Genomic DNA, 263,295 nt, shown 5'->3' with positions numbered 1-263,295 from the left:
GTGCCTCCCTAAAATCTGCACCCTGGGTGCCTCACTTTCCCCCTTCCCTGGCACTGCCTGCACCTCTGAGACTTGCTGTACCTCTCCAGTTACACTGGCCCTTTTCAAGCCTCTGGAACACATGTCCTCTCCCTCCTCACGGCCATTGCCTGTGCTGTTCCCAGTCATTGCCCCCTCAGGGAAACTTTCCTTGATTTCTCCCACCAGGTCAAATTCAGCCATAACTGATGCTCCAAGTGCCACATGCGTCTTCTTCCCAGCACTGGCCACATGCAATCATCTTGACATTATTCCATGTATCACGTGATTCAAGTTTACCTTGAAGAGCACAAAAAATATTTGCCCTAGACTTTGGGTCACTGTAAAAAGTCATATAGCAAGTGGGAAACATTTGGGCTCCAAAGGTGGACTCACCTCTGGCGTGAAATTTTCTGGGTTCGAGTCCTCCTTTACCACTCACTTTGCTGTGTGACTTGAGGCAAGGGACTTGAACCTCTCCTGGCATCAATTTCCCCTTCTGAAAAGGGGGATGACGGTATCAACCTCATAGGGTTGCTGTGGGGATAAAATGCGTTGATAAACGCTTTGGCACCGAGAGAGAAGGGGTCACTAGAAAAGCTGACATTTACCAAGCTGTCATATCCACCTTTTAATCCTCACAACTCAGTGCCACAACTCCTAGGAATATCCCCAATTTAGAGGTGAGAAAACAGACTCAGAGATAACAGGTGGAGGAGTGACGATTAAAACACAAGCCTCTTATCCATGATGCTCATAAATGTTTACTCGCGTAGATTCCGTGGTTCCCGTGGTGAATTTGTCAAGCAAATTGACGATAAAGCGAATTTCTACACAGAGCACCTCGCAGGAGGACTAGATTAAGCACGGCAGCCCGAGGCATGCTGGTAATTATAGTCCAGCGGGGTCGCGGAGCCTGCTGGGAGTTGTAGTCCTCCCCGTACTAAAGCGCTCTCGGAGAGGCTCTGCCCCCTCCCCGGTGGTCGCCACTAGTCCCCAGAGCGGGATTCCTCTGGCCCCTGCGCCCCATTCCCTCTCTGCGCTTGAGCTGGTAGCTTCAGCTGTTGCGGATGTGAGTCCTGTTTTATTGGATTCGTGGGAAGATTAAAATGGCTAATAGAACTAAAGAATTTAGAAAACGGCTTGACACAGAGCGAGTGCTATATAAGTATTACCTGCTGCCATTATTACTACAATATTATTATTATTATCTCCTCAGTGACCCTTGCAAAGTAGCTGTTGTTATCTCCACATTTGTCAGATGTGGAAACTGAGACTCGGTGGAGTAAGATGGCCTTCCTAGGGTCACACAAGAAAGGAGTAGATTCAGGTTTGGAATCTAGTTCTTTTAACTCTGGGGCACTTGATGTTTCCTGTGTGGTGAGAGAGCTGAAGCCTGGAAAGTTTTAAGCAAAACGTAGGCGGGTTTGCGTTTTTACAAAGTGCAGCCTGGCTGCCTCAAGGAAATTGAATTGGGTGGCAGCAAGACTGGAGGTGAGGGGTCCAGAGAGGAGGTGTGTTGGACACTGTTGACTGCCAGTCCAGTCATGACCTTCCGTGCTCACAGAAGCCTGATTTTGCTTAGGAGACCGAACGTCCAGTTTCCAGATGTGAATCCAAGCCAATCACAGGCACTGCCATTTCCTTTTGCCAGTGGTTGGTCCAGGGGTGTGCCTGTGATGTAGTTCTTTCTGGCCAGTAGAGTTGGGGAGGAGGTGTTTGGAAAGTTTCTCTCTTCTGAAAATAGCTGGGGAGAAAGCCTTTTTTGTCCCCTTTCCTCCTTCCTATATATGAGGTTGTGATGGTTGGAGCTGTGGCAATCATATAGATACCATGAGGCACAAGCCTGAGGCTGAAAAGCCAACACACCAAAGATGACAGCACAGAAAGATGGCAAGAGCTAGATAGGACCTGGATGATGTAGTTGAGCAGCTGAACAAATCCCAGGGCTGCCTACCTATAAACTTCTTAAGACGTGATAATAAATGTCATTACTGCTTAAACTGCTCTTAAAAGTAAGTTGTTATCTACAGCCAAGGAAGCTGGCACAGTGTTCCAGGAAAGAGATATATGGACTTGGACTGTTCCACAGCATTCACTCAAGAACACTGTTCTCAACAAGGCGGGAAAACATCCGGGGAGTTCTGGAATCTCTGAGATGTGAAAGGCATGAATAGCTTGAAAAAGTATATTGAAAATGTAAAAAATGCAATATACTTTACAAGACCTACAGTATCATTTTTTAGAGCAATACTTCTCAAACTCTAATGTGCAGGTAAATCACTAGCTGTCTTGTTTAAATGCAGATTCTGCTTCTGTAGGGGTGAGGGGTGCTTGAGATCCTGCATTTCCCACAGCCTCCTAGGGGATGCCGATGCTGAGGCACAGACCACACTTTGAGTAGCAAGGTTGTGGATAACATTATAAAGTTTTATGTTTATATTTCCAATTCATAGTTAAGGAAAAACCCCAAATTCATGCTATAGTTTTTGTAATACAAACTACAGAAAGTAAAGCTGAGGAACTGTTGACGGGAAGGGTCATGGGCACCCAGAAGACAGAGAATCCCTGGGGAGGGGTCTGTGGTGGATGGGATGTGTGACACATTTGCTCGTGGCATTTCATGGCACATACATGGAGTTATGCCCCCCTGGGGTGTGTCTGAAGTATAGCATTAAGATATTTAATGTTTGATGTAGTTGCTAAAATACACAACCAAAAAGGGATAGGAGTGGGTAGGTAGGGGGTAATGGTACAATTCATTTATTCCTATACTGATGGACATCTGGGTCATTTCCATTGGCTTCTTCCTATACAATTTATTTCTATAATGTCTGAATTTTGTATCATCTGTTACTTTTGTGGTCAAGGAAAAAGGAATAAAAACCAGGGGTCTGGGATGGGGGGAAAACCAAAAGGATGTTTCCTTAATTTATAAAGAGCCCTTGCAACTCATTAAGAAAAAGAGATCCCAAAGGAAAGAAGATAATCATAGCAAACATGTATGGAACATTTAGTATGTTCCAGGAACACAGTGTTTTGCATATATTAATTCATGTAATCTTCACAATGACCCCATGAGTTAGGTTTCCATCTCACGGATGAGGAAACTGAGACACAGAAAGATTAAGTAACTTGCCCAAAGTCACATGCTTGTTAAGTGGCAGAGCTGGTATTTGAACCCTAAGTTCTTAACCATTACTGTCCTGCCTCCCCCCCAAAATCGGAAAAGAACATGTGCAGAGAAAGGAAATGCGATAAGATACCCAATCTCACTCAACATATTGTATTTCAGTGATTGTAAGATGCAAATTTTTATATTCAAACATCTCTGAAATCAGGATGGATGGTACAATCAATGATATCTTAGATTCAATGAAATACAGTAAGAGAAATGCAAATTAAAACCACCTATCAGATTGGCAAAGAACAAAACACTCGATAACACTCTGTGTTGGCAAGGGTGTGAGGTAACTGGCACTCTCAAAAGTTCTGAGAGTTTAAATGGGCACGGCCTTGGTGGAAGGCAATTTTGGCATGAGCAATCAAAATGCTGTGATGCAGCACACAGACATCCCTGACCCAGCAATTCGATCCTCAGGAATTGACCCCTCAGGTCTACTGGCCTTTATGAGCAAAGACTTAAGTTCTCCGATGCACACAACAGCAGTTTGTATTACCCCAAAATGAAAATTATCTCAAAATTCAACGAGCGATGAGTTAAAAAAGAAAGGTCCATCCTGAAGTTGGAATGTTATACAGCTGTATAAAGGAATAAGGAAGCATTGATATAATACTATCCCCAAAACATATTAAATGAAAAAAGGCAAGGTGCAGAACTGTGTATATAATATTCTACCTATTGTGTGAAAAGAGCGGGGACAGACATGCCTCTGTGCCTATGTAAGCGACTTGCAAGGGTCTTATCAAAATGATGGGCTCTGGGGAACAGAAATGAGGGCTTGGGGGAACATGAATGGGGAGCACTCTAGACCTGGAGTTGGTAAATTTTTTTCTGTAAAGGGCCAGATAGTAAATATTTTAGGTTTTGTGGGTCGTTTGGTGTCTTGACTCTGCTGTATTGAAAAAGCAGCCATAGACAACATGCAAATGAATGGCTGTGTGTCAGTAAAACTTTACGATTGACACTGAATTTGAATGTCGTGTGTTAGGAAATATTCTTTATTTCCCCCCACTATTAAAAAGAAAATGCTAATGGGGACAGTAGAAAAACAGGTGGGCCAGATCTGGTCTACTGGCCAGTCAGCTGACCCCTGTATTGTTTATTATTCCTTACCTTATGCCTGCATTACCTATTACAAAATCATGTTTAAAAGGTTAGCTTGAAATTTTTAGATTTATCAAAAGGGGGTGGGGTTAATGTTGGGAGCAGGTGCCCTGCCCAGACTCCCTCTAGGGACAAGTCAGCATGGGCGGGCGATGCATGACGTTTCCCAGTGGGGCTGGAAACCCATGTATTTGCTCTGCACTGCCACCTGCCCCACTCCGCCACCAGATGGCAGCACAAATCCACCTAAAATCAGGCCGTCCCTGCACCAGCTGGGAAGTTACGGGCAGAAATTGGCCTATATACCTGTTTTATTTTGCCCACGGTATGTTTAAAGAATGGAGCCAGCATTTAAAAAATCTGGATTTTCTGGCTCCTCTTTAATCAACTGATACGAGTAGCAGCTGCCCTCTGGGGCCTGATGTCTCCGGGGCATCCCAGTCCTCAGTGTTAGCTCTGTTTCTCATCCTGATGTTCTGTTTCTCGTCCTGATGTGTTGCTGCTTTCTCATAGGAGACACGTTTCTCACTGGCCACCTGCCTCCTCACCTCCCTCCCTCCACTGGGGCTGCAGGTGCGTGTGAAAGCTGCTAGAGCTCAGCGTTAGATCAGGGCTCAGATTCCAGCCTTGCTACCTACCATCTGTGTGACGTTCGGTATGTTATTTGACCTCTGTGCCTGTTTCCTCATTTGGAAAAAATGGGGCTAAGTGTACTCACCTCTCAGAGCTGCAGGGACTGCTTGAGGGGACCCACACACGGAGCTCTCCGCATCTGGCCTGTAGTAAGTGTTCAGTAGGTATTAGCATTTCCTGCTGCCTGGCCCTCAATAGGGACTTTTTGGAATATTCCCATCTCACAAATGACCCCAACTTTCCCAGACCTGACCCAAAACATATGTCCCTCTGGTTTTGAGAAGTATCTTTCCAGTCCTTGGGATTCAGGAGCAGCAAGATGGTCTGAGTTTGAGGCCTGGCTCTGCCTCACTAGCTGTGTGGTCTTGGGCAAGTCACTTCACCTCTCTGGACTCACGCTGTTTGTTCTTGCTGGCTTCTGGGGGAACTAAAACATCGGTAGGGCCTAGAAATATACCCCCAGCAGAGCCTGGTAATAGGAAAGCAACCCCTGCAGGCCCCAAGGCTGCTTACCTGGTGCTGATTTTGGCTGTCTGCCCCACCCACTGCACCTTAGGTATTCTTTTGGGAACCATCCCTCCCTCCTCTCATCCTGTGACTTGGGAAGTGTTGATCCCACTCCTGCAACTCCAGGTGGATATTTCAGCCCTGGCCAATCAGAACACTTCACTACCACCCCAAAGAGTTGGTTCAGGGATAGGCACATGACCCAATCCAGGCCTATAAGAGCCTGCCCTGGGGCTTTTGCTGCAGCTGCTGGGAAGGGAGACTTTTTCTACTGAGGTGCTGAGCTGGTCCAATGTCAAGTCTCAACTCAGAGAAAAACAGAGCTAGACAGAGACCAAGTTCTGATGAATCATGTGAGCCCTTGGGTCCTGCCAAACCTTAAGTCAGAAACACCTCTGACCTTTTCAGTTATATGAGTTAATAAAATTACTTTAGCTATTAATTTTTGCTTAAGTTATGGTTTCTGTCATTTAGAGTTGAAGAATTCTAATACCCCTTCCTTTTGTGGTCCCCTCAGACAGTTAAAAATCAAGTCTAGTGGTGAGCAAACTTTAAAATGAAGTTATGGGTCACATTAAAAAAAACTTTATCTGTGACTGCTCTAAAGAGTCTTTTATCATTTCTCTGTCCCCAACAAGTTTTTGTTTTTCCTGGTTAATATTATAGAAACTATCTAGCCCAGACTAGATATTGATTGTAAATCTGTTGTGTTCACTACTGAATCCCAGTGCCTGGCACATAGGAAATACCTCATATTTGTTCAGTGAATAAATGAACAAGATACTTGTTTAAAATGTCGTCTCCTGACTTGCCTGTCTGTGAGGTTCCATACAACTAGTTCCTATTTTTCAAACCTCATCTTCCACTTTCCCCTTGTTCACTCCCATCCAGCCACACTCTCTTAAAAACCCCAGGTTTGTTCCTGCCTCAGGGCCTGTGCACTTGTCCAGCCAGGAAGGCTTTCCCTCCAGTTCTTTCCCCAGTTAGTTCTATCTCCTCCTCCAGGTCTCAGCTCAAATGTCACCTCCTCAGAGAGGCCCTCCCTGACCACCCTGCCAAAGCAGCCTCACCCTACCTTTCTGATGTAATCCCAAGATGTCTGATTTTCTTTACAAATCACCATCTGAATGTCCACGTGCATTTATTTAAGTTTATTGTCTCTCTCCCCAGGAAGTCAGCTCCATCAGGGTAAGTCCTTGTTTGTTTGTTCACTTCCATGCCCCGGTGTCCAGGCCAGAGCCTGGCACATATTAGGTGCCAATAAACATTTGCCAAAGGAATTCACCAATAGGGATCAGCCTTTGTTACTTATCACCATGATTTCCTGCATGAAGACCATTCCTCACCAAATCACGGGTCCCTTCCAAAAGTGTTTGGAGCAGATGTCAACATTGATTCACTGTCTTAGATGACAAAGCCCTCATCCTTAGCCCAGCGTTGCGAGGGAAGCTGGGAATAGGGTAGGGGTGGGGCCTCGCCCTCCAGGCTCCTTACTTCCCTTCCCCCAGCCAACCAGGAAACACGAGGCAGCCGAGGTTAAGTAGACTCTTGCTGCTTTGTTATAAATATATTATATACATCCAAAACATGACATTAAAATATTACTCCGTGTTACAGAAAAGATATTAAGGCTTTCTATTATTTACATTAAACAAGCAAGCACCGTTAAAAAAAAAAATAACCGAAACTAAAAAGCCCCACTCTCCCTTCTCTGACATACCCCCGGTCAGAGGGGACACTGTGTCCCCTTCCAAATGACCAAGACCCTTTGCAGGGGCTGTGCCCTTCGAAGACATCCTCCGATTAGAAACATCAGCTCTGGCTGGAATCACATGGGGGAGGGGTGGGGAAGAAGGGGGGTCCAGACTTGATCAGGAAATTCCAGCCTCATCTGGCCAGCTGCCCCCAGACCCTTGCTGCACTTTGCCATCCTTGGGTGGACAAGCTAGGCTGAAGGTGGTGACTGGGGCTGTCTATCCACCCAGGCCTTGGGGGTCAGTCTGCAGGTCCATGGCAGGGTAATGCTCCAGGGACAATTAGGTGTGCCTGGGGGCTCCTAGACCACTGAGTGCAAAGAGGAACAGACAAGATCACTCAGTGCCCCAATACCAGCCACGCTGAAGGGCTGCCCAGTGGGGCAAGGGGTGGTGGGAGTGTGGGGAGTTGGTGAACTTCTCCTCAATCCAAGGAATGGCTGGCAGGGCGGGGCTCTTTTTTTTTTTTTTTTTTTTTTTGCAGAGTCAGGTTTGGCAGACAGAGCAGCTCAGGTGGCTGGGGAGGGGTCAAGGAAAGGAAATGAAAAAAATCAGTGGCTCAAGTATTCTGTGTCACAAGGGGTGGGCTGGGGCTGCCCGGGCCCAGCCCAGGAGGTGTCCTCTCCACCTGGAGGGGCCAGCGCAAGGAGGCTGGAATTTGGCAGATGGCTTCGGTTTGGGGGAGCTGGGTAAGGTTGGCAACGAGGTGGTGGCCCGGAGGAGTTATTTGATCTTCTGTGCCCATTTCATGTCGTCTGCCCGAGGCTTCTCGCCTGTCAGGCCCTGGATAATGTCCTCTAGGCGTCTCCAGAAGCCCATCTTCTCGAGAGGGTAGTTGAGCCAGCCTGCAGTGGAAACAGGGCAGGGGGGTGTGCGGAGGGGTTGAATGGGAGAGCAGCAGTGAGAGGACGCAGAGAGAGAGCTGGCCCTGCCTCGGGCAGGGGAGGAACTGAGAGTAAGTCTGCAGGGGGCAGGGGACAAGGACTGACCAAGGAATCTTGGGACAGGGGCTTCCCACCAATGGGTTTAGGGGCTGCTCAGACATGCCTTCATCCCCTCATTCACCTTCTTATTGAGTGCTTACTATATGCCAGGCATGGAGGCAGTGTTTCTTATCATTTGGCTCTAATGCTACCTCTTCCAGGAAGCCTTCCCTGACTACCGCTTAGCAGTGCTCCAGGCCTGTCACGTCACCCTTTCTTATTTCTTTACAGCTTTTATGATAACCTGTAACCATTCTCATTAATTCGTCACCTCCCTGTTTTGTGTTGGTTTTTATCCCCAACTCCCAACTAGAATGTCAGCTCTGAACAGTAGAACTCCATGTTGTTTCACTGTTGATCCCACTGCCTAGGATGATGCCTGGCATATGGTAGGTGCTCAATGAACAGTGCTCATAATCTTATTTAATCCGTATTACAGTCTACCACCTGAGCCTTGAAGTAGATACTATTATTAGTCCCACTTTCCACATGAGAAGACTGAGTCTTGGGGACTTCCCTAGTGGCGCAGTGGTTAGGAATCCGCCTGCCAATGCAGGGGACACAGGTTCGAGCCCTGGTCTGGGAAGATGAACATGCCGTGGAGCAACTAAGCCTGTGCGCCACAACTACTGAGCCTGCACTCTAGAGCCCACGAGCCACAACTACTGAAGCCTGCGCACCTACAGCCTGTGCTCCGCAACAAGAGAAGCCTGCGCACCACAACGAAGAGTAAACCCCGCTTGCCCGCAACTAGAGAAAGCCCACATGAAGCAATGAAGACCCAACGTGGCCAAAAATAAAATTAATTAATTAATTAATTGATTTAAAAAAAAAAAAAAAAGACTGAGCCTTGGAGGGGAGTTTCCCAATTAGTTTATGGCCAAGCCAAGATTGATACCAGTTCTGGTTGAGCAGTTAAATGATCTCCACAACAGCCTAAATTCTAACCCCTCCAACTGCGCCTAGAAAGCATGACTTTAGGGTGTACAAAAAATGTTTTTTTGTGGCTCTCAGTTCTGCTTCCAGAAAGGCAAAAAACCCCAAGAAACAAAAACAAAACAACCTCCCCAAAACCAAACCAAACATCCCAACCCCTGCCCCCAAACCAGTAGCTGTAGCTTACTGAGTACCTACTATGTGCCAAGCACTTTGCATCTGCCACCTTACCACTCACACCCCAGCCCTGGGAGGTGTTATGTGAAGGAGGTGGCTGTAGCCCCATCTTGTGAATGAGAAAAACGATAACCCAGGGAGGCTTGTGAGCCTCCGTAAGTCACATATGGAGGAGCTGAAGGCTGAACCCAAGTTGGTCTGACTTAACAGCACATGTGGTATACTTAACCTTAAAAAGATACCCAGCTGGCCCTGGAAAACCTGGTCGCCTCACCTCATCCCACGTCTTTGGCACTGGCCCATTAACTACCAACAGCATGTGGGCCTCCTTACTACTCCTGGGTCACCTGTTCCTGCCGCAGGGCCTTTGTGTACTTGCTGTTCCCTCTGCCTGGACTGATCTGTCCCTATTTATCTGCAGGGAACCCCCCCACTTTTTCCAGATTTCCGATCTCCTTAATAAACAGCTACGCCCCCTTCCCCCATGACTCTCTGCCCTTCATCCTGCTTTGTTTGCCCTCACAGCATTTCTCACACCTGGACTCTGCCATCTCTCCGACCCTTCTACCCCTCACACCTCTCACTGCAGCCACACTAGCCTCCTTGCTGCTCCTCAAACAAACCAGGCATGTGGTTCCTGCCTCAAGGCCCTTCACCTACTGCTCCTGCTGCCTGGAGAGCTCTTCCTCCAGATCTGCATGATTCTCTCCCTCAGTTCAAATGTCACCTTCTCAGTGAGGCCTTCCCTGATCACCCTATTTAAAGGGTGAAGCTCCCCATTTCCCTCTCCTACCCTCTGCATTATTTTCCTCCATAGCAGTTAGGACAATCAGATATAGTACTTGTTATTTAGTGCCTGGAATGTCCCCTCTTAGAATGTGAATGCTATAAAGGTAGGGATTTTTGCCTGTTTTGTTCAGTGCTATATGGCACATAGTAGGTGCTCAATAAATATCTGCTGGATGGATGGGTGGTTGGAATCACAACTCCATGAAGGGGGTATGTGTGTGTGTGTGTCCTTGGCACCTAGAAGAGTGCCTGGCATGTAGTAGATGCTCAAGAAATGTGTGTTCTGAGAGAATGTTCCTGCAGGACTGCACCACCTCCCACTGTGACCTGTGCCCCTTGATCCTAAGGATGGAGCTGCAGTCAGAGTGGGGGCAGCCCATTCCACGCTACCCTATAGCCGCACCTGTGGTGATGCAGAAGTAGGTCTCGTGGGGTGAGACGTGGTGGATGCGATGGTGTTTACGAGGCAGGATGACATGCCAGTCCTGCAGGAGGACGACCCAGCGCGGCAGCCCAAAGTACGTGTGTGACCACTTGTGGATCTGGTTGGTGAAGGTACCGAAGATGATCAGGCAGAAGACGAAGCATTCCCAGGGGTACAGCTGCTCCAGGACTTCTGCAGCGTGGGTAGAGGGGGGGGTGACCATAGGCCCCATACAGCTGTCCACAGGGTGGGGGCCCACTGCCAGCCTGGCCCAGCTCCCTTCCCAGGATAGCACCCAGGCCTCTTTCCAACCTCCCAACTGGACTCGGGCAAGCTCAGACTCCCCTCTGGACCTCAGTCTCCCCTTCTGCTCAGTGGGCAGAATGGAATAAGCATAGGTAATAGTTAAGAATGTGGGCTCTGGAATGAGGCAGAGCTGGGTGCAGATCCCTACTTTGACATTTCTTTTTCTTTTTCAGCCACGCCGCGTGGCTTGTGGGATCTCAGTTCCCCGACCAGGGATTGAACCTGGGCCCTCGGCAGTGAGAGCGCCGAGTCCTAACCCCTGGACCACCACGGAATTCCCCCCTGCTCTGACATTTCTTAACTGTATGAACTTGGGTCAATGACTCTACCTCTTTGAGTCTCAAGCTCCTCAACAACGAAATAAGTCTTTGTCCAGATTCCATAGAAGCAGAGCCTGAGACAAGGATTCATGTGCACATGAGTTATCTGACTGGGGGGTGGGGGTGGGGGTGGGGTAGGAAATCCTCTCTTCTGGAAAAACATCTGAGGGAGTGAGGAAAGCAGGACAGGGCAGGGGAAGAGTTAAGCAAAGATGGGGTGGGGGGAGTCTTGTCTCAGCCTGATCCTGGTGGGGTGGGGTGGGGGGGTCTGAAATGTTAATGACTCCATAGAGTTGGTACCGCTCAGAGGCCAGGGGGCTGGCTTTTGCCGGCTTTTTTTTTTTTTGTCACTGGCTTCAGGCTTATCCCAAGGGAAGAGGCGGGACCTGCCCTGGCAGTTCTCAGAAGGGGCAGCTGGATGCTCACAGCAGCTGGGGGACGGGTGCCCCAACTGGGGAAGAGGAGGTGGGCGGGGCAGCACCCCCAACACCACAGACATTCATCACATCTCCCCGCAGCGGGGCTGCTCTAAAGATAAGCACCGTGTCAAACTGTTAGAACAGGATCTGGCACAGGGGAAGGACTCATCCCCCACCTGACAGACGAGGTCGCTGAGGTTCAGAGAGGTGAAGTGACTTGCTTTGGCACAAGTTTCCTCCCCCAGATAGGCAGGGCAGAGGTCTGAACTCAGGACTGGGTTGGCAGGCTACATATACTCTTTCCACTAAGCCCAGGCAGCAAAACCAGAAGCCCTCAGGGCCAGGGAGGTAATTCAGATGAGCAAGGCAGGCCAGGCATTGGACAGCAGGGAGTAGTGGGGACTGTGGCAAAGTGGAGAGCGTGCATCTCTGTCTAAGGGAGGGGCCCCTGCAGCTCAGCTCCAGCCCAGTACAGCCAAGTGGGAACAAAGACCCAGGGTGGCCAGATCGGATTGTTCAAGAGAAGCTGGAAACACAGATCTTTATGTCAAATATCCCAATTTTACATGAGGGAAACTAACTAAAAATTTTCCCAACACTGTGAGGGGCCAAACACACACACAAGCTACAGGAGGCTCACGGGAGGGGTGCGTGTGTGCCTGTCCCCGATGGCTCCCTGGAGGCCCACCAGGGGGCACTCTTACCTGGGCTCTGGGTGTGGAACTTGTAGGCCATGTTTAACAGCGGTAGCAGCGTCACTAGGCAGTTGTCCCCGTTGGTCTCGATGAAGTCGTGCCGCGTAATGGCTGTCGGGTCTATGTGATGCTCCCGGAATGGCCGGATGAAAGCCTGGGTGGGGTAGGGGGGCGGGAGAGGGGATCCATCCGACCAGTCAGCCTGTGGTGGTCGGCCACTCTCCCCGACCTCCTGCACACACTCCGCGCGGGCTCACCTCCTTGCCTTTGAGATGCTGTCCCACCACGCCACTGCTACAGATCCCACCCAGCCTTCAGGGTCTGGGTCTAACAGCTTTAGCCCAAGATGGGTCGAAATGACCTGGTGGGGACCTTGGGCTGGTACTGCCCCGCTGTGGGCCTCAGTCTCCTGACCTGGGCTCTGGGGGGGTTTGGAGACAATCTCCACCCTCCTTTCCTACCCTAAGACAATTGAGGAGGCCCCTCCCAGTGACAGGCAGGACCCTTTCTTTCTTTCCAACGTCCAGGCCCCTCCTTCTGGTAACAGCCTCCCCTTCTTCTTTTAGTACCAGCTGTTCCAATGGGCTGATTCCACCTACTTAAGAGTGAGCACGGGACCCTGGCCTGGCCAATCAGAGCACCCCATCCCTCTGGCCACCGTGACTGGATGAAGGATGGGTGTGTGATCCAAGCTGGGCCAATGGGAATGAGCCATGGGACTCTGGCCGAAACTATGGGGAAGGGGAGTTCTTCTACTGGGGGCCCTGAGCTGGGAGGATGGAAGTCTAGGCAGCTGTGAGCCATCCTGGCCACCTTACGGGGGAAAGCCTACATGAGAGTGGAGCCAGCAGAGACAGACATGGAGAGGGACTGAGTCCAAAGAATATGGTCTGTCTGTCCCACTGGACCCAGTCATGCCCTAATTTGGCTCTACTCCTAAAATTTTCATTACACGAATCAGTACCTTTCTTTGGTTAAGTTTGTACCAGATTTTCTACCACAATCAAAAAAGTCTGACTGACTCAAGATAAAGTTCAACGAAAACAGTGAGGTGTAGTAGGGCAGGCAAAGGAGAATAAGATGTGGCGTGGTCCCCAAATTCAAGGGGTTCCGGTGAGGTGGCCACGTATCAAAGCTCTCTGTCCCACACCTGATGCTTCCAGAAAATCCCAGGGGATTCTTGTTCTAGTCTTGGAGGAGGGGCATGGGGGTCAGGCTGGAACCACACTTCCCATCTTTCAGATAGGGAAACAGGCTCAGAGAGGGAAGGGGACTCACCCAAGGTCAGACAGCCCGACCTCCTCCTGGAGGAGATGGGCTGGGCTTCGGGGCTGGGTCAACATACCTTCCCCACGATGGGCAGCTCCACGGAGCCCCAGGTGTCGGCTCCCCAGTGTACCAGGCCAGACAAGAAGTCAGCAATGAGAGCCCCTGCAACTGTGGACAAGAGGAGCATGAGCCGGGGTGGGGGTGGGGGGGCGGTGGACAAGAGGGATACCCCTGCCCACTCCCCACCCCAAATCAGGAAGTCACTCGCCTGCTTGCTTGCTCGCTCATTCACTCATTTGTTGGGGCAGAAGGTGTCCCTTCTCTACTTGGGACACTTTGTCCCCTGTGAATGGAGTCTCAGGAATAACATTCCTGGCCTTAGTCTGTCCCTTTACTTGCTCTTCCCCAGGGAAATGTGGGGCCTCATTTGCTCGGTGAGTCTGGAGAGAGTAAACCGGGCATGCTCAGATCAGCCCAACCTTTCCCTATTAGGAGCCAACTGTCCCTTTCTCTCTGACCCCCAAACGCCCCATGTAGGGAAGCCCACTCTGCTCATGAGCGAGGGAGCAAGAGTGAGTGTGTGGGTCACCGTGGACGTGCAGCTCTGGTGCCTGGGACCGAGTTAGGGGTGGCTGTGAATGAAGGCTTTCCAGAGGCCCTGGAGCACCCACCCCACATATGCCAAACATAGGAGGGATGGCAGGGGGCAGGGGAGATACAGCTGCATACATTGCAAGTTCCTGGTGACAAGTGGGCCGCCAGGTGGAGCCATACAGCACCTCCTGGCATGCAGAAGCCAAAGGACAGGGCGGGGAAGGGGTGACACTGCATGGGTGGCTGGGCTGGGGAGAGGGGAGGGCTTGGCAGGGCTCGAAGGCCAGTGCACACAAGGCCCCGCCCAGGGCTGGGGAGTCATGCTCCTTAGTGACAGTGCTGGGAGGGTGGACCTGGGCTGGGGAAGGGGTTGGGGAATCTGGGGAAGCCTCGGGCGTTTGCACTTGCTGTTCCTCTACCTGGCACCTCACCCTCTCCCTGAAGATCCCCAAGTGGCTGGCTCCTCTTCAGCCTTCTAGCTCAGAGCAAACATCACCAACCCCCTGGCGAAGCCCTCCTCCCAGGCAGGTGTTCTTGGTCACATCTCCCTGCTTTACTTCTTTCACAGCACTTGTCACCATCTGAGGTGACAGCCTCATTTATTTTCCCCACTTCTCTGATGAGGAAAGGGGCTCAGGGAGGTTGAAGCATCACCCCTGGCCCCATGGCTTGGAAGTGGCAGCCATGGGATGGGAAGAGGTGAGTCTACCAGCCTCCAAAACCAGCATGCTTTCATGCCCTTAAACTGTACCTCAATAGGTCCAGGGGCATTAACAGAGCTCCTACTGCAAACTACACAGGATGCTGTGTACACACTGCCTTGCGTCTACCAGGAGGGACTAGAGGCACTGTGGCCAAGAGCTAAGGGGGCGCTAGATCAAGGGTCGGGGGCCTCATCTCTTGCTACCATATTGCTGTGTGACCCTGGGCAAGCCCTTTGCCCCCTCTGGGCCTCAGCATCTTCACTTGCACAGCGAAGGGTCAGCTAAGGTGCCTCCTGAGCCCCTGTCCCAACAGCTTGGACTAATCCTGCCCCTAAATGCTGCCTTCAGGAGAACGCAGCCCCCCAGCAGTCCCCCTACTGCCTCCCCACCCCTGTTCCATGCAACCACCGATCTGCTTCCCATAATTATACTTTGGTTTGGCCAATTCTAGAACTTTATACAAATTGATTCTTACGGTATGTGCTTTTTTGGGTCTAGCTTCCTTCACTAGCATAATGCTTCTAGAGTCATCCATGTGGTTGTGTGTATCAGGAGTTCATCCTTTTTATTGCTGAGTAGTATTTAACCATCTGGATGTACCACAGTACATTTATCCATTTTGCTGTTGGACGACTAGGTTGTTCCCAGGTTGGGGCTGGTATGACTCAGGCTCCTGTGAACATGCATTCACAAGCCTGTGTGAAGATATATGCCCTCATCTTCTTAGGATAAAGACGTCAGCTATCTATCTATCTATCCATCCATTCATTCATTTATTTATTTATTTATTTTTTTTAAGCTTAAATTTTTTTTTTAAATTTATTTATTTATTTTTAGCTGTGTTGGGTCTTCGTTTCTGTGCGAGGGCTTTCTCTAGTTGTGGCAAGTGGGGGCCACTCTTCATCGCGGTGCGCAGGCCCCCCACTGTCGCGGCCTCTCTTGTTGCGGAGCACGGGCTCCAGACGCGCAGGCTCAGCAGCTGTGGCTCACTGGCCCAGCCGCTCCGCGGCATGTGGGATCTTCCCAGACCAGGGCTTGAACCCGCGTCCCCTGCATTGGCAGGCAGACTCTCAACCACTGCGCCACCAGGGAAGCCCCATTCATTTATTTACTTATTTATTTTTACTTGACATTTATTGAGCACTTATAGTTACCAGGCTCTGTGCCAGAACCTTAAACGTTTTATCTCTCTTAATCCCTAAACTGTACCAAGGCCAGTCCTAAGCTGGTTATACATCTTATCTCCTTAATCGTCCTAAGCATTTAATCCTTACAGATGATAACAGTGATAATAAAAACAATATTAGAAAAACAACGTTTTGTGATCATGATTAACATTGGGGTGCTTAACTCCCCACAGATTAAATATGGGCTGTACACAGTGACTTCTCTCCAAGGGGCATACAGGATAGAAGGTGGCGGGGGGAAGAGAGTAACTTTACAGTGGAGAAACCTGACAAATACCACTTGGGCCAGGTGGTCAAGGTCAACATCATGGTGATAAGTCATGCTGATAGTACATACCCTTGCTAGATGTGATGAAAATGGCACTTGACCTCTGAGCGCTTCCTCCCCAAGACACATAACCCACTAAGAAAAACACCAGACAAATTCCAGCAGATGGGCATCCTACAAAATACGAGCACTCCTCCAAACTGTTCAGATCACTGAAAACAGGGAAAACCTGAGAAACTGTCACAGCTAAGTAGCCTCAAGGGACGTGACAACTAAATGTGATGTGGAATCCTGCATGGGATCCTGGAACAGAAAAAGGACATTAGCTAAAAACTAAGGACATCTGAATAAACTATGGACTTCAGTTCATAATAATGTATCCATATTGGTGTATTAATTGTAACAAACATATGATACTAATATAAGATGTTAATAATAAGGGAAATTGGGGGCAGGGCGTATATGGGAACTCGCTGTACTATCTGCTCATCTTCTGTAAATCTAAAGGTGTCCTAAAAAATAAAGTCCATTTAAAAAAACGTGTATTATCTCACGGCACGTCCATTGTGATAGGCCCCACCACATCCCACGTGCCAGAGGAGGAAAGGTGCCAGAGGAGGAAAGGAGACCTGAAGGGTGAGGGTTGCCCTGAGGCGGTCAGGGCTGCTGGCGAGTGGCCAGAGACCAAGGCGAGGGCCATTCATGATGATGCTGAGCCTTCACGTGCACGTCTGGGAAATGGGGATTTTTTTTTTTTTTTTAATTTTATTTATTTACTTATTTATTTTTGGCTGTGTTGGGTCTTCGTTGCTGCGCGCGGGCTTTCTCTAGTTGCGGCGAGCGGGGGCTACTCTTCGTTGCGGTGCGCGGGCTTCGCATTGCAGTGGCTTCTCTCATTGTGGAGCACGGGCTCTAGGCGCGTGGGCTTCAGTAGTTGCGGCACGCGGGCTCAGTAGTTGTGGCTCACGGGCTCTAGAGCGCAGGCTCAGTAGTTGTGGCACACGAGCTTAGTTGCTCCGCGGCATGTGGGATCTTCCTAGACCAGGGCCCGAACCCGTGTCCCCTGCATTGGCAGGCGGATTCTCAACCACTGTGCCATCGGGGAAGCCCTGGAAATGGGGATATTAATGGTACTTACTTCACTTAACTACAGTCAGTTAATAACAGTGGGCTAATGCAGGTCCTTGGGACATAGTAAGTGCTCCCCAAATGTAGCTACAGTTAGTAGTTAAATATTACTCCTCTCTCTGAGCCTCAAGCCCCTGGCCTTGTCAGGCTGCTGAGCAGGGAGGGATGTGGGCTTTAGGCAGACGTCAGGAATTATTTTTGGAGAGACAGGGCCCTCCCCCGGCCTAAGGGAGGAAACGGCTCTGTGATCTACGGGCGGTGGCTGTTTCTAGAGCAGCAACTCCAGGCCTTCAGGCCTGCTGCCCAAGTCCTCTTTATGGGGGTAGGGGTGGCGGAGGCGGGCACACAGAAGCTTCTTTGTCCCAATGCTGGTGTCAGCGCCTGGTGGCTGGCTCACTCTGGGGGCAGCTTGGGCCTAGTTACCACCCTGCCTGCAGGACGCTGGGACAGCATAGGAGATGATGATTCACTCCAGGCTACCCTGACTCACCAGGTGACCTTGAGCCAGTCCCTGGGCCCCTTGGGACCTCCATTTCCCCACAGGTCACCCGGCTGGGACTTCTTCGCGCTCTGCCCACCTCAAGGCCTGGTGTGGAGACAGAGGGGCTGAGACAGAAGCAGACACTGCTGAAGGCTGGTCCCTATAGTCCTGGGGCCAAAGCCTGTCTTTACCACCTTTCAGCTCAAATCCCATGGAGACTTCGCACCTGACCTATGAGGCTGGCCATGACCTGGGGCCCTGCGACTGCTGACCTTTGCATTCACTGTGCCCCCTGCCTGGAACCCCCTGCTCCCCCCATCCATTTGTCTGCCAGAAACTCCTACTCACTCCTTCAGGCGCCAGCTCACGAGCCCTCACACTTTCCCTCCAGTTTCCCCAAGTGCAGCAAATAGCTCGGGGCTCCCGGGGCCACTCATTTATTACTCATTCACCCTGTCCTCATCAAGGTCACTAATGACCTCCACGTGGCCAAATCCGGTGGTCCCCTCGCTGCCCCATCTTGCTGCTCTGCTCGGCTGGCTGCTCCTAGTTGACCCCCGAGTCTTCTGGAAACACATTCTCCTCTCGGCCTGTGCAAGCCTGCCCAGTTCTCTTTCCTCCCCCTTGGCTGGCTCTTCCTCCTCTCCCCATCCCAAGCACTGGAGGCCTCGGGCCTCTTCTCTGCTCGCACACAGTCCCTCCGCCCCACCCCGGGGCCCTCTGCCAGCATCTGGGCTTCAAACACCATCTCTACTCCCAGGACACCCAGATTTCCGGATTTCCAATTTCCTGCTCAACACCTTCCCTTGGCCCTCAGGCAGGCATCCCAAGCATCTCCCCTCACGCAGGTCCTCTAACCTCTTCCTGGCTGTTAAAGGTCCCTTCCATACTTCAGGCCACTGACCCCTCCCCCCTCACCTCCACAGCCAACCTGACAGCACATTCTGGCGCTCACCTTTCACAGCTCACCCAGAATCTGACGACTTTTCACCACCTCCACTGCCCTACAGGGTTCTGGGCCACCGCCTTCACCTCCTCTCTGGCCCTCCCTGCTCCCATCCATCCTCCCTGCAGCATCAGATGATGTCAGCTCCCTGTGGGAAAATCGCCAGTGGCTTCTCACGGCCTGTAGAATAAAACCCCAAGTCCAGACCATGGCCTTCAAGGCCCTACAGGACCTGCCCCCAGCTGTCTCTCAGCTGCCACCAACTACTTTTCCTTTGGTTAGTTTTCTCAGGCCACACGGGCCTCCTCTCTATCCTCCAAATGCTCAGCGCTCACCCCAGCCTCAAGGCCTTTGCAGCACTTGCTGTTCCCGCTGCCTGGAACACCCCAGGGACAACAGTTTGCCTCCCCTCCCTCACCTCCTTCAGGTCTCTGTGCAAATGTCACTTTTCCAGAGAGCCTTCCCTGACCTCTTACCTCTCCTCTTCCCTGCTAGTTCCCTTATCTTGACTTTGCTACCCAGGATTGCATCATCTGTATTTATTAACTGGGCACCTTTTCAGGGCTTCTGGCTCCCTTGGTTTCTGGGGCCTGCCAGGGGCACCAGAACCTCTTGGGAGACAGCAGCAGGTGGGCTGTGTAGGCTGGCACGGTGCCCTTACTTCCCGCATGTCAACACACAAATCAGGGCGGCTACTTAAATCCATTAGGAGCTGTGCAAACACCACTATCAGGGGATTGTCTGCCCTTATCAGCCTAGAGGCAAAGGTGCGGGGTGGAAGAGCTGCTATCACAGGCAGGTGCTGCGAAGTCTCCTGGGTCTGGTCCCAACCGACCAGGGAGGCAGCGACCTGCCTGGGATGCCCACCCTCCCGGTTCACACAACATACACCTGGGGCTCTGGTGCTAATGATCCTCTGCCCAGACTGGGCCCACTGCCTAGAACACCCTCTCCTCCTAGTGCCAACTGGAGGCTGCACAGTCCCCGGCCAGGTCTGGATATGAAATCCCAGACTCTGCTGCTGCCCGGGTTAGGGTCGACGGGCAAGTCACCTGGCCTCTCAGAGCACGGTGATCAGACCCTCCTCACTCAGTTGCCACCAAGAGTTAAAAGAGCCCAGCATGGGGCTTCCCTGGTGGCGCAGTGGTTGAGCGTCAGCTTGCCAATGCAGGGGACTCGGGTTTGAGCCCTGCTCTGGGAAGATCCCACATGCCGCGGAGCAACTAGGCCTGTGAGCCACAACTACTGAGCCTGTGCGTCTGGAGCCTGTGCTCTGCAACAACAGAGGCCGCGATAGCGAGAGGCCCGCGCACCGCGACGAAGAGTGGCCCCCGCTTGCCGCAACTAGAGAAAGCCCTTGCACAGAAACGAAGACCCAACACAGCTAAAAGTAAATAAATAATACAAATAAAGGAATTCCTTAAAAAAAAAGAGCCCAGCATGGGGCTTACACACGGTAGGCTTGGGAAATATCCACTGTTAAACTGACTGTGGAGGCAGAAGGTCTGAGCCCTGGGGAGTGAATGTCGGGCGGTGTCCCCTCCCCACCTCTACTCAGCTGCTGCCCTCTCAGCAGTTACGCACACCTGCATTTTGCCCTCACAGTGGCCCCAGGAGGCAGGGGCTGTGAGCAGTCTCACTTTCCAGACGTGGAAGGCAAGGCTCAGAGGCGCACTGACACTTGCTCAAGGCCACACAGCCAGGAAGTGGCAGAGCTGGGACTTGAACCCAGGACCGTAGGGGCCTGCTCGTGACCACCCCCAGATGGGGCGTCGGGGCTCACACGGTCTACATCCCTGCCCTTGAATGTGCTGCTCCAAGGCAGAGAGGCTGGAGGTGCAGGTCCTTCTCACCCCTGGGCAGAGGGGACATGTCTGGCTCCTGTGGGCGGGGCCCAGGCTCCCTGGCACTAGGTGGGTTAACCTCCTTCCCCTTCAGCTGGTCCGCCCCCAGCACATGCCTATCCCCACCCCAGACCCCGATGGCTCAATTAGCTGGCCTGAGCGCTACTGGCTTAGGCGACCAGAATGCTTTTAATGAGACTGTGGAAGCTGAACACTTGGGGCTGGCTAGGCGGACCAAGGGCACAGTTGCTGCCCCGTCAGCCTGGGAGCCCAGGGTGGGGGAGGGGATGAGCACCTGAATTAGAGGGAAGAGGGGAGGGGCGGTGTGCGGAGAGGAAGGAACTGAGTCACTCCAGGACCTGGGAGTGGAGACAGTGAATTAAGAACTATGTCGTGCTCTCCGTTTTGAGGTGTGACTCTGGCCGGTCCCTTCTCTGAGGCTCGGTCTCCTCGTCTGGAAAATGATGACAACTGCAGCCTCCACCCCCACCAGGCTGTGGATGGGTGAGGACTGACCGATGGAAAACACTCAACAGTTACTAATACACTGCAGCTCATTCATTCATTCACTCACTGATTCAATAAATATTTACCGAGCACCTACTGTGTGAGGCTTTGTGCTCGGGGCTGGGGACACAGCAGCAAACAGACAAAAATCCCTACTCTCAGGGAGCTGATATTTGAGTCGGGGAGATAAGTAATAAACAAAGAAACAGACTGTATAACAGAGTGGGGTGAGGGGTGGTGTATGGCAGGGCTGCTATTGTTGAGGGAGAGCCTCCCCGAGGTGACCTAGACGAGGCAGGGAACCACGCAGGTACCTGCTGGAAGAGAGTTCCAGGCACAGGAACAGCATGTGCAAAGGCCCTGAGCTAGGGGTGTGCCTGACAGCACCTGGTGGAGGCACAGCGAGAGGCCAGTGTGGCGGCAGCAGGGTGAGCCAGAGGAGAGGAAGGAAATGATGTGAGGCGGGGCTGGGGCCAGGCCGTGCTGAGGAGTTGGTGTTTTATTCTAAGCATACAGGGGGGCTTCCCTGGTGGCGCACTGGTTGAGAATCTGCCTGCCAATGCAGGGGACACGGGTTCGAGCCCTGGTCTGGGAAGATCCCACATGCCGCGGAGCGACTAGGCCCGTGAGCCACAATTGCTGAGCCTGCGTGTCTGGAGCCTGTGCTGCGCGTCTGGAGCCTGTGCTCCGCAACGGGAGAGGCTGCGATAGTGAGAGGCCCGTGCACTGCGATGAAGAGTGGCCCCCACTTGCCGCAACTAGAGAAAGCCCTCGCACAGTAAACGAAAACCCAACACAGCCATAAATAAATAAATAAATAATTCCCTAAGCATACAGGGGACAACAGGCTAGTGGCGTGACCTCACGGAGGATCCAACGGGATCCTCCCAGCTGCCTGTGGAGAATGGACAGTGGGGGGCAGAGGTGGAGGCAGGGAGACCAGGGAGGAGGCTTCGCCATAGTCCAGGGAGGTGATGGTAGAGGTGGACAGTAATGGATGCTGGATGCATCACGAAAGGACAGCCAAGAGCATTTGCTGATGCTTTGGAGTGGAATGTGAGAGAAAGGAACTGAGGATGACACCCAGGTTTTTGGCCCAAGTGACAGGAAGGACACAGGTGCCACTGACTGAGACGGGAACCAGGGTTCCCACAGCCTGTACCCCATTTGTGTGCACGCAAGCGCACACACACACACACACACACACACACACACACGTGTGTAAGTCGCCATCAGAGTGGCGCAGACACTAGGTAGGTCCCTGGCCCCTGGGGAAACCGAGGCAGGCAGCAGGGCTGCGGGCACTCACCGACTCCCAGCATTACGAGAGGTGTGTGCTCCCAGTGAGCCAGCAGCAGGAGGTGGACCGTGTTGTGGGCGATGAGGCTGAAGCACAGCACCACACAGCACCACTCCTGGAAGCGCTTGCCTGTAGGGAGAGGAGGCGAGAGGTGAGTGCAGGGCAGGTGGCAAAGGCCGAGGGATCAAGGATCAAAGCCAGGCAGAGCCGGGCCCATGGGGGCTCTTTGACTGTGTTCTGAGAGTCTGCAGTGCTGACTACAGGCTGAACGCAGGGACTGCCTGCCCATTTCACAGATGATGTCACCGAGGCCTGGAGAAGGGGAAGGGCCTGCCGAAGGTCAGACACTCAGGGCCGGCTGTGTTAAACCAAGCTCTTCTGGTGGGACCCTTCTGAGCACAGGCCCCTGTGCACAGGTCTGATGCCCATGAAGCTGGCTTTGCACATGCTGATTCTTTGGCAGACAGGACCAGAATACTGGTCTCCTGGGCCCCTTTGGGCTCTCTCTGGAGACATGTGAAGGAATTTTAATGAGCTTCTTTTTTTAACTGTCATCATCCCATCACCTGTCCCCTTCTGTAGGTAATTATTTGGAGGCAGAGGCTACAAACAGCTTTTAATCATGGAGGTTCACACCCCGCCCAACCTCCATCAAGCAGGGCTCCAGGCAATGAGTCAGGAATTCAGGAGAAATAAGGCCTTGATTATCCCCTCTAGGGCTCCAGCCACAGGGAGAAGAGGCAGTGCCGATGAGGGGTCTCAAACTCCAGGGGCCAGGCAGGTGATCTGAAGGAGTGAGGTGGGCTGGGTGGGGACACCACAGCACATGTGCCCTTTCTAAAGCAGTAGCCACTAACTGGCTGACTACTGCCAAGGGGGAGTGTGGGCCCAGGGAGGCCAGACCTTCCAATTCTCAACAGAAGCCAGCAATCAGGATGTGGGTGTGAAATCATCTCTTTAAATCCTGGCACCTGTTTTAATAGCACATGAGCTCAGACAAGCTGATTCCCTCACTGCAGCTTTGTTGAAGGTATAGAAACTTTGAAAATAACCTTTGCGTCCATTGCCGGGGCACTCAGACAAATTAATTTGGTTTATGGCATCTCTGTAGCCAGGAAGAAAGCCTGGGCGACTGTTAATACGTGGCTATGGAGAGGGACATCCAGGACAAACTGGTAAGTGCAAACAGCAAAGTGCTAAACAGCCATTTATGTGAAAAAAGGGAAAAATACCTATACGGTCGAGACTTTTTCACGTACTCCCTTTTGAACTTAAAACTTGTGAATGTAGGACTTCCCTGGTGGCGCGGGGGTTAAGAATCCGTCTGCCAATGCAGGGGACACAGGTTCAATCCCTGGTCCAGGAAGATCCCACATGCCGCGGAGCAACTAAGCCGGCGAGCCACAACTACTGAGCCCGTGTGCCACAACTACTAAAGCCTGCGTGCCTAGAGCCCGTGCTCTGCAGCAAGAGAATCCACCGCAATGAGAAGCCCATGCACCGCAATGAAGAGTAGCCCTCGCTCGCCGCAACTAGAGAAAGCCCGCGTGCAGCAACGAAGACCCAACGCAGCCAAAAATAAATAAATAAAACAAATACATTTATTTAAAAAAAAAAGAGAAGCCACAGCAATGAGTAGCCCGCGAACCGCAATGAAGAGTAGCCCCCGCGAACCGCAATGAAGAGTAGCCCCCGCTCGCCGCAACTAGAGAAAGCCTGCGTGCAGCAACGAAGACTCAACACAGCCAAAAATAAATAAATAAATAAATAAATAAATTAAAAAAAAAAAAAAGATTAGTAAAGCAAAAGGAAATAAAAAGACCCCATGGGTGATACAACGTGTGAAAGAGCCCCTGGGAATACTGTTTTCTCAGGCAGCTGGCCCCAAGGACAAATCTGTTCTTACATATCTCTACCTGGAACCTCCACCTCCAGGAAGCCATCCATGATGCCTCCTTTAACCCCCAGGCTCCCCCAACATGGGACCCATATCATGAGGGACTGTCACTGCCTGTCTAACGTCCGTCTTCCCCTCCCTAAATGTGAACTCAGGAGGCCTAGGACCATGCCTGGCTTGCTCACCAGGGCCCTGGCACACAGTTGTTGCTTAATAAACGCTTGTGGATTGTGGATCCCAACCACGATCCTAGAGAAAGACTGCCAGGCTTTGTCTCTGGGCACCCCTCACTGAAGCACTGTGGGAAGGAAGTAGGAGGCGTCCCACTGTTCCTGACAGGGAAACAGGCTCAGAGAGAGAAAGGGCCTTGTCCAGGCTGTACAGCAGCAGACTGCGCCCTGAGCCAGAATCCGAACAGCTGCCCTGTGGAAAGACCAAGGCTCAGAGTGGGAAAGGACATGCCCAGGGTCACATCCCTCAGCCCCTCTCACACAGATGAGGACCCCGAGGCCCAGAAAGGGCTAGAATCCCAACAGCATCACACAGCAGCAGATGCAGAAGCCCCTTGCTGCCTACTTCGCAGTCAGGGGCTGTTTCCCTTGGGCCACGGGGCCCTGCCACCCCAGGGGCCCCCACCTGGGGTCACCATGACCAGGCCCAGAAGGGCCTTCCCTTTTGTGGCTCCTGTTTGTGGCCAGGACCTGGGGCTCAGAAGCAGGAAGCCGGGAGGGGTGGTGGTAAGGGACAGGTGATTCCTCAGTACCGATCTGCTGCCGCCCAGCCTGCAGGGACAGCAACGTGATCAAGTAACAGTAACAACAACAATGGCTAACACCCACTGAGGCCTATTATGGGCTGGGGTACAGGGTGCAGCCCACATCAGAGATGCTGCAGACCCACTCCCTCTGTCATATTTTGCTCTTAGTTTTGAAAAAATCAGCTACACTTAAAAAAAAAAAAAAAATCACACGAAATTCCTATTCTCCCACTTCCTTTGAGAACACAGGGCTCTGGCCAGCCCAAGCCTGCCTCCATCAGATGGGGCAAGAGCTCCTGGTTGACCCCAGTCCTCTCCCCTCCCTGCGGCCTCATACTGGGTGGCTTCCCTTGGTGGCGGTCCTGGCCAGGCCCCTGCAGTCATCTGAGGTTTCAAGCCCAAGGCATAGTCTCTCAGTCTCTCATTCAAGTCTCAGTCCCTCCAGGGAGGAACTGTGTGATCCCAATTTCCTAGATGAGGAAACTGAGGCTCAGTGGGTAAAAATGAAAACAGGGTTTGGATCCTGAGCTCGTTAGCCTGGATATTCGGGGCTGTCCTGATTCCAAAGATAGCCCAGCTCTCTCCCCTGGCCACGAAGAATGTCCCAAAATCTGAATATTTTCCCATCTAAACTCTCTCTCTGGCCTCTGGATCCTTCTGCAGAACAAGTGCCTCAACTATGACCCATAAAAAATACATCTATTATAATAAGCAGCCTTCATGGAGCACCTATTACATGCCAGGGACAGTGTCAGGGACGATCCCAACAAGCCCTTGCCTGCCGTACGCCATGGGCTGGGGGCTATTTGCCCCCTCCTTCAGAAGGAGAAACTAGGCCTGGAGAGATGAAGTGTGCTGTCCAAAGTCCCTCGAGAATCACCGAAGTCACAGCATGGACAGTCAGCTTGGCAGGGACTGCGCGGTCAGGTGGTCTAAACGGTGTCGCTTCACAGATGCGCAGACTGAGGCCCAGGGAGGGGAAGGACTTTCCTCGGACAGAAGGGCTCAGGCCACCTCTGGCAGAGTGCTGAGCCTTGTTTCCCTGAGCCAGCCCCCGGCCTGGCCAGGGTCCACGATCTGGGCTGAGTGACAGCAGTGACTGCCTGTTGGCCTGGGGAGGGGGCCGGGCTTGTGTGTGGAGGGCTGGGAGGGCTGGGAGGTGCAGGGGAGGCCATCCCTGCTTGCCTGGGGACAGGCCACAGCCAAAGGCTTGGTATCAGGTCCGACTCTTCTGGTTTCAGTCAGACAAGCCCTGGAACCTGCACTTCTGATGGTCCTTGGCCACTAGGAGACCCTCGGCCTCAGGGAGGTGGGGGGACGGGAGGTAGAGAGACCAGAGAGACACAGAAGCAGAGAGACAGAGAGAGGTGGGAGAGAACAGGAATCAGAGACACAGAAAGATGAGAAACAGCGGGGTGGTGGTGGTGGGATGAATTGGGAGATTGGGATTGACATATATACACTAATATGTATAAAATAGATCACTAAAAAGAACCTGCTGTATAAAAAATAAATAAATAAAATAAAATTAAAAAATTAAAAAAAAAACAAAACGATGAGAAACAGAGAGAAGAAGGAGACAGAGACAGGGAGTGATTATAAGGAGACAAAGAGAACATGAGTATGGCCAGAGAGAAGGAGAGACAAAGAAATGGAAAAAGAACAAGACTGATTGAGGGAGACAGAGGGAAAGCTGGGCCAGGAGCGTGCCAGGGACCAGGCCTGGCCAGGGAAGGGGGCTCAGGGAGGCCTGTCTTGGTGGACAGAATCCAGGCTCAGCTCTGGGACTACAGGCCAGGACCCCCACCCAGCGCTCCTGACACCCTCCACCTTCCCCCACCCCATGCTAAGAGTCCCTGTGTCCCACAGGGCAGGGGCATCCGTAGTTAGCCAGGGTGGGTGAACAGGGGTTCTGGTGACCCCCCAAGATCCACCCCTGGAGCCTAGGTACCTGAGAAGTGGGACCCACACAGTCAGAGGTCAGTTGGCACCTGCCGGGAAGCTGGACACCTGCCTCGCCTCCAGGCTTGCCCGTGAGACTGGGGTAGACCTGCCAAGCCCAGCCACCCTTCACAAGCGCTGGCATCTGGCAGAGGGTGGGGTGGTGCTGCAATCCCCAAACCTGGACCCTCTGTGGCTCCCGGGACCCAGGGGAGTGCCTGGGTCAGACACTCCTTGGCCAGACACTCAGGGTCCACGGGATCAGGCTGAGGCTGCCCTGATCAGACGACTCACAGCTCTCGGCCGACACTAGGCCCACTGTCTCTGCCGCCAGCCCTGCACGCATGCTGCTCTGCTGACCTGGAACACTGGTGCCCCTCCCGCACACCCACTTGGGCTGGCTCACTTCCACAGCAAAGATTCGGAACACGGAACCTAGAACGCCCCGACCAGTGTTCTCGTTCTGGCCCGGCTAACTGTCTGTGTGACCGTGGGCAGGTCACCACTCTTTGCTAAGCCCCAGGGAAAGTCTTAAAGATGGACAGGGTGCAGGCACTTCAGGCAAGCCAAACAGATGCCGCCCCTGGCCTTGCTGACCTTCTCCTCTGGTGGGGACAGACGCAAGCCTAATCCCAGGCACGACAAGCGTTAGGAAGAACACATGTCGGGGGTGGGCTACGAGGAGGCTACAGGAGTCTCGGTTTCCTCCCCTGTAAAATGGAGTTAATACCAGGATGCCCCTGAGACAACCGTAGTGAGGATGAAATGAGAGCACATAAGGGAAGTGCCCAGCACATAGTCAGTGCTCAATCAATGCCAACTCTGTTAACTGCCTTATTATTGCTGCCAGTTGTCATGGTGCCAACCCATCACTGGCCCCACAAATCTCAAGAATTCAGTCCTGGAACCCAGAAACTTTCCCTACTCTCCCCCCGGCTCACTCTGTTCCAGCCCACAGGCCTCTTTGGTATCCTGCAAGTACTTCAGGCTTGCTCCCACCTTAGGGCCTTTGCACTTGCTGTGTCCCTGGTCTGGACCAATCCTTCCTCAAATATCTTCAGAAGTCCCTCCCTTCTGGTCTCTGTTCAAATGTCACCTGCTCAGTGAGGCCTTAAATGCCCCCTCTCTAAAATGTCACTGTCCCCAACATTTCACTTCTCCCTTTTCTGCTATATGTTTGTTCCACAGCACTTGCCACCACTGGGCAAGTAAGATATTTCCCTTATTTACTGGGTTTACTAAAGGCCAGCTCCATTTTTCCTGTTTTGTTCACCACTTTGCCCCCAAAGCCTAGAACAGGGCCTGGGACGAGGGTGCTTAATATGTATTCAGCCTGGCCCCTTATCTTATAGGTCAGGCCCAGAGACTGAGGTTCTTCCTCAAGGCCAAGGGACACAGGCAGGCAGAGGGAGGTCTATGGAATTTGGAGAAGCTAGTCTCTTCCTCCTTCACTCCCCCTCTCCAGGCACTCCCCCTGCCCTGCCCCAACTCTAGGGTAAGACGAGATAAGGCCTCTGATTGCAGGCTTGGGGCACCAGGAGACTGTCTGCAGCCTTAAATCCCTGCAGTGGCTGCTCTTCAGAGAGTGAGGGGCACTTGGGGATACCAGAATTGGGCAAAGATGCAATCATGGTGGAATGAGGAGATGGCAGTCCATTGAGGAGGCTCAGAATGCCCAGGTATGATTTGGTTGAAGGTGGGTAGGGTTTACTTGAGTGGGCACAGCTGGACACCAAAGGAGGCAGGCTTTGAATCCTTACCCTTGATTCCCAGGTGGTGAGTCTGAGAAGCAGAGGGGTGAGGCAGCTTACCCCAAGACTCACAGGGAGGGTCAGACTATTGGATTAATAATAGGGATTGCCTACTGTAAGACAGGCACTGCACCAAGGTAGACAATCTCATTTCCTCCTCCCAGCGACACTAAGGAACTGATAAACTTTATCTTGTATCCATTTTAGAGGTGAGGAAACTGAGGCTCAGAAAGGGAAAGTGCCTTGGCCCAGGTTACACAGCTAAGAAAAAGAGTCAGGATGCCAAGTCCAGCCTGCCTCAGGGAGCACAGGAGGTTTTAAGTCCACAAGCTGGGTGTTGGGGGAACAGGCTGAAGACACCATGGTATCCTGGGCCAGGTGCCCAAGTCAGGTATGAAAAAAGTCACACCCAGAACATGGAATTGCAAGTCCAGAAAGGCCTCTGGTGATCCAGGACTCAACAAGAAAGCAAATGGCCCAAGGTCACACAGATAGTTATGGCAGAGATGGTATGCAAACCCAGGCCAGTTAGGGAAAAAAGCCAAAGGCGGTAGTGGACCCATGCCCACCCCAGGCAAGGGTTGTGCATGGTGGTTGCTCCCTAGCAAAAGGAAAGATGTCAGAATGTTTGACAAACAAAGCTTGATGTGATGGCAACACCCAGGCAGAGGGGCCTCCCAGTCACTTGACTCTGGAGTTCTCAAAGGCACTTCCCTTAACCCCTGGGGACACTTCGCCCTGCTGGGGCCTGGCAATGAGATTCTTGAGGCTCAAGTGGAAGTCAGAGAAGGGGGTGGAGGCTGGTGCTTGCTGGAGCAGAAATGGTAGGCCCAGCAGGAAGAAACCAGAGACCTTGTCCTGGCGCAGAACCAGAGCAAGGGTCTCTGAGCTGTGGTCCGGTCTGGGGACCCCCAAGTCCCAATGGAGGGGGCTAATATATCTACATGGGGGAAGGAAACGGCTGGAATTGGGGCTTGTACATGAGAGGAGCTTAAATTGGAAGATTTGCAGTGCCCTCACCACCGGGGATTCCAAAATATAGGATGAGAGTTAATGCAGTGGGGGAATGGTGGTCTGTAGACTGAAACTATAAATTTAAGATGGGGCTTTGGAGGAAGTGCCTCTAGGGCACTCTAGCTGGGGGCCCCTGAGTTGGGGTTCCCAGAGCAGGGGGCCTGACATGCCCAGATTTGAGGTCACTACCTCAGGGTCCTGGCTGGGGCGCCCAGGGTCCTGGCTGGGGTGCAGATGGGGTCCTAAAGTGTGAATTTTGGATCTGGAGAACCTGGGATAGGGTGTGACTTTTAGGGGGCAGTGCATGTGGCTGAGGGGCTGCCTTCGGCTTGGACAGGGTCCTGGGGTGGGGGGTCCCTAAGACTAGGGGCGCTCTTTGCAGCCGCAGGTACCCCGAGCTAGGATCCGGACCTAGCTGTGTGATGTGAGCTGTCCAGAAAGCTCCGGGGCTGGGATTCTGCCTTGGGCTTGGAAGGGGCGCTGGCGTGGGGTCCCCGGACTTATGGGAGCTATTTGCAAGTTAGAAGCCGCGGATGGAGTTCTGCATTGGGGCCGGAGGCTGGGGTTCCGATACAGGGGACCCGGGGTCGCTGTCCGCAGCCCAGGCTGATGACTGCAGGCCCGGAGGGGGGCCCGGAGGTCCTACCTGGTGAGTAGAGCGCGGCCAGCTCGCGGGCCCCGGCATGTTGCGCGCCCCAGCGCCGGCAATACGCCGCCTCGTCCTCGTCGACCTCCGGCTGCTGGCCCGGCCCGTCTTCAGCGCCCGCCATAGCCACTCGCCCGGCCAGCCCGGTGCGCTCTGCTGGCGGCGGCGGCGGCGGCGGCGGCGGCGGCGGCGGCGGCGGCGGCGGCGGCGGCGGCGGCGGCGGCGGCGGCGGCGGCGGCGGCGGCGGCGGCGGCGGCGGCGGCGGCGGCGGCGGCAGCTGTAGGTCCGCGGAACCGCGGCGAGATCACACCGCCGAATGACCGCCCAGCCCAGGCGAGGCTGCGGCGGCGGCGGGGGCCTCGCCCGGCCGCGCGTCACAGCCAATCGGGACCCGCGCCGGGGACACGTCAGCCAATCAGCGACCGCCGAGCCGCAACCAACCGCGCCGCGCGGGGGTCAGGTCCGCAGCTGGCGCAGCTGGGTGCGGAAGTTGTGGGGTGGCGGCGCCTCCCTGCCAGTACCGCTCCGCCTCCGCCTCCGCCTCCGGCCTGGTCGCCAGCCGCACGGAAGCTCGGGCAGCGTCGTCACCCACCTCGGGCTCGGTTTACCCACCGGTGCAAAGGGCCGAGGTCTTGCGCCGGCGGACCCAGAAGCGGGCGTCTCTTCAGCACGCACAGCCAAGCGCCTATTGTGTGCAAGGAACTCGAGCGGAGGGCGCCTGGGCGGGGCGGGGGAGCCAGGGCTTGGTGGGCACTTTGAACAGTGTCCCTGGCTGGGGCCGATTCACACTGGACCGACTTCTGAGCCCTACCGCGTGCAGAGGTTACGAGGACCGAGCGTACCCCTACTGTGTGACAGCTCGTGCTGTGTGTCCGGGAGCGCCTGTTCTCTTGAGGGAGAGGACAGTAGACTGATGAGAGTCACTGTAAGATTTGGTGAGCGCTTAATATCTGTTAGGCGCCGGGCCAAGCTAGACCGCAGCATATTTTTACTCATGATAACGAGTGGGGTTGCCTCCTCAGAGGTCCCCCCTCACCACGCCGCTGAGAGGTGCCCACTCCTCCAGTCACTGTGACATCACCCCGTCTTCTCAGTGCTTGTCTTAGGCAGTGAACTTACAGTTCGTGTCTCCGCCACCAGAAAACAAGCTCCTGAGGGCTGGGACTTGCTTGGTTCACAGCTGAACCTCCATGTCTGGATCAGCGTAGGGCTCAGTAAATGCTTGATGAACGAATGAAGTCTCAGCCAAATGACTTTACTTCCTCAGCAGGTAAATGACCGGTCAAGCTGACTACAAAGTACACAGTAATTGCTCACATAAATTCCGTCTGGTGTCACCAAATGGGAGCTGTTCTGGAGGCCGTGGAAGGACCCAAGAGGTGCCCAGGGGGAGCAGGGTGGGGAGATGAGAACCCTTCTAGAATGTCTTTTGGAGGCTCCACCCTTGTTCTGGTTTTCTGAGGGTTTAAGCCCTGGATTCTTCTGCTGCTAGGAAAAGCCGGTTATCCCAGGTGTGTTTCCTGGGTGTTCACGCCCTGGGAGGCCACCATCCCCAGCCAGGTCCATTCTCCTTCCCTGTTTCCTTCTATACCTTCAGGAAAGAAAAGTGTGCTTCCATGGTAGGGACAGGTTGCAGCCTAAATCCTGGTGAATTCTGGCAAAACTGGCTGGCCTTGCCTTATTTTTAGCTTAGTTCAATTTTTCAATCCAGGAGATTAAGGTGGCTTGCCTTCGTGAGGGCTGGATTTCAGATTTCAGGGAAACACCTTTCTAAGCTCTCTGCATGTGTCCCAGACCTCCAAGCAGGCTGAGATGGGCTGGTTACTGCTGGTGTCTGGAGTTCCCCTAGTGGTCAGCACAAGATGGGTGATGGACAAACAGTTCATTCATTCATTCATTGAACACATTTATTAAGCACCAATCTGGCCCAGGTTGTTCTAGGGAAACAGCAGGGAACATGACAGAGTCTCCTGGGAGGTGGGGGTGTGAGTCAGGGGAGGCTTGTTCAAGAAAGTGACATTTGAGCCAAGACCTAAAGGAGATGGAGCCAACTATGCAAATATCTGGGGGCAAATTGTTCCAAGCCAAGGGAACAGCAAGTGCAAAGGTCCTGAGGCAGGAACATGCTTGCCATGTCCAGGAACAGCAAGTTGGCCAGTGAGACACGAAGTAGGTGAGAGAGGGGAAGGTGAGAGGAGGTGAGGTCAGAGAGGAAGGGAGAGGAGCAGATAGGGTAGGGTCTTGAAAGGGTTTAGAGGGTTTTGGTTTTTACCTAAAATGAACTGAGAAATCTCTTCTCTCTAAGGTTTGTTTGTTTTTTTTTTTGATCATGCTGCACAGCATGCGGGATCTTAGTTCCCCGACCAGGGATCGAACCCGTGCCCTTTGCAGTGGAAGTGCAGAGCCCTAACCACTGGACCGCCAGGGAATTCCCTTTTAATTTTTTTTTTTTTTTTTTGGCTGCACTGAGCAGCTTGCAGGATCCTAGTTCCCCGACCAAGGATCAAACCCGCGCCCTCAGTAGTGAAAACCTGGAGTCCTAACCACTGGACTGCTGGGGAATTCTAAGGTTTTGAATAGAGGAATTACATGACCTGATTTATATTTAAAAAAATAATTTTATTTTTAATATGTAGGACATTCACATGCTTTGAAAGTAAAAAAAAGTATATATTCATATAATATAATGGAATCATACAATATGTGGCCTTTTTTGGTCTTACTTCTTTCACTCTGCATAATTTTTTCAAGGTTCATTCATTTTGTAGGACTTCATTCCTTTTTATGGCCATCAACATTCCATTGGATGAATAGTCTTCATTTTGTTTACACATTCAGTTGATGAACATTTGGGTTGTTTCCACCTTTGGCTGTTATAAATAGTGCTGCCATGAACATTCATGTGCAGATTTTTGTGTGGACATATGTTTTTATTTCTCTTGGGTATATACCTAGAAGTGGAATTGCTGGGTCAAATGGTAACTTTAACTTTTTGAGGAATGCCAAACTGTTCTCCATGGCAGGTGTACTAGTTTACATCCCCACCAGCAATGTGTGAGTGGTCCAGTTGTTCTACCTCCTTGCCAACATTTGTTATTTTCTGTTTTTGGTTGTAACCATCCTAATAGATGTGAACTGGTATCTCACTGTGGTTTTTTTTTTTTTTTTTTTAAATTTATTTATTTATTTAGTTTTGGCTGTGTTGGGTCTTCGTTTCTGTGCGTGGGCTTTCTCTAGTTGCGGCAAGCGGGGGCCACTCTTCATCGCGGTGCGCGGGCCTCTCACCGTCGCGGCCTCTCTCGTTGCGGAGCACAGGCTCCAGACGCGCAGGCTCAGTAGTTGTGGCTCACGGGCCTAGTTGCTCCGCGGCATGTGGGATCTTCCCAGACCAGGGCTCGAACCCATGTCCCCTGCATTAGCAGGCAGATTCTCAACCACTGCGCCACCAGGGAAGCCCCCCTCACTGTGGTTTTGATTTACATTTCCCTAATGACTAGTGATGTTGAGCATCTTTTCATGTGCTTATTGGCCATTTGTATATATCTTTGGAGCAATAAATCCAAATTTATTCAAATCCTTTGCCCATTTAACAATTGGGTTGTCTTTTTATTGTTGAATTGTAAAAGTTCTTGATATATTCTGGACACTAGACCCTTATCAGAGACATAGTTTGCAAATATTTTCTCTCATTCTGTTGGTTGCCTTCACTTTCTTGATAGTGTCCTTTGATGCACAAAAATGTTTTTACTTTTGATGGTCTAATTTAGTTTTTTCCTTGTGCTTTAGGGGGTCATTATTTCCTCATTCATTTTTGTAACTTCTTTGTATTCCACTGTGTGGCTGGACCATAATTCATTTAACTAGCTGTTTATTGATGGACACTTGGGTCATTTCCTATCTTTGGATGTTATAGATGGTTTACTTAATGTCATTTTTGCATGTGAAGGTAGATCTGTCGGACTCCTGAAGTGGGGTTGTTCTGACAAATGTTAACTGCTTTGTCATTTTGCTAGATATAGATAAACCTATCGGTCGGTAGGTAGCCATTAGAATCATATTCTAATTTATACTCCCACCATTTGTGTTCAAGAGTCCCTGTTTCCCACAGTTTTGCCAACAGAGGGTGGCTAATAAAGTAAATAAAATTAAAATTTCAGTCTTTCAGTTATACTCTGCACATTTCAAGTGCTCAATAGTCACATGTGGCTGGTGGGTAATGAATTAGTGCAGATTTAGAACATTTCCACCATCGCAGAAAGTTCTATTGGGCAATTCTGGTAAAGAATTTTACAGTGACCTTGACTTTATATTTTAATAGGATCCTCGGGCTGCATGTGAGAGGTGGACTCAGAGACCGTGCAGAAGCAGGAGACCAGAGAGGAGGTGACTGCAATAGTCCAGGTAGGAGGGGATGGAGGGTCAGACCAGGGTGATTGTGGAGGTGGGAGAAGTGGTGGATTCTGGTTGCCTTTTGAAAGTGGAGTGGCCAGGACTTGCTGGTTGATGGCATGTGGGGTGAGGGAGAGAGAAGTCGAGGATGACTCTTAGGTTTCTAGCCTGAACCACTGGAAGGATGGAGGTGCCATTGACTGAGCTGGTGAAGAACAAGGTGGGAGCAGGTTTGGGGAGCGGGGGAGACCAGGAGTTCTGTTTTGGGCATGCTGCATGTAAGGTGCAGGTTGGACGTCCCAAGCTGAGATGTTCAGTGGCTTCAAGTAGTTTTTCTGGCCTAGAGAATGACATATAATTTTGGTCATCAAGTTAGAGCAAAGTCAGAAGGGAGGGAAGAAGCAGAATTACACACTTAAGATGGGGACAAAGGCCAAGGGCAGCAATGGGCAGTGGAAGGAGCCTGGCCTTTGAAGCTTGGAGTTTTACAGCTGTGTTTCTGAGCCTCTGTGGGTCTATTTTCCTTCCGTGAAATGGAAAGAACAGCACTTCATAGGCTTGTTGTAAGGTTCACAGTGAACACAGTGAGAGGTGGGGCACCTGCCAGGCAGGATACGCTGCAGAAACGTTTGTTACACTTGACTATGGGGGCGGTGGGGTGAGATCCACACCCTCACCTGACAGTCGAGGCCTTGCTGACTCTCCAGCCTCGTCTCCTGACATCTCGCGCTGTCATCCACTGCTGGGCCTTTGCCGTCACTGTACCTGCTTCCTGGTGCATGAGCTCCCTGGAGAGTCAGGTGGCTGGCCCCTTCTCCTTCAGGTCTCTGTTCTCCAGCTCCTGCTAGCTCTGAGATGCAGGCTGCAAAGCCACCCGACCTGGACACCCCAAGGTGTCACAGTGTTGGGGGATGGAGCCCCCCATGACTTGCCTCAAATCATGTTGATCCGAATTGCTCCATTCACTTATTCACCAAATCTTTACTGAGACCTGCTGTGGGCCGGATGCTGTGTAAGATGCTGGCCATACCGCAGTGGTCCCTACCCTCCCAGTTGCAAGAGAGACAGACAATAAACAGGTAAAAAGATAATCTAACGTCAGGTAGGGACAGGTGATGTGGAGAAATGAAGCACGGTAAGAGATGGGTGGAGGATGATAGGGAGAGCTTCATTAGGTGGAGAAAAACAGAGGGGGTGATCGGCATGGGGATGAGAACAGTAATACGTGGTCAGCAATAATGACCAGCATGTATTTGGGCACTTTCTGTGTCATGTTATAACCTCACCGAATCTTCACATCATCCCCAAACGGTTGCTTAAAACAGCGTTGATTATTACTCCTTACAACTCTGTGGATTGGCTAGTGGTTCCGCTGCTGGTTTCACCTGGTCTCACTCTTGCAGCTTCATTCAGCTTCCAGCTGTGCTCATTCATACATCCAGCTGTGTGTGCTGGTTGTTGGCTGGGGCATCTCAGTTCTGTTTGTGGCCTCTCATCTTCCAGAAGGCTAGATGGGCTTCTTCACATGGTGTTATCAGGGCAGCATCCAAGAGTGCTAGGCTCAGATGTCTCATAAGTCACTTCTTTCATTTTATTCATCAAAACAAGTAAAAAACCAGCCTGAAGGCTCCTTGTTCCTCATTGGCTCCCTTGCATCACATGCCCGTTCCTGGACCAGTCACTAGCAGGGGAAAAAGATTCCCTTTAGACCCCTCAGGCCCTTCTAAGGATCTGGGGATGGGGTCACTTTCCTGAGCCAACTGGGCTCCTGGGGGAGGCGTGGACATCTGAACAAAACTGGGGCTAGGTAGGAGCCATTACTAACCACTGTTAATGCTGGGTGGAGCTTCTTTCTGGGCATTTTACATACCCAAATAAAAGCAAAGAGAACCCTTTCTGGGAGATTCTTGGGGCTGCGACCTGAATGGGTCCCAGCTCCTGGGCACAATCATGTACCTTTCTCTTGGGAGCAGGGAGGATAACAGATTAAAACCATGTTTTAAAAACTAGATGGTGATTTCTAAAAACCCTTTTAAAATAATAATTTCTAAAAAATAATTTAAAATTTACAGAAAAGTTGCAAGAATAGTACAGCAACTTTCCATGTATCTCCTTCACTCAGATCCCCCAATTGTCAACATTTTGCTACATTTGATTTATCATTCTTTTTCTCTGTGTGTGTAATTTTTCTGAACCATTTGAGAGTCAGTTACACAAAAAAAGATACAATGTCCTTTTACTCCTAATTACTTTAGTGTGCATCTCCTAAGAAACAGGACATTCTCTTACATGACCACTGTATAGTTTTCAAAACCAGGAAATTCAATGCTGATACAATGTTACAATATCATTCTTACTCTCCATATTCAAATTCCACTAATTATCCCAATAATAACCTGAAATCCTTATTCTTTTTTTTAATAATCTTTTTTTAACTTAATTATTTTTGTTATTAATTTGTTTATTTTTGGCTGTGTTGGGTCTTCGTCGCTGCGTGCGGGCTTTCTCTAGTTGCAGCGGGCGGGGGCTACTCTTCATTGTGGTGTGCAGGCTTCTCATTGCTGTGGCTTTTCTTGTTGCAGAGCATGGGCTCTAGGCACGTGGGCTCAGTAGTTGTGGCTCACGGGCTCAGTAGTTGTGGCTTGCGGGCTCTAGAGTGCAGGCTAAGTAGTTGTGGCACACGGCTTAGTTGCTCCGCGGCATGTGGGATCTTACCGGACCAGGGCTTGAACCCGTGTCCCCTGCATTGGCAGGCGGATTCTTAACCACTGTGCCACCAGGGAAGCCCCTGAAATCTTTATTCTTAAACCAGTGACTACCAAGGTCATGGACTCCTTCCAAAGAGATAAAACGCGTGCACCTGTCCAAAGAGAAGAAAATCAATAACATCTATAAATCTGCTTAAAGAATCTGTGCTTATAAACCCTGCTGCAGGCTCTGTGCATTGAGAGTAGTGATTCTCAACTGGGAATGATTTTGCCCCCCAGGGGACATTTGGCAATGTCTGGAGGCATTTGTGGTTGTCACAACTGGGGGTGGTGATATGCTACTGGCATCTTGTGGGTAGATGCCAGGAATGCTGCCAAACATCCTACCAGGCACAGAACAGCCCCCCCCCCCCAGGAGAGAGTTCTCTGCTCCAAAATGTCAGTAGTGCTGAGGTTGGAAAACTGTGACCTATAAGTAAATTCGGGAGAGACGCCTCCCTCTGTTGCAGTTGGAGCACCCCCTGGATCCACGATTCACCCCAGCAGTTCTTCTTCCCCAGCTACCCTGGAGAACCCTGCTCCTATAGGCATAGGGAGGCTCAGCCAAGTCTGTTTACGATGGCTCCAAAGTGGAACCAACCCACGCCCCATTAGGAGGAGACTGATAAAATAAAACAGCGTAGTCATGCTGTGCTCGCAGCTCTTCCTTTGGCTCTGTTTGCTCCTCTGTAAAATGGGGTTGGGGAGATGGGCTTGGAAGGATGCCAAGAATCCTGGGCCCAGCTGCTGCTTTATGACTTATGGGCATAACTGCTCTGACTCATGCATGATTGATGCATTGGGATTATGCACGGACATGTCTCTGATCTTTTATCGACAGGAGGCTGCCCTGGAATGTCTTTCCACTGGAGTCGAGGGCAGGGCCTCTGCTGAGTCACCTCTGGCCCTTGGGAGTGTGGCTCAGGGTATAGCTCATTTTAAAAGGAGCTACCATTTCTTTTATTTTTTAAAAATTATTTATTTGTTTATTTATTTATTTTTGGCTGTGTTGGGTCTTCATTGCTGCGCGCGGGCTTTCTCTAGTTGCGGCGAGCGGGGGCTACTCTTCATTGCGGCACGCGGGTTTCTCATTGTGGTGGCTTCTCTTGTTGTGGAGCACGGGCTCTAGGCATGCGGGCTTCAGTAGTTGTGGCATGCGGGCTTCAGTAGTTGTGGCATGCGGGCTCAGTAGTTGTGGCTCGTGGGCTCTAGAGCGCAGGCTTAGTAGTTGTGGCACACGGGCTTAGTTGCTCCGCGGCATGTGGGATCTTCCTGGACCAGGGCTCGAACCCGTGTCCCCTGCATTGGCAGGCGGATTCTTAACCACTGGACCACCAGGGAAGTCCCTTTTGTCTCCATTTTTTAAATGAGGAAACTGAGGCTCAGAGAGGTCATGACACACAGCTGGGAAAGGCAAAATTGGGATTCAAACCCAAGACGAGTCAAATTCCAAAGTTTGTGCTATTTCCAGTCTGCTGTGCCTTCTCCCACACATAGTAGGTGCCCAGAAAATGTATGAGTGTCAGAGACTGGACAGTATATTCATTGGTAATAGATCACCGAATTTTAGAAGAAAACATGATGGCTGCCCAGCTATGTTACCTAATGACTACTGTTCCCAGCCTCCCTTGCAGCAATATAGGACATATGACTAATTCCAGCCAATAGGATGAGAGTGGAAGTGGCACAAAACATCTGGTTTGTGCCCTTAAAGAAGTTGACTTCTACTTCCTTTTCTCTACTACCCACTGGCAGGAATGTAGATGTGATGGCAATGCTAGAGCAGCCATCTTGGACCATGAGATGGAAACTGCTGGTTGAAGATGGAAGAGCTATAAGATAGAAAAGAGTCTGGGTCCCTGATACCATAAAGCCACCATCCAAGTCTGCTTTCATTCAGATTGATGTGAGAGAGGAAAATAAACTATTTTCTTGTCTTGTAGACATTTGTCATTTGAGCCATTCTTACAGCATTGAGCCTGTATCTCACCAATGCATTTGTTAAATGAACAAGTAGATGATTGAATGACGGAAGGAGTAGTCAGATCCAGCCCCATAAATATGTAAAAAATGCACAAAGATGGCACTTCATCCTAGGTGGAAGTATCTTCCAAGTGCATGGAAAAATTCATGGCCAGTGGAGCCAGTTTCAAACCTGGCCCTTGTACTGGCTTGCTGTGTGCCCCTGGGTAAGCCACGTGCCCTCTCTGGGCCCCACACTCCTGGGTTGTAAACCAGGCTAAGCAAGTTCATGGAATCTCTGCAATTTAAAGATGTTCATTTCTCTCTGGAATTCCATTTCTAGGAATCCATTCCCAGAGAAATTCTCACCCCATAGCCCATGAACACAGGTGCAAGGATGTAGCTGCAGACTGGTTTGTGGAGCAAAAACTTGGAAATATCCTTAAAGGTGATTGAATAAACTCTGGCAGGTTCATGCTCTGGTGTGCTGGACAGCTGATTGTGGCCATGAGGAATTCTCTGGTGACACCTGCTGGCACAACATGATACTGCAGCCCAGCTCAGTGAGGAATTGGAATTTCCAGAACAAGAGGTTCAGGGTAGCTGTGAGGGTAATTTGGGAAGCCACAGAGCAAGGAGAGATTTAGAAGGAAGGCCAAGGTGAGGAGATTGGCCTGGGTGCGGAGGCTGAGAATACAGACCTGGGTTCAAATTCCAGCTTCACTATCTGCTAGCTGGGTGAGCTTGGGACTTTCTCTGAGGCTTAGTTTCTTCTTTAATAAAATGAGGATCCTAGGGCCCTCATCGTACAGATGTCTGGTGAGGATTTGATGAGAGCATTCATTCATTTGATTATTTTTTTTCATTTGATTATTTATTGAACTAACGTTAAGCACCTATAATGAATCTCATCGCGGCACTAGGGATACACCAAGACCTGAGTCCTGCCCTCATGGAGTCTCGTTGGGGGAAGACTATAAAAAAATAAACACACATATAAGATATTTTCAGGTACTGATAACTCTGTAAAGGACAATAAAGCAGGAGATGGATCTGTGTGGGTGGAGGCACTGTTACAAATAAGGGGCTCGGGGAGTGGGGGGGCGTCCCTGAGGAGGTTTGAGCAGAGGCTTGAAGAAGAGGCATCTTGTGTATATAGAAAACATACAAAATGCCAGTGGAAGAGCCTGGTCCATAATACGTGCTCAATACATGGTGGATCACTGTCTCATGACACAAAGGAAAAGAATTAAAGGGAAGACTGGAATCCATTTCCCAGGGTCTGAGGAAATCACAGAGAGTGAGAGAAGATTTTTTGGGGCCTGACAGGTGAAGAGCATGGACCTGAGTTGACCCAGCTCTGGGTGGCCTTGGGCAAATCACTGTCTGGGCCTCCATTTCCTCATTTGGAAAACAGGGCTGATAATGTCCACGTTGTGAGATTGGGGGTTATCATGGGCTGAATTGTGCTCCCCCACTCCAGTCATATGTTGAAGTCTTGGCCTCCAGCATCTCAAAGTGTGACTGTATTTGGAGATAAGTCTTCAAAGAGATGATTAAATTAAAACAAGGTCACTAGGGTGGGTCCTAGTCCAATATGACTGGTGTCCTTATAAGAAGAGGGGATTAGGACACACAGATGCACAGAGGGAAGAGGGTATGAGCACACAGGGAGAAGACGGCCATCTCTGAGCTGAGAGAGAGGCCTCAGAAGAAAACAACCCTGCAGACACCTTGATCTCAGACTTCCAGCCTCCAGAACTGTGAGAAAGTAAATGTCTGTGGTTTAAGCCACCCAGTCTGTGGTACTTTGTTATGGCAGCCCTAGAAAACTAACAGGGGGTGATATATGAATACAGACAGGCACACAGGAGGCCCTTAATAGAAGCTGATTTCCTTGGCCCAGAACCACATGGAGCCTCTCAGCTGTGCCTGGGTCCTGATTTGGGAATCCCCAGCATCTGTGTAGACCCAGAGTCAGCCTTGGGATTGCTGCGGTTCCTCTGCAGCTTGGTCTGCACTGTGCCTGGGATTGGCCCTGCCTCGGGGACTCAGTACACCTAATTTCTGCCCTCCCCTCTGGTTCATTACTCAGTCAGTCCACAAACTTAGCATGTAGCACTGTGGCCATTCTCTGAATTATGGCATGGCTGTATTAGCGAGGATCCAGTCTGGAAAATGGAGACCACTCTAGGCATTTCAAACAGAAGATGAAATACAAGGAATTGCTTATACAGATGATGGAAGAGCTGAGATGCCAAAAGGGCAGGAGGAGGCACCCCAGGATGAGCTACAGCGGGAGGTCAGAGGGACAGGAGGATGTGGTATCACTAGATCCAAGAAGCCAGGGCTGGAGCCATGGTGGGGACTGCCTGGTGGGAACTGGGACCAAGAAGGGAGGTCCTTTTGGGGAGGGACTGGTCCTCCTTGCCCTCAGATGCTTGTTCTGCCCTTCCCTGGTTTTGTTCTGAGTTGCAGAGGGGCTGGCCTCTGCAGGCTGCATTTCCCAGGCTCCATTGGCCAGTGAGAGATCCTGGTGGGAGATTGGAGGTTTGAGGAAGGGAGAAGTATTTTTCCCTGTCTCCTTACACCTTGGGCTGCATCTCCATCAACAATTGAGTCTTCTCCACGGCTCCAACTCCTACAGGACAGTCCACTGTGTTTCCCGCTTTGCTGAGTGACCACAGGCCCCGGGGTACTGTAATGTTACTTCCTCCCTCGGGCCCTCCAGCTTAGAAGTGGCAGTGACTTTGCTGCTGCGAATTCTGAGATTCTTCGCAATTTCTTGGTTGGCTTCTGGGCTCCTGCATCATCTTTGTAACCAATTCCCTGTCGGAAAGTCTCTCTGTTTAAATGCTCAGTGGTTTCCTTTCCTGATATGAGTGGTTTCCCTTCCTGATATGCAAGCAAACTGGCAGGTGGCCAGCCCAGCAGGCCTTTCCAGCCCTTTCCCTCTTCTTACAGATAAGAACCTGGCAGACTACAAATGGGAGAGGCAGCTGGGTGCTGGGGATCAAAGGGCAGCCCTAGAGTCAGATACGCCTTGCTTTGTCCTAGTTCTGCCATTTGTCAGCTCTGTAAACTTCATCAAGTCACTTTCCCTCCCTGAGGCCTCGGTTTCCTCACCTGTCCTGTGAGGATAAGGATTGTACCCCTTGACACAGGGCTGTTTTGAGGATTTGATGAGATGTGGCGTGGAAAGAACTTAGCCACAACCTTAGAAAAGAAGAGTAAAGAAGGGGCTTCCCCATCAGCAGTTGAAAGACGTATGCCATTATAGTAGAAGCTGTGTGGGTGCTGGTGCAAGGACAGACAGACCAGCGAGGCAGAGCAGTGACGGCGGAGCAGTCCGTGGATACCTGAGAAGTAACGACACAAGAACGGCAGCCCCGCGGCCCAGGAGAGACTGTTCAGAAGATGGTGTTGGGAAAGTGGCCCCAAATAAAACTGGATCTTTAATTCATACTGAATTTTTGGGAGGGACTGGTCCTCCTTGCCCTCAGATGCTTGTTCTGCCCTTCCCTGGTTCTGTTCTGAGTTTCAGAGGGGCTGGCGTGTGCAGGCTGCATTTCCCAGGCTCCAGGTCAGCTGACTTCCATTGGCCAGTGAGAGATCCACAAAGGTGGATTCTAGATGGACTAAAGGCTTACCATGAGGTGCAAAATTATAAAAATTAGTAGAAGTTATATATACACGATGGAATGCTAGTCAGCCATGAAAAGAAATGAAATTTTGGACTTCCTTGGTGGCGCAGTGGTTAAGAATCTGCCTGCCAATGCAGGAGACACAGGTTCAAGCCCTGGTCCAGGAAGATCCCATGTGCTGCAGAGCAACTAAGCCCATGTGCCACTGCTACTGAGCCCGCGCGCCACAACTACTGAGGCTGCGCACCTAGAGCCCGTGCTCCGCCACAAGAGAAGCCACCTCAGTGGGAAGCCCGTGCACCGCAACAAAGAGTAGCCCCCGCTCACCACAACTAGAGAAAGCCTGCGTGCAGCAACGAAGACCCAATGCAGCCCAAAATAAATAAATAAAATAAATAAATTTAGAAAAAAAAATGAAATTTTGACATGTGCTACAATATGGATGGACCTTGAAAATATTATGCTAAGGGGAATAAGCCAGTCACAAAAGGAAAAATATTCTATGATTTCACTTATACCTGAGCAGTCAAATTCATAGAGATAGAAAGCAAATTAGAGGTTTCCAGAGGCTGTGGGGAAGAAGATGGAAGGAGGATTAGTGTTTAATGGGAACAGAGTTTCTGTTTGGGATGATGAAAAATTTCTGGATGTGGACAGTGGTGATGGTTGCACAACATGGTGAATGTATTTAACACCACTGAATTGTACCCTTAAAGTAACTAAAATGGTAAATTTTATGTTATCTATTTTTTACCACAATAAAAAAGCACAAATGTATAAAAGGCAAAAAAAAACCCCAATAAAAATTATTTTGATTATATCAAAATGAAGGAATTCTGACCAAAGGACCCTATAGACAAAGTTAATAGGCAGATGTTAAGTGTGAAGACATTGCAGTGTCTAAGACTGCAGTGCTTAGAATATATGAGAAACTCCTGCAAACAACAACAGAAAAGACAGCAGCCCCAATGGAAAAAGGGCAATGGACGTGAAGAGCAATTTACAGAAGAGGAAAACCACAAGCATGGGAGGAAGGCTCAAACTCACTAGTAATAGGAAATGCGAATGAAAACAACCAGGGGCTATCACTTTACACCTATGAGATTGGTAAGGATTAATGTTGGACAGCACCCAGATTTTTGCCACTGAAAGGAACAAGGGCTGGGGTAAGAAAAGTAGAAATTGAGCCTGGAACATCTTGTTGTGTCAGAAAATAAGGACATGCTCCAAGAATGACGGGGACGTGATAAAAGGACACAGGAGCCAGCTGAAAGGGGCTGACACTAGCCAAATCAGGGCCAATTTGAGCATCAAAGCAAATAATGGTAATGATGGATTTATAACCCCTGGAATAAAGTAAAATCCATGAGTCCATACTGATATAAGTGAATAAACAAATAAATGGTGTGGTGCTTTTAGGATACGGCTACCAATTCTTTGACACCCTTCAGAAGGTGGAATTGAATTCACTTCCTCTTGAGTAGGGGCTGGACTCAGTGATTCGATTCTAATAAATAGAATATGGCAGAAGGGATGCTCTGTCGGAAAACTAGGTAATAAAAAGCGTTGTGCTTTCTCCTTGCTCTTTCCCTCCGATCACTCTTTCTGGGGAGGACAACTTCCATGTCATGAGGACCCTCAAGCAGCCCTAGGAAGAGGCCCATGCGGTGGGGAGCGGAGGCCGGCCGCCCACACGGCCACATAAAGGAGTCGTCTTGGAAGCAGATCCCTCAGCACCGAGCCATCTGCTACGATACCCACTGGCCACGTAGGGCCACAGATGTCAAATATCTCATTAATATTTTTTTATATTGACAATATGTTGAAATGAGATTTTAGATATATTGGGCTCGATAAAATATATTACTAAAACGAATTCCACCTGTATCCTTTTCTACTTTATAAACAGTGGCTACTAGAAAACTAAACATTGGGACTTCCCTGGCTGTCCAGTGGCTAAGACTCCACGCTTCCAGTGCAAGGGGCATGGGTTCGATTCCTGGTTGGGGATCTAAGATCCCACATGCTGCGTGGCACAGCCAAAAAAAAAAGAAGAACATTAAACATGGGATTCCCATTGTGGCTCACATTCTACTCTTCCTACTGGACAGTGATGCTTCAGCCCCAGCTGAGCTTTCAGATAATTGTAGCCCCAGCCAACATCTTGACTGCAACCTTCTGAAGACTCGAAGGCAGAACTTTCCAGGCAAACTGCTCCTGAATTCCTGACTCACGAATCAGTGAGAAAATGAATGATTATTATTTTAAGCTGCTAAGTTTTGGGGTCATTTATTATATAGCAATAGATTGATTGAGGCAAACATCATAATGGATGCTAAAATTAGTGAAATTGTGAGAAATGAGTGAAAGTTGGAGGAATAACAGGATATTTAAATTGTTTAAAAATATCTCCCCACAAGATACTTACTCATTACAAAGAGAAAATACAGTACCTTGACAGTGGTGAAACCTGGCAGACATCACTCAACCAAGTGATCAATATTAACATTACCAGTAATGGGACAAGTGGCTCTCAGGTCCTCCTGGTGGAAAACACCGAGAAGGACACACCACCACTTGTGTGGTTCCTGACAAAGGTACCTAAGTCCAACCATGAGGAAACTTAGACAGACTCACAGGAGGGACATACTACAAAATAACTGGCCTCTTCAAAAGTGTCGAGGTCATGAATTTTCAGGAAAGGCAGACCGACTGAGGAACTATTCCCAATTAAAGGAGACCAAAGAGATAGGGCAACGAAATGCAGAGTAAATTGCAGGCACCAGTACACCTCACCCCTAAACACTTCAGCGTGCACACCAGAAGCTAGAGTTCAATATTTGTCTGTAAAACTGACATTGAGTGAAATGTACAAATCTTAGGTGTACTTTGGATTATTTTTGAAATCGCGTCTTTCAGATGTAACCAAGTTAAAGATGGGCTCATACTGAATTAGGGTGAGCCCTAAATCCAATGACTGGTGTCTTTATAAGAGAAAGAAGAAGATTTGGATACAGACACGCCTAAGGGGAAGAAGGCCATGTGAAGATGGAGGCGGAGAGTGGAGTGATGTAGCTCCAAGGCAAGGAAGGCTAAAGATCGCTGGCAACCACCAGCAGCTGGGAGGAGCCTTCAGAGGGAGCACGGCTCTGATTTCAGACCTCTGGGTCCCAGAACTGTTGGAGAATAAATGTGGGTTGTTATAAGCGGCCTAGTTTATGGTGCTTTGTTATGATAGCCCAGGGAAGGTAATACAGAACATTTACCATCACCCCAAAAAGTACCCTTGTACTTTCCCACTCAGTCCTGCCCACCCTAACCCTAACCCTAACCCTAACCCTAATCCCCCAGCTTGAGGCAAACACTCTTCTGAGATTTTCCATTATATATTAATGTTGCTTATTCTAGAGCTTCGTATAAGTGGGAGTCATGCAGGATGTATTCTTTTGTGTCTGGTGCTTTTCACTTGGCACAAGATTTTAGAGGTAATCAGGTCGCTGCACCTATGAATGGTTGGCATGCCTATGATTAAAGTCAATTGCTTGAGGGGGAAGCAAATTTTGAAGTTGAGGAGGTGGGGGATGGGCAATAAGGATGGGAAATTTCTCTTCAAAGCTGGGCCTGGAGCTTCCTGCCCTGCGGTGTCTGACCTTTCAAGTTCACCACCTACACCTGCTTTCTCTACTCATAGCAGCTGCAGAGGTTAGAGGTTAGGCTCTGTCGTCACCTGTCGGTGACTCTAGACAAATGCAACCAGAGATGCCAGCATTGCGCCCAGCCGGGTGGGGAGATTGTGGTTCAGGCTAGTGTGTATTTTCCTGGGTTGTGCCCCCAAATCACTGAGCACCTACTCAGCACCTGCATGAGTCCTCTGTGTGTGTGTGTGTACAGAGATGACCTACATTGGGCTGACCTTGAGGGGCTCCAAGGAGAGGGAGATTACACAAAACTAACTCCAGCCGGGGGCGAATAAGATCCTGTGGTCACCAGGTGTAGGGAGCACAGAGGAAGTGGAGAGTAATTTGACTTGGGCATTCAGGGAAAGTTTCTCCGGGCATTTCTCAGCTGGAGGTGGAAGGGAAGGGTGTAGAGGCAGAGGGAACAGCAGGAGCAAAGGTGTGGAGGCAGGACCATGCCATGCATGGCTTTCTAAACGCAAACAAATAGTAATAAGGTAATACATATCCATGGTGAACATTTTAAAGTTAGAAAAGGAGGTGGGTCTTCCACCTCCCACCTCAGGACCCTCGCCCTCCTCCTGCAGTGGACTTCCTCTAGGGGCTCCCAGTGAACCAGCCTCCTGGTAGGCGTGCCCTTGTGCAGTCCCCAGCCCTTGCATCTGGCCTGTCCAGTAGAACGTGACAGAAATGGTGGCGAGCCAGTTTGGGGCTTCAGCCTAAGAAGGCCTAGCAGCTTTCACTTCTGTGCCATGGGGGAAGCCAGCTGCTATGTAAGGAGTGCAGCTCCTGTGATGGGGAGACCATGAGGAGAGGCCACCTGGAGGGGCCACAGGAGAGAACCCCAGCAGAGACAGCTTGGACCACATGCAGGGGCCACGGAGAAAGCCACCCGACAATAACACACATGCAGAGGCCACATGTGGAGGGAGAAACTACATAATGGAGAATGGGGGAGCGAAGAACTCACTGGCAGACATGCTCCAGCAACCATCAGCCATTCAGGCCAACCTAGCTGAGGTGCCACATGTGGGAATGAAGAAGTCACCTTGGATGTTCCAGCCTGCAGCCAGCCCTGGAGCAGAGACAAGCTGTCCCCTTGTGCCCTGTCCCAATTCCTGACCCACAGGATCGTGAGCAAACAAAATGGGGGTTGTTGTTAGCCGCTAAGTTTTGGGGTGTGTTATCACACAACGTTCCGAGCACCCTGAACTCTACGCTGCCAGTGCTGCCAGCTTCTTATGGCTCTTGCAGTAGGAGACTACATCCTCGTAAAACACACGAGGACATTTCCGTATCTCCCCTCATTGATGTGGGGTTTGCACACCACACATCCTGGCCTGCACTTGGCCTTTTTCTCTTAACGATAGACCTTGGAGATGGTCCCAGATGTGTGTGGTTCAATACAGTCATCACTAGCCACAGGAGGCTACTTAAATTTAATTGAAATTGAATGAAGTAAAAAATTCAGTTCCTGACTCACATCTCAAGTGCTCAGTGGCCTCATGGGGCTGGCAGCTCCCATATGGCACAGCACAGATGTGGAATATGCCAGTCATCCCAGAAAGTCCTATGGGATAGTGCTCGTCTGGATCCTCTCCCATAGAGCTGCCCCATTCTTTTTAAATATTTATTTATTTATTTGGCTGCCCTGGGTCTTAGTTGCGGCATGTGGGATCTTTAGTTGTGGCACGCGGGCTCTTAGTTGCGGCATGCGGGATCTAGTTCCCTGACCAGGGATCGTACCCGGGTCCCCTGCATCGGGAGTGCAGAGTCTTAACTGCTGGACCACCAGGGAAGCCCCTGCCCCATTCTTTTCAGCAGCTGGAGAGTATTTCCTGGAAACAACAGCCCCTGATGTTATATCACAAGATTTGCTATTGCAATGTTCATTTGTCCTTGTGCAGGTGTGAGTGTCTTTGTAGTGTAAGTGCCCAGCATTTCTGGCCCAGTGATGTTTCCCATTTTGATAGCTATGGTCAAGGTACAACGAGAGGCTGAACCACTTTGCAAAGCCACTAAAAGTGTGTAAGTGTGCCGTTTTTCCCGAACCTTCATCAACACTGTGTGAATTCACAATTAAAACTTTTTTTAGCTAATGGCGAAGGTTTTCAAGACAAACATGATTCTATCAGGATACTGCTCTGCCATGCCTTTCTTTGACCTCACAGTGCCACTGGGCATCTCTCCATGCTGACATATGAAGATCTACCTTGTCCTTTAAAAAAAATTGTGGTAAAATTCACATAGCATAAAATTTACCAATGAAAAAAATTGAAGTATATATATATATTTTTAAGATGACGTTATTCTTTTTTAAAATTAACTAATTTATTATTTATTTTTGGCTGCGTTGGTCTTTGTTGCTGCGCACGGGCTTTCTCTAGTTGTGGCGAGCGGCGGCTACTCTTCTCATTGTGGTGGCTTCTCTTGTTGCGGAACATGGGCTCTAGGTGCACAGGCTTCAGTAGCTGTGGCACGTGGGCTCAGTAGTTTTGGCTCGTGGGCTCTAGGGTGTGTGGGCTTCAGTAGTTGCGGTGTATGGGCTCTAGAGCGCAGGCTCAGTAGTTGTGGTGCATGGGCTTAGTTGCTCCGCGGCAAGTGGGATCTTCCTGGACCAGGGATCGAACCCGTGTCCCCTGCATTGGCAGGCGGATTCTTAACCACTGCACTACCAGGGAAGTCCCTGAAGTATAGTTGATTTACTATATTGTGTTAGTTTCAGGTGTACAGCGAAGAAATTGATTCAGTTTTATACATACATATATATATTTTTTCAGGTTATTTTCCATTATAGGTTATTACAAGATGTTGAATATAGTTCCCTGTGCTATACAGTAAATCCTGTTGCTTACCTGTTTTATGTATAGTAGTTTGTATCTGTCAATCGCATACTCCTAATTTATCCCTCTCCCCCTCTCTTTCCCCTTTGGTAACTATAAGTTTGTTTTCTATGTCTGTCAGTCTGTTTCTGTTTTGTATATAGATTTATTTATATTATTTTTTAGATTCCACATATAAGTGATATCATATAGCATTTGTCTTTGTCTGACTTACTTCACTAAGTATAATATTCTCTAGTTCCATCCATGTTGCTGCAAATGGCATTATTTCATTCGTTTCTTTTCTGACTAATATTCATATATATATATGCCACATCTTCTTTATCCATTCATCTATCGATAGATATTTAGGTTGCTTCCATATCTTGGCTATTGTAAATAGTGCTGCTATGAACATTGGGGTGCATGTATCTTTTTGAATTGAGTTTTTGTCTTTTCCAGATACAAGTCCAGGAGTGAGACTGCTGGATCATATAGTAGTTCTGTAAAACTTACCATCTTATAATCCAATAGTTTTGATAAATGTATCATGTTTATGTAAGATGCTATTATTAGAGGAGGCTGCACAAAGACTTTATGGGAATGCTGTACTGTCTTTACAACTCTTCTGTAACCTAAAAATGTTACTAAGTAAATAGTTAAAATCAATCGGCAATTTAGAAAAGTTCAAAAAAATTTACCATCTTAACTACAGTTCACTGACATTAAGTATTATATATTCACACCGTTGTGCAACCATCACCACCATCCATCTCTAGGACTTTTCATCTTCCCAAATTGAAGCTCTGTACCCATTAAACAACTCCCCTTTCCCCTCTCCCCAGCCCCTGGAAACCACCATTCTACTTTCCATCTCTGTGAGTTTAACTGCTCTAGGTACCTCATGTAAGTAGAACCGGACAATATTTGTCCTTTTGTGTCTGGTTTATTTCACTTAGCATAATGTCCTCAAGGTTCATCCATGTTGTAGCCTGTGTCAGAACTTCTTTCCTTTTAAAGGCTCAATAACATTCCCTTGTATGTATAGACCACATTTTGTTTATCCATTCATACATCAGTGGACACGTGTTGTTTCCACCTTTTAGCTATTGTGAATAATTGCTGCTATGAACATAGTTGTACAAATGTATTTTCAAAACCCTACTTTCAGTTCTTTTGGGTATATGCCTAGAAGTGGAATTGCTGGATTGTATGGTAATTCTATTTTTAATTTTTTGAGGAACCACCTTACTGTTTCTCACAGTGGTTGTACCATTTGACATTCCCACCAACAATGCAAAAGGGTTCCAATTTCTCCATGTCATCACCAACACTTGTTATTTTGTTTTTGTTTTACTTTTTTTTGACGGTAGCCATCCTTGTGGGTATGAGGTAGTCTATCATTGTGGTTTTGTGCATTTCCGTAATAATCAGTGATTGTGAACGTCTTCATGTGCTTATTGGCCATTCATGTATCTTCTTTGGAGAAATGTCTATTTCTAAGCCTTTGCCCATTTTTAATTGAGTCGTTTTTCTGTTGTTTTTTTCCCCTAATAAATTTATTTATTTGTTTATTTTTGGCTGTGTTGGGTCTTTGTTGCTGCGCGCAGGCTTTCTTTAGTTGTGGTGAGCAGGAGCTACTCTTCATTGCCGTGCGCAGGCTTCTCACTGTGGTGGCTTCTCTTGTTGTGGAGCATGGGCTCTAGGCACGCAGGCTTCAGTAGTTGTGGCTCGTGGGCTCTAGAGCACAGGCTCAGTAGCTGTGGCACACGGCTTAGTTGCTCCGCGGCATGTGGGATCTTCCTGGACCAGGGATCGAACCTGTGTCCCCTGCAATTGGCAGGCGGATTCTTAACCACCGCGCCACCAGGGAAGCCCTTTCTGTTGTTGAGTTGTAGGAGTTCTTTATATTTTCTGGATATTAACCTCTTATCAGATATGTGACTTGCAGATATTTTCCCCTATCTTGTAGGCTGTCTTTCCACTCTGTTGATTTTGTCCTTTACTGCCCAGAAGTTTTAAATTTTGAATGTATCAAATATATCTCCTTTTTTTCTGTTGGTTGTTAGTACTTTTTGCGTCATATACCTTGTCCCTTTAAATGGCTATAGAGTGGTCCATTGTGTGGTTGTTCTGTAACTGGATCTATCAGCAAATCCTGAAGGTTCTACTTTTTAAATTTCTTAATATTTATTTATTTATTTGGCTGTTGGCTGCGCTGGGTCTTAGTTGCGGTATGCGGGATCTTCGTTGCCGTGTGCAGGATCTTCATTGCGACATGTGGGATCCTTAGTTGTGGCATGCGGGATCTAGTTCCCTGATCAGGAATCAAACCCCGGCCCCCTGCATTGGGAGCGTGGAGTCTTAACCACTGGACCACCAGGAAAGTCCCAGGTTCTACTTTTAAAATAGATTCAGACTATTTCTCACCACCTCCATGGCTTGGTGGAGTCCCCTGTCATCTGCTTTCATGACTCCAGTTACCTCCTCACTGGGCTCCCTGCTTCTGCCCTTGCCTCCAGGACAGTCCATCCCTCATAGGCAGCCAGAGGGATTCCATTAGAACTGAAGTCTGATACTGTCCCTCCTCTGCTCAGAACTCTCCATGGCTCCCACTAACCCAAAGTAAAAGCCGAAGTCTTTACAGTGGCCCACAAACCCTTGTGTGATATGGCCTCCACTATTTCTGTGAGATAATTTCCCGCTACTTCCCCTGTACTCCACCCACAGCGACTACATGGGCCAGGCATGCTTCTACCTCAGGGCTTCTGCACTTGCTCTTCTCGCTGCTGCTATCTGCATGGCCCACTCCCTCGCTGCATTCATGTTTTTGCTCGCCTGTCACTTAAATGAGGCCTCCATGGACCAGTCTAAAGTTAAAATAAAATCCCCCAACACTCCCCACGCTCCTCCTCTGCTGTATTTTTCTCCATGGTGCTTACCAGAATATAACACTTTGTATAGTTGACTCATTTATCTTGGTTATTGTTTGTCTTCCCGAAGAGGAATATCAACTTCATGAGAATAGGAATCACTTCTGTCTTGTTCATGAATATGTGTCTGGGGCATGAGCCACAGTAAGTGCCCAAAATGTTTTTTTTACACACATTTATGAATGTTTATTTAGGCAAATTTTCCAGAAATGGAATTGTGAGTCAAAGAGAATGCATCTTTTAAATATTTTTAACCAGGTTGCTCAGGTGCCAAAAAATATTTGATGAATGACTAAATGAAAGTGAGTACCTTTCGTCTGTTTGTTGGACATTTTTATTTCTTTCAGTGATGGCTTGCTCTTATCCTGTGAGCATCTATTATATCCATAGTGCTGACCTCTATATCCCATAAGCAAAGTACCCAGTAGGTCCTCCATCAAAAAAATTCATTTAAATCACTCCTGCATTCCCAGAGCTTGCCACATGGTGGCAGCATATGCCCAGGCAAGTTTCACTAGCCGGTGCCAAGGGTATCCCAGGATTCCAAAATTCCGCATCCCAGGACACTGGACCTGGCAGCACTCGGGGATCTAATCTAGGTACCATTCGGCAGGCGGGGAAAGTGAGGTCTCAAAGAGGAGGCATGGTGGGAAAAATCTCGGACATAGGAATCAGGGGAAATCTGGCTTTTAAGTTCGGCTCTTCTACCAGTTCACTGTGATCCTGGGTGGGGGAAGTCCTAACCCACTCTAGGCCTGTTTCCCACCTGCCTGATTTGTGAGGTTATCATGACTTGCGAGGTCAGGCCCTCTGTGGGGCTAAGGGGAGGTAATTCACTCTCATGTGTCGAGGTGGGTCAGTGTGAGGGGGAACAGTAGGCCCAGACGCCCAAGAGAGAGGGGATATAATTACCCGCATTTAATAGACCAGGGATTGAGGTCTAGAGGGTGCCACAGCCAGGAGGGTACAGAGCAGAAACAGAAGTCCTTCCCCGCAACCCCCAACTCCAAATCCACTAGAGACAATCTCCATGGACCATCTCTGATGGTTCCCCCTTCAGCCTTATTTTTCGACCTGCTGGCTGATTTCTAAGCCCTTTCACCCCTCTCTGTCAAGGAAGCAACAATGGCACTCCCTTTGGGCAAGGTGCCTTGGTTTCCTCCTGGAAATGGGGCTAAAGAAAAGCTGCAGAGACTGGGAGAAGGAATTCTGAAAGCAGTTTGGGAGCAGAGGAGGGGCATGTATCTGGGTAGGAAGTGCCTGTTCTTCCACAGTCCCCGCCAGGCTCCTGCCCACCACTCCTAGCCATGTGGTCCCGGCCCACGGCTTCCGGTTTTACAAGAGAAGCTGGAAGTTTGCATTTTGATGTTAAGTGTCTTGCTTTTTAAATGTTGGCAATACATTCATTAAAGAACAAAACAAACAAAAAATCTGGAGCAAAACACTATGGGGTCAAGCTGAACACGTCTCTGGGTTGGATAGGGCTGCTGGCTGCCATTTTGAGACCCTTCCCCGCCCCAGGTTCCTACAAACACCTATGCCAGACGGTAACTGGGAGAAGTCACTGTGGGTGGTGTCAGGTGGATCCTGGTTTCTGGGCCCTTGCTGCCTGCAGGCCCGCTGGGGCGTGCTCCAGGCCTCTGGGCCATAGTGGTTCAGCTCACATCACCGCCCTCCTTGGGGAAAGGCTGGGCATTAATGGTGGGGCAGCAGGCAGGGCCTGTTGAGCAACGAACCTTGTGAAAACAAGGGCTTACGTCACCCGTGCATGCAGCCTCCCTGCAGGACACCTAGGGTGGCACTGGGGTGGGAACTGCCACTGATTTCACTGTCAGGCCAGGGCAGGGTGGGAAGCAAAAGGCTCAGTATTTGTTAGGTGAGGTCAGAAGGGCAAGACCCCAATGGGACTGAGTCGGGTCCTTGGGGGCTGGTCCCCAGGGTCTGGGTTGCCCCTTGACTTGCTGTGTGACCCTAACTGCCCTTATCTGAGCCTCAGCTTTTCCATTTGGAAAATGGGGCTCCCATGGCCAGACCCGTTATGATTTGTTACAAACCCAAAGTGGGAGGTTGGGCTGGAAAGACTTTAATCCTTCCCACCCCTTGAATGTGACCTGGGACACACTTAGCTCTGCTGGGCCTCAGTTTTCTCATTCGTAAAGCGGAGATAATAATAGTACCTGCTTCCTACCAATTATCGGGAGGATTAAATGAGTTAATATATGTAAAGAGCTTAAAATATGGCTCAGAGAGGGTGAAAGATTGTGTGAGGACACACACAAATTAGCTGCAGACTCCCCAGGTCTCACTGCATCTCCCCAGAACCCTGAGAGGTGGGGGTGGGTGCTGAAGCTCAGAGAGGGGAGCCATCTTGTCTGAGGTCACACAGCCCAGCTAATGGTGGGGGGAACCTCACCTTCTCAGCCTCCTCCATTTATTGAGCACCTCCTGTGTACCAGGCACTGTTCTAGGCACTGGGGGAACCGCAGTGAATAAAACAAACAAAAATCCTGGCCCTGTTGGAGCTGACAATGGGAGAGGGCAGTGGGGACAGAAATCAAGATGCGTAGGTGAGATAATGTTGATTGTAATTGAGAATGGTGAAGGAGATGAAGCAGGGGGATGCGAAAGGAGTGATCAAGGGCCTAGGACTTTCGATGGGCAGGTCAGGGAGGCCTTCTCAGAGGAGGTAACCTTTGGGCTGAGCCCTGAGGAGCTGCCTTGGGCAGAGCTGGGGAAACAGCGGTCTTGGTCCAGAGGTAGCAGCAAATTCATTCGTTCCCTGGTAAATTTTGAGCATGCCTGATCCAGGAGTTCCCATATTTGAGGGCTGGCACTCATGGAGGGGTTGGTCTGGAGTGGGACTGAGGCAGACAAGACAACTAGGATAACGGTGGCTGGAGATAAGGGCTGGGAAGGAAGTTCACCAGCAGGTGGGGCAGGGAGGGCCTCTTGGAGGCAGTGGCCCTCAAGCTCAGCCCTGAGTGTCCCATTTTGCAGCTTGGGAGGCCTGGCTGGGTGGCCCTGGGGCCTTGGATCCCTCCCTGGCCCAGAGGCTGCTGGGAAGGCCTAGAAAGCCAGCCTTCATCCTGTTCCCCCTGCCCCCCGCCCCCCAAGGGCACTCAAGAGATGTCATTTCTCCAGCTCTCCAGGGCGGAGGTCACCCCAGCTCAGCAGATAACGCTGAAGGTTGAGCAATGTCCACCTGCCCGCCAGGGCCAGGACTGGGGTCAGTGGGCTGGGGGTCAGCAACCAGCAGGCTGGGAGCTCCTGCCTGGGCGGCCTGGGCCGGGAGTGGCAGAGGGGTAGACCCAAGGAGCTGCCCAAATGGCCTCGGAATGGCTCAGGAGAGGGTAAGGGGCCACCGGAGCCCACTCTGCAGGGAGGGCCTCAGGCATAAATTCAGATCCAGGGGGGCCATCTTGTTTCCCCATCTGTGAACCAGGGGCAGCAAGGGCATGCTTCTGGCAGGGTGAAGAAGCGAACTCTGGGTCCAGGCCCACCCTCACCGCCCAGTAGGGACCTGGTGAAAATAGGGGAATTCCCTTTTCTCTCCTGCATGGCCCCTCCTGAGCCTGGCTGGTCCCCCACCCCACCAGCCTCAGAAACAGGTGTTTTGGCCTCGGGTGCAAATAGGTCTGAGGGTGCCTGGACAAGGGCTTTCCTTCCGAGAACAGTGGGGGACATGAGGCCATGTGATCTTGGGTGTGCTGTGGGCCTCTGGGCCTCTTTGTAACCTGGCAGAAGGCCCTTCTTTATGATGTGTGCCCCAGAGCCGTAAGCCTTATGTTTGGGAGTCTGTGGTGGAGACAGTAATAAAACTAATAATAATAACAGTAACGACACCTTCACGGACTGAAGCTTGGAGAAGTGAAGTGACTTGCCCAAGGCCACACAGTGTGTTGGAACCAAGCATCCCCGTCCCCTTCCACCCTCCCGGGGCCCATGTCGGGGTGTGGTGGGGCTGGAGAAGACCTGGGTGTGGTCTGAGGGGCGGGCAGGTGCGGTGGGCAGGGCTAGGGGAGGGGCGCGGTCGACCCTGGCACAGGCCCAAGTGGGAGCTCGCCCCTGACCTGCAGGCCCCCAAACCCAGGTCTTGGTATTTAAGACAGGAAGTCGCCACAGGTGTGAAATTCCCTCCTTCCAAGATCTGGGGATGGGGGCAAGTTTAGGGGCGAGGCTGGACCCAGGGAAGGGCCGTGGAGATGGGTCCCCTCTCTGGGAGCCAGAGCTGGGGTCTCCAGCATCCCGCCTGGAGCGCGTCCCTTCGGTGGGGAGTCGGGACTGGTTGCGGCCGATCCTGAAGCCAGAGCCTCCTCCAGCAGGGGGCGGGCCGCGGCCGTGTTTGGGGTGGGAGAAGAAGATCACGTTGCCCCCTCCCCGGATTCTCCCCTCCCTTCTAGTATAGCCTCCAGCCCAGAGGGGGCGGTCCGGGGGCGGGTTAGCGCCTTCTCTCGCTCCCAATCCCGGGGCCGCCGGGTGGGAGTGGGCAGGGGGCGATGCCGCCCCCCACCGGGCCGAGGGACCCCCGAGGGCGCGCTCCGGGTCTCCAGTCTGGCCACCACGACCCACCGCCGCCCTCCCGGGGGTCTCGGGCGGCCACAGCGTGTCCTCTGCGTGCCTGGGGAGGGGCTGGGGCGGCCTCCAGGCGTGACGCAGCCGTTGCCATGGCCCGCCTTATAAATAACCGGGCTCAGGAGAAACTTTAGCGAGTCAGAGCCGCGCACGGGACCGGGAAGGGGACCCACCCGAGGGTCCAGCCGCCAGCCGCCAGCCCCCGCACTAATAGCGGCCACGCCGGAGGGAGCGGCAACAGCATCAGGGACACAGCAGCGACAGTTCGGAGCTGGGAGGCCGCGCCACCTGCGGGCCGGCCGGAGCGGGCAGCCCCAGGCCCCCTCCCCGGGCACCCGCGTTCATGCAACGCCTGGTGGCCTGGGACCCAGCATGTCTCCCCCTGCCGCCGCCGCCTGCCTTTAAATCCATGGAAGTGGCCAACTTCTACTACGAGGCGGACTGCTTGGCTGCTGCGTACGGCGGCAAGGCGGCCCCCGCGGCGCCCCCCGCGGCCAGACCCGGGCCGCGCCCCCCCGCCGGCGAGCTGGGTAGCATCGGTGACCACGAGCGCGCCATCGACTTCAGTCCATACCTGGAGCCGCTGGGCGCGCCGCAGGCCCCGGCGCCGGCCACGGACACCTTCGAGGCGGCTCCGCCTGCGCCCGCCCCCGCTCCCGCCTCCTCCGGGCAGCACCACGACTTCCTCTCCGACCTCTTCTCTGACGACTACGGGGGCAAGAACTGCAAGAAGGCGGCCGAATACGGCTACGTGAGCCTGGGGCGTTTGGGGGCCGCCAAGGGCGCGCTGCACCCGGGCTGCTTCGCGCCCTTACACCCGCCGCCCCCGCCGCCGCCGCCACCGCAGCCGGCCGAGCTCAAGGCGGAGCCGGGCTTCGAGCCCGCGGACTGCAAGCGGAAGGAGGAGGCCGGAGCGCCGGGCGGCGGCGCCGCAGGCATGGCGGCTGGTTTCCCGTACGCGCTGCGCGCCTACCTCGGCTACCAGGCGGTGCCGAGCGGCAGCAGTGGGAGCCTCTCCACGTCCTCGTCGTCCAGCCCGCCCGGCACGCCGAGCCCAGCAGACGCCAAGGCGCCCCCGGCCGCCTGCTATGTGGGGGCGGCGCCGGCGCCCTCGCAGGTCAAGAGCAAGGCCAAGAAGACCGTGGACAAGCACAGCGACGAGTACAAGATCCGGCGTGAGCGCAACAACATCGCGGTGCGCAAGAGCCGCGACAAGGCCAAGATGCGCAACCTGGAGACGCAGCACAAGGTCCTGGAGCTCACGGCCGAGAACGAGCGGCTCCAGAAGAAGGTGGAGCAGCTGTCGCGCGAGCTAAGCACCCTGCGGAACTTGTTCAAGCAGCTGCCTGAACCCCTGCTCACCTCCTCCGGCCACTGCTAGCGCGGCCCCCGCGCGCGTCCCCCTGCCGGCCGGCCTCCGCGCTGCCGGGCGCGCCGCGGCCACCGAGACTCCGGGAAGCGCCCGCGCTCCCGCCCCCGCCCCTGGTGGCGCCGGCAAAACTTTGGCACTGGGGCACTTGGCAGCGCGGGGAGCTCGTCGGTAATTTTAATATTTTATTATATATATATATATATCTATATTTTTGTCCACACCAACCGCACATGCAGATGGGCCGCCCGCCCGTGGTGTTATTTAAAGAAGAGATGTCTATGTGTACAGATGAATGATAAACTCTGCCTCTCCTTCTGCCCCCTCTCCAGGCGCCGGCGGGCGGGCCGGTTTCGAAGTTGATGCAATCGGTTTAAACATGGCTGAACGCGTGTGTACACGGGACTGACGCAACCCACGTGTAACTGTCAGCCGGGCCCTGAGTAATCGCTTAAAGATGTTCCTACGGGGTTGTTGCTGTTGCTGTTGTTTTTGTTTTTGTTGTTGTTTTTTTGGTCTTTTTTTTTTTGTATTATAAAAAAAAATCTATTTCTATGAGAAAAGAGGCATCTGTATATTTGGGAATCTTTTCCGTTCAAGCATTAAGAACACCTTTAATAAACTTTTTTTTTTTTTTGAGAATGTTTAAAGAGCCTTTTGGGGGCAGTAGTTGGCTTTGATTTTTTTTTTCCCCTTTATTTTGGATTTATGATTTTATATTTGCTTTTCTGGTGTGTGTGGGGTTGTTGTGTGTGTGTGAGTTGCTATTATTTTTGGCTCTTTAGGTGGTTGGGTGGGGGGGTTGCAGCTGCTTTTTCTCTTCTGCTACTCCCCCAGGGCCTGTGCTTGGAGATGGGGGTACCAGGCCGGGGCGGGGGAGGGGCAGAGGAGTGCTGGGCCAGGCTTTCAGGGTGACTCAGTGCCGCTGGGTGCTGGGGAGGAGTGACTCGGAACCTTGCTTGGGGAGGGCCTGCAGGGCCTCTGGCTGGTCCTGAGTGCTAGGCTTGGGTTTAGATGGGCCTGGAGGGCTCTGACCTCTGCACAGTGCTTGGGGACCCAGCCAGCAGAACTGTGACTCTGAAAGAGGAGGGGATACAGGTCTTGGTCCTGCTGAGCCCAAGTTGGGGCAGATTCTTTTGGAAAGTGAAGTGGGGCCGGCTGTTTAGAAAATAGTATGTGTGTGTATGTGTATTTTTAAGAGAGTGGCCTGGGTGGCTAGCTTGTGTTTGTATCCCTGGCCAGTGGGAGGGGAGAATCCGGGCCAGGTAGGGGAAGTGGGGGGAAGGGTTCCTGTACTTCCACTCCTTTTCCTAGGAGTGGGAGATGTGCCATTTGTCCTCTTTGCCCAGTTGTGGACACTGAGGCCCAACCTCACCTGCTCAAGGTGGCTGAGCCCAGGTGTGAACCCAGGGCTGCAGTCCCTGATTCCCTGGGACTGGGAATGGCCCCAGGCAAGGCTTTTTCCCTGCCCCCTGATACCCTCCCACCCGCCCCTTCGCACTGCACCTCCACCCCTATTCCAGCCCTGGACAGCATTCCTGAGAGTTGAGGATGTAGACGGAGGGGTTGGTGGATACACGTACAGCGTCCCACGGTGCCTGGCACGCAGGAGGTGTTATATAAGCATTTGCTCTTGTTATTATTTTTCTCTGGGAGGCTCCTGGCATTTGGCACTTGAGTCTAAAGCGCAGCGCGAGCATGGCCAGCGCTTGCCAGGGGCCAGTGTCCAGTAAACCCTGGACCTGCCCCATCTCATTTAAACCCCACAGCAACCTTTGGAGAGGTTGCTACCATTACAAGGCCTGCTTTTAGAGCCGTGGAGCAGCCTTTTGGCTGTCAAATCCCAAAGGGTGAGAAACTGGTTTGGGGGCCCCCTGCTCTAGGAATTCAGGGGTGGAAGGAGGGTGGGATGGGGGGCTGCATAGCTTAGTTTGCTGAGGGCCTGGGGCAGCCTGGGATCTTGGGAGCAGCTGCTGATTTTGTGGTTTGAGAAGGGGGAAATGCTTTTGCCCTCCCTTTCCCTTTGGAGGCCTGGATGTTCCTTCCCCGTGGGAGGCCAGGATATGGGAAACAGAGGCGCTCAGCCCCCACCGTCATGGAGCTGAGGATCAAGGCAAACACCATCTCTCTAACCCTAGTGTCTCCTGTTCGTGGCCTGAGGGCTGTACAGAGCGCTGGGCACAAATAACCTCTCTTTGGTCCTGGGCCTCCAGTGTGGCCCTGGACAGGTCTTATCCTGGGCGGCCTGATGACTGATGGGAACCTGGAACCTCAAAGTCAGTCCAATATCAGCACCAGCACATCGGCCCAACTGCCTCTAGGATTTACCTGCTGAAGGGCAGAGCCTGGGGGCTGGACCTAGGGAAGGAGGTAGCTCAGTCTTTTGGTGGGGAGGGGAGCTGCCATTTAGGAACGAACCTCTCTAATCCCCACTCCTTTGGTCATGGAGAGCTGGCTGGTGCCTGCTGCTCACCCATTGTTGTCACCAGAGGACGCAGAGGTGGTGAGAGGGGAGCAGCATGGTCAAAGAGTGACCCCCAGGCTCCCCTTTCCTGAGTGCCGCCTGAGAACGAGTGTTGAGTGCAGCTCTTTACACACTCACACCCTCCCTATAATCTGCATAAGCACCCAGGGAAGGTGCTCCACTGGTTTTACAAAAGTAAACTGAGGCCCACAGTAGTGGGGTTAGTGCTCAGGTAGAGCAAGGGTGGAGCCAGTTAGGAAGCTAAGTCCGACTCCCAAGTCTCTGGGGAAAGCTTAGGGCTGAGAGCCTGGCTGGTCATCCCAGCCCCCACCCCAAATCCTGGGCCCTTCCTGGAGGGCTCCTTGCCCCACCCCCGGCTTAGGCACCCCAAGTGCCAGAGTTAAGTGACTTGCTTATGGTTTCACAGTTCGGAAGCAACATTAAGGGAGTTTGAACCCAATCCCATCTGACTACCCCTGAGGAGGGCTTGGAGAAATAGTTAACAGGTTGAGGGCTCTGATGGTGGTCCTGGTGGCCTGTGGGAGCACTGTGGCCAGAGCTGTGCCCAAAGGACTTGAGGAAATGTCATAAATGGGGGGACACCTACCCTATGGATCACTAGGCTAGGAGAGCTAAAGGCTTGCAGGGAGGAGGGGCCAGTCCATTCAAAAGCTGGGAAACAAGAAAGAGCTGGATGGGGTGAAGCACGAGGAGGCCAGGGATGTGCCTTGAGGAACAGGAATAATAGTGGATGCAAGTTCAGTGTTTATGATGTGCAAAATAGCACACCAAGACCTTGGCATAGATGGATTTGCTGATTTCTTCCAACTGCCCAGGAAGGCTGGTCGTGTTAACCACAGACCCATTTAGTGGGGTTGACCACTGAGGCTAGCTGGGAAGCCCAACCAATGTTCGCTCAGGACAGGAGACTTGACAACACATTTACACCTCATAATCTTGTGTAGTTGCCCCACAGCCTGGTGATCTTACCAAGGATAGAAGTGGGTGTCAGAAATGAAAGCTGGAGACACTGCCGGGTGCCGGGCTGTGTGCTCTTGGAGGCCGTGGCTTTTGTTGCTGGCATTTTCCTGCCAAGCCAGCAGGCTCAGAGAGGGGAAGTGACCTGTCTAAGGTTGCACAGCTAAGAATGGTGGAATTTGTGGGTAGGAAAGAGAAGCGGGACTTCCCCATCTAAATACCTAAAGAATGTGTCCTCCTCCACCCAAACCATGTCTAGACTTCCCTGGGACTGTTTTGTCCTTGTTTCTGAGGTATTTATTTGTCCAGTTACTTTTTTTTTTTCACTTATTCAGTAAACATTTATTGAGCACCTGCTCTGTGTCAGGCCCTATGCTGGGTGCTAGGAACATGTGGTGACCAAGATGGAGGTGACAATTTATGGGGAGAGACAGACAGTATCTAGTAACTAGAACAAGGTAATGACAGGTGGGGACAAGGGCTTTGAGGGAAGGAAAGTAGGGCAGGGAGGGGTGGGGAGGTCCAAGAAGGCCTCTCCTAGGAGGTGGCGTCTGAGCAGAGGCCTGAGCCAGGTGAGGTGTGAGGGGGGAAGAGCCTTGGTTTCCCGAGCACACACTCTACGCCAGGTGTTATCGTGTGTGCTTTACGTGCCTTTTATCCTTGCGATAATCCAATGACTTGGGCGCTGTTTGTCATCCCCCTTCCCTAGTTGGGGAAACTGAGGCACAGAGAGGTGAAGGCACTGACCCAACGACTGGTGAGTGAGTAGCACGAGGCCTTCTCCTCCTGCCTCCCCCTCCGTGGCCCCAAACCTCTCATCTGCTCTGTTTTCCTCTCCTGCCCCCCACCCCCTTAGTCCTTTCTCGACCTGGCTGACCACCTGGGTGACTAGTGATGGAGCCCCAGTGGCCCCAGCTGGTTGGCCGGCTGGCCGCCCCTCCTTGGGGGTTTTCAACCTTGTATTGGCCGTAGCCATGTGCAGGGGGTGAGGCAGGCCAGGGTGGGCTGGGGAATTGGGGGTTGGAGTTTGAGCCCCTCCCAGGTGCCCTCTGAGAACAAGAAGTAGGAGTCCCGTTTCAAAGAGTAGAGACCTGAGGCTCTGAGAAGGGACATCACTTGCCCAGAAAGCAGAAAAGTTGGGATTTGAATCCATGTCTGTCTGAGACCCAGGCGAAGCCACTTTCCTGTCGGTTAGTTACTGCATGTGGGGGAACAGGTGGGCAAACCTCAATTTTGCACTCTTTGGCCCGTCTTTGAGTAAGATGCAGGGAAACAAAAAACCTCTGAGTTTTGCCCCTTATTTGCTGGGTGACCTCCAGCAAGATTCTTGACAAATTTGGGCCTGGGCTTCCTCACCCATGAACAAAGAGCAGTACCAGCTTCCGTTCACATATGCAGCTGGCGTCAAGTGAGCCCAAGACAGTCCCTGTATCCCTGGGGCTGACATTCTGCTGGGGGAGATGGATGATGGATTAGCAGGCTAATTTCAGACTGTGTTAAGGCCTTGGAGAAAGTGGTAGAGGGTGACTGGGGAGAGTGTTTAGAGAGCATTCCAGGCAGAAGGAGCAGCAGGTGCAAAGGCCCTGAGACAGGACCAAGCTCAGCGTGTCAGGGAAAGAGTGAGGTGCCAGTATGGCTAGAGTAGAGGCAGCCAGGGGTCGAGTGGGGAGAGGAGGACAGAGGGGTGCAGGGTCTTTCTTGCAGGGCCATGGAGGCCAGGGTGAGGCTCAGAGAGGTTGTTATGAGGATAAATGAGCAGGTGTCCCTGCCAGGGCTTGGCACCCAGAAAGCCCTTGACAAGTTTGTCGATGGGATGAAACATGTCCCTCGGCCTCTGGATTAGGCAAAGTGCAGTGGGTGAAGAGCGGAAGGAGCCTGCCTGCCTGGGCCCAGGAGACCTTGTGGGTGAGGATCCTCTGACCCAGGGCCTGGAGCCATAGGGAGCTGTTCACCAGGCAGGAATGAGGGGAAGGGCATGCCAGGAGTCGGGTAAGGGAGGAGCAAAGGCTGGGAGCCAAGAGAGGGAGAGTTCTTTGGGAAGCGGGGACTGCAGGGGAGAGGGCACTGAGGAGGGGAGAGGGGATGCTGGGGAGGGAGGCGGGGCCAGGCCTCCCTGAGGCCTCTGGGTGGGCTAGTAGGTGGCCAGGGGGAAGGCAGGAGGCTGGACTCAAGGAGGGGTGTTTTCTTTTTATTTGATTTCCTAAGTAGTGTACGATCATGGTGGGAGGGTTAGAGAATACAGAGTATCAATAAAAGAAGGGAATAAAAAGCACCCATAATTCTGCTACCCAGAAATAAACCCTGTTAACACTTGCTGTGTGGCCTTGGGCAAGTCAGTTTACCTCTCTGTGCCTTAATGTCCTTGTTTCTAAAATGGAATAATGATTGTACCTGCCTCATAAAGTTGTTGTGAGGATTAAATGAGTTAATCCATGCAACATATTTCGAGCAGTGCCAGCACACAGTAAGAATTAGCCATCATCATTGTTATTAATTACATCATTAGCATCTTGGTGGGTTGAGAGCCCAGATGCTAGAATTTGGCTGCCTGTATTCTAATTCTGAAGTTACCATTTCCTGGCTGTGTGGTTTGGGGCAAGTGACTGTATCTCGCTGTGTCTCAGTTTCCCCATCTGTAACAAGAAGAGAATAAAATTCTTTATAGTGTTTGGTAGAGTTTTGACAGGTTAATTCATGCAGGGTGATTGTAGAGAGAGAGAGACCTCTGTATGCAGCAGTTATTTCCTTCCAGAATTTTTGTTCTATGTGTATTTTTTCTTCAGGGTAGCTAACATCTGTTTGATACTCACACACCATCCCCCTTTCCTCCTTAACAATGGGACCTCTCTATGGTTGGGGGCAAGTGCCCTACTAAGACTACATTTCCCAGCTTCTCTTGCAGCTAGGGGTGACCAATAAGATATAAATAGAGGTTGTAGGTGAGGTTTCCAGGAACGTTCCTTAAAATGGGCTGACTCAGCTGTGAGATACATTCCCTTTTGCCTCCTTCCTCTGCAATTCCCCCAATCCCCACTCTTTCTGCTTCCTGCCTGGAATGTGATGGCTGGAGCTTCAAGGACCATTTTGAACATGAGGCAGACATTGAAACATGGAGAGAGTGCTGAGAGTGGTGAAACCAAAAGATGAAAGGCATTTGGGTTTTTGATGGTGATGGAACAGCAATACCAGTTCTTGTCTTCCTTGCTCTGGACTTGTTTACATGATAGAAAAATAAATCTGTGCTTATTGAGGTCTCTGACATTTTGGCTTCCTGTTACTGGCAGCTGAATCTATTTCTAACTGATATATTTGCCAAAACAATCTACCTATGTGAGCTATTTTGTGACCTGCGTTTCTTAGTGATGCCCCAGTGCTTCCTTGTCTGAGAATGTTCTACTGATACTATTGCACATGAGCTCAAAACGAGGGGCTTGCTCTTTGCTTAGGAAGAATAATTCCCATCAGATGTGGTGGAAGGATTTCTTTCAATTCATTTTAATTACAGAAGTAATGCATGAAGATATCTGTCATGAAAGTTTTCTGCCTGTCCTCAGGTGTCTCCTCTGAGGCTGAATCTCAGTGCCTATTAGGGCAGGCTTGAATCAGGCCCTTGGAATGGACAGAATCTCTTCTGCTAACCCCAGTGAGCTCAAATCCTGCTCCCCACTTTCCATATGTGATCCACCAAGGAGGCCCTCAGTTTGAAAACAGAGAGGGTCAGCCCCTGCTGCAGCTCACAGAGTGTTGGCAGCTGCACTGGGACCAGATACCCCGCACCACCCCAAATAACCCCTCTGCTCCACTGAGCCCTTGGCCTACTGGTGCTGGGAGGCACTTGGCCAGCCTGCCTGGGGCCTGCCCAGCTGGGATCTCTGCGAGGTGAGTCTGTAGGCCAGAGACTCCTACAGACTCCCACACACCTGTGGGCAGGTGAGTTTTTATTTTTACAGCTGTCACCAGGTTCCTGCCTCACAGGCCCCAGCCCTTGGAGCCCTGGAGGTTGGAGGTGGCCAGGGAGGAAGATGGCTCCTCAGAGAAACTGGTGGGTGGGGGTCAGTAGGCTGTGGAGGAGAGAGAACTGAGGTAGGAGTTGGGGCTGCCTGGGCTGCTTTACCCAAGCCAGGCCTCAGTCCTCTCATGCCGAATGGGGCTGGTCATCAAGCTCACCTTGCTGAATCTCTCGTGGGTTGGTGAGGGACATACAGATGATGGGGACCCATTTCTTCCTTGCGTCTTGAAACTCAGGTGTAGAACAGTAACTAATCACGCTTCCCAGTTCTTAGGACGAGATTGCTGTCAGTCCTTTCAAGGTCTGCATTGCATTTTATTTTCTGCCTTCATTCTGGCTCCCCACATCCATTCCACCCACTTCTCATAGCCCTCACCCCAATGTGGTTAATGTCTACCCTTATTTACGCATCTCATCGTTTTATGTCTTTTCTTCCTAGTGAAATATTCACATACAGGAAAGGACACACAACATAGGTACACCGCTCAATGGATTTTCCCCGTGTGTACCCATGCGTGTAACCAGCATCCAGATCCAAAAACAGACCATTTCAGAACCCCAGAAGCCCCTTCTAGTCACCCCCACCACCTAAGGGTAATCATTATCCTGATTTCTAACCGCAAACATTAATTTTGCCTATTTCTGCACTTCATACAAATGGAATCACACGATATGCATTCTTGTGTGTCTGGCTTCTTTTATTCAGTATTGTAACTGCAGCATTGACCCAGGTTGCTGTGTGTATCAGCGTTGTCCCTCTTTGTTACTGAGCAGAATTCCACTGTATGGATATACCACGATACATTTACCCATTTTATCGCTGAGGGACATTTAGGTTGTTTCCAGCTTTTAGGTCTTTAGAATTGGGGCTGCAATGAACATTCTAGAATACATGTCTTTGGTGAACATATGTACATATTTCAGTGGGGCATATACCTAGGAGTGCCTTACTGAGTCATAGGAAATGCTATGAGTATGTGTTTAATTCCTATTAATCATATTCAATCCTAGATATTATTCCATTTCTTGCTTTTTTTCCTGTTTGAAAAAAATCTTTCTTTCTTGGTCAGTTTGGTTGCCATAACAGAATGCCATAGACTGAGTGACTTATAAACAACAGAAATTTATCTGTCACAGTTCTGCATGCTGAGAAGTTCAAGATCAAATTGCCATCAGATTTGGTGTCTGGTGAGGTCCTGCTTCCTGATTCATAGATGCCGTGTCCTCACATGGCGGAAAGGGCAAGGGAGGTCCCCGGGGTCTCTTTATAAGGGAACTAATCTCATTCCTAATGAGACCTAATCACTTCCCAAAGACCCTACCTCCAAATACCCTCACATTGAGTTATTTCCACACATGAATTTTGGAGGACATAAACATTCAGTCTCTAGCACTTTTTATTTTGAAAAAGATCTCAAATTTATAGAAAAGTTACAAATGTGGTACAAAGAACATTTTTTTTCCTGAATTATTTGAGAATCAATTGTTGACCTGACCTGTTGCCTGATCACCCCCTGATACTTTGGTATATAGTTCCTACAAACAGGATATTTTCTATATAACCACAATATAACCATCAAAATCAGGAAATTAACATTGTACATTACTGCCATGTACTCAGACCCATTCAAGTTTCACCAGTTGCCCTGATAATGTCCAGTGAAGGGATCCAGTTCAGAATCACATGCTGTAGTTAGTTGCCATGTCTCTTTAGTCTCCTTTAATCTAGAGCAGCTCCTCAGTCTTTCCTTGATTTTCATGACCTTGACACTTCTGAGGATGACAGGCCAGCTATTTTATAGCATGTCTCTCACCCGGTTTGCCTATTGTTTCCTTGTGGTTAGATTCAGGTCATGCGTCTTCAGGTCAGGCATATAAATCACAGAAGTGATGCTGTGTTCTTCTCTTTGTCCTATTGTTGATGGTGTTTACTCCCCCTTCCCCAGTTTTACTGAGAAGTAATTGCTGTATAACATCATGTAAGTTTAAGGTGTACAGCAGGATGATCTGATCCATGTATATGTAATGAAATGATCACCACAGTAAGTTTAGTGAGCACCCATCACCTCACATGGTTACAAAATTTTTTTTCCTTGTGGTGAGGATGGTGTTCACTTTGATCACTTGATTGAAGAGATATCTGGGGGAATTCACATCTGTAAAGTTACTTTTTTCCCCTTTGCAATTAATAACTGTTTGAGGGGAGGTACTTTGAAACCATGTAAATAAATCCCGTTCCTCATCAAACTTTCAATGATTGATGTATTTTTTTGGGCTTCTTTGCCCTTTTGACATGTCCCCATCGTTCTTTGAGCACTTCTCTTACCTTCTGGCAGGAGGTGTTCCAGGTTCAGCTAGTGCTTTCCCTGCTCCAGCCCTGGAATTAGCCATTTCTCTTAGGAGCCCGGGCTCCTTTTAGTAGAGAACAGTATTTAGAAGCCAACATCTTGGCAGGAAGTGTGCTCATTGCTGCTGAGGTGTCCCTACCCCCAGGCTCTCTTAGGGCTGTGTGTGTGTGTATATATATATATATATACATATATATATATATATATATATATATATATATATATATATATATATATATGTATATATGTATATAGACGTATATTTACATCCATATTATTTCTGCATCTGTCTATCTATCTTCATCATTATCATCTATCATCTATTTAGAAGACTGTGAGTTTACAGCTGGTAACTCTGGTTCCAGTTCATCACCACAACATTTATTCTTGTTTTCTCTCTTTCCATATTAGGAACTCTCTTTTCAACAGTGAGAAAATTGGCTCCCATTATCCTCAATGTATTTACTTGACAGTCCCCTGCGTGTAACCATTTTCTGTCTCTGCACACACACCCTTGGCCCCCCTCCCCAGATGGACGCCCTCCTTACCCTCCTGTGATCCCCACGCTATGTCACCTCTCTTGTGGATGATTTCAGTTGAACTCCCCCATGGCATCTATGCATTTTTCTTTTAAATTTATTTAATTCAAATATATAATATATGCTCATTGTTCAAAATTCCAAAAGGTATGAAAGGGTTTGCAGTGAAAAGTTGGTCTGCCTCTCACTTCAGCCCTCGCACTCTCAGTGCCCTTCCCCAGAGGTCACTGCAGTTCCCAGCAGTTTTTCTTGTTTCAGATGGTCTGTGTGAGGTGGAGCACATGCACACGATATTTACACACATCACATTGTAGCGCTTTCCATCATGGTCTGTACTTTGCTTTCTTCATTGAACAGTGTATCTTGGAGGTTGTTCATATCAGTGCTATTGTAGAGCTGCCTCAGTCTTTTTAATGATCACACAATATTCCATTGCACGGATGTACCACAATTATTGAACCAGTCCTCTTTTGATGGACATTTAAGTTGTTTCCGACCTTTTTCTAGCTCAGGCAATACTATAAGGGACAACCACATCAAATCCATTCCTGGAAGAATATGTTTTAGAGATGTCTCCGTGCCGCTCTTCATTGCCTTTTACTCTGATGCATAGCATTCCTCTGATGTATCTGCCACATTTTAATGTACTTTTCCCCTTATGATGGCCACTGATGTGGTCTCCAAGCCCCCACAGCCACAAACACTGTAATGATGTCACTGAATGTGTCTCTGTGTAGGTTAGGTTGTCTGGATGCTGAGATGGAGTTTGGGGGAGACTGTGATCGAGGGATGAGGTTGACTGTTCATGATCCCCCTGCCAATGTCACTTTTTCCTCATCGCCCTTTGTTCCTTCTGTCTCCCTGTGGGGCTCACGAGTCAGATGGGTGTGGGTCACTAGGTGTTTGTCACTTAGATGTTTGACCTGGAATAAATGACCTCCCCTTCTAAGCCTCAGTTTCCTCGTCTGTGCAATGGGTCTCTCACATTCCTGACTGTTGTGTAGCATGGAGCTTGGTGGAAAATAAGCCCTTGATAAACAAAAGGGTCCCATTAAAATAGGGTCCCTAGGCCTTTGTGGCATAAGTCTCTACCTCAGGCTCAGGTATGGGGACACAGTCCTTAAGTCAGTGAGAGGGAGAGGGGCTGACCTCTCCCTCTGGAGAGGACCAGGGAGTCAGGGGGGTGGGACTGGGGTTGTTATGCCCCAAGAAGAGTTGTAACCAGACTTTTGATTCAGTAATGTTTGAAGGAAAAATGCTAATATAGATGGGGACTGGTATTCATTTCATTTCATTCCATTCATTCATTCATCCATTCATCCATTCATGTTCCTCTTAACAGCTTGTGACTTTGGGTAAGTGCCTTAACTTCTCTGTACCTCGGTTTTTTCTTCTGCAAAGTGGGGATGGCAGTAATAGTACCTACCTCATAGGTGTGGTGAGATTAAGTAAGATGATACAAGTGAAATGCTTAGAGCAGTGCCTGGCACATGGTAAATATTCAATAAATATCAATTATTATCACAATTCATTTTGCCTACAAATTGTCTACTGAGAATCTGCTACATGCCAGTGCTAGTTGTCTCTCTCTGCCCAGAACTAGAACCACCTGGAGCCTCAGACTCTATAAAATCAGAGCCCAGGTCTTCCCTGGTGGTGCAGTGGTTAAGAATCTGCCTGCCAACGCAGGGGAAACGGGTTAGAGCCCTGGTCCGGGAAGATCCCACATGCCACGGAGAAACGAAGCCCGTGCGCCACAACTACTGAGCCTACGCTCTAGAGCCCACAAGCCACAACTACTGAGCCCGCGTGCCTAGAGCCCGTGCTCCACAACAAGAGAAGCCACCGCGATCAGAAGCCCGCGCACTGCAACGAAGAGTAGCCCCCGCTTGCCGCAACTAGAGAAAGCCTGCGCGCAGCAACGAGGACCCAACGCAGCCAAAAATAAATAAATTAAAAAAAAAAAATCAGAACCCAGAAATGAAGACATAATCTCAGGGTGTAACCACCCCTACCCAGCAATCCGGCTGCCACAGGTGGTTTAAGATTCCCCGCCCCCTGGATTTCCAGGCCAGGGCTCCTGATGCCCCTGTAACCTCCTACCATCCAGCTCCCCAGAGGTTGTACATCCTCAAACCCTCTCCAACAGCACTGATCTGAACCCTTGTGGACTCAGGAAAAAAGAGACTGAGGCAGCAAACCCCCATTTGTGCAATGGGGACTCCTCTTTTTAAGCCCTAGACGTTGCTGAAGGTTCAAACTGTCTTTTCTTTGCAGCCAGTTGGGTCCTGGGAGAATGTAGGCAACGTAAGTTGGCCAGGGCTCATCTGGTGCCTGCTGTCATTAGTTCAGTGTGGACCAGGGTTTCTCAACCTTGGCACTATTGGCGTGTGGGGCAGGATCATTCTTTGTTGTGGGGCTCTTGGGCATTGCAGCACCCCTGGCCTCTACTCACTAGATGCCAGTAGCATCACTGCCCCCAGCTGTGACAGCCAAAAACGTCTCCAGACATTGCCAAGTGTCCTCTGGGGGGAAAAAATCCCCCTGGGTTGAAAACCCCTGGTGTGGAGGATGCAGCGGCTGGGCTGAGTCCCCACTGGCTCGCTGGGTGACGTTGGGGAATGTACTCTGTACTCTCAGGGCCTCGGGTCCCCATCCCTCATGGGATCAAGCTGAGGCAGCACGAAGGGGCCTCCAGTCTGGTCTGACTAGAATTCTGGGCTCCTGCGTACCCCTGTCTCTCTGTGCATCTTGGTTGCAAGTTCTAGGAGGCAGGGTGAGGGTTAGGGCCCAAGAGACAGGTCTGGGTGGGGACAGCCGTGTGTTTGTTCTTCGGCCCCATGCCTGGCCCTCCCTCCAAATGCAGGAGAGATAATAATTACAAAAGCAGGCCTTAGGTTGTGTCATTTAATCCTTGTAACAGCTCTCGGAGGTGGGAGCTTTTATTATCCTTATTTTCCAGCAATAGGACAAATCACAATTGTGTGCCACTTGACAGGACACGCAGGAAGAATACAGCATCACTTCTATTATATCCCTGCAAAGATGCATAACCTGAATCTAACCAGGAGGAATCATCAGGCAAATCCAGAGTGAAGGACATATTGCAAAATAGCTAGCGTGTCATCCTCAAAAGCAGGACAAGAAAATCCAGGAGAGGCTGAGGAACTGTTGAAGGAGTCTACATACAACTGAGGGAAGCTAAGAGGGATCCTGGACCAGAAAAAAATCATAAAGACCTGTATGGGGACGATTATGGAATATCGAATTGGTGTGTGGATTCGATAGTAGTGCTGCATCGATGCTAAGTGTCCTGAATTTGATAATAGTACCGTGTGTGTAATGGGGGGTCCGGAGATACAGGCTGGAGGGTTTAGGAATAAAAGGACATCAGGTCTACAACTGACTCTCAAACAATTCAGGATAAGAGAGAAATATAAATAGAGGGGAAGTGATGAAGTAAGTGGGAAAAAATATAAACAATCTGGGTGAAGGATATTCTGTATCCTGGGTGAAAAGTTCCTGTAACTCTTGTAATTCTTTCTGTAAGTTCAAAAGTTACACCAAAATAAATTAAAAAAACAAATAAAAAGTCCGACCTTCAATGTACCTAAGAGAAATGAAAATACATGTCCGCAAAAAGACCTGTCTGTAAGGCATATTCTCAGCAGTTTTATTTACAATAGCCCCAAACTGGAAACAACTCAAATGTCTTTCAGCAAGTGAGAAGATCAACAAATTGTAGTCCATCTATAAATGGAATACTGTTCAGCAATAACATGGAGGAAGCGATTGATTCATGCACGTTGTGGATGAACCTTAAAAGCATTATGCGGAGGGAAAGAAGCCAGACCCAAAAGACCACGTACTGTGTGATTCCTCTGATATGAAGTTTGAGAACAGGTCAGACAAATCTACAAGTCACAGTAGCGGTTCCTTTTGGGTGTAGAGTTATTGCCTGGGAAGGGACATAGGGGAGCCTTATGGGCTGCTGCAAAAGTTCTATGTCTTGATCTGGGTGGTGGTCACATGGATTTATACATATATAAATAGGCATTGAGGTAAAAATTCATTGAGATAAAAATTTGTTGAGATAAGTTCCTTTCCTGAACTTTATCCTACATAAGTGAATAAAAATAAAAAATTAAAAAAAATTAAAGATACACATTGAACATATGAGAATGAGGTGGGCAGGGAGTGGAGGGTGGGGTTAAGGGGAATAAATAAAACCAGAGAGGAGCCTTGCGTGGACAATGATGGCAACACTGTGAATTGAGGAGTCAGCTTGGATAACTGGGCCTTTTGTACCTCAGGTTCAAAAGGAAAAACCAAAAAGACACCAGAGCTCAGAGAGGGGGATTACCTTGCTTGAGGTCCCACAGCTGGTGGGTGGCAGAGGCAGGATTTGAACCTGGGTCTGGGTGACCCCAGAGTGTGCTCCTTACCCAGTGCTCTGGCCTGGACTCAGTGGGCTGGACAGCTGTGCCGGGCTCCCAGAGGTTCCCCAGGGCCTGGCAGGGGATGATGAAACCACTGCCTGGCAAAGGCCATTCCAGCCCAGAGCTCAGGGCTCCAAGTGGGGAGGGGAGGCAGTGGGACAGAGGGCAGCCCCGCCTGCAACTCCCATCCCTGGAGCCTCGTTCCCTGGCCTGGGGCAGCTCTGCCAATCTCCGCCCGCCTCCCACCGGCCTTTGCCTTCCTTCCTGAGCCAGCATGTGAGCTGTGTAGCCCCACAGGCTTGGGTACGAATCCCAGCACTGCCCCCATCTGATTAGGTAACCTGGGCTGAGCGGCTCCTCACTTTGTGCCTCCGGTTCCACTTCCAGAGCCTGTCCATGAGAGCATCTAGCTAACAGCACTGCTGAGCAGACTCGAGGAGTTAAATGTGTGCACATCTCGACACAATGCCTGCACGTACTAAGTACCCAATAATAATAGCTGCTCTTGTTGATGGTGTTATTGCTACTTGTGGGAAAGGGGGAGCCCATGTTGCCCTTAGGCCTTACGAATACCAGCATGTTAAGACGGCTGGCATGGAATGGAAAGCTCTGGAGAAAGGAGCTTTCAGACTGCCTGAAGGTTACTCAGAAAACTCGCTTAATTCCCACTCTGAGTTTTGAAAAAGTTTTTAGTAAGCTAAGGCAAGACCAGCGCGGGCTTCACGGGCCCGCAGCCTGGGCAGGTGCACAGGGCCCTGTGCTCAGAAGGGCCCCGGGCTAGGTTTAATGCTCTGCTGTTGCGTCTTGAGATTCTTAGTGATTTCAGAACGAGGGTCTCCGCATTTGCACGTAGCTGGTGCTGTGGCATCCAGTGAGGTCAGCCAGCACTGAGTTTCTCCTTAGACGTTCAGGAACATTCTTTGAGTGTAGCTGTCCCCATCACTGACCTTGCTGACCCCAGTTTCCTCACCTGGGAAGTGGGAAGAAAGACTTTGTGCAAGGCCACAGGGAGATGAGAGGAACCCAGTCTTCTGGTTCCCAGCTTCCATCACTGGCTGATCTAAGGTGAAACTTGGGAAGATTAGGACTTGGTGGGCCTAACCGGGTGCCCCTGGAGCACACAGTAGGTGTTCAATAGATACAAGTTGCTCTTTGATTCCCTGGCCGACCTGTCTTTTTGCCTTTTTCACGATTAAATTGTGATTTCAAATGATGCTAGTAATACTGTACATGTATTAATTCTCTTAAAATGTGAAAACATTTCTGATGAGGCTGAAGTCCATCTTGGACCACCTGCCCCAGGGCCAGCCCCTTCCTCACCCTCCCAGGACGGTTTTATGATTTTGGCGTGCAAACTTCCAGACCTTTATCTATGCATTACTTCAACCTGTGTGCCAATGTGTCTTTTCCTTCCTTCTTTTTTTCTGTTATACTTTTTTTTTTTAAACATCTTTATTGAAGTATAATTGCCTTTGTTATACTTTTTAAAAGGTAAACCTTTTATGAAAGTATAACCTGGGTCCAGAAGAGATGATACATTTTCACCAACCTCATCACGTGCTTGGTGCCCAATAAGTAAATGGCTGGTAAATGAACTAATGGAAACCAAAGGAAAAAACAAACAACAACAAAACCCAGTTCTGGGTCATTAAGGGTCCCGTTGAGGTGGGTTTTGTTTAATTGGTGCCTCTTGTGAAACCTGTGAAAGCACAGACCATACGGTATCAACAGTAACTGAGCCCAGCATTTTCCAGAGAAGAATAATGGCACTGTGGATATCACAGGGTCCTTGGAAGGAGCTGATGGGATGGCACTGGGGGAGTGGGGCTGTGGCGCTAGTCTGTGGGATCAGCTATGCCTCAGGCCTCCGGTATTTTTCTGAGGTCCCACAACTGGGAAGTGACTGCATGAGGTCCTGGACCCAGAGCCTCTGATGCCACTTTCCACAATGTTTCCATATTGTTCTCTGCTGTATCTGCGATCGCAAGTCTGGCACACAGAAGACTCAAAGATGTGCTCCAGGAATGAGCACCTGCCATGTGCCAGGCACTGGGCTAAGCCCCAGAATACAGCAGAAAACAAGACAGCCCCAAACCCTGTCTTCATGGAGTTTACATCCTCATGGTGGGGGATATAGCCGGTCAGATGGTGAGTGCTGTGAAGAAAAATAAAGAAGAGGAAGGAGAGGGAATTCCCTGGCAGTCCAGGGGTTAAGACTCTGTGCTTTCACAGCCAAGGACCCAGGTTTGATCCCTGGTCGGGGAAATAAGATCCCACAAGCCATTCGGTGTGGCCAAATAAATAAATAAAATTTAAAAAAAAAGACTTTATTGACATATACACTAATATGTATAAAATAGGTAACTAATAACCTGCTGTATAAAACTAAAAAAATAAAATTTAAATAAAAGACAGCAATAAAAAAATAAAGACTTTGATATAAAAAAAAAGACGAGGAAGGAGAGAAGGAGTGCTGGTGTGTGTGTGTGATGTTGCATTTAACTACAGAGGTCAGGAAGGGCCTCAGTGAGAGAAGACTGTATTTAAGCATAGACCTGAAGGAGGTGGGAGAGAGCCATGGGGATATCTGGGGAACAGGAAACAGCAAGTGCAAAGGCCCTGAGGTGGGATCATGCTTCCTCTGTCCAAGGAGCAGCAGGGAGGCCAGTGTCAGGGGACTGCTGTGAGTGAGGGGAGAGAAGTAGGAGAGGTGTTGGAAGGTGTGTGGATGTGGTTGTGGAGAGGTAGGATTCTGAGCAGAGGGGGGATATGATTTAATTTCTTCCTCCCAGGGTGATGGGATGGCGGTAGCTAGGAAGAGGAGAGACCAGAATGAATGAACTGGTGGAAAGTGCTGAGCCCAGGGTTCGGTACACAGTAGGCACTCAATAAATAGCATCACGTTACTGTAGAGGCTATGTGGAGGATTTGAATGGAGTGAACTACTAAGCTTTAATGGGTTTCTTGCAGGCTAGGTAATGCCTAAGGGGACCCCTAATGGAAGGCTTGGTGCCCCCTGATGAGGTGGGGAGGCGGGGGCCCGGGGAAGACCCTTCGGTGGGGCAGGAGTGGCAAGTGAGTGGGAGGAGGTGGCCAGGCCAGGGCTGGCAGGGAGCTGGAAACTGGTGGGGGCACCAGGGAGAATGTTCTAACTCCCCGGTGGACAGGCTGGGGCTGGTTCTCCTGGGGGGAGAGGCAGGAAGCGCACCTTGTCCTGAGAGGAGCTGCCCAGCTTCCCCGTGCCTCTCCTGTGTGGGCTTCCCAGGAGTCTGATTCCTGGCTTGGTGGTCTCTGCTCTGAGGCTCCTATCCCAGGCCCTCTGATCCTCTCCACACCCCTCTTCCCCGCCCCCCATAGCTGGGGCTCCAATCAGACTTGTCCTCACTGTGGCCAGTGTGTCCCTACTCAACCCCCTTCTCACCTCCCACCCTCCCTCCTCTCTGATTGTCCCCCATCCCTCCAACTTGCTGTTCCTCTTTCTACATGCTTTGCCCATGCTGTTTCCTCTTCAACAAATGCCTTTCCCTTCCCTTTCTCCCAAGTTCATGCCTACTTATTACTTAATCCTCAGAGGAGAGGGTCCTCACTCAAAGAGGACTTCCCTGATCCTCTACTCGCTCCCCTCCATTCCTGTGCATGGTATTCATAGCTAGGACCCCATTTGGGGTCTGTATTTGTGTGATTATCTGTCTATGGTCAGTCTCTTCCATAGGCGCTGAGACCTTGGGGCAGGAACAGGTCTATCATGTTGATCTTGTGCTCCCAGAGCTTAGAATGGCACCTGGCACTTAGTAGGTGCTCTGAATCCTGGATGGAGGCTGCAGGATGGGTGGTTGGATGAGTGTCTATGCACAGAGAGATGGAGGGACAGATGGATGGATGGACCTGGATGGATGGGGTGGGCTGGGTGATGGTATGAACAGTGAACAGGTGGAGGCAGATTATTGGGTGGGTGATGGTATGAACAGTGAACAGGTGGAGGCAGATTATTGGGTGGGTGGATGGATAAGCAATGTCTGGCTGACAGGAGACCGGACAAGGGTGGTGTGGAATGCAACAGAAAACTCACGGCCTAAGAGTTAGGAGACCTGGGTTCAAGTTCAGCCTGGCTGCATATCAACACCAGGGCCTGTGGAGTCTTCGGCTTGTCCTATTGCCTTCTTTGCCTCTGTTTCCCCATTTATTGGTTTTTCAGCTTCATTATTGCTTATATTTCACTGCGTAGAGCCCTTTTTATCCCCCCAAATTTTTCTGGAGCCTCACGTGAACGGAACAAAAAGGAGACGCTGAGATGGGGGGCAGGGCATCCGCCAGGGCCTTGTGAGCTGGGAACACAGCTGGAAAACACAGCTGGACAGTCCACTTTGCCATGGCCTCTGGCTCTATGAGTCCTTCCTCTCTGGGGGTGTTTGCTGAAAATACAGATTCCAGGGTCCCTCCACCGAAGCTTCCACTTCAGGTGCTTTGGAACATCCAGAAGTCTGCAATTTTAATGAGTTCTACTCCAGGATTCTGAGCTCATTCCTGGGTAAGACTCACTGCCGTGTTCCTGGACAAGTGGATCCTACAGGTCAGCAGCCTGGTGTGTGTGTGAGCGTGTGTGCACACACATGTGTGTGTTGGGAGGATGGGGGTCGCTGTGACATTTTCTATGTATATATAAAAAAAGGACTGGAAACAACCAGGACATCCATTAGTGGGGCTGGGTGAGTCCGTTGGGGCTAGTCCACTCCCTGGAGGACCCAACAGGCGTTAGAAATAAGGAAGAAGGCTTTGATAAGACGAGATCTCCAAGATATGGTTAAGTGAAAAAGCAGGTGCAGAACAGCGTCTGTTGTTTTACCACTTGTGTTAAACCATTCATAAAAGAAGAGAAATATGGATATGCATGGATGATTCTGGAAGGACACACAAGAAACTGGGACCAGGGTGGCCTCCGGGGAAAGAAACTGCTAGACCAGGAGCTAGAGGGGGACCACTGGTCGTGTCCGAATCCCTTCCTGAGTCCTGGGTTCAAATTCTGACCCTAATTAGCTTTGTGGCCCTAAGCCCTCTCTGAGCCTCAGTTTCCCCATGTGTTAATAGGGCTGTAAGTTTCCAGCTCTGGCCTGGGCTGGCTGGAGGGCCCGGGCAACTTGATCCTGCTTCCCCTTCTGTTTTCCAGGACACTCCTGGTCAGGCCTCACCTTCTAGCAGCCCCACTTGGCCCAGAGAGGGTGGGTCCCCTCCCTAGGGGTGGCCCAGTCCAAGGTGGGGCTGAGCTTGAAAAACCGGCAGGGTTGGAGCAGTTTGTGCAGGCAGCAGCTTCCCTCCTCTGCCTGCAGGCTCTCAGGGACACTCACTTCCACCCACGCCCCTGAGGGGCTGGGACCGGAAGAGCATCCCCCAACCCACGCTTCAGGCTGGAGACCAGGGGGAAGGGGAGAATGACAGGGCTTTGAGCCAGAGTTAGGGGGCAAGGAGACAGGGAGAGACAGAGATGGGGAGAGACAGACAGGGAGAGACAGAGACAGAGAGAGACCGAGAGACGAAAGAGAAAGAGACACGCACACACACAGAGCCAGGTGCAAGCTGAGAGAGGCGAAGAACCAGAGTGAGGAGGGAAGAGACGATGGAACTCTCTGGGTGGGCATGGGGGCTGGCCAAGGCAGGGAGTACTTGGGGGAGGGAGGGTGTGGGCAGGGGCAGAGGGTGCTGGAGGCATCCCCAGCAGGGCGTTTTCCGCACCTCTGGGTTTCAGCTGCAGTTCTGCATATTCCTAGGAACCAGCTCAGGGGCCCCTTCCTTCTTGCCCCTCCAGCCCTCCCTTGGGACCTTGTACCTGGAGGCTGTCTCCCCAGGGGGCCCTCTCAGAGCAGAGCTGGGAAGGCCTGAGGTGAAACTGGGCTAATTAGTGCTCAAAACTGAGATAATCGCTGCCTGGAATGTCACCTAGGAGGTCCAGGTTGGGGCAGGAAGCCAGGGGGCCATGGGTACCTGGGATTGGCCCAGCTGGGCCTCTGCCTGCTGGCTGCCAGAGCCCTGAATATTGGAAGGGGGAAGACCCAGGAGGCCTGGAGCCTCAGGTCTTAGAACCTGAAGTGGCTCAGGCTCCTTCAGGCCATCCTGTAGAGCAGATGCACTGGACTCCAGTCTGATCACCTCTACCCTAACCCCTGCCTAAAACTTTCCATGGCTCCCGATGGCCCGTAGGCTGAAATCCCAGCTCCTCACCTTGGCCTAGAGGCACCTGCTGATCTGTTTCTGTTCCTGCCTCATCACTCTGGCCCTCCCTTTCCACCCTTTTAGCCCTGAACTGTCCACACTAGGCCCACCTCAGGACCTTTGCATATGCTGTATCCCCTCCCAGCATGCTCTTCCTCTTCCTCTTTCTGGAGCTCTCCCCTATGTATCTTTCAGGCCTCAGCTCAAAGTCACCTCACTGGGGAGGCATCCCCTGCACCTCTCCTTCCCTTCTTTTAATGGGACTCCTGATTTGGTGCCTGCTTCCTCCATGCAAGTGTCAGCTTCCTGAGGACAGGCACCAGGTCTGCTTTGTCACCAGTGTGTCCCACAGGACCTGACACAAGGCAGGCACTCCAGTGCCAGACAGTGACCATCAAGAAGTGACCTGGACATCTTTGCTGTGTGGATTCCTCCTAGGAAGGGACCTGGGAGGAACTCCTGGGTCTCCCTGCACTGTCCCCACCCCTCCTCCAGTCCCAGCCTCAGAAGATCCTGCCTCTGAGTCTTCAGAGCCATGGGGCGGCCCTGGCCGTGATGTTGTAATGAATCACTGGTCAGAATCCGGTCTCGATTATCTCTGGGCTGTGTATGGCCTGCCTGACATCATGGGGGCTGGGACCTCAGGCCACCATATCAGGGGCCCCAGGTGTCCCACTGGGCCTCTTGCCTCTGGCCACAGATAACAGCACAGGCCCTGGTGTCCTCACCTCAGCTGTAGGCACCTGCACCAAGGACATGCTAGGTGGCCTCGGGCAAGTCCCTGCCTTTCTCTGGGTTGCCAAGTCACACAGGGTGGAGTCCTGCCGTGTAGGAGAGAGTGAGGAATTGGGTGGAAATGGGATCTGTGGCTGGGAGACCTTGGCTGTAATAATAACAGTGATTTCTCAAGGAGAGGGAAATGAGAAAGTGATTGGTGACACAGAATGGGATTCCCATGTGTCCCCCACTGGGGGTGGGGAGAATCCAGGGTGACTGATCAGCCCAGAGGTACCCTGGGTGCCTGAGGTTTACAAGTGTCTTGAGGCCCATTGAGGTGGGGCAGAAAGTGTTGGCAAGTGAGCCATTTCTTGGGCGTTGATCTCACCATGCCTCAGTTTCCTCATTGTGAGGCAGGAATCATAAGAGTTTCTACTTCACAGGGATGTCCTTAAATGAGATACTCTCTGTGAAGTGCTTGGAACAGAGCCTGACTGTGGGAAGCGATCGATAACTACCATTATTATCACCTCCTGAAGTCTGGCCTTACTCCATCCCCACCTCTCCGTGTTTCCTGCCCCAGCACCATTCAGGCTTGGGTGATTCGCCTGGATGATTACAACAGCCTCTGAATGGTCTCCTGCTCCCAGTGTCACCCCTACATTTGTTCTCCACATGCTGCCAGTCGGAGCCTTAAGAAGCGGGAGGGAGGTCCAAGAGGGAGGGGATATATGTATACATATGGCTGATTCAGTTCGTTTTACAGCAGAAACTAACACAACACTGTAAAACAACTATACCCCAATTAAAAAAAAAAAAAAAGTAAGCTGGATCACCGTCCAGCTCCTTTGCTCAACAATCTCCCATGATTCCCACTGCCCTCAGAATAAGGATTAACCTCCTAATCGTGATCTGCAGGTGCTGCTCGATGGCTGACCCTTCTCTCCCAGTCTCCTGCCACTCTCCCTCTCATTCACTCTGCTAGAGTGCCCTCCTTGATCCCCCTTTCTGGTCTCATCTCCATGGATCTCTCCTTGCAGCCCTCATTACGGCCATATTGTTACACTTGCTCAGATGATTATTTGATTGAGGTCTGTTTCCTACTCCAGAATGCAAGGAAGGAATCATGTCAGCTCTGTTTCCCGCTGTATTCCCAGTGCCCATCACAGGGCTTGACACACAGTAGGTGTGCGATAAATATTTGTTGAATGAGTGAATGAATAATGGCTTGGTGAGCTGGAGGTTGGGGTGGGTTGGACATCATTGAGGCCTCAGGTTCTTCCCACCTTGTGGTTCTGCCATCTCTTCTCAGCCCAGTTCCTTATAGCTCCATGGTGGCTGCCAAAGCTCCTACCATCTCTTCCTCACATAACTATGGCCCAGGCAGGAAAAGGCCTTCATGTGTCCTCTTAAGAATGAAGAAACTCTTCCCAGAAGTCCCTTGGCAGAATTCCCCATCTCATTGGCCACAGATGCATTCCATGTCTAGCCTCAGCCAATTACTGCAAAGGGAGGGAGAGGGCCATGTTTGACTTGGGCCAATCAGCATTTGCCCCCGACAGAGTCTGCCCTTACCCTGTAAGAGGGAATCCAGCTGGGGGCAGGTCTGGCCTCGAGCTGTGGGCCCCTGAACTGGCGGCCTTTCGAGCATCCTTGAGGCTGTGGATCCCCCACCTGCCTTCCCTCTCTAGGGAGCCCTTGGCTGGTGGCTGTGAGAGGAAAGGTAGGGCTGGGTGAGGGTCTCCAGCAAATTAGGCCACCAGACACCTTCACCTCAGTAAATATTTATAGAGCCAGGAATGGAGAGGAGATGGGCGGGCCCAGAGGGTATGTAGGGAAGAGGCAGCCTGGGCCAGAGGTACCGAGGGAGGGACAGAGAGAGAGGACGGAGAGACAGAGACACTGAGCGAGATACAGAGAGACACAGGGGAAAGACAAAGACACAGAGGGAAAGAGAGAGACAGGGAGATACAGAAGGGGAGAGAAACAGAGAGAGACTTTGCCAGGAAGGCTTTTGCATCAGTGCCTTGAGCAGTCAGAGGCCCTGTAATGGTGGGAGCAACGTCCCTGTCCCTTCCTCTTTGGCTTGATATCCTGGGCAAGTCACATGCCAGCCTGAGCCTTGGTGTCCTCCTCTGCTAGATGGGGTAAATGACCCTCTTTCACAGGACTGTCCCGAGGGCCCAACACGCCAGGATTATCATTGACCCAGTGGCCTCCTTTGGCCTGTAAATGGCCGGGAGTGGTTGGGAATTGTTGCCCCGGTGGACAGGGGAGACTTGCCTAGGGTCACAGCAGGAGGGCAGGAGGGATCTGGGCCCTGATTCTAACGTCTGTGTTCTGTCTGTGCCCCACAGGGCTGGATGGGGCAGGGAGGGGGTGTATCCTAGCTGCTGGGCACCCCTGGGTGGTGCTGGCTGGTAACAACAATTCTGGTAATAATAAGAATGGCCACTGTGTTCTCAGGGCTCCCCAAGTACCAGGCACCAACCCCAGGAGGGAGGCACTGCTTAATTCTATTCATTTTGTAATTCCCATTGTACAGATGAGGAAACAGCCTCAGAGAACTGCAGTGACTTCCTAAAACAGAGTTGGAGTTTGGAGTTGGATAGGCCTGGGTCTGAGTCCGTGCTCCATACCTGACAGGCTGGCTGACCTGGGGACAGTCACCGCCTCTCTCTCAGTTTCCCCGTTTGTAAAGTAGGAAAATAGCAGTTTAAAGGATTTAAAGGACACGAGGATTAAATGAGATGGTGTATAGAAAGCACCTAGCATGGGTCCAGCTACACAGTAAGTGTTCAATAAATGTTAAATGGTAAGGTTGGGTAACAGTTTTCAAGTAATTTTAAAATAATCCCTTTAATTGCTCCCCTTTTTTCAGAGAAAGAGCTGAGGTTCAGAGAGGGGAAGTGACTTGCCCAAGGTCCCCAGCCAAGTGGAGGAGCTGAGATTTGAACCCAGTGGGCTCTGAGGCCAGGGCTCACTGCTGGCCCTCTATGCCACCATGATGGCTCAGCCCTGGATGCCCTGTTGGAGGATCAATCCTTGTGGGTCAAGGAGATGCCTGTGGCTTGGTCCAGTATCCCTCTGGCCTGGCATTAGCCACTATCACCCATTGGGGGTGGCTGCAGAATCCCACTCCCATTACCAGTTGATAAAGAGTGCCCATTGCAAAACTCAGCAGCAAAATTATTGTGTTGTGTCATCCTGCGGCCAGGCCCTGGGTGCCCCTTTCCTGCCTGGACGCCTGGGTGGGGCCAACTCCTCATTCCTTCCCTCCATGGCCCTGACCCAGCAGAGGCTGGGGTGGTGGTCAGCAGGGGGCTTTCGGGGAGTGGGCAGAGGACAGACCTGGGCCCACCCATAGCTCTCCACTCTCAGGAAATTGCATCTCCATCCTTCCAGGTGCTCAAGCTCAAACCTTGGGGTCGCTCAATTCAGCTCTTGTCCCACATCCAATAATTGGTAGGAAATTCTGTCAGCTCTACCTTTAAAATACATCCAGAACCCAACCAGGTTTTTCCCCTCCACTTCCACACCTGGAATCAAAGCACCTCCCTGCTGGTCTCACCATTCTCCATGCAGCCAAAGGGGTCCTGTTAAATCCAGGTGGATCTTAAGTCAGATCTTGTCCCTCTGCTTAGAACCCTCCATGGCTCACGTCCAGAACGTAAGCCAAAGTCTTTACAAGGCCCACAGAGCCCTGCCTCATCTGGCCCCCTTGTCCTTCTGACTTCGTCTCCACCATTCTCTCTTCCTTGCTCACTTTGCTCCAGTCCAATGGCTTCCTTGCTATCTCTCCAACACATCAGGCATGATCTAACCCCAGGGCCTTTGCACTTGCTGTTCCATCCGCCTGGAATGCTCTTCCCCCAGCTCTGTCTCACAGCTGGATCCCTCACTTCATTCAGATCTCATCTCAATGTCACCGCCTCAGGGAAGCCTTCCCTGGCTACCCTACTGAAGTGTCACTTCCACTGTCACCCCAAGCCCTTTCTTTTTTCTTCCTGACTCGCCATCATATTATATATATGTTTAATGTCTGTCTCCTTCCTTAGAATATCGCCTTCCTCAGGTCAGGGACTATTGTCTGTTTTGTTCACAGTGTTTCCCTGGTACTCAGCCCAGGCCTGGCACATAGTAGGTGCTCCACAAAGGTTTGCTGAATCAGGGAATGGGTGGGCAGGAGGGGCCTCAGCAAACCTCACCAGCTCCCCTTTCTCTGGCCAATGAGCATGCTTTGCCCTCCTTCAGCTTGCATTTGGAGGGGGCTTCCCTGGCCACCCTGTCAAATGGCCCCTCGACTGCCCAACTCCCACCCAGGCCCTCTGCCTAGCTCCCTGACAGCATTCACCATGCACTTGACTCATTTTGTTTGTGTCCATATCTACTATCAGGCCTCCTCCCGCCAGACTCTGAGCTCTGTGAGAACAGAACCTCGTCTGCCTTGGTTCCACTGCTGTCCCCCAGTGCCCAGCATGGGGTCTGGCACCCTGTGGGATATGTCAGTGCCTGCCTGATCAAGATTTGCCTTACAAACCCCATTGGCAGGGCCAGTTGTGACCAAGAAGGAGTTAAGAGGAGACACTGTGCCTGGACCTGCAAAGTCAGGGAGAGAAGGGGGCCCGCTGGGGCCTTAATTATAACACATCCCATAAAGACATGGTGTTATAATAGGCACACAAAGTTTACTAATCTGATATTATATCTGGGCTTTTGACAATAGAGACAATCAACCGGCCGTAGTTTGCTAGCTCATTCTCGACCTACCTCCATGCTCCACCTAGATTATTATCGGCTTCCTTAATTCAGCGGAAGGCAGAGCTCTGCGGGCGATGCCCACAGCCCCAGCACCAGCGAGTCTGGCCTGGCCCTCCCATAAGCTGAGGTAATAGCTACTCCCACATGGCATGAGGCTTGTGCCGCCTTCTCCATCCCAACCCCGTGTCCCAGGCTTGGGCGTGACAGGCCTGTTCAAGGCCTAGTGAGCCACAGATGCTAACCACCAAGGACTCAAACTGCCGGCCGGTGGGCCGGGTCGGCTTCAAGGCGCGTTGGGTTTGGCTTGTGTGGTGCTTTTGCTGAAAGTCAAAATGAGTTGCCAACACTGAAAATTTAGGATGTTGCACACAAACATCCAGATTTCTGGCTTTCCTTGAGAAATGAAAAGATCCAGGAACCCTGGGCTCGTAAGTGCTGTGTGTTGGAGCCGAGGATTGGCTGTCCCCACAGACCTTACGTGGCCAAGCTGCCTCCCGACCTGTTTCACTTTTGTGTCCCTGCCTGGGCCTTATAGGCAGCTGAGTTTGCAACCCCTGCTCTAGGGTTAGAGGTCAGTTACCCATTTGCAAGATGGGACACTGAGGCTCAGAAAAAGCAAGTGGCTTAACTGATATTGCACAGTGAGCCTGGAACTCAGGTCACAATCATTTAGTAAGTCTTTACTGAGCACCCACTGTATGCCAGGCCCTGGGGACACAGAGAGACCATGATAGATATCGTCTCGCCTTATGGAGGTGACAGTCTTCTGCTCCACAGCCATAATGTCACCTTTACTGCTGGGTAACAGTATCTGTTGGAGACAGGTCCTTTCTTATTCCCTTGAGGTAGCTGGAAGTAGATTTTTCTTAGCTGCTGGGACCCATCCTGGGACAGGAACTGGAAGCAGCCATCTTGGAAGGAAGCCCTTGGAAGAGTTCCCACAAGGAAGCTGCCCCTACTTCCCAACCTGGGCTCTCAGAGAGCAGGAAGGGTGACCAGGGTTGGCTGACAGGGGTGGAGGGTGAGAGTTGAGGGCAGGGGATGGGGAAGTGAGCAGAGAAGGCACAGTAGTATCAGCTAGACCGAATAGGAGGACTTTTCCATCCTGACTGAACCAAAGGTGAACCAATTAGGCTTCTCCCACTCCCTTTCAAAAGACAAGAAGTGGAGGGACAAGTCGCTGGAATACCCAAGTTACGCACTTGCTAGTCCAGGAAAAAGGCGTTTGCTCAGCCTGCTTGGGAGAAATTGCTCCTCCTAGCCCTTCACCACAGCGCCATCCCTGGCCAGGAGGAGAAACTGCAGCCTGGAATCTCTATCCCCAGTCCCTCAGCCTTGGACCCACCTTGGGTCCCACTGACCCCAATGTCACCAAGGCTATTGCAGACCTGCTGGCCTCCCGGGAGCCACATGTGAAGAGCATTAAGCAGCCCGCATACTCTGTGGACGGCTCCCCACTGACGCGGGGGGATGAATAACAGTCCCAGCCATCATGTGCGTTTGCTAAAAATAAACTTGACATACTTTTGCGTTGGGAAACAATGTGGATTCCAAACATTCTCAAAGCGCAGAGGGGAAAAAAAGGAAGAATGGAAATCAAGTTTTTGAGCTTAGTAATTAATTAGCCTGTAAACAAATGACTCACGCTCTTTCCTGGCTATTTTTCTTTCCGTTTTGCGTGGATTTTCGCAGGACAAGGGGAAGGAGGCCAAGTGAGCCAAACTTACAGGCGAGACTGGACCCAGATGTGTCTCCCTGGGGTGCGGGATGGCAGCTGTCTTAAGGAGGAGTTGGCCAGTTGGAGAGTGAGAGGAAGAGCTTCAGGTGGAGGGAGCAGCCTGTGTGGCAGTCCTGAGAAGTGAAAGAACTTGGCATGTTCGAGGAGCAGTGAGGAGGCCAGTGTGGCTGGAGTGGAGTGGGCAAGGGGGAGAGATCAGAGAGGTCCACGGGGGCCGGATCACATGGAGCCCTATCGGTTGTCTTATGGCATCTAGATGTGATCCTGAAGACAGTGAGAGCCACAGCAAGGTTTTGAGCCAAGAAGGAATATCATCTGATTCATACAATGATGTCATTTAAAAATTGGGTGATCAGAAAAATAAATTCTAAATGTTCTCTGTTGTTTGGATGCTTCTGGTATTTAGATTTCCCCAATAAGTAATTATCTAGTGGTTGTATTTCTTAAGGGTTCATATGGTTAATATCTGTCTCCTCCCCATAGAACATCAGCCCCGTGATATCAGAGGCTTTCTTGGTCTTGTTTACTTCTGTGTCCCCAGTGCCAAGACCAATGCTTGGCACACAGTAGGAGCCCAGTAAATGTTTGTCAAGTGACTGAGCCCTCTCTGCAAGGTCAGCGGTCTCATTTCATTTGTCAGAGGAGGAGTGGAGGGCAGGGAGGGCTCCACAGCCAGCCTGGGATGGTCCTGGGAAAGGCAGGTTTTTTGTTTTTTGTTTCTTTAAAATAAATTTACTTATTTATTTATTTATTTGTGGCTGCCTTGGGTCTTTGTTGCTGCACGTGGGCTTTCTCTAGTTGCAGCGAGTGGGGGCTACTCTTCATTGTGGTGCGCGGGCTTCTCATTGCGGTGGCTTCTCTTGTTGTGGAGCACAGACTCTAGGTGCATGGGCTTCAGTAGTTGTGGCTCATGGGATCTAGAGCGCAGGCTCAGTAGTTGTGGCACACGGGCTTAGTTTCTCCGAGACATGTGGGATCTTCCCGGACCAGGGCTCGAACCTATGTCCCCTGCATTGGCAGGCAGATTCTTAACCACTGCACCACCAGGGAAGCCCGAGGCAGGTTTTATTTAGTTCAAAATAAGGAGAAGTTTTATGGCTGGAAAAATCAATTCTGTGAGGGACTGAGCTCCCCAGCAATGGGGGCATTCAAATAGGGCGCACACCACCAGCCCCACAATACCCCTCTCTGATTTGAGACAAACTCTATGCTGGCTCATAGATGTCACCTGACAGTCTATGAGGTTGGCGTGTTGCCATGTCCATTGTGCAGATAGAGAAGCCGAGACCTAAAGAGGAGCTGTAATCAAGGCCACATAGTTACAAGCAGGGGAGCCCACATTGGAATCCAGGTCTGACTATAAAGGCTTTTGTTTTAACCCTTTTTCTGAGCCATAGACACTGGTTTGAATCCCAGCTGCACTACTTAGATGCTGTGTGACCTGGGACAAGTCACTTTATGTTTCTGATCTTCCGTGTCTTGCTACATTAAATGGGGACGTGGGTACCTGCCTTGCAGGGCTGCTGGGTGGAGTCAGGGAGGTCTGAGTGGATAACAGCTGCACCCTGGTGCTCAAACATGTGTCCTCTCTCCTCTCTCCTCTCTCTGCTGAGGTCCTTATGCCTTTGGGGGTGTTGACCCCCTCCTCGGCCAGCAGCTCCACGGAGTCCGCTCTCCAGGCCCCCACCCACCCACTGGGTGTTGATTCACCCATGCTTCTTGCCTTCTGCCCACGTTTTCTTCCTCCTTTTCTTGGTAAACCCACTGCCTTGTCTGATTGCCAAAGGTCCTCTCAGGGAGCGGCGGGTGAAGCGGGGAGACCCCATCATCCCACGGAATGTCTCCACTGCTTCCCCATCCCTCCCACCCTCACCACGCCTGGCTGAGGTCATTAGGCACGAGGCTTGGACCAAGAATGCAGGCCACAGTTTGGGGTTTAATTAATCATTATGGAGCAGGTGGGGCTCTGGCTGGTCCAGGGTCCCCTGTGGTCAGCCAAGCCGGTGGAGAGCTGGGGTGGGGGAGGGATGTCAAAGGAAAAATTCTAGGAAAGATGACGCTCACAGTTCGTGGCAAACAACTACGTGGGAAAGCCAAACTGAGTGCTAGGGGGTGTGCAGTGGTGGAGTCTGGGCTTGGAGACGCTTCGTGGAGGCGGTGTGTCTTGAGCCAGGTGTGCAGAGGGGAAATGAAGGGCTGGGCGTTGGGGCTGAGATTCACTGGGGCTTGAATCTCAGCTCTGCCCCTGTCCTGTTGTGTGAACATGGCCAAGTTCACATCTCTCTCTGAGCCTCCGTTTCCTCATTTGGAAAATGAGATAATAATCATAGCATTCCCCTCACAGAGTGTGGTGAGGACTAAGTGAGATGATTCAGATAAAGTGTCTAGAGCAGGGCCAGGCATACAGCTGGTGCTCAGTACATGATAGCAGGGATGGAGCGTCAGGCAGCCCTGGGTCTGAGTCCCGGCCCTGCCTCTGTGGCTTGCTGTGGGGATTAGGGCTGTAGGTGTAAGGTGTCCAGTCTGACGCTTGGCACTTAGTAGGTGCATGGTCATTGGGAATGTAACCGGGGCCTTTGCGTCTCTGATGACCTGTGTGAGACCACCCTGACATCCTGGGTGGGAGGTGACTTCCTTCCCTTGTGAGGTGGGGATGTTTCTACCACTTGCACAGTGAGGAAGCAGGCTCAGGGAGGTGAAGTCATTAGCCAGAGATTGGACCCTCAGTCTGCTCGGCTCTAGAGCCTGTCTTTTTGTAAGTGTAGGGGGGTGTCTCTGGGTGCGTGCATTGCTGGGTGTATGTCCTACTGGGCCCCTTAGGGCCACCATGGGCACAGATGGGATAGCCTTTTTTTTTTTAAATTTATTTGTTTATTATTTTATTTTATTTTTGGCTGTGTTGGGTCTTCGTTGCTGCACGTGGGCTTTCTCTAGTTGCGGCGATCGGGGGCTACTCTTTGTTGTGGTGCGCAGGCTTCTCATTGCAGTGGATTCTCTTGTTGCAGAGCACGGGCTCTAGGCGCGCGGGCTTCAGTAGTTGCAGCACGCAGGCTCAGTAGTTGTGGCTCGCGAGCTCTAGAGCACAGGCTCAGTAGTTGTGGCGCACGGGCTTAGTTGCTCTGCGGCATGTGGGATCTTCCCGGACCAGGGCTCAAACCCGTGTCCCCTGCATTGGCAGGCGGATTCTCAACCACTGCGCCACCAGGGAAGCCCGTGATAGCCTTTTAATGGTTAAAGAAAGCAGTGAAACTGGCAACTCTTGGCCCAAGATTCTGGGATCCAGTGGTGAGTTCCCAGGGTCCGTGTCCCACGCTGGGAACCAGGGAGTGGCTTTGCATACATGAGGGCTGGCTTGGGGTCTTGGGAAAGGGGCAGCCCCTACCAGGCTTAGCCTGGGCCTTTTTCCTCCCACCCAACCAGCCCCATAGCACTTTATTTATTTTTGTTACTATTGGACACTTTGGACCATTTTTTTTCAACTGTCCAGGATCTGGATCTCCTTCTAATGTTTGGAGAATTCCCTGCTCTATGGGCAAATTCTACCTTCCACAAAGGATGCTGGGAATATGAGGCTAGGTTTCCAGCCTCCCTTGCAGCTAGAGCATAGACATGTGACTTGGCTCAGTCAATCAGACACACCATCCTGGACCAGTGGGGAGTTCATTCTGTCTGCATCCAGAGGCTCTCGTTCCATGCAGGTCATGTCCCCCTGCTCAGAATCCTCCATGGCTCCCTACTGCCCTTAGGATAAAACCCAAACTCCTCCCCCTGTCCCACAAGGACCTCACCTCCTCCTATCCATCTCCTCCTCACTTCTCCAGTCACATGGGCCTCCCTCAGTGAAACTCAACACACTGAGCTCATACCTGCTTCAGGGCCTGTGTGCTTATTTTTCTTTCTTTTACATACATGAGGGAATGGGCTGAATGGAACTGGACAGGGTGGAAGGGGAGTTGGGACTGAGATCGGCCTGGCCTCTGCCTCAGTCTTCTCCAGGGGTCTCAGCCCTTGTCAGAGACTCCTGCCTCCAGGAAGACAAGACAAATCCCCTTTGAAGAGCTGAAACTGTTCACCTCAGCTCAGCCTAACTTACACATCCTCAAGGGCAGGGGGGTGGGTGTGGGTGGGGATGGTACTGCCCCTAAGAGGGCGTAGATCGATTCTTTTTTTTAAATAATTTTAATTAATTAATTAATTTATTTATTTTTGGCTGTGTTGGGTCTTCGTTTCTGTGCGAGGGCTTTCTCTAGTTGCAGCAAGCGGGGGCCACTCTTCATCTCGGTGCACGGGCCTCTCACTATCGCGGCCTCTCTTGTTGCGGAGCACAGGCTCCAGACGCTCAGGCTCAGTAATTGTGGCTCACGGGTCTAGTTGCTCCCCGGCATGCGGGATCTTCCCAGACCAGGGCTCGAAACCGTGTCCCCTGCATTGGCAGGCAGATTCTCAACCACTGCACCACCAGGGAAGCCCCGTAGATCGATTCTTGTGGGGTGAAAAACTCTCAATGTTTTTATATATAAAGCATAGATATACATACAAAAAAAATAAACAGTTATATAATAGTAAGTTAAAAAACAGGCATCAAAACTTCATAGGGAGGTAATTAGGAAAAAACTGTCCAAAAATGCTCCTTAGGGGGCAGCAATTAAAAAAAAAAAAAAAAAGAAAGAGTTTATTAACTTTGGTTTAACTCAATTCAGTTTAAAATGCACCTAAACTTGATTTGACTCAACTCCTCAGCTCAACTCAACAAAACTCAACTCACTTCAATTCAGTTAAACTCACTCAGTTTAATGCCTCATCTCAGCTCATTTTAACTCACTGTACATCAGCTCTATGCACCTCAGTTCAATATAACTCAATTCAGTTTAAAACCCACTTCAGTTTAACTCAACTCATCCTCACTTAGCTCACCTAACCTCAACTCGGTTCAGCTTATCTCTGTCCAACTCAGTCAAGTCACCTCAGTTTCACTCACTTCGATTCACTCAAGTCAATCCAGCTCAATTTAATGCTCAACTCAGCTCCACTTCACCTCATCTCCTCTACTCACCTCATCTAAGATTGATTTAACTGCGCTCAGCTCAACTTGGCTCAAGTCACCCACCTCAGCTCACCTTAAACACTTACCCCATTTGTCACTCCCTCCACCCTGACATGCCCCGGGCCTTGCAGAAGAGAGGTACCTCAGACCTGGTTCCTGCTGCTGGCGTCTTCCCAGTCTAGCTGGGGGCTCTGACATGTCCCTCAACAGGTGCTGTGTGGGGGGAGCACAGGGTACTAAGTGAGCAGCATGCAGCAGCCCTAGGGAGCCCCAATGACTTCCCACAGGAGGAAGAGTTAGCTCCGGCAGAATACTGGGAGGAAGGACATTCCAGGCAAAAGGGACAGCATGTGCAAAGGACCGGAGGCAGGACATTCAGAGAGCTGGAAGTCGCTCGGGCTGGGGGCAAGGTGGGAGGATGAGGGTGGTACAAGAGGTGGCTGGGGACATGCACAGTCTCCTTGTGGGGACTCTGGCCTGGGAACAGTGGGGAGCCACTGCAGCATTGAGCAGAGGAGAAATGTGATTTAAAGGATCCCTCCTGTTGCTAGGAGGAAACAGTCCAGAGGTGAGACTGGACTTGTTGGGTAGTGACTGAGCTGAGAGATCCAGCATTGGGATGTTGGTGGGGGGCAAACAGGTGGGGAGCTTAAAGAAAGAATTTAGGAAATGGATAATGAAAAATGAACCGGAAATGAGCACTTTGCACCAGGCCTTGTCTATCTGTCTAATATATATTAACTAATTTAATCCTTCCAACAACCTCATGAGGTAGGTATTACTATTAACCTTATTTTATAGATGAGGAAACTGAGGCTCAGAGAGGCCAAGACATTTGGCCAAGGCACACAGCTTCTAAGGGGCAGAGCTGGGATCTGAACTCAGGCATTGATGCTCCAGAGCCCTCAGGAGCAGTTGGGTGTCCCCTTCAAAACTCTCATGGCAGGTCCATCCTGCAGGTTTTCACTCCACATAATAGGTGCTCAGGAAATTCTTGCTCTGTGAGTTTATGGGGATTTAAATCATTATCTCCATTTGAGTTGGGAGTGCCTGTCCCCATTTCAAAGGAAGAATCTGTTATCTTCATTTCACAGGAGAGGAAACCGAGGCCCAAGATCACACAGCCAGGAAGTGGTAGGGCCAAGCTTTGAATCCCAAGTAGGAAAGTGTTCTACAAACAGGCAAGGTAGTCATCATTAGGGTCTTCAGCCATTTGGATTTTAAGTTCACCTGCACGTGTGCACTGACCAGGCCCTGCACACTGCACTGGGAGAGGATCCCACCCTGGTCCCTCCCCTGCTTAAAATTCTCCCATAGCTGCCCACTCATCCCTGCATCCGGTCCTGCCTGATCTGCTCCCCACCCTGCCCCCCTCTCTGACCTCACCTCCCACAGCTCTCCCCTTCTTGCTCCCTGCTCCAGCCTCCTCCAGCACACCAGTTTCTCACCCCAGGGGCTTTGCACGTGCACTTCCCTGTGCTTGGAACACTCTTCCCATGGCGGCTCCATCTCATCCTTCAGTTCTCAGATCTAATGTCACCTCTTCAGAGAAGCCCTCCCTGAGCTCTTGAACTCAAGTCTCTGCCAATTGTTCCCTATCACACCACCTTAAAAAAATATCCTCCTCCTTTGGTGGATTCTTATTTCTTTGTCATTTACTTCCTCTAGTAGACTGAGCTCTCATGGGCATGACCATGTCTATTTTGTTTGCTGCTGTACTGACTGGCATACAGTAGGTGCTTAATAAACATTTGTGGAATTAATGAATGAGTGAAGGGATGGATGGACATAGTTTAGTAATCTCGGTGCTGAGAAGAGGAACAGAAGGCTCAGGGCCCAGGCTAGGGTCCGACACCTCCTCTCCCTGGGTCCCCTTGTCCTGAGCAGGAGCCCTGCTGGGGCAGGAGGGCGGACATCAGGGGCAGCGGGCAGGCCTGGGCGAGGCCTTCTCCTTCCTTACTGTTTTCATCCTCTTGGTTAATTACGGGCTCAGACACTCTTCGATGCCTTCCCGGAATAATAGCCGGGCCTGTTGTCAGCAGCATCTCTGGGACCTTTTCACAAACAGTCGTTAATCAAGTCTCGCCGCCACCCTGCCATTCTTCCCAGTGGAAACGGAGGCCCAGAGAGGTGAGGCCACTTTCCCAGCATCAGATAGCTGATGTGGGGAGGATGGCCTGTTTTGCCCCCAACTCTCTAGTGTGGGATGGGGGCTTCTTCTCTGTTCCACTTAGTGGGGAGCCTCTGAGCCTGCCATGGCTGGGGGGCCCTGCCCCCAGTTCCCAGCCCCCAGCCTTCCTTGAAGCCCCGGGGGGCCTTCCAAGGTGGCCTCGTAGTCACGGCCGGTTAATTAAGGAGGTTAAACAACTCTGCGGGACCCACACAGGCCTGCGTGGGGAGAAGGTGGCTTGGCCGTTTGGCAGCGAGGCCCGTGCTCCCCAGGCCCAGCCTGGCAGGGCACTGTACTGCCTCTGCCCTCCTGCCTGGGGGTCTCTGGGGAAGGGGCCATAGGGCTCCATTGCTGGTTTGTGCCCCCTGCCGTTCTTCAGCTGGTGTGTGGGAGGCACTGGCATCACTTAATGAGGCCTCCACAGCTGCCAAGGAGAGCTGGAGGAGTTGAAACAGGTTCTGGGTGAGGTGAGTTTCGTGGGCTGGGCAGAATCCGTGGCTCTTTGCCATGTGGGCACTCCCTGGGGCGGTGGGGGGCGGGCGTGGGACCCCTGACTCCTCCCTGTCCTCCCTCTGCCACTGTGGGGTGGGGGCAGAGAAAGCTTGGGAGGGGACAGCAAGGGTGATAGAGGATGGTGGTCAGGACTGGAGGCTCACACCCCACCTCCCACACCTACCCCCCCACGAGAAGCCTGTGGGAAGCACACCAAATAGGGCCACAGCAACAGGGTCTGGGGTTCCCAAGGCATTGCTAATCTGTGCTCTGACACAGTCCTGGGCCTCGGTCTTTCAATCTGAGAAATGGGGGTGGTTGGATGCGACGACTTCAGGCTCAAAGATTTAGTTTAGGAATGATCCATCCCAGACACAGCTACCTGACTTGCTGTGTGACTTTGGGCAAGTTGCTTCCCTCGTCTGGGCCCCTGTACCCAGTGGTGGCGGGGTGGGCGAAGTGATGATGAGTGGTCACTCCTGCTGACCCTCTGTCTCCACTGAGAACACCTCATGAGGGGCGCTCAGACCTGCTTTCTCCAGGACACACAAGGGAGTTATTCAGTATTTCTCTGCTGGCCCCAGGGAGACTGAGGCCCTGCACTCAGGCCGAGGAGGCTTGGGAGGAAGCTCCTAGCTGGTGCCTGGATGCTCCCCGAGGCCAGGCTCTGGGTCCCAGGACCTGGAGGACCAGCCCCTACGCATTGCTGAACCCCTGGGTCCACAGCGGGACAGGCTCAGGCAAGGCTGGCTCAAGGCAGGACCCCCTGTGTTCCCAGAGCCTGTGTGGGTTGGGCCCCTGCTGGCTCTTTGTCTTCTCCAACTTCTCTTTTTTAAAGTCACCTTTTGGGAAGTATAATTTACATGCAATAAAGTTCACTCTTTTTTGGTGTACAGTTCTATGCATTCTGACAAACTTATACAGTTGCATAACCACCACCATGATCAAGATATAGAATATTTCCATCACTCCGGAAGGTTCCCTGGTGTTCCTTTGTAGTCAATCTCTTTTGGTATCACCAGCCGCTGACAACCACCGATCTCCCCTAACTTTTTATTTTGAAAATTTTCAAACTTTCTAGAAAAAAACCTTGCAATGAACTGCTGTAGTGCCTTCACCCAGATTCCCCAACTGACAACACTTGGCCCCATGGGCATTCTTCTCTCTCTCTCTGTGATTTTTGCTGAAGTGTTTGTAAGTTGCAGACATCTTGACCCTTCACCCTGAATACTTCAGCAAGCACCTCTGAAGAACAAGGTCATTCTCAGACACAACCCCAGTGCCATTATCACATCCAAGAAATTTAGCATTGATCCAGTCATATTACCTAATATCTGGTCTGTGTCCAAATTACTGAGGTTGCTCCAAAGTGTCCTCGATAGCTCTTTGTGTGTGTGTGTGTGTTTACTTTTCTTGTCTGGACTTTAATCAAGGATCAGGCCCTGCATTTGATAGGGTCTCTTTGGTGTCCTTTTATCTAGAACATTTCCTCTGCCCTGGCTTTATACATACTGTACTCTTTTTAAAAACTGCCCTCATGATTCTCCATACCTGGGGCTCAAGGGCAAGTCCCTGGGGGACATGAGTGCCAGGGGAGGGGCTGCTGATGTGGTGACATGGGTGTCCTGAGGGTCTTTTCTTAAAAGATTTGTTTAAAAGGAGAGGGATGTAGGAAGAGAGAGACGGGGAGAGACAGACAGATAAGTAGGTTCATTGTTTCAATTTCCAGCAATGCTGAAAAATTCAAAGCAGAAAGTAAAAATCACCCAATTTGAACTGAGAGGGCCCTGCAGCCCGATGGTTGTGGCTCTAATCCCGCTCTGCCCTGGCTGTGAGACCTTGGCCAGGAGACCTCACCTCTTGGGCCCTGATCTTTCCATCTGTGAAATGAGGACAATATCAGTCTGTCCATCTCCTGCCATTGCTGTGAGGATTAATGAATTAACTCAGATAGTGCATAAATAGCAGTGACTCGAGTTGTTAACAGTTTAGTGACAGTCTTTCCAGACATTTCTCTCTATACCTACATGCATGGATATATGTGAATATTATATTATATAAATTGGGTTGTCTCCTTTTTCTCCTCGATAATTTATCATAAGCATTCTCCCACATCCCTAAATGTAGCACACTTCTATCATTTAAACTTTTTTTTAACATTTATTAATCTTCGTCGATAGATAATAGATTCATATGGTACCAAATACCAAAGGTATAAGAAGTGTACGGTAAAAAGTCTGTCTGCCTCCCACCCCTGTTCTCTCAGTTCCTCGTTGAGATGTTTTCTTGTTTTGCTTTCCAGAGGGTTCTATGCATACAAATAAAAACATATATTTTCTTTCTTCTTGTTCTCCTTACAGACAGTAGAAAACTTTACACACTGTTTCTATGCCTTGTTATTTTACTGAAGAGTAGATCTTGGAGAGGGTCCGCATAGGTGCATAAGGAACATCCTGTTTTTTTTTTTTAAGCCCGTGTGGTAGTCCCTTGGAGAAATGGACCGTTTAGTGAACCAGTTCCTTATTCATGGATATTGAGGTGCTTGTAGGCTTTCGCCACTACAAATTGCAACAGATAGCCTTGTGCAAACATCTTTGTGCCCATGTGCAAGTCTGTAGGATATATTCCTAGAAGTGAAATTGTGGGTCAGATGTCATGCATATTTTGAGGTTTGCTCTGCCACCATTTTCAATGGCTGCATGAATCCCAGTGTATTTAACAGTCCCAACTGGTGGACATTTAGGTGGTTCCAATTTGTCTTTGCCATAAACAATGCCACAATGAACATCTTTGTGCAGCTGTCTTTGTGTGCGGGAGCAGTCAGCTTATGGGGGAATTCCCGGGAATCTGAGAGCAGAGCAACAGGAAGTGCTGAGAAGAGAAGATTGACCCAAAGGGGCTTACAGAGCCCCAGGGCCTGTGGGACGGATGGTGATCAGAGTGGCTGCCAGTCAGATCCTCAGAGTAATAGACTCCTCTAAACTTTTGCTGCGAGAATGTGGTCTGGGACCCACAGCATTGGGCCCGCCTGAGGGACTGTTAGAAATGCAGAGTTTTGGGCCCCACCCCAGCCCTGTTGCATCAGGACTTGCATTTTGCTGGTACAGCCGATTTTGAGAAGAGCTGCCCTAAAACAAATCCAGAAACCCCAAGACCCATTACTGGAGGAAGTGGTTAAGCCTTGGGTCTGGGGCAGACCTGAGGCTAAACCTGGCTTCACCACCGCTGGCTGTGTGACTGGGAGTGAGCTGGGTGACCTCTCTGTGCCTTAGTGTCCTATCTTTAAAATAGGAATGAGAGTAACACTCACCTCATAGGGTGGTTGTGAGAATCCAACACAATTATTCACATAAAAGTGTGTAGCATGTACTTACATGTAGTAAGTGCTCAATAAATATCGTCATTGTTATTGAGGTGCACATTATGTTAAGGAGATGTGGAGTCAGGTCCTTTTGTCTGCCTTGTGGTCTCTCCTCTCTCTCTCTGTCTCTGTCATCATCATGCTCTCTGTCTGTCTCTGTCTGCATCTGTCTCTCCGTGTCCACCTGTTTCTCTCTGTTCTGCCTCAGTGTCCCTCCTTAAGTTTCTGTTTCTTTCTCCCCATATCTCAGCATCTCTCTCTGACTCTGTTTTTATCTCTAACCTACAGGGCCATACAGGCTTTATAAGCATCTATGAAAATGCTAAAAACCTGGGAAAATGGGGCTAAAATACAAAGAGGAAACTAAAAATTAACAATAACGTAAGGGCAAAATCATACTATTACACAAAATCAGAATATCAACAGCAAAAAATGTATGTTTTCAATGGGATGTGGGGCTCTTTCAGCCTGCTTGGTGGGTTCTGGGGGGGCCTGCCAGGCCACACAGCCTGGCCCATTGTCACCTTCCTTTCCTCCTTCTTTGGACACAATGCAGCCTTGGCCCTGCATAGAGCTGAATGATGAAGAGCAAAGATTCTGGCCCCAGATGGTCACCGAAGCCCTTCTCTGTCGTATCCTCGCTGAGTGATCCCGGGTAGGCACAATCAGTCAGTGATTTGTGTTCTTCTAGCTCATTCACTGAGCACCTACTGTGTCAGACACTGGTACACAACACTGAATGACAAAACCTCTGCCTGTGGTGCTTATATCTTAGGGGGTGTGCATGTGGCAGATAAAAGAGAAGTGAATGAATAAATATACAGAACAATTTTAGATAGTGCTAAGTTACGTGACTAGAATGAAACATGGTTGTGTGATAGATAAAAATAGGAGTGGGACTACCTTACACTGAGGGTGGGAGTAGGGATCTGGGAAGGCTGCTCTGACCTGAATTCAGAAACCAGAATGATGAAAAGGAGCTGGGCATTGGAAGATCAAGGAAAAGGGCGTTCCAGGAGAGGGGACAGCAAGTGCAAAGGCCCTGAGGCAGGAACAAGCTTGGGGCCAGTCATGACTGCAAGCTTTCAGGGGACGAAAAGATCTCAGGAACAAGACAGTATTAGCTGAGTGTTTTGAACAAGTCACTTGCCACTTTGAGCCTTAGTTTTCCCCGATGTAAAATGAGAATGATAAAGACCCAACCCTTAGGGATGAGTGAAGATTAATCCAGTGGTGGGCCAGAATTTATCTACTGGAGGGGCTCAGGAAATGGGGTGTGGGAACATTTGTCTTGAAACTGTGGCACAGCAGGACCACTCTTTGTGCTTGGATTATTTGGGGTAGCTTTTGGGGGGGGCGGGGGCACAATGGAGATTGTTTTGGGCTGAAAGCAATGCTCCAGTCTCCCCATGGCTCAGCCCCTGATTTCAGGAGTTAATAGCTTAAAGCATGGCATAATGCCTGGCACAGAGCAAGTAGAGAGGAATGGGGAGGGCATTCCAGGTGGGAGCAAAGGCGTGGAGCTGGGAATGTTTAAGGCGTGTTAGGAGAAGAGTGAGGAGACCAGCTTGGCTGGTGGGGAGGGGTGAGAGAGGAGGCTGGAAAGACAAGTTGAGGCCCAGGATGAGATCTTGAATGGCATGCAAAAGGAGGGTGGGCCTCAGCTTGTAGGCAGTGGGGGACCATTGTGCCTTCTGGAGCAGGAGAAGCTGTGGAAATGTTTTTTGGTTTTGGTTTGTTTTTTCAATGACATATTTTAGACATTCAAAAAAGTTTAAAGGAAAATATAATAAGCTTTCATTCAACCATCACTCAGCTTAAGAAGAAAACCCTCCAGTATAGATGACACCTGCCCCCAACCTCCCATACCCCTTCCCAATTATATTTCTCCTAGAAGTTACTGCAGACCTGGATTTGGTGTTCATGGTTCCACGGGTGTCTTTGTCCTTCTGTTGTTTGTTTGATGGAGGTACAAAGTACACACAGTACAATACACAAATCTTAATTGTACAGTTTGATGGCCCATGGGATCACCACCCAGATCGAGTCACAGACCATTCCTAGCCTTTGGTTTTTCTATCCTTGAACTTCATACAAATGGAATCATTCTGTGTGTGCTCTTCTGTATCTGGCACTTTCACTCAACCTGTGCCCGTGAGATCTATCCGTGTTCGTGTCAGTGGTTCACCCCTTTTCACTGCTGTGTAGTAGTCCACTGTTTAAATAGACCACAGTTTATTAATCACTCTACTGTCCATGGAGATGTACATTATTTCCAGTTTCCAGTATATTGAATAGTGCTGCTATGAACATTCTTGTACATACCTTTCGGTAGACATAAGAACGCAGTTCTTTTAGTATATGTTCAAGAGTGACATTGTTGGATGATGGAGTATGCACATGTTTAGTTCTCATAGCTATGGCCAGTTTCCCAAAGTGGTTGTACAACATCTTTATGCTTTTACACACACACACACACACACACACACACAAAAACACACACGTTCCCTAGAGACTTGGGGTGCTGTTTTTGTTGTGGGTGTGATTCTACAGATGGTGTCACTTGTACTTTTGCTTCTGCAACTTGCTTTTTTTCCACTCAGTGTTCTGTTCCCAAGATCCATCCCTGTTGGCGTAGCAGCTTGAGTGCATCTATTTATTCTTGATGTAGGATCTGTCCTGTGAACAGACCACAGCGTTCTCCTCCAAGCTTTTACGTTTAGCTTATTCCCGACTGGGATTCTCTTTCCCGATTTTCATAAGCATCTGTTAGGTGTTGAGTGAGGCCAACGAGGATGGGGGTGGAGGGGCTGTTGCATCCAATCAGGTGGGAGATGAGGATGAGGGGCTGCTGGTGCAGATGGTTTCGAGGGACATTTTAGGGAACTTGGTTGAGGTGGAGGAGGAAGGAAACAAGACTTGGATTCTGGAGGCCAGAAACCCAGGGTTGAATCCCTCCTCTCACTTTCTGGCTATGTGACCTTAGGCATGGCACTTTGCTGCTCAGAACCTCAGTTTCCTCATCTGTAATTTGGGGTCATTCACCCTGCCTGGCAAGGGTTGAGTGAGCAGAGACATTTAGTGGTCAGGGTTTGAATCCATTTATTAGCTGATTGACTTTGGGTAAATTGCCTCATCTTAGCCTCTCAGTTTCCTCATCTGTAAAATGGGGATAAGAATAATACCCACCTCCCAGTGATTTTGGAAAAATGAAACGAGATTGCATATGTAAAGTACTTAGTAAATGCTCAATAACTGGTAGCTACTTGTTATTATTACTGTTGTTGCTGTTGACTTCTGATTTTCCCACTAGATGGTAGGTGCTGTGAGGGCAGGGCCTGCCCTCTTGCTCCCATCTTCCTCCTGGAGGTCATTGGAAATATTTGGAGTCTAACTACACACTACTGCTGCATCCTGGGTGGGTGCCCTTGGGCGAGCCCAGCCCCTTCTCAGAGCCTCTGTTTTCTCCTGTAAAATGGGGCTCATGGCAATGCCTACCTGACAAGGTAGTTTCTTGCCAGGCATATGGTAGATGCCTTAAAAGGAGAAAGAGCTCTAGAGCAGGTCAGGTGGGGCCCCGAGGGGGCAACATTTTCCTAGCAGTGCTGTGGCTCATGCAGTCCGGGGGACTTCCAGAGACGGGGCGGGGAGGGTTGTCACTTCTGGCTGAGCCGCTTTGGAAAGGGGACATGGTGGCAGTAAGAAGAGAGAGGAAGGGGGATTCTGAGTCTGCTGACCCCCTGAGGGCAGGTTTCAGCAGCAGGGATAACCAAGCCCTTTGCTGCAGAGTGGGGACACTCAGGCCACAGTGAGTGGGAGGCTGGCGTCCCAGGTGGCTGACCTGGCTCTGATGCCCATGTGCTGTGTGGTTCTGGGTACCTGGTGCACCTTCTCTGTGCCCTGATTTCCTTTGCTGTGATTGTCTTAGGGAGGCCTTGCTTCCTTGTCTGTTGGATTTCCCGGCCCCCGCAGACCCCCTGGCCCGGCCCCCTTGCCCTCGTGGAGGCTGAGGCCAGGGCTCAGGGCCAGGGCTGCGCACCTTGACAACCCGCCCACGCCAGGCACAAAGGCCCATTGTTTGGGCCCATGTTGGCGGGGAAGCGGGCGGGGAGCAGCCGCCTTTCACCCAACCCGCTTGTGGTTGGCAGGGACTGAGGAGCGATTCACAGTGGTCCCCGCCCCCTAACCGGGCACCTGGCCAGGCCGCCTCCTGGGCAGGCACCCTCGCGAAGCTGGGCCAGCTCGTACCCTGAGCTGAGCCTCAGTTTCCCCTGAGATCCACAGGGCTCTGGCCTCCCCTGTCACAGAGAAGCCTCCCTGCTGTGCTTGAGGTGGCCATGGGCACCAGGGCTCTAGGCCTGGGTTCTAGTTCTGGGTGGCTTTGGGTGCGTCTGTTCACCTCCATGAGCCTTAGTTTTCCTGTCTGTAAAAGGAGGCTTGGAATCCACGACACTCAGGGTAGAAGGAGAAAAGTGATGCCACAAGGCAGCATTCATTTGGCCATTCATTTATTCAAAAGTCCATACTGTTGTCAACTATGTACGTGACTGGTTATAGAATTTTAGTTGCCCTGTACAAAATTAAATGCAGTGTCCCTCATTCAAAATTAAGAATTTCAAGATGGTGCCAGCATGGGAACTTCTGACTTGGGGCCCTGTGTGAGGGCCTGGGTCACACGGCCATGAAGCCCACCCTGACTGTGTGCCAGGCACTATTCCAAGCATGGGACACAGCCAATGAAACAGAGGAAAGCCTCTGCCCTCGTAGAACTGACAATCTGTCAGGGGACCTAGGACTCCCTTGGGATTGCCTGGTAGATCTTTCTGAACCCAGGTGTCCCTGGAGGCAAGCTCCTTCTGGGCCTGCTCACCAGGCCATACAGGGTGAACTGGGGGTACCCAGGCTTCCCTGTGAGACTCCAGTGTCAGTGACCCCCACATCAGTTTGGGCACCCACAATAGTAATGGCTGACATTTACTGAGTGCAGACTCGGTGCTGGGGCTGATCAGGGTGCGTACCCAGTGAATTCAGAGCATCTTTGTAATAGCCCTATGAGGAGGCAAGGCAGTATACCTGTCCCCTGTACAGATGGAGAAACAGAGGCTCAAGCCAGTGAATGGCAGAGGCAGGATTTAAACCCAGGTTGTCTGGTGCCAGAGCCTTAATCTCCCCATGCCACCCTCTGCCAAGGGGGCCGTTGGTGAGCCAGGTGATGTGTGCCTGGGACAGAGGCCCTGCTGGGGTTTGAGGATGAGAAAGGCATGGGTGTGCTGGTGGCCCACCAGCTGCTGCCTGGGTTGGCCCCGCTCTGTGACCCTGAATCACAGCCCTGTGTCCTGGGAAGCTTTCTGTGCCCCAGGCACCCCTGGGGCCTGAGTCACAGTAGAGCACACCCTGCCACCCTGCCCATCTCCCGCCTGGGCCTCGGGACAGGCAGGCCCTCAGAGCAGGTCCCTAGTCAGGAACTCACATTTCTACCCACTTTCAGGGGCAAGAGAGTGGCATCTATTTGCAGCCCCAGAAGCACATTTCTGCCTTCTCTCCTTAAGCCCAAACCCACCCTTCAAAGTTACCCCAGGATGGATTAGCTGGCTGGTGAGTTACTGAGCTCCCCATCACTGGGAGCATTCAAGGCAGGATAGCCTGTCAGGGGTGCTGAGGAGTGTTCCTGCATCAGGCAGGGCCTGGTGCTGGAGTATGTGTCTTCCAAAGCCCTAAACTTTATTCATGCGCTTATTTTTGAACAGCTACTCTGAGTAAAAGGTACAAAATCCAAAAAGTACAAAAGAATATGGAGTGAAAAGTAAGCCTCCACCCTTCCTGACCCCCAGTCTCCAACCTTCTCTCCTAAGAAGTAGACACTGTTTACCAATTTCTTTTCCCCAGAGCTAATTTATGTAATACAAATATATAAATTGTCCTTTCCTGTCTCCTTTCTACCCACACAAATAGTAGCCAATACATTTCATAGCTCATTCTGCCCCTCATTTTATTTTTGTTTTATTTGACAGCTTATTGTGGACACTGTTCCAGATCAGCACACACAGATCTGCTCTATTCTTCTTACCTTGCCACATGGTATTCCTTTTTTTAAAAAAAATAATAATCTGTAATACATATGATTAAAGGGCTTTTCAATCTTGAATTTAACTTTTTGGAATCTTCACTGTCCTTTGCTCTGGTGGTGTCCTGAGAAAATTTTTCAAAGTTTGCCTGGAAACTATAAGCTTTTCCCATATCTGCGGGGATTTTTTGAGTCTGTTTTGTTTGAAATTATAAAAGAAATGAAAGAGAGAAAGAGAGGGAGAGAGAGAGCAAAAGTGAGCGAATGAGAGAGAGAGAAAGAAAGAACACCTTCCACCCACATCCCTCCATGCCAGGCACTGGTGATCTAACGGAGAACCTCATAGTATCAGCTCCTCTACCTGTAGTGTGGCCAGGCTGCTGGAGGAGGCATCCACGTGTGGTGCCAGGGAGCCCAGAGGAGAGGACTTCTTGTGTGTGTGTGTGTGTGTGTGTGTTTGTAAGAGGTCAGGGATGGCTCCTCAGAGGAGGGACTATTTAGGTGGGGCCTTAAGGGATGCATAGGAGTTCATATGAGATGTACAGAGATGGGCCTACCAGGCAGAGGGAAAACATGAAGAGTGAAATCACTTGCTAGATGCAGTAATGACTACGAGCTTCCATTTATTGAGCACCTACTATATGCCAGGTACTGTGCTCATAAGTCATTGTTGCATATAGACTCCCACACTTCTAGGCTATTATCACCCCTATTTTACAGATGGCAACTGAAGTGCAGAGCACAGTAACTTGCTTGTGGTCACACAGATTGGAGTATGGAGGTACTGGAGTCTGGATTTGAACCTAGGCAGCTTGCGCTCTTGGCCATTCTAATATTCCATGAGAGTAACAAGGATAGCTGGTGAGGCCCCGAATGTTTGATCTCAACCTTCTGACCTTCCCAGCTCAGGTCCTGCCCCTGCTGAGAGGTCTTCCGTGGTTCCCCATGGCCCCAGGACTCACTGTCCTGAGCCACCCTCTGTTCTTCCGGCCAGCGTGGGTGCCTTGGGCAGCACCAGACCTTTCTGGGTCTGGCCTTGTGTGCTGGGTGCTGCAGGCACTGCCTAACTGTCAGGAAGAGGCCACAAATGCTAATTATGGAGCAAGAGAATAATCGGGGGGCACATACCCTGGCCTGTCCCCACTGGTGGATTCCAGATGTGGCTGGAGATGGGCCTGGACTGCAAGGTCTTGGTGTCCCCAGGCCTCAGGGCTCTGTCTCAGGTGTCACACTTTGGCCCAGCCTCCCTGGGCTCCCAGGATGAAAGAATGTGAGCAGACCCTGGCCACAGAGAACCAGGTAGGCACTGGGCCTGGGGCTTTTTAAATTTCACTGACCCTGCGATGTGGGGATTCATCACCCCATTTTATAGATGAGAAAATGGAGGATCAGAGAGTGCAAGTGACTTGTCTGAGGCCACACACAAGTCAAGGGCAAAGCCAAGATGTGAATCCAGACCCTGAGTTTGACTTTTAACGACCCCATACTCCTATAATTGGTTCAAGAGGGTTTTCCAGTCTGCCTCTTGGCAGGGGCTTCATCTCTCTGTCTTACCTGGTCTTCAGGAAAGGGGCAACAAGCCCATTGCCCTAGGGAGCTTGAATGCTGTGCCCAGGGCCTCGGGATCGAGGCCTCGGGACCTGTGGATGGCCTGGGTGCTCCCCCACCCCAAGGATCAAGACACAGTTCCCATGTTTCCTCTTGCTTCTCCCAGAAGTGAGAGAATAATAGTCGGTTCAAATGTCAGGCCAGCTCTGCTGCCTGTGGGGAGACTGGTTGAGCAGGTCTGGGGGAGGGATGGAGGGAGGAAATTATTAATAATTGCAAAGCAACCAGCCCTGCTGCAGGCCTTGAGATGTGTCTGTGTCTTTGCAGGTGTGAGGTTGGGGGTGCTAATTCTAGGGACCCCATCCTGGGGTGGGGGACAGCCTGGGGATCAGCTGCAGCTTCCCAGGAGCCTATGTGGGGGGGTAAGCTGATGGGGGACACAGAGTTAGCCTCCCCGAGTTGAGACACATCGTGGCCTCCCTGCCTCCCCTCAACCCAGGTTAGGAGGGATCTGCTAATATCAAGAGGACGAAGGAAAGAACCTACTCTGTGTCTTCAGAAGCCATCTCACTATGTGCCAGATTTAATTCTCACAACAACCAGATGAGGCTGGTATTGTTTTTATCTGCAGTTGACACCGTTGGAGAAACTGAGGCACAGGGGGTTTAAGTGGGATTTGAACTCAGGGTGTTTGATTGCAGTTAGACTGCCCTCACTGTCCTTTCTGCTGGGGGTGGAGGGATACCCCTTCCCTGGAAGAGGCCCCTACCCACTCCCCCAACGTCAGCACGGTCCTGGTGCCATACCCCGGAAAATAGGAGTTGGTCTGAAGCTTCTCTGGACCTCAGTCTCCTCATCTGTAGAATGGGCACCACAGTAACTTCCTCCAGGGTCGGGGCAGCCAATGAGGGGCGGAGGTCAGGAGACACCCTTTCTGTCCTCGCTTCTCCGGCACCCGCTGCAAGGCCTGCCTGACAGCCACGACCACAGGTGGCTCTCCACTGGGTCTTCCTTGACCCCTTGGGTGCCTACCAGAGCTGGTTCCCTAGCAGGGCTTTGGAAAATTCACTCTGAAAAGTAAGTGATCAGTTTACATTTTAGCCGGAAAATGGCTTGAATGGTAGACCTTGAGGCAGAGTTTCGGGGAATGGATAGTGGAAATTCTGGCAGTCACAAGTGAACCTCTGGACCTGGGGCTAGCTGCCACCTATGGCAGAGGCATGCCCGGATCGTGTGCCACTGAGCCCCAGGATGGGCCGCATCTGTGGGGGACCTCCGGGACATCCCCCTCCCTGGTCTGCCCCGAAGGGCAGATAAGGCCCAGCCTCGGAGGAGGCTAATGACAGGCCTCAGTGGTGACGGGCAGGCAAGTTATGAGGTGGGAGTGACTCAGAGGATTGCTCCATGAGCAGGGCGGGGCTGGGGGCTGCATGTCTGCCCCTGACTGGGCTGGCCTGAGGAGGGCCTGGGCACCCCAGGGAGGCCCTGCGTGGCCACTGGCTGTGGCCAGGCCAGGGTCTCACCCCTGTGACCCAGGCCCCTGTGCCACTTGGCATCCTTGGGGCTTGGCATTGTGTCGGGAGTGGGACCGGCTGGGTTTTCCCCTTGCTCAGTCCCAGGCGTCATCTTCTGGGAAGTGGGAATCTGGCCTCAGAGGCAACAAACGCTTTGCAGATTTCCTGAACCACAGGGCCAGGGCTCCAGGAATCTCAGATGAGCAAGAGGTAGAACCTCAAGCATGTATGGACTCCGAGAACCAGCAGATGATGGTTTCTAGATGTTTCCAGGTTCAAGGATTCCTGGATTAGTAGATTTGCAGAATTACAGATATGTAAGATCAGGGAACTGGTTATAATTGGTTCCAGAGACTTCATTTTGAGTGAGAAATTAAAAAAAAAAAAATCACAGCAGTTGAAGAGTTTAGGGGTAAATTATCTTGGCATCTTCAACTGGCTCCCATATGGGTCAGAATGAAAAAATAAGACAAGAAAATAAAAGTATAAATATTCATCTTTCTCGTTCTATCTAGCGAGAGGGAAATCACACGAGGCTAAAAGTCAATGACTGGTGAATTGAGGCTTTCATTGTAGCGTTTTTTTGTTTTGTTTTTGTTTTTACTTTCTTTGTGTTTGAAATGTGTCAAAATAAAAAGCTGGGAAAAAGTAAAATAGAGAATAAAATGTAAATATAAACCATAGCATATTAGGTTATACAACTTGGTGATCTACAATATTATGACTTTCTAATCTATGCATCTGTAATTCTTATATTTTATTTACACACTTATGCATTTATTATATATTTTTTTAAACACTTATGCAGAGCACCTACTGTGGGCCAGGATTTGTTCTAAGGGCTCCACAAATACTAACTCATGTAATTCTTACAACACCCCTCCGAGGTGTGTGTTGTTATGATGCTCATTTCACAGACGAGGAAACTGAGGCACAGAGCGGGGGCTAACTTGTTCAAATCATGCTCAGTGCACATTGTTTGGTGTCTACTGTGTACCAGGTGCCGTGCTAGACTCTGGGACAGAGCAGCAAGCAGGAGAGACAGTGTCCCTGCCCTGGGGGAACTTGGCAGTGTAGACAAATAATAAACGAACGAGTAAGATTGTCCTAAGTGCAAGGAGGAAGGAAGAGAAGCTGCCTTGATGGAGGGCAGGGGGTGAGGGCTCCCTCTCATCGAGGGAGCAGGAGGGCCCCTCTGAGGAGGTGGCATTTGAGCTGAGACCTAAGGGGAGGAAGGAGGCTCACTGGGCAAAGTGCCTGCTGTCTTCCCAGGCTCTGCCTTCTGCCTGGAGCACCATTCTCTCTACTTCTCTGTGCCAAACTCCCACTCACTGTTCCAGGTCTGGCTGGGCAGGCACCTCCTCTGGGGGTGGGAGGTGGACTGGGGACTTCCTTGACCCAAGGGAGAGCCTGTCCTTCAACACGCGCCCCCCCCCCCCCCAACTGTCTTCTCTCTCCTCCCTGTTCCTGGAGCAGAGCTTGATTACAGGGAGCCTTCGCTTGGATCAGCAGCACCACCCACCTGCCAAAGATGACAGTCCAGAGGGGTTAAGAGCCTTGCCCAAGGAGTCTAGCAGGTGTTCAAGGAGGGATCTGCACTGGGGATTTACAGGCTGCGTTTTGCCTATTGTTTACCTGCCCTCCCTCCTTAGATCAGAACCACAGATGTTAGCTCTACCCTCAGAGGAAGGCAGGTGGGGACCTGAGCCCCTGGGCTCCCAGAAGCACCCTGTGCCCGCCGCCGCCCTCCGAGCCCCAGTGAACATCAGGAGCTCCCTTGGGGCAAGTGGCCCACATCAACTGCCCCTGGACTGGTCCAGACTCTTTGCTCCCCAAGCCGGTTCCTGGCACCGACTGGCACAAGCCCAGGCTGCCTGCACACCTGGCTCCCATCCTGGTCCCAGGGGCTCCACCAGGTGGTGGGGACAGGGAGGTGCTCAGGAGGCTCTGCCTTAGACAAGGGGTGCATGTGCATGGGGGGCAGGGCTCGGCTCCCCTCCCCCAGGCTCTCTCACTGGGGAACCTAGTGGGGAGGATGGAGCCCAAACACTGGAGGCCCCAGACTGGGTTCAAGGCCAGCTCTGTCCTTTGAGGCCCTGAAGCCTGGGGATCTTGGTCTTCTCAACTGCAAAATGGAGACCTGCTCCAGGGGTGAAACAATAGCGTGGTGGCTGGCACACAGTAGGTGCCCACTAAATGCCAGCTGTTCTGGCTGCAGATTCCGCTGTTGAGGACTTCTGTGATTCCAGTTTCATTCACTCATTCATTTCGCCAGGATTTACTGAGACCCTACTATGTGTCAGGCCCTGGGCAGAAGGCTGCGGTCACATCACAGAACGGAACAGACAAAACCCCCACCTTTGGACAGATAGTGCACAAGTAAACAAACAGCATCATTTCAGACCGTGGTACAGGCTTAGGAGAAACATAGCAGGGAGGTGTGATGGAGAGCAGCCGGAGAGTGCCTCTCTGAGAGCAGCTGTGATCTGAAAGAGGGCAGTTGATGAAAGGAGCAGCAAAGGCAAAGGCCCTGAGGTCAGAATAAGTTAGGGGGTTCAAAGAACAGAAGAGCAGCCACTGTGGCAGGAACAGAGTGAGTGAGAGAGGGTCGGAGAAAGAGGGAGGGGGTGGGTCCTTCAGGGTCTCAGAGGCAGGAGGAATTTGAATTTCATTCCAACAGTGATTATTATAAACAAAGGCCAGAGTCATGAGTGACTACAATATACAAAGTGCAAACTCATCGTGATTCACTTCCAGCCCAGAGCTTGGGCCCTTTGGATCTGGCACCTTAAAGAAAAGCACCTGCACACTTCTCCCCTGCAGCTTTTCTTTTTAAAAGAAATACACAGGTAACAGGTCACTGCAATCTGTTAGATGTGAATGTGAGTTTGTTAGTTGCGAATGTGGCCACAGTCTCTGGATTTTGGTGCTTATTGGGAGAGTAGGGTGGGCTGGGGAAGGGGAATAATATCACCTGCCCTGATTTCAACAGTGCCGTGTCAAATGGAGAAGGCTTGAGAGATCAGCTGGTCCAACCCCCTGACTCTCAGATGAGGAACCTGAGGTCCAGACGAGGGGAAGTGAGTGGCCAAAGGTGACACTATGAGTCAGAGGCAGATGCAGGACTTGAACCCAGGCCCCCTGACTTCCCAGCCAGAGTTTCTGAGAAATGGGTGTCTTGCCATGTGCTTCCCCTTTGCTCTTTCCTCCCAGACAGTGTCAGCTGCCCTTGGGACCAGGGAGGAGACCTGGAGCAGGGGTCCAGAGGTTGGGGGCCCACCCTCACTCTATCACAGAGTTTCTCTTCAGCAGCACTACTGGCATTTGAACCAGATCATTCTGTCGTGGAGAACGTCCTGTGTGGAGCCTTCAGATCATTTCTCAGATGGAAACAGGGCCATGGGGTTGCCTCTCAAGGTCATAGAACTGGAAAAAGGGAGGGAGAAAGCAGTTTAACTCAGTTAATAATGACTCCTGAGGGTTCAGCCCTACAATGGCAATTGTTGGATGTTGAGGTAAACAACAGGCATCAACGGGATGAATTAACTGAAGAACTTCTCCAGTGTCAGGAGAATAGTCCTTTGGCTCAAGACACACTTTCCAAACGGGTTTCACATGGGGATGAACAGACCATGATCTGGAAATGTAAGGTCTGAAGCTCACAGAATGGATAGTAGAACAGTAAAACTTCTGATACTGAAGACGCGTCAGCTGGGTTTGGAAAAAGTCATACCATGACCTATAAGAGTGTGTAAGAAAGCATATTGGAAAAGGATACTAGTTGTTAAGAACAGACTTTATTTTTTTAGAACAGTTTTAGATTTACAGAAAAATGGAAAAGGTAGCACCCTACACCCAGATTCTCCTAGGATTAACACCTTAACATTAGTCTGGTACATTTGTTACAATTAATGCACCAGTGTTGATGCGTTATTATTAACTAAAGTCCATAATCTATTCAGATTTTTAAAGTTTTTACCCAATGTCTTTTTTTTTTTTTTTTTTTTCTGTTTGAAGATCCCATTTAGGATTCCACATCACATTTAGTTGTCACGTCTTTTTTGGCTCCTCTTGACTGTGACAGTTTCTCAGACTTCCCTTGAATTGACAGTTTTGAGGAATATCGGTCAGGTTTTTCATAGGCTGCTCTTCTACTGGAAATATTTGTCTGATGTTTTTGTCATGGTTAGGTGGGGGTTATGGGTTTTGAGGAGGTAGCTCTCAGAAGTAAAATGCCATTTTTATCATATCACATCAAGAGTACATACTGTCAACAAGATTTATCACTGTTGGTGTTGACCTTGATCACCTGGCTCAGGCAGTGTTTGTCAGGCTTCTTCACTGTGAAGTTACTCTTTTCCCCCTTTCCGTATTGCCCTCTTTGGAAGGCAGTCACTCTGTTTAGCCTCCGCCTAAGGAGTAGACAGTTACGCTCTGCTGTACAAATGATTCAGAGTTCTTCTGCCCAGATTTGTCTGTTCTCCCTTATTTATTGATTTATTCAATCATATCAGTATGGACTCATGGCTATTTATTTTATTTATACTTTGAGTTATAATTCAATACTAATTAATTTTGTTGTTCAAATTGGTGCAACTTTGGCCAGTGGGAGCTCTTTGAGTTGGCTCCCTTGCCCATTGATGTTCCCCATCAATGTAGTGTTTTTTTTTTTTTCTTCCTTTGAGCACTTGCTTACTTCTGGTACTACAAGATGCTCTAGACTCATTTTGTATATTTCTTGCCCCAATCTTAAAATCAGCCATTTCTCCATGGAGCCCTGGTTCCTTTCTGGAGAGTGGTGTTAGAAACCAATATCTGGGTGCCAGGTGTGCCCATTGCTAGTGGGTGGCATTTCTTTTAGGCCTTCTCAGCTGACAGAAAAAAGAAATATATGTGTGTATATATGTCTATTTACTAACCCATTTGTATGATTCTATCTACAAATATTTCTATATATAAACATCTATATCTATATTTCACTAAACATGAGTTCATACTGATATCTCCAGAATCCATTATGTTTTATAATGTGATTTGAAATAGTGGTGCGTCACTATGTTGATAACCATAATTATCACTGCCACTTACTTTGTGCTTATTATGTGCTAAGTACTTTCTAAGTGTTTAACGAGCATTATCTCCTTTAAGCTGCGTGACAGCCCCAGACCCTGGTTACTCCCCTCAACCCCATTTTACCAACGAGTTGTGGGAGGCACAGAGAAGCTAAGATCTTGATCAAAGTCTCCTATGTAGTAAGTGGTAAAGTTGGTGTCCAACCCTGACTCAATTGTGTCAAGCATTAAAATACATCTACGTCTTGCATTAAAGAGAATTTATATACAACTGAAAAAAAAAAGAGAAACATTGCCTTATACTTTTGACTGGTTGATATAGTATTATATTTCAGAGACCTTTAATTTAAATGTCATGATTTCCTTTGAAGCTAATACAATATTTTGGATCTCAGACATTTTCTGCTTGAGGCTCTGTTATCTCTAATGACCAGCGGATAAAAGAGCTCAGGCGCATCCACCCAGCCACCCTGCTGGGCTATTCTCAGCGCCTCCCTCCAGCTGGCCCCATGGGAAATTTTGCAGGGACACAGAATCTTCTGGGAAACGTCCTAGGCAGCTCAGATCCCAGAGGGCCAAAGGAAGATGGAAAGGAAGCGTGGGTGGAGGGAGGGAGCGGGCAGCTGTGGTGCTCTGACCCCCAGGTGTTCCTGGTGTCAATCTGGTCTGACCTGCTGGGCATCTTCAGTGGGGAGTCTTGGACGGGAGCCTGCCCTGACCCTCAGTGTGGCCAGAGGGCGGCCAAAGGTCCCTCCTGCTTTTCCTCACGAAAGACTCCCTCCTCTCAGACTAGCCCCACCCTCCTCAGACCCAAGGCCATCTCATTCTACCTCCTCCAGGAAGCCTTCCCTGTCTGCCCCACCCTCAATGATGTCCGTGTTCCCTGAAATTCCACGCCTAGACTAAGGGTCTCAAACTAGTGGCCCTCAGACATGTTTTCTTTAACCTGCACAGTGTTTTCTAAAATTTTGATGTGTTAGCTAGCATCGAAGAGCAAGAGATTTCATGGAAATATGTGGACACCCAGCCTCTCTTACAGATGTTGAAAGACTGGCAGTCCTGAGCTCATATCCCCACCAGCTGGTTCAGCCCCATGCTGGGTGCATAGTAGGTTCTTGGCCTCTGTTGACAGCATGAATGGGCCAAATGCACTCAGCTTGGAACCCTGGCTTTGGAGGCAGACAGGACTGATTTTCAGTGCCAGCCCTGCCCTTTCCTGGCTATGGAACCTGGAAAAAAACGTTTCTTCTCACTCAGCCTCAGTTTTCTCATCTGGAGAATGGGCTTGAAATAAACCCTCATGGGGTGGTTGTGATGCTGAAGTGAGCTAACACATGGGGTGGGCTTAGGCCAGGATAGACTCTCAGGGAGCCTGGATAAATAGTTCCCTTTCTTCCTTGATTTCCTCCTCTGTTTGCTTTGCTTCCGGCACTTCTCATTTCCTAACGACCCCACTATCCATCTGTTCATCCTCAAATGCCTACTGTGTGCCAGACACATGTGAGACCTGGTTGCTGCCCTCACAGAACTCCTCTTCCTGGTCCAGCTGAGGAGAGAGCCATTTCATATTCACATTCATTTACTTATTCATTCACCTGTACAACAAATGTTTATTGAATGCCTACTGTGTGCCAGGAGTTGTTCAGAACACAGAGGATACAGCAGTGAATGCAACAGAGAAAAGTCCCTGCCATCATGGAACTGACATTCTAGTGGTAGCTCAGGGACCATTAGCCAATATAGTATCAGGTAGCATCAAGTTCTGTGAAGAACAGTAGGTGTGATGGAGGTGCTGTTGTAAGCAGGGAGGGAGTAAGCCTGTGGCTGGCTCTCTGACATAAGAGCATTCCAGACAGAGGGAACAGGAAGTGCAAAGGCCCTGGGGCAGGCACAGGCCTGGGGTGTTTGAGGGGCAGTGAGAACCCAGTATGACTGGAGGAGAGCGAATTAGATATTTCCGTAATGTTAGAATTCCTCTCCTCCTTCTCTTCCTCCTTTCCTTCCCCTCCTCCTCGCTCATTTTTTTTTTCCTTTTTAATAATGAGTCTCTTAGTTTTGTAATCCAAATACACAATAATTTATAAAAATAGAAATAATATCTGGGAAGCCCTTGGCATGTTGGTATGCAGGAACAGTGACTGCTATTATTATCATTTCTTCTTCTCATTTCTGGTAGGAATGAATCACTTACTTCTAAAGTTTCCTAAAGAGGCAATGGACCCTTGAGCCCTTGTCCCACTGTGGCGTGACTTTGTTCTTCTTTTCTTTTTCTAGCTTCATTGAGATATAATTGACATAACACTGTGTAAATTTAAGGTGAACCATGTGTTGATTGAATATACTTACATATCTCAAAATGATTGCCACCAGAGGATTAGCTAACACCTCCAGTGGAGAGCCTTTCTTCTGCCCCATCATTCTTTTTTTTTTTTTTTTTTTTTCCTTTTTGGTCATGCTGCATGCCATGGGGGATCTTAGTTCTCCAACCAGGGATTGAAGCCAAACCTCCTGAAGTGGAAGCGTGGAGTCTTAACCACTGGACCGCCAGGGAAGTCCCTGCACCATCATTCTGAGGGTTTCTGGAGGGTGAGCGTGGGGGGTGGGTATATGTATGTCTGTGACAATGGCAGGTGCCTCTTCCTTCTGCTCCCCAACCCTCACCGTCTCCTCTTCTCTTGCATCTTCAAAGTCTTCAGCAGAAGGAAGGACCCAAATGTGGGAGGTCTTGTTTCAGGGACATTGAGAATGTGTGAGTTCTCTGGAGTTTGTGATATGGGGGGAGGATGGGGGGAGGAGCCGTTCGTTGTGTCACAAAAGTCAGGGGGGTTCGCAGAGTGCTTGAGGATGAGTCTCAAGATAGTGCCCTGGTCTCACCTGTGGTCCTCTCACTGTCTTCAGGGCAGAGTTTCCGGGCTCCTTCCCATCTCCCCACCTCCCCGGACTCTGCCCAGTCCACCCCCTCGTCTCCTGCCCTGACCATTGCGGTCACCCCCTCCCTGGGTGCCCTGCTTCTGCCCTGGGCCCCTCAGCTGGTTCTCCGCACGCAGCCAGAGGATCCCCTTGGAACTAAGTCAGACCATGTCCCTCCCCTGCTCGGAGCCCTCCTAGGGTCCCACCTTGCTCAGAGGCCCTACGAGGTCCTACGAGGCCTGGTGTGATTGGACCCCATCACCACTCTGAGCTCGCCTCCCCCCAACCCCCATCCCCACCTTGCCCCATGGGCTCCAGCGCACTGGCCTCCTTGCTGCTCCATGAAGGACTCCCGCTTTGGTTCTCTGACCGCTGTACCCTCCCCATACACACATTTGTTTCTCCCTCTTTCTCCGGGGGTCAGCTGGCCCCCAGCAGCCTGCCCTGCCCACCCTTCAGCAGTGGGACCTCTTGTGACACCTGGTCACGGCTCCCTGTCTCCACCCTCCAAGCCCTTTATCTCTGTTTGGAGAAGCACATCCAGGGGTCTACTCACTTGAAGATACCTGTGTCCCCTCAGGGTGTCAGCTCCAGGAAGGGCGGGCTGCGTCTGGGGGCTGTACCCCAGTGCCTGGGACAGTGCAGGCGTGCAGCATACAGTAGGTGCTCAGTGTGTATTTGGCGAATGAGTGAGCATTAGTGCTTTAAAATCAGACCTTGGGATCTTTGCAAGGTTCTTAAAATTCCAGCAGTGGAGAGTTCGAGACTCAGAGGCTCTGGGGTCCATCTGCTCCCCCCACTCCCGCCGGTTGGCCTGGCTCTGTTTGCTTCTCTCTTGGTCTCTCTCTCTCTTTCTGTCTCCTTCTGTCTCTGTGTCTTCCTCTTTGTCTCTCTGTCTCAGTGTCTGTCTGTCTCTGTCCCGCTCCCCTCCCTCTCACTGTCTCTCCCCTCTCTTTGTCTCTCTGTGGGTTTTCATCTCTCTCTTTCTCTGCATCTGTCTCTCTCTTCTATCTGCCTCTTCCCTCCTCTTCCCTCTCCTCTCCCTCTTCCCTCCTCTTTCTCTCTCCTCTCTATTTTTCTCTCTGTTTATCTCTGTCCTTTGTCGGTCTGTCTCTCTTTCTGTATCTCTCTCTCTCTTCTCTGTCATCCCCTTCCGCTAGCCTCCACGGGCAGCAGGCCAGCTCCTGCTGTAGATTGCTTTTCTGCCTTTGCAGCTGCCATCTGCTCCACCGAGGGGCCCCCTCCAAGTGTGACAAAGTTGGTCTGTCCTGTGGTCCTGCGAGGAGCAGGGAGGGAGACAGGGAGGCTGGTGCTGGGCGTGGAAGCTCTCAGCAGCCGTCTCGTGGTGTGACTTGTCAAAGTCCATAACCTCTCCGCTCTCTGGGCCCTGTTTTCCTTGTCTCTCCAAAGAGAATAACCATTTCTGGGACTTCCTTTATTTCTCTTCCAAATCTGCTTAGTATTTTATTGGCTTGTGGTGATGCTCAGAGAAGTTTCTGGGTCGGGGTTCTTCACCAATGCAACCTCCACGGCATCAGGAGCAATCCTTTGCCAGGAGCTGACCACGTGTGGGACCAGGCTGGGCATGTTCCCTGGCTTAGGCCACTGTCTGTCCTGGGCTCAGCATGCAGGGCACTTTCTGCCCAGCCAGGCCTCCTTTCAGAAAATTGAACTCACTAGGCTGCCTCCAGTCTCAGGGCCTTGGCAGTTTCGTCTGTTTGGGGTGCTCTTCCTTTTATCCTTGGCCTAGTTAAACTCCTACTCCTTGTTCTGATTCTGGCTCAAACACCACCGCCTCCAGGAAGCCCTCCCTGATGGCACCCCCCACAAACCAGGTCACCCTGTTAACTGCTTTCCGTCACTTAGCACAGTTGTAATTACTTTATTTGCTCTCAGCCCCCACAGTGCTCCCCATCCCATCATTTGAGCTTAAATCCTCCCCACCCTCCACACTCGGAGGGAAGTTGGGAGGCCCAGGCCCATGAGTCAGCGAAGTTCTCCTTCCTCTCTTGGCACTTTCTCTGGTGAGATTGGGAGCTGGCTTCCTCCAAGGGGGATTAAATTCAAGGGTACATATGTAGAGGGGAGGTGGGCAGGGCCTCTCCCCAGCTGCTGGACCAGTCATTCAGCACCAGGCAGCTTTTCTCCATCTTCATCTCCATGACAACCCTTCCCTGCCTGAGCCACCATTCACATGCTTTCCTGTTCCCCCTGCCCCACCCAGAGAAGCCAGAGGGAGCTTTTCACAACCCAAATCTAACCTCCAATCGGCCTTGCTACAAGCTCGTCCATGACTCCCTGTTACTCTCATAATAAAGTCCAGCCTCCTCAGTTGGGCTACAAGCCCTCTGTGCCCTGATCTTGCCTCTTTCCCTTCACACACCAGCAACACCCAGCTCCTCGTAGCTCCCTGCCTCAAGGTCTTTGCACTTGCAGTTCCAGCTGGTCTGAACACTGTTCCCCCAAATGGACGAAAACTGCAAGGTTCGCTCCCTCTCTCACCTCCTTCAGGTCTTTGCCCAAATGTCGCCTTCCCAGCCAGGCCTTCCCTGACTGCCCAATTTAAAATTTTGACATCCCTACCACCCCTTCTCCCCTTCCCTCCTTTATTTCTCCCCATAACCTTGACACCTGGGAATAGGCCACACAGGGTACTGATTCATCTTGTTTCTTGCCTGTCTCTTCCACTAGAATGCCAGCTCCCCCAGGGCGGGTCCCTTGGTCGGTATTGTTCCCTGCTGTATCCCCAGCAAGGAGTGGGCCCAGGGCTGTGTGGCTTTGGGGTCAGACAGGCCTGGTTTGGAGTTCTGGCTCAGTCACTTCCTGGCTTTCTTCTTTCTGGGCCTCAATTTTCTCAGCTGAAAAATGAGAGAAAACTTAGAATTGGAGTAAGGATGAAATAAAATCCTATGTGTAAAAAAAAGGAGGAAAACGAAGAACCAAAATGAAAACTCATTATTCATCATTTTGGAGAAATGGGTGAGTCCATTCTGGTCTGGCCACACCATGGACTATTACGTAGCCATTAAAAAGAATGGCTCACAGTTTTCCTAGGTGCCTTGTGTGGTTAATCTTTTCTGTTTGTTTTTAACATTCTTAATTACACAGGTTTGTTTTTTTTTTTTTCTCTAGGGTTTTTTTTTAAATTTTTTTTTCCTAGGGTTTATTTTTAACTGAAAGAAATTCAAGGAAAATACAGTGTATATAGTATTCTACCTTTGTTCTAAAAGGGAGGACTGTATACATTCATATTTTTTATAGTTAAAAAAATTAAGATGAAATTCATAAAACATAAAAGTAATCATTTTAATTAATCATTCTTAGTTAACGATTTTAAAGTGTACAATTCAGTGACATTTAGTACATTCACTATGTTGTGCAACCATCACTTCTGTGTAGTTCCAAAATATTTTCATCACCCCCAAAGGAGACCCCTACCCATTAAACAAGTCACTCACCCCAGCTTCCTCCCAGTCCCTGGCAACGACTAATCTGCTTTCTGTCTCTATGGGTTTATCTATTCTGGAAATTATATAAATGGAATCATATAATACATGATCTTTTGTGTCTGGCTTTTCAATCAGCATAATTTTTTCGAGGTGTCAGTACTTCATTCCTTTTCATGGCTGAATAATGTTCTATTGTGTGGATGCACACATTGTGTTTATCCATTCACCTGTTGATGGACATTTAGGTGTTTTCAACCTTTTGGCAATTATGAACAACGCTGCTATGAATACCCTAGCACAAGTTCTTGTTTTGTGTGGGTATTCTTGAATGAGAAATGCAAGATGCTGAAAAGAGTGTACAATGTGATCCTGATTTGTAAGAGAAATGACAGATAAAGAAATCCCTAGTCCGAGCAGAGTCTGCATAAGATTTTCATGCTTACAGAGAAATATGCAGGAACCCATTCTCAACTGTCAACATGGGGAGTGAGAAGGCTTTTGCAGAAAAGGAAAAGCAAAAAAAAAAAAAAAAAAAAAAAAAAGAAGAAGGCCAGACGCCAAACCAAAACAGTGCACACAAAATAATTCCATTTAGGCATGTGTGACAAGTTACACATTGAGTCATTGTGTATGTTGGTATTAAAAAAAAAAAAAAAAAACCAATAAAAAAAAAAGAAACCCAAAGTATTCTCTGCAAAAAGGTTGGACAGGGGCCTGGTGAGATGAGAAACTGAAGAGAAGAGGGTACCCCCAGGAGTCTGTTTGCCAGAGTGTGTCCCTCTGCCCCTGCCCTGCCACCAATTGCAAGGTCCCGTTGGAGCCAGATTCCCTCAGTGCTGCCCATTCTCTGGCTGGGACCTGCGGCTCCTTGGGAGGGGTGCAGTGGTCCTGCTTGGGGGCCCCTCAGCAGTGATCCCCCATGTGGTTCCCATTTCCTGCAGGGAGGTACAAGCCAAGGGGAAAGTGGGAAGGGGCCCAGAAGGAGAGAGAAGTGGGTGAGTGTGGACCCTGCGACCTCCACTGACCTCAGGGCACACACCCAGGATCCCGGATGGGCTGGGCCTCCTGGCTGCTGAGTTTGCTTTCTCTCTGCTGTCTCATTCTTTCTTTAGAAAATGTTTCAACCACCGAGAACATCATGAGAGATAGTATAAGAGCCCCAGGTCCCCATCACCTGGCTTTGTCCAATCTTAGCATTGTGCCATATTTCCTTCAGATCTGTAACAGTCAGGGTCTGGCAGGAAGCAGACCCCTCTCAAATGGAGCACCCCAGGGAGGGTTTAATAAAGAGACTCTTTGCCAGGGTGTGGGCAGGGTTAAGGGAACTAGTAGGGAAAGGTACAGAGTGGGGCTGGCCTCAGAGGGGAGCTGATGTTTGCAGGGATGGGCTGCACAGAGAGGGCCCCTGGCAGGAGCTGAGACCTTTGGGAAGGACACCCAGCAGGGAGGGAGCTGTCCCCACTCCCCTCTCGCCCTCCCCTCTGGGTCTCTGGTGGTTCCTCCATTCAGCGAACCCCACAGAAAGCTGAGAGCGGGGTTGTTGGCATTCATGCACGTCAGCTTCCCTGGCACAGATTAAGGTGGGGAAGGCGGCGATCTGGAGGGAACAAAAGAGGGCACATGCATCAATTTACACCCCCCTCCCGGCCAGTGGTCAGCTTGAGTCTGTGGTAGCCCCTGGTGTTGCTCTGATTTCAGTTCTGGCCCCTGGGATGTGGGTGACGTGGTTTGCTGGGGGGTGGGGTGGGGGGTGGTCCTCACACTGTCTTAGTTCCCTTTTTGCAGCTGCTATGTGCCTGCTGGTCACCTTTGTCATTTTCAAGCTCTGGTTTTTAAGTACCTGTTAATCGAGGACTTAACCTGCTAAGTGTTTCACACATCTGATAACCTGAATCCTCTCCCCACCTTGTTTTATAGCTAAGCAAAGCAAGTTTCGGAGAGGAACAAGGTTTTGTGCAAGGCAGGGCCTGAAGCTGGACTTGAACTTGGAGCAGTTGTTGGGAAAATCCGGCCCCTAGCCATGACATCCTCTGCCCATGGTTCAGGTTTCTTCCATCTCTACTCTGTGGAGTTCCCAGGAGAGCTTCCTGCTGACGGGATGTAATGCCCCCAGAAACCTCCAGCTGAGGATCCAGGATACCCAGGCTCCCTCTTGGGAAAGGGTCCTGATTCAGCCTGACCTGGGCTCTGCCACTTCCATCTGCATCAACTTGAGGGACAGTTTGACTCTCCAGGGCTCAGTTTCTCCATCTGGAAAATGGGCACAGTGTGAGCCCCTCCATGCAGGGAAGTTGTGAAGGTTTGGTGAAGTGACATGCAGGAAGCCTGGGACCGGGCACACAGGAGGCCGCCCACTGGGCCCTTCTGGGTTTCTGATTTCCCCTGAGACGCCTCCTGGGGGCCGGATCCCCAGGTGGAGGAAGGATGAGGCCCAGCCCTCGGGGCCTGGGGGGCCTGGTCCCAGGACAATGCAGAGCATTGTGTTCATGCCAGCCCGGGTCTGGGGCTAGACAAATAGGAGAGTAATCTGGCCAGGACTCAGACAAAGACCTGGGGGCTGATCAGCCGAGGGGCGTCAGGTTACCCCTGACAGGCTGCAGCCACACAGTCGGCTCCCCCAGTATCTCGTGGGGGTGTTTGCTTTTTCCCAAAGATTATTATTAAATGAGCGATCAGGGCCCCTGGCTGAGGCCTTGGCAGGAGGGTTTCATTACAGGAAGGACTGCAGGTATGGGGGGTTCCAGGCCTGAGGGGGCGTGTTGCTGTGATAGTAATAATGAGAGCAGTAATAATCACCGCCAGCCTGCGAGTGTTTCCCGCCGGCCAGGCCCCAGGTGAACAAGTCTCTTTGTGCCTCACTTCTCTCTGCAGCCCTGAGAGGCAGGTCCCGTGTCATAAATAGGCAAACTGAGGCTCAGAGACACTTTGGAGTCCCCACCCCCACCCCGAGGCCGTTCCCTTCGTTCCTTCAGTAGAGTGTGGGTGAGGTGGTGCAGCGTCTGGAATCACAGAGGTCTCCTCGCTTCCTCGCCTCTGTTTTCTCTTCTGGAAAGTGTGGATAACCTGACCTCATTGAGTCGTTGTGAAATTGAGTGAGCACACAGGGAGGACTCCGAAAATGCCCATTCTCTTCCTTCCTTTTTACCAGAATGAATAAGGGCCAGGCTCTGCCTTCAGGGAGTTTGTACCAGGAACTCCCTGTCCCTCACTCGTCACCTCTTTTCGATGTGTAAAGGCCTTCAGGGGGCCTGCAGGGAGTGAGTGGAGGCTGTATTTGAGGTGATTTCTGCTAGGGGGAGATGGTAAGAGTGTGGTCTGGGCAGAGGGAAGAGCCAGATCAAAGGTCTGGAGGCTGGAGAGACTGTCTAGGGAACAGTGCTGTGACTGAGTTAGACTGTGGGGTTTGAATTTCAGCTTTATCACATCTTTGCTGTGTGACTTCTGGCAGGCCACTGGACCTCTCTGGTCTCAGCCTCTTACCTGTAGAATGGCTGTGTGAGAAGAAAACCTTCCTCAGAGTGCTAGTGTAAAGAGAACAGTGCCCAGCTGTTCCACATTATGTGCCACATAAGATAATACTTAATAGATGTTATTTTTATTCATAACCACTTCCTCCAGGAAGCCCACCCTGACCTCCTCTGGCTCCCAAAGCCACCGGGGCTTCCTATATCAAAGAATGTTACCTATTCCACATGCCAATTTCCCACTCCAACCTGGACCCTCTCTGACTGGGACCCCCATGAGGGCTGCATCCCCAGAACTCAGCAAGAACCCAGCACAGAGCAGCCATGGGGGCCAGGTGCTGGGTGAACAGCATCACTGAGCACCTATTACGAGCCAAGTCCTTCACACACAAGTCCTGCATTTAACATCTTTCTTCTGGAATGTTGGCTTTGCCAAGATCAGCACAAAGTAGGCACTCCAGAAATACGTGATGGAATTGTTGAGATGAACTGGTACTCAGAGGAAAGAAGGCTTTCTGAGGATGGGGCCTTAGCATGTTGAGCTCATGAGAGAATAATAATAAGAAGAAAATAATAATAATGTTATTATTTATTATGCTCCGGGCTCCATGCTGAGTTGTTTCAGTTCATCTTCCCAGCAGGTTAGTGCTATTCTTGTTTCCATCTCACACACAGATGGGGGAACTGAGGCAGGAGGTTAAAGTGGATGCCGCAAGTCACACAGCCAGTGAGTGGCAGAGCCAGGATTAAACCAAGACTGTTTGACTGAGGAACCTGTCCTGAGTCTGTTACAACACACCTACCGCTACCTAGAAGGGAAGTGCTGTTACTGTACCCATTTTGCAGATGAGGAAACAGAGGCTCTGAGAGGCAAAAGGGCGGGCCCATGTCTGGAAGCAGAGATGGTGGCTGAGCCAGAGATGTCCGAGGGAGGGCCCCAGCCTCCCAGGTTAGTACTCTGAGGGAGGGGTGGCTGTTGCCTGCCTGTTAGTGTTTCTGGCTAATACCCCAGCCTCTGTTTACCCAGCCCAACACCCAAGAGCTGCCTCTTCCGCCTGTCTGGGAGTCTCGGGTGCCTTCACAATAGGATCCTCTGTCTCTGCAGCTGGTTTTCATTCAAGCCCTTTGTGCTGAAAATTCAAAAAATGAAAAGAAAATTTGGCTCCGCCCCTCTCCTTTGCTCCCTGGGGAGAGAGGATCTCAGCCTTTTCTTTCCCTCATTCTGGGACCCAGAGACGTCCACATCTGTCCTCGGTCACACAGCAGGGTTGGAGCCAGGACCCTGGCCTTGGACTCCTCATTCAGTGCTCTGCTCACGGTCGCCACCCCCCAGCTTCAGGGCCAGTCACCCCCTCCTCAGCCTTGCATTTACTCTTCCTGGCTCTGTCTTCTAGGCTTGCGGGGAGCAGAGGAAGGGGGACTAATGTGCCCCGAGGCTCACTACATGCTGGGCACCCTGCCAGCCTCAAAGTCACAGGCTCCTCACTACAGCGCAGTAAGGTCCTGTCACCCACTGAACAAAGGAGGAAACTGAGGCTGAGAGAGGCAGAGTTCCTAAGGTCCCAAGCTGGGAAATGGCAGAGCTGGGATTTGAACTCATGCTCCCACGGCGGAGTTGCTGCCACATCTGGCACCCTCATTTGGACCCTGTAGGGAGGTCCCAGCCCTGGGGCTGGTGGGGGATCCTAGAGGGAAGTGGGAGCCTGGGCAGGGCTAGGGCCCTGGAGCTGAGCCAGACAGGAACAGTGGGTGCTCAGGTATGGTGGTGACACTGGGTGGGGCATCAGCTGGAGTCAGGGCTGCAGGGAGAGGCAGCAGGCGTGCCCAGGAGACTCCCTCCCTTTCCTCTAGCTCCTGGGTCAGGGCCTGGGGTCACTCCAGGCACCTCAGCACCCAAACCTGGACAGACCCAGGGCTCCAGCAGGAGACAGGACACAGGAGGCAGGGCCAGCTCCGTGCAACCATAATGGCTGATGGCGATACTTCCTGTTGACTGAGCACGAACTACAGGCCAGGCTCTGTGCCAAGGTCCTTCCTGGGTCTTCACAACCAGCCTAGGAGGTGGGACTGTGATTAATGCCCTTTTACAAGTGTAGAAAGTGAGGCCTAGAGAGGCCCTCAACCCTTGCCTAGGCCCACACGGGGACAAGGAACTCTGGAAAGTGGGGCCCTCAGAGAGTGAGCTGCCTGTCCCAGGAGGCATGCAAGCAGAGGTGGAGGGAACTCAGTGGGGTCAGTGGGGACGTGCTGGGAGTTAGTGCTCACTGAGGGCAGTTCACTGAGCATGGGGCCAGGGAAGCTACAAGTTGGGGGGTGAATGAGGCCTTGGCCTGTTGTGGGGATTAAGCAAATTAACAGGTGCTCTGGATTAGAAATGTGCCTGGTATAGAGTAGGTGCTCAATGAATGAGAGCACCCTTCATAGAGCACCTACTGTTTGCAGAAATAGTAACTCACACTTATGGAGACTGCCATGTACCCAGGCCCTGTGCCTGGATGTTTTTGAGAGTTCACTATGTCTCAGCCACTTTGCTGAGTGCTCATGGGTTTTTGAGACTCATGACACCACAAATGGACACCTGCTGTTCTTATCTCTATTGGCAGTTGAGGACACGCATGGGAGACAATCAACATGGCTGGCTGCATAAGCCAGTGTTTCTCTGCTGTGTGGCCTTGGGCAGCTGCTAAGTTCCCTGGGCCTCAGTTTCCCCATCTGTAGCATTAGATGCGTCTACCCATGGCATCCTAGAGTTCTAGAATGAGGTTTTAAGTGTCATCCTAGGTGAGAGTTTAAGCATCTGCAAGGCTACTTTTTTTCTCCCAGGAACTTGCTGCCCCAAATGAAATCCTCTAAAAGACTCTTTTAAGGCCTTCTCACCCCTCCCCCTCTCCATTTTCTCCCATCTCAGGATTCCTTTCCATTTTTCTCTTTTCCCAGTTAGGCCTTCTTCCATGCCTGGAAGAGTAAAGACATGTAATTAAATCTTATAACAAGAGTCTGGTTGTGGGGCTGTTCCAGAATCAGTTAGCTGGGCTCTATGTGGACTTCTCTTCCCTTCTCTTTTCCTCATGGGCCTTAGTGGCTGCTGTGGCACCAGACATCACATCCCACATGACCACATCCTAACCAGGAAGGGAAGGGGGGCTGGGCAGGAAAGGGTTCTTTCTCATCTAGAATCTCACTCTTTTATCAAATAGGAAAATATTTTCTAAATGTCCCAGTAGACTTCCCCTGGAGTCCCATGTGACAGTGGAGTCATATGTTTACCTTTAAACCAGAAAGGAATTCCCATGGCTGACTTGGATCAATCAGGACACAGCCTCTCCATCTGTCCCAGAGAAGTTTGGGCTCTGAAGGTGATGGGGGCTCATCTGGGCCGGCCACCAGTTCCAGTCTCACTGACATCCCACATCTAGGCTGCACAGGTGGGCTTGGGTTTGCTGGGACTTTTCTCACTTGTCCCCCTGGGCCACTCCCCACACCTTGAGCACTGTCTTCCCAGAACCAGAGGCTGGTGTCTCCGGTTCTCCTCTGTCCTCCCTACCCGTTCTTTCCCAGGCCTCACAAATGGCCCTTGAGGTGGGGTGGAGCCCTCTCCTGCCTTCACCTGACCGCAAGCCCGGCGGGCTCAGTCGCACAGCAGCCCTCTTCCTTTACAAGGGCTCCCCAGTCCCTGTCAGTGTGACCACTGGTGACCCAGGCCACACGGTGTGCCTGAGCCCAGCTTCTTCCTCCTCCCGGGTCTCTGTCTTGCTCAGTTTCCCAACTCAGAGACATGGATGTCACTTAACCTCCTGTGTCTTCCCTGGCTCAGAAAATGGCACTGCCATCAACCCAGGGGATCAGGCCTCAGACCCTGGAGTTATTCTCAACTCCACCCTCTCTAACCCCACATCCAATCCATCAGCAAATCCCATCGGCTCTGCCTTCTGACTGTATCCAGACTCTGACCCGTCTCTCCCCTGCTCTGCCATCACCTGGTCCATCCTCCTCATTACCCCCACCCTGCTGCCACCTTCCAGAGGGATCCTGTTAGAACTTCAGTCAGCTCACCCACACCCTGCTCACAGCCCTCCCAGGGCTCCCACCTCCCTCCCTGCCCCACAAGCCCTGCAGGATGGGCCCCTGCACCTGCACTCCCTCCCCTCCCACCTCCCCTCTGACCACGTTGACTTTCACGCCTCCTTAACACACCAAGCTTTTTCCATCCTTTTCCCGCCTTTGCCCTTGTCGTAGTTCACTCTGGAGCATTGGAACACCATTCTGGATCTTTCTGTGACCTGCTCCTCTCCTCAGGCTCCTGAGAGGAACCTCCCAGGCCACCCCCCGCAGTAGCCCCTCTATCCTTCTCTGTCCCTGACCCTGATTTATTTTTCTGTTGCGCATTTGTCATCCTCTCTCTCTCTCTCTCCATTTATTTGGTCATTTGTTCAGTGTTTTGTGCCCACCGTGACCCCACCCTGAAGGTGAGCTCTAGCAAGTGGGAACTGTGCCTTATTCACATGGGGCCTGGCACACAGTAGGTGCACAAAACACTGTGTTTGGCGACAGTATTGGCAGCTCCTCCCCGGGATGCAGCCCGTGGGGACATTGTCTGGGTGCCAAGGTAACCCCCGACTGAGAGCTGATGGGTCCCTTTCAACCCAGGGGCGCTGCCTGGACGTGTGTGGGGGGCAGGTGGGGGAGGGTCCCAGGAGGTGGGGAGAGGATCTCTGAGCCTCCATCTCGCCCAAAGCAAAGGGCAACAGAGCCCAGACCCTCCTCGCAGCATCATGGAGCCTTTGGGAGCCTGGGAGGTGACACTTGGCAGGAATGGAATTTAGGAATTTTCAGTCCATCCTCAGTGCTCTCTTTGGAAACATCTTGTCTGATGGTTTTCTTTTTTTCTGAGCTGCAGTACCTACTGTGCAAAGGAAGATCCCATGGCGGTCGCCCGTATCACCCAAGGGCAAACTCTAAATCTGGCCCGTAAGGTGGAAATCAACCATAGCCAAGTTCCCCTTGGGGATTCCACAGGAAGGACACAACCCTCCCCAACCGAGGTGGATGCACGGTCTCCACAAATTCAGCCTGCCGTCTTCCCAGCATCGGGTCCCACCCAGGGGGAGGCCTGGCTTGTGTTTGGGGGCTGCAGTGTGGGAGGAGGGCTGCGTCTGAGCAGACTCAGACCGTGGGCGCACTGCTAACCCACATCTCCCCTCCCAGCGTATCTACCAGGCAATCAGTTCTTCTCTCTCCGAGACTTTTTATTTTTTGCTGAGCATGTGTAGTTGAATTCCTCTTAAAGTGCCTAACTTGTGACTGCCCTGAATACAACATAAGTAAAGGCAGGAGGTCTGTTCTGATTGATGTCAGGGATGGGAGACCTCCTGGCCTTGACCTCTGCTCCAGGGTGATCCCAAGGCCCATCCTTAGAATACCAGGCTCAGGGGAAGCCAGTCGGAAAGCTCACGATTGAGGTCCATCCCTTTGGTTTCTATCGAGGAAAGGAAGGCTCTGAGAGGTGAGGGAGACAGTGCTTTGGGGAACAGGTCGGGGGTGGCTGAAGCAACCATCTTGGAGGAGGGGGTCTGGGCAGAGCAGAGGTGGGACTGGGCCCAAGGCCAGAGCAGGATGTGGTAGAGGGCATCTGGAGGGTGTGACTTGCCATTCATTCACGTAGAATGAATGTTGCTCCATTCATTCTACATTTGCCATTCATTCATTCATTCAACAAATATTCATGAAGCACCTACTCTGTGCCAGGCGTTGGGGAGACAATGATCCCTGCCCACAGGGAGCTCATAGCCCAGTGTGGGAGATGGACATGAACTAAATCATCATCAGAACTGTCCATTTGTGACTGACAAGTATGAGGTGATTTGAGGGCCTGTAATGGGGCAGGAGGGTTGACATGATTGGGGCAGTCAGGAAGCTGGAAGAGAACTGAACTGAGAACTGAGAACTGGAGAGTAAGCAGAGGCCAAGTAGATGAGAAAGGGAGGAACAAATGTTTCAGCAAGTGGGCACAGCATGTGCAAAGGCCCTGTGGTGGGACAGAGCAGAGTGAATAAGTGAATCTAAAAGAGCATGTTGCTGGAGCCATGAGGTGGGAGGGGAGTGGGGAGTGAGGAAGGCTGAGGGCTGGGCTGGACAGGCTCCACGGGGAGAGCAGGCTGCTCTTACACTGAGGGCAGTGGGGAGCCTTGGGAGGGTCTGAGCAGGGAGACAGTGTCAAGAGACACCTCTGCTCACCTCTGCCTTCCCACCTGACTACTTGTCATACCCTGGCTCAGCATCTTTCATGAATTTTTTCCTTGAATCTCCACCACAGACCAACTCCTGAAGGTGCCAGGGATTGAGCCCACTTGCCAGATGAGGAAACTGAGTCTCTGGATCTTTTCATGGCCCCACCCACTTCCTCCTGCCCAGAGAAAAGAGGAACAGGGAACAGACACCCGATGGTCAGCTGGGAAGAGTCTGGGCTGGGAATGGGGAGGGTGGGGCCCTTAGAGGTCCACGCCTGTATGGGCAGGGGCCCTGCTTCCGTTTAACCACAGCCCTGTGACATGTCTCAAAAGGGAAGCAGAGGCTGCCTCCCCTCATCCTCTGTACCCTAGGGAGGGGGCTAGGGATGCCCTGGGGGAGGGCAGGAGCCGGGGTGAGTGCGCTGTCTCCTCCCCCAGGCTGCAAGACTGGGTTCTTGGAGAACTTTGGGGTCAACTAAACCCAGCCTGGTGACCTCAATCAAATCTTGTCACCTTGGCTTCCTCCTCTATAAAGAGAGGATCAGAACCTCTCCCCAGACTATTCTCAGGTTTAGCACACATTGGGGCCTCGCTGAATGGTTGGCCAATGGTTGTGAGTTAGAGGAGCTAAAGATGTTTTTCTTCCTGAAAAAAGTAGCCAACCAGACAAAGAACCCATGAATTTGACATTCAACAGATATTTTTTGAGCACTGTGTTCCAGGCCTTGTCCTGGGTGTTGCGGACATAGCAAAGAACAGACCAGACATAAGTGCCTAGAGATGCCCCACCGTGCCTGGTCTGTGGCAGACATCACTAATCGATCATCTTCCCTCTGAAATCAGAATTTTCCCCAGCGCTGTACACTCTCTGGGGGATGGCATTTGAGGGGGACCAACCTGTCATTCCCATGGAGGGACAGCGCATGGGGACTCGGAAGATCCCAGTGAGAACCCCCCTAGGTGATTTATGCTGTTTCCTCTCAGTCTATTTCAACAAATATCTATTGAGCACCTACTGTGTGCCAGGTGCTGGGGACACAGCAGTGACCAGGGTGGGCGCAATGCTTGCCCTCATGAAGCTGGCATTCTGGTGAGGGAGATGGACAAATAAGTAAACAAATAAGTAGACACTTCCAGACATGGATAGGTGCTACAAAGACATAAGCAGAGGGGTGCAGTGGAGGGTGACAGGGGAGATATCAAGGTGGCCCAGGGAGGTGGGGGGGGCTCTGGGAGGAGGTGGCATTTATTGAGACCTGATTAATGAGATGCAGCCACCAAGAGAAAATATGGAGGAACAGTGTTATAGGTGGAGGGGACGGCAAGGGTGAAGGCCTGGAGGTGGGAATCAGGTTGACTTATTTAAGGAGTAGAAAGTATTCCTGGGTATTCCTGGGCAGCATGAGTGGGGAGAGAAGTGGGAGACGGTGTTGAAAGGGGAAGGGGCCAGACATCCAGGGCTTGAAGGCCAGAGTCAGGCATCTGGATTTTATCCTAAATGTGATGGGCAGTCACTAGAGGGTTGAAGCAGGAGAGTGACTTGGTTGGGGTTATATTTTTGATCTCTCCAGCTGCCATGTGGAAAGGTTGTATAGGGGACAAAGGTGAAACAGGGAGACCAGGTTGGAAACAACTGCAGATGTCCAGGCAAGTGTTGATGGTGGTTTGGACCAAGGTAATGACAGTGAATACAGGGCTAGATGGCCAGGGCTGGCGGGAGGCCCAGGGCTCTGCATTTGGTTTCATTTTTCCTTTTTACACAATCCACCCCAGGGCTCTGGGTCACTGGACTTTCCCTAGCACGGCTGGTAGAGTCCACAGCAGGCTGTTGATCTGGCCTTTTCCTCCTCCTGTCCCCCTCCCTGCCCGGCCCTGGACCCCAACCCTCCTCTCCAAGCGCAAGCCCAGCCCCAGTTACTCTGTTAATGTCTCCCCCAGAACCCAGACTTTGCCTGTGGTCCTCCCAATATGCTGTTGCAGGGAGGGCCCCAAGGGTCTGGGCCGACAGAGGTAGATATGTTCCAGGATCCTTGATCGTAGAGAAATACTTGAAGATAGCTTGCCAGAGGGTAGCCTCTATCTTAGGAAAGTTTTCCTCTGATCCAGACTGTTGCTGAAATGGGGCAGCAGACATACTCTCCTTACTTACTCAGGCCTCAGACGCTTGGATTGGCAGCGGCTGGAGAGCTGTATTGAGGAGGGTTCTGAGGCTGCATCTGGGCTCCTAGGAGGGAGAGTCATAATTGATTAGGAATCCGTATTGTGGGTCCAGGACAGAGGATATGTGTCATGTTGGCCTCATCTTTGTGTCTCCAGCACGTAGTAGGTCCTCAGGCTTGCCCTCTCCCATTGTGCTGCTAAATCTTCAAGTATAATCGATGCTGTTTGAAAACACCCTGTGGACTTGCTTTCCTCATCTGTGAAACGGGGCTGATGATGACAATGCCCCAAAGAGGCTGGGGGGCTTAGAGGAGAGGCTTCCCTGCTCCCCAGAAGTGACCAGAAACAGAGGTGCTGAGAGCTGCGTTGTCCAAAGTCATGCAGCTGGGAGATGGCAAGGCTGAGATTTGAACTCAGGGCTGGGTCAGGGAGGGCAGGCGGAACAGTTGGGCTGGGGAGGGGAAGATGCTGCCCAGATCTCCCTGTGACCCTGGACCCCACTTCTCCTTTCTGCCCAGTGTACTCAGCACACAGGAAACCTGGCTGGGGCCTCCCTTGCCCATCCTGTCTGCAGCCGGGTGGACACGGGGTCCTGGCGTCACCCGCCGCCACCCCGGGCCTCCCACTTCCTGTCTTGTGCAAGATGAGGCGTGCCCTGCGTGGAATGGGCAGGCGGCTCTGGAGGATGGGTGGACGGGTGAGTGGGGGCCTCTCAGGCAGGGTCACTGCCCGCAGTTACCGCTAGCAGGCCTGGCCTAGCCCCCGCCCCTTCCTCCTCCTCCTCTGTTTCCCCAAAGTTCAGGCAGCCTTGAGCAAGAGGCTGGGGAACCTGGGAAATTTGGGGAGGCCACCCAGCCAACATCTTGTCCCAACAGAGCATGCCTGGGCTTGGGTCCTTATGGAGAGGGTCCCAAACGACCATGACAACTATAATAATAATGGCTTCCATTTATTGAATGCCTGTGACACAGGCACCATCTCACTGGAACACAAATATTTATATAAACACCTACTACTACTCGCATGTGCTGTTTTAAACCCTTTATATCTAGTGTCCCATTGAATCCTCACAAAAACCTTGTGAGGTAGCTTTTTATTTTAATGATCCCCTTCTTCACATGAGGAAACCGAGGCTCTGAGAGGTGGAGGGACTTGCCCATGGTCATGCAGCTCAGCTGCATCCCTCTGAAGGTCGTTGTCTGTATCCTGGGGCCAGCACTGTTCTGGAAGTCGAGAGATCCAGAAGGAGGGGCATTTGGCCACTCTCCACCTGGGCAGCCCATGGCATGTGGGTGGCCTCTGTGGGCCTCAGTTTTCCCACCTGTACCAGCTCTGGTTTCTCAGGCTTATGTTTGTGGGTCAGAAGGTCTGGGGCAGTGCCAGGGTAGGCAGCGTGGGGAAGAAAGAGGACCAGAAGACGCTTCTGGGATGGCTACAGTCCCACAGCCCCAGGTACTCACAGTGCCCACCTGGGAGGTCACACCTGTGGTCACTGTCCTCAGTCTCTCTGCCTGAGGGCTTCCTCTGGCTGCAGGAGTGCGGGGTGGAAGTGTTGAGACCCTCACCAACAGAGGTGGGAACCGGTGGGTAAATACCCCGGCGTCCTAGCTCTGGGGATGTTCTGCTCCTTCTCCCACAGGCTCCCGGGGGCCGGGCCCACAGAGGCAACCTGCTCACCCCACTTCCTTGTCTGACTTCCTCACTCCCTACTGATGTTTCTGGGATCACCTCCCAAATAAACGGCTTGCACCCAAATCCTTGTCTTGGGTCAATTTTGCCCACTTAAGCCGGCAGCTTTACCTCTCTGAGGTTAAGAGTCGTGAATCAGACAGACGTGAGTTTGAATCCTGGCACTGCCGCTAACCTTGCCTGTGACCTTGGGAACCTGCCCCCTCTCTCAGAACCTTGGTTCCTCCATCTATGAAGCAGGAACTTAGGACTGGAGAACCAAGTGATGACGATATGGACAGGGGAGTGTGAGGTGATGGGGACCAGAGCCTAGTTTCCAGCTGCCGGGCCCACAGGTGATGCTAGGTGCCATCTCTGAAGGCTTCTGGGGTGGGATGAGTAGGCCGGGAAAGAGGGAAAAGGGAACAGCCTGGACAGAGGTGTGGAGGAAGGTCTGGTCGTGAGTCCTTCTCAGCCTTGTTTGGCTGGCAGGGGAGGTGGATGGGTGGGAAAGACAGACAACCTGTTCCATCCCCTCCCTGCTGCCTCCTGGGATTCCAGGGAGCCTAGTGGGATGCTTAGAGCACAGCAGAGAACAGTGAGTTCACTTACTGTGGGGTGAGAGGTTGGGCCGGTTAAGGGAGCTGTATCTGCAGGGCTCTCATCAGGGAGACAGCATCTCATCCCTGGGGTCACAGATTCCAGGGTTACCTGTCCATGGGGTCTCTTCACTGATTCTGTGCTTGAGGCAGGGGTGTGGGGGACTAGGTGCCCCCTTTCACCCTGGGTGGGTCCTCATGCCCAGAAGGGGCCCCTTCCCTCCACCACAAACCTGGGGTCCTCCGTGATGGCAGCCGCAGCCACCTGGCTGCCCAGGCTCCAGACCCGGGTTTCCCTCTCCTGCCCCCATGGCTAGTACACCAGCGAGCTTGTCCAGATGTCCAAGGGTCCGCCTCCAGTGCCCCACCCTGGTCCAGCACCGCCTTCTCCTGCTGGGACCTTTGCAGCTGCCTCCTCGTTGATCTTCCTGCCTCCACTCTTGCCTCTTAAGCCAGAGGGATTCCCTTAGAACCCCAAACAGATCCTGTCCCTCCTCTGCTCAGAACGCTCCATGGCTCCCACGGCTCTCAGAGCAGATGCCAAAGTCCTTACAGCAACCCACAAGGCTCTGGGGGATCACCCCACCCCCTGCCACCTCCCAGCCCTCTCTAATTTCGCTCCCTCCCCCCAACCCCAACCCACCTGCTCTCCCCAATTTTCTGCTCAGCTGTAACCACACTGACCTCCTCCTTGTGCCACAAACACACCAGTTATGCTGCTGCCTCAGGGCCTTTGCACTTGCTCTTTCCTCTGGAATAGAGAACCCTCTTCCCCTTCTTCCCTCAGCTGTCACCATGGCAACTCCTTCTCTGCAGTCAGGCCTCAGCTCCAAAGTCATCCCTTGGAGAGGCCCTCCCTGGCTAGCCCCTCATTTCTATCACCTCATGCTCTTTTATTTTCTTCCTAGGACTTAGTGCTTATCCCAGAAGATTTCCCTGCTTGTTTATCCCATTTCTTGTCTGTTTCCTTCCACTGGAATGTCACCATCACTCAAGGGGGGACTTTTGTCTGTGTTGTTCATTGCTGTACACCCAGTCCCCAGCACAGTGCCTGTACAGAGCACGTGCCCAGTAAACACTTGTGAATGAATGAATGAATGAATGATTTTTTGACAGATGAGGGGGCTAAGGCCCAGAGAAAGCCCTAGGGGGCTCACGGTCCAGTGCTCTTGCTCCTGACTCACCTTGGTCTCTGGAGCAGTTTGTTGCCAGTGCAACCGCAGTGCATGCTAAGTTTGGGGGTCCTTGGAGCAGATGTCAGCCCCTGCCTGTCTTGTTTTGTCCTATGGGACTGTAGGCAAGTCAGTTTCCTCATCTGAAGGACGTGTCACGTGAAGGTCCCAGCAGCACAGAATTGAGGTGTGTGGGATGAGATGGTGTGTGGTGAGGGCTCGGCACATAATAGGTGCTCAGTAAATAGGAGTGGGGTTGGCTGTGGGGGAGGCTCTGGTTTGCAGTCCCCTCCCCCTCTGCTCCAGGGCCTGTAATTACCACTTATCCTGGTCAGTGGGCTTGAGAGATTCCATGTGTGGGCAGGGCTGTGGCCAGGGTGCTCGCCTGGCCTCCCGGCAGGTCCCACGGGCACTATCCGGCCCAGGCTGACATTCCAGGCACATTTCCCAGTCCTAGGGCTGCCGCAGATCAGCACAGCCTGGGGGTGGGGGTCGTAGGCTAGACAAGCCAGTCAGCCTCCCAGTTTGGGCCTCCTGTCTGCTAGCTTCCTGCTGGGTCTCCTGAGGTCCAGAGGGGTCTCCAAGTCCTTCCTTCTCTCTTCAGCTGCTACCATCACCTCTCATGCACACTGGCCCAGAGGCCTCCATTCCATCCCTCCAGAAATTCCCTCTCCACACTAGCCAGAGGGGTCCCGTAAAACTGTGGATCAGCCCACGTTACTCCCCCGCTGAGTGGGATCCCCAATGCTCTGAGAGTCAACCTCAAGTTCTTCCCTTGGCTCACGAGGCCCTGTATCAGAGGGACCTCCTCTCCCTCCCCCTCCTCCTCACTCACCCTTCCAGACATATTGGCTTCCCCTGTGTCTCTGAAATGACCCAAGCTCGTGCTGCCTCAGGGCCTTTGCACTGGCTGTCCCTCTGTCTGGAACACTTTTCTCCCAGGTGTCCACAGGCCCCCCTCCACCTCCCCTCCCCATCTAGTATTCCATGTCCCCATCCCTGCTTTATGTTCCCCTGGGGTGCTCATCACCTTCTGGCACACTGTAGATTTTTCTTATCCATAAGTGCAAGGATTTTTGTCTTTTTGGTTCTCTGTTGGATCTCCAGTGTCCAGCACAGTGCCTGGAACATAACTGGTGCTTGACAAACATTTGTTGAACAGCTCTATGAGTTGTTGGCAGATAAGGACACCAAGGTCCCTCGGGGTAGGTGACCAGCCCAAGGCCATACAGCTAGTCCAAGTTTAAGCCAGGAGAGGAGCCCAGGTTCATCAGATCCTGGAACCAGCATCTTGGAAACTGCTTCAGGAGAGTAACAGATGGGATCGAGACCCTAGCAGTGGAACCTGATGATTCTGCCGTCCCGCCAGCCCCAGGCTGGGCAGTGCTTGGGCTGGTCCAGGAGTCCCGGCCTGCCTGCCCGGGCATTCCAGGCTCCAGCCCAGGTTCTGAGCTTTCTATTTTGAGCTTCCTAGTCCTGAGGACTGTGTGTTCCCAGCAGGCGGCGCGGGCCAGAGGCTGAGCCTGGGTGTGGCTGTCACCCTATCTGGGGCCTGGTGGTGGCGGGAGCTGGAGCTGGAGCCCCGTCAGGGAGCCCAAGGACCCAGATTCCTGGGTCTTTAACCTATTGGCTGCTGAGGCCTCTGAGGCAAGTCTTTTTCTCTGTCTGACTGTCCCCCATTCAAGCTCCTGCCCTGGTATCTTGCAGGGGTGGTACCGACTCATCCCACCTTGGATTAAACCCCTCTGATTGTCCCCAGGACTTCAGGGCCTATTTGAACTCTGGTTCTGCCCCTTTATAGCTGTGTGACCTTGGGCAAGTCACTCCACCTCTCTGAGCCCATTTCCTTATCTGGGAAATGAGCACAATAAGAGTAACTATCTCTTGGGATTGCTGAGGAGATTCAGTGTGATAAAACTGATGGAAGTGCCTTGCACTCAGGAAGTACTCAATAATTAGCCCCCCACCCTCGGGGGGCATTTTCTCCCCATGGCAATTTCTCCCGTTGCCCTCCTTACCCCCTGGTACTTTTGTATTAATTTGCGTGTTGGTTGCTCAGCTGCCTTCCCATCTAGAATGTCAGCTCCACCAGGGCAGGGACTTTTGTTTGCCTTTTCACTGCTGCATCCCCTGCAGTCCAGCACAGTATCTGGCAAACAGCAGGTGCTCAATAAATGTTTGTTGAAAGAATTAATGAGTAAATAGTGACCCATTGGGGAACACAGGCCCTGAGCTCTGAAAGTGTGTCCTCACCCCCCTTCCCTGGCCCAGGGAGGGGGGTACCTAGGGTCCTCAGGTGCTTGTTGGTACCAGACAACCCTGCTCCATCTGATCCAGTAGCCAGTGAAGCTGTCCAAGTCAGCATCATCTTCATTTCACAGATGGGGAGAATGAGGCTCAGAGAGGGGGAGTCATTTGTCTAATGTCACACAGCGGTCATTGTCTGAGCCAGGATTACAACCCAGGACTGTGTATGGGATGGATCATTTTTTCCCTGGAAGGAGTTGGTGGTAATGGAGAGCATGGTGGGGCTGGGAGGGGGTCCCAGGGAGGGAGGAAGGGATGGGAGGTGTGTCACCCTTCTCGAGTTCCATCTCTCTTTGTGTCTCTCTGTTTCTCTTTTCATCTCCCTGGATTCCTCTGTCTCTGTCTTTGTCCTGTCTCTCTCTGCCTGTGTGTTTCTCTCTCTCTGTCTCTCTCCTTCCCTTGTGTATTTGACCCACTGCCCAGGAGGGAGTGCGGGTAGCAGACTCCTGGTGTGGGGAGGACTGAGCTGAGGATCTAGAGCCAGACCCTGTTCCAGGCCCAGCGTGGGCCCCAAGGTCTTGGTCTCAGTCTCCAAATTTCAGCGTATAGAGAGCCCCAGGCTCAGTTTCAGAAGACCTGGGTTGGAATTTCAGCTTTGTCATATCTCAGCTCTGTGACATTGGTCACTTAACCTGTTTCTGTAAAATGGGACTATTGACACCCCTATTTCATAGCGGTTTTTTTAAAAATTTAATTTAATTTAATTTATTTATTTTTGGCTGCGTTGGATCTTTGTTGCTGAGTGCAGGCTTTCTTTAGTTGCGGTGAGCTGGGGCTAGTCTTCGTTGCGCTGCGCGGGCTTCTCATTGCAGTGGCTTCTCTTGTTGCGGAGCGTGGGCTCTAGGTGCGTGGGCTCAGTAGTTGTGGCATGTGGGCTCAGTAGTTGTGGCTCGCAGGGTCTAGAGCACAGGCTCAGTAGTTGTGGTGCACGGGCTTAGTTGCTCCGCAGCATGTGGGATCTTCCCACACCAGAGTTTGAACCCGTGTCCCCTGCATTGGCAGGCGGATTCTTAACCACTGTGCCACCAGGGAAGTCCTCTCATAGGGTTTTATAGGAGGAATGATACAAGGTCCGTTCCTGGCTTCCTGAAGCCGGAAGTAACAAGGGAGGCAGTCAATAAACAGCTAATTGTAATGATTTCTTTATAAGAAGTGGAGAAAGTGAGATTCAGACTCATTTCACTCATTCATCAAATATTATTGAGTGCCTACTATGTGCTAGGTGCTTTGATTTGCATTCATTATCCCAAGGGTTGTCAAACTATGGCCCTCGGGCCAAAGCTGGCCCACAGCTTGTTTTTGTAAATAAAGTTTTATTGGCACACAGCGTGCCCATTCATTTACTTATCTATAACTGCCTGCACCCTGCAACTACCTGTTGAGTAGTTGTGAGAGAGACCGTACTACCCCCGAAGGTGAAAATATTTACTGTCCGGTTCTTTACAGAAAAAGTTTGCTAATCCCTGGATTAACCCATCACAGTCCTGGGAGGAAAAAGGGATCATAACTCTGATTTTACAGATTAGAAACTAAAGTCTTTGTCCAGTGACTCTCACAAGGTTGGATCTCGATAAACAGTATCTGGGTCTTATTCTTCCTCCGCTGCCCCTTAGGGACACTCCCAATTCTTGTTCCCATTGCATGGATGTCGAGTGGGCAAATCGAACCCCACAGTGGGAAGAATACTCTTTGGAGGTCAGGTAGATCTGAGGTTGAATTTTGCCTCAGCCCCTCTCTTGCTGGTAACCTTGGGTGAGAGGTCTGACACACAGGGTGCTTAATCAACGTCACACTCCCACTATGAGCCTCAGCTTTTTTTTTAGGCTCCATCCAGGTTATGGCAGGGGGTGGGGTGGGATGGGGAGTTTTGCAAATTGCAGCCATTGGCCAGCTGGCCTTTACGGCTGCAGTGAATGGTGGAGAGTGAGGCCTCAGAGGAAGAGCACTTACGGACGACTGAGAGGCTTCCTAGAGCTCCATATAAGTGGTGGGGGGAATCTCACTGTCCCCTAAGTCTGCCCTAAAGTCTTAGTGTCTCTCCCCTGGCTTGAGGCCTCAATCTGGTCCTTGACTGTACCTCCCTCATCTCTCCCAAGCTCCTTTCCCAGCTTGCCTCCTGCTGACCTTGGGGAGCTCCAGGTTTGCCCTCAGCCTTTTTCCAGGGGACCCAGAATCACCCCAAGAGGCAGTCCTTCGCACTGCCTGGGGGAGGTAACTCAGGAACCTCTGGCTTCCCCCTGTCCCAGTGCCCTGCATCATGATCAGCAGCTGCTGAGAATGGCAGTAACTCTCGCCTGATGACTTTGCCCACTGCCTACTGTACCTCTACTAGAGCAGCCTTCTAGAATGAATGAATTCAGTAATTTATTTTCCCAATGCTAGGTGACACCTTGGTCAAATTCCTTCACCCTCGGCTCCGTAAATGGGCTCTGGTGGTACCTACCCTGTCAGAAGTTGTGAGAATGAAATGAGTCAGTGAGAGGAAGTGCTTGGCATGGCCTTGACCATAGTGGGCACTCAGGACATGTGCTCAGGGATTTATTCGAGGGTCCCTGGATGCCCCCTGAGGATTCCCCAAGGCCAGCCTGGTGCTGGAGTGAGGGGAGGAGGGGGACAAAGGTGTAGAAGACACAGTTTTTGTCCTCTCTAAATGCTGGTGATTTCCAAATGCATCTCTTCAACCTGGACACTTTCCCTGACTCCAGACACGAGTCTCCACTCACCCCTCCTAATTGCCACCGGGGTGGCTGACGGGAGCCCCAGACTCAGCCCAGCCATGAGCCCACTCCTGATCTACCCCCAAACCACCCCGTCTCAGTTAACTGCTCCTCCATTCTGCAGGTACTCCCCCAAACCTGGGAGTTGTCTTCTACCCTTTGTTCTCACTCACCCTGGTATCTGATTGCTCACCACATCCTGTCAGCTCCACCTTAGAAACGCATCCAGAATCAGCTTGCATCGCCCCAGCTCCAGTGCCCCTGCCATGGTCCATGCCACCAGCATCACCCATTTGAGGACCTCATCCCCTACGGTCTGTTCTCCGCACATAGCCAGAGAAGTCCCCTTAGGGCCTAAGTCAGATCCTGTCCCTCCCCTCCTCAGAGACCTCTCTTGGCTCCCACCTCACTCAGAGTCAAAGTCAAGGTCCTCCTCATGGCCGACAAGGCCCTGTGTGACCCCCTGACCCCAGCAAACCCTATACCTCTCTGATGACCTCGTCTCTTCCACTTCCCCCGTGCTTACTTCCTTCGAGCCTGATGGCCTCCTTGCTGTTCCTCTAATAAACTATGGAACACTCTACCTCAGGGCCTTTGCACATGCTGTTCCTTCTGCCTGGAACCCTCATCTACCATGTATTCCCATGACTCCCTCCCTCACCCCCTTCAGGTGGCAGCTCAGATGTCACCCCTCAGAGCAGCCTTCTCTGAGCCCCACCCTCACCAGCTTAAACATTCTCCACCTCCTAAACTCTTTCTATACTCTGATCCTGCTTTGTTATTCCTTTATGGGTAGAGGAGATGGCACAGGGGAAAGAAGAGAAAGAAACTCCCAACAAGGGGACGGCATGTGCAAAGGCCTGGAAGTATGAACAGTGTGAGGGGTGCAGGGTGGTAGATGAGGGGGAGATTGGTGAAGATAGCAGGACAGAGAGACCCAGGCAGCTGAGCTCCAGGATAAAGTATCAGCCGGGCAGGAGGAAAAAGAGCTCTGGGCCAGCAGTCAGTAGGCCGGGGTCACCCTGACTCTGTTGCTCCCTTGGCTGTGTGACCTCAGGAAGCCATGCCTCTCTCTGGACCCAAGAATCCACAACTGCTATTGGAGACCACCTAAGTGGATTCATTATTTGACAAGTGGGGAAACAGGCTGCAATGCTTCTATGACCTGGTTAAATCCTCAGGGACAGGGATAAGCCGGGAACTGCTAGCAGTCGCTCATAACTTAGCTCAAATGAGCTCCCTGGATTCTTGGCTACCCAGTGCCCCTTAGACCCAGTGGGCCTGGGAGGCAGGCTGAGGCGCCCTGCAGGGCTCTGGTTGCTCAATCACAACTTCCACGGCTATGACCAAGGCAGGTGACACATGCTGTCTGGGAGTCACCCTTGGACCCTGCAGCCTGTGGCACACACTCCCACCTCCCCACACAGCCCGACTTGTGCTCTGCTCCCTGTGCTGCCATTTCCTGACTATGTGACTCTGGGCAAGTAACTTCCCCTCTCTGAGCCTCAATTTCCTCTTCTATAAGAGGAGGTAAGAGCGGTACCTGCCCTCCTGGCTGTTGGGAGGATTTACTCTGCCCCTGCCACCCTGGCCCTCTTGCTGTTCCTCAGACATGCCAGGCATGCTTGTACCTCGGGGCCTTTGCCCTTGTTGTTCCCTCTGCCTGGAACACCATTCCTGAGGATGGCTTGCTCTCACGCCTGCAGGTCTCTGCTTAAATGTCGCAGCTCAGCCTCCCTCACTTCATTTGTCTCCGTAGCTCTTAACCACACTTCCCAGCGCATCCTGGGTTTTGCTTGTCTGTCTACCCTGTTCAGGATGGCACCTCCACTTTTGTCTCTCTTGATCATCGTTATGTTCCCAGCCCCCAACATGGCACCTGGCACAAGAAAATGCACAATAAGGACTTGTAGAAGGGATGGATGAATGAATGAATGTAAAGTGCTCAGCAACGTGCCCTCCCCATAGTAAGTGCTTGATACCCGACGTCCTAATGTGGTGAATGGTGTTATTTTTGGCAGATGCTTTCCAGTGCCCCTTCCCTCCCGGCCCCCTCAAATCCTGTCCTCACTCTCCCGGCGCTCCTGCTTTCTCTGCCCGGCCCAGATCCCTGGCCCAGCTCGCTGCTGCCCGCGCAGTCTTGTCCCTGGGTCAGGGTGACCTCTGGGGAATCGCAGGCCTGTGGGGCGGCCTCCCTCAGGCTCTGCCTCTGGCTCCTCTTATATCCCCGGGGGCAGAGGCTTCTGGGAAATGGGCAGAGCAAGGCTTTGAAGCTCCCCTGGGTCAGACCCACCGAGCTCCTGGGCCTTCCTTCTTCGTTGCCTGATGTGACCTCGTTATTGCGTAAATGGGGACAGTGAGGCTTGAGAGGGACTGCCGTGTTCGGTGGCTAGCCTTCGGGGCTCCTGAAACGTCCAGGGCAGCTTCCAGGACCCTGGCTCCTCCGTCCCCTGGAACAGGGCTGGGGCTCAGGAGCCTGTTTTCCGGATGGCAAGACTGCACCCCATACGGGCTTTGGGCCCAGGCTTGGATCTCATCCTCCCACTTCCTGGCTGGGTGACCTGAGGCTTGTCACTTGGTCCCTCTGAGCCTCAGTTTCCTTGTCTGTAGAATGGCACCTCAATGATACCCAGCTCACGGGGGTGTCTGGGAGGACAAGACCAGCCATCCCACTCACATCAAGGGTTTCTGGCCCCTCCCCTGGGTCTCCCAAGCTCCCGAGCCCCTGGGCCCTCGCCCAGTTCAGGGGCCTGGCATTGTTACCTCCTCGTTGGGGTAATTGACAGCCCCAGGAGATTGTTGCTGCTGCTGCTTTTTTTTTTTTTTTTCCCTTCCCCAACTTCTCCCCTCATCATTCCGGTCTCCCTCCTCCAGAACCAGCTTGTTTTTGTTTTCTGTTTTTACGGCTCCATAAATGAGTCACAGGCCTGATTTGATTTAATTTCGTTGTAATTTTTATCTTTTCAAGCTTGTTTTTTTCCACTCGGTTACTCACGAGACCACAAAATCTAAACAGGACGGGGCCTTCCCCGGCCCGGCCTCCTGGTTCTCCGGGGCTCAGGGCCAGGGTCAGCAGCTCCCGGAGGACTGAGGTGGGGTCCGTGGGGCTTCTGGGGGGAGGTGTTTAGTGTCCTGCGCAGGACTGGATGTCCCGAGTCCTCAGGCTGTAGCCTTGTGCTGTGTGACCTTGGGAGAGTTGTTTAAGCTCTCTGGGCGTAATTCCCCAGCGTCCTCCTTGGCAAGCTTTAGAACAGGGAGTCAAAAACTCAGACGCTTTTTTTTTTTTTTTTTTTTTTAACTCAGACGCTTTAAGGCCAAGAGACGACGTGATGAGGGAGGTGGGCTGGGTGGTGACGGCAGTGAACTGCGGAGAACAGGCCCTTCTCAGGGGACAGCTGCTTCTCAGCCAGCATGTGGCCCAGGTCTTTCCATTTATCAAGAGAAGCCAGAAATCCGAGGTCATGTGTGAAAAGTCCTGATTTTTAAATGTTGGCCAACGAATCCATTAAAAACAACACACAGAACCCAACTTGGTGTACACCTCTGGTTTGGAAGGTTCTAGAAGCTGTGGCTGGAGTTCTTTCTCCTTCCACACCTTTGCCTGAGCAGTTCCCTCTTCCCGGAGCACTCTCCCCTCTTCCTTACCTCATCATTCTCTGCTGTCCCACAGCCCCTTGGGTGCCCCTGGTCACCGCAGTGTTGGGGACCAGCCTCTTAGTCATTTCTCTCACGGACAATGAGCTGAGGAGGTCACCAGCCTCATCCACTTTTGTATTCCCTGCATCTGGCGCCTGGGGTGTACCCAACCTACTTTTGTTTTTTTTATTAATTAATTTATTTATTTTTGGCTGTGTTGGGTCTTCATTTCTGTGCGAGGGCTTTCTCTAGTTGTGGTAAGTGGGGGCCACTCTTCATCGCGGTGCATGAGCCTCTCACTGTCGCGGCCTCTCTTGTTGCGGAGCACAGGCTCCAGACGCGCAGGCTCAGTAGTTGTGGCTCACGGGCCTAGTTGCTCCGCGGCATGTGGGATCTTCCCAGACCAGGGCTCGAACCCGTGTCCCCTGCATTGGCAGGCAGATTCTCAACCACTGCGCCACCAGGGAAGCCCCCCCAACCTACTTTTGTTTTTATGTTATTTTCTCCATGGTGCATCTGTCTTGTTTATTCGAGACCACCTTCATAATGGGAAAATTAGCCCCTTAATTGTTAAAAATCATAAAAATAACGTTTACTGGTTTGTTATTTGTTTCTAAAATGGGACACAGTCATTCTTTAGTCATTCAAAAACTGGAGGTGCTGGGCTGGCCCCCTCCTGGGGTGTGGAATGGGCTGCAGGAGCCAGTGAGGGGTTGAGGAGTGGGGGCTTTGTGGGAGGGAAGGAAGGCAGGACTCCAGCCAGGGGTAAGGAGGGGCTGAGGGCTGCTCCTCAGAAGCTTGGTTATAGGGCTTCCCTGGTGGCGTGGTGGTTAAGAATCCGCCTGCCAGTGCAGGGGACATGGGTTCGAGCCCTGGTCGGGGAAGATCCCACATGCCGCGGAGCAACTAAGCCCGTGCACCACAACTACTGAGCCTGCGCTCTAGAGCCCATGAGCCACAACTACTGAGCCTGCGAGCCACAACTACTGAAGCCCACACACCTAGAGCCCGTGCTTCGCAACAAGAGAACCCACCGCAATGAGAACCCCCTGCACCGCAACGAAGAGTAGCCCCCACTCGCCGCAACTAGAGGAAGCCTGCGCGCAGCAACAAAGACCCAACGCAGCCAAAAATAAATAAATAAATAAATAGATTAAAAAAAGAAGCTTGATTATAGCCATGTGACCGGTGCCCACCAATCGAGTGCATCTGGGCCTGTTTTATCAATCAGAAGTTGGAAGTGATTGGGGGGTACTCAGGAGTCCATTCTGGGGTGGGTGGGGCCACAGCATCCTCTACTTTTCTGGAGGCTTCAGTGGGCGGACCAGTTATGGGGGCAGTGACCAGGGCCCGGTGGTGGCCATAGTGCAGCCTGAATAACTCTCTCCATGATTATGTCACGCTGGTCACATGCAACGAAAAGGTCATAACACTGTGCTGTCACGCAATTTTGTTTAAATATATTTGAATATATCAACACTCCCTTCACTTTGATCATCCTAAGAATTTGCATAATTATATTATTGTATTAGGTCAAAGAGAAAGTCAATTTATTTTCACTTTTCTTTTTTCTCTTTGCAAGATAGGTCCTAGGCAAATTTCTCTAAAGTTGATGCTTTTTCTGAGGTTTTGGCCCTGGTTCTCAGTGAATTCACTTTATGTGGCTTTTTCCTAGAACAAAGTGTCTACCTTTATCTTCTGAGCTCCTGCCCGAGGTCTCCAGGAGTGCCCTTCTCCCCACTCCCAGGTGCAGCTCTTGTTCTGTGAGGGGGAACCAGGGTCTCCAGTGCTGGGCAGCCCAGGGACCCCTCTTAAGCTGGGGCCCATCCCTCATCACCACCACGTGTGGCCTCAGCCTCCTAGCCTGGCCCAGCCCCTGCCTCCCCTTCTCTCTTGCCCTTTGGTCTTTCTCTCTCTAAACCAGGACCTAGGTGACCCTGCGGTAGTGCTCTGGCCTGGAATGGAAGCTCGGTGGATGCTTAAGATCACGGGGTCACAGACTATAGAATTGTTCCCACCAGGACAAAGACATCACTGGCTCTCAGTCGACTAAGCCCCTGCAATTCTAGAATTCTAATGTATGGAGGCCTGGTAGACCAAGTCACATGCTCACTCAGTAAATATTTATTGAGCATCTATTATGTGCCAAGCACTGGGGGGACAGCAGTGAACAAAATGGACAAACAAGATGGACAAACTCTCTGCCTTCATGGCACTTATGTTTGCGCTGGGGAGACAGTCAAGAAACAAATGAGATGGAGTATGTCAGATAGTGAAATAAACGGCAAAGGGGGGGCAAGGAGTAGAGGGGCTGCAGTGTCATATGTGCCGTCACAGAAGGGACAGGTGGCTGGAGGGGAGTGAGGTGCTGGCCCTACAGATGTCTGGGGCAGAGTGTTCCAGATGCTGGGAACAGCAGATGCAAATGCCCTGAGGTAGGAAAAATCTTGCATTGTTGGGGAAAGATAAGGAGAGCAGTCTGGCAGAGTGAGCCCGTGGGAGGGTTGCGGGGAGACAAGATCCAAGAGGCCAACAGGGTCTAGATCACCCAGAGCCCTGTGGGCGGCAGGAGGAGGAGTTTGAATATGACTGTAAGTGAGGTGGGAGCCTCTGGAGGGTTCTGAGCACAGGAGAGACAGGGTCTGACTCAGGTTTGAACGCAGCGTTTCTGACTATGGGCCCTATCGACATTTGGGCCGGATGATTCTCTGTTGTGGGAGCTTCCTGTGCATTGTAGGGGTTTGAGCAGCACCTCTGGCCCCTTTCCACTGGATGCCAGTAGCACCCCTCTCTCCCACCCAGACCTGACAGCAAAAAGTATCTCCAGGGACTTTCCTGTTGGTCCAGTGGTTAAGAATCCACCTTCCAATGCAGGGGATGCAGGGAACTGAGATCCAACATGCTGCAGGGCAACTAAGCCGCGCGCTGCAACTACAGAGCCCATGCGACTACTAGAGAGAAGCCTGCACGCTGCAAGTAAAACCCGACACAGCCAAAAATAAATAAATAAAATAAATTAATAAATATAAAAAAAAATATCTCCAGACATTGTCAAATGAACCCTGGGGCACAACAATTCAGTCACCCCTGAATTGGGAACTACTGGTCTAACAGGATCCTTCTGGCTGGGGATGGGGAGAGCGGACTGTAGCGATTCCAGGAGGGGAGAGAGAGTGGGGCTGGGAGAAGTGGTTGGATTCTGGATCTATTTTGAAGGTGAAATCAGCAGGATTTATTGGCCCAAGCAGGGGTGGGTAAAGGTGCTGTCTTACTGAGTGGGGTTTGGTTTGCGGGGCTACATCAGGAGGTTTCTTTTTCTGGATGCCAATTCAGTAGGTCTGGGACGGGGCCCAATGGCCTTAGGTGATGCTGAGTGTTTCAAACTGTGCTTCAAAGAATTTAAGTGTCCAGAGGATGTACCTTGATGGCAGGCATGGGGGTGTCTTTTCTAGGGGTGAGAGCAGGGACAAGTGGGTAAGGGGTCCCTCACTTCAACCAGATCAGGAGATTCCACCTAAGATGTTTCAAGAAAGGGCTCTGAGACGGAAGGAAGCCTCAGGACTTCCGCTCCAGTATAAGGGTTGCAAACTCAGGTGCCTGGAAAACAGCAGGGCCAGGAAAACAGCACACACACACGGTGAAGTGGCTGGTGAGAGGGGCAGGCCCATCTAAAGCATGGGCATTACTCAGCTTCAGCCCAATGTTACCACGTGGAAGGCCAGGGCTTCCAGGTTTTCATGAGAAACTGTAAATCTGGATTAATTTTTAAATGTTGGGGCCAATCTATAAATATACAGGCCAGTTTTGGCCTGAGGGCCATGAGTTTGACACGTCTGGTCCACTGTAGCCCTCTCATTTTGCAGATGGGGAGTCAGAAGTATAGCGGCTCCAGAGACGGGTGGATTCTCCTGGGTTAGGGCGGGACAGGACGCGGGGAGGGAGGAGGAGCTTGGACTCAGCTCTGAAGAAGGGTCAGATTCCGACAAAAAAAAAGAGGAGAGGGCATTCCAGGAGGTAGGGGAGTATGAGCAAGGGTGTGGAGGTGGGGATGTGAAGACAGTTTTTGAGGTCGAGGGAGATAAGAAGAGATGGAACCAGGGAAGAAGAGGAGGAGACGTGATGGGGGGTGGGGTGGTGCTGGGAGATAAACGAAGAGGCAAGACTGAAAGCTGGAAAAATCACAAAAGGATTTGAATAATATTAATAATTTCACTTCCGAAATTGTTTGGCAAGGAGCAGCTCATTTATTTTACCACCAGTTTTGGGTTCTTGGCAATCCCCGTGTACATCAGGGAGTGTTTGCCCAACAAGGAACATTCTCGTTTGCAGATTATGTTCAAATGCCATGAAAAGTTTTGTAAATACTAAATTAGAAATTTAATAATTAATTGTGAAGTTTGAGTGGATTAGTGAAAGGAGTTATTAATTTCTATTTAGCAGGTTTCTTTAAGTGTTTTAGAGGCAAGACAATTTTTTTTTCCCAAATCTCCCTTGCAAATTTTCCACCTCACAGCAGCCAAAATTTGAGGTGACATGTGCAAAAATAGCTGATGTGTAATGATAGAAAGGGGTAAGTGAGGTTTAGAGAGAGTCTGGGAGAGTTCGCTTTCAAGGGGAGGATCAGGGCAGGCTTCCTGGAGGAGGTGGTTTTGAATCTGAGAGGCAGAGGATGGGTGAAAATAAACCAGGCAGATGGGTTAGGGTAATGAGGGCCTGCCAGGTGGAGGGCTCCGTACATGCAGAAGTGTGAAGGTGGGAATAATGAGGTGAGAGTTTGGACTAAGGGGTTTGGGGCTTGGCTAGTAATGGTGGAGAGCACTGTGAGAACCAAAAGCAAACGTCAGGGGCACAGCTAGGCCTGAGAAAACAGCGTGTGAAGAAGAATGGGGAGCTGACCTCTGTGCAAATTGCTTGTGGGTGCAGAAGGGCAGCTTGTGGGTGTCTTGTCTTTCTGTCCACAGCCTAATACGCTGTCCCCTCATCCCAGCAGAGTCATCTTAGGTGAAATATAAGAACAAGTCACCTGTGTTGAGTGCCTGCGGAATGCCCAGCCCTGCATGGAGGGCTTCTGGGGTGCCAGCTCATTCATTCCTCCTGTCAGTTGTATGAAGGAGGTGTTATTATGATCCCCATTTTACAGAGGACATGGAGGCCAAGAGAGGTTAAGCAACATGCCTAAGGTCACACAACCAGGAAGCAGCAGAGTAGGATCAGAAACCAGACCTGTCCAAGCCCGAAGTCCATGCCCTACCACTGCTCTGTAGTAACACTCACATGCTCCCACCAGGTCTGGTTCCCTGTGATCCGAGTACCATAATCATCCCATTTATCAGAGGGGTAAACTGAGGCTCTGAGAGATGGAGTCACTTGCGTGAGGTCATACAGCTAGAAGGGGCAAAGCCAAGGTTTGGATCCTTGGGTCCAGTTGACTCTGGAGCCCACTTTCCTTCCACCAAACGACACAGCTGCTTGTCTTTCCAGGCCTCTATTTCCTCATCTGATGAAGGGGGGTGAGGACGATGTCCACCTCATGGGGTCCACATGAGGATCAGAGGTGGTGCATATCCATCACCCAGCTCAGTGCCTGGCAGTTAGTAGGTGCTTTAAAAATGATGGCTGTGATTATTTGCTGTAAAGGTGGCTGCATATTAAATGAGTGAATTAATGTAAGGCACTTAGAGCAGTGCCCAAGTAGCACTTATGTGTCTAAGGGCACATAGTAGGTGCTCAAGAAATGCTAGAAGGTGTTATTATTTTTAGAGGACCTACCACGGGGGACAGCCTTCCAAACCTGCTTCCTTCCCAAATTGCCTTCTACTAGTTTCTCTCTTCACCCAACAGACTGGCTTTAGAGTCTGGGAAAGGGTTTGTGGGTGAAGAGGATGCAGAGCCTTCTGCTCATTAGTCAGAGAGATGCTGAGAGCACTAGACAGTGAGCCCAGAATTCTGGGTTTGAACCCTGGACTCGCTGTGTGACCTCTGGCAAGTGCCTTGCCCTCTCTGAGCCTCAGGTTTGCCTTTCATCGGCAGAGCCTGGGCCAAGTTGCCCTGGGAGGTGCCAGCCCTGCATAGGGATGGCGGTGGCTCCTGTGCCCCCTTTGGCCACCAGTCCCCACCTCCTGCCTCCCGAGCTGCAGGCCCGCCCGGCTCAGCGGTGACGACCAACCAGCCAATCTGTTTACTGAACTGGCTGACCCCTTCCGGGAACTCGGCCCAAGCTTCCCAGAACTCGGGTATTAATGACCCGGAGCCACATGACAGAGCATGACACAGCACTTTTGGGCGCAAGGCAGGGCCCAGAGGGGTGCGTGGGGGGCCGCAGCCCAGCCCTCCAGCCCGGCTGGCCAGTGAATCACTCCAGCCTCCTGCAGCCTCCTGATCCCAGCCACTCTGCTGCCCCGCCCCCGCCATCCCCAGGCCCTCCTCCCCCCTGCCAGGGCCACCTTAGGACCCCTAGACCTTTGCCCCAGTGAGTGACCTAGAAGAGGTCTTGGGTGATCAGGACTGCCCTCTGGGGTTACAGATGGGGAAAGTGAGGCCCAGAGGCCAGGAGTAAATAACAGTGAACACTTATTGGGCACTTACTGTGTGCGAGGCATTGGGCAAATAGCTCATCCTAGTCTCACACACAACCCTATGGAGTAGCATATGCCAGATGGGGAAACTGAGGCTCAGAGAGAGGACCAAGGGCATGCAGCAGTGCAGGGCAGCAAGGAATCCAAGCAGCTCTATTGGGCCCCATGTGATTTCCTTTCATTCCCTCAACAACCTGACCAAGGAGGGGTGGTGGGATCTGTTCCACAGCAGGGGAAACCGAGGCATAGAGAGGCTGAGTACCCTGCCTAAGGTCTCAGTGCTCTGCCTCTAGGACCCGTGCTCTGAACCAGATGTGCCGGGCACATTGCTAGCGCTCAGGTAACATCTATGCCCTGACCACCCTGGGTGGGAGCATACGCAGGCTTTGGCACCGCGCAGAGCTGCGTTGGAATCCCGACTGTGCCTTTTTCTGGTGGCTTGGCCTGGGGCATGTGGCCGCACCCCGATGTACCTCAGTTTCCTCACTGGTAGAAGGCAATTGCGGTGGTCCTGGCCCGGCAGAGCAGCCGTGAGGGCTGTGGTGTGGTGCTCAAATAGCACCTGGCTGCACAGAAAGTGCCGTGTGGGCACTGACTTTCAAGTCTGTATCTTCTCCAAAGCCAGGTTGGGGTCAGCCTCTGGACCTCACATCCGCCTCCTTCACCCTTTGCTGCCCAAGGGCAAAGTGAGGGCGGTGGTTTTTATGAGGCTGGGAACCAGACAGGCTCTGGGGCTCCGAGAGGCGCCTGCCTGCTGCAGGAGTGGGGCCTCCTGGTTCCCAGCCCCTGAACTTTGGGTTGGGGGCTGGGGGTTAGGCAAGGGCGGGGCAGCACTTTGATCATCTTCTTTTCATTCCACAACTGTTGCTTGAGCACCTACTGTCTACCAGACTCCAGGAGACCCAGCAGTGAACCAGGTCTCTGTATGCATTCTGGTGGAGGAGACAGATCAGTGAGCGAACACAGGAATAGATGATTTCAGCCGGGGAGAAGCTCCGTGGTAGAAATAAACAGAGGTGTTTGGGAGCTGCATGGGTCAGAGAGGGCTTCTCTGAAGAGGTGACCTGGAGAGACATCTGAAGGAGGAGAAGGAACAGACCCTGGGGGAAGAGATTTCCAGCAGGGGTAATAGCAAGGGCAAAGGCCCTGGGGTGGGTTGGGGCTTGGAATGTTCCAGGAAAGGCAAGGAGGCCACGTGGCTGGAGGGGAGTGAAGGAAGGGAAAGGAGGTGATGTTAGAGAGCTTGGCGGGGGTCAGATCACGCAGCGAGTTGTGGGTTGAGTGCCACTGGTGGGATTTGTGTGGGGAAGGGACTGACATGACCCAATTTGATGGACATCAAGCCTTCACTTACCACTTTCACTTCAAATTTTCTACCCATCTGACAGATGAACTAACAAGGGCCTAGGTCAAGTTCACTCAGAAGGTCAGTGGTAAGGTGTGGATGAAACCGAGGTGGTTGGACAGCCAGTTCAGGGCACCTCCCCCTAAGAAGAGTGAAGTCAGAACATCTGAGGAGTAAGTGGCCCATGGGTCAGCAGAGTGGGAGCCCTTGCAAAGCCCTAAGAGCTGTGAGCTTCCTGGCAGAGGAGGTGCCCTCTAAGCTGAGGTTGGGGCAGAGTTTCTGGAATAGTGCTCCTGGTAGAGGGAACAGCGTGTAGGGAAGCCCAGAGGTAAGGGAGAGTAGGCTGTGTTTGGGAAATTCATCATTGCTCAGGAGTTAGGAGAGGTGACGGGGTGATGTTGTCAGGATCCTGATCCTGGAAGGCCTTGGAGCCAAGGAGAGAAGCTGCAATTTCAATCTGAAGGCCTTCTATGTGCCAGGCCCAGGCTGGACCCTAGGGACACCAAGGCAGACACACATTCTCCCTCCTGGGCCCCATGGTCCAGGGGTGGGGGCAGCCTAGAGAGGGGTCAGGGCCACAAGGGGGCAGGAGGGCAGAGGGGCATGAACTCCCATCCCGACTTTTACAAAAGACACCTGAGGTTCAAATCTCAGTTCTGGGGTATCTTCACTGTGTGGCCTGTGGCAAGTCACTTTACCTCTCTGAGCCTTGGTTTTCTCATCTATAAATAGCACCTGGAAAGATTCCGTGGGAACTTAGTGAGATTATTCTTTCAGTCACTCATTCACTGATTTTTGAGCACCTACTACGTGCCAGGCACTAGACTGGGCACTGGGGACACCACAGCATTGACAAAACCTCCTGCTCTGATGGAAGAGGTGGTGTGGAGTAGCAAGCAGTTAAGAACATGCACTCTGAGCCAGATGGCCCACCACTTATCAACTGCACGGCTTTGGGCGAGTTGCCTTACCTCTCTGAGCCTTATCTGTAAACGGAATAATTATAGCACCCACCTCATAGGGCTGTTTTAAGAACATATGAGTTAATCCATGTGTTTAGCACAGGTACATAGTAGGCGCTCCATAAACGTTCTCCATGTTTTGTACTCAAGTTGGGGAGAGAGACAATAAGCAGTCAGATGACGGGTGAATGGATGAGATGGTGTCTACAGTGGGAAGTGACAATACCAGCTCTTAGCACCAAGTGGGCATACAGTAGGTACTCAATAAATGTTTTTCCTCCTTTGTCTCCTTCTGAGCTGAGCATGGGGTATGATAGGAACCTGAGATTTGGGAGTCTGTGTGGGAGATGGGAGGCTGTCTTTGCTGATCCAGAAATCCAGGGCTGAGCTTTGGGGCTGGGAAGAACAGAGGCACTCCCCACCACCCCTCACCCCACCATGTTCCCCAAATCCCATCCCCAGCATTGTTCACAGCCTGGGTGGCTGGGTCGAGCCAGGGCCTGCCCGGTGGGTCCCTAGTAATGACACTCATTATGCAGGTGTCTGGCAGCTCAGGGGGAGGCAAGGGCCCCAGGGGCTGTGTTCACATGGCACCCAGCCAGCCCACCCCAGGCCCTTCCTCATCCTTTATGAGTCTGGTGGCCACGGCAGGCAGGCAGGTTGGGGGAGAGGAGCTGGCACGGGGCCAGCTGGAGCCTGGAGAAAGGAAGGAAAGTTGAGAAGTTTGGGTGCCAAGGGCTGGTATGGAGGCAGGGGGTGCTGGGGTGCTTGTGGTGGTGGTGGTGTTGGTAGTGGTGGTGGTGGTGGTGTGTGTGTGTGTGTGTGTGTGTGTGTGTGTGTATGCACACACACACACGTGCAGGTGTGTACAGGGGCACAGCAAATCTGGCATAGGCATCCTTCCAGCCCATCCATGTGGAGGTGAGAAGGGTCTATGTAGATGAAGCATTGACAGCCCCCAGAGTGGGCTCAAAATCTCCAACATCTATTTCACTTGTTCATTTAACCTACACTGATAGGTGGGTGCCAGGCTGTGCCCGGCCTGGGCCTGGTGACATCAGACCTAGCACTGGGCCAGTTGTAGTCTCTGCCATCTAAGGCTTCAAATCCAGAGAGGCAGACGCCACACCAGGGGGATAAGACATCCCAATGAAGCCTTTGGTGGAGGAAAATAAGACAGGATGATGAGGGTGAGCAACAGGATGGGGTCAGGGAAGGACTGTCAGAGAAGGTGACCTTGGAGCTGAGGCCTGAGGACGAGCCGCCATGGCAAGATCTGGAGGAAGAGAGTTCTGGGCAGGAGGAGCAGCCAGTGCAAAGGCCCTGAGGCAGCACCAGCTTGGCATGTTTGTGGAGCATCAGGAAGGCCCTGGGTACAGAAGTGATTGAGGAGAGGGGATAGGAGGAGAGGTCAGGTGTGGGCAGGGCCAGTGTCAGGAGTGTGGATCTTATTTTGAGTACAGTGAGAAGCTTGGCATACAGTAAGCACACAGAAGGGGGCACCCTCAGGGTGAATGGGTTTGAAGAGAGTGGGGGCCAAGCCCACTGGGTGTGGGAACCATCAGCTTTCAGAGCTACAGACAGGAACATGGGCTGCTCAATTTGTGTCTGAACCTATTCTCCTGCGTTCAAACCCCCTGGATCCCAGAACCTGTTATGAAGCTGGCTGCACCCTGGGGCACCTGCCTTTATCCCCAGACAGGCCTGCTTGGCCTGCCTGCCTCGAGGTCGACCCTGGCTCCACAGATGGGAGTGGATGGGGGGGACTGGTGAACCCCCTGTGCCTGCCCCAGCCCCCTCCAGGCACCTGTGCAGGGCCAAATCTATTTCTAAGAGCTGGAAGGAGACTGTGGAACAATGAGCATCTCCATTTACAGAAACTGAAGCCCAGAGAAGGAAAGGGTACGTCCTAGGACCTTGTGGCAGGGAGCTGGTGGCAGCACCCAGGAAGTCTCTGTCATAACTCATATCTCTTCCCACTTCCTCTCCTGTCTACTGGGCTCCTCTCAGTGTGACTCTGGCCAGAGGAGCAGCTGGTGTCTGGGAAGCACCAGAGGGAAAAGCCGGGGCCAATTTTGGAGACCTCTCTTAGTTGAGCCCTAAGAACTAAGAACTGCACAATAGTTTAGGTAGTGAGCTCCCCATCACTGGAGGCATGCAAGCAGACCCAGATAACAGTTCTTCATCTGCTTATAGGAGTTTGGGTGAATGAGAGACCACTTCCCTTTAGGCACTGTGATTCCACAGGAACTTGGCTGAATCTTTTTCTGTTTAAGCCTCAGTTTCCCAACTGTAAATTTTTTTTTTAAATAATCAGAGTGACTTTGATAAGAGGATAGGCTTGATGATGAAACTCCCTTGCTTCCAGCCCTTCCTTGGCTCCCCAGTCCTCAGGAGACAGCTCCAACCCTCACCATGGCCTAGACGTCCTGCGGCCCTGGCCCCTGAGGCCTCTCCCTCCCTCTCTCTGATGAAGCCACTTGGACTTCCTCACTATCATTCAGGTCACTGTCCCTTCCTGCCTCAGGGCTTTTGTAGAAGCTGTGACCAGTGGGTGCCAGGCCAAGTGCTTTCCGTAATTTACATCTCCCACCAGCCCTATGAGATAAATACTATTATGGGATCGATTTTACAGATGAGAAAACTGAGTCTGATGAGTCAAATCTCTTGCCGAAAGCCACATAGCCTGTAAGCAGGGGAGTCAGGAACTCAGGCCATCTGGAAAGAGATGGTATTAAGATACCACTCTCTTTTCTTCTTTCTTGATGGGACTCACTTTCATCTTCAAAACTTTGCTCCACAGTCCCCTTCTTCAAGAAGCCTTCCCTGACTACCCTCCCAGTCCTTCTCCCATGCCCCTCCTGAGTTTCCCCATTGCTGCACTGGTCACACTGCCTCACAAACTATCTTTTTAAGCAGCTTCATTGAGGTTTAACAGACATGCAATAAATGGCACATCTTCCAGGGTGCACTTAGATGAGTTTTGACATACGTATGCACTCATGAAGCCACCAACACAACCAAGATGGTAAACATATCCACCAGCCCCAAAGGTTTCCTTATATCCTTTTGTCATCCATCCTCCTCGCTACCCCCCAACCCCCCCGCCACCCCCATGGCCAGGTAACTGCCAATCAGCTTTCTGTTGCTGTAGATTAGTCTGTGTTCTCTAGAATTTTCTGTAAGTGGAATCATTTACTGTATTCTTCTTTGTTAGGCTTCTTTCCCTCAGCATAATGATTTGAGATTCAACCATGTTATCGTGACCATTATTTTTTTAGGTATCTGCCCCCTCCCCATCAGACTGTGAATTCCACGGGGCAAGGACTTTGTCTTGTTTATGTCACCAGCACCCAGCACAGGGCTGGGCACACAGGAAGTGCCTAATAAATGTTGAACGGCTGGAAGGAAGATGAGGACGTGCCCAAGTAGGGGAAGAGCATGCACAGTTGCATGGCAGAGAAGAGTCCAAAGACTGACTGAGAAAACAGCCCCTGGAATGATCTGGAGGCCTTGTGGCCCCATCAGATAAGCACATCTGCTCATCCCTGTGACTGTCTCTATGGGTCAAAGATCTGAATTGCACAAGGGTTGGGCTTGGGCCGAGGAGGCACTTAGTGGCCCCTTTATCTGATGTGGGTATCAGGCTCTGTGTTCTAGAGCTGCACAGCCCACGACTCCCGGCAGGTCGCACAGCCTGGGCTCCAGGCAGTGGGTGGGCAGGTGGGCGTTTGGAAGGGGAAGTAGCTGCTCAGCCCTCCCCAAACCAGTCGGACTCCTTTGCAGAGGTTTCTGGAGGCGCTTAGGGAGCTGAGTAAGGGAGAGTGGGAGGCCAGGGTAAAAGGAGAAGGAGGGAGGAGGAATCATTTAATTAGCAATATTATAGGGAATTTCCAGTTCATGCCCCATCAGGCTGGGCAGGGACGCCATGGGATTACTCAGGCAGTTTCCAGGTATGTTCCAGCCTCAGCCGTGAAGGATCAGCAAGGCCCAAAGGTCTCATTGCTGGCTGGAAACTCAACTTGCTGGTGTGAGAAAGTGGCGGGGTGGTCAGAGCTACATCCCGAGACAGAGTCTGCAACGAAAGCTGAGTGTAAGCATGTGCTTCCTGCATCAGTTCTACGGAGATGATTTTACTGGCCATTTCTCAGACTGAAAAACTGAGTCTGGGAGCTATGGAGTTGGCTGAGGTCATAAAGGGGTCACTGGGAATGGGGAGAGCGTAAGAACCAGGGGTCATTTTGGAGTGACTCTTTCAATAACAACATTCTTTTCACAAATGCCTATTGAACACCTACTGTGTGCCAGGCACTGTGCTCAGCTTTCGGGATGAAAAAAATAAAAGTCCTAGGCATATATTGTGCATTTCATCTTATCTCTTGATGGAAAAAATTTGAGGACAGAGACTGTTTTTTTGAAACCTTGTTTTCTTGTTTGTGGAAACAAGGAGTTTGGACCAGACTAGCATTTCCCAAATGATGTTTTAAGGGACACAGATTCTCTGGGATATTAATAGGAGTAAAGTAGGGAAAAGGTTTCTATGGTCCAATGAATTTGAGAATTACTGTGGTTAACAATGTTAACATTTGTTGCAGGACTTCTCAGAGCCTTTAAAGTCTTAACAAGCTCAGTGAGCATCTAGGTGGGTGGGTGTTCTGTAAGTCACCCTCTGAGATATCTAAGGGAGCTTGTTCACTGATTTCCTGTCTTTATGAATCCTGGTTTAGATGCCACCTCTTCCAAGGAACTTTCTCTAAATCCCCAGATGGACCCAAGTTCCCTCCTGTGAAAGCACCTGCCTGGAGCTCACTTTAACCTCCTAATATTCTCCACCTTGAGTTTTAACTATCTGTTCCTGTCACTAGACTGTGAGCTTCTCAAGGGAGGGACCAGTTCTGATTCATCTCTTGGTTTTGGTACAGGGAGCAGAATGAGTGGATGGAGAATTTAATGGGTGGAAGGATGAGTGATGTTTTGATGGATGGGTGGATGGTCGACAGGATGATTTATGGCTGGGTACATGGGTGGATGGATGAGGGAACTGTTTGTGGATGGATGAAATGGATGAAGAGATAGATAAATGAAAGAATAGATGAATCAATGAGTGAAATGATGAAGAACTGACTTAATGGAAGGATGGATAGATGGATGGATGAATAAAGAAATTAGTGGATAAATGCATAGATGGATGATGGATGGATGGTTGAATAAATAAATGGATAATGGATGATAAATTAATTATGAGATGTGTGGTATAGATGATTTCATGGTTGAATACTGTGAATTACTGATGGATGAATGAATAGATAAACATATAATTAAATGAGTAAATAAATAATAAATGAAATGATGGACAAGTTAATAGATGGCTAGATGAATAAACGCATAAAAGGATAAATGAATAGATGGATTGATAGATAGTGATTTAATGAATGAATGGATGGGCAGATTGATGAATGATTGCATGGATGGATGGATAAATGAGAAAGTAGGTGGATGGATGGGTCAGTGGGTGGATGGATGGATGAATGGTTGGATGGGTAGGCGGATGAGTGGATGGATGAATGGATGGGTGGGAGTAAAAATGTATGAATGGGTGGATGGGGAGTGGATGGATAGGTAGGTGAATGGATGGATGCACAAGTGAATGAGTGCAATGTCATAAGGTCTGAACTGAGGTCAGGATGGCAGCAAGATCCCTGCATCCCTCCCTGGGGTCTGTCAAATTTTTGGAGCTTGAGAATTTAATGAAAGCTATAACCCATATCTCCAGAAAACTCCTCACAGATACAAAATGTAACCAGTTTTAAGACAGTGGTGGCCGTTAAGCCTAGCAGCCATCTACAACCCTAGGTGAAGAGTTCCAGCACAGCACAGTTAGTTTGTTTCTTTCTCAAGGCCTGTCCATGGAGAGGAACCCAGGCCCAGAGGGATGAAGGTGGCTGAGATGGGGACAGGGATTATTCCAATGAAAGGGTCACTTGTGGATTCATTTGTTCATTGCACAGCATTACCGTGACTTTTCTGAAGGCTTGGGAGAAGATCGCTGTGAGAAGACAAAACTGCCTCTCATAGTGGCAACTGCTTATTATTATTTAATTTATTTATTTATGGCTGTGTTGGGTCTTCGTTGCTGCGCGTGGGCTGGGCTTTCTCTTCGTTGCGGTGCGCATGCTTCTCATTATGGTGGTTTCTCTTGTGGAGCATGGGCTTTAGGCGCGCGGGCTTCAGTAGTTGTGGCGCACAGGCTCAGTAGTTGTGGCTCGTGGGCTCTAAAGCTCAGGCTCAGTAGTTGTTGCGCATGGGCTTAGTTGCTCCGCGGCACGTGGGATCTTCCTGGACCAGGGATGGAACCTGCCCGTGTCCCCTGCATTGGCAGGTAGATTCTTAACCACTGCACCACCAGGGAAGTCCCATGGCAAGTGTTTAAAGTGTAAAGTCAAACAGATTTCATTTTTAAATCTCATCTCTAATACTTACTGGCTGGGTGACCTTAGGAAAATTACTTCATCTCTCTGGGCCTCCTCTTCATGTATAAAATAGGGATAGTAATAATCTCTACCCTACTGGGTGCAAATATGTAAACAAGTGTGTAAAGCACATAGCCTAGTGCCCAGGGCATAGTAAGCGCTCAATAAATGCTGGCGAACCAGAGGTATCTAAGGCAATGCTGTGTCCCTTAAAGTTCTCACAGTCTGGTAGGAAATGCAGATAAGTAAACACAGGCTGATTGGGGCTGTGGTGGGGAATCCTGAGACATCACCTTTGGTACTCAGCATCCATTTACGTTACTCAGTACCCACTGGTACTCAGCGTCCATTTACGCTAATATCTTCTTCTGGCTAGAGGATGCAGAGACTGGAAAGCTACAAGCCACATTTCCCAGTCTCCTCTGCAGATAGGGTTCTGTATGCTCCTTAAGTTCTGCCAATCACATGCTCTCCCATGAGATTCAGAAAGTAGAGGCCATCCGGTTTTTGCCTTCACTCTCTTTCTGCTGATGAACGTGGTCATGACCACATTTTTTTTGTAGCAACATACCATGCCTGGTTACCAGTTTCAGGGGTCCAGAAGTGGTGGTTGTGGCCTCCTAATCTCTGGATCACTGCTGTAGTGTGTGTTCTGAAAGCCAACAGTCCCTGTGGTGGCCCGCTGGTTCCCCACCATCCTGACTGGCTGAGGTGGCAGCTCCCTCGACGGGCAAGTTCTGCTCTGTCATTCTGGAGCCCATCCTGCCTTCCTAGTGATTTTGTGAGTGCCCTATTCCCTGTATTCCATCCTTTCTGTATAAAATAACTGGAGGGGTTTCTGGTTCCTGTGGCTGTAATCTGACTCACACAGAGCGGGTGGTAGGACCCCAGTGGATACCTAAACCAGGGTTAGGAGGTCAGGGAAGTTTTATGAAGCCCATGACACCTAAGTTGAGTCCTGCAGGGTGTTTGCAGAGTAGTCAGACAAGAGAAGGGGGTAGGGAGGGAAGAACACTCCAGACAGAAGGAACAGCCTTGCAAAGGCTCAGAGATGAGAGAAAACATAGCACATTAGAAAAGTGAGAGGAGTTCAGGTTACCTGGAATGTGTAGGAACAGGGGCGAGGTCACTGGACCGAGCAGGGGTTTTAAGGCTGGCCAAGGTGTTTGAACTGCCTTCTGAAGGTAATGGGGAGCTACATCTGAAAGCTGCAGGAAATAGTAAATGTCACCCAGCTGCTGTGGGAAATTGGATTTGGGAAAGAGGAAGTTCCCATGCAGGGCAAACAGTGAGGAAGAGAATGTAGTCACCCAAGGAAGATGTGAGGGACAGACAGATTTGAAGAACATTGAGGACAAGACTCCCTGGCCTTGGTGACCAGTTGGGTTGAGGGTGTGGAGGGGGAGGTATAATGGACAATGCTTGGGCTTCTGGCTTTGGCCATTGGGCAGATGGTGGGGCCTTCTACGAGGAGGAAAACGGAGGCAGAGGAGCAGTTTAGGGGGAAATTGCCGAGTTCACTTTGGGTGCATTGATTTGAAGGATGCCTGGGGGCCCATGCAGGGGCAGACATCTGGGAAGCATGCAGACATGTGGTCAGAGAAACGAGATGTCGGGGCTGAGACAGATTGGATGTGGACAGGGCCCATGACTTGGGAAAATGAGATTCCCAGTAAGTGAGTAAAATATTCATTCAACAAACACTATGGGGGAACCTGAGACAAACCCTGTCTGTTCATTTCTGAATACCCAGCACCTGGTCTAGGACCTGGTTGCTTGTTAAATAAACCAGGAGGAAGCACTGGGGCTGAGCCTTGGAGGATGGGCTGGGTTCTAGCAGGAAGAGATGGGGTGAGGCCCCCCGTTATCCAGCGTGTGAGGCCTGAGCTTGAGTCCAGCTCCTCTGCATTCTCATGGTAGGGCCCTGGGCCAGTCATTTTCCCTCCCCGAGCCTCAATTTCCTCATCTGAAAATTGATCATGAAAGGATGTGGTGAAGATTCAAAGTGATGGCTGTGGAAGCATGTGGCTTGGAACATGGGGGGTGAGGCAGGCATGTGAACAGGCTGCTGAGGGCATGGCTTTAGGCGGGGGTGACCTGGGGCACAGGGTCACCTACTTCCTGGGGTTGCAGGGCCATGTGGGACAGGAGAGAGAAATTGGGATCTGCCTGGAAAACACATCCACAGCTGTGTCCCATGTGGGAAAGGAGACCTCAGTCCCTACCCAGGCCCCCTTCCACCCCACAGCCAGCTGGAGCAGGCGGGCGGGTGGGGAGGCTCAACCCCGTGAGATGAAGGAGGGGGACCAGATGACAGGAACCTTTTCCACAGTCCCTCGGAGCTGCTGGCACTGGGTTCTGGCCACCGTCCCGACCCTCAGATCCTGACTCAGGATCAGGCTATGATCTGTTCCTTCTCTGGCTGTTCTCTTTGGCCAAGTAGAGGTTGCAAACTGGAGGCCCAAGGGACTGAATCTGGCCCTTGGGTTGGCCAAATTCGGTCCAAACTGAATTTATAAATGAATGGAGCCAACATTAAAAAATCTGTAGATATTAGATAATAACCTGTGTTTCTGACACCCACTGGAAAATCAGAGGATCTGAAGATCTGATTGCACTGGGTCCCCATTCTCAAGGGCCCACACTCAGCTTTAGACAGGGCATATGCCCCAGTCCCCACCACTCCCTCTTGTCTCTCTGAAACTGGGGCCAAGGAATAATAACTATTTATCATCTTACTCTGGCCCTCTTCACTCATTTAAAATCCCTGCCTGGCCCCTGGTGGCACTGAGTTTTCAGCCCTGAAAAACTGTCTCTTTTCCCTCCGTGACCACCAAGGCCTTGGCCCTGTTTCAAGCCCTGAGCCCCTTAATCTCTGCCTAACGTGAACTCTCCAGGGTCACTGTTCTCCTCTTCCTGTGCTCCGCAAGGCCCGGCATCCCGCCCTGGGGGATGGGTGGTGGGCTGAGACTTGGCTCGGCCCGGCTGGACCCGTGGGAGGCAGACCCACATCTGCTCTGAGATGTGTCAGCTGGGCCTGGTCACACTCTCCGTAGCTCATCCCTGAGGCATGTGGGACCAGGCGCTGTGCTCGCGGCCGGGCCAGGGTGGCAGGCGGGGCCAGGCCCGGGATGTGGTGGATGTCAAGGCTGCACGCAGCAGGCCTGATATTTCAGCTGCAAACACATTGGCTGAAAAGAGGAAAGGAGGAGGGGAGAGAGACAGAGCTGTTTTAGTGGAAAATGCTCAAAACACAGAGGCAGAAAGACCTGAATTCACACCCTTAGTTGCTCTGTGACCTTGACCAAGTCACTTCATCTCTCTGAGCCTCCAGCTTAAGGTGCAGCCAAGGAGAGCAGCCCCCAGAAGTGGTAATGTGGTTGATGTGGGACCTAAATCCCAGAGGGGCAGCCTAGAATGGAGAAGAAAAAAAATCACAGACTTTGGGGCCAGATCAACTGTCCACTTGTGAGCTGAGTGACCCTGGGCAAGTCACTTCTGTATCTGGACCCCAGAGCAAAGGTCATAAGCTCTGTTCCAGCTAAACCCTCAGAAAATTATTCTGAGAGAAAAGAGGATTCATTCATTCAACAAATATTTACTGAGCATTTCCTGTGTGTCAGGCGCTGGGGACACAGCAGGACATGAGACAGTCCGAGGTCCCTGCCCCCATGGAGTTCACACTTTTGTGGGGTGAGCAGACAATAAACAAGATAAATAAGTTGTATATTATATTTGAAAGGACCAGTGCTACAGAGAGAAATAAAGCGGGAAAAGGAGATGGGGTGTGCTGGGGGTTTAAATAGGTGGGTCACAGACAGCCTCGCTAAGCAGGTAACATATGAGCAACAATCTCTAAGAGGTGATGGAGGGAACCATCAGGAGGAAGAGGTTTCCAGACAATGGGAACAGCCACTCAGTGCAAAGGCCCTGAGGTGGGGTGCAGCAGGGAAGAGGCCAGTGTGTCTGGAGCAGAGGGAGAGAAGGGGGGTGAGGGCAGGGAGCGGGTGGGGACAGGACATGCAGGACCCTGTGCATCGTTGTTTCTCCACATGAAGTGGGAGCCATGGAGGGTTCTGAGCAGAGGAGGGGCAAGGTCTGACTTGGGTTTTCACAGGATTCCTCTGGCTGCGTGTGGAAAATGGACTGTAGAAGCCAGGACAAAAGCAGGAAAAACAGGGGAGGCGGGTACTGCAATAGTCGGTCCTCTGTTTAGTGATCATGTTCCTCCCCTGCTCTAAAGCCTTTGGGGCTCCCTACTGCCCCTGGAGAAAGCCCAAACTCCATAGTATGGCATTCAAGGCTCCCATTACCTGACCTAGCCTCATTGCTCCTACCTCAGCCCCTCACTCTCTCCACCTCAGCCTTACTAGACATTCTTCCCCCACTGTTCTATGAGCTGTGCCTCCTTTTCCTGTGCTGTTCCCTCTGCCAGGAATGCCCTTCTTGTCCTCGCTTTGTGATGCAGCTCGTGTGTGGCTCAGTCCCACTTGAGCTAGGAGTTAGAAAAGCAAGAGGGAGAGAGGAAGTTCTCTTCCCAGGGAGTGGCCGAGGAGGGCCAGATCTTATCTCACTCCTCCTCAAATACACCCCAGGCCTCTGCCAGCTAAGGGCAGGTTCAGGAGGTAATAGTAGGGCTGTGGCCCACTCATGCCTGCTGTGTGGCTTGAGCAAGTCACATGCCCTCTCTGGGCCTTGTTTTCTCTGCTCTGTAAAATGGGGAGAATAATGAACCTCCTCCAGGTGGTTCAGACAGTGGTGTCGGTGGATTAGGGGGCTGTTAACAACTGTGGGAGTGATGGCATCCTGGGAGAAAATGTGAACGCACATCGTTTTCCAGCTGTGCCAGGTCCACACAGGGTGGCCCTGAGCTGATGCCAGGGATATCTTGGGGGACGGATCCCTTGGCAGCCCCGGGCATTTCCAACTTGGTCATCCTTGAGTTACCTAAGCACCCACTGTGCGTCCAGCCCCAGTTCTGTGCCTGGGTAGGGACAGAAGGCCTGGATTCAAATCCCAACTCTGCGGTTTAGCAGCTATGTTTTCTAGGTGAGTTAACCCCTCAGTTTCCTCATCTGTGAAATTGGGGAGAATAATAGTATTTATCTCCTAGAGTGATAAGAGAAGCCAGTGAGATGATGTAAATATTACACTCAGCACATGGAGTAAGCGCCTTATCAATGCCAGTTGTTGTTTTTGTTGTTACTATTATTATTACTGCTGTTTACCAGCTGTGGGGACTCCCTGTGCCTCAGTTTTCTTCTCCGTGAGATGGGTAGTAGCATTGCTGCCCTCATGGAGTTTCCATAAGGATTAAGTGAGTCTAATATGTGTAAATGGTGTCTAGAGCAGAATCTGTACTCGGTGACTTTTTTTAAGATTTCAAGTGTAGAATTCATTTAATACAATACCATAAGTCACCAATGATCTGTGAATAGTTCCTGTGAAACCCTCTTATCATCTCTCTAGCCAAACAAATGCCCATTTGGTTTAACTGAATTTAACAAAACAAATGAGGTAAGGAAGAAAATTCCTAGCCTCTGGACATTCACCGCACCCCAATGGGTGATGAGAGATACATGTGCTTCTAATAAAAAGCAGAGGAAGAGCAGCATGATTATATTAACATTTCAAGTAATTATGACTGGGCAGCTGGGTGACCTTGGGCAAGTCCCTACTCTTCTCGGACCCTCGGTCTCTTCTCTACAATGGGTATGAGAACTTCTTACCTGCCTTGTCTAGCTCATTATGGGATTATGGTTTGACTCAAACCCATCACAGCTGTCACTTATGAAGTGCCTCCTGCAAAGTAATGTTTGTCATCTCCCTCTCCCTGCCCATGCCCTCCCTCCCAGGAGGGAAGGTTGGGTGCTGCCTGCTTCTCAGGAGAGGACAGTGAAGCTGGAGAGGTGGCTGGAGAAGCAGCTGAGGGAGGGAAGGAAGTGGGGGGCTGGGGCAGGCTGGGCTGACGCAGCTGTGATGTCAGAGACAGGCCGCAGGCGGTGGCCAGCCCAGTGTTAATGGTGTGCTTTCTGCTGGCCTGGCCCGGTGCCTCCTGGGGGGGGCGGCCCACTGCCCCCCTTAACCCCTTCCCGGCCTCCCTTTCCCAGACAGCCATCCCCTGGGCCTGGCCTTGCCCACAATATTCCCAGATTTCACAACTGGGGCTGGCGATGAATCATGTACAGTAAGTCCGGGGAGAGAAACTCCTGGCTGCCCGGTGTCCCCAGGACAGGACAGCCGCCAAGCCTGCCTTCCCTCCCGAGGGGCCGAGCGGCTGCGGAGGAGCCAGGGATCACCCCTCTGGGCCGCTGACCAGCTGGGGGGCGTCAGGCAGGACCCACGACCTCTCTAGGCTGCACTGGGAATCAAGGGGTGGGGTTGTCTCTAGGAGACCTGAAGGCTCTGGAGGGCAGGAGGTCGGGTGTGGTGGTGGCTGGTGACAACCTTGAACGCGTCCCTTCACTTCTCTAAACTACCGTTTCCTTATCTGGAGAATGGGGATAATCATAGGACTGACCTCATGGGGCCAGTGCGAGGATTAAGTGAGATGATCCGTGCCCGGTGCTGAGCACAGCGCCTGACAGACACTGTTATTGTTGTTGTGATGTCAGAGCTCCTGAGGACACTCTTTAAGACCCTGGAGAAATTATTCAATTCAGTCCTTCGGGAGACATCCCCCCCACCCCCCGACCCCCGCGAACATCCACCCACCCCTCTCCTCATGACACACATTATTCTTATTTTCAAAAACTTCTTTATTACATCAACAAATATTTGTTGAGCACCACTGCGTTCTGCTGAGTCCTGGAAATACAGCCGTGAATAAAACAGAGGAAACCCTCTGTTCTCATGGAGTCTATACTGTAGTGAGGGAATCAGAAATTTGAGATCATTTCAGAGACTGATCAGGGCTCTGAAGGAAATAAAGCAGGAGCTGTGACGGAGAAAGCCTGGGAGGGCTCCTCTGAGGAGGTGACCTTGGAAGAGAGACTGGAACAAAGAGAAGAAGCCAGCGTGCGAAGGTGTGGAGGGGACAGTGCTTCAGGCAGAGGGGGCTGCAGGTGCAAAGACTCGCTGGTGGGAATCAAGGCATGTCTGGGGATCACCTAGGCCAATGTGACTGGAGTGGAGGGAGTGAGGGGGAGAGGGGCACGAGGTGAGCTTGGTGGGGTGGGCACAGGCCCGCTGGACCAGCTCTCTGAACCCTGGCTCTTCCTGAAAGTGGTGCTGCCTGGGGCCCGACCCATACCTGCAGGGGCAGGCACTTGACAAGGGCCTGGCTTCTTCCTCCCTGGGGGCCCCAGGCCCAGGAGCAGCTCCCTCACATGAAGAACCTCATCTCCGGGGTCACCATGTAGGGCCAAGTGCCCATACTGAGGCTTCAGCTGGGACTCCGATTGCCTCATGGGAAAGTGGAGGGCCTGGGTCAGGTCGGCCTCTTCCTAGCTCAGGGCTTTGGCGTTTACATCTCGGAGCCTCAGTGTGCCCTCCCGTGAGATGGGCATGATGCTGCCTCGTGGAGGGACGTATACAGTGGAATCCTACTCAGCCAGAAAAAAAGATGAAATCTTGCCATTTGCGACAACATGGATGGACCTTGAGGGTATTATGCTCAGTGCAATAAATCAGACAGAGAAAGACAAATACCATATGATTTCACTCATATGTGGAATATAGAAAACTTATAAACAAGCAAAAACAAAATAAATGAACAAACCAAACCAACACGAATTGATAGATACAGAGAACAGAGTAGTGTTTACCAGAGCGGAAGGGGAGGTGAAGGGGGTGCGAAATGGATAAAGAGGATAAACTATAGGGTGACAGATGGAAAATAAATTCTTAGTGGTGAGCACACTGTAGGGTATACAGATGTAGAAATATAATGTTGTACATATGAAACTTATGTCAGTATTACCTCAATTTAAGAAAATAATAAAAAAATAAATAAATAAAAGGAGGAAGAGGGGGCTTGGCTTCAGTATCTGTCCCTGCTTCCCTTCCCCCGTCCTGGGGGGGGAGGGATGGGCTTCCAGGGGCAGAGGGTAGTTGGAGCTTGGTTCTGGGGCCCAAGAGGTGCGGGCAACATGAGACCTAAGCAATATTCCGAAGAGTGTTTTAAAAATCATTTATTTACTTCTAGAAAAATCCTTTACCATTTCCCATCAGGTCATGGAGGTCAGGATAGCTGATGGCATGGGAGGCTGGGGCCTGACATGCAGCTGGGGAGATGAAATGGTCAAATTACAGTGTCTGTGTACCTGTGAGGAACAACCACAGCCCCCGTGGGATAGGCCAGGTTCTTATCCCCATTGTGCAGATGAAGAAACCGAGGCCCTGACAGGGGAGGAGCGTTGCCCTGGTCTCCCTGCCAGGGAAGGGGCAGAGTTGTGATTTCTGCCCTGGCTTGTGTGGCTCATGACTACTCACAGCCCTAGCTTCGCCTGGTGCTGGGGAACTTGGGGCCAGGATGACCATCAAGGCCAGATGCTCATGGCATGTTAGGCTCCTACACATCTGGAAAGGAAACTGGCCTGAGGTTGAATCAGACCAGGTCCAACCCCTCTTCCTCCTCCCTCAGGCTGGGAGTAATTACCTGCTTGGGTTAATAGCGCCCACTTCCCACTTCCCGCCACCTTTCATCAAGGCTCCCAGAGTTGCCAGGGAGAAATTAACCCTCACAGCAGCCCTCTGAAGTCGGTACTGGAGGCAGATGTATTATTTTTTTTTTAAGGATCAATCTTTTTTTTTTAATGTATTTATTTATTTATTTATTTGGCTGCGTTGGGTCTTCGTTGCTGAGCACGGGCTTTCTCTAGTTGCGGCGAGCGGGGGCTACTCTTCACTGCGGTGCTCAGGCTTCTCATTGCGGTGGCTTCTCTTGTTGCGTAGCACGGGTTCTAGGCTCACGGGCTTCAGTAGTTGTGGCGCATGGGCTCAGTAGTTGTGGCTCGCGGGCTCTAGAGCGCAGGCTCAGTAGTTGTGGCGCACGGGCTTAGTTGCTCCACGGCATGTGGGATCTTTCTGGACCCGGGCTTGAACCCATGTCCCCTGCATTGGCAGGCAGATTCTTAACCACTGCACCACCAGGGAAGTCCCAGATGTGTAATTAAACCCATTTTTTTAACAGGTGAGTAAACTGAGGCAGGGCCCATTGCAGCCTGGCAGCCTGTTGTACCCCCATGACTCAGCAACTAAATCAGTCTCCACTTTCTTCCCATAGGAAGCAGAGGGCTTGCCCCCAGACGCCCCTTCCCCTGGGGGCCGAGCTGCAGGCGATAGACCTGGCAGGTCTTGGGCACTCCTTGTTCCTACCCTCTCACCTCTCAGAAGCAAGGAGCATGGGCTTGGGACCAGATGTAAGGGGCTGGGATCTGACTCTGCTTTGTGACCCTGGGCAAGTCACTGCCCTTCTCTGGGCCTCAGTTTCCTCCTCAGTAAAGTGGGGATGATCATACCCACCTCCTGGGTTTGTACTGAGCAGAAAGCACAGATCACACCTCTGATCAAGCTCCATTCCCTCCACTGGCTCTGGCCACACTGGCCTCCTCGGTGTTCTTTGAACACCCAAGCCACTTCCTACCTCAGGGCCTTTGCATGTGCAGTGCCATCTGCCTGGAATGCCCTTCCTTCAGATCTCTCCCTAGCAGGCTCCTTCTCAGCTTTCTTAGCTCAAATGTTACCTCCTAAACCTAGAGTCTCCCCACCGCCCTGCCCTGCCCCAACCCCTCACTCTGTTTTATTTTCTTAAGGTATTTATGAAGGTAACTCATCATTTACCTTGTTTGTTTCCTTGTCAGCTCCACCAGGGCAGGGATTTTTATCTGCTTCATTCACAGTGTATTCTCAGAGCTCAGCTCAGTGTCAGGTACACAGTACGTGCTTAAGAAATGATTTTTGTTTTCTCCACCTCTTTGCTTGCTAGCTCCAGGGTCAGCTACTAACTGGCTGTGTGTCCCTTGCTGTCCCTCGTGCCCCCTTGTCAACTAAGGATGGACTGAGCACTATTCTCTTGAAGGACTCAGGTAGCTTTGAAATTGCCAGGACCTCAGCCTCATATCTCCCCAGGTAATGGGAGTTGAGAGCAAGAAGGGAGGTGAGGGGAGACGAGCCCCCACCTGGTGCAGACACCCTCTTTCCTGCTGCTCCATCCCCTGCCCTGTTGCCTCAGGTTTATGGACTCACTCCAGGCAGATCCCCACGACCAGCCACCCCCGCCCTTGGCATGTCTGTCAGCGCCCTTGGGGGAAAGAATTTGGAAAGGGGAGGAAGAGAAAGAAAAGAAAGCAGGGTGCAAGGGGATGGTTCCCACACCTGTGTAAATAATTTGTCATCTTAAAACTTGTCAAATATGCTCACCTTCAATGCCCAGTTCTTGGGCTTGTTTTCCTTGGCAAGGCCCCCACGGGAGTGGAATTTCGGCTGAAGGGAGCCCAATTGTCATCTTCTAAGCATGTTCCCAGGCCGGGGGGCCAGGGAGGGCTCTGGCTGACACTCCACTTCCGTCCCCAGAAGTACCGGAACATTCCTGGGATTTAGGGAGCAGCTGCCAGGCCTGGAAGCTGTCCTAGAATTCTGGAATGTTGGAATTCAAACAGTCTCCTGCCCATTTTTCAGAGGAGGAACATGAGGCCCAGAGAGGGGAAGGGGTTGGCCTGAGGTCACACAGCATGCTGGGATGAGCTAGAGTTTGCCAAGAGAAGGTGGGGATCAGTATCCATCTCCTGTTTTCTCCTGTATTGGGGTAATAGCACCCCAGTTTCCTACTGGAGAACCTCCTTTTCCCCCATCTCCGTCCATGAGGTTTGGGTGGGGTGTCTAGGACACTGCCTCCAGGGGTGGACATATGACCAAGTCTGGCTCCAGTGATTGGTCTAGGGATGCATGTGTAACTAAGCCTGCCCAATGAAACGCGATCCTGGGACTTTGGTGGCTGGGAATTATTTGTGAAAAGAGTTACAGTTTTTCCATTGGATTGAGAGTGAGCAAGTGAAATCCTGGAGCATCAGGGGACATCATAAGAGAAAAACCTGCCTGAGAGAGATCAACATAGAGCTGGACAGTGTTTGAACCTGTGGATCCAGCCATACCTGAAATTAGACACTCTTGGGTGTTTTAGTTTCATGAGCCACCACATTTTCCGTTTTTGGCTGAAAGCGGTTTGGGCTGGTTTTCCATCACTTGCACACAAAAGGTGCTGACTGACCCAGGGGAAGGGAGAAGGGAAGAGATTCCAGGCAGAGGACACAGCATGCATAGTGACCCCGAAACAGCAATGCCAAGGGATATTCGGGTAACAGGGAAAAGAAGGAGAGTCATCCCTGAGGTGAGTTTAGGAGTTTGTCAGGTGGTCAAGGTGGGAGAAGGGAGTATCTCTAGCAAAGGGAACAACCAATGTGAAAGCTTGGAGGGGAGACTAGCTAGTGAAGACTAACCATGTGCCAGGCTTGTGTCGGGTGCCAAGGAACACAGAGATGAAAAAGGCAAAATCGAATCCAGCTACTCCTTAACTGCTCCAGCTAAATATGGGCTCTTCTGCTTTCAGAGTTGAGCCATCACACCTCCCTCCTTATGCCCGCTGTGCCCTGCCAGCATGCTGTCTCAGATACTCGAATGCTCTCTAATTGGTATTGGGCACCATTGGGGCCACCCAGCTTCATTTTATAGGGTGCATAGGGCATCCGTTCACATTCGGTCACATCATGAGAGTTACTCCCTTTGCAGATCTTTTTACAGTCCTTCCTTTACATCATGGAGAGTCTGTTTGATGCTAACCTGTTTCTAACACCAAATACTTGCTAATCTCCCTTTGTGAAAAAGAGAGAGCAGGTCTCAGATTCCATACCTTTGGCACACAGTTTTATCTAGCTAGACTTTTAAAAAACTTTGTATTGAGCTATGGCATACACAAAGAAGTGCTCAGCTTGAATTTTCACAGCCGTGTAATTAGCGCCGAAATGATCAGACAGGACATCACTACCTCCAGAGCTCTTTTCTCTCCTCTGTTACTTCCCTTCCTATGGGCATTACTATCCTGACTTCTATCACCGTAGATCAATATCCCTTGTTTTTGAACTTTGATCTTTTTCTATAAATTTGCCTTTTTCAGAATGTCATATAAGTGGAATCCTGCAGTGCATTGCCTTTTGAGTCTGGCTATTTTACACTCAGCATCATGTGTTCGAGATGCATTCATTTGATTGTGTGTTATCAGTACATTGTTCCTTGTTATTGCTGACTAGTATTCCATTGTATGGATGTACCACTGGTTGTTTACCTACTTACCAGCTGAGAGATATGTGGGCTGCTTCCAGATTTAGTGATTATAAGTAAAGCCATTATAAACATTTGTAAACAGGTTTTTATGTGAGCATAAATTTTTATTTATCTTGGGGAAATTTCTAGGAGTAGAATTGCTGGGTCATACGGTAACCATATGTTTGACTTAATCAGAAACTGCTGAACTGTTTTCCAAAGTGTCTGCACATTTTACATTCCCACCAGCAATGCATCAAAGTTTCAGTTGCTTCCCATCCTTGTCAGCACTTGGTATTGTCAGTTTTTAAAAAAATTTTAGTCATTCTAATAGGTGTACACACTGGTATGTCATTGTGGTGTTAATTTGCCTTTCCCTAATGACTAATGATGTTGAGCATCTTTTTAATGTGCTTATTTGCCATCTCTGTAGTTTCTTTGGTGTAGTGTCTGTTCAAACTTTTTGTCCATTTAAAAAATCAGATTGTTTTCTTATTAATGGGTTTGGAGAGTTGTTTATATACTCTGGATACGAGTCAGTCCTTTGTAGATATGTGATTTGCAAATACTTCCTCCCAGCCTGTGGCGTGTCTTTTTGTTCTCTTAACAGGCAGACTTTAATAACATTGTTTTATTTTCATTGTGATGGTTCTTCTGGTTTTCTTTCATTTGTGGCAAGTATTCTTTGTTGTTTTTCAAATCTAGTGATCATATCAAATGTTTCCTTTTAAAATAAATTTATTTAGATAAAAAGGTAAGTCAACTTGAAGAAAAATATTAAGCAATAGTAGAAATAGTGGAAAGCAGACTGCACAAAAATCATGAAGTCAGGTACTTGAATAACCAAAGTGTGGACAGCTCCAATTCATTCCATCAACAAATATGGATTGAGCACCTACTATGTGCCAAGCTCTGTGTTAGGTGCTGGGACACAGAGATGAACAGAGGAAGAGTTTCTGCCCTTTTGGTGATGGTTTCTCTCCAGTGAGCTCCTCTTTATCCTTCAAAAGCCAGCTTGAATGACCCTTTCTTTGTCCAGCGTTCCCTGGAGCACTCACCACACCATATTACAATTTTCTGTTTCTGTGAGCATCTTCCTGGGTAGGGGATGTGTCTGGCAGCCTCTGAGCGGGTTGCATAGAGCCTGGTGCTTAGGTTCTCAATAAATAGCATCTCATGAAGTAGACGCTATTAGGAGATGCCAAAGATGGGATTGCTGATTCGATTGGTTGAAATCAGCCAGCTCCACCCAGGTGCAGTGGCCTGAAGCCCCTCCCTGCTGCAGTCTGGGCTGGCACTATGCAAACCAAGGTCATTCTCCTTGGCCTCCCCTTCCACTAACAAAGACACCAAGAGAAAAAGCCTCTCAAATCCAATGCCTTCAGCTCCCCTTTTTGCTCCCCATCCAGTGCCCATGGATGCCTTCCCTGGTACTCATTGATCCCACAAATGCTTGCCAGGCATGTCTTTGCTCTGACTTGGCCCCATTGGCCACTTCACCCTGGCCCCGCCCCCCCTCCCTCCTGCTCCTCCACTCCAGCACAGCAGCCTGCTTCTGGTCCTCCAACAAACCGAGCTCATTCCCACCCCCCGGGCCTTTGCACTTGCTGTTCCCTCTATCTGGGACCCTCTTTTTCTAGCTCTTTGTGTGATTGGCTCCTTCTCCACATTCAGTTCTGAGCTTAAACTACTCCCTCCCCAGAGGCCCTCCCAGGCCATACTATCAAAAGCCTCCCTGGTTTATACTTTTTATCCTACAATTCTGTTTATTTTCTTTGTAGCACCAAGGACCCTCATTTCAGAGTTTATTTGTGTGTTCACTTGTTTCTTGTCTGTGTCCCCCGCTGGAGCGTCAGTACTGTGAGGGATTTTGATCTGTCCTTCTCTGTCTTCCCTGTGCCTGGCACAGTGCCCAGTGCATAGTAGATGCTCAATAAACATTTGCTGAATGAATGAATGATGTCTCCTTTCTCAAGATGCATTCAAAGCAAAGTTAAGCCCCTCAGTCCATATATCAGACTAATGGCTCTCTGGGCTCCTTCAAGGTGGGACCGCATGTCTTCTTCCTGGCCCACATCTGGCCCCTGTGGCTGGCCCAGTGCTCATTGCTGCCTACCAGGTCCCCCAGGCTTGTGTCCTGCCAGCTGCCCAGCCTGGGGGGCTGTTCCACCATCCTTGGAAGTCATTCCCCAGGACCTCACCTACTATGGGCCGTGGAAGGGGCTGGAGATAGCTATGTGGGCTCCAGGGACCCTGCATGGAATCCCATCAGCTCACCATGAGAGTCATTTCAGCTCCCTTTCTGTCCTCCTGGTTCTGCCATGGCAAAGGCAAGGCTCCCCTTGAGGCCTGTGTGTCCTTATCATCTTCCTACTACCTGTTCATTTGTTTTAAGAAACACAGAGCAGACCCCAATGCCAAGCCATCAGCAACAGTTATATCTGACTTTGTTTCACTTCTTTGTATAATTTGCTGAATATATTCAATTTACAGTAAGTGCCTTAGGTTGGGTTCCCCTAGAAGCAGATCCCTAAGAAAATAATTCAAAGGCAAGTGGTTTATTTGGGATGTGATCCCAGAAAACACCGGTAGGGGTGTGGGGAAGTGGGACTAGGAAGGGAGGGCCTCCAATGCAGAGAGTATTATCAAGCAAGTAAGCACTGTGGGCACCCGCAGCTCAGTGTGCTGTGGAGTTCTGAGAAACGGTATAGAAGGTGCAGATAACCTCGGGGCTATCCAATGGGGGTAGGGTGGGGGGGCGTGGCTAGGGAGCTGAGGAACCTATACATCTGCTCCTGCCGGTCCTTAGTAGGAGGCAGCTCCCTGGAGTGTTAATTCCTAGCACTTCAGCCTCCTGCAGGAGGGCAGCGCCAGCAGGTAAAGGGGCAGGTGCTGGCAGCTGGAATTTGGTCTGTGTTCATGGAAAGTAAGCAGGAAGGGAGATGGGCGAGGCACCGAGAGCAAATGCCTCATACTTGATACTGGTCTCTCATTTAAAGCAGAGATAAAATGTTTCCTTTAAAATGAAGTTTAAATAAAAATTTAAAAAGTGAGTTGACTTTACACTGCTATATTTAACATAGATAACCAACAAGGACCTACTGTATAGCACAGGGAACACTGCTCAATATTCTGTAATAACTTAAATGGGAAAAGAATTTGAAAAAGAATAGATACATGTATATGTATAACTGAATCACTTTGCTGTACACCTGAAACTAACGCAAAATTGTTGATCAACTATGCTCCAATATAAAACAAAAAATTTTAAAAAAAAGTGAGTTGTCTTAAAGAAAAAGAGTAAATCGTGTACAGGGGATACGTGAATGTGGCAAACTCTGCTACTTTTAAGGGCATTCAAAGCCTTTAACAAGCAGACGCGTCTCCTCGGTGACCCACCAGGATGGGGATGCAGAGACCACCCCCTCCTCCCAGCACACCGACCTCAACACTGCCCTGGATTCCTGGGAATCTTGGAAATGGGCCATGATGCTTGAAGCCCTTTTGACTTGGGGTCTGTCACTTAACATCTCTAGGCCTGTCTGTTAAAAGGGTAGGTTCTAGGGACTTCCCTGGCGGTCCAGTGGTAAGACTTTGCCTTCTAATGCAGGGTGTACGGGTTTGATCCCTGGTCGGGGAGCTAAGATCCCACATGCCTTGTGGCCAAAAAAAAAAAAAAAAAAAAAAACCCCAAAACATAAAACAGAAACAATATTGTAACAAATTCAATAAAGACTTAAAAAAAAGGTGGGGGGATAAGTTCTAAAGTCAGGTGAAAGAGTAAATGTGTGAAAACAGCCAAGACAATTCTGCAAAAGAAGAACTAAGAGGGAAGACTTGTTCGTCCAGACATTAGAATCTATGGCAGAGGTATAAAAAATAAAGCTGTATGGTATTGGCATAGAAGTGGGCAGATACATTATTTAAGGGAATAGAATAGAGCCCAGAAATTAGCCCAGGTGTCACCTGTCCTGCCTAATGGATGTGAAAGGGTTTGGGAAAAGGGGAGACATCAGTGAGCGTGGAATTCTCTGGATTGGGCCTGGGCTGGGGCAGTGGCTTCCCAGCAGGCTCCCGTCTTTGGCCTTTCCCTCAGGTCCACCTGCCAAGGCACTGGGAAGATTCACCCTCATGGACCACATGCTCCCCATGTCTACCCTGGGAATCTCAAAAGCCTCCAGGACGTTGCTCCCTTTGCAGTTCTCTTTGATTCTTCTGATTAACCCACGGAGAAAGCCACACGTGGGTGTTGGCAGGCCTTTAACATCTGTCCAAAGCTTGCTCATCCCTCATTATGCGTTATGAAGCTGAGCAGACCTCAGCCCAGAGCTCTCAGCTGGCCACAGAATCCAGCTAGACTTTAATAATATTTTTTTGTGATCATTGCTTTTAAGGTTACTTTCCATCTGTAGAAACGATTACTTGTTTTCTCTTTCTGGTAACAGTATACATTTTCCTTTAAAAATTATTTTACTGACACATGCTACAATGAGAATGAACCTCCAAAACATTATGCTAAGTGAAAGAATTCAGACATGAAGGTCACTTTCTGTACAATTCCCTATGAAATATCTGGAATAGATAACTCCATAGAGACAGAAAGCAGATTGGTGGTTGCCGGGGACTTGGGTGGAGGAATAGGGAGTGGGGAGCAACTGCTTAATGGGTACGGGGGTCTCCTTTTGGGGTAATGAAATGTTTTGCAACTAGTTAGAGGTGGTGGTTTGCACAACACTGCGAATACCATTGTGAATACCAAATGTCACTGAATTATTCACTTTAAAATGGTTAATTTGATGTTACGTGAATTTCACCTCAGTAAATGATTTTTAAAAAACCAACCAAGCAAACAAAAAAATTAATTAACTTAATAAAAAGTATGAATGGCTTTAAAGATGACTTTTAAGCGAGGTTCAGGAGACACTGGCTAAAAGAACCGGTCTCACCTCCAGGCCTTGGCTCATGCCTTGCCCAGGTCTGGAATGCCCCCTCTGCTCACTGACGGAATCCTGCCCATCGCTGGGAACCTAGGCCTAGTATCAGCTCTGTAGGAAGCCCTCCCTGATTACACAGGCCCATCGGGGACCCAGAGCGGTCGGGTGGGCCCAGTCCTGCAGCTTTTCAGACCTTGGTGCGAATCTTATTCGTGGGGAGGAGTCTCTTAACTTTGGACATGTTATTTAACCTCCCCAAGAGGGCCTCAGTTTCCTCATCTGTAAAAATGGGGGTTCATGATCATTCTAATGTCACAAGGTTGAGTTACTACATAGAAAGCCAGCAGACAGGGCCAGATGCAGAGTGGGTACCCTTGATTCACACCTGGCTTTGAGCACCGATCACATCATATTGATTTATTTGCCTCTTGTTTCCTGGACTGTAAGCAAGGTCTCAGTCTTTGTGATCTCTGTATCCACAGTTCCCACACAGGGCTCACGTAGTAAGTCCCCAAGAAGGGTGTGTTGACTGACACCCAGAGGAATTCCTAGAATGCCGCTTCCTCTCTCCACCTTCAGTGTCCCCACCCTGTCCAGCCCCCTTCATCACTCACCTGGACCATTGCAGGTCACCTGGCTTCTGTCCTCTACTCCCCACCTGCAATCCATTCTCTACACCCAGCCAGAGGACCTCATTAGAGCCTAAGTCAGATCCTGTCCCTCCCCTGCTCAGAACTTTCTCAGGGCTCCCACCTCACTCAGAGTAAAAACTGAAGTCCTCCCCGTGGCCCACAAGGCCCTGCATGATCTACCTCCCCCCCCCACTTCCGCCATCACTTCTCTGTCCTCATCTCCCTCTACTGTCCCCCTCCAGCCATGACAGTCTCCTCCCTGTTGCTCTAAAACTCCAGGCCTCCACCTTTGGACCTTTGCACCCGCTATTCCCTTTACCGAGGACACTCTTCCCCAGATATCACCCACTGCTCACTTCCTCCCCTCCTTCAGACCTTGGTTCAAATATTCCCTGTTCAGGGAGGTTTTCCCTGACTTCCTGGACCTCACTGGACTCCAAAACTCTTTTTCTCCCCTAGGAAAGGCCCTTGGCTGGGATCCTGGGCCCCGCCCCACATCTCGGGAGAGGAGAGGCTCCCAGGCCTCTCTCTGGACTTGGGGTCTGGGGTTAGCCGTGGAAGCAGGCGGCACCCAACTGTTCCTGGTGCAGAGGCCTTTGCCCGCCCGCCCTCTGGGGGGTGGGGGCACCCTGCCCGGCTTGCACAGGCTTCCAGGGTGCAGGTGGGAAAGTCCCACGTCCTTCTCCGCTTACCTGACTCGGGCTGACTCAGACCCTCACGCCTGGCCAGAGGGAGCCGCAGCCCCGCCCAGCCCCTTGATGGGAAACAGCGCTGCTAGGGCCTGGCTGGGCCAAGCACTGACTCACCTCGCCCCCCGCCCCCCCCAGCCTCCACCACTGAGAGTCACGCCTCCCTCCTGCCAAAGGCGCTCCAGCTTTGCTCCCGGGGAGCTTTCCCCTCTGCGCCTTTGCCCAAGCTGTGCCTTGGCTGGCAGTGCCCTTCTGTCTAGAGCCTTCTGTTCCTTCAAGCCCAGCCTGAGGGCCATCTTCTGGGGGGAAACGTCAGAGATCGCTCTGGCCAGAAGGGCAAAGGGGCAAAGGGGAGAGGTGATAATAATAATAATAGTAATAATAACTATTATACAGTAATAATAGTAACTAGCCATGCTTACCATGTGCCAGGCACTGTCCTAAACACTTCATTGTATTCATTCATTCAACCCTCACAATAATCTTATGAGGTAGGGACTTTCATTTTCCCAAGGCACAGAGTGGTTACCAGCTGGTAAATGGGAGAAGAGGGATTTGAATCTAGGCAGTCTGGATGTCACACCACCTTTCTCATCTCCCAGACCTGGAGAACCAAGTGGAGACCGCTGAGGGAGCTGGGCAAGGAGGAGATCCAAGTTCTGGGTTCTGTCTCAGCACCCCTCACCCACAGTGGGAACCAGCCCCTCTCTTCAGGGTACAGGCTGGTCTCTGGTCCCTCCATCAAGGTGAATCCTCAGAACACAGGGTCTGGGCAATCCACCAACAGTGGCGGAAAGGGAATTTACATGTACAGAACAGGGACCACGGCCTGGACGCTTAACCCGTTAACCTCCCAGCAACCCTGTGAACTGGGGACAGTTACCAGCATCCATTTTATAGAGGAGGAGAATAAGGCCCAGAGAGTAACGGGATTTGCTCAAGGTCACAGAGCTAGGATATGGCAGAAGCCGGATTTAAACCCAGGGTTGTTCTGACACCACAAGGCCAGAGTCCCTTCTACTGAGTGGTGACCTAGCATCTCAGTGAAGAACAGGGCAGGGCCCAGATGTCAGAAAGAGCCTGGAACTTGAGTTCACATTACCCTCTCCCTCCAGCATTCCACTAAAACCTCCACCCACCCATTCATTCATGTATCCATCCACCCATCCATCCTTCCATTCAGTTATCCATCCACCCACGCTTCCTTCTATCCATCCATCCACCTAGTCATCTACCCACTCATCTACCATCCAAACATCTATCCATCTATCCTTCCATTCTTCTGTCTGTCCCTTCCATTCACCCTCCATCCATCCATCCACACTTCCATCCACCTATCCTTCTATCCATTTTTTCTATCCCTTTCACCTTCTGTCTATCTGTCCGTCTATTCATCTATCTATATGTCATCTTAAACATTATCTATCTATCCGTCACCCATACATTCTTCTATACATTCATCCATTCATCCATCCACCCATCTATACATCCGTTCATCCATACATTCCACAGATGTTTATTTAACTGATGGCGGCTGTGTCCAAGCCTTCAGATCACTGTGCCTTGAGCCAGGAGAAGCATACCTAATTAGGTTTCTGTTTATTTGCTGTTCCAGGAAAGCTAATTGTGGGGTTTGTAAACAGCCCTTTGATGGCTGGAGAGTTACTTAAGAGGACAGTTAAATAAACAACCGCTGGGTGGAAACAGTGCTGGTACACGGCGGGTCCAGGATCATGACCTGCCTTGCACAGCAGGAGGAGGGCTGAGGTCCAGACAGTGTGGAGGCTTTGGGGTCAGAAAGGAAGTCAGAATAATGGGAACAGTGGCAATAACATCTACCATGTGTGGAATGCCTACTGTATGCCAGATGCTGTGCTAAGCACAGCCCTTACAGCAACTTCATGTGATGGAAACAATTATGATCCCATTTATGGATGTGGAGACTGAGATTTGGGGAGGGGAAGCCATGTGCTCAAGGCCATAGATCTGGGAAGTAGCACCGTCAGGACATCAATCTGTCTGCATATAACAGTGATGATAATAATAGCAAATAATTATATAGCACTCACTATATTCTAAGGCACTGTTCTAAGAATCTCACTAAATACACCACCCCATGAGGTCAGTACTATCATCACTCCCATTTTACAGATGAGGAAATTGAGGTTGAGAGGGCTAAAGTAATATGCAAAGATTACTCAGGTAGAAAGCAGCAGAATTAAAAAAAAAAAAAATATCTGGACCCAAAGTCCTACTCTGAACCATGTTATGCAGTGGATTGTACCTTCTATGCATTTAACTTAGAAAGATCCAGCCATACACAACTGGCCAAACACTTTTTAAAATCATTTTTTCATTTTTCTGTTTTCTATATCTAAAAATACTTTGAAACTATAACTTGTAATGTCTTTTTAATTACTTATCTCAGGGGTCAGTAAACTTTTCCTATAAAGATATCAGATAATAAATGTTTTAGGCTTTGTGGGCCATGTGGTCTCTGTTGCAACTATTCAGCTCTGCTGTGGTAGCTGGAAAGCAGCTGCAGACAATATGAAACTAATGGGTGTGGCTGTGTGCCAATAAAACTTTATTTACAAAAACAGGTGGAGGGCCAGATTTGGCCCAAGGGCTGTAGTGCTGACTGTGCATTTTAAATATATCTGTATTCACCAAACCATGTTCTCTTGCCTTTTCATGAACAACAAAGGATTTTCAAGGATACTTTCAACCATTGCTCAGTTTCACTGTCAGACCTTTTGCTCACACATGCCCTATACATCGTTTACCCCTTTGCCCGCCAGTGGCAGCTTCTGAAGGAATTTGCAAATTCCTTGCATTAATCTAATTCCTTTATTCACATAGTCAATAAATGAATGACACTCATGAGAGGTGCTCAGTGACACTCATGACTTCCCACCAGCAACCCTGAGAGTGCTAAGAGCCCTGGGAATTACTCTTCTCTATACAAGTTCTGTAAACTTCTGGCTTGAAAAAAAAGTTGTAAAGTAAAAGTTAAGTAGTTCTATGGCTGCGGCTCTAATACTATTTCCTATTGGTGACAAGAACAAGGAAATGAAAGGAGGACTGGTAGAGATATTACAAAATGTCCTCAGGGCTAGTGGGAACAAAATGGGGTAAGGTCAGGAAGATCCCCTTTCCTCTTTATCCCCACCCCCTTCGCCTCAGTGTTGATTTCCCAGACTCAGAAAAGTTGTGAGCCTGGGGAAACAGCATGTGTTCACTTCTGAATTAAAAGACAGATGACAACCTGGGTAAAAATATTTGCAACATAAATGTAGACAAATGATTTATTTCCATAATATCTAAAGAATCCTTGCAGAGCAATAAGAAAAAAAACCCCAGCCCACTAGAATAACAGGATAGTAGATGGGAACAGGCAGTTTGCGGAAAGAGAACCACATACGGCAAGATGTCCAACCTTGCTGGTAATCAGGCAAATACAAACTAAAGAAAAAAAAAAATTAGATAACATTTTCAACTCCTCCGTTTGTCAAAAATAAAAGATTGATAATGTAATGTATACAGGAGACTGTGAGGAAATGGCCACACTCATATTCTGCTGGTCTAAGTATGAATTGGAACAGCCTCTCAGGAAGACAGTTTTACAGTATCCAGTAAAACTGTAAATTCATATTTTCTAGAACTCAGCAATTCCATTGTTTGGCGTCTCCCTTAGAGAAATATCGGGCACAAGGAGTATGTGCCAAGATGGTTACTGGAAACAACCTAAATATCCATCAATTGAGGAAGGGTTAAACACCTTGCAGTGGTCTAAGGACCCCCCATCTTTTGAGGCAGAACCTGCCCACCTCCACCATTGATGCTGAACCTGCTAGATGCTCGTGCTACGCAGCCCCCCTTGTAGCTGGGGGTGGTCACATGACCTGGGCTCCACCAATCAGACACACCTACCTAAACTTGGAATAAGGGATAGTCCAGAGGCAGCAGAGATGTCTTACCCAACCCAGTCCTGTGGTATGATTTGGGGCACTGTCCCTGCTGACTTTGAAATCTGGTTCTCCAACCCTCTCAGACTTCCCCAACCCCTCATTTTAATTTGAACCTTTTACTCAAGTGTAGAATACTACAGAAAAATGCACAGGTCATAAGTGATAATTTGATGAATCTTCATAAGTGAGCACACCTGTGTAACCAGCCCCACATCAAGAAACAGAACATTCCACTCCCCCAGAAGCTCCCCTTGTGCCCTCTGCCAGTCATGACTTTCCCAAGGGTAACCAAGGGTAGTGTGTCTGTTACTAGTCCTTTACTTAAATGGAATCAAATGGTACGTGTTTGTGTTTGGCTCCATCTCTTAATGTTAATGTCTTCAAGATCCATCTGTGTTGTGCATGTGGTTGCAGATCATTCATTCTTATTGCTGGGCAATATGCCATTGTCTGGATGTGGCTCAGTTCATTCATTCACTCTACTACTGATGGGCATGTGGGTATTTTCTAGGTAGAGGCTATTTATGAATAAGGCTGCTGTGAACATTCTTGTGCACATCTTCTGTTGAACATCTGTCTGCACTGCTGTTGAGTTTAGACCTATTGCTGGGTCATATGGTTAGTGCATGTCTCGTTTTATTAGAAATCACCAGCTTTCCAAAGTGTCTGCACCATTTTGTGTTCCTACCAGCCACATATGAGTTTCTTCTAGATGTTCCACCTCCTCATCAACTCTTGGTATGTTCCATTTTTTTCATTTTAGCCATCCTAGTGGGTGTATAGTGGTCTCCCGCTGTGGTTTTAATTTGCATTTCCCTGATGATCAATGATGTTAAGCCCCTTTGTGTGTTTACTGGTCATTTGGCATCTCCCTTTGTGAAATGCCTGCTCAACTCTTTGCCCTTTTTGTCAATGGATTGATTGTCCTTTTGTCCCTAAAGTACTTTTAATAGACTCTGTTTCTGTTTAAATTACTGTATCAGGCAGGGTTCTGCAGGGAAACAAAATCAATAGATTATCTATCTGTCTATCTATCATCTAGTTTTAGGAATTGGCTCATGCAATTGTGGAGGCTGGCACGTCTGAAATTTGTAGGGCAGGCTGGCAGGCCGCAAACTCAGGTAGGATTTCTATGTTACAATTTGGAGGCAGAATTCCTTCTTCTCCAGGAAACCTCAGTTTTCACTCTCAAGGCCTTTAACTGACTGGCCCACCCACATTATCGAGGATACTTTCCTTTACTTAAGGTCAACTGAGTGTAGATGTTAATCACATCTACAGAATACCTTCACAGCAACACTGAGACTAATGTTTGACCAAACAACTGGGCACAATAACCTAACTAAGTTGACACGTAAAATTTAACCTTTCAATTACTCAGAGTTGTTTACGTTGTTTGCAACTTGGAGCCCAATCTAATCCACCATTTACATAAACACACACACACACATGCACGCATGCATGCACACACACAATATCAACAGCAGTGTTATGCATTTCTACGTGTGTACGTGCACAAGAATAAGTCTGGGAGGATATGGCCAAACCTGTTACATGACCACCTCAGGGAGTGTCCAGGATGGAGGTCAAAGGGAATTTTAACCATAAGCTGTAACAGTAAAGAAAATTTTAAAGAGTATAATAATGTTAATTATGTAATTAAAGTTAATTTTTAAGTGGGAAAACTTTTTTCAAAAAATAAAGGAATCATTAAGTTCCCATTATTCATTCATCAATTATTGACTCAGCACCTGCTATGTGCTCGTTGCTGGAGATACAGTGGATAAGATGGGCAGCCTCTATCCTTGTGGAGCTGACATCATAGTGGAGGAATCAGGCAGTAAAGAAGCAAACAAAGAACTTAGCAGGTAATTTCAGAGAGTGTTAAGGAGTATTCTGAAGAAAAGTGAACCAGTGTAGAGACAAAGAACAAATGGGGACGTGGGGCTGTGTTGGATTGATGGTCAGAGAAGGCCTCTCTGAGGTGACATTTGAGCTGAGTCCTGAAGGAGGAGAAGGAGCTGGCTTTAGAAGGAGCATACCAGGTGGCCAAGTCAGCAAGTGCAAAGGTTCTGAGGTAGGAATGGATCAGATGAAGTGGGATGAGAACCCGAGCAGTGCTTTTGGAAAGTGAGGCCTCGAGAGGGAACAGGATAGCTTAAGGGCACCGCACTGGACACAGTGGAGCCAGGTGGGAGCCTCTGCTGCCTGTCCCAAGATGAGTTTTGTGCTGGTGCTGAGCTGCCTGTCTAGGGTGGAGGCCTCTGAGCTGCTTGAAGGGCTTTATCCACACTCCTCTCCAGCAAGCCCTCTGTGATTAGAACGGAGCACTGGAGACACAGCCCCCAGGCTTGTGTCAGCCTCGCCCTGCCAGCCAAGGCCAGCAGCACTGCAGAGAGTCATCTGAGGGCTTCATACTCTTTGCCTCTGAGCTGGAGGGTCAGCAAAATCTACCATCACTGTCTTACCTAATTATAATATAACAGGGGCGAGGGAAGGTGCCCCAAATAGATGCTTTCCCTGAACCATCCCAGCAACTCCTGGTAAAAGCCCTGGCGGGGGGGGGGGGTATTATTATTCCCATTTTATGGCTGGGAACACTGAGGCTCAGAGAGATTAAATACCCTGACTCCAGGGCCTGCGTTCTTCACCCTTACAGTCTAGATTCTGCTCCTCTAGCTCTCAAGGCAAGAGCAAGGCCATCTTTTTTTAAATGACAAAGCCCCAGATGGGAAAGGACAATCCCATCTAGGCTTTCATTATATAGATGGAAATTCCAAGGTTTGGAGAGAAAAAGGAACCATCCCCTGACTATACAGAGCCAGAGCTGGAGCTGGGTCTCCCTGCTCCCAGGGCCCTTTCAGCTTTACCCCCTTCTTCCCTTCCACCTTCCTTCCCTCTTTTAGTGATGGCTTGACTGGCCTCTAGGCTGTTGCTCCAATATGCCAATCTCAATCCTGCCTCAGGGCCTTTGCACTTGCTGTTCTCCTACCAGATCTGGTCTGTCACTTCTTTTTTGCCTTCCTTGACCACTGCATTGACAGTAGTTCTGCACTCACTCTTCCTATTTTGATTTATTTTTCTGCCAAGTATTTTTTACCCTCTGTCATTATATTAAATACTTATATTATTGTTTATTGTCCATCTCCCTGCCTAGAAGATCAGCCCCTTGAGGACAGGGACTTTATTCACAGCTGTTTCCCCAGTGCCTAACCCAGGGCCTGGGCTCCCATAATGCTCAGTATGTGCTTGTGGAATGGATGGGCAGGTAGATCGATGGATGATGGATGTATGGATTGGTGGGTGGATGGGTGGGTGATAGATGGATGGATGGATGGATGGATAGATAGATAGGTGGGTGGTGGATGGAAGAATGGATGGGTGGATGGGTGGACAATTCTCCCAACATCACTGCTCAACCCTGGGCTCTGGGTCTCACACTTAGCTCTTCTGACTTGCCTCCTTTGGCTCCAGGCCTGAGCAGGCAGCTCTGGGGGCTTCCGCAGGATCAGGCAGGAGTTGCTGTTTCTCATTCTCCTCTGAGGCTGGGCAAACAAAGGCCTTTGTTCTCCCTCCCCTGCCTGGCCCCTCTACAGCCCAGGGTGGGAATTTGTTGGCAAGTTAGTAACATAACTTTGCCGCCACTTAATTTTGAGGCTTAACCTGTCAAGCTGGGCCCATGGGCTCCTATGGTCCATACTGGAGCTGGGCATAATGGGGGTGTGATGGGGGTCATGGTGGCCAAAGCACAGAGATGATTCCTACGTGGATGAACCTCAGAGTCTTCTGGAGAGGTTGATTTTTAGAGGTGGGGGGGGGGGAGTTACAAGATGAAGTTAGCTCTGGGCTCTCTATAGACAGCTTGGGACAGTGTTTCTTCTTGTCCCCTAGAGTTGTCCCCACAGGGCGGAGGGGCAAGAGAAGGGAACCTCACTTAGTGCTACAGTGGTCTCATGAGGGTGGTGCCATCATAATCCCCATTGCACAGAGGAGGAAACTGAGGCCCAGAGAGACTAGTTAGCACGCCCAGTTGAAAGCCAGACTGGATGGGCAGTCATGACCCAGCTGGACTGTCTCTGCCAATCAAAGACAGTGGCCTTTGACCAGTCTCCTCCTGCCTTTGGCCAGGTGAGAATTGGATGTTATTCAAATGAACTCCAAGGCCAGTGGATCATGGAAGCAGTGATTGGAGAATCTGGCACCCTCAAGCCTGACAACCTCACCAGAACATCCTTGAGGAATCTGAATAATCAGCTCATTTCCCTGCCTTCTCTGGAGCCCAGGTCCCACAGCCTGAGCAGAGAACGTGGGAAGAGGTCCGAGACCTTGATGTGGCAGTTGAGGCCCACATGGCTGCTCTCTACCTTCAACCTCTTCTCCAAATTCCACCCTGTGACAACTGTCTGCACGTACCACGTGGTTTCCTGCCTCTGCCTTTGCCCATGCTGTCTCCTCCATTGAGGATGTTGTCTTGGTCTGAGTTTTTCCAGAAACAGACCCTGAGACAGGATTCAAGTGCAAGGAGTATATTTGGGAAGAGATACCAGGAAGTGCTCATAGCAGGGTGGATGAGTGAGACAGGGAAGGAAGCAAATAAAACACGTGGTTATCAAGCCAGTCACCATTGTGGGTAACTGGATCTCAAACTCACCCAGGGAGCCAGTGTAGAACATGGACCCCAGAGTTATTCCAACCCAGGAGAGAGGAAATCAGCCATGTATTTTCCAACTCCCCATCAGTGGTCAGCTGAGGGCTAATTCCAGGGGCATCAACTTTCTGGAACTTCTGGCTATGCACATGCCCACAGCCAAACCAAAGCTCTCAAGTAGAGAGAGTAAACGTAGGTATTTGCAATGAGCAGGAGCGAGCATCTAGGGGATGTGAGTGTGCACCAACAGCATTTGGGACAAATGTTTATTGGTTCCTGATCTTTTCCCAGCAGACTCCTATTCATCCTTTAAAACCCATCCTTCATTCCCCCAGGGAAGACTTCCCTGACCCTCTTAAATCAGCCAATCACTTCACACCATTCCTTGCGTGCACTTTTAACATTTGCATTTATCACAGTGGATTGTGATTACCCTTTTATACCTCTGCCTGCCTCACCAGGGAGTGAACAACTTGAGGCAGGGGCTTCATCTTGGGATGTAGAACATGCTGCTTGGTGTCACGAAGTCCTGAGTTCCACTCTCCTGGCCGCTCTGAAGCTAACGCTTGTCACCATATCTGCATCCCCAGGACCTGGCTGTTATTGGGCCCTCATTAAATGTACTGGCAAAGGGATTGAAATTACATTTTTAGCTCACTGACATTTCTTCTTTCCCCTGAAGTTTCCTGGTATCTTGATTATAGAGAGGTTGGTTAAGCCAGTGGGTCTCAATCCTTATTATTCCTCCTCAGAATTACCTGGAGAGCATTTAGAAAACTTCGGGGGCTGAGGCCCCACCCCAGAGATTCAGATTCAGTCATTGGAGCTACTGGGTTAAACTTTAACGATAATAGGAAGCCTCAGAGAAATTCCCCCCACTTCGGGGGTATTCATGGAGAGAGTTCATCACAATGTCAGACATGAAGGTGGAGGGGGCGGGGTGCAACCTGAAGTCTGTGCTGGAAGAGGGGACACGAGAAATGGGGAGGATGCCGAAATTAGACATTAGAAGCAATGAACTAGATATATATGCAGCCATATGGTTAGAGCTGGAAAACAAACATAGCACGGAGTAAAAAAAGGGAAAAAAGCAGACCGATGGTTTATCACTGTATGATGTGTATTTACTCAGATCCACAATGAGACTGTGCTGTCCCACAGGTGCAGGTTCTTAAACCTGCCCACTAGAATCACCTGGTAACCTGGTGTCCACCGTACCCCCCAAACCACCTCAGCAGGATCTCTGGGGTGGGTTCTAGGAACCAATATTTTAAAAATGTGAAGCCCCGGTGGAGAACCATGGAACACAGGAGTGTGATTATCTCAGCTCTATGTCCCAAAAGGGTCATTTACCCAGTAATGATGGAATGAGGGCATGCATGAGTTGAGGGCCTATTGTGTGAGAGGCACTGTGCTAGGAACTTCGAATGCATTGCCTCGCTTTAGTCTCAAATAGCCGTAGGTGGTAGGTACTTTTATAATCCCCATTTCGTAGATGGGGAAACTGAGGCACAGAGTGGTAAAGTCAATGGCTGAGGACTCACAGCTGTTCAGCGGCAGACCAGGCTTGTACCGGGATCTGCAAGCCTGACACCAGAGCCCTTGCCCGCTCCCCTCCTGCCTCCTCCAAAGTTGCTCTTTCTGATGCCTTTTGACCCACTTGTTCAGCAACTGCAAGGAATTGATCCACTCGGTTCCGCAAGAAATTATTGTTGTTGATGTTGTTTTTTCCCCCATAAGTCCCTCGTGGTCTTTTTTTTTTTTTCTTCTTTAACCTCAGCACACAGGCAAATCCCACATCGTAAAGGCTGAGTGGCTTCTGGAGGCGAGAGCTTCATTCCATGGGTCAGAGCTGCGTGGGCCATGTTTATTAGGCTTATTTTGAATTGTTTCCCCCTCCCCCTCCCCGATGAAAGGCGGAAAGTCTTAAAATTACTTCTCCCCAAAATCAGCCCTCAGAGGCACCGCCCTACCCTAGAAGCTCTCTGACGGGCTTCATAAGGAGTTATTAATTATGATTTGTTTTTATAATCGTCCACTTGGAGTCTTGGATGACACATGCTCAGACTCGTCCGTCCTTTAAAAGAAGGAATCAAAGGTTCATGGAAATCAGTTATACATAACTAGTGGAATTACTTGGGCTCAGCCCTGGGTTTGCTCTGTGACCTTGGGCAAATCCCTTCCCTCTCTGGGCCTCTGTTTTTCTAGTTGTAGAAGGAATGTGGACTAACTTCTAACACAGGGTTAGGATATATATTTCCCAAACTGTGACTATGCCAGGGGTGTGTGAAATGGTTGTAGATTGTACATGGATGGGAATTTTATAAGTTGTATTTTTTATTTGAACTTTTAAAATTTAACAGCATTATAGTATTTCATTTATAAATGTACATGTTTTTGTTCGCTGGGATGGCCACAGGGAGGAGGAGCTCTGATTCACATAGTCACTTAGGTATCCCGACTGCTGGGGCTTCTGACATGTTCAAAGTCACCCTGGGGATCAACATCCAGCCAGGGAGAGGAAATGGTGGAGAAGGTACCCATCAGCCCGGAGTAACATACATATATATTTTCCTTCACATTCCATTGGCCAGAACTAGTCACATGGTTCTACCCAGATGCAAAGGCAGCTGGGAAATATAGTTCCCTGGTTGGGCAGCTACTTGTCTATAACTATACACTTTACAGGAGGAACATAAATCTTTGGTGGACCCTTGGTCATCCCTGCCTCAGTAGTCTCTTTTTAAACGAGTAAATTGAGGAACAGAGCTTTGCCACCCATTTATCAAGGAATTAAAATATGATATACAATTTTCTACAAAGTGGGAGGAATCATTCTACCCAGTATTAAAGTTTCCTATACAACTACAGTAATTAAGAGAGTGTAGTATTGGCAGAGGGATAGACTACAATCAATAGAATAAAAGAGAGGACTCAGAAATAGACCCATACAAATATGTCCAGCTGATTTTTTAAAAAATTATTTATTTATTTTTTGGCTGTGTTGGGTCTTCGCTGCTGCACACGGGCTTTCTCTAGTTGCGGCGAGCAGGGGCTACTCTTCGTTGCAGAGTGCGTGCTTCTCATCGCGGTGGCACAGGCTCTAGGCGCGCGGGCTTCAGTAGTTGTGGCGCACGGGCTTCGTTGCTCCGTGGCATGTGGGATCTTCCTGGACCAGGGATCGAACCCGTGTCCCCTGCATTGGCAGGTGGATTCTTAACCACTGTGCCACCAGCGAAGTCCTGTCCAGCTGATTTTTGACAAAAGTGCAAAAGCAATTCAATGGAAGGGTAACATTTTTTGGCCATGCCATGCAGCTTGCAAGATCTTAGTTCCCCTGACCAGGGATTGAACCCGGGCACTTGGCAGTGAACACGTGGAGACCCAACCACTGGACTGCTAGAGAATTCCCAGGATAACCTTTCTAATAAATAGTGCTGGAGCAACTGGACATCCATAGGCAAAAAAGAAAAAAAAGGAAAGATCCTTGACCTTGATCCAAACCTCACACCTTATAACAAAAATTAAACGGATCATGGACTTAAACGTAAAACATGAAACTATAAAACTGTTATTATTTTTTTAAAGTAGGAGAAAATCAATCTTCAGGATCTAGGGCTAGGCAAAGAACTGTTAGACCTGAATACCAAAATCACGATTCAAAAAAGGAAAAAATTGATAAATTGTACCTCATCGAAATTAAAATTTTTTGCTCTGTGAAAGGCCCTGTTAAGAGGATGAAAAGACAAACTACAGATTGGGAGAAAATATTTGAAAACCATATATCTGACAAAGGACTAGTATCCAGAATGTATCAAGAACTCTCAAAATGCAGCAATGAAAAAGAAATCCAATTAGAGAATGACAAAAGACAAGAACAGACATTTTATAGAAGAGGATACACAGACGCAAATAAACACATGAAAAGATGTTTAACGTCATTAGCCATTAGGGAAATGCAAATTAAGACCACAATGAGGTATTACTACACACCATCCAAATGACTAAAATGAAAAATGATGAGAACACTAAATGCTGGCAAAGATTGGAGAAACTGGATCACTCATGCATTCCTGGTGGGAATGTAAAATGGTACAGTATTCTGGAAAACAGTTAGGCAATTTCTTAAAAACTACCATATGACCCAGCAATTGTGCTCCTGGACATAGAAATGAAAACTTAGATTCACACAAAAACACGTATACACGTGTTCATAGCAGTTTGATTCATAATAGGCAAAACATGGAAGCAACCCAGATGCCCTTCAATAGCGAATAGTTAAAGAAACTGGTGCATCCATACCTTGGAATTCTACTCAGCATAAAAAGGAACAAAATATTGATACATGCAACAGTTTTGATGAACCTTTAGGGAGTTATGCTGAGTAAAAAAAGTCAGTCCCAAAGGGTTACATACCACATGATTCCATTTATATAATATTCTTTTTTTTTTTTTTTAATTTATTTATTTATTATTTATGGGTGTGTTGGGTCTTCGTTTCTGTGCGAGGACTTTCTCTAGTTGCAGCAAGTGGGGGCCACTCTTCATCGCGATGCGCGGGCCTCTCATTATCGCGGCCTCTCTTGTTGCGGAGCACAGGCTTCAGACGCGCAGGCTCAGTAATTGTGGCTCTCGGGCCTAGTTGCTCCGTGGCATGTGGGATCTTCCCAGACCGGGGCTCGAACCCGTGTCCCCTGCGTTGGCAGGCAGATTCTCAACCACTGCGCCACCAGGGAAGCCCTATATAATATTCTTGAACTCACACAGTTATAGAAATGGGGAATAGATTAGTGGTTGCCCGGGGAAAGGACAGAGTTGGGGTGGGAGATGGATGGGGCTATGAAAGAACAACCTGATGGATCCTTGTGGTGATGGAAATGTTCTGCGTCTTGGCTGTATCACTGCTAGCATGTTGTTTGTGGTATAGTTTTAAAGATGTTATCATTGGGGGAAACTGAGGAGAGGGTACATGGGAATCTCTCTTTATTTCTTACAACTGCCCCTGAATCTACACTAATCTCAATATAAGAAATTTGACAAAGAATACCAATACAATTTTTTTTTCTACCCAGACACTTCTGAATATAATTGTACCTTTGGTAACATGGAGGCACTACCAGAATCTCGAACAGCGGATGTAGTGTGGTGGTTAAGTGTGTGGTTTGCAATAGCACAGGCTGGGTTCAAATCTCAGTCGACCAGACCTCTCACCTACTTGAGCCTCGGTTTCCACCCCTGCAAGTGGCTGAGTAACGAGAGGCCCTACCTCGGGGGTTGGTGCAGGGACTCCAAGAGATGATTCGTGAATCACATAGAGCACAGGGCTCCGGTGCAGGTGCTGCTCTGTAAATTATTTGTCACTTATCAGGGCTGCGGCAGGTGGGGGAGTGGACCTCAGGGCATCCTCTGCTAGCTCTCTAGGTTGGGATGGTGACCCGCCATCCTGAGGTTTGTTTTGACTCCTTTCTCACAGGGGTGTGTACTGAACAGCTGCACTAAGGTTGGTCTGGTTAGTTCTCGTCTGCCCTCTGGACTCTGGTGCACACTTTCAAGGACCTTTCTCAATGAAGGAAGGACACAGCTGGTTCTTGTGGGCTGGGCTGCTCCAGGGGAACAACAGCCCAGGGGCTAGCCTCTCTGAGGCAGCAAAGAGAGAGAATGGAAGTAATGCTTACTGCATAACTACTGTGTGCATCATGATTGCATGCTCCAGCTCATCAAATTCTCCCAACAATCTTGCACCGTAGGTATTATTATTTCTACTTTATACAGGAGAAAGCTGAGGCTCAGAGAGGTGAATGGACTTGTCCAAGGTCATGCAACTAGTAGATGGTAGAGCTGAGCCCTAGTCTGATTTAAATTCAGTGTCATTTTGACTATTAATAATAACCTTACCGTTTATTCAGCATCCACTATGGCCAATTACTATGCTTAGCTCTTTACCTTGGGGTATCATCATCCCCTCCCCATTTTAGAGAAGAGGAAACAAAGATTAAGAGGGATGACTTGCCAAGATGGACAACAATTCTTGAAAAAACAGTCAACTGACAGCTCTTCCTTGTGCCCCCGACCCCACCCTCAGCTCTAGCTCAGCACGGCCGAGACCACTCAAGTTGGAGATGTAAATGCTGAGTAAGCTAAGAGTTGGTACCTTGAGATATGATGCCAAGGCTGTCTGTGGGCATTTGAATGTCAGCTTTGGCTGGCCAGGGTCAGCTGAGATGGCCAGAGGTTCTCCTGGGGGCTTGGTGGGGTCGTGGGGAGCCTTGCAGAGACCCCCTCCTCCTGCCTCGGGCCTGGCAGACAACGTGGCAGTTGGAAGAGGCTCGAGGTGGCAGTGGCGGTGACAACTTCCTTTTGAGTAACAACATTTACTGAAAAGCAGTTCTGCTTTTAGCACCAGAAGTTCACCACCCTTGCAAGCAGGCGCCTAAGAATACCTCCATTCAACCCCAGTTCAGAGATGCACACAGATTCCCTTCTGCATTACCTCCAACAGAGTTTTACATTTGTTGTTGAAAGGAAACCAAATACCACAATTACTGGAGGAGGCGGGAGGGGTGTGGAGAGAGGGGTGATGCAAGGGGGGCCAGGTGGCATCAACCACAGCCCCCAAAGGCATCCATAGGCCGCCTCCGGGCAGTGGCCCAGCCCCTTGCCCTTCAGTTACTGGAAAGACATCGACAAGCTCAGAGTGAAACTGAAGCGCTGACAATTTCTCTTCTTTTTACAAGAAAAAGAAAGCGATTGTCCTTGAAGCAAGCATGACTTTGGAGGCCAGGGACTTGCCCTGGCCACTCTGCACATGTGGCCCCAGAAGCTCCAGGTCCTTGCTGGTCACCCCTCCATGAGTGCTGGGGTCCTTTGCTTGGCCCCTTTTGTCCATCACTGAAAAGCCAGTCTGCACTGGGGAGGGGATGGTCTTACATGTTAGGAGCTCACCCAGGGCCGGGTAGTTGGAGGATGGCTGGGGCGAGGAAGACGGCTTGAGTGAGGAGGAGATGTGGTGTCAGGCAGAGGCAGGAGGCTGTATAGAGCAGCTCTAAGAAGTGCCTTCTCTCCCCGCCTGGTCTGGCCTCCTGACTCGCACCAGAGCCAGGGGCAGTCGGAAATAGAAAGACTCTGGGAGTCACACGGATGTGGGTTCAAATTCCACCTGGACCATTCGCTGGCCGTGTGATCTTGGGCCAGTGATTTCACCTCTCTGAGCCTCAGTTTCCTCATCTCCGACACGGGGATAATAACAGGAAGTCAGGTCATGACCCTCCTCTGCTCAGAATCCTCACATGGCTCCCACCTCACTTGGCGGAAAAACCAAAGTCCTCCCGTGACCCACCAGGCCCTACAGAATCTTCCCTCTGCTCCCCCTCTCAACCTCATCTCTGCCTATCCTCTCTCGTTCCCTCCCCTCCAACCACACTGGGCAACTTGTTGTTCTACCAACATGCTAAATACACCCCTGCCTCAGGGCCTTTGCACTTACTGTTTCCTCTGCCTGCAGCATCCTTCCTCCAGATACCCTCCTTCACCCTATTCGGGTCTCTGTTGAAATGCCCCAGGAGGCAGCTCTGACCTCTTCTTTTAAGTTGCTGCCCATTACTCTTTATTCCTTTAACCTGCATTAATTTTTCCCCACTACTTGACATGATTTTGGGAGTTTATTACTCCCCATCCTCCAGACTATAAGCTCCAAGGGGGCAGAGTTCAGTTCTATGTTATTCTCTATTAAATCCTCAGAGCCTGGCTCGTAGCAGTTGCTCACCAAATGTTTGTTGACTGCACACGTGCAGGGTTATGTGGCAAGGGTGCAGAGTGGTACGTGTAGATTGTTCAGACCAGCAGAGTCCTTGTTCACTAAACGTTACTTCCTTTTCTTCCTTCCCAGCACCAACCATGTGCCACATGCTTGACTTCCTGTAACAAAAGGATGCCTTTTATAGATGCAGAACCAAGGCTGGGGAGCCCAAGCTCACTCAGCAGGGTGAGGCTCTGAAGTCTGGTCCATGGGACTTTCAGCCTCTTGGATGGTGGTGACAGTGTCTGATATGACCCAGGCCTGGCTGCTTTATGGTCTGGCTGAGGGAAATGGCTGGCAGGGCTCTTTAGACCCTTGAAAGGGCTGTGAGCAGAGGGGAAGCTGGCTGTGGCTTCAAGGGACATGGGACCCTGGGACTGGGGTTCACGCCCTTGCCCTGCAGTCCCGTAGTTCCCATCAAGGGGGCCCAGGGTTTGCAGAGAGGGGCTTTTCCAATTTTCTGTTTCTGGAAAGTTCTGTCCCAGGAAGGGCAGATGATGGAGGAGCTGCTGGATGCGGCTGGAGCCTCAGAGACTAGGAGACCCCGGGAGTCCTCTCTCCCCGGCACCTAGCCAGCTCCCAAAGCAGAGGGACTTTCCGGAGAAGTCTGCCTCTGGCTCCCTCCAAGCCTGCCCAAGAGACTACAAGCCAAGGCCTCCATGAGACCCAGCCCCGCCTTCATTTCCCTGTTTTTATTTCTTAGGGAGGCCAAGGAATCTGGGGGTGAACAGCCTCAACACTAGGCCTGGCGTGTGGAAATTCAAGAGCCACAGACTGGCCTGTCACAGTCCCCGGCATGTGACTGTCCACCTGCACCTCCACCCCAGGCTCTGGGTTGAGCTGGGCCTACAGCCTGTCTAGGGTGGGCGGAGCAATTGCCTGTGGATCCTGTCTAGTGCTGGGGATTTCGCCTCTGCCTATCAGAGCTGCCTCAGCTGTATGAGGATCCCCTCCCACACTGCTACAGCAAAGGGAATGCAAGTGAGACACGAGGAAGAACTGTCTTCTAACACGTTATCATACCCAAAGGGGACCCTAAAGGTGACCACTAAACCCCTCAGCGCAGACCTTGCTGCCACCCACAGGCCACATCCAGCCCAGGAATATGTTTGGTTTGGCCCTTGATGTAATTTTTTAAAATGTGACTCAGTTACCAACATTAGAAATACCAGGAGATTTCACATAAAATCCATTTCTCTGGCTTCTCTTGAAAAATGAGACTCTCTGGCTTTGCTGGGCCCACTTTCCTGCAGGGCATAGGAAGGCCAGAGTGGGTCATGGGGCCCCTTTTAGGGCAGCACATAGTAGTAGGTGTTCTCTTCTTCACTCCAGTCCCTGCTCAGCCCACTTTTCTCAAACACATTGCCTACCAGGGCTTTGAAGTATGAGTAGGAATTCATCAGACAAAGGGGTGGAAAAGCATTCTGGGAAAGAGAAGAGCACATGTCCATGCGATTATATCTGTTCAAGATTCACTCAGTAAGTATGTATTGAATGTTTACTGTATACACTGGGGCAAACAGCAGGAAACCAAACAGATAAAAATCCCCGCCCTCCTTGAACTCATTATCTCAGACAGCAGTTCTCAGCTGGGTACTGTTTTGTCCCCCACGGACACTTGGCAGCGTTTGAGGGATTTGTGGTGTCGTAACAAACGTGGGTGGAGGGAGGGGATGCTACTGGCATCCAGTGGGTAGAGGCCAGGGGTGCTGCTGAACCAGGCCTGGCGTGCACAGGAGAGCGCTTCACGGCAAAGAATGATCTGGCCCCAAATGTCCGGCGTGCCAAGACTGAGAAACCCTGGTTTCGTGGGAGATAGTAAACCAGATGAGCCAATAAATGCATCATCTGAAGTCAGGCGGTGCTGAGAGTTTTCTGGTGAAACTAACCAGAGCGTGGCAGTGGAGATCAGGAGGTGGGTACGGCTGCCTGGGAGAGGTTCCATTTGACCAGAGACCTCAGGATGAGAAGGAGCAGGTCCTGAAAACATTGGGGTGCACCTGGCGGGGTGGCCCCAAATCGTAGTTGCTTGTGGAGCAGCACCTTCCCTCTTTCCGCGCTGCTTGTCACCACAGCCTTGCTTATGGAGCTGGGATCAGTGGTCCTGTTCCCATTTTCCAGACGAGGGACCCTGGCTGGATGTCACAAGCCCCTAAGAGGCTGACCTAGGCCACCTGACCACTCTGAGCTGGTGTCCTTGGGGTGCCTGGAGGGCACGATGGTCAGTGAATTGCCTTCTTTCACTCAGTCAGTCGACAAACATCCCTCAGGGGCCCGCCATGGCCAAGTGGGACAGAGCAACTTCAGGCTGAGGTGCTCAGCACCAGTCATGGCACATAGTAGGTACACAGAAAATATTGGTCAAATGAATGAAAGGATGGGATCAATGAGTAAACAAGCCCCCGTCCATGTAAGATAATGGATTGCAGCCAGCATTGATTGGGTGCCTACTGTGTGCCAACCCACCCGGAGCTGGAGTGGACACCAGCTTGAAGGGAGGGACAATGATAATTCCCACTTCCGTGGTGAAAAGCCTGAGGTTCGGAGGGGGACATCAATTGCCCAAGGCCTGGCACTGGAGCCCAGGCCTCCCGGATCTCAGGCTGCAACCACTGCCTTGGCATTTTGTATGTTCTGACTCAGTTTACTATCCTCCCAACCCTGTGAGGCAGCGGGTGGCATTATCCCATTTTATGGATGAGGTAACTGAAGCTCAGAGAGGTGAAGTGACTCGCCCAGGGTCACACAGCATGTGTGTTTGATCTACATTCCACATTTTGACCACCAAGCCCTGCCCCTTGTAACCCTGACTTCCTCTTCAGGAGAGTTAATCAGCCCCAAAGGGGAGGTAGGCCAGGGGGTTAGGCCCCTCAAGGTCTGCAGGACCAGGCAGGAGGCTCTAGAGGAGGTGGGGTCCCGGGTGGGCGGACGGGAGCAGGTGGGCCTGGGGAGCAGCCAGCCTTCCGCTCCCACACGCAGGCACAGCCGCCAGGAGAGACTGTTGAGAGTGCCCTGTGGTGCACACCGGCCTAACAATGGCTCCTTTTGACTGCGCGGGTGGTAGAAGAGGGGGCGCATTGTTCTCCAGGACACCTTCCCGCCATGGCTGGCTGCGGGCGGTCCCCATCCCAGGACGCTTGGCTCAGGGCCGTTCCGGGCGCCTGAGGGAAGTGTGTGCATGCGCCTGTGTGTGTGATGCTGGAGCGTGTGTGTGTGTGTGTGTGTGTGTGCGTGTGTGCGCATGTGTGTGTACAGAGAGGCACGGGTGTCTGACTGACACCGTCGCTGAGTGTGCCCACGCACGCCTTGCACACCGTGGCGGTGTGTTCGAGCAGGCTTATGGCTTTCTGCGTCTGCTGTGTCTGTCCAAGCGTGCCTTCCTGGGCGTATCTGCAGCTGTTTGTGAATCTGCCTCCAGAACGTGTCTCCGGCTCCGTGTACCTGGCTTGTGCTCCAGTGTGTCGAGTGAGGCTGCCCTCATCTGTATGTGTCAGTGTCTCCGTCTCCCTCTGGGTCTGTCTGTGGAGCATCTTGACACCAAGGGGACAGCAGAGCGCTGGCTTTAGGGTGAGGGCCAAGTTCCACTTGCTGCCCCTATGTGAGGAAAGGGGTTCCAGGCAGAGGGGATGCAGGCGAACAGCCGGATGCAGGACCGAGCCGGGGGATGGGCAGAAGCAGTTGGAGGTCAGGGAGGCTGCAGCAGAGGGAGCAACGGGAGAAGACAGCAGGGCCACCTGTGGGGGCGGGGCGTGGAGTTGGAACATCGTTCTGAGTGAGATGGAGCCATGGCGTGTTTGCACTGGGGAGCGACAAGGTCTTTTATGGAGATGCCTCTGGTAGAGAAGAGACTGCAGGGCAATCACGAAAGCTGCTGGGGGGCACCCCAGGGTGCCCCCACTCCAGGCAGGAATTGCAGCTTCCCATTTTGCAGAAGTGGAAACTGAGGCCCAGGGAGGAGAGATGCCTTCCAAAGCTGGAAGCTTGGGAACTGGCCCAATGCCAGAGCTAGCTCTCATCCTTCCCACCTTGGCTGCCATTCCCTCCTCACGTCCCTTCCTTTCCCAGGCTATGGGGGTGCCTGTGCTAAAGACAGAGGACTTGGCATCCTCATCTTCTCAGGAACCAGGACTCTGGAGCCACAGGGCTTGGGTTCAAATCCTATCTCTGACACTTAACAGCTGTGTGACCTTGGGCATGTCACATAGCCTCTCTGTGCCCCATTTCCTCATCTGCAAAACGGGGATAATGACAATACTGACCTTTAAATTGTGATGCCACTGATAACCCTCTCCATAACAGGATTCCTCCTCTCCTTAATTTTTCTCCAAGACACTTACCACCTTCTAACACACGACATGTTATATTAATCTGTTGTGGCACTAGGGTGTCATTTCCAGGAAAGCCGGAAGTTTTGGGTGTTTTGGTCATTATTAATATCTAGAATGGTGTCGGTGCTCAGTAAATTTTTGTCGAGTGAATGAAACTGAATAATGGGTATAAAATACTGGACTAGGAACATGAGTTGTCGACTGTTATCATTAACTTGGGAATGGGCTTGGAGATGAGCGTTTGGAAGCACAGAAGCCCGGGCAGCCCACCCAGGCATTGGGGTCCCATTCCCTTTTCTGCCCTTTGTCCTGCACATCTGGATCTGCTGAGCCCTCACTGGGCCCAACATCTCCTGTCTTTAGTCTCCCTGGTTCAAGGACAGGTTGGCTCCGGCAGGCACTGTGCGCTGGTGGTTTCCTGCCCCCGAGAGGAATCAGTGACTCAGTTCCCCACCTGGCGTATGCATCAGCTTTAATGGTCTCCGAGGCCTCAGGACATTGCCAAATATTGGGGTCCCACCCACCCCATTTCCCAGGATCCCTGTCCCCCTGTCGGTAACATCAAGCAGAACCCTTTGGTTCGGGGTGGGGTGGGGAAAGTCCAGTTGGCAGCTCTGCTAAAAATGTCCCACCGATGGCGCTCATGGCCCAATGAGCCACTGGGCAAATATTGCTCAAGTCCACGTGCTTGTCGAGGAGATGGCTTCATGATCTTTCAGTCTTTCTAAGAAAGAATGACAGGAGACCTCAGAGACCAATTGGGTGGCGAGGTGACTTCGCAAGGTCATTGTGTCCAGCCCCCTGCCACCTGGTCATCAGCTCCGGCTCCCCTGCACCCTGTGTCCCCGCATCTCGAGGAGGGCCGGGAGCTGGAGGGGGGGACCGGGCCGGTCAAAGAACAGGGCTCCTCTGTCCTCTCCCTTCCTTCCTCCTTTCTCCTGACTCCTAGCCCTGGCCTGGGGCATGCGGCGGGCGCCGGGGCTGATCAGCAGAAGTGGGGTGTGGAGCTGGCCGGGGTGTTCACGGTCCCTTCCTCGGGGACCAGCTGGGGCGCTGCTCAGCCTAACCGGATACCTTGGTGTCTGCCCGCGGGCCCCAACCCTCTCCTCACACCACCGTCAGGGTTCAGGCCTCCGGCTCTCTGTCCTCCATTCACCCCCTACCACACACACACATTTATTAAGCACCCTCATATGTGCCCCATCCCTGGGGGACAATGAAAGGGCCTAGAGTAGGGAATATCTTGGCCTGTTTGCAGAATAGGGAGGAGAGCAGTGTGGCTGGTGCAGAGTGAGCAAGGGGAGAGTGGGGGAGGGGAGGGCAAAGGGGTCATGGGGTCAGATGGTGCAGGGACTCCAGGCCAGGGAATTTTGGATTTCCTTCTAATGTGATGAAGTCCCACGGGAGGGCTCTGAGCGGGACAGTGCAGGAAGTGCCTTTTGAGTTCATGTTACAAAAGGGGCTTTGTCTTTTTAAAGGATCCCTCTGGCTGCTATAAGGAGAATACAGTGGGGTGGTGGGGGGTGGAGAGTGAGGGTGAGGATGGGGGCCAGGAGGAGCAACCTGACCCAGGGTGATGGGCACAGAGGTGGTGAGAAGTGGCATTCAGGGTGTATTTTGAAAACTGGAGCCAACAGCGTTGCCTGCTGGGGGCTGTGGGGCTCACAGAGGACAGAGAGGAGTCCAGGACAGCTCCAGGGTTTCTGGTCCAAGTAACTGGGAGGCTGGTGGGACCACTTTCTGTAATAGGGATGTGGGAGCAGATGCTGCGGTAAGTTTAGGGTGCGCTGAGTTGAGGTGTTCTGTGGGCAGATGAATAAGGAAAGCCACGGCCTGCCACCTCCCCAAGGCCTTTGTCCTGGTTCCAATGCCCAGTACCTGCCCCAGGACAATTGCGACAGCCATCCAATTTTCCTCCAGCCTTTCCGTGCTCCAGCCCTTCCTCTTCCACACCTGTTCATCTTCAGAAAGCACAACTCTAGATCCTGTCTCTGCTCTGCTCTAGAACCATCAATGGCTCCCCGCTGCCCTCTGGATAAAGTCCAAAAGCCTCAGCTGGGTTATCCCAGGCCTGCACCATCTACCCTGACTTCTGCAGCCTCGTCCCTCACATGGCCAACCAGCGGATGACCCCTGGTTCCTCAAACACACCCCGTCCCTTCCCACATCCTCAGCCTTACCTAAGCTGTTCCTGCCAGCTGAGTGCCCTTTCTCACCACAGGGATGAGTGTAAACGCCTTGCCTCTAATGTCTGTAGCCTTTTGTTTGTTTCTTTCTCCCAGAACATATCACACAGTGCTTTGAATTACACTTATTTATATCTTTCCCTCCTCCCAGTGGGCAGAAAAGTGCCAGATTTATTTCTGGGCTTGATGCCAGGCTCAAAGCAGGTCCTTGTCAGATTCGGTGGGTGAACTGTTGAGGATACTGCATTCCCAGTAGTATGGGCCCACTCAGTGCCCGTTCCCCCTTCTTCTGGAGAATACACTCTGATTTTCCCCCTGGTGTGCACCACCCCATCATGTGAGCTGGCCGCATCCCCAGGGGTAGACTCATGGCCCAGGCCTGACCAATCAAAACTTCCCAGACCCCTGGCTACGTTGATTGGTTCAGGGATGGGCACATGATCCAGTCAAAGCCAAGAGAACTCAGTTCTATGGAGCAGAAGAGAGATGTTGTTGCCTTGAGGTGGCTGAGCTAGTAAGAGAGATCTCAGCCTGGAGCAGCCGTGGCCACTGTGCCACCATGACAGTAAAGACTGCCTGAAAATACAGCCAACACAGGGCAAGGCAGAGCAGAGAGTTGGGGACAGCCTGAGTCCTAAAAACATAATGAGTGCTCCTGGATCCAGCTGTATCTGAAGCTAACATAGCCCTGAACTTCTCAGTTATATAAGTCAATATGTTTTTCTTTCTCATTCTCTCTCTTTTTTTTTTAATTTATCAGACTTTATTTGTTATGAGTTAGAAAAAAACACTGAGATCAAAACACATCTGCACATATTTGAGAATCCAAGCTCTTCTCTGTGTTTCTTTTGTAAATCACTGCCACTGCTCTCTACCTCTCCAATGCAATGTCACCCTCTTCTGTTCCAAAAGCATTCTCACTCTCCCCTTTATGCTTCTTCCTTTTCCCCCAGAGTATCTGTTCAAGCATCAGGTACTGCCTCCTCAAAGAAATCTTCCCTAACCACCTAGCTTAACCCTGACCCTCACTTTTTTCCCTCAGCCACTTCTCTTGAGTTGTTCTCTGACTCCTTCTTTATCCATCTTTATTTTTCTTCCAAGTATTTATCACTAACTGAAATTATTTTACATCTTGATATGTCTATCCCTTGCCCACCCAGCCACAGAATTGTAAGTACCATGAGGGACGTTTTCTGAATTGTTCATTGATATTCTCTCACCATCTAACATAGTTTCTGGGGCACAGATAATACTCCATAAATATTTGTTGAGTCAGTAAATGAATAAAATATGTAAGGAGATGGTTAGGGGAAGAAGGAGCCACATGCAGAACTGTCTCTAATTCTTCCCTGTTTCCGCAGCTCAGCTATCTCCCTGGACAAAGAAGCCAATCTCAAGCCTGCCATCACCACACCAGTCCCTAAAGGGACATATCAAGGTATGTGTTTGTAATGTTGTAATGTCCTATTATCTCATTCTCTCTTTTAAAATGAATTTTGGGTTGGATTTCCATTGCTTGCAGCTATAAAAATTCCTGAGAAATACGTGAGCTTTCTTCTGAATAAATCTCTTGCCATCTCTTGCCTATCCCTTCAAGACCCCAAGTGAAATTCCCTCATTGAAGTACTGCTTTGAATATTTATCCATGGAGCTGATATGGCGTTTGTCTCTTTTCTCTCTTCTGGATAATGATCCCAGGCTCTAGCTGCCTCAAGCAACTTTTGGAACCAGGCAGCGGGCAAACAGAATAACCTAAAGAAGTAAAATGGGCTCCAGCTTCTGAGGGCTAAGGCTGGACCTCTGGCCTTACAGCTTCTCAGCATGGTCCTTGGCACACAGCAATGCTTCTCAGGCATTCTCTACTTAGTAGTGTAAGGCAAGGGTTTTCAGCCTGGGCATGATGGGCATTCTGGACCGGACTTCTCTCTGAAGTGCCGTAATCAGGAGTCCTCCCTCCAGAATTGGTTAGGAGAGGGTTTCTTAGCCTTCTTACTACTGGCATTTGGGGCCAGCTCATTCTTTGCTGCTGGGGCCATCCTATGCATTGCAGGATAGTTTAGGAGCGTCCCTTACTTCTCTACCCACTAGATGCAAGTGGTACTCCCTACCCTGAGTTGTGACAACCACAAATGTCTTCAGACATTGCCAAATGTCCTGTGCAGGGCAAATCACCCCTGATTGAGAACCCCTGGTGGAAGCAAAGAGCTTTGCATAGGACTTCACACGTAGCAAGCGCTGAATAAATACCAGCAATGACAATGTGGTGATAACAGTGCCCATGATCATTTATGAAATTCAAGTGTCTCAGTGAGGGTCAGATCTGGCTAAGTTAAGCAGGAAGGGAATTTATTGGAGGAACATGGTGAGCTTACGGAATTTATGAGGAAGGGGCAGTACGAGGTCAAAAAAGCACAGAAACGGAGGCAGTTCCGAGAGTTCAGATAGCACAAGGTAGACATGCTGGTACCTGTAATGAGCTAGTCCTCATTTCAGCCACTCCTCCCACTTCCTCCTTCCTAACAGACCCATTTTGCTCATCTTGCCCAGGTACCCCCCCCCCCCCCATCTCATGGACTCAGGGAAGGGCATGGGACTCAATTCTGGTCAATGATACATGCTGGGAAATCCACTGGGAGATTCTGGGAAAGGTTGCCTAGCTCTTCAAAAAGAGACAGAGGCTCATTTCACTTAGCATAATACAGGATTCCCTTCCTTTTTAAGGTTTAATAATATTCCATGGTATGTATATACCGCATTTTCTTTATCCGTTCATCTGTCAATGGACACTTAGGTTGTTTTCACATCTTGGCTATTGTGAATGATGCCGCAGAGAATGAGGGAGTGCAGACACCTCTGAGATCCTCACTTCAATTCTTTTGGATAAATACCCAGAAGTGGGATTGCTGGATTGTTATGCTAAGTGAAATAAGCTAGTCACAGAAGGACAAGTTCTGTATGATTCCACTTATATCAAGTATTTAAAGTAGTGAAACTCATAGAAGCAGAGAGTAGAATGGTGGTTGACCGCGGTCTGGAGGGAGGGGGAAACGAGGAGTTGCTATTCAATGGGTATAGAGATTCAGTTGTGTAAGATGAATTAAGTTCTCGGGATCTGCTCTACAACAGGGTGTCTTAACAGTATCGTGTGGTACACTTAAAAATTTGTTAAAAGGATAGACCTCGTGTTAAATGCTCTCACTACAATTTTTAAAAAAGGCATTTATAAAACAACATTATGTGGAGTTCCCAATGATACCAACATTTAAAAAATTATATATGAAAGTTCTTAGAGGGAAAAAAGGAGCAGGCTCTTTTCTCTCTAGCGTTGCTGGGGAGAGGTCATGAAGTCTGCAGCCCTCTTGAGGCAATGAGGAGAGCCAGTTGGAGGGCAAAACCCAAGTCCCAGGACCTGGGTCCTTGTTGGTATTATTAAACTGCTAAATTAACCAATCCCTGATTCCCCATCACTTCCAAACTTCCTATCTACGAGATAATAATTTCCTTGTTTTCAAAGCCTCTTTAGATTGAATTTTTATTCCTCATGGCCAAGAGCACTGGATCAATGTGCCATATCCCATAGATAAGTTGTTGCTTCTAACTTACTCTTGACATTTTCCGCCTGCCTCCTAAATAACACAGAGGGACTCGCTCTTATTGCCAGAGATATCAGATGCCCGGGTCCTCATCTGGCTGCCAGACATATTCTGTGGCCTGGAGATGTACTCAGGGCTCAGGCAGGAGGACTTCCAAGAGACCACCTGCCAGTTCCTCCATGGAGTTCACACTCTGCCTCTCTGGGCCTCGGTTTCCCCATCTGTGAACTGGGGTAGTAATGGGGCCACCTATTACACAGGGTGTTATAAGGATGGATGAAATGAGTTATTTCTGGTAAAGTAACAGGCACATGGTAAGTGCTCAGAAAATGGGGGCTATCACTATTCTTGCCATTGTTATTATTACTTGGAGTGAGGGATGAAGGAACTTGGGCTGACCCGATGTGGATGGCAGGTGCAGAACGAGACTGGCAGCCTCAAGAGGTGAGACTGGGGTAGAAAGAAAGGATTCAACCAAAGTACGTAAAGAAACTTCAAGGAGAAGTGTGAGCCCCTGAGAATCTCTCGAGGTGTAGCGCAGCTACCACCGTCCCCATCTTGAGAGGAAAGTGTTTTTCTTCTTAGAAGTGAAAGGAGAGGGGTCTCAAGAAGGTGAGAGGTTGAGGAACGCCCTGGCGCCAAGGCAGCCTTCACTCCTCCCTCCGAAGACCCCGCAGCATCACCTCTGCTTGGGGCCTCCACAGCCAGAAGTTGTGGGGATCCTCCCACGCTCTCCAACACCTCCAGCATTCAGGCCTGGGGCCTCCTGCCTCGCCGGCCAGACCCCCCAACACCTCCACACTGTGCCCTGAGCACCTTCCTGGCCCCAGGACCCGTACCTGGCCCCTCCCAGGGAATCAGAGAACATCCCTGTCACCGGATGGATTAAGCAACTCAGGCAAGCATGCATCTTCCAGCTCGTGCTAACCACCATTTATTCACTTCCCCTCATACTCATCAACCCGTTGGTTCCTTGTTATTTCTCAGGGGACACTGTGTCCCTTCCTGTGAACCCTTCACGTTGCAGCCCGGAATCTGAGTCATCCCAAGATAGCACCTCCATTCACCCTGGTCCTGGGAGCCCCTGGCCCATTTCACGGATGGAAACAGAAATGATGATGGTGATGATGATGATGATAATGATTATAGCTACCGATTCTAACAGTGTCCCGAGCAGTTACATGGACTAACTTTGGGGTAGATACCGTGCTTATCCCTATTTCCTAAATGAGGAAAACGAGGCCCAGAGAGGTTGAGTAACGTGCTAATAGGTGAAGGAGCCACGGTGTGAATCCAAGCACTCTGGTATGGAACTTCAACCATGTTTCGTTAGACGTTTAACAAAGCACCTTTGCAGAAGAAAAAGTTAGGAAGAAAAAAATTGGAATTTCTATTTAAAAATGTATCATCGGTTTATTCATTCATCAATCAGATATCTCCATGGTAGATACCGTGTATCGGCTGATGCTTTTCACAGGGGGCATGGTAGTGGACAGACAGGTCAGGTTCCCGCCCTCTGGAGCCCAGGGGTCCAGCGAATACAGTCAGTCAGTCAGTTGAGGATTTGAACACGTGAGCTCAAGGCTGCCTGCACAGATCAGGACTGTATGAAACTCTGCGATGGGAAGACTGGCCTTTCTAGGCTTTTCTGCTCGAATATAATGCTTTCAAGAAAGAGATCTTGACCTGGAGTCTCCCCCTGCAGAGTTAGGATGTTAGGATGTGAGGAGAAAGACCAAAGGACCTTGGAACACCTTGTGATATCACAGGAGACCCCGGTCAGACCCCAGACCCCAGCCCTGGGCCTCACCAGCATGTGACTCAGGGTAGGTCACGTCCCTCTCCTCTGGAAGCCTCAGCTTCCTCATCTGGAAATAGGGACAGTGGATCCTTCCAGGACCGTCATGCTGATACAACGCATCAGTGTGGGATACTACGAGTTAAAACTCATTTGCAGTTCACCTCCTAGTTGGCTTGAGGGAAGATGATTCCAGAAAGGCTGCATGATGAAGGTTCATCGTGTTTGCAAATCTCAGCTGGACTCAGACGAGCATTACAGACCTAAATGGCAGAGGAGCCACAGTCCTTCCAACAAGGGAGGTGGCTGGGTGAGGACTGTGGTGACCTGGAGGGACAACCGTGAGTCAGCTTCTATGGTGAACACATCCCAGTCATGCCAGAAAGCCATTGTCCTCAAGACAAGTCAGAAGTCCAGATCTTTATATCAACTCTCTCTATTTTAAATGTTTCTGACTAATTAAGAGAAAGCATTGGCCTAGCACCCGCACACCTTCTAGGATGGCTATGATTATAAAGACGGATGGTAGCAAGTGTTGGCAAGGATGTAGAGCAGTTGGAACCCTCCTATTCTGCGGGAGGGATTGTAAAAACGGTGCAGCCACCTTGGGAAACAGTCTGGCGCTTCCCCGAAAGGTTAAACACAGAGTTACCATGTGACCCAGGAATTCCACTCCTGGGTATATCCCCAAGAGAACTGGAAACCTGTGTCCACACAAAAACTTGCATGTGAATGTCCATGACAACATTCTTCATAGTAGCCAAAAAGTGGAAACGACCCAAATGTCCATCAACTGAGAAATAGATCAAAGAATGTGGTTTGGCCATACGCTGGAATACTACTTAGCAAGAAGAAGGAGTGAAGTACTGATTCACACTACAATGTGGATGAACCTTGAAAACCTTATGCTAAGTGAAAGAAGTCGGACACAGAAGGCCATGTACTGTGTGATTCCATTTATATTAAATGTCCAGAATAGGCAAATCTATAAAACAGAAAGTGGATCCGTAGTTGCCAGGGGTTGGGAGCAGGGGAAATGGGAAGTGACTGCTAATGGGTCCGGGGTATTTGGGGGGGAAGAACGGATCGCGGCGATGGTTGTGCCACTCTGTGAATGTACTCAGAACCATTGAATTGTACACTTTAAGTGGGTGAATTGTATGGTGTGTGAATTACATCTTAATAAAGCTGTTAAAATTTAAAAGCGTTTGCCTAACAGAGCTCCTCGGGCTGGTCAGAGTCAACCGCAGGCCACACTCTTCCGCTGCCTGGTTGAGGAGGTCATCCTCAGCTACCCGGATATTCAGTACCTGGAACACCAGGTTCCCGCAGAGCGAGTGGGACTGCCCCAGAGGACAGAATTTCCCCCTGGGGCTCTGCGGCCGTAGAGAACCGCCCTGGAGTAGGGGTTGCTCCGGACACTTCCCTTTTTGCTCCTTTTAAAAATAAACAATTAAATGCAAGCAGAGAAAGGTTCTGTTTGTTAACCTCTAGCCCCAAACGAGAAGGAAATAGAGTTGGCTGAGCCCGGGGCTCAGACTAGCTCCAGAGTCCGGCAGACCAAGCCCAGCGTCTTGCACTGTGTATATCTGTGAAGTTTCTGGAATCCGATGCACGCGCGTGGCGGGGCGGGGGCTGCCTTCCTGCTCCCTTCCTCCTCCCTGCCTCACCCCTGTGGGTAAAGTGAAAAGAGAAGCCTTGTGAGCACAAGAAAGATGGCAGTGATCCTAGAAGAGGAGGTTGGGCTGGGAGGCCTGCTGAGCTATTGCTCTCCGACCCCGTGGATCTGGAGGGATGAAACCCCTCCACAGTCAGGCCGTGGAGTTAGGAAGGACCCCGAGAGCCCCCAGGAGGAAGTTTGAGCCTTTTCTGGGGGCCAGACAGAGGTCCTCAAGGTCAAGGAGGGGGTGGTGGAGAGAAGACAGCGGTGGGGAGACACCAGATGTGAAAATCTTGTGTGGCCCAAGAAGAGGTTCGACCAGGCGAAGGGTGACCTGAATGCTGGCTGGGTTTGTGACTGGCTACTATTCCTTCACTCATGGACCACAGGCTGAGTACTTAGTATGCTCAGTGAGGTGTGTGGAGGCACAGGTCTAGTGGGAGAGACAGGCAATGAGAGATAAGCCATATACCCAGCTCAGAATGCCACACAGGGAGAATCTTCAGGACCTCAAAGCAGGGTGAGAAGCTGGAGAGAATCAGGGTGGTGTTTTAGATGGGGTAGTCAGGGAAGGCTTCTCTGAGGAGGTGGCATGTCGGCTGAAACTTGAAAGAAGTCGTATTTGAGGTAGAGGAACTGCAAGTGCAAAGGCCCTGCGGCAAGAGTAAACCTGGTGTGATCGAGGCCACTGTGGCTGGGGCTGAAGGAGGGAGATTGGTGAGGTCAAGGACGTCACAAAGGGGCCAGACCAGGCAGGGCCTTGTGGGCTCTGGTGAGGACTTTGGTTTTACTCTGAGGTGGGAGCCTGATCCGATCTAGGTTCTAACAGCACGCCTCTGGCCCAAGGCCAGAGAATGGACTGTGGGGTGGGAGAAGGGGCAGAAGCAGGGAAGCCAGGGAGGGGGCGACTGCTGTGGTCCAGAGGGGAGGTGACAGTGGCCCAGGATAGTACAGATAGAGCTGGGAAGAGGTGGTCACTGTTCTCTTTCACTGCACAACCTACCTGCTGCCCAGAGACACAGGACAGGCGAACCAAGGAGATTTCAAGCACACATGCACGCACACACTCTCACACTCTCCATGCTTATAGATTCTACACACGTATATATATACACTACATACATATAGATTTCACACCTGTATTATATACACATATTTATATATTCTACATACACATAGATTTTACACATATCTACACATATACATATATTCTACATTCATATAGATTTTATACATATATTATATACACACATATATTCTACATACATATAGACCCTTTCCATATATTATATACATATATTCATATGTTCTACATACATATAGATTTTATACATATATACACACATACATATATTCCGCATACATAGAGATTTTACACGTATATTATTACACATATATTCTACATGCATATAGACCCTTTCATACATTATATACACACATACATGTATTCTACAAACATATAGAGTCTACACATATACACATATTCCACATTCACATAGTTCTACATATATACTGTACACATGTGTAGAGTCTACACATATTACACACCCACATTCTACACAGATACAGATTCCAAACCTATATAACACCTACATATATGCATTTTCCATACATATAGACTCAACACATGTATTATAAACCAAGTCGACCTTGAGTTCTAACACCCGGGGCAGTGAGCCTCATGTCCTGGAAGGGACATGGAGCTGGGAGTGTGGGCTCTGCGGCTCAGGAGCTGTGTGAGTCAGGCCTTGCTTCTCGGACCCTCATTTTCCTCATCTTTAAAATGGGGATGACGATGCCTGCCTTACAGGGATGTCAGGAAGGCTGGATGAGATCACCATGCGTGCAAAGCAGCTGGCCTGGCGCGGGAGCGAGAACTATTTATTAACAGTCATTACACTAATAATGAGGTCTGTTTTGGGGCCAAGCAAACCCTACAGAGCTCCTTCCTGGAACAAGGATGTGTGTATCACCCACACACCCAGTCTCCTGCTTGGGGCACGTGGGAAAGGGGGCAGACCTGCGGCCTCTGTATGGGCAGGAGGGACCAAGATCTACAGTGGAAACCTGTGAGTCAGAGACAGGCGTAAAACAGTTAACAGGCATGCCGTTGCAGCTACAGTAATGATAGAGAGATAGAAGCTTAGATAATGTCCGGAAGGCAGGTGGATTAGTCAGGGACAGAAACCCGACTCCAACTGGTCTAAGCAAAAGAGAATTTATTGGGTCATGTAAAAAAACTTCAGGGGCGCCCTTGCTTCAGAAGTAGCTGCATCCAGGTGCTTGAATGCTATCATCAGTTTCCATGTCTCTCTGGAAGATGAACTGATGTTTGTGAAGCACTAAACAGCACTTAATATACCCAATGCTCTATAATATTGGTTATTATTTTATTACTACTGCTACTATCACTGCTACTACTACTACTACTACTGTTACCTTATCAGGCCAGTAACCCAGAAAAAGTGAGTGCTCTTTCTCAACTATTCCTGTAAAAGTCCCAGGACCAGTTCTCATTTAGGTGAGGTTGTGTGGCCATCTCTGAACCAAACCCTGTGGCCATGGCCAGGCTCTGTGACCAGGCTTATGTGACCATCCTTCAGGCCATGGATGAGGTCAACTCCACTCAAACCCCATGGACTGAGAATGGTGGAGAGGGGCTTCTCATCAGGAAGTGGGGGCTGGCCAGGCACAGCCATGCCCCAAGGGGGCCGTGATGGAGTCATCTCCAGTGCCTGCCTCCCCCTGGGGAGAGGCCCCAGACTCTAGTCATTGGTTTTCCACCACCTGGGAGTCTTGAGACCTAGGTTTTCCCCCAGCACTACCTCCTTTGCCTGAAGGTGGCCTTTAGAGTTGGATAGACAGGGACGTGATACCCAGTTCCATTGCTTAATTAGTTTCACCTCCCTGTGCCTCAGTTTTCCCATCTGTGAAATGGGGCCATTATCACACCACCTTAATTCAACAAATATCTTATGGAACACTATATCTGACATTTATTGGTACGTCAACACTTTTTATGTATTAACTCATCTGACCCTCTCAGTGATAACCCTGAAAGTTAAGTATAACCATCTAATGTTTATAGATGAGGAAACTAAGGCACAGAGAAGCACAGTCATTCATCGAAGCCCACCCAGCCAGAGAGTGGCAGAGCTGAGATTTGAACCCATGCAGCCTGCCCTTAGAGCCCCAGAACTGTGGATTATGAGCTAAGGCTCAGTGGCTGTTATGTAGTAGGTGCTTTATTTGTGGAGACTGTCCCTGACAAGGTGTGTCCCCTTTCGCCTGCCTCAGTTTTTCTCATCTGTATAATGGCTCCCCAGCTGTGGAACAAGGAGAGTGAGATAAAAGGGAACAAAATGACCCAGGGGCCTTTGTTTATTTAACTTATAGAGCACCTACTGTGTGCTGGACACTGAGCTAGGCACTGTGGACACAGCATTGAATTCGACAGACTCCCTGTCTCCTGGGAGCTGATGACATTCCAGTGTGGGGATGGGCAACAGATGAGTCAACACAGAGGTAAACAGGATGATTTTGGATGGTGAGTGCTATGGAAAAAATAGAACAAGGTGATGGGACAGTGACCGGGTGGTACGAGAGGGGTCTAGGAAGAAGAAGCATCTGACCTGTGTCCTGAAGGAGGAGAAGGGGCCTTCCCAGGAAGATCTAGGTGTGGGAAACACCCTCCAGGCAGGGAGAACCGCGGTGCAAAGGCCCTGGGGTGGGCACTGACAGGACAGAACTGGTCAAGTCCTGTTCTTGCTGCCGGCTGGGAAGCCAAGGCACAAAGAGAGGAAGGGCCAGACCCAAGGCAGGCAGCTGGCAGAGGTGGGGCCGGGGAATGTATGGAGGCGGTGCCCAGGGGCCAGGACCTCTGCAGGCTTCATGGCCCACACGCCAGCCAGAATCTTCCAGGCTGCTGGAGGGGCAGCCTCCCCATCCCCCTGCTGTCCCAGTTCCTTTGTTTAATTACAGACAGCGTTTCTCCCTGTCGCTTGATCGTGTAACAGATGCCCATGGATTTGCCGCCATCTGGACCCAGTTCCTGGCTTGGGATGATGGGGCCCAGTGATTGTCTTTAAAGACTGAAGGGACACCTTGGCTGGGAGGGCGCCAAACCTGGCATGTTCTCAGTGCTGTGAGGCCAAGCTTCTGCATCTTCTTCTGCAGTGGGGAGGACAACTGAGGGTCACTGTTACAGGCTATGAGACAATAGTGGCAAGTGCCTGGCACCAAGTAACCCTCAGCTCTCAAAGGGGCCAAGATGCTGTCCCCAGAAGGTTGTCACTCTTGTGTCTCAAGAGCAGAACAGAGAGGGTGCAATTTCACCTCCCAGCAACCTGTGCAGGAAGTTAGAAAGTTCCCATTTGATGGATGGGAAGACTGAGGCTCCAAGAGGCTCGGGAACTTGCTCAAGGCCCCACAGCATCTGAATGAGGGAGCGGGGTCAGTGTTCAGCTCCTTAACCCCCGAAACCCTCTCCTTTCCACTCCAGCGCCCCACAAACCACAGTTTTTCACAAACTGTCGATTGTGACAGGAACATCCCTGTGGCTAATCCTCCTGGGAGCTTCACCCTGGGTTCTTATTTGTGGGCCTGCGTCGGCTCTGATGTCCGCAGGTGATTTGAAACCAAAACCAGCCCTTCTGGCTGGAGAGGGGAACTAAAGTGAATTATTTTCTGTGCCCAAATACTACTACTACTACTCTAGCGATAAGAATGTTAACAGGCAATTATTGAACGCTGTAACTCTGTGCCATGGACTGTTCACGTATTATCTTATTTTAAAAGTCACAGCAACCTTCTGAGGAAGCCTCTGTTATGCCCACTTGGCTGATGAGGGCCCTGAGGCTCTGGCACCGGAGGACCCACCCAAATTTGAACCCGGGCTCATCAGACAGAAGAAACTCATGCTTCTGAGAAATGGCTTTGGAACTTGGGACTTTTCCCAGCAACACCCTCTTCTCAGCCCTCAGGAGCCATGATGTGAAAAGAAACACCCAGGGGGACTCGTGTCCGGGTGCGTTACCAAGCTAGAAGCTTCTGAGCAGCTCCCCATCACTCTGCCTCTCATCCCTCATCAACCCTGGCACCACACCTCCTAAATAACTTACTGCATCTCCCTGCCTCCACCTGGGCCCAGCCCTCCCCACTGCTCACCTGGACCACTGCAGCAGTCTCCCCCCCGGCCTCCCTGCTTCTGCCCTCGCCCCTATGATCCGTTCTCCATGCGCAGTCAGAGGCATCTTGTTAGAATCTACGGCAGTGCAGCCCGTCCTTCCCACATGCCACCCTGGGACCCCTAGAGTCCAGTCCACGCTGGCCAGGGGTGGCTTTCTGAACCCTGAATCTGAGCAAGGTCCTCCCCTGCCTAAATGCTCTCTTGGGTTGGCCCCTGTTCCCCACAGTCTCTGAATGCACATCCCCGGATGAGGCCGCTGCTGCCTGAACCTTTTTCCATTCTCCCTCTTACTGAGCTTTTCTTGCATTGTTGCTCCAGCCAGACTCAACTTCTAGTTCCCCCGAGGGTTGGCCTCAACCTCGGGTGGGAACATTCTTGGTTGGGGGGGGTGGTGTGCGCTGTAGGGTGTTTAGCAGCACTCCTGGTCTCTGCCGCATACGCCTCTCCAGTTGGGACAACCAAAAAATATCTCCAGACGCTGCCAAATTCCCCAGGGAGAGCAAAGTCACCCTGGGTGGGAACCACTGGGCTCTCGGCGTTTGTTCATGCCCTTCTTTCTTTTAGGAACACTCACTCCCAGCCCTCTGCCCTCATCCTTTCATTCCTCTCTGTACTTCAGGTCCCTTTTTTTTTAAAATTTTTATTTATTTTTGGCTGTGTTGGGTCTTTGTTTCTGTGCGAGGGCTTTCTCTAGTTGCGGCGAGCGGGGGCCACTCTTCTTGGCGATGCGTGGGCCTCTCACTATCGCGGCCTCTTGTTGTGGAGCACAGGCTCCAGACACGCAGGCTCAGTAGTTGTGGCTCACGGGCCCAGTTGCTCCGCGGTATGTGGGATCTTCCCAGACCAGGGCTCGAACCCGTGTCCCCTGCATTGGCAGGCAGATTCTCAACCGCTGCGCCACCAGGGAAGCCTCCTTCAGGTCCTTTTTGATGCCACCCATGAGCAGCCTTCCCAGCCCCAGGTGGGATCAGGAGTCTTCTAGGTGCTCCCACAATCCACCGTCAGTGACCTGATGATACCATCTTGTAATTGTCAGGTAGCTTGTCCAACCCAGCCCCCAACCGCACCAGGACATCTGCTCCACGAGGACAGGCACAGTGTCTGTCTGTTCATGCAGTAGGGGTTCAGTCCACATGTCACGCTGCCTCACCCCTTCTCTGCCTCTCTGTCCTCAGTCATCCTGACAGTTGTTTAATCACTCAGCAAACAAGTCCACATAATGTGAAGGTGGCAGAGATACTGAAAAGAATCAGACATGATTCTGGACAAAGCGTGGGGTATTAAGAAATGGCAAATTGTTTCATCTGCGTGGGGCCACAGGTTGGAGGGGCAGTGGTGGTGGACAGTGGTGATAAGACAGGAGCCTGTGGCCACGGCAGGAGTTTGTATTTTTCCTGAGAGAGTTGAGAGCCATGGCAGGTTGTAGGCAGAGGAAGGACAGGATATGACTCGGGTTCTGTCAGGGTCCCTCTGGCTGCACACGGAGAGGAGACCGTCAGCAGGCAAGGGTGGAAGCAGGGAGAGCAGAGAGGAAGTGACTGCCGCAATTTAGGTGGGAGAGGATGGTGGCCTGGCCGGGGGGTCGTCGTGGAGGTGAGGAGACATGGTCTGATTTGAGAGATGTTTAGGGCATAAAACTGACAGTTTTGATGGTTTGGATATGGGGGGGTGAGGGAGGGAGTGTCAAGGACAATGACCAAGTAGCTGAGGTCAGGGACCCATCTGGCACCTCGTCCCTGCATCCCCTCCAGAGCCCTCCACGGGGGGCGGCTGGTGCAGGGACCCACCTCTGCCCCCCAGGCCTCTGCTTCCCCTCCAGGCTCTCTCAGGTGTGGCCGTGGCTCTCCCACACCCCGCTGTGTGACTCCTGGCCAATTTCTTGGCCTCTCCGGGCCTCTTCCCGGAGCATCTATGCATCCTCCTCTCCAGGAAGAGCATGAGGGTGCAAGAAGCCACCAGCTCAGGCAGAGAACCTTGAAGAACCTGTCTTGCGAGCCTCACCCGCCCCTCCCGGGTACTCAGCAGGCAGAGGGGCACCTGGGGCAAGGCCTGCGCGAGAGGACCCGGCCCCGCCCCTCATGCCCTGCACTGACGACCAGCCCTCTGCCCCGCTGAGGGCCCTTGGGGTCCAAACCTCCAATCCCAGGTGCTGTAAGCCCAGGCCCAGCCTCAGACTCTGAGCCCCACTCTCTGGCAGGGGCTGCCCAGGCCTTGGGAATGAACAGTCTCCCTTAGCAGCATAGCTTGGTGGTCAAGGGCGTGGGGACTGGAGCCAGGCCTGAGTGCAAATCCCACTGCCCCTTTCTGCTGTGTAGCCTTGAGCAAGTGACTCCACCTCTCTGATGCCCAAAGAAAGAGGCCTGACTAGGAAGGCACATCCCACATAAGCAGGGCTTTTATATGCAGTGGGTATGAGTCCCAGTTCACAAACTGGAGCTGTATGGATTTTGGGTTTTTGTAGCTGAACTTAATTTCCATCTTGTGCCATCATTCTGGCAGGCTGGTGGAAGCCAGCTGATGGTTGATTCCCGCCTCTCCCCAGGCCACTTCCCCATTCTGGGTTCCCAGCCGGTAGTGAGGCTGAGGTGTTGGGGACAAGAGTGAGAGCTGGGACATGGGTCTGGAATGGGCTGCTTCTCACCAGTGAGGCCATATGGTGCTGTGCCTGTCTGTTCCCCAACGCCCGTGTCCTGGGGTCCTTTGGCTGTTTCCTGGCCACTCCCAAGGACTGGATGAAAGATGCCTTTCCAGAATCCTGGAGAAGCCATTCCTACCTGAGGTCTGGCTTCTTTGGGCTCAACCCCAGGCAGGGGGCCACCCCTACCACTCCTCTCTCTATCCCCACCCCGGAACCCTGCCCCTGGTTCTGGAAGGGGTGACTTGCTCTCTATAAGATGCTTTTTCACAAATATGAGTTCTTCCTGCTCCCCTTGGTTTTGAAACTCCAAGGCTAGGAAACCTCCTGGGATCCCAGTATTTGGTGTCCCACCCCTTCCCAGAGGCACTGAACACAGACTGGCCCAGGGCTGCCCTCCATGGGGGAGGGGAACAGGGGAGACAGGGAGAAAACCAGGGATCAGGGTGAGGGGCTGGGGGGTGGAGGAGAAGAGGAAAGAATTATCAGCGAAGGCAGCATTCCCAAACATTTGGTCTCAGGATTTTAAAACAATTTTTAAAAATTATTGAAAAGCCCAAGGAGCTTTTGTTTATGTGGATTATATCAATCAATACTCATATTAGAAATGAAAACTAAGAAGTTTATAAAATATTTATTTTATTCACTTAATAATAATAATTCCAGTACATGTTAATATAATTAACATGTTTTTATAATAAGTAGCTATAGATTTCAAAACAAAAAAATGTACTGAGAAAAGTGGCATTAGTGGCACTGTTTACATTTTTGCAGCTCTCTCAAACGGCTAGTGTAATAGAAGACATCTGGATCTCATATCTGCTTCTGCATTCCATCTGTTGTGATTTTTTGTTTTGGTTGAAGTATCCAAAAAAAAAAAATCGCAGCTTTACAGAGGCACGTCTTTGGAAAGGAGGGGATATTGTAATATTGTGAATATTCTTTAATGCTACACCAAAACTTGGCAGTGGTCGTTCCTTAAAGTATAGTTGCACTGTGGAATCTAAATACCTATGATGAGCTTTTCACACTCTTTACACTCCTATGAGAATGAGAGTGAAAAAGGCAAATAATCTTGTGAACCCTGTGAAAGGGTCTTGGGGACCCTCAAGGATCCTTGGACCACACTTTGAGAACTGCTGAGTAGGATTAAGTACATGAGTTCAATTCCCATTTCCACTGCTTCCTGGCTGTGTGTCCTTGGAAAGGTCACTTTGCTTGTCTATGCCTGTTTCCTCATCTATAAAATGGTAATAACAAGACCTACCTTACTGCATGATAACAACACACGCTTGCTGCCAGGACTCATAAAAAGCACAGTGTAAAGGAAAGGACTTGTTCGTATCAGCCCTTCATCCTCACACATGCCTTCCTGCCACAGGGCCTTTCCACAAGCTATTTCCTCCTCCCCAAACCCCTTTTTCCTTGGCTTTGCCAAGGGAACTAACTTGTTATTACTCTTCAGCTCTCAGCTCAAGTGCTACCTCCTTCAGGAAGGCTTCTCTGACTTCCTTGAAATGTCAGACACCACAACAGAGGATTCCAGAGCGTGGTTGACAACAGTTTATATTTTTTAGAATCATTAGCTGATTATCTGTCTCTGACCGGGCCATGGCCCAGGTTGATTGTTGCCCTCCGACATACTAGAACTTGTATGGAATGAATGTGGTTGAAAGAACATCTGTCATAAAGTGTCATCTGTACTGATACCTTAGTTTTTCCAGTCTTGGAATGGAAAAGTTGGGCTCTGACAAGTGCCCCCTCCTCAGTCCCCTACCTTCTCTGCCAACAGCTGGATTGCACCAAGGGCTGGGGGAGGCAAGGGTCCAGGCCCCAAAGCTGCAGGGCTCTCTCTGGGGACCCTGCTGCTACCTGGGCCCCCCTTTACATGGGGTGCCCTGGGGTCATGCCTCCCCTCCCCCAACAGTTCTTCCCTTTCTTCAGGTGGTTCCCTGCCCTGAGCCCACAGTAATCTCTCAAACTCCAGGCTGGCAAACATGCTGCTCCCCCTGTCCAAACATCCTGTTCCCTCTCCCACTCTCCCTTCAAGACTGGCTCAGTCAGGATTTCCTCTCCCCACCCCACGCCTGGACTGTGTCCCTGTGTCCCTGTCATCACAGCACAGATCACATTGCCTATTTGTTGTTCTTTCTCCATCCCCCTCCCCACCCAACCAGGCTGCACGTTTGTCAGGGAAGGGATTATGTCATCTTTGCTTTTCCAGGATCGGGCATTGGACCTGGCATCCAGTACGTGTCTAACACATATTTGCTGACATGACGTGGAAGTGGAGTTTGGGAGGGATTTCTGTCATCAAAGGGGATTGTATCAGTTAGTTTGGGGCTGTAGGTAATAGAAACTTAGGAGAGATTAACTGTAAAGGGATTTATTGGTTTCCATAAACAAAAAGCCTAGCAGAAGTGTGAGCTTCAGGCTTGGTTTGATCAGGACTCCAATCTTTTCCTCTGTGTTTCACCTGGTTCTGCCACTTCTGTGCGCTGATATTTTCCTCTAGCTGGTTTTCTTCGTGGTGTTAAAATGGGTACAGCAATTCCGGGCCTCAATCTATTCAGACGCAGAAGGTCTCTTTGAGTGGCTTCTAAGAGTACTTGGAATGCATCTTTTCCAGAAGCCCACAGTGTTGAGTTACCTCTAGAGACTCAATGGACCAAAGTGGTTACATGTCAGTCCTTGAGCCAGTAGCCATGACCAGAGGGTGAGATTTCGAAAATTAGCTTGGGATTGGAGTCAGGAGGACAGTCAGCTCCCCTCAAAAGGAGGGCTATAATAGAGAAGTGTGGTAGCCCCCAAAATTGGAGCAGTCACCAAGAGAAGAGTGAAGTGGCAAGAGAGTCAAAACATCCATTCCGGAACTTAATTATATTAAAATCTGGAGGAAAAAAGTTGTTCTTTGAGCAAAGACCAATCCAGGGAAAACACTGCCAAATGTCTAGATATTTCACCAGAACCCTGTATCAAAGGCAAGAAGATAACAGATTTTTCTGCTCTCTGATTGAATTCCATTGACTGAACCCCCGGCCAATTCACAAAGCTGCAAATGACCTTACTAAATATTTTTTAATGTGTTTCTTTTTTTCTGATTATGATAACAATACATGCTTGTTGTTAAAATATTTAAATAACGCAGAAAAGTATTTAAAACAGTGCTTCTCAAACGACTGCGGTTTTGTACCCCAGGAGACATGCAACAGTGTCCGGATACATTTTTGGTTGTTATGACTCGGGGGGTCAGGGGTGCTACTGGCATCTGGTGGGTAGAGGCCAGGGATGGTGCTAAAACATCCTGCAATGCCCAGGACAGTCCCCGGAAACAAAAAATTATCTGGCCCAAAATGTCAGTAGTGCCAAGGTTGAGAAACTGACTTAAATGAAAGGAAAAATTACTACTGAAAATTTTACCATCTAGAAATAAACACTGCCACCATTTTGGTAAACATCCTTTAGCATACACTCTTTAATATTCGTGCATGTGCACATACAACTTAGTACAAGTTAGATCATGCATGTGAAAAATTTTTTCTCTACAATATGTCGTGGCATCTCTCTATATTGCCATTTTATATTAGTATTTAATACAATTTTCAATATTTATTTAATACAATTTAATTTTAATACAGTATTTTATTGTTTACTTAATGAATCCTTTGTAGTTTGGCATTTCTGGGTTTTTCCCCAATCTTTCACTATGATAAACAATGCTGCAGTGAACACCCTTGTCCCTAGAGAATGCTTGGCTTATTACATCCTTAGGATAAGTGCCCCAAAGTTAGATTTCTGCGATGCTTTAAAATCCCTACCCATTGACCATTGTGGTATGCATTGCTATTCTATGCCAATCTGATAGGTGGAAAATGATAAATCATTGGCGCTTTTATTTGCATTTCCTTGACTACTGGCAGGGTGGATCTTGCTTTACACATATACCTGTCTTTTGTAATTCTTCACTTGTGAATAGTCAATTTTATAATAAGGTGTTTTCCTTTTCCTATTGTTTTGCAGAAACTCTGTATATTAAGGATATTAACCCTTTCTAAGAGTTCCATAATTGACTTCAGAAGCCTCTTTTCTTTCTGTCTACATTCTTTTTTTTTTTTTAAGTTCTCTTGTGCTTTCGAAGGATGTGCTTAATGTTCTGACAAGCGTTTCATGAATTACATTAGGAAATAACTTTTCTAACAAACCCATTTAACAACCGTTCTTTGTTCCCGCCTCCTGATAATGCTCAGAGCCACAGCGGCAGCCTTTGCCCAACTCCGTGTCATTAACCCTTGATCTTTTCCTGCTGAACAGCAGATTGCTTTCCGGAGCTGGGAACACAGTTTCATTTTCACCTTCCCGCTGATGGAACTGTCGCTGACTCTGTGCCAGATGGCTGTTTACATAAGAAATGATTTGATTATATTGTACAACCAATGGAAGCCTTTCTCAGAATGAAGAAGCCAGAAACATATAATCAAAGACATTAACTGTGTGCAAAGAAACGCAGCCCACTCTAAATTTCCCACCAACCGTAATAACAGTTTTCCAGGGAAAAATAAGAACAGGGCTATGGTTTCCTACTCAAAACGTGTTAAGAGAAAGACTTTTAAATGGAGACTGTGGCTTTAGCCCAGTTGCACTCTTTTTTTTTTTTTTTTTTATAAATTTATTTATTTATTTATATTTTATTTTTGGCTGTGTTGGGTCTTCGTTTCTGTGCGAGGGCTTTCTCCAGTTGTGGCAAGCAGGGGCCACTCTTCATCGCGGTGCGCGGGCCTCTCACCGTCGCGGAGCACAGGCTCCAGACGCGCAGGCTCAGTAGTTGTGGCTCACGGGCTTAGTCGCTCCGCGGCATGTGGGATCTTCCCAGACCAGGGCTCGAACCCGTGTCCCCTGCGTTGGCAGGCAGATTCTCAACCACTGCGCCACCAGGGAAGCCCTAGCCCAGTTGCACTCTTGAATCACACCAGGCTTGCTCAAATCCCAGCTCTATAACTTACTATCTTTGTGACCTTGGGAAAGTCACTTACCTGCCCTGAACCTGTTTCTTCACTTATAAAATGGCTATAATAGTAATACCAACCTCAGAGGAAAATTGAGAAGATTAAATAAAACAATACATATGTAGCACTTTCTTAGAGTGTGTTCAGCCACAAGGACTAGAAGGTAAATGAAGATGGCAAAACAATGGAAGGGGAGTTCATAATTTCATCTAATAATGGTTGTTTAATTTGAAGGCATGAAGATGTAAATAAAAACTCACATCCTTTCCATCTTCCTGCTCTGCCATTCTCAGCAATTTATTGATGATTTTCCTCATGGTTTCAAGATGGCTGCTGCAGCCCCAGGCATCACACACAGACATGATAACATCAAGTAAAGAAGAGGAAAGGCATCTTCTTCCATGTGTCCCCTTTTATGAGGGAGACAGATGTTCCCAGAAGCCCCCTGAAGACTTCCCATTGACCAAGATTGCATCACATGCCCAATTTCAAACCAGTCACTGAAAAGGGAAGTGAGAATGACCATCATTGGTTTAGACCCATAATAACTCACTCTGAGGAGGGCAACTGTCCCTGAGCACCTGGGTAGATGTACATCCAACAAAACTGGACCCTGCTAGCTGAGAAGACGTGAGTGGGAAAGTACCATGTCTACCATGAGCGTAGTTCCTGAGATACAGTATGTGCCCCCGAAGCCAGCATTTGGCGAGCTCTGGCCTGGGAGTCCATGCATGGGATGACCACAGCTACAATTGGCCAGGGAGCCCCTCTGCAGCCAGACCCCTATATCCAACCACCCACTCACCATCTCCACTTGGAAGGCTCATAGGAACCTCACATCCAACATACCATATTTGAATTCAGGGTCTTCACTTCCAATTCCCTCCCCATCCTCATTCCTTCTCTGTTGTTTCCCACCTTGCTCAAGCCAGAAGCTGGCTGGCTCTGGAGATTGCCTGCTCTTCCTCACCATCTATGCCTGTATTTCTCAATCTTTACCAACACCTTTGTTTGACCCTCCTTGTTCTCCCTGCGGCCGTCTGGGCTCATATGCCTGTGCTGTTCCCTTGGCCTGGAACCTTTCCCACCGCTGTTCCTCCATCACCTTTCCCTGGGAAGCTCTTCTGACTCCCCCAAGTCAACCCCCACTTTATATCTCCTCACAGCCATGCATACCTCCCTGCATTGGCCTTATCATGCTTCGTGTTTATTTACATGGTTATTTGAGTCATGTCTCACCCCACCAGGTTGCAAATTCCATAAGGATAGGAACCAAATCTGTTTTGTTCACTGATAATCCTCAGTGCCTGGCACGTAGCACAGCCTGTGTTTTTAAAAAAATAAATGAATAAATCCATTTCCCGCCCCGTAGCCATAGAGATCTTTCTAAGAAGCAAATCTAATCACCTCACCCTCCTGCCTCAAGCCTCCAGTGGCTCCCCTTTACCCTCAGGACAAAATTCAAAGGGCTTCACATGGCTTTTCCAGGCCCTTCAAGTAAATCCTGCCACCCATCCAGCCCCATTTTCACCTGTCCTCATTGTTCCCTGTGATCCAGCCACCCTCAGCTCCTTTAGGTGTCCTGAAAGCTCCATGTTCTCTCTTGCCTCCAGATTTACCCGTATGCTATGCATCTCCCTGGAAACTTTGTCTAGAAAAATCCATCTTCTCATTGTCAAGCCTCCATCTAAAAGTTGTCTCCTCCAGTAAGCCCTCCACACCTAACCCTGTCAGGCTGGGTTAAACACCTCTGAGGCTTCCCCAACAACATGTGTTTACCCCTCTGTATAAGTCAGGCTACATCTGAGCTGCTATAACAGAGAGCCACAGTGGCTCAATGGGACAAAATTTAAATTCCATCACAGAGGTGGAAGGTCCAAGTTTGGTGAGCTGGTTTAGTTCTGCAAGTTCATTCTAGAAACCCTGGTTCCTTCTGTCTAGTTGCTCTACTATCTTCATTCCACAGCTTCCACTGAAGTCCAAAATGGCTGCTTTAGCTCCATGAATGTAGATGAATCACACCTACATTCCAGTCAGCAGGAAGAGAGAAAGTGTTATTCCTTTTGAGGGCATGACCCAGAAGTGGTTTCACATCACTTCTACTCACATCCCATTGGCCAAAACTTGGTCATATGATCACACCTGACTGCAAAAGAGGCTGGGAAGTATAATCACTCTTTTGGCAGTGTGTGCCCTGATAGCACCCCCAAATTCTCTCATTATGAGGAAAAAGATGATGGAGGTTGGTGGACACTGGTAGTCCCTGCCACCCTCACCCTCAGCGCCGAGCACAGTGTTATCTGGTTCCTCATCCGTCAGCCCAGCCAGACTGTAAGCTCTTTGAGGACAGGGACCATGTATGGTCGTCACTGTTGCATCCCCAGCAACTAGCAGTGTGCCTGGCACGTGGCAGATGAGAATGAACAGCAGAGGCTAAAGTGCAAGCTGGAGAAACTGAGGCAGGCCCTAGTTCAGTTTCACACACACGTTTCCTGGGTGCCTATTACACATAAGATCCTGGGGCTCACAGCCTGGTTTAGATGGCTGGGGGCAGTGAGGCCGGCCTGGCCCAGCAGTATCCCAGCCAGTACTGGGTCTGCAGCTGCAAGACCCCCACCTGATGTGGGAGCTGAGGAGCCCCAGGGACTGATTCAGAAACAGGGCAGAGTCCCCAGCCCGAGGGAGGAGGCCCCATGAGTGCCCACAGGTGGAACAGGCCCTGAACCCTGATCCCACCTGGCCCTGGGCTCACTGTCCTTCCTGCCCTGCCCCAACTTTATCTGGACTTGGGCCCAGCCCTGAGCACCTGCCTTCCCTACTCTCCTGAGAGAGGGCTGGGGATGGGGCTCCCCTCCCCGTGGGCAGCCCAGAAGCCTTGCTGTGGGATAGGCCTGATAGGAGCACTGCAGATTTGAGTCCTAGAATCAAGGGGTATCTTAGGAAGGAAGAGAGAAAACGCTCCCCTGACCCTCCACCCTAAGTGCTGTGACCTGGGATCAAGAGAAGCAGGCTTAGCTCAGAGAACCCTGGGTTCGAGTCCCAGCTTGATGCTTTCCAGCTGTGTGGTTGCACCTCAGCTTCCCTATCTGTGAAATGCGCATCTGCAGCCCAGGTTGGCTTCTCAGGGTTGGTATAAGACTCAAGTGGGGAAAGGGATGTGAAGGCGCTTTGAGGCGTTGGGTTCTGTAGAGAAAAGTTGGTTATTAGTGTTGTTAAGATCAGTGTTATTTATAGGGTACCAGCAGGCAGAGGCCTGGAGAAGTGGGCAAACTATAAGCCAGTGTACCATCTGCAGGGTACGGTGCAGAGTGAGACCTCCATGTTTGGTGAGTGGAGGAATCCTGTCTCTCCCCAGCTAAAACCTGTCCACTGACTTCTCACTGCACATTAGACTACAATAGAACTCCTGTCCTTGTTGGCCAAGGCTCCACGTGGTCCACCCCCATCTCCTTACCTCCCTGACCTTGAGTCTCACCTCTGTCCCTCCCCTGATCACTCTGTCCTAGCCACTCTTGCTCCTTGCTGTTCCTCCGAGGTATCCAACTGGCTCCAGCTTCATCACCTTCGTACTTGCTGTTCCCTCTGCCTGGATCTCCCTTCTCTGCTGCTCCGGCTTCTCCTTCTGCTTCAGCCTCTCCTTCTGCTCTCCACTTAGATGTCACCTCCTTGTTCTCCCAAAGAGCAACCACCCACCCGGGTGTCTACCACATTGCGCCGTCTGATTGACTTCCCAGCACTGATCAGCGTCATCGTAGGCACATTGTTCTTGTTCATTCATTCGTTTGCTCATTTCTTCTCTGTCTCCTCCAGTTGAGCACATGGACCGTTGTCTGTCTTGTTCTCCACTGTATCCAGAGCCTAACACAGGGCCTGGCACATAGGAGGTGCTCAGTAAGTATCTGTTGACTAAATGAGTACATACGAAGTGAGGAAGGGCAGTCGGACTAACTTTTATTGAGCACCTACTACATGCCAGCCACATTCACTATTGCCTTCAAGACTCATAACATCACTGCCAGGTCAGAATTATTATCCCCACTTCACAGTTGGGGAAACTGAGTTTCAGAGTAAAGAAATGAGTCTACTGAGGTCACTCCAATAGAAGGGGGCAGGTGATGGATCTGATGCCAAGCCTCAGACTGGGGGAAATATTTACAACCTAAACACAAAAATCTTGACGGTATTAGTAGGTTCTTGGGTGTACACATCTATCAGGGCTCATCAACTGTACACTTTAAGTTGGAGGCTCTCAACTGGGGATCATTTTGCCCCCAGGAGACATTTGGAAATGTCCTGACACTTTTGTGGTTGTCATGACTGGGAAAATGTGCAGCTGACATCTAGGGGTAGAGGCCAAGAGTGCTGCTAAACATCTTGCAATGCACAGGAAGGCCCCAAACAAAGAATTATCTGACCCAAAATGTCAATAGGACTGGGATTGAAAAACCTCGCCTTAAATGGATGCAGTTTATGGTACATAAATTATACCTCAATAAAGTTGATTTAAAAAAAAAAAGATTTGGGGACTTCTCTTGCGGTCCAGTGGTTAAGACTGCGCTTCCACTGCAGGGTGCGCAGGTTCAATCTCTGGTCAGGGAACTAAGATCCCGCATGCTGCGCGGTGCGGCTAAAAAAATTTTTTTAATTACAAAATAAGAAAATTAAAAAAAAAGATTTGTAGCCCAAATCAGAAAGGAAAAAAAAAACCAAAACCAAATCAGTGAGAGACAATGCCAGATAATTTTAAAAGGCAAATTAACACATCAGAAAATATAAATAGCCAATACATAAATGATAAGGGGATTCACCTCAATACTAATCAAGGAAATGCAAATTGTAACATAAATAATAATTATTTCCCCATCACACGGGAAAAAAATTTTAAGTGATAATATCCTGTCTGGTGACCGTGAGCGAGGCAGTTCCTCTCGTACAGGGTGGGAGGGAATGTAAACTGGCAAAGCCCCAGTGTTGATTTGGGAACACTTCCTGACATTTTAAACGGACGTGCCCGTCTACCCGCAGTTCCAGTTCCACTTTGTAGAAATGCACAGCGGGCATGAAGAGTGCTTCATGAGGAGGTTCACTGAGGCATTGTTTCAAATAGTGAACATTTTTAGGGGAAGCTAAATATCCATGAACATGGGATGAGGTAAATAAACTGTGGTACATCCATCCCGTGGAGTTCTATGCAGCAGGTTGAAATAATGGTAAGGCGAATCTCTAAATGCATAATTTTAGGTGGCAAAAAAAAAGCAAGCCGAGAAATCACATTTATAATCTGTTTCTATTCAGATCACACAAAACAAATCTGAGGCAGGTACCATCATTCAGCATCCATCACCCCTTTCTTCTCACTAATAAGACCCCAATTTTGAATGGGACAGCAATGGGCCAACGCAAAATTATCACATACCCGGCCCACCTTGCAGGCACACGGGTGCAGTAGGGTGGCCATGTGACCCAATTCTGGTCAGTGAGATGTAAATACAAATCTACCAGGTAGGGCTCTGAGAAAGCCACCGTGTTTTTGATCTAAGAGGGGGACTTGGCCCATGTCTTGCCCCTTCTCTGCCCTTCTCCTGGGCTGAGCATAGGATGCCAGGCAATGAAGCAGCCCTCTTGAGCCATGAGTTTGAAAGTCACGTACCAAAGTGGGATTCAAGGAAGCTGGTCATTGGTGACGTCCCTGAACGAGTCCACCTCTGGACTTCTTTTTACACAAGAAAAATGGAACCTCTAGCTGGCAAAGCCACTGGAGTCTGTGACTTGTTACTTGCAGCCAAACCCAATCCTAGAGATACTATTAACTCACCGTAGGGAGTGTGTCGCTTGAGTCTTTTGCAACAGAACTATCTTTAAGTATTATTAAGTTAGAAGTTTTTAAAATTAAAATATAAATCAAATATTGCCCATCTGGCTAGAGTCTGCGGCCCCTTGATGTTCCTTTTCAAAATGTGTTTGCCGACTGGCTCAAGTTCTTCTGAAGTGGGAAAAAATGCCAAGGGGAAATGGAGGTGCACCAAGAGGCTTTCCCCTGACTGCCCGAGGGGGCGGCTGGGGTGTTGACTTCACGGAGAAAACTCCCTCCATTTTCCTGATAAGAGGACTCAGGCTGTGTCTCTGACCCCAGAAGGGAGGCTCAGGGGTCAGTCTGGGCTGTCCCCCCTTCACAACTGAACACCGTGGCCCTCTAGCTCAGACATGCAAGCCCCCAGGCAGTGGCCTGGCCAACTCTCCCATTTGTTTGTCCTCCTCTTCCCAGAAGCAGGGTGCTCCCTTTATCTGGGGCCAAAGACCCCCCGGGGAAGGGATGGAATGTCATCTGTCATCACGAGGTTGATGAGTCATCTCCTACTGGCTGGAGGCCACAGCCAACCTGACCTCTCCCTTTTGCCCACCCCCACCCCCAGCCTTCCCTTGCGGGTGGGGAAGAATGGGCGTATTGCCTTACAAGTCATAACGGTGACAGCCACCATCTCTGGAACCAGGCTCTGGGAGGTTAAGGACACAGCTTGGGACTCAGACCCCCGGGTTCAAATCCTAGCTCCAACATGTCCTAACCTGGTGGCCTGGGGAAGTCAGCGAACCCCTCCTGATCCCCATTCGTGCATTCAGTAAACGTTTATTGAGCAAGCACTCTACACCAAATCCAGAGGTGCTGAGGATGCTGCAATGGACACCCCAGAAACAGTCCTGCCCTTGTGGGGCACAGTGGGTAGAGATATTCTAAATTAATAATGATAAGAATGTTAATAAAACTCCACCTGTCGGTTGGTGATGGGTGCCATGGAGAGAAGGGGACCAAGGTGTGCTGATGAAGGGGGCCTTGTTCATTTAAACGGGTGGCCAAGGAAGGCCCTGAATACATTCACATCTGAGCAAAGATCTGAAGGAGGCGAGAAAGGACCTGCATGCTTATCTCTGGGAAGAGAGTCCAAAGCAGAGGGAACAGCAAGTACAAAGGCCCTGGGGCTGCAGAGTGCTTGGTGTGTTCCAAGAGCAGGGAGCAGGCCAGTGTGGCTGGAGGGGAGTGGTCAGAGAGGCAAGGCAGGGGTCGACTGTGCAGGACATACAGGCCACTGCCAGGACCTTGTCTTCTACTCTGGCTAACATGGGAGCCACGGCAGGGTGTTGAGCATAGGAGAGACGTGATCTGACTTCCATCGGGTACAGAGAAATGGCGGAATGGGGGAGATAGTTTAGAGAACGCTGCAATAATCCAAGCAAGTGCTTGGTGACTCACACCGGGATGGGGCTGTGGAAGCAGGGGGAAGTGATCAGATCCAGAGGGCTTCTGAAGGCTGATGGATGCGAAGTGGGGCAGCAGAGGTTGGAGAAAGAGAGGAGTTGGTGAGGACACTAAGGTTTTGGGCCTGAGTCCCTGGAAAGACAGAGGTGGCATTTTCTGAAGTGAAGAAGACTACAGGAGGGGCGGGGTCATGCAGGGAGGTGAAGAAGTTCAGTTTCCTACCTGGAGGCTGAGTTCAGTCAGGCATGTGCAGTCGCAGCTGGATATTCCAGCCTGAGTTCAGGTGAAACATTCTGGCAGGAGATGTATGTTTGGAGATTTTTAGCATGGAGGTGGTATTTAGAGACTTGCTTTCTTCATCTGTAAAATGGGAATTGAACAGCATCTGCTTTGCAAGGTTGCTGTGAGCCTGGGTTAAGCATTGAGAGGCCCCAGGCAGGTAGCAAAGTGAAGGTAAATGTCTGTGCTAGTAATTCCACACCCGTCTCACTGAATCCTCCTGAGGTCACTATCCTCGTCATCATCTTTGATTTTATAGACAAGGAAATGGAAGCTCAGAGAAGTTAGGTGACTGATCCAGCAAACGGCATAGCCGGGATTCAAAGGCTGACTTTAGAGGCCTGCTCTTGACCTTGCCTCCTGTTGCCTGCATTCCCAGCACCAGGCCCTTGGATCCTAAACTGACCAGACTGGGTGGGGGGGGGGGGTGGTGGTGGTGGTTCCCAGTTGAGCAGGAAGATGACCATGAGTGGAAATGCCTCCAGGTAAGACGGGACCTGAGCCTGCCCGACTAGAGGCCCCAGGTGCGTAGAAGGAGGGCTGGAGAGATGGTGTAGACTTGTGGTTAAGAGAAGCACGTAGTACTAGGTCACCTGAGTCCAGATTCAGCTCCATTCCTCGCTAGCTGCGTGGCCCTGGAGATAGGACGCATCCTCCTTGTGCCTGTTTCCCCACTTGTGAAAGAGGATAACAGAGATTGTTGGGAGGACTGAATGGGTTGATTCATGCAAAGTATTTAGAGCAGGCCCAGGAATTTAGTAGGTGCCTCATAAATGCAGGCCACTGTCGTCACTGTTGTGGCTCCAGCTCGGTTTCCATTAAGCATGCACTCCCAGCGCCGGGGCCTCCTGCCATGACCGTGTCTCCATCTGTCCCTTGCTCAGCGTTGCTCACCTGCCTTGGCCACTGTGAGCTCTGTGTCTTTGGGTTTCTCGCCCTGAGCCTGCATTTCCTCCTGCCCCGAAGTGGGGACAGTGATGACGACCTGGGGTGGGATTAACAGATACGGTGCCTGCGAAGGACACTAGGTTAGAACTGGGATTGGCTCAAAGTCTGTGCTCAGTGTGTGCAGACGTTCACAACAGCCAGAAACTCAGACCCCATCCCCCGGAGGCTGGATAAACAAGCTCTGGAACATTCTCACAGTGGAACACTTCTCAGCCATAAAAAGAACCCGCTACTGATGCTTGCAAAAGCACAGTGGATCTTGCAGGTGTTACGTTGAATGTAAGAAGCCAGATGCAAAACAGCACATACCGTGTGATTTCCTCTATATGAAACTCTGGGTGAAACAACACTAACCTATGATGTGAAACAGGATGACCTGTGATGACAAAGCAGAGATCAGTGGTTACCTGGGGCTGAAGTAGTGGAGGGTTGTTTGGAAAGGAGCATGAGGGAACTTGGTCGTAGAAATGTTTGTATCATGTTTTAGGTGGGTGATTCTTGAGTGCATCCGTCAGATCTCATCAAATGGAACCCATAAACATCTGTGTATTTTATTGTGTGTTCGTTATTTCCCACTTATTTTAAAAGGTAGAAAAATTTTGTTGTCATTGTCATAAACGTATTATTGTTTCTCTGTTGTATGGCCACTAAGACCCTCCAAAGCCCCCATTTCCCTGCCCCTGGTGCTGTCAAAGTCCTCTGGCACATGAGGGAATGGCCTGGCACTGCAGAAAGAGCCCTTGGACCCAGGTACAAACCTGCCTCTTCCTTGCTGTCTGCCTCAGGCGGGTCATTTAAACCTCGGTTTCCCTATCTGTTAAATGGGGCTAATACTGGTGCCCTGATCCTGAGATTGTTGCTGGGATTCAGAGAGGTGTGAGGTGCAGAGGCCTTGGATAGTGGAGGCTCACGAAAACAAACAAACAAACAACACAGAGAAGCTGGGAGAGGGTGGGGTGGCTGAGGTCTGGAGCCAGACCACTGGGGGGGGCAATTCCTGCTCTTTGGGCTAGTCCCCTAACTCCTCTGTGCCTCAGTTTCTTTATTTGTAAAACTAAGATGATGATAACACCTATCAATAGGGCTGTTGTTTGAGGGTTTAAGGAGATAATCCACAGTGAGTTAGGACAGTGCTTGGCACACAGTAAGTCCTCCGTGAATATCAGTCATTGTTGTCCTTATTTTCAGGGATGGGAGGAAAGGTGCTCGCAACCTCGGGGGCTAATTCAGAGAGCCCAGTACCCAGAATTGTGGCCCCAGCCAGGGTCACGGTGCCCTGCGGGTGGAGGAACGGGCAGCCCAGCCTCAGGGGACCTGGGTCACGGAGCCGCCAGGCAGGTCCTGGGCTCCTCGGGTCAGCCCCCCGCGGTTGGGACAGATCGCTTCCTTCCTCTGTTCTAGGTGCCACGCAGGCCCAGAAACCGCCTGATGTAAGCAGGCCGGCCTGCCCTCTGATGGGGAGGAAGTGGGCGGGTGCCCGGGGCACAGATGAGCCGGGCAGACGTGCCCCGAGGCGGTGCAGTCAGGCTGATGTGGGCATCACACACCCGCTGCTTACGGAGCTGGCCCTGGCCCTGTGTGCTCCCGCTGAGCGGCTTCGGGGTGGCCCAGGGTCAGAGTGGAGAGATCCAGGGTGGGCCGGGGTCAGGGCATGTGGTCTGTCCCTAGTCCTCTAAACACAGCCAAGGACCGGCTCTTGGGGGCCTTGGCCGGCGGGAAGGGTGGGAGGTGTGTGTCCCAGGAGGCGTGGCTGGTGGTGTCTGGGGGGATCCACTGTGTGCGAGTGTGTGTGGGTGACTGTGTAAGGGTGTGTGAGCGAGTGAACGCATGGCTTTAAGAAGGTGAATGAGTGTGCGTATGTGTGTGCACGCGTGTGTGACTGCGTGTGTGTGGGTGTGAGTGAGTAGTTATCTGTGTGCTGTGTGTGAGGGTGCCGGGTGGGGAGCTGCGTCTACTGCTGAGTGTGCAAACATGCTCGGGCATGTGAGCATGCGTCTGGGTGTGTGAATGACAAAATGAGTGTGTGTGTTTAATTGTATGCGTGTGTGTGTGTCCCCGGGTCTGGATCTCGAGGTCAGGGTGTGTCTCAGTTTGTGCGCGACGGCGTGTGTATCCCTGACTCTGTTGCGTGTGTGTGTGTGCGTGCGCGTGCGCGCACTATTTCACTATTGTGAGAAGTTTTGCAAGGAACCACTTTTGCATACAGAGCTTGGCTCCCTTGCACGAGAATGTTCATGAATGGACGGGGTCAGTGGATTGACGCACTTAGAATCTTAAAGTAGCCAAGGAGTTCCCAGGAAGGAAGGAGGAGGTGTGGTCTTCAAACCGAGCACTGACCAATCAGAACAGCTGCCAGCTGCCAATACCCGGGCCAGCCGAACCAGCCTTGATGACGCCAACTTCTGATCCCAACAGCAGCATCCAAGAAAGGCTTGAGTTGGGGGCATTCTGAGGCAGCCCCCAAACCAAACCAGCAAATGGTCAGCCTTTTTATCAGTCAATAATAGTAGCAAACATTTACTCATTCATTCAACCACCAGTATTTCCTGAGCAACTACAGTGTTCCAGGCGCAGTTCCCGACACTGGAGATGCAGCCAAGAACAAGATGGACAAAAGTCCCTTTGCTGGTGGCACTAACATACTAGTGGGACCAAGCAGGCAATAAAAAAGTGAACAGCAGATGGAGAGGGTTAATTGGTGATAAGTGCTGTAGATAAAAATAAAATAGGAGAGGTAGATAGAGAACAACAGATGGGTTTGCTGCTTTGAAAAGGTTGGTCAGCTAAGACTTCAAAGGGAAGGTAACGTTGGAGTGAAGACCTGAAGGAGGTGAGGGGTGAGTTATGGGGTTATCTAAGAGAGGAGCATTCCAGGCAGAGGGCACAGCAAGTGCAAAGGCCCTGGGGTGAGCACATGCTTGGCTTATTCAAGAAAGAGAAAAGATGACGATGTGGATTTAATGTGTGTGTGTGTGTGTGTGTGTGTGTGTGTGTAACTGATTATAAAAGCAAAGAGTGCTCCTGGAAAGATCAAACAATAGAGAATGAATAAAGGGGAAACTGAAAATCGATAGTAACTGGAGTGGGGGGAGGGGGAGATGGAATAAGTGTCAGGGTGTCTGTTGCACAGTTCACTTGATAATCAAAGTAATTTTCCATTTTGACAAGGCAGCATCAAAACAGTGCAGCTGCATCTCAACCGCGGCAAAATGCCATGTTTATGGCTCTCACCCCAGCCCCAAGGCCAGCCAGGCACATAGTAGGTGCTTGCTGAAGGGAGTCTCTGCCTTCCATGTCCTCCTAGTTCCCTGCAGCCTGAGGGGGAGAGGAAAGATGGGTGTAAACCCCCCAATGTAGAAACTTAGCCCCCAGTCTCCGTGGGCTGCCTGCCCGGCCCCCAGTGGCCCCAGAATGACAGCGTCACCTCTCTCCGCTCCTGCTTTTATGAGCTGTGAAGGAGGCTTGTCCCACATTGCACAATTGCCCCTTAATCGCTCTTTCCTCTCAGTTATGAATTATGTCATGGATACGGTCGCTCACGTTATTAAACTTGCACAGAGGCCTTATCGTCTGGATGCCAGCCAGCAACCCGGCCTGACCTACTTTCCCACCGGCTTTCAAAATCTCCTCCCTCCTCCTCTTGCTGGACTTTTCCTAAGGAGCTTTCTCTGTGCCCAAAAACTTGCCTCTAAAAATAAAAACTAGAACGAGGTGGGTGGGGCACAGCTGGCCTCACGAAGGCCTGAGGCTGACAGCAGCCCCCGTGATTGTGGCCAAGCTCCTCCCCACCTAGAACTTTCCTCAGGCAGCCTGTCCTTGGGACTCAGGCTTCCTATCAGGACAGGCTGTGACACAAGCCACAGTCAAGGGTGCCCTGGCCCTTGTTTCTCAGTCGTGGATGGGAGGACTGACTTTGGAGCCAGGTAAACCTGGGTTGAATCGTGACTCTGCCTCTAACCAGCTCATGCATGCATTCATTCATTCATTCGCCCCACGGTTATTTATTGAGTATGTTATAAACTGAATGCTGTCTGTGTGCTGGGTGCTGGGGATATAGCAGAGAATATACTAGATAGTATCAGAGAATGGGTCCCCCCCCCTCACAGAGCTTATGACCTAGTGGGTAGAGATAAGCACAAAACAAATAATTGTAAAATAAGAGCAATGAAAATGAGACAATGGGGTGGGCTAGATAGTGATGGGAACACCCTTAACTAAGATGGTCTGGGGGCGTCTCTCTGAGGAGGGGGTCATTTAGGCCAAGACCCAAATGATGAGAAGAACCAAGTCTGGGAAGCAGTGCCAGGTAAGGGTGAGGTAAGCGAGTGACCCAGGGTTCAAAATGTGAGCGGGGCTCAGTCTCAGGTTCGTTCAGGGGCAGGTTGGCCGATCAGGAGGTTGCCTCCTTAACGTTTTCACCCTGGGCATCTCGCTTGCCTCAACCTAGTCCTGGACCTACTGGGAAGGAAAAGACTCCAGGTAGGGGAGCAAGTGCAAAGTCCCCAAGGTTGGGAGTGAGCCTGGTGTGATGGGGCAGAGAAAGCCGGGGAAGAGTGGGGTTGGGAGATGAAATTAGAAAGGTGGGTGGCGGGTAGATGACAGAGGTCCTGGAAGGCTGCGTGGTGAGGATTCAGTGAGAGACAGGCACATATTTTGAAGGTAGAGCCAAGGGTACTTGAAGGTAAGCTGATATTTGCAGGGGAGGTGGGGAGGAATCAGGACCGACTCCTGGGCTGGGTGGATGGTGGTTCCTTGACTGATCTAGAGGAGACTGGCAAGTGCTTCATCTCCCTGAGTTTCTTTCCTTCATCTGAGATGTTGGGATAATAATACCAACCTCCCCAGACACTATATCACACTTAGCTGAAAGCCTGGCACATAGTGAACGCTCTTCTGACGGCTCAGCCGGGCTTAGTGACTTACCTGGAGTCACCCGGCAAGTTAATGACACAGCCTAAACCAGAACCCAGACCCTGCACTCCAGAACGTGTTGCAGCAGGCAGGGCTGGGCCTTGGTACACAGCTCTCCAGATACGCAACCTCCCAGCCAAAGAGGCCTCAGCAGGCGAGGCCGAATTTTTCTTTTTTTTTCTTTCTCAATTGTGCTTATGCGTGGGGTTGTTTATCTAACTTGGCTGAAGCTAGAGGCCTGGGCCTGTAAACATATCCTTTTAATTATTCCACAAATGAGACATACTCATAGAATAAAAGTGGAAAAATGCAAATAAGCAAAAAATAAATAAATAAAGCAAAAAAGCAGAAAGAGAGAGAGAGAGAGACAAAAACAGAGACAGAAACAAAAAGAGAGAGAACAAATCAAGCATCTAAATTAGCACATGTGTACCAAGATGCATACATAAAGAACTAAAGGCCTTCATTGCAGGATTCTTTGACACAGTAAAAGACTGGAAGCAACCTGAGTATCCAAGAATAGGAACCTTTTTTTTGTTGTTTTTAGTATTCCATTTTCTTTATTTTTTTCTTTTCTTGTTTTTTAAAAATTAAAATATAGTTGATTTACAATATTATATTATTTCAGGTGTACAACATAGTGATTCAATATTTCTATACATTATACTCCATTTAAAGTTATTATAGAATATTTGCTATATTCCCTGGCTGTACAATATATCCGTGTATCTTATTTATTCTATACATAGTACCTTGTACCTCTTAGTCAAGAAAAAGGGCCTTTTTAGCCAAATAAATTAAATAGTATTTCAATATCATGTAGCCACTGAAGTCAATGAAGCAGACCTCTGAGTACTGATTTGGAAAAACTGCCAAGATGTAACATTAACCAAGAAAAACAAGATGCAAAACAGTGATTATAGGATGCTACAATGTGTGTGTGTGTGTGTGCGTGCGCATGTGTGTGCATGTGCGCACGTGTGTGCGCGTGCGTGTGTGTGTGTGTGTTTTGCAAGGTAAGACGGGGCAATATGTGTACAGATATATACCGCGAGACGCACAGACCATCTCTCTGGGAGACAAGACCCTGTATTTTCCAGGAAGAATGGCAAGTCAGAGACGGGAGGGAGGTGACTTTCTGTTCCTTTTGCACTGTTAGAGAGCTTTTGGTTTTGGTTTTGTTTTGCTGTGTGCGTGCCTGTCGTCTGCGAAACATTTTAGCAAAGTTTGAAAGATCAGAGACTCCCCTCTTGGTCTCAGAGATTTTCCCAAAGGCCTTGGGATAATCTAGGCTGGTGTTTCCTAAAAGCCTCCCGCAAACCCAGGATTGCAGTGAGGTGCCAGTGGGCCATGGGGCTTGGGGAGGAGGCTGCAGGCCTCCTGACCCTCCTCTCTCTGAGCAGTTTCTCTTTTATCTTTTCTATAGGTTGGACAAGTTAAGAGTTCAGTTATAAACAGTTTTGCCTACTTTGAAATGAAATGTTTGAAAAGCTTTGCCCTTGAGTAATCTCATTCTACTGATGAGAAGACACGGGCCCAGAAAGGAGAAAAAAAGATGATCCCAGGCCAGACCTAGCTCTGGTTGAGTGCCTTAGGTGGTAAATTTGCCTCATTGAACCTTAGTTTCCTCCTTCAAAAACAAACAAGCAAACAAACAACTCGACTAGTAAGAACTCTTCACAGATATCTAAAGTGGAAGTTAACCCTGAGTCCTTAGACCTTTTGGTCCTGGCAGAAGGATGCACAGGAAATCAGAATGCCTCTCTCTCCCCATCTGATTTTCCAGAAGGAGTGAGAGTGACCCCTGCCCCCATATCACTCAAGTCCAAGATCTGGCATATCTCAGTTTACCGGAAGTCAACTCACTGCAAAATTCAGGGCTCACTAGGATGCATTCAGCTACAAGGACAGAAAACTCATTGAAAGACAGAAATCACAGAAAATGATTTCCTTAATCATTAAGGAAATGTATTTTCTGTGTGCTTAGAAATCCAGAGGCAGTGGGTTGGATCTCTCAGTCATGCATTCAGCTGCAGGTAACACAAAACCTTACCATTGACAAGTTTCTATTGTCTCCTGTTACTAAATCCAAGGGTAGGCATCTCTGGCTGATAGGATGACTCAGTGATGCCACTGGGGGCCCGGTTCTTTCCTGGTTTTTGCTTGGCCATCTTGAACATGTGGCTTTTGTCCTCACGGTTGGTCATGGTTGCAAGATGGCCATTCTGTCTCCAGCTCACATCCACATTATAGGCACGAAGAAGAGGATAGGGGCAAGCAGAATGCCCACTACATTTGTCTCTTTTCAAAAAGCTTTCCCAGGGGCCCCACTTGGCAAATTTTGCTAAATTTTTATTGCTCATACCTGGATCACATGGCCACTGATAGCTGTCAGGGACTTTAGAAGACTGAGTGCTTTCAGCTGGCCTATTGCCATCCCAATAAAATCAGGGTTCTGTAAACAAGGATAAAAGGAAGGGTGGGTATTGGGCAGGCACCGAGGAGTATCTGCCACAAGTCGTTCAAGGGATGTTAATGCAAAGACTCAAAGACATTATACAGGACAAGTGTGTTTTTCTCTTTTTCTACTCTACCATTGGCTTCTGTCCTGAGACTTGATTTATCTTCTCAGACTGGGAGGATGACCCCTTCCTTGAGTACATAGGCCGATACCCCCTCAAACAAAAGAGGGTTCTCTCAGCCAACCAGAAGAGTTGACAATGGCTGTGGTTGAACAGTCAGCAATGTCTGCCACATCTATATTAACCAGAATTTTAAAAATCCCATCCTCTTCTCTCCTCAACTCACCGCAATCTCATAACAATATTCTGATAATTCTGCATAACAAACACCCCCAAACCTTTTATTCTCTTGAATATGGAGTTGTTGCAGGTCAGCTGATCTGGTGTGGGCTTGGCTGGATGGCTCTGCTGATCTTGGCTGGACCCATCCACCTGCCTGCTGTTCAACTGGAGGTCAGCTGAGCTAGGCAGGCCTGGCTGGTGTGACTCTGCTGTGCCTCACATGCCTCTCATCTTCTTCTGGGACCCATGGACTTTACCAGGTGTGTCTGGTTACAGTGACGGCAGAGGCATAAAACCCAGGTGCAAACATGCAAGGTCTCTTAAAGCCTAGTCTCCAACGGACACATTGTCACTTTCATCTCATTCTGTTGGTGAAAGCAAGTCACTGAAGTGGCTGAACTCAAGTCACGGTGGAGGAAATATGCTCCACCCCTTTTGTGAGAGGAACCATGAGGTCACATGTCAACAGGTGTGGTTCCAGGGAACGGTGAAGAATTCCTTGGCTCTGATATCACCTCTATTTTCTGGTTATCCTACTTCATTGACTTCTCTTTTTCAGTCTCATCTATGGTTTTCTTGTCTCTCTCTTCTCTCCCTCCACATTCAAGAGAGTAAAAGGTTTGGGGTGGTTTGTTATGTAGCATTATTGTAGCTGTAGATGACCAATACATGTAGTGAGAATGGTAATGACATTGTGGTGAGTTGAGGAGAGAAGAGGATGGATAAAAAATTTCCAGACAATAGAGGTGAGGTGGACCTTGTCAATTACCCAGCCATAGCCATTGTCAGCTCTTCTGCCTGGCTGAGAACTCACTTTTATTTGAGGGGGTATCAGTCCATGTGCTCAAGGAGGGGGACCCCTCCCCAGCCTGAAGAGCTAAGTCAGGTCTCAGGACAAAGCCCTGAGCAGAAGAGGGACACTGGGAGTCCCTAAGTGTTCCATCCTCACCTTTACTCCTTCTCTGCACATGGTCTCTGACTTAGGGCCATCCTTGGGTCTTCAGTTACCATCTTTGCACTGGTAATCCCCAAATTTGTAACTCCAGGCTTGGTCTCTCTCCTGAGTCCACCTGTTAACTGGACATTTTCACTGAGACATCTCACAAACCCTCAACTCTTTTTCCCACTCTGACCCTGGTACCCTTGGCCTCAACCATACCCCGAACTTCCTCCTTTATTTTCAGTTTCATGCATGCCCATCCGTGCAGTCACTCGATCCAGGAACCTGGATGTCAGCTAATCCTGTCTCCATGCTCCCCTTCTTGCTATAGCTGGTACTTACAATGACCATTTGCTGAGCACCACATTCCAAGCATGGGGCTAAGCATCGTACACATATCATCTGATTTAATCCCTGAGGCGAGGGAGGCACTGATATTAATTTGTCTGTATTCCACACAACACTATCCAGCAGCCTCCACGACGTGCGTGCCCCACAGTTAGACCATGTGGCCTCTTTCAGAAGCTTCAGTCATCATTCCCAAACCAATTGATCATGGAAGTCCCCGCTTTAAAATCCTTTATGATTCTTATTATCCTGAACCCTCTGGTCTGAAGTAGTTGACCCCAAGATTCTTGCATTTATTTACACAAAAGAAGAAATGATTGAGCTTACTCAATGTGTCAGGAAGTTTCTAGATACCAGAGAAACACAAAAGTCCCCAGAAACTTAGGTCCAAGTTTGACAGTAAACAAAAGAACAAGTATCTGACATGTCAGGTAGTGACAAGGAGCTAGGAAGAAAAATAAAGCCGGGTAAGGGATAGGTATTTTGGGAAAGAGACATCACTTTGGTGGGGGTCAGCGGCTCTGATAAGAATGTATTGTAGTGAAGGGAGTAAGGGAGCAGTAAGTGCAAAGGCCCTGAGGCCCAAAGGGGCATGGTGGAGGCCAGTGCAGTGAGTGGGAGAGATGAAGGAGTGAGGGTGGAGGAGGAGAGGGCAAGATTGGGCAGGCAGAACCTTGCAGGCCACAGTAAGGACTTGGCTTTGACCCTGAGTGAAGTGGGAGCCACAGGAGGGTTCTGAGCAGACGAGGGATGTGACCTGACTTGGGTTTTCACAGGATCCCATCGACTGCATGTGGATAAAGAGTCTGCATGGGGGTCAGGGCAGAAGCAGGAAGCAGGGTTTTTGCAGGCCTCATGACACTTAGGTCAGAGAGGGAATTCAGTTGTTTGAGTGACATTCTCAAAAAGCACAGGAAAACCAAACAGGATTTTCGGGTTAACTAAGAATCTACCAGAAGATGGAAGGGCCCAGCATGCTTTAGCCTCAGGCACCACTGGGCCACCAGCCTTTTCGGCAGCATCATCAGGAGATGCTGGTGCTGTGGTGCTGGTGATGTCTCTGGGTTTCCCCCACGCCTGTTGGCTGGCTGTTCTGGCAGCACTGGGGAGGGGTGAGTCTTAGCACACCCAGTGTGACCTGGGAGACAGTGACCAGTGACTGAGCTCCCACCAAAGATGCTGACGACTCTGAACCCAAGAACAAACCCTGACGCTCCTAGTTCTGCAAGAACAAGCCGTGCCTCCTTGCATGCTGTATCCCCCCAGCACCAAGCTCCCTTATCTCGCCACACAATCCTTCAAAGAATAACACGGCATATTTGTGTCTGCGGTTTGGGTTCCCCAAACCTGTGACATCAGATAAGTGCGATGTTCACAAAAATGAATAACATCACAGAGAGGAGAAAAACAAACGAAAAGAAGCCCCTGGTTTCAGCCTTAACTTCCTCTCCAGGGAGGAAGGGGTGCTATCTGGTTGAGGTTTCACGGTGCAGAGGCTGGGGGGCCGGGGAATGATGTCCTGCCCTCTCCCCAGCTGGCTCCCATCTCAGCCTTGAAATCTCCCCTGCAATATGGAAATGATAATCTCCACCTCTCAGGGCTGCTATTGCAAAGTGATTTTTTAAAAATACCAATAGTGAGGGACTTCCCTGGCAGTTCAGTGGTTGAGGCGCTGTGCTTCCATTGCAGGGGGCAAGGGTTCGATCCCTGGTCAGGGAACTAAGATCCTGCATGCCGTGAGGCACAGCCAAAAAACAGAAAAAAAAAAATTTTTTTTAAATACCAATAATGACTGATCTTTGGATCAATCATATGCCATAGGCCATTTTCTTGGGTAATCTTCACACCCGCCTGTTTCACCCTCACGTGGTGTAGCTACTAAGATCAACTCTGGTTCACAGATGGGGAAACTGAGACTTCGAGTAGGAAAAGAAGGTGGTTATAAAACAGTATGTGGCCACTTTTGGTTTTTGGAAAATGCAAACATGTACAACAGAAATTAAAAAATTTTTTAAAACCACATCAATATAAAAATAGAATTAGGCAAAAAAGTTTGGCAGGGCATACGCCCAAATGTCACAGTGGTTTTCCGGGGTGTCAGGATCACCAAGGAGGCACCATGGCTGTCTCTTTTCCATCACTCAGGTCTTAGCATATCGGCACCTCTGCTGTAAGGCTTTCCCCAAGCCCCTGGCTATGGGAGTCCTCCAGCCTCCCATCACTTTCATCTCTTCATGCACTGATCATCACTGGAATGTACCTTGATTTTTCATCTGTTTCTGGGTTTATGGCCTTGTGTTTCCCACTAGAACATAATATCCATGAAGCTGGAATCCCAGCCACAGCTCTCTGAGCAGTGCCCATTAGTGGCCCTCAACAGATATTCCTTGACCAACTGATTGTGTTTTCTTCTTATTATTTTTTTAAATTTTTGTTAAAAAAACCCAACCGTGTGGATTACTTTTAATTACTGTTTTAAGTGCTAGTCAAAAATGAGCTGGCTGGAGCCCTGGCAGGAAAGGGTCGCTTCTGTGGGCTTATCTGGCTGAGTGTGAAGGAAGTGGGTACCCTGCCTTTCCACAGGGTGGGTCAAGCGGTGAACATCCCAGAGTTTCTCAGCCCAGCCTGCCCCGAGGTCCCTGGCTCCGGAGATCTCTCTGCCTGGAACAGGGTTATCTTTGAATGACAGCGTGTTCAGCGCCCCCCAACCCCCCGGGGTGAGGCCGCCCGGAATCTCAGGGGGTAACAGGGGGCCCCAGGCCAGATGCAGCCCACAGGAGGTGTTACTTAGCCCATGCAGTTCCAACATCTTGGAATTTCCCCATCACTTAAAAATCAAGAGACTTTGGAAGAAAACTAAAATATCTTCCCAAAGGGCATGAAATAAGATGAGAATAAATAGGCGGGAAGACTTCACACCCTTCAAATGACAATTCTGCCAACATATATAAACTTAATGTAATTTCAAGTAGTGACCCACAGGATTTTTTTTAATTTGATAAAATCATCTTGGAGTTTACAAGGAAAAGTATGAAACAGAAGAATGGAAGAACGGTGGGAAGGACTATGACAAAGGTGGTATTTCAACTCACTGAGAAAATGGAATATTGAATCCAGGATGCCAGCATAGCACACTATCAATTTATTCTATTTATCACTAAAATAAAAATAGACTCTCATCTTCCACCATGTTAAAAAAAAAATACAGAGATTTCACATAAAATGTCTAGAATTCTGGCTTGCCTGAAAACCCTGTTAATACTGGGCCTTATTTTCCCAAGGCAGCCATGGGCTGGTGCTGAGTTGAAACTCCGGGGCTTTCCAGTTCACCGCAGTCTCCACCACTCCCTGCTGCCTCCCACCCGGCTGCCTTCAATCATCTGTGTGTCTTGCCTGGGCACTGAAGTCACTGGAGTTTGTAGCCCCTGAACTCAGGTCTGGGCACAGCAGAGAGACTCAGGGAACATTTGAGGTTGGTTTTCTGCTGTTAGCCCCTTTTATACTCATGTCATTTTTCTTGGTGGAAATACAGGTTTGGAGGAGGGATGTGGCTCGAGAGCCTCAACCAGGGAGTCAGAATCTTGAGTGACCTCTGAAGAGTGACTTTCCCTCTCGGTGCCTCAGTTTCCTCCTCTGCCAGGGGAATAATAAGAGCTGTCACTCATCATTTGCAGGAATCTATGCCATTGTTCCCATAAAGTGCTCGACCTAGGGCTCAGCACAGAGTCACACCAGGGATAATGAGGTGGTGATAACAAACCCTCCCTCTCAAATTTAGGGTTTTTAGTTCTCAGGCTTCGAAGAAGGGGAACTAGGAAAAGAGAAAGAAAGGAAGGAGGAGCTGGGCAGAGCAGATTTGCTTTGATCTCCTTTAGCCAAAAAGGAGGAAAAAAAGTAAACAAATAGTCCTGGCCTCCTTTGATTCCACGCTGTCCGAAGAGCTCCGGAGCTGATAAGAACCAGCCAAATTTGATTTGGGCAGCTCCACCCTTCTGACCATACTTTCCCTGGGCGTTTGGAATCTGGAACCCTAAAGTCTGTCCCTGCACCCTGCCACAGCATCCACTTTTCATTCCCTTCTTGCTTTTCCCAGCAACTGGAGACTCTAGGGAGAGAAAGATGGGAAGACTTCCCCACTGGGGAACCCCACACAAGAGATGAGAGAAGGGGCTGGGAAGGGAGCCTCGGAACACATTAGCCACCCAGCCCCTGATCCCAGGAAGGAGCCCTCCCGTTGGGACTAATGGGAAATGAAGCTCTCAGGCATTGAGAATGAACTGGGAGGGAGGAGGGTGAAGGTTTTGGTGAAGAGCAGAAAAGTCTTCCCACTCAGCGGTTGGTGGAGAGCAGCCACGTGGCACCGGGCTTCACGGTGTGGCTTTGAAGCCATCCCGTTCAGGGTTGTGTGACTTTGGGCAAGTGACTTCACCCCATCTAGCTTCGGTTTCCTCAACTGCCCTGGCACTGCCTTGTTAAGGGTTAAATTGTTAAGGGTTAGATGAGGTCATGCCTATCAAGTACCTGGCACATAGTAGGTCCAGTAACTGGACGTTTATGGTAAAATGGCTTAGGGAGTCCCAGGACAGCCTCAGGCAGAGAGACGGAAAAATGCTCAGACCTCGAGTCCAGAAAGATGAAAGAAGATCAGCTGTTTGAAATCTCTCAAGGCGCCAAGGGCCATGCAGTCAACAAGGTCAGGAACTGGGGCCTGTTTGAAGTTGGGAAGAGGTAATTCTGGACAGAGTTTAGCACAAAGGGAGGACATTTCCTCCATGTTACCTCCAAGGATGCCCTGGCTGATGGCTTTAAGCTTCCCTAGGGACTGGTAAGTAGCTAAAAGTTAAGGCGGAGGGGCTAGAGAATAGTCTCTGGGGTCAGGGGTTCCTTCCCAAGACAGCCCCTTCCTAGCTATGTAACCTGTGTGTCCTGACCTCAGTTTCTCCACCTGTAAAATAGGGGCCATAATAACATCAGTCTCCAGATTTTGAGAATAGAATACATGATATTCAATTGGTGCTCAGTGAATAAGTGGAAGTCACAAGCCACAGCTACGTTAGGGATAAGTGGCAGAAGCAAAGGTCGGCAGAGGAAGAGGAACTGACCACTCTCGAGTTCTTGGTAATTAAGCCCAGGCCCAGTCCCACGCCAGCAGCTCGACCATGGCCTTTGGAAGCAGGGGCTCGCCCTGCTTCGTGCAGTGCTGAGTCCCCAGGGCCAGAACAGAGCCTGACACGTATCAGGGATTTGTTCAAGGAATGTGTGGAACTGGACACCCTGTGGAGTGGAGTCAACCTCCACAAGAGAAAAGGAAGGCACAGAGAGGCCAGGTAACTTGTCCAAGGCCACACAGCAGCCTGCCCACCTGGAGTCACAGCTGGGACTGGGATTGAACGGATCTGGCCTCATTGTGGCCTTGCTCTGCTTCTTGACCTCCTCGAAGCCCACTGTCCCCTTCTTGGCCACTCCCTGTCCAGGCTTCCCCCGCCCCCGGCAGAGCCGGGGGAAGCTCTTCAGGCTACTTCAGGCTCCTCCATGGACGGTTCAGCCCCCGCTGCCCTCAGCAAGGACTCGCTTTCCCCTGTCTCCCAGGCAGGCCGGCAGTCGGGAACTCACAGCCTGTGGGCCTCATCTGGCCTCAGAGGTGTTCTGTGTGACTTCACACACAGTGTAGGTGCGTGCATGTGTGTGTGTGTAGGGAGTTTTTTCTCATAATTTTGAATCATTTGCCAACATTTAAAAACTGGAGATTTCACATAAAAACCAGGATTTCCAACTTCCTTTGGAAAATGGCCAGCTCGGGCCACCCAGGCCCACTTCTCCTCTGGTCAGCTGGTTTAGTGTTCTGGGCCCCTCTGGTCCCCGTGTCCAAGCCCCGCCCACCTCACTCATGTCTGGGCCTGCCCTCCCTCCCTGGGGCTTCCTCACATAAAGACCCCAAACTTGCCACGAGAGACCTGGGCTCCCCGCGCTCCCCGCCACCCCGCTGGGCATCCTCTCATTCTTGGTCCTGCAGCCTGGGGTGCTCGCAGGGGAAGCCAAAGAGGCTAGGTTGGGCCTGGATCCCGGGTCTGTGGCAAGTAGAATGATGGCTCCGCCAAAGATGCCCATGTCCTAATCCCCAGAACCTGTGATTATGTCACCTTACATGACAAAAGGGACTTGGTGGATGTGATAAAGAATCTCAAGACGGGAAGGTGAACCTGGGTTATCCAGGAGGCTCAACGTAATTGCAAGGGTCCTTATAAGAGGGAGGCAGGGGGGTCGGAGTCAGAGAAGGGGAGGTTTTGATGGAAGCAGAGGTTGGGGTAAAGTGAGCCAGGAATGTGAGTGGCATCTAGAAGCTGGAAAAGGCAAGAACTGGAGCCTCAGAAGGAATGCAAGCCTGTGTTTGATTTTTAGCCTTGGGAGACCTATTTTGGACTTCCAACCTCCAGAACCGTAAGATAACAAATTTATGTTGTTTTAAGCCACTAAATTTGACATCATTTGTTATAGTAGCAACAGGAAACTTATAACCGAGTTTGAATCGTGGTTTGGCTACTTAATTGGCCATGTACCCTTGGGCAGGTGACTTACTATTGCTGAGTCGGGGTTTCCCCACCTGAAAAGGGGTAACAAGGGCGCTCCCTCTGGCGTGTTTGTGAGAATTCGGTCAACCACATGGTGAAGAACAGAGCACAGCCCAGCAGCTCCTGACGCCAGATCTTCTAGCATCACCCTCACATCTCTCTCAGTGTCATCGAAACCAGCTCAGAACAGGTTTAAAAATCTGCCCGCTGATACCCATCCCTCAGCGATAAAGTCCAAACTTCTTACTTATAGCCCAGCATAACCCACCTTGCCTAATGATAATAATACTGCTAGTACTTGTAAAGCATTTGGCATGTACCAGGCACGATTCTAAGCATTAACCATGTATTCAATTCATTTAATGCTCGCAACAACCCTATCATTTTCCCCATTTTTTAGGTGGGGAAATTGAGGCCAAGGGGATTAAATCACTTGCCCAGGGTCCCTTGGGAGGGTGGTAGCTACACTGGTATTTGAACCCACACGGTTGGGCCCTGGGGCTGAGGCGCTGACCACTGGACAGGGCTGCCTCTGTATATGAACAGACCAGGGAGTAGCAGTAAAGGCCCCAGAGTGTGGCTCGAGACTCGGTGGTCTCGGTGTCCCCTCCACCCACCATCTGTCCCAGGTGCAATCCTGGACTCAGGGCTCTGAGGGTCACAGCCATACCCAAGGGTGTGTTTGTTCCACAGTTTCCAGCAGTGCCCACTCTGTGCTGGGTGCCGTGTCCCAGAGAAAATGCAGACCCCTCAGCTGCCCCCAAGATCCTGAGGACAGGTGAATATACAGCTGTCACAGCTCAGCAAGAGACAGCAGGAGCTGGGGGTGGGAGGAGGTCAGGGGAGGCTGCCCCCAAGGAGGGACCCAGGGAGTGTGACGCGGGCCCAGCGAAAAGACTGGGCAGAGTGCTCCAAGTGAGGGACAGCTCAGGAAGGGCCCTGCAAAGGGGAGCCCATGTGCTCAGGGAACTGTTCGTGGCCACATGTGGCCGAAGGGCTGCAGGGAGGGGCTTGACCACTCACTCTCCTTGTGACCTTGGGCAGCCCACTCCACCTCTCTGGGCCTCAGTGTCCTCATCTGTAAAACAGGAGTAATGATATAGTAGTACCCATCTCCTAGGGCCGTCCCTAGCATTCAGCCTGGCAAGCCTGCGTCGGGCAGGCTGCAGGAGCGTGAATCGGTGTTGCTGCTAGGATTATTAGGAGCATGAGTGGCCCAACCTACTCACTTCTTCCCCTTGCATTCAGCTCCTCAGATGTAGAAGCCCTAGGGCCCCAAATTCACATTCGTGGGGGTGAGCCAGGAGGTGACAAGTGAGGAGTTGCTGCTCCCCAGGATATCACACCACGAGGCCGGTGTCCCGAGCATCCTGAACTCCCAGACTCGGAACTCCAGACCAGCGTCCACTGTCCCCGTGGTTCACAGCTTCCGGCAGTCTCAGCCCCCCTGCCCGGCTTTGCCCCCTCCAGTTCCCTCCCGTCCTTTTGTGTGTAACATTTGTCTTTCTTCCCCTTGACTCACTTTAACTTTCTCCACATCTTGACCAATCCCGATTGAGAGTCACATTTGATCCTTGAGCTTCTCTTTTTTCAAAGGCACATTAAGACAGCATTGCTAAGTGTTTTTGAGCACTCGCTATGTGCCTGGCATTTCCATTCATTCATTCATTCATCCATTTATTCAACAAATAGCTGTGAGCACCTCCCATGGGCCTTGGAGTTCATCAGTAAACCATAAAGATTCCTGCCTGGTGGAGCTCATGTTGCAGGGGTGAGGGAGGGAGAGGAACAAGTAATATATAAAACCTGCCAAGTCTACAACCCGTTCTGTGTATACACAAACTCACTGAAGCACAGCAACAACCCTATGAAATGTTTATCCCCATTTTCCAGGTGAGAAAACCAAGGCTCAGAGAGGGGAAGTCACTTGCCCAAAGTCACACAGCTAGGAAATGGCTAAGTCAGAATTTGAACCCACACCAGCCAGACTCCAGCAACCAAGTTCTTAACCTCCCCGGGAGACTGTCTACTAAGATAAAAGCCACTGGCGCTGTTCCACCAGCAGTGCATTTGGGAAGCATCACAGTGTCCCAAGTTGTGGGTGTTGGTGCTCAGGGGCTGCTAATTCCCATGAGTCCACAGGCAGGATGAGCTCTGCCCTCCCTTCCAGCAACCTCCAAATGGGGAAGGCCAAGTACACAGTCACTCTCTGGCCAGAGCCGGTGGGAACAGGACGTCCTGGACCTCTTGCCCTGGCCAGGCCCAGAGAGCTATTTTGGGGCACGTTTATTGATGGGACATGGGTGCCCAGCTGGACTCTTGATACAAGAGGAAGGCCGCAGCTGGCCTAGGATGGCTCTGCTCCTCCACGCCCTGCACTGCCGTGGGGCAGCCATCATCCGTGTCCTCTCCACACCCCAGGCCCAGGGTGCAGCCTGAGCTGGCTGGCTCCAGGAAAGGCAGGGGTCCCTACTGGAGTGGAGGGATACTGGGGGTCACCTGGATTATTGTTTACCAGAATTCTGGAGCCTGATTCGATTCACAGGAGGCAGAACCCAGAATGAATACAGAATGAATATAGAAATGGGTTATGAGGTCAGATGCAGGTTCAAATCCCAGCTGTGTCCCCTGAGACAACTTACCTTGGGAAAGCCAGGTCAACTCTCTGAGGCTTAGTTTCCCTGTCTGTAATACAGAGTCAATACTAATCCTCAATCACAGGGAGGGAATGAGGCTTAAATGAGGTAGTGTGAACTGCTCAAAGCCTGGCATTCAGAAAGTGCTCAATAATTAATAACTTTGCAAATAATGATTGACAGCTGACATTGACTGGGAGTTTGGTATGAGCTAGGCACTGGGCTAAATTATTGATCTGTTTTATCTCATTTCATCCCCCAGCAATTCCAGGAGACTGGTGAGTGACACTATTACAGGTGCCACTATTATCCCTTTGTACAGATAAGGAAACCGAGACTCAGAAAGATAAGACCTGCCTAAGATCACACTGCAAATATGTGGCAGAAAAACCTGCCTTTGAACCCAGACCCCCATTTCCCCCACGCCTATACCTGAGATTGGTTACAAAAGTTCCTGTAAACACCCAAGTCCCTGCCGTGCCATGTTCGCTTCAGTCATCCCTCAGTCCGGGGAAGTGACCTCCTGGCTCTTCCACCTGATGGGAATCCAGAAACCAAAGGTTCCAGAATATTCCTTTGACCTTCCTCCCTCCCCTCAGGGTTATTTTGTTTTCCTGGTTAGTCGGCAAAATATCTCCAAGAAACTGGCTGGTTGGCAAATGTTCCAGGCTGACTTAGAGGGGCGTTTTGCTGTGTACGCTGAGGGCAGGGTGCTGGGGGGCCCAGTGGGGAGGGGAGGGCAGGGCAGGGGATCCTCCACCTGACCTGTGCAACCTCAGGCCAGAGTGGGTGCAGTGTTTCCTTCCTAAGGTGCTCTTTGTGGCCTGAACCTGCTTACACACTTCACCCTGTGCCCTGAGGGTGCACTCCAGCCTCCTTTGGCTGAAAGAAGCAGCCCTTTGAGAGATCTGCCCTTCTGCCTTTCTAGCCTCTCTCCCACACCTGGGCCCCTCCCACACCATCCTCCGAAAAGGCTATGCTTTTCCTGCTTCCAGTCCTTTGCCCCTGCTGTGCCCTCCCCCTGGGATGCGGTTCCTCCATTCTCCACCTGCCAGATGCTTCTCCCTATCCTTCACAACTCCTTCACTGTGAGGCCTTCCCAGAAACCCCCCTCCCAACCCCCCAGCAGTATTGTCCCCCTGGCTGGGAGTTGCCACAGCAACAGAGAGACACTGCTTCCGGAACTACCTTGTGCTCCAACTGGCAAGACTCTGATGTCCAACTGGCGAGTGGATACCTCCCCGTGGGTCTCACACAGACCCCTCAAATGTCACAAAACAGAACCTCAGAATCTCCCATTTCCCCTCCTAAAACCCCAGCCCTTCCCACTAGTCTTCTCTTCTCAGTAAACGGTGCCACCTCTCACCCAGATATTCAGGACAATACCTAGAAGCCATATTTGATACCCTGTTGCTTCACCCAGACACATCCCATCCATCAGAAGTGCTGTCACCTCAGCAGCCAAATACATCCTGAATCCATATTCTTGTGCTACCTTTGTAGCCACCACCATGGTGCCGGCGGCCACCATCCTCACCTGCTAGGACTGTGACAGTGGCCTCCTCCCTAGTCTCCTGGCTTCCCAGCTTTACTCCATCACAGTAGGAGGGGCCTTTGTAAAAGATAAATTAAGTCAGGTCACACCCCTGCTCAAAACCCTCTAAAACGCCCCTTCCTCTTAGAATAAAAATCCCTGTCGTCCCCATGGCCTATGAGACCTTGTATGATCTGACCTTTGCCCACCTCCCCAACCTCATCCCTACCCCATTTCCCTCCCTCACTCTGTTCCTGCCACACTTGCCTTCTCCCTGTTCCTGAACTAGAAAGCTTGTTCCTGTCCCTAGGCAGAAACTTGCTCTTCCCTTTGCCTGAAACAAAGATATCTGTCTGTTTCATTCTGTCACTCCATTCAGGTCTCTGCTCAAATATCATCTCCTCAGAGAAGACTTCCATGACCTGCCCATATAAAATACTCCCCTCCATCACCACCTGTCCCTCGACCTACTTTATTTTCCTTCATTGTAGTTGTTGCTATCTGACATATTACGTATTATCCGTATATTTGTTTTAATCTAGTTTGCTGCTAAATGTTTGACAGGCTCTCGGCAAGTGGGGAGCTCTGATGTTTACATTTGCCAATTTCTGGGGCATAAACACTCCCACGGTGGCTGATTTCAAGCTCCCAGCATGACTTCACTGAACGTGGAGTTGAGAAGAGGTATTCAGTGACATGCCATCAGATACTGTTTCCACCACAGAGTGTGGTGTATGATGCAATCTCATACAATAGATGTCAATAACCTCAAGAAATATGAAACAGTACATTAATTAGAAAGTGATGAGTTTGGAGTAGTTGTTACTTTTATTTGTATTCTAATTTATTTAATTGTAAGTTCAAATAATTTGAAAATGTTTGTGATGGCTGTGTAGAAACCAGCTTGCAGAATTCGCCAGCCAGCAGTGCAAGCCAGCTCCAGCACACCACTGAATGAATATAAGCAACATGAGGACAGGAATATTGTGCATCTTGTTTCCTGCTCTTTCCCTGGGGTCTAGAACAGTAGAAGGAGCCCATCGTAGGTGCTCAGCCCGTATGTGGTGAACATTTTATAACGCATCTGTTTGCATCAGAAAGCACAAACTGTTTGCCTCGATCAACTTGACTCTGTGGGCTGAGTCCAGCCTACAAATGGGTTTCATTTGGCTCTCGGAATGTTTTTAACATTTTTTTTTAAATTCGTTGCCAACCTTTAAAAGTCATGAGATTTTTGCATGAAACTCCACATAAACCTGGATTTGCAACTTCCCTTGAAAATTCTGAAGCTCTGGGCACCCCGGGCCTGATTCCCACATGGCAACAGAGGTCAGAGCTGAGGAGCGGCCGCCCCCTTCAGACTGGGCAGGAGCTTGCCAGTTCACCGCAGTCCCCACCCCTCACTGTCACCTCCCACCAGGCCCGCTTCATTCATTTACACAACCTGCTGGCCCTGTAGATAGTCGAGTTGTAATTTCTATCTTAGCCTCCATTCTAGCACTTGTCACAGTGTCCCCGCAAGACTGAGGCCACCTCGAGGACAGGCTCTGTGAGTTAGGCCCCCTGGGGCTTCCATTCCTGCTACAGGGCCTGGCACACAGTAGGCGCATAGGTCCTGGAATTTGATTATATGTTTGTTGTCAAACGAATCCCAAACCCTCAGCTCCCCTAACTGGGGCACGCACTCAGTCCAAGCCCCGACCAGAATGTGACAAAGAGGTTGGCCCAGGCCAGGGTTTAAAAATACCCAGGGCTGGTCAGCTGCGAGCACTTGGAGGTGTTGAAATAAACGGGCAAAGTCTGGCCAGAGGCCAGCGCCCCAACTTTGCTCTGTGTAAATGTGGGCGAATAGGAGGGGCCGCCAATAGCTCCTCGGGGAGGTGGGGCAGTGGGGAGATGGGGATAATAGCCCCTTCTCCCAGCGCCCTGCTTGGGAAAGGTCAGCGCTAAGTTTATAAACAGCATCGGGTGACATGACATAATTTCGCATAAAGGGTTACCGGGCAGACCGTGAACACAGGGCGTCCTCCCCTGATGTTTCCACGCCGCAGTCTCCTGGCGTCAAGAGCCGGGATGTTGCTCTCCCTGTGGTCTTCCCGCGGCCTTCAGAGCTGCTGCCTAGCCTGCTGGAACCACGGTTAAAAATAACGCTCCCAACACAGTCCCCTGGGGGACAGCCAGCCCGGGGGCTGGACAGGGGAGGACCGAGCTCTGATTGAGGGCCCACTGGGTGCCAGGTGCTTCCGAGACATTTGCTCGCTGAGCCTCACAATGGCCTTGGGAGTGAGGGATCGTCGTCCCATTCACAGATGGGGAAACTGAGGCCGGGGAGCGATGCACTCACTGGTTCAAAGTCTCCTGCTCAGTTCGTGGCAGTGCTGGCATTCAGATCCATGAGGCTGAAGTGTCAAGAAGTCAGGAGCTCCGTGCGCCACAACTACTGAAGCCCGCGCGCCTAGAGCCTGTGCTCCGCAACAAGAGAAGCCACCACGACGAGAAGCCCACGCACCGCAACGAAGAGTAGCCCCCGCTCGCCGCAGCTAGAGAAAGCCCGCATGCAGCGAAGAAGACCCAATGCAGCCAAAAATAAATAAATAAATTTATTAAAAAAAAAAAAGAAGAAGTCAGGGGCTCAGTGTTTCGTTCTGCTGGGTCCCGAGTCCCTGGAACAGTGTCCGGACCTCAGCAGGCAAACCTGCTCCTCCTGCTGACATTTTGGGGGGAGGGGTGGACAGGGGGGATACACATTAATAGGTAAATTAAATATACTGTATTTCAGATGTGTCTCCCTAGCAATAAGTTCTAAGAAGAAAAATAAACCAGGGAAGGGGGATGGAGCACCACAGAGAGGTACAGATCTAAACACGGGAGCAGGGCCGGAGGAGGCCTCACTGAGTAAATATTTGAGGACAGACTTGAAAGAGATGAGGGATTGGGCAATGGGGCTATGTGAAGGAAGACCATTCCCGGCAGAGGAAACAGCAAGTGCAAAGGCCCTGAGGCTGGATCGTGCCTGGCATGTGTGAGGATGATGAGGAAGCCAGTGTGGCCTGGGCAGTGTGGGAGGCAGTGGTGGGGGGCAGATAGTGCAGAGCCTTGCACATTGTAGGAAGGACTCGGGCTTTTCTCTGGGGTAGCTGGGAGCCACGGAGGGTCCTGAGCAGGTCAGCATCGTCTGACCTCGGTTCCGAAAGAATCCCCCTGACTATGTGTGGAGAAGGGACTGTCAGGGCCTGGGGGGAAGGGTGACAACCAGAGAGGAGTGACTGCAATGGTCCAGGCAAAAGATGATGGTGACCAGGCCCAGGGGCGGCCATCAGAGGTGGGGACGTGGGGGGAAGTCCATGGCCTCATATTCTAGGTCTGTTCTAAAGGTGGACAGGACACACTGCTGGGCCAGATGTGGCAGAAATCAAGAAATCAGGGATGACGCCAAGGTTTCAGGATGAGTGACCGGAAGGCTGGAGCTTCCCCGTTACGGAGACGCCCAAGCACTCTGCTGGGCTCCCAGGAGAGGACAGATGTGGAGCAGCCTTTCCCGGGGCCACGTGGGACCTGTGCAAAGCCCTTTCCTCAACATGGTCGCCTTGCTTTCTGAAATTCTCCCCAGTTCCGATCGGGATTCTTCCCCAGCTCCCCCATTCCATCCCTGGCCCTGAGTTTCTTGTAAATTGTGCAGAAGCCCCCAGGTCCCCTCTCCCCATCGATCCGTGAAGAGCAGCAAACACTTCTATGAGCCCTCATCATGTGCCTGGCAGGATCCTAGCCTTTACATTTGTGAATTCATTTGATCATCACAACAATTCAAAGAGGTGGGGGCTATTATTACATCTGCTTCATGGATGAGGAAACTAAGGTCCAGAGAGATTGTCACTTAAGTCTGGGATCACACAGCTAACAAGTGGCAGAGGCAGGATTTGAGCTCAGGCAGCTGACCCCAGGGCTCATGCTCTTAACTACTATACTGTCTCATGAGACGCTCACCATTGACCATGAAGAGCCAAACTGGGCTTGAAGGACTGGGGTGGGGGGAGAGGGCTTCAGCCGCCCCTCCCACATAGCAGGGACAGTTGTCATTTTCTGAGCGTCTGCCCCATGCCTAGCACTGTACCCATGCTCCCTCTATTCTTCGCATCAACTGAAGAGGTGGATAGTATGATGATTGTGCCCATTCTACAGATGAGGAAACTGAGGCTCAGCATGGAGAGGAAGTGCCATGTCCAAAGTCACACAACCAAGGCATACGAACTCGGGGTTCTGGGCCTCCAGACCCCATTCTATCCCCTCCTCCGCACTGCCTGTGCTTGTCACCTGCTTCTTGCCCTGGTAGTGAGGGGAGTATTTCGGGGTATGGTGGCCATGTTGAATTTCCTTCCGGCTGGCTGGCAGAGGATGAGGAAGCAGGCTGAGGATGCGGAGAGGTAATTCAGGGACAGCGCAGCTCTTTGGGCTTGTGGCTTCTGTCTGATACAACCAACATTTCTGAGACCAGCGCTGGGCCAGGCTCAGGGGATACCGAGGCAGGACCATGACGCTGAGCATGAGAGAGGTCAAGGTCCTATGCCTCTGATGGCATAGGAAATGGTGGGGTTCACAGGAGTTCAGATCAAGAGCAGCTCAGGGGAGCAGGTGCTTGTGAACCATTTGCCTTGGGCAGCCTGTTTACCTCTCCAGACCTCAGTTTCCAACTCTGTGAAATGGGTTGATAATGCCTGCACCAGAAAGCTGTTGTCAGGACTCATGTTGGGCACCAAGGGGCCTTGCTCCATCTCTAGCCAACTGCCACTGTGTTTTAGGACAGGAAGAGCACAGGACCCAGAAGATCAGAGATATTCTGGGAGACACTGAACCTGCTGGACATATGGGAGAAAAACAAAAAAGAAATGTTTTGGACACTTGCTTCACCTGTGAGGTGAATGCTTTCCATCTACTTTACACATACGTAGAAGCTCTCCACCCCTTGGTGAGGTGAGTACTAAGATCATCTTCCCTGAACAGGTAAGAAAACTGACACCCAGTTATGTTATGAGACTGAACCAGGATCACAGAGCTGGGAAAGGATGAAGGAGGGATTCAAACATGACTCACTCTGCCCCCTTAGCTTTACCTTGTCCATCGCAAGGCTGAAATCATAACAGCTTAGATTTTTCTTGAGCACTTATTATGTGCCATGCACTATTCCAAGCACATGTATTAACCAATATTAATCTTGACCTCTGATGGATGAGACAGGTGCTGCTTTCTTCCCATTTTACACACGAAGAAAGAGCTTAAGTAATTTACACAAGGTCACAGAGCTAGTGATTTGTAAAGCCCGGATTCAAACTGAGGCAGTCTGGCTCCACAGTCCTTGGTCTAACACCGCAAGGCTCCACTTGAGAGGGTTAGCACGGTGCCTGGCACACAGTAAGTGCTTAATAAATTGTTAAACCTTTGAAAAGGATATAGCGATAAGCAGGGCTTTCCTATTCTAGACCACACTGAGGTCTTGCTTGAGAATTCACTGTTCCCTTATTTCCACCCCTCCCTGTTGGTCCCGCTCACCAGAGGAGAAACTGCCCGTGGGCCATTTTCCCTGTCTCTCCTTCCCTCTGGGAAAATTCTGTGCGGCATCCATGGGGTCATGGGGCTGCTGGCCACAGGGCTGGCTAGAACCCGAGTTTGGCCAGGTTATCAAGTTTCGTGGTCAGCCACCTTCGCCCCTGACCAGAGCAGTCTTTCCAAAACAGAACATTCAGTCACCGCCCGTCCCTGTGCTCAGCTGTCCTTGTGCCCCTGGCCTCACTTCCTGCCCACCCTTCGGGGTTTTTTTCCCAGTATCCTTGTCTCTTACTGACATCTCATGAAGATGACCAGAGCAGACAAGAGAGAGTCAGAGAAAGAGAAGCTGAGAGGCCTAGAGAGACAGTGAGAGAATCAGAGAGACTTGTCAGGTACTGACAGATAAAGACAGAGACAGATCATGAGAGAGACAAAGAGGAGGCACAGACAGAGATGAAGAGACAAAGACAGAGAGAGAGAGAAGGAGACAAAGAGAGACAGAGATGGAGAGACAGAGGGAGCCCCGCAGATACCCTCTGCCTTCCTGCATACACAGCCTTAGGTCTCCTTCCAATGGATCTCGACCTTCTCCCAAGGCTACTGCATCTTCTCTCGCCACACCCCACCGCCTCCTAAGCCCAGCAGGTCACCGGAGACTCCCCACCTGCCCCTCCCCCACCCCATGCACAATCCCTACCTAACTCCCGCTCATGCCCTTCCTCCAGGAAGCCCTCCCGGCTCCCTCTACGTACCCCAGCTGCATTTAGCTCACTATGCTGTTGCTGTCCATTTATTGGTGTGTCTCCTCCACTGGAATGTCAGCTCCTTGTGGGCAGGAACTCGGTCTATCTTGCTCATCCCGCACCCCTGCACTCAGCACAGTGTCTGACACAGTAGGTGCTCAATGTATATTGGCCGGAAAAAGTACTAAACCAGCTGCTTTTGCTTCACCTTGGAGAAGCCTTCCCTGGTGGTGCTTATCACTATTTCATTGTGTGATTTTTTTGATTCAGGGTCTGTGTCCCCTCTGGCCACAGGAAGGCAGAGTCTGGGTTTGTTATGTTCACCTTTGTTTCTCCAGTGCCTGGAACAGTGCCTGGAACAGAGTAGGTGCTCAAATATTGGTGGAATGAATGAATATGCAAATGGTTTAATCACTAGCTACCTGGAAGTTTTGAATCTTATGTTTTAGTCCATTTGAATCCAGCTCAATGTCTCCCCGTTACCGTTCAGATCAAACCCTGAGTCCTTCCTAAGGCCTGCGAGGCTCTGAGAGATCTGGCCCCAGCCACCATCTATCTCCAGCCTTGCTTCTGTCCTTCCCACTCTCCCCTCCCACTGGCACCCGTGTCACCGTTCCCCAGGGCACCATACATGGTAGACATTCTCAGACACCCCGTCCACACCCCACCATACGCCATGCCAGCAGAGTTGTTTTGCTTTTTCTGTGAGCGAGACTGCTTAGAAAATGGAGCACATTTGTACAAACAACCTCAATGTCACCAATAGACCTTGGTCACTGTGGGACAGTCTCCAAGGTTCAGCCAGCCAGCTGCCCAGGGCCTTGTCCTGAGACAGGGTTTGAGTCCTAGCCTCAAAAGGGCTGCCTGGGTGGGAGGGGGTGCCCTGGGGGCCCCATGGGGATCCTGGGGAGGGAGGCTAACTGAGCAGACCCCCTCCCATCCTTCGGGCTCAGACCAAGCCCCACCTCCTCCAGAAATCTCCCTTGGCCACCTTCCTTGCCTCCATGGACCCCTGCTCTCACCCTAATTGCAGCTCATGTCTGCCGATCACTCTGCTGAAATTCTCTATTGGACTATTTCCTCCATTGGGCTGTGTTCCAAGTGGTTACGGCCAAGTCTTTTATATCTTGGTGTCCCCAGAGCCCAGGTCCGGCATGTGGGAGGCATCAGCGAACACGTGCTGAATGAACAAAATGACTATTGAATGAGCACTTCCTGCCTTGGTTCATATTTACTTCTGTCTCTATCACTAGGATGGGAGCCCAAGACCTCGTGTCCTTTATCTTTGTTCTCCAGGGTCTAACACTGCTTGACACCTAAGAGGCAGCATGGAACATATGTGGAAAAAATGAATGAACGAGCCCTTCCTATACCATCCATCATATCTGTCGCTCCCATTGAACAGGTACCAAGTCTTAGTTGTCTCTGAGTCTAGCACAGGGCTTGGCACCAAGGAGATACTTGGTATGTATATGTTGGATAGATGGATGGTTGGATGGATGGGTGGATGATGTTTGAATTCATGGGTCAATGGAGAAGTGAACGGAAGGTTGGACAGAGTGAATAGGACAGGTGGATAGAAGTGTGGGTGGATGGATTGGTGGGTGAAAGGATGGATGGATGGATAATGCTTGAATTTATGGATCAGTGGAGGAATAAACGGAAGGTTGGATAAAGTGAATAGGCCAGGTGGATGGAAGTGTGTGTGGGTGGACTGACGGCAGATCGGTAAATGGATAGATGGAAGGCCGTACAGTTAAGTACTACAGTCCCGGCTGAGAATGTGGGCAGTATTGCTTTTCACCCCCCACATCGCAAAGCCATCATTTTAGAAGAACTAAATGAGGTCAAAGAATGAGTCAGCTAGAGTTTTCGTGGGAGGGACATTTAGGAGGAAAATGTGTGAGAAGGAATGGCCTCTGAGCCTCTGTAATTCTCAAGCAAAACCCTGTAAGTTGGCTGTGCTTTCTTGCAGTGTTGACGTGGTATTTATTGAGGGCTTACCATATGTAGCGCCCTGGGTTTCATCTGGAAGTAGCAAGAAGTTTTCGACGCGGACCCTGACCCCAGGGTGCTCAGAGTGTGGGCAGAGAGTCAGACACACGGTGCTACATCTTCGATGGGTCTTCTTCTTGCAAGGGGGGTGTAATCCAAAGAGCAAAGGGTTTGGAGATAAACAGTGGGTTTGCATCCCGATTCCTTTTCTGTGTGACCTCAAGCAAGCTGCTTGACCTCTCCGAACCCAGATTTGCTCATCCTGCTTTGTAGGGCTGTTGTGATCCCGTGCTTATGAAAGTGCAGAGCCCAGGCCTGGATTACAGTATGTGATTGAAAAACACTGAGGTGGGCCTCAGTGTGGGACACTTTTCCCTGCCTTCCTTTCAATGCAATGCAACCCTCCCGCAGTGAGGGCCATAAACCAGTGAAGAGCTCAGTTGAGGGATCCAGTATTCCTGGATTCAAATTCTGCCTTCCTCACACCCCCCCACTGCTTGGTTTCGGACAAGACCCTTGCCCTCTCTGAACCTCAATTCCCACAGCTACCTGCAAGACCTCCTTGCTGTTTCCCAAGCACAGGTGTCATGCCCGCACCCAAGCTGCAAGAGAGGCTACGAAAGTGAGTTTTCTCGTGTCTGCCTTGGGGAGGTATGGGCTCCCACCACACAGATCTGCCCTGAGACACAGTGCAGGGTAGAGAGGGGGTCTGGAAGGACAAGCAGAAGACGTCAGCTTCTCAGTCCATCTTTAAGAGGAGCTCCATCCCATGCTGTTTACATATGACTTTACATATTTATTCATTTATTATCTAGTCTGTCCTCCCAACACTGATATTGTCAGTTCTGTGAGGGGAGGCTTTTTATCTTGATCACTTCTGTGTCCTCAGGGACAAAAGTTCAGCCAGGCACACAGTTTGTGTTAAATAAATGTGTTGAATAAATGGATGGATAGAAGATTGGATGGATGGATGGATGGATGATTGGGTAGATGATTGGAGGGATGATGGATGAATGGACAGATAACTAGCCAGGCACAACAGAATTAATTAAAGAGCTTAAACACACACACACACACACACACACACACACACACGTGCCTAAGCCATGCTCCAAAAATAAAAACTAACACTTAACATGTGCTTACTGTGTACCAAGCCCCATGCTCAGCCTGTAACATAGAACATGTCACTGTATCCTCATGGCCACCCTCTGAGGGAGTAACTAACACTACCCTTTTATCAGAAGACAATCCTGAGGCTCAGAGAGGTAAAGTCACTGACCCCAGGTCACATAGCCAGAAAGCGGAGGAGCGAAGATTCAAGTTAAGATGTGTTTGATTCCACAACCAAGCTTGACCTGACCGGGCCAGCAGGGGCACATGGGGATCTGGGGTTTTTTAATCCCCAGGTGATTCTGATGTACAGTCAGGCCAAGGACCCCTAGGCCAGAGCAGCAAGGTCTAGGAAGAGCGTGCCGGCTCTGGGGCCAGCTGATCTGGCTCCTGTTCTGCCTCTCAGCTTGTTTCCTCATCTCTGATGTGGAGCTGATGGCAGCGCCTACCTCGGGGGGTTTCAGGGGGATGGAACGAGCTAAGCAGAGCGCCCACGGGGTAGGAAGCACTGGGGAGATGCCGTGTAGGTGGTGCTGTATCAGCAGTCACAGCTGCGTCATCACTGCCCTGGGGGCCGGGGGCCCTCCTGCTCCTTCTCCCAGCTCCCCTGGGTGCAGACACATTCCAACCTCCTAGTCTAGAGCCTGAGATAAGATGAAGAAGACCTCTCAGGGGCATTCAGGAGGCTACAGTATATGAAAGTGCAGAGCAGGGCTGCTGTAGCGACTCTATGCCCAGAGACACATCCTGCAGAAACACACGTGTCCACAGGCATGTGACCCCGCTGACCGCTACTGTGCAGTTCATGACAGCAAAAGCCAAGAAACAAGCTCGATGATGGTAACAGCTGATGCGTGTTGAGAGCAGGGTTTCTCATTCAGAACCATTGACATCTGGGGCTGGGTATTCTTTGCAGAGGGAGTCTGTCCTGTGCATTGTAGAACGATAGCAGCATCCTTGGCCTCTACCCACTAGATACCAGTAGCTTCTTCCCTCCCCCAGTTGTAAAGGTCTCCAGACATTGCCAGATGTCCCCCGGGGGGACACACTCACTGCTGAGAACCTCTGTGGAGAGCTTGCTCCGTGCAGATCCCTGCTGCTTGTGCTTTGCGGGAGCTGCTTCCTCTTAGCCCTCATCACATCCAGAGGCGGATGCTGTTCTTCCTTCCCCTGCACAGATGCAGAAATGGGGAGGTTGGTGGTTTGTCCAAGGTCACAGAGCTGGCATTTCAGCACAGCTGTGACTTGAACCTGTGATAAGTCCCAGGTCCCTCTTCTTCTAGTTGCTTTTTGTGGGTTCCTTGGATTTCTCTCCATTCATAATCATGTTGTCTGTGACTAGAGATCATTTCATTTCTTCTTTCCCCATCTGGCTGCCTTGGCACATTCGAAGAAAGAGCTTGTGTGGCATGAATTATAGCTCAAGTAGACTCTATAATCTGCACAGGGATTCTTTCTTTCGGGAAATTAAGTTTGCTCAATTATCAACATTTGGAAAATACAGAATAAAAAGAAGAAAGGACATTTCTTATACCCACAAAGGCTAACTTTCTAGCAGTTTTGTCCATGCAGTAGCTTTCTCTGTTTTGAAATTTTGTTACACAGTTGTAATCACACTGGACACACAATTTCAAATCTTGCTTTTCCCAAACTGTACAATGTTTCTTTCATGTTATTACAAAATCCTCTTAGACATTATTTTAATTGTTGCTGTTGTGGCAGACCCCCCTCCTTCTCTCCAATTCTCTGACCTCTCCCTCTTCTTTAGTAATAGAAATCCTAAATTTTAGCTGGGCATGTGACCACCCAGAAAAAAACTACATTCCCCAGCCTCTCTTGCAGCTAGGTGTGTCCATGTGACAAGCTCTGGCCAATGGGATATAACTTCCGAGTAGTGCCCTTAGCGAGAGGTTGCCTGCTCTTTTTTCCCATCTTCCTTGCTGGCTCGAATGCAGATACGAGGCCAGAACTGAGTGGTTATCTTGGGCCATGGTGGAACCACAAGAGAAGAGGAACGCATATCCCTGATGAATGTATAAAGCCACCCTGCTAGCCCTGGACTAACACCTCCACGCTTCTTTTATGTAAGAGAGAAACAAGTTTCTCTTTCATGTAAGCCCCTGTTATTTTGGGTTTTTCAGCCACTCAAAGAGGTACCTAATCCTGAGTATTACACTAATATTTTGCCAGAGGGGTCGTCTCTAACCTTCTTTTAGGAATCCTCACCTAATTAACTGAACCATTCCCTGGTCGTTGGGCGTTCAGGTAGTTTCTGACTCCTCACCACTCTAAGTAATTAGATTGTGAACATCTTTGTGCATGTTCACTATTTGTGCTTATTTCCTCAGTATAGAATTCCAGAAGAGGGATTTGATGGGGGTCAAAGAACATGAATATTCTTAATACCTGTAATACCGGTCATCCCAGGTGGGCCATGGGTTAGGATTGGGGGCTATACAGCCAGGAACGAGGTCCAGGTCTTATGGGAGGGCTGTCCCAGTGAGCCTGCTTGCTCTCCCGGGACCCCTCCCACTGCATCCCCCAGAGCCACGTCCATTCTCCTCCGCAACTCTTGTCCTGCCCTTCTCTTCTACTTACATCTCTCTAGCAGGCATGTCTGGCTGGTGGAGTCCAAGTCCCATGCCTGCACCAAGCTGCCAGGGAGGCTGGGCTGGGAATGCGAGTTTTCTGGCATCTATGTTGGGGAGTGGTGGCTACTTGGGTAGGAGCTTCCCTGAAGGAAGGAGGAAGTTGTGGGGCAGCCAGAAAGTAGGGCAGAGCTTAGCTCCACAAGCAAAGCCCCAGCTGGGCCTGTGGGAGGGATGCAGACAGGTTTCTGGCATCACTTTTTCATTTCTTCTCCACTTATGATGAAGGAACCTCAGGCAGAAAAAAAGAGGACAAGGATATCGTTCCTGTTTGTGTCAGCCTTGCAGTTCACCCAGCTCTGCAAGGGCTGAGTTAGAGCTGGGAACCCACGTGTGTCAGAACCCAAGCCCAGTTCTCACTCCACCACCCGAGGCCAGCGAGTCAACCTGGATGTCGTTATCCAGGTGGAGGTGCATCTCCCTGACCACTGACCACATCCCTTAAGAGGAGGGCCCGTTTGCCTTACCCACTGTAGTACTCCCAGCACCCAGACAGGCCCTGGCACACGGCAGGTGCTCAATAGATAAATCTGGAATGAATGAATGAATGAATGAAAACGGCAGTCAGTTCTCAGCCTTGGAAGGAAGCTTGGAATCCTGGAATTAACATTTATTGATTCAACCAATATTGAATGCCTACAATGCTGCAGGCCCTGTTTTAGGTGCTGGGGATACTGTAGGAAAGATAACAAACCATGCTCCTGCCCTCATAGTCAGGGGGATAGACAGTAAATAAGAAAACCCCCCAATATTAACATAACATAACATAATATAATATGATACCAGGTAAATGTTTTAGGAAGAAATGTAAAACTGAACAAGTGACTTAGAGATGCTAATTTAGAAAAATGGTTGAGGAAGTCCTGTCTGGGAAGGGGCCATTTGAGCAGAGACCTGAAGTAGGTAAGCCAAGTAAATATCCAAGAGAAGCATATTCCAGGCAGAGGAAATAGCCAGTGCAAAGGCCCTGAGGTAGGAATGAGCTTGGTGTGTGCTATTTGCAACGAGGCAGCCAGGGAGGCAAGGGTTATACCAAGTTTCCCAGCTTCAGCAACTCTCCAGAACATTTAACTGGCACTGTTTCATGAAACAGTGGGATGGGGGTGGGATGAGTTCTTCACTCTTAAGCTTCTCTGGAAAAACGTGATGTCAAGGACAGACAGTAAATCTTGACTTGTCCCAAAAAACAATGGGCCCGTGAAACCCATTGAAGTGTCAGGCTGAAAGTAAACGGCCAGAGGGCTGGGGCACGGGTAGCTCATATGGAATTTGTCAACAGATCTGTGTTTGAAAAAGAATTTCCCAGTTAGGGGCAGAAGCTTCTGGCCAGAATCAAAAAGATGTTTATTGTGGTACCTCCATGCAGACATGAAAAATGGAGATTTGCTGCCTAGCTAGAGATGTGGAAAGATGTACCCAATATGTTAAGTGAAAAAAAATAGGTCACAGGATAGTATACTAGAATGTATAATCCCTTTAGGGAATTCACCCATTCATTCATTCATTTGGAAAATATTCAATACAGGCCTACTGTGTGTTGGCACCCTGCTGGCTGTGGGGGACAGAGACGTGACCCTCCTTGCCTCCTGGAACTTTCTGCACAGTGGAGAAGGAAGATAATGATCAGATTATCTGATCATCAAATACAAATGCATTGTCACGAGCTTTGATCAGCGCTAAGAAGAAAAGCTACCTGGGACTGCAAGAATGTTACAGACATCAGGTGATGGAAAGAGCCTGGGAGGATGTACTCCAAAATTTTAAAGGTGGAGTAAGATTTCAGGTGATTCCACTTTTCTTATCTTCCCCTTTCTTTTGATTGTCTGTGTGTTCTAATTTTTTTTTTTAACAATGTCATACTTTATAATTAAGTGAATCGAAAAACACAAACAAAACCAAAATGAAGAGAGGGATTGGAAGTCATGTGACCAAAGATGATTTAACCCCAGGAAAGGAAGGAAGGACATGTGAGAATCTGCTAACTGTGTTAGCTTCCAGGAAGGGGAGCCAGAGGCTGGGGTGGGAGAGAGCCTCGCAGCTCACTGGATGCCCTTTAAACCGTTTGAGTTTGTGCGTATGAAAAAAAACAATAGTAATAAAATGGGCAAAGATATTTTTAAAGAAAACTTCAAATCAGGTTTTATTTTCATGAAAAACAAAAAAGCAGGCACGAGTAGGATCTCAGGACAAATATGTTAACTGAGCCAAATTTCCACGAAAATCTTTGAGTGTTTCTCTCTGGGGGACCTTCTTGTTTTCTTCTCTGTACTTTTCTATATCTCCTATGTTTAAAATTAGAAGAATAAAAAAGACAGGAAAAAAGACTACTGTGCTTTGGAAGCATTGTTTTGCTTACTCCTCACAATGAGCCTCTAATGTGTGTATGTTTATTATCCCCATTTGACAGATGAGGAAACTGAGGCTCAGCTGGGGAAGCCACTGGCCAGAGGCCATACTGCTGGATTTAACCCAGGTTTGTCTAACCCCAAAGTCTGTTTTAAACCAGGATGCTCAGGTGCCCTTCAAGATGTCCTTCAAGGAAATCGCATTGCTTTGAACATCAGAGGGGGAGAAAACCAAACAAACCAAACAAGAAATATGACATTTTTTAAACCACTTATTCAGGCTCTGATGGGGCCTGAGACCAACTGGGCTTGGGCAGGTTTTCTCGGCAGGGGCACTGTTTGTATTTTGGGTGGGGTGTTCCTTCATCGTGCCTGGCCATCCCCCCCCCCCAACCCCATGCATGTCCCTACCCTCTAAACACCAGCTGTGTCCCCAGTCAGGTGTCACCTAGACCCCCGCACCTCTCCGAGGCTTCCCCTGTTGAGGACTGCTGGGTGCGACCCTGTGGTGACGCTGAGTTCCCACAGTGGGCCAGGCACCTCTCCCACACTGCAAGCCCCCTGTTAGAGTTGATCCTCCCTGCAGACCTGAGAGGCAGGTGCCTCAGTGGCCTTGTTTTACAGAGATGAGGCTCAGAGAGGCTGGGTGACTTGCCCAAGGTCACACAGTCAGGATTCGTCAGCGCCGGGTCTTGTCCCCATGCTGTACCATCTCCCTTTGGGGACCAGGCAGGGCCAGGAGTTGTCTCTTATGGCCCTGGGGTCGGGATGAAGGGGAGAGAGAGGCGAGTGATGTGCAGCCCCAGGTTCACAGGCCAAACGGCCACCGAGCGCCGCCGTCCACTCTGCAGCCAGCTGAGGCCAGGCGGGGAGAACTGAAGCCCAGCTGCAGGGCTGGGAGGGCGATGGGGACCGGGAAAACGCGCACGCCCTCCGCCTGCCCGGCAGCGGCCGGTGGCCGCCCGCCAGGCCCCCGCCTGACGTCAGGGTCTGACCAGGGACATAATGTGCTGGCGTCGGGACAAGGGCTGGCTGCAGGGAGACGGGGCCTGGAGGCGGGGCGGTCAGAGGGAGAGAGGCGAGGGGGAGAGAACAGGAAAGAGAGACAAACAGACAGAGAGACAGAGAGTTCGAGAGGCAGAGACTTCAGAGAGGTGAAGAAGAGAAATACAGAACCAGAAAGAGGGAAACCCAAGGGAGGGAGGGAGAGAGAGAGACCCAAAGCGCGAAAAGGGGAAATTGAGGTGGAAAATGAGAGACACGGAGATACAGGAAAACACCAATAGAAAGTTGTTCAGAGAAAGCCAGGGCCCCGGGGCGGGGGTGGGGTTGGGTGGAGAGACCGACAGACAGACAGACAGACAGACAGACAGAAGAGGACAGAGGAAGAGGTGCAGAGGCGATGGCCCGGGGCATGGGGTTAAGTGCAAGCTGGGGAGACCCCAGACCTGGGCTGGGCTGTGGCTCTGCCCCCGTGGGCGGGTGACTCAGCGCTCCAGGCCTCTGATTTCCTACCTGAGCAATGGGACCTGCAGTCACAGGCCTTGCTCATCTGGGGAGGGGGCAGAGCGCCCCCTTCATGATAGGGGTGGTGGGAGTACAGGAAGTACTCTGGCAGAGTTCTGCAGGTCATAAGTGCTCAATAAATAG

The 263,295-nt window shown here is 50.4% G+C and overlaps 2 protein-coding genes and 2 long non-coding RNA genes across 4 annotated transcripts; 3 read left to right on the top strand and 1 right to left on the bottom strand.

The window, feature by feature from the left end:
- Nucleotides 1-6,582: 6,582 nt before the first annotated feature.
- On the bottom strand, nt 6,583-30,665 carry PEDS1 (plasmanylethanolamine desaturase 1). Its single transcript, XM_059895787.1, has 6 exons — nt 30,484-30,665; nt 22,487-22,606; nt 13,595-13,686; nt 12,259-12,403; nt 10,489-10,701; nt 6,583-8,045 (listed from the first exon to the last, which is right to left on the bottom strand). Exons 1-6 carry the CDS (start codon nt 30,605-30,607, stop codon nt 7,924-7,926), a joined length of 816 nt encoding a protein of 271 aa, XP_059751770.1. The 5' UTR covers nt 30,608-30,665; the 3' UTR covers nt 6,583-7,923.
- Nucleotides 30,666-31,613: 948 nt separating this feature from the next.
- On the top strand, nt 31,614-200,601 carry LOC132349012 (uncharacterized). Its single transcript, XR_009497612.1, has 3 exons — nt 31,614-31,753; nt 34,802-34,884; nt 200,524-200,601. It is a non-coding gene; the product is annotated as an uncharacterized LOC132349012 (long non-coding RNA).
- On the top strand, nt 57,168-59,161 carry CEBPB (CCAAT enhancer binding protein beta). Its single transcript, XM_059897821.1, has one exon. The coding sequence runs from the start codon at nt 57,573-57,575 to the stop codon at nt 58,608-58,610; it is 1,038 nt and encodes a 345-aa protein (XP_059753804.1). The 5' UTR covers nt 57,168-57,572; the 3' UTR covers nt 58,611-59,161.
- Nucleotides 200,602-231,361: 30,760 nt separating the features above from the next.
- On the top strand, nt 231,362-249,836 carry LOC132349011 (uncharacterized). Its single transcript, XR_009497611.1, has 3 exons — nt 231,362-231,441; nt 239,803-239,993; nt 249,570-249,836. It is a non-coding gene; the product is annotated as an uncharacterized LOC132349011 (long non-coding RNA).
- The last annotated feature ends 13,459 nt before the right edge of the window (nt 249,837-263,295 follow it).

Source organism: Balaenoptera ricei, chromosome 15 (genome assembly GCF_028023285.1).
Source record: "Balaenoptera ricei isolate mBalRic1 chromosome 15, mBalRic1.hap2, whole genome shotgun sequence".
In the NCBI taxonomy this organism is placed as follows: Eukaryota; Metazoa; Chordata; class Mammalia; order Artiodactyla; family Balaenopteridae; genus Balaenoptera; species Balaenoptera ricei.
This window is presented reverse-complemented; position numbering and strand designations above follow the sequence as displayed.

Excerpts from the sequence above, each read along its gene's own strand:
- PEDS1 (XM_059895787.1), bottom strand. The coding sequence starts at position 30,607 with ATGGCGGGCGCTGAAGACGGGCCGGGCCAGCAGCCGGAGGTCGACGAG. Across the intron at positions 22,607-30,483 it reads GGCCGCGCTCTACTCACCAG|GCAAGCGCTTCCAGGAGTGG; the intron begins GTAGGACCTCCG and ends CTCTCCCTACAG. Across the intron at positions 8,046-10,488 it reads CTACTTCTGCATCACCACAG|GCTGGCTCAACTACCCTCTC; the intron begins GTGCGGCTATAG and ends TTTCCACTGCAG.
- CEBPB (XM_059897821.1), top strand. The coding sequence starts at position 57,573 with ATGCAACGCCTGGTGGCCTGGGACCCAGCATGTCTCCCCCTGCCGCCG.